This window comes from Mustela lutreola, chromosome 16 (genome assembly GCF_030435805.1).
Source record: "Mustela lutreola isolate mMusLut2 chromosome 16, mMusLut2.pri, whole genome shotgun sequence".
Classification (NCBI taxonomy): domain Eukaryota; kingdom Metazoa; phylum Chordata; class Mammalia; order Carnivora; family Mustelidae; genus Mustela; species Mustela lutreola.
In genome coordinates, this window is record NC_081305.1 from 32470854 (window position 1) to 32759211 (window position 288358).

Consider the following 288358-nt stretch of genomic DNA (forward strand, 5'->3'; position numbering starts at 1 on the left):
CCTGACTTTGAAAATGAACATTTAGCAAGAATAAGTGGGGTGAAGGAAAACGGATTCTCCAACACAACCCAGTCTTAAGAATCTACTGAAAACCATATGCCCAAAGAACTTCAAAATTGTTATGTATTTTATCAGGTCTTTTTTAGAGTTTAATTTTAATCTTTCAATTATTATTTAGGCAGTAATCTTCTCAAGCAGACCAAGAAAACACTGAAATTCAAAACACTTTAGGACATTGTTTTTCCAAATTGCTGTTTTAATATATGAAAGGCTAAACAGAGTAGAAACATTGGTACTTTATAAAAATGAAGTATAACATTTTGAAACAAATGTTAAAGATCTATAAATAGTTAGTATACAGAATAATTCCTACTCATATGTACCTTCTCAAAACCTGGTTTTAGACATGACCTATTATATACACCATGTATGCTGTGCTCAGTGATCTTCTGTTAGGAAATCTTCACACCGCCCCATGGCCCCTAGGAAAGGTCAATGTTGGAAAAGGTACTTGTCCTATCATAAAACAAAATGACGCCTGTGAGGAAAGGGCCCAGCCCCTGGAAAACACACTGAACAAAAGTGACAGCAGGTGCTTTTTAGGGTCCGTCCCACATGGTGGTCGGCACATCAGAAACTCAGAACTTCCAAAATGTGCTTATCAGAGCACCGTGTTGAATTGGAAATAAAAGACAGGACTGGATTTCTGTTGTTGAAGGATAAAAGTAACTCAAATATTGCCAGAGTAGAAGTAGGCCCACCTCAGAGATCCCCAGCACTCCTACGTGCATCCATATCGTATCTGTGACAGAACCTTCCTGAACTCTTCAGGGGAGCCCTGCTGCATGGCCCAGGTCGCTGTCGATTTAAGTGTATGGGTCACAGTGCAGTACTCACCGGAAACCATTCCTTTATATGAAAAGTTGGTGCAGAAAAGCAGTCTTTAAATGAGGTTATTCCCCTTAACAGCATTTTTGCCATAAAATCCCTTCGGATGGCAAGGTCTTGTACCTCATTCATCTCTCTTCTAGTGACACGCAGGCATCGCGGTGCTGGCGCACCCGGCCCCTCCGGCAGACCCTTCTGAGACGACAAGCCCGCAGCCAGGGTCTGAGCAGACTGCGGGGTCAGCTGCAGTCCTCCCTGCCCTTGGCTGCAGCCCCGCGTCCGCTTTTGAAGTCTCCCATGTGCAAGATTTCCCGGAATGGCAGGGTTCCCAGAGGACCCCGAGCTGGGAATTCTGCTCTGTAGTGGAGTGCGGCTGGGGGAGAAACCCCGGGCACGCTCTGGTGAGGAGGCAGCGAAGCTGATCCAGCAAAAAGGGGGCGGTTCGGTTCCTTCTCACCTTGAAACAATTCAGGCTGACTTGTGATTCTCGACAGCTGAAGCACTGAGACGCAGCTCACAAACCTGGCTTTTCACATTTGCCCTTGATCCTTGCGGTTCAGAGCAAGACCATCCCAGCATTTCCGAGCAGGCTGGCTTCCCACATGGCCAACCTCTGCAGGCTTACGTGGAGTAGATGTTTTTCATTTTGAGGCTCTTCAAGTTAGGTGTGAGGACTAAAGAAAAGGAAGGAAGCGCTACAGGTGGCCCGCATCCTGTCTGCAGACTCCACTCCTTTCCACCACAGAAGCTAAGATTCCGCGGAAGGCTGCTGGGGAGCACCCACGCAGGCCGGACTGGTCGGGGAGGGGAGAGGAGGGTGGTGCCTGACTTCCGGGGCTACCGCCACTTGCCTTCCTGCCGGGAGCCGCACTCCGAGCCACACCACCCCCGGCTGGGCCAATCCAGAAACGAACACTAGACAGTAGGTTCTCGTGCCATGTCAAGGGTTAAAAAGCACACTGGAGGGAAGAGACTTCGTCTAGCATCTAGGAAGTCATTAAAAAGAATAAAACCTCCACTAATAATACAGCCATTTAAAACAGACACCTGCTTGAGATGACAAGAGGCAGCAGGTGTCCGCTGTGGTTTTTCCTCCCTACTGCATAAAACCACAGATTGAAAACAGCCTTTTCAGCTCTATTTCCTGGAACGCCTGCGTGAGAAATAGAGAATCCTGCGGCTGATTGGCTAAGGAGCAAGGAGTGCCCAACCCATCCTGGATGGCTTGTCCTGGTTCTGTTCCTAGAAAAGACAGGTCCTGCTTGTGCACTCGCAGGCCAGGCAGGGTGCGTGCGGCGCATGGGAGATGGCCACAGCACCGAGGGGACTGAGCTGCTGACCCGCACGAGTGAGCCAGTCGGCACAGTCCAGAGGCTGCACTGCAGGCTCAGATGGCACGAAAGGCCTGGCTGCCCATGCATGGCAAGACTGTGGTCGCCTCGGGTTGGGGTCTGATGCGCCTTCCCAGAAATCCTCTAGCACAATCCGAGGAAGCCACACACAGCCATCTGCCGGGGTAGTGACAGCCAAACCCCGGGAATGCCTTTATGACTGGCATGGGGCTGAGGGCTCCCCTTCGCTTGCCTCGGGGAAGGAAATCCACTTCCAGCATGTTCTGCACCTACCAGAAGCCCTCAGTTCAGTCCCAGCCCTTGGAACTTGGCAGTGTCTGTACAGACAAAGTAAGTCCTCAGCTCGCCTTTGCCTTTGACGTTGATCAGTCCTCGGCACTCGCAAGAGTAACCTAATCCCTGGAGGGTGGCACACGTCTCTTCAGTAACCTGAAAGGAAGAGGACGGCCGTTATGGGAAGCAGGAAGGACACCTGCTGTTGGGGGTCAGGCAGAACCAGCCCCGAACTGCACACGTGTCTGCACATGAGCACATCAGGGCTAACCAATGCCCAGGTCCCCCTGTGGTTGTAGGGGCCCCAGCTGAGTTGTACCTGGATCTTGCCAAGTTCTCCAGTGCTCTCCATCCGGCTAGCAACGTTGACCGTGTTTCCCCAGATATCATACTGAGGCTTCCGTGCCCCGATCACTCCCGCAATCACGGGCCCGTGGTTTATGCCTGAAGGGGACATTTGCAGCTGGTGTATCAGAGAGGCTGAGCCTCAGGCTCTCTCCTTGGCAGCCACAGAAAGCACTGACAGCTGAAATGGGGATTGGAGAGAGCTCCCCAAGCCCATGGCAGGAGCTCTCATTCGGGGGGCAGGAGCGGCGCTCCCCTGGCAGCCCTCTTCCAACTGCTCGCTGAGAGATCGGGCTGAGGTTTGCACTTCCCTAGCATCTGCTCATCTCCCAACACAGGACAAACGGGCTTTGAGCACCAGCCCTGTTAGCTAACACCCAGTAGTTAGATTAATAACTTGCTTTGTTCTCAGTATGTTTTAAGACTTACAGAAGGTGATTTTGGGGTTCTCAGTTTTCCGTAGTGTTCTCTTCCTAGCTCTCAAAACTTTTAAAGGTAAGTTTAAAAGTTTTAAAGGTAAGTTTATAAACAATGCAAACCAAGATGATTGCCCTGTCACCAGCGTTGTAAGACAAGAGGGAGTTGTCAAACCTTTCCTGCGGGACAGTGCAGTGCCTTGTCAGACCTCAGCGCAGGCGCACCAGAGCCACGGGCCTTGCCTCCCACCCCGAGCACAGCCCAGCCGGCTCTCCGTGCCCTCACCGACACGGAGGCGGAAGGAGTTGAAGGAATGCCGGTTGATGCCATCCAGCTTGCTCATCAGGGCGATGCTGAACTCCACCATGATGCCGATGTGCGCGTGCTGCCGCTCCAGGTCCTGCGGGACAGGGCGCTGTGTGCGGGAGCCGGGGGAACCCGTGCCCCACCCCAGGCTGACCCCTGAGGTCCTCTGCCCTTCCTCATAGGACTGGGCAGGATGGGGTGCCCCCCCCCATGTCAGGTGAAGTGGAACTGGTCTGGGACCTGTTTAATCCCTCTGATGTGAGACTGGGACAAGAGGCCACCACCTCAGCTCAGTACCTGGTTCTCGGTCCCTGAGGGGCTGCTGAGCCCTGCAGCTGCCATGTACGTGCTGCCAATGGTCTTGATCTTCTCCACGCTGCTGAACTTGGGCTTCAGGAGCAGCTATGAGACAAAGGGACACCCTGAGGTCTGAGAAGGGGTGGGGTCCCTCCTGCCGCTGCTCCTAATGCTAACATTTCTCATGCTCGCCCCCCCCCCCCCAGCCGTGAGTGGACAGCCAAGTCCATGCAGGGACGAGGTTTCTGGTTCTCTCCTACTCTCTCCCTACTCCGGCCTTCGCATCTGGACTCTCACTCTGAAGGAGCAAGTGCAGCCCGACAGCACCTACCCAGAACGTCGAATGTTTGCAGCTAAGAATGAAATCCAGGGGCTCCTCATGGTTCAGTCAGTTAAGCATCTGACTCGGTTTTGGTTCAGGTCATGATCTCAGCGTCCTGGGATCGAGCCCCACGTCAGGCTCAGTGCTGAGGTAGAGTCTGCCTAAGATTTTCTCTCTTCCTCTCCCTGTGTCCCTGCCTCCCTCTTCTGTGCTCTCTCTCTAAAATAAGTAAATCCTTAAAAAAAAAAAAAAAAAGCCCAAACCGATGGACTTATTCTGGCACAGTTGGCAGCATGGACTTTGCTGGGACTCCAACTACAGCAGACCCCCTTACCCACTCCCAGACCCCAGTGGCTGCCACGCACCACAGGGTCCCGAGCCCCGCACGGCGTGTGCTCCTTCGCCCACGAGCTCGCCTGTGATGAGGTTTAGTGGAGAGAAGTCAGGCATGACTTCTCATGTGCCCCAACAAGTGACGTGGATGGTCCCTCTCTCAAAACATGCTCCTGTGCTGTATTCATGCCGCCTCCTCCTCCTCGTAATGAGATGAAGCGTGGCACAGGGCGGGGATGCTGTGACGTGGTGTCTGGCCACTACAGACCTGGCCGTATGTTGGGGGTGGTCATCTGCCAGAGTGTGGCTGACCGTGGCTCACAAGCCACAGATAAGGGGATCACTGCCTCCTTCAAGGACCTAAATCTGACCTTAGCCTGCTGCCCACGCAGAGAAGACGACAAAGTGCTTATGGAGGGAAACGAGGAAAAAGACGCACGTGTCCCTCTCCTGATTTGGGGGGCGCTCCCAGCCCGCACCCTGCCCTCCTCCAGCGGGCCGTACCTCATCGAAGTCAGCGATGATCTCGTTCAGCAGACGCAGACACTCCAGCCCCTCCTTGTTGACATCGCACTCCGTGTAGAAGACTTTGAAGTCCGGCACGGACGCGAACATGACACACACGCAGTCATAGGACTGATGGTACCAGTCCTGAATGGAGGTGGGGGAGGATGCCCTTGTGCCAGTCGCCCCAGGGGAGGGGCCATGCAAGCACAGGGACTTGGCCCCTCGGCCCGGCCCACTAAACTTTCAGGGGAGGGGAGCGTGACACAAGTGTCACTTGGCCTGTCTTACGCCTGAGCTCCTCTCTGGGGGCTGTTAAAAAAAAAAAAGATTCAGAGCCCTGGTTGGGGCAGTTCAGGCTCAGGGTGGTTCTGGCTCTGCGCTACCCTGGGTCCTGTGGCTGACGCTGAATGCCAGGGGGGCGGGGGAAGGTCAGTCAGGAGGCCTGGGTCCTAAGCCCTGGGGCCCATCCCCTCTTCTGTAAAACGCTGCTGCACGGAACCTGTGAAACATGCAGGTTTTCATCCACATGGACCATCTAGACCACCAAGGCCTGGACGTGCAGCCGATGCCCAAACCACACACCACCAGATGGCCCCGTAACATGGGTGAAAACCACGGCCCCGGAAAGTGCAGGCCCCCCCGACCACAGCCATACCCTCCGTCTCTCCCTACCGGGCGACCCAGCCCCTGCCAGCACACCTCATTTAACTTGTCACCAATGAAGTGAGCGGCCACGTGGGCAGGCAAGACATTCTCCAGAAGAAGGCGGTTCACATTCTCCATGGTTTCAAACTCCTCGTGTTCCTTCTTGAACTTGGTCTTCCACAAACAGTCCAAGCGGCAGTAGTAGTCAATCTGCAGACAGCAGGCAGCGTCAGTGTCCTGGCCATCGTGAGCGGGGACGCGAGGACACACGAGCAGCCCCGGGACCTGCTGAGACAGCCCCTCAGTGCTTCCACCCTGCATCCCCGGCAAATGTCACCAGCTCAACGGTCACCTCCCTGTGGCCTCAGAATCCCAGTCAGCCTTGGCTCGGTTCGCAAGTGACCCATGCAACCAAATGTCACTGGTGTCCTGAGGGAAGGGGAGGTAAAGACTCGGGGACCACCACCCTGGGGACCAGGGCTTCCCTAGGGGGCTGTGCGCTGTCTCCCACACTGCCCCTCCCCAGCCGTGTCTCCCCGCTGAGCACGGGCCGCCGGGGCTTCCCGGGCCCTACCTGTCTGGAGAGCATGAGGAGGGTGACGTAGAACAGAACCAGGTAGAAATTGATCATCACCTTCGGGTCCTTCCACACACACGGTGGGGAGCTGCGGGACACGAAGGGGAGAGGCCGGAGTCACTCCTGCTCCTGCCGCCCCTCAGGTGCCCCAGCTGGTGGGGCTCGGGGAGGCAGAGGGGGACAGACTTCTGCCCTCCAGGCACAGACACTACACAGGCCACTATGGGTTGGGAAGAGAAGAGGCCTTGACCAGAAGGTGGGGAGGCGGCGCTGCAGTGACGGCTCGGCTCACACCAGAGTCTGAAGGAGAAATACTGCAGGCAGGTGAGGGGAACGCTGAGCAGCCTCCAAGTCAGGGACATAGAGTTCGGCGGAAGGAGTTTGCCCCTGCCAGCAGACCCCTGGGGGCAGGTTTTGTTCTGGGTCCCCAAATTCCAGGGGAGCCAGGCCCCTCTCCTCAACCCACCTGGGGCAGAGAGCCCCCAGAGGCACCCACACAGTGTCCCTTCCCACGCCACAGGGGTCAGCCACCTGTCCAGGGACAGGCTGGAAACAACTGTTCTTTCCAGAATTCTGTGGAGATCTGGGACATGGCTCGAGGTGGGGGGGGGGGCGCCTAGAGCTGAAGCCCCTGCCCCACTCCACACCCCCAGAATGGCGTAGACACCGGAGGACCCAGGAAGCGTCCGTGGGACTCAGGGTGTCCCCCAGAGAACCTGCAGATGAGTCCCACTCTTCAGCTCTTGAGTGTAGACCTGGGACCATCCCGTCCCCTTCTGGAAAATGGAGACTGTGCCACCTGCCAGCCCAGCCCCCCCGGGTGTCCAGTCCAGATGGGACTGCAAAGGCAAATGCAGCACGGTTTGACATGACACCCCACGGAGCACACGAGACAGGTGGTGGGACTGGAGGTGCTTCGGGCCCCACCTGAGGGTACCGTTGGTCTCGGTGAGGTTGGCCATGAGGCCACAGCAGTCCATCCGCCAGCAGGGGTGGATGTTGAAGAGCACCAGGTAGGCCACCAAGGCCATGGTCAACAGCACAACCTTCAGCTCCAGGCTCATCCGCAGGAAGACCGAGCAAGCGACAAAGGCCAGGATGCAGCTACAGGTGTAATACTGGGGGTTGGGGGGAGGGGTCCGTCATCAGGAAGCAGCGCCTGCACCCAGGGTCACCAGGAGGGGGCGCGCCTTGCTGCCTCTGAGCCCCCTTCCAGCGCTGAGACCTTCCGAGCACCTGGGTCACTGCTCTCCTGCCTCAGTGACCTCTCTTAGCAAAGAGCAGACAACAGAATCTAGAACTTTGGAGCATCACGCTGTTTTCCCTGCATTTTTACTTCTACTTATGGCAGGTAAACTCACTGAAGGGAGAAGCAGAAGTAACTGCAACTGCAGTAGCCTGTAGACGTGACAAGGGAGAGGGCAGCGCTGTACACACACCCAACAGCCTCCCACCTCCAGTTCTGCCCAACCGAGCTTGCCCTCCCCAAAGGGCATCACTGCCCAGGTTACTCTCCTGCTCAAGATCATGTCGTGGCTCCCCACTGCCCCCAAAAGAGAGACCAAGCTCTCCTTCCTGGCGCTCGTGCTTCTCCCAATTTAGATCAAACCCCCCCTCTGGTTCTACATCCCAAATGTCGCCCCCACTCTCACTGCGTGCCTCAGCTTTTTTCCCTGTCCCCTCTCTAGCCCCTGCCCAGCAGAGACCAGCTTGAAATTCACCACGGCCCCCTGAAGTCCCCCAGCCCTCCACTGCCACCCATCAGGATCCCCAGTCCCAGCTCCTGCTGTCGGCCTGCCCGAGGCTCCAGCACCCATGAGGCCCACCAGTCCACCTCTCCGGGCCCCTCCTCATCTGATGGCCAGCTGTCAGGAGACAAGTCCTGGCATGGGGTGCTCCTGCCCGCACACCTTGGATGAAGCCACACCAGCCTCAAAGCCCCTGCGTCCTCCAGGACCACAGACCACCTTGGCCCTGCCTGGGCCTTACTCTCTCCACCTCCCGGGAGAGGCTGGACTCTGCTCTCCCGCAGCAGGGCCTCAGGCGCTCGGGCAGAGCACTGTGCAAGAGCAGGGCCATCTCAGGGCATGCAGGACCCAGGGGTCTGAACCAGGGCCCAGCCCAGCCCACACTCACCAGGAGGGGCTCACACATGTTGCCCGCATCCATCGGGCTTGGGCTCGTCTGGTTGCCCACAGGTAGCTCTGGGACCAGGAAAGGCATCAGCAGCTACAGAGGAGACAGGTCACCGTGAGTGGGGAGCCCAGGGACCTGGGACTCCAGGACCTTCCCAGGCTGAGCGGGGCCAGGGGTTGGCAGGGGCCCGAGGCCTCCACGAGCGGCATGGGCATCTCCTGCCAGGCCCGCTCCAGGAGTGGGCAGAGCGCCCCGCCCCCTCCTCCACGGGCATCAGCTTCGTGGTGGGGAGGGGTCTGGGGCAGAGGAGGCTGCAAAATGAAGCCCTGTGTGCACCGTCACCAGAGCATCGGAGGCCGATTCGGGGCTGGGGGGAGGGAAGGAGAAGCAGGGATCAGCATGGCCAGTGAGCCCCCTTCTCCCCAGGTAACACAGGGTCTCCGAGCCACAAAGAGCCCCTGACTCGAGAGGTCAGAGCTGGGAGGACCAGCAGGGACACATGTTGTCCGCAGCACTGAGCACACGAGCCAGGCCTGAGAAGCAGGGGCTCAAGTCCCAGCCAGTGCCCGGGGCCACTCGCCCCTCACGAGGGAACAGTCTCAGAGAGACTAAGGCACAGCCTCGCTAGGTAGGAGGAGGATGAAGAAGGCAGAGGAAGCCAAGAACACGGATGGTTCAAGACATCCCGTCCTTGGGGGGGGCAGCCACATCAGCTCCCTGGGGGCCCCGGGTCCTCATGTGAAAAGCAAAAGGGAAGGAGCCCAGGCGGGCCTCTGGGGGCCTTGGGGAGCCCACCCCCAGGGTCCTGCAGAGCTATACCAGACATAGCCCTCAGGCGGGGGACTGTGGGATTCGAGAGCCTGAAGGTGCCCAGGGTCAAGGACTGGCTCTCTCCCCGCAGGAAGCACACACAGGCAGGCAGGCTCCTCCCCAGGGCTCGCTGTCCCCACCAACCCCCAGAACTCACCAGGTTGACGATGGCGACACTGAGGAGGCTGCCAATAGTCAGGATGGCCAGGGACAAGCGCAGCAGGGGCTGGGTCTCCACGCTCTCAGAGATGGCCTGCAACACCCCTCGGGCCGGGCAGCACCTCTGTGGAGTCGTGGGGTCAGGTGGCCGCCGCCAACACAGGGACAAGGACCCCTTGGTCCAAGTGCCCAGCAGATGTGGGGGCACTTGGACCACAGACGTGAGAGCTCCGCTAGGGATGGTCCGTAGTCACACTGCGCCCCGTGCCCAGAGCTCAGGACCCATGGGATGCACAGACAGAAAAGGGACGTCCCCACCCTCAGAGCCTGGGGACAGCTACAGCCACTTGGGGGCCACCAGCAGCCCAAGGAAGGTGGAATCACTGGGAGAAGCGCTCTGCAAACTATCGCCTGAGCAGGAGGGGCGCGGAGGGCCAGTGGGTCAGGGCCCAGCCAGGGGCCTCCCACTCACCAGGAACTCATGGGCGAAGCACAGGCCCAGCACCAGCGCCACCACACAGGCCACCAGCCCGAAGGACAAACCGAGAATGGCCCTGCTGGAGAGCAGAAAACCCTCGTTCTGGGGGCCATCTGCCCAGGGCCAAGCTGCAGGCATGCTCCCCAACCCCCCGACCCTGACCCCAACTGTGCGGCTCCCGGCCGCCTCCTCCCCCGACCCCCTTCTACACACAGCAAAGGGGCTCTCTGAGAACCGGGGTCCAGCTGCTCCACTCGTGACACCCGAGGACTGGTGTACGGATTTAAGGGCCTTCAGACCCATGGCCGGCACAGAAGTACCAGACAGAAGGGCTTCTTCCTGTCTCGTCTTTACGAAGCACATCCTAAACCCTAATCCTAGAGGATCCCTTGGCCTCATCACCCTTCTAGAATCTACCAATAGCTGACCTTACTCCTTCCCTGTGACTTGCCCTGCTCACCCCCCACCAGCAGGGGCCGTGCACCTACACAAGGCACAAAGCCCTCTGAGCCTCAGTTTCCCACCTCTAAGAGGGAGCTGGCGGTGGCTACGGTTCTGGGAGCCTGTCCTTCTGGGACAGCAAATGCCTCAGGCCACGTGCCCACAGGGCCACACAGCTCTCGGGTCGGGAAGGCCTGCATCTTGACAGGACTAGCACGTTCAATGGAATCAAGTGCAAGCACTGATGACCCCGGGGTGGGGGCCCAGCCCCTGGTCCAGTTTCTGGGACTCCAGGACTCAGGTCACTGAACTCAAAGCACCAGCAACTCGTGCTGGTCGGACAGCGCACGCAGGTGTTCCGGGGGCCCTGGGCCGACCCCAGTGGGCCCACACATCCCGCCCAGCCCGACTGACCTGCGCAGGAGCAGGACCTGGACCAGCATGATGCAGACGAAGATGAGGCTGGCACAGGCAAAATAGTGGCGGGCCCGGGGGATGGGCGCCAGGCGGTACTGGGGGGCGACAGGGACGGTCAGGGCCACTCGCTCCGGCCCCCTCCCAGCCCACCCCGGCTCCAGTTAACCAAAACTGACACCCTGGGGGCATCTGGGTGTCTCCCTCGGTTAAACATTCAGCTCAGGTCATGAGCTAAGGTCATGATCTCAGGGTCCCCCTCAGCAGGGGTCTGCTTCTCCCTCTCCCTCTGTCCTCCCCCGTCTCATTCGTGCGCACATTCTCTCTCAAACAAATAAATCAATTTTTTTTTTTGAAGATGTTATTTATTTACTTGACAGAGAGAGAGATCACAAGTAGGCAGAGAGGCAGGCGGGGTGGGGGGGAGAAGCAGGCTCCCTGCTGAGCAAAGAGTCTGATATGGGGCTCCATCCCGGGACCCTGGGATCATGACCTGAGCCAAAGGCAGAGGCTTTACCCACTGAGCCACCCAGGCGCCCCGACAAATAAATCAATCTTTAAAAAAACAAACACACCTCACACCCTCCTTGAGTTCCAGGCGATGATGGGGCATCATCATGACCAAAGGACCTTCATTTGGTTCCTTGAGGCCTAGAACCCATCCCTTCCCCTCCCCCACCCAACCCAGGTCTCTGACTCTACTTCCCAGGTGCCTGAGAAGCCCATGGCCCCAAGCTTATGGACAGGAACCAAATCTGAACTCTGGGGCTTGTCGTGAGTCTGTCCTCCCCCAAACCCAGGAGTAAGGCCAGGCCTAAGCTCCTAGCTAGCAGGGCGGGGGGGGGGGGGAGGACCGTGCTGCCTACACCCCTACACCAGGCACAATCTCATGACCTCGGGCCACAAGGGCTCCTGCCACGGGTGAGCGGACTGGGGCTCAGAGAGTCCAGCAGGCTGCCCGGAGTCACACAGCTGCTGGAAGGCCTGCTGGGCAGGCTTCCCTCAGTCCCCAAGCTCCTCACTGAGGTAGCCCCGGACTTAGGAAGCCCCAGCCAGAGAAAGACACCCCCCACCACCAATCCTGGAGGCTGAGAGAGGAAAGAGGTCCTCGCACCAGAGCTCTGGGGCCCGGGGCCACCCTCTCGGGTGATATGGGGCTCCATCTAGATGAGGTTTCAAGGACATACATATGTGCCTGGGACACAGCCAGAAACCAGTAGGTCCTCAATAAATAAGTAAAACAGTTATAGGCTATACAGTGTTACAGCCCGAAAGCATGTAGTTGTAGCAGCCAGAAGGGAGAACCAGGCTATGGTGCACACTGGCCCCTGAGGCTGAGGTTCTAGCCTGTGAGGGGAGCGAAGGTCTCCCAAACCCAAGTGGGACACGTCAGGTCCCGGAGTGAGGGCAACAGGAAGAGGGTCCAAGCCAGCCCTAGCCAGATGGGGTGACTCCCCACCACCCTCCCCAAACAGACGATAGATGTGGAACATCGGCTGCCCCATGGCCTGCACCTCTATCACACCCCAGGCCTCGAGCCCCTGTTCTGGGGCTGCTGGGGGACCCTCACCTCTCGCTCGAAATCCTTCTCCAGGAAGATGGACCCGAAGGTGGAGAAGTCATCGGACTTGGAGCAGCAGGGCCTGGGGTGGCGGGCACAGGCAGTGAGACATAGGGCCTGGGGAAATTGGGGGCCCACCCTTGGGAGGAGATGGGGGAGGAGAGAGGACCCACCCTCAGGAGGTGGGGGGGTGGGGGGGGAGAGCAAATGGGGAGGGGGAGGGGGAAAGGAGGTGGGGGAAGGGGGGAGTGGGCAGGGCCCCGCCCTCAGGAGGAGAAGGGAGGAGGGGGTGGGGGAGAGGGGCGGGGGAGGGGTGGGGGGACAGAAGTCCACTCTCAGGAACCCTCATCAGTGGGGCCTAGGAGCCACCACAGACACAGTCGGAGCTGGACCACCAGGCACGCAGGCCTAAGGGGGCACGGCCGACTAGGGAACCCCCACCCGAGGAGGGACAGGGCGAACCGAGGCCTCCAGGTCCCACCTTGTGGAGCTCAGCCCCTCGATGGCCGACAGCATCTCCTCATCATACGAGTCATCCTCCGACCGCCCCTTAGGGGACGAACTCCTGGATCACAAACCCGAACCGCGTCACCCCAGGCCCTCGCCCACTTGCCCAAAGGCAGCAGTGCATGTGAAATGGCTCCCCAGTCCGGGTGCCCAGATGCCCGCGGGAGGCCCCGGAACCGCGTGCGGAGTGGCTGAGGGACAGGTAGGTCCCACTGAGGCCCAAAGAGGGTAAATGGACGCCCGGCATCAAGCAGCAGGCCCAGCTGGCCGGCCAGCCCAGCCGGGAGCAGAGGGCGGCCCTCGAAGGCCTCTTGCCTCCACCTGCAGGCTTCCCCACACACACCACCACCCCTGTCACAGTGGGGACTCCACAGGCGCTCCGTGATCGTGAAGTTCTGATTCTGAGCCACAGCCCCTCCGAGCTGCACTCCTGGACAGAGGATAGTCGGGGCAGCCTGCCTGAAGGAAGTGGGCCCGAAGGGGGTGATTGGGGCAGGATTTGGCCAGGAAGGCAGGCCACAGCTGACAGGAGGAGACAGTGCACGTACCTGTCAGGGGTCCGGTGGCGCCGCAGGGGAATGGTCTGGAAGGGAAGGGAGAGGGGACAGTTATTCTGCCAAGAGGAACCCCCAAAGTCTGTCCTGGGACTGGGTCTCTCTTCTCCCGCACCCTCAGACACAGGGGGCAAGGACTGAGCAGTCCGGGAAGCAGGATCCTACCTTGGGCCTCCGCCCACTGGGGACCGGGGTCTCGCCGCTGCTCACGCTCTCACGGTGGTTGAGGTGTGCAAAGGGCCGTGCGGCCCCCCAGGACTCCAGGTAGCGGGTCATGCGCACAGACGCCCGCATCTTCAGGGCCGCGTCCCCCTTGGGCTTGGGGAGGTGCTGGCTGGGCGGGGGCGGCTGCTGGCTCTGCAGGACACAGACATGGCCTGTCCCCTCCCCTTCCCTCTCAGCCCAGGAAGGGCCCCCGCACCCATCCTGCTCCCCATGAAATGCCCCACTGCCTGGAGCACTGGCCGGGCTGGTGGAAAGAGAGAACGGCAGAAATGCTGCTGGGTCTGCAACCCCTCGGCTGCGGCCCAGTGCGCTCGTGGGCTGGGCTACAGGGGACCCGGCTGGGGGCCTGTCCTTCCCAGCTGACCAGGAAATTGGGGATCACACACAACTACGCACAGCCCCTCAGACACCTCTCCAGGGAAAGACTGGGCTCAAGTCCTAAGCTCCTGCCAACCCCGTGAGGCTCTGTGGGACCCGACACTGTCCCCCTTGGGGCTTGAGAGCCCACTGGCCTCTCCCCGTGGGGACATCTTGGGGAGACAGCGCCCAGAAAAGCTGCAAACATCCTACCCAGCCCACCCACATGTGGCCAGCACATATCCTTCCTGAAGGAGCAGCTGGAGGAAGAGGGGAACAGGCCGGGAACCCAGAGAACCAGAGCACCGGCCAAGCGAGAGTCCAGCCCCACCCCCTGGGCGGCTTTCCAGAGAGTTCCACTCGCGTGGCCCCTACACCACAGCAGGGAACATTGCTTGCCTTGTGCCTGCTGTGGCCGTGTCAGGGAGGGGGTGTTAGTGAGGCCCAACCTGCTCCATGCCTCCCCCACCCCCTGGCCATATGAGCAACTGCAGGGGACCTTCCCCTGCTGGGGACGGCGGGCAGGACTGTAAATGGAGGAGAGAAGAGACAGCACCAAAGCCACAGGAGACGAGCTCGAACCATCTCCAAGTCCCCTACCCTCTGAAGGTGCCCGCCCTCCAGGAGTCCCTGTGCCCTCGGGTCTCTGCAAACAGCCACGAGGCCCGGCATCTAGGGCCGCAAACACTCTCCAAGCCACAGGCAGCAGCTTTCCTGGAAACTTCTAGCCTCCTTTCAGGAGAGAAACATGTCTAAACCCTGAGGTGCGCCTGTCTGCCTGGCCCACGGGACCCGCTGGAACGCAGCCTCCGTGAGAGTCCCGGGGTCCTGACACTGTGCCGTGCCCCACGGAGAGCCACCCACCCTGGAGTCACCTTATCCGTCTCCCCTTCACAGGTCGGCAGCTCCGCCCCCACAGCCCCCAGCCACTCAAGTTCAGGGTCTGTGCAGGAAATGTGCACTGAAGACCCATCAGCTCTGAGGGAAAAGGCGCCTGTTCCGAAGCAGGCCCCGGGAGGCCAGAGTTGGGGAAGGGCCACCGTGTCGACAACCCGGGCGCACGTGCGGGGGCCTCCATGTACACATGAGGGCAGGTCTCCAGACTGTGTCGTCAGGTGAAGAAAGGTACCAGCCGGGCACAGGGCCCGCCACCCTCGGCTTTGCGAGGCCGGGTGAGTCTCTCCACTCCTCACACGGACATCGGCCTCTCTGCGGAAGTGAAACTCCCCCATACCGTGTCCTTCAGCAGGGAACGCAGCTGTAGACAAGGTCGTGAGGGAAACTGTCCACAACACCCCCTTTGGGCTTTGGAATTCTCAACTATGCGAATCCGCGACATTCAACTAAGATGGGGAAGGTAGGGTTGCTGGAAAAAATATAAGAAGCCCGGTGATATCCGACACAAAACACTCATGCTAGAAACGTCTTCGCTGTTGGTCAGAAATCGATTGCCCATGGGTCCTGCAGTGGCCTTGCCGAGCGGGTGGCCCTGCCAGCAAGGGCTCAGAGCCGTGCCGGCCACTGCCTTGCAGGCCTGGGGCTCTGCTTCTGCTGGTCACACGCTCTCGGAGCCCCTGCTCCATGGCCAGGCGCTACTCTAGGTGCAGGGATTACAGCCTAGAGAAGAGGCACCCCTGCCCTGAGCCTGCCCACGGGGAGCTCACACTGACCGTGAACAAGCAAAGAGGATAAACAAACAGAAGCATTCGTAAGGGAACGGAGAGTGCTGCAGGCAGAGCTGGCAGCAGTGACAAGGGTCCTGCGGTACGAAGAGCCGGGCAGCAGGGGGACAGTGGCTGGGGTGAAGGGCCCTCAGGGGAAGGAAGGGCAGGGCCCAAAGCTGTGGGGTGCAGGGGGAGGGGCTGGATTATATTCCATGACTGTGGGGTGGGCACAGCCCCGAGATCCTCAGGAAAAGTTTCCCCAGATGCTAACTCAGCATCCACGGCCCCTGGCCGAGGAGTGGAGGCTCCTGGGCAGTTTCTATCCCTGAGGAACATCAGGGGGCTGGGGCGGCTCACAGGCTGGCCCTCCATGACCCCCAGAGATGGCAGTCGGACCAGCTCTGAGAACAGCCAGGGCCAGAGCGAGAGGGAGCTGGAAAGAGCCCTTCGTGGCCAACATTCTTGAGCGAGCCCCAAGGATGATTCACCCAGGCCGCCAGACGAGCTGGCCTCCCACGGCAGGAAAGCAGGGCTGTGTGGGCGCGGGGCAGGGGCAGGGCCAGGGCCCGCCAGCCTCGGAGCAGCCCAGCAGCTGCATCCCCCACGAGGTCGTGACGAAAGTAGGGCCACCGAGCAGGTGGAGGTGTCAGCCTGCCAGGCGACCACCCCCAGGGAGCAGAGCCCACAACACGCCCCCGAGGCCCCTGCCCAGTGGTCCCCTGGCCATTGCCTCCTTGTCCTTTTTTGAGTCTTACCCAAAGCAAGTCTGACAAAAAGTGTCTTTTCAAAATGCGGGAAATGAGTGGTACCATCCAGGAAAATAAACTGTGTGACTACCATTTCTAGAATGTTCATGAGGCGCCCAGTTGTGGTGAGAGCCTGGCTGGCACGAGCTCGTTCTCCTCTTGAGGTAGCACTACTGTTACTCCAATCTCACCAGGGCCCAGAGAAGCTGTGGCGCCCGGAACACACTCAGGGACAGGGAGCTCACTCCCACTACCACTCCCTACCTCTCTACCGCCTGGAAGAGGAAAACCCTCCATCTGTGGACTCCCCAGCACATCCCAGGCTCCCGTCAGCCCCCCACTGCCCCTCGTACCCGGGGGTCGATGACCAGGTAGGTGCGAATGTTCATCTCCTTCAGGTAGGGGTCCCGCTGCTGCCCGTGCCCGTCCTCCACCTCATACGCCTTGTCCAGGTGCTTCAGCGTCGCCTCTGTGATGTGCACCCGTCTGGGGGACCCCAGCCCCAAGTCAGAGCAGTAGAGCCGAGAGAAGGCCAGCACCCGCCCGAGGGGTGCACAGCACACAGGGCCAAGCCAGCCGGAGCCCCGCCTCACTTCCCCGATGCGAGGTCATGGTGCCCCGCTCTGACCTCACACTGACCAACCGCTCACCTCCCCCTCCCCCAGCCCAGAGTCAGCCCATGGCCCCCACCCCCACCACTGTCCCACTGAGCCTCACCCAGGGACTCCAGCTGCCTCCATCCTGTTGGCCAGGGACACGTCATGGGACCACACGTCATACTGCCACTTGCGCAGCCCAATGACCCCACACAGCACGTTCCCCGAGTGTATGCCCACACGCATGCTGATGTCCACACCTGTGGCCTCTCGCACCTGCCTGGGCAGAGCAGTCCCATCACCCCATCCCACCCAGGACTGAGGAGAGACCCAGGCAAGCCAGGTGCACCCCCAAGCCTCAGCTTCCTCATCTGCAAAGTAGGTACAACGCATTCCCCTGGGAAGCAGAAGGGGTCTGTGATGGGAACGGGACCCTGCGCCCGCCCATGGTACCTACTTAATGGCCTCGCAGATGTCCAGCCCCATCTTCACGCAGTTCCGGGCATGGGTGGGCAGGGACACAGGCAGACCCGACACACAATAGTAGCAGTCACCCAGGATCTTGATCCGCATACACTCGTTGGCCTACAGGGCAGGGCAAGCAGCAGCCTGGTCGGCACACAGCTACGACCTGGGGTCAGCGTGTGCTGGCCACCTCCCTGCACCCTTCAGGGAGAGCCATGCTCCTTCCTAGCCCGAGGCCCCTTCTGGGTGACCAGCCACCAGGAGTTGCTTCCAGGCCTGGGAAAAGCACTGGGGACAGGGAAGTCTCTAAGCAAACACCAGAGACTACAGTGAGTATTACTAAAGATGGACACCGGAGTGCCCCTTGGGGGAGTGCTGTCCTGGCTTCATTCAGTCTTGCAGTGTTGAAATGTGTACTGAGCACAGGGCCCTGCCCCAGGCACCAGCACACAGCAGTGAGCAAAACAGACAAAGCTCCCTACAACATGTGGCTCACACGCCAGTGGCAGTTAGATGCTAAACCAGATAAATAAAACCCAGAGATACCTGGTACTGATAAGTACTGAGGAGGCAAATGAAAGGCAGGAGGGGACAGGAAGCTCCAGGAGACCAGAGAAGGCCTCCCAGAAAAGGAAACATTTGGGAAAGACCCCAAGGAACTGAGGGAAGAAGCCACACCAGTATCTGAGGAAGAGTGTTCCAGGCAGATGAAAGGCGCAGCATGTGCAAAGGCCCCGTGGTCAGAAAGCTGTTTGAGACCCAACAAGCAGCCTGTGCAGCTAAAGTAGAGTAAGTAGAGGACATGAAGACCAGTGCCACAAGACAAGGGGAGAAACAGCCAAGTGACCAGGGATGTAGACTGTCAGGGTCTGGGGAGTGTGGAAAGAAGAGAAAGATGGAACCAAACACTGAGGCTGGGGTCACATAGGAAAATGCCCCTGAGGGGAAGAGGGGCCCAAACAGGGGCCTCTGACGTTCCATCTGAGGTAGTACTGTGGCCACCAGGCCCTCTGGCAGCCCTTGGCAAAGGTGGCCACACATACCAAGGCTTGGGGATGGAGATTTAGGGACCCTGAAGAAGGGGCTCTATGCCAGCTCCAGGCCCGCTCCCAGCCACAGCCCTGCCCCTCACAGAGGCCTGCCCGAAAGCCTCCCTCTCCCCATCCATACAAAGGGCCTGCCTCCTGCCCCTGCCACAGAGGGAAGGCTGTGACCAAGAGGGAAAGGGAGGGTCCCTGGACTTTGTGGCAGGGAAAGGGCCATGAGAGACTGGAAGCCAGGCGTAGCCCACATATGGCCCAGGTGTCATGAAGGAAGGAAGCTCCTGAAGGAAGGCTCCAGACCAGACAGGCCCTCTGAGTCCCTCGGTCCACAGTACCCTGAGGGACAGTGCTCCAGGGCACTCCCAGCCAGGAATGATCTTCTGGAATTTGGTCACCCCCATGTGAAGGCCTCTCTGGTGAGGCCGTCCCTCCTAGAGCAGTCCCTCCTAGAACTAGCATCCCTCCTAGCTCCAGCTGTGAGAAAGTCTGCCGAGGGTGGGGCCCGAACTCGCTTCCCACCGAGGACCTGACCATTGATTCTGCACACATGGGGGCACGCAGGGGGTGCTTCGGAACTCACCCAGGTGTGGGCACAGGTGTCGGCTTTTACTCAGCACAGTCAAGGCCTTAAATCTTAACCCTCAGGTCACTACTTAGCGGCCACCGCTCAGCCGTCTGCATCTGAAGCTGGGCCAGGTGCTCCGCAGGCCCCCCAGCCCCCTACACTCCTCTTCACAGCACAGCATACAGGCTGGGAACAACTGGAGGGCAGGCCCAAGCGCCCCCCCCCACCCCCTGCAGAGCTCAAGACTGCCACGTGGCAGGTCTCAGGACCATGTGATAAGTTACTGAGTACGCACATGCGTGCACACACACACATGCACGCGACCCCTGCCCCTGCCTCCAACCCCACCCCCGGGCCCCGTGCCGTCCATGAAGACAAACCATGAGATCAGCCCAGCCCAGCCCGTCTCCAGACCTCTCCCTGCTCAGCTGGACCCGGGAGCCCACCTCACCCAGTGCCCTCCCCTCCTCAGCACCTGCCATGTTCCCCAGCATCCTCAGATCAAGTTCTCCTCTCCTCAGCCCTAAGTTCTTGCATGTCTACCCCCAACACCTGGCTCCCCTCATATTCCACCCAGTCATGCTGGGCCGCGTCCATGCCAAGGGCCCCAGAGACTTCTTTCTCCTCCAGCCTGTGGCACTCACTCTTCCCTCTGCCCAGAACTGCTCCTTTCCCTCTCAGCATCTCCCTTCAGGCATCTCAAACTTGAATGTGCGTGTGGTCCACCCAAGGTCTTGTCAGAAGGCAAAGCCCTGCACAGCCCTCCCCAGCTCCCTGCCAAACCCGGCTTTGGCTGCCCTTGGGCAGTGAGACGGAGCAACTCCTCCTCCAGGCAGCCTTCCTGAGCGCCCCCACCCCCACCAGCGCCTGAGCCCCTATGCATGCCCCCACGCATCCCGCCAGTCTCCGAACTGGCCTCACTCGCTGAGGACAGGGTTCGGGCTGCCGCGGCCACCACATGACCTCACTTCCACCGTGGGCCGCTTGGAAGCAGTTGCTGACCTCTGAAGCTTGGCCTGGGCCTCCACACACCCATCGCAGCACAGCCCTGGGCACGTGCCACTCCCAGGGACCAGGCGCCAGCACGAAGGCCTACAGGCTCACCTTGGCAATCTGGTCAAACTTGCCGAAGAGCTCGTTCAGCACCACCACCAGCTCTTTGGGGGAGCAGTCGCTGGCCAGCCGCGTGAAGCCCACGATGTCGGCATAAAGGATGCTGGGGGAGGGTCGGGGGGGCATGGAGGGTCAGCGCCAGGCCCCGGGGAGCCCCTGAGCACCTGCCTGACCCCAATCGCCCCAGCCACCCCTCAGCCTCCAGATGGATGGGAGAAAAGCTCCAGGCCATAAGGATAAAGGAACGTTCCAGAAGCTTGGTATCAAGGCAAAAGGCAGCAACCCAGAATTGTAAGGCCGTTGAGAACCGCCAGTCCCAGGCCCCCCATCACTGTGGACCGCCGGACAGTGGTGCCTCAGAAGGTCCTTCTTCCTCCTCACATCTTCAGAACTCAACCCCATGGCAAGACGGAACTCCAAGCTCCCCTGAGCTGGGCTCCACACCTGACACTCCCCTGCAAGGACTCCCATCCCACAGATGAGCAAACCAAGGCCTGGTTGGAGCCTGATGGAAACCAGAGCCGCAGTGTGCGCCAAGTCTCCCAGCTCCTGAGTCCGTGAGCTCAGAGCAAGCAGCTCACAGCACCTGCTCCTCCGGGTCCCTGAGGCTGGGGCCTTCCAGTAAGGGGCCATAGCCCCTTCGATTCACCCAGGACTGGAGACATCACCTCTTTCGAGGGGACCTGGGCCCCCTTGAGAATCACCCAAAAGGACCCCTTTTTTCCCCAAAGTCATACTTAGGCACAGAGTTTTGCCGTTTTAGGGGGCTACTGGAGCTCCAATCCGACTGACACCAATCTGATCTGACCCCACCGCCCCAGGGCCAGGCGCCCCCGAGGGACCCCGCGCGCAGGCCCAGCCAGCCACTCACCTGACATTCTGGTGCCGCTTGACGTACAGGCTGTGGAAGTTGTTGTCGGGCACATAGCGGCGGTCTCCACGCTCCTTGAGCCGCTCGATGATGGCGAGCTTCATGCCCATGGAGATGTGGGCCGGCAGCACCGACAGCAGCAGGTTCTCCTGGGCCCCATGCGGACAGGCAGGGGGACATCAGGCCACAAGCTCAGCGACCCAGTGGCCTCCATCTGCCCTCTGGTCCCGCCCATCCTGCCCACGGCCCCCTCCATCTCAGCCGGCCTGCGTCCTGCCCCTGAGCCAGCCTCCCACATCCCCAGCGGCGAGGTCAGCCCGGGGGGGCCACCCCACACCCCAGGCGCACGCTGTTCCGCATAGGTCTGATGTGCAGAGAGAGAGGACCCTGGGTGTGGGGCCAGGCAGGGCTGGGCAGGACCAGGCTCCAGGGGGAGGCAGGGCCCACACCTGCTGACGTTTCTCGATCCGCAGCTTCCGACGGATTTGGATGCACTTCACGGTGTAGGTGAAGAGCTCTCGGGAGGCGTCCTGCATCTGGTGCTTGTGGAAGGCGCCCGTGAGGTTCCCACACAGGAAAATGACAGCATTGGCCACCAGCTGGGGGTGAGCCAAGGGCGAGTTCAGCACTCAGCCTGGCCGAAGCCCCATCCCAATTCTCCGACCTCCCACACGCTCAGGCCGGCACCCTCGGAAGCAGGCAGGGAAACGGGAGCCTGGATGGGCGCTGGTCCCCTAGAGTCACTGTGACTCTAAGATCAGGTCTCAGGCCCTTCTCTGCAGCTGGAGAGTCAGGGCCCCAGAGACCAGGGAAGCAGAAGCCCATCATCCCATAGAGCCCAAGTGGGGCCTTGAGGATCATCACAGAAGGCAGGGTACCTGATGAGTGCCCAGAGTTCTGGGTTCTGTTTTCTCAGTCACTCAATGCAGAGACAAGACAGAGCACCCAGGGATAACCCCAGCCCTGTCGGAACGTGGTTCTGCTGGTGAGAATGGCCTTCCCAGCAGCACACTGGACTCGGGGAGGAGGGCCAGAGCTCCTGGAGCATCGCAGGCCAGCGAAGAAAGGCTGCGGGGCACATCCCTGCCTGGGGGGCTGGCTTCCCTAGCCCACTGGGGGGCCCTGAATTCTCAGGACTAACTCAGCCACACCCATCTCTGCATCCTCAGGCCCAGACCAGACCTGCGGCTGCCCCGCCCCCAGATCCCCCGTGCACACCTCACCTGCCGTACCACCCAGTCGCTGGGCTTCGTGAAGGCCCCCATCAGAACTCCAAGCACCAGGAGGTGGGAGATGCTGGAGACTCCCCCTGCCACGATGGCCCCCCGCATGCTGAAGGGCAGCAGCGTGTACACCACGAAGACGATGAACAGGAAAAAGGGCACCTGGGGGCAGGGCGGCAGGGAGGCTCGGGGACCGGCCACGCTGCCCCCACGCCAAGACACAGTCCCAGACAGAGCGGATGTCGGGGGCCCCCACAGCCTCTCAACTTCTGGGGACGGGCTCTGAATCCTGAGCCCTCTGCCCACAGGGTGGCCCCTGCCTTTCCCATGTGAGGAGGGACAGTGAAACACACACAAAGGAAGAAGAAAAAACCAAACTCCGCATCTGAGTCAGACCCAGCCGACATGACCCATCCTTTCCTATGTGCTGATTTACAATCTGAAGCCAAGGCCAGGCGTCCCCAGGACTGAGACTCCAGGACTGAGACTCCAGGCTACGGTGATCCGAGGAGTTCCCGCCCCACGCCCAGCGCTGGGGATCTCCCTGGGCAGGTGTGGTGAAGATCCCCCTGCGCAAGCGTGGTGAGTACCCAAAGGCTAGGACTGCCCACTGGCCTCTGGTAGCGCAGCCCCGCCCACCACCCCCAGTCTGCCTGGCTTCCCTGGGCCTCGGCCCACCAGAGGGTGCCACCACTGAGTGATAGTGACCAGCCAGGCCACTGGGACTCAAGCTGGTTAAGAACGGGCTCTCTTTTTCAGCTGGGGTGGACCGGCTGGTGGCCAGGCAGCCTGGGGTCTTGGCAGCATCCGTGCCCGACCTGGGATGGCCTGCCGGGAATGACAGGACACAGAGGAAAGCACAGCAGAGGGCCATCAGGACCCGGCCATCCTGCCAGAGCCCCAGAACTGGCCCCTGAGCCTTTCCTGGCATATGGGCCAATTCGGGCCTTTTTGCCTGAGTTGGAGTTGTGTCACTTCCAGCCAAATGAGCGTCCCCGCACAGCGCTCAAGCCAGGCACTCACAGGGACGCTCTCCCCAGGTCCTCCAGCTCCTCAGCGCAGGGAGCTGAGTGGACAAGATCAGCCCAGGGCCCTCCCTCTGTTGCAGAACCACGGCCCATAGGCGGAGGTAGGCCCCAGGCCAGTACACCCGAAGCAAGCCTTGTCTCCAAAAGAGACCTGAGGTCCAGCGAGGGCAGGAACTGCCGGTGCACAGCTGGCTGGGGACATCCAGCCCCTCGGGGTTGCCAGGGTCCCCCACCCTGTTACCTGCGCCCAGGTCGGGGCATCCTTCATCCACGAGTCCAACACCAGCGTGTAGCCCAGCATCATGAGGCAGACCCAGATGACCAGCGCCAGGGTCCTGAGCCACCGCCGGACAAGGCATTCCATATACACCAGCACGTAGAGAGTCACAAACAAGGCAAGCGTGAAGAATGCCATCCCCAGGAAAGCCTGGTGTCCAGAGGGGTCCTGGGCAGGGCACACATACACAGAAATGCCACAGCTTTCCTCCGGTGAGATGCACTGTCCCCTCCAGGAAGCCTGCCAGGCTCGACTGTCCAGCCTGCCCCACGCAATGTCACCTGTGTTCTCCCCGACATGGCTGATGTTGATGCTCCGTCTGAGCACCAAGCTTGGCCTTCACTGCAGGGAAGGCTGCCTCCGCCACCACCCTCCCCCAGTCACCGTGCAGCCCTGAGATCCTACGCGGCCCAGCCCTGCGATGCTACCTCGCCCCATGCCCTCTCCATCAGGCCTCCTCTGCTCGCAGGGTGCTCTGTGTGTGCCTGCAGGGGCCCAGCCCAGGAGCTCATGGGGACAGCCCGCTAGAGGAGAGGCCACTGCTCCCGCCTGTTACAGGATGGATGGAACTGTAGGAGCGGGCGCTAACCCGAGGCGCCCCACAAGGGGACGAGCTGGAGTAACGGTACAGAGGTGTGACGCTGGCAGGTGGTGAACAGGAAAGGCGATTCACCGCCGAGGCAGCAGGGCCTCCCCCTGTACCCCAAAGCTCCGTGGGCACAGAGGCTGATCTGGGGGCCAGCACACCGTAGGTACTCAGGAACCATTTGCTGAACACAGAAACCAATGTCCTGTGGTTTATGGGCACACAGATCCAGACAGCAAGGACAGAGCCCCTACTGAGTGCTGGCCACCCCCTACACACCCAGGACTCTCAGCGGTCTTCTTCTAGAACTCTGCTGTTCCACAGAGGAGTACTAGCCACATGTGCCTATTCAAGATTAACTTTATATCAATTAAAAACCCAGTCCCTCAGTCATACTAGCCATGTTTCCAGCACTTGGCAGCCCCGTATGGGCAGTGGCCATGGTGGGACAAGGCTGAGGTCACGGGGGACGTCAGTGGCTTCTGCCTGGACAGCAGGCTTAAGAAGGCCCGCAGGGACCACAGTGGGGCTCTAGGAGGAAGGTCACTGGGAAGTGGGAGCCATCCTTGCCTTAAGTCTTCAGCGGAATCGAAATTCCTTCTGGAGAAGAGGGCCGTTACCTGGGCCAAATTAACATAATCTCTCAAACCGCCCCAGAGTTTATAATTAAATTAAATTAAATTGAGCGACCTGCCTCCCGCGGCCCAGCTATGCTCCAGGACCCCTGCCAGAGGCAGACATCAGGCTGCGAGAAGTCCACCATGACCTCCCAAAGGTCTCACAAGCACAGAGCAGTGGAGCCGAGCACCCAGCCCCCACCGGTCGCCTCACTCACCCCGCAGACGAAGGTGATGACAATGAGGGCAATACAGGCAGTGACAGCCACCAGCAGGAACGTGAGCAGCAGCGGCCCGTGCTGGCTGGTGAGCCGGTACTTCTCGTACAGTGCCGTCTGGTCCGGGCCCTCTCCGCCCTCATTGAGGAAATAGCGCCCCTTGGCCGGCATCATCTCCCCAGCAGAGCCCAAGGCCCGGGAATCGTCCCCTGGTGATACCGGTGGGTGGGCCTAGGTCTCTGGGCTCTGGGAGCCTGGCCGGCGGGGCTGGGGAGGGGTCCCCTGGGCCTGCAGCCCCATGGGCAGCGTGGGGCCCACGCCACTCCCCTGCCAGGCCTGCTCACAGAACCACCAGCCTCTTCCTCTGCATCCGGGCTGGGCTGACCAGATGCGTGGGGTCCTCAGCTCTGTGGAGACACAAAATAGATGAGGGTGTGACCTGGACAGGCCGAGTCAGGGAAGGAGGGGCAGCAGGGGAGAACAGAGCCAATGCCTCACAGCCCCTGGGTCCCGCCTCCCAACCTGAACCCAAACTTAGCTTTTAGGTTCTACTTGAAATTTTGCCTGCAAAGCTCATCCCGTGTTTCCTAGAACTACAAAGTCCCCGGCAGTGGCCACTAGCCACACGTGACGGTGCAAAGTTACAAAGTTACATTTAACTACATTAGAAAATGAAGTTAAAAATTCAGACCAGCAGTCCTATTCATTTCAAGGACTCAAGAGCCACACTCAGCTCACGGCGCTCATATCGGGCAGCAAAGACAGAGAGCATTTCTATCATCTGGAACCTTTTACGGGACAGCACTGTTCTAGAAGTTAGATGGTGCTGCTTTCACATGGACTTCTCCAATCTATTCCAGGGAAACTGTGTGTGGCGTGAGGCAGGGATCAGCCTTCATGCCTTTCTTCCACATGGGTCTCTAACTACCCCCTCGGCTTTCAGTGAAGCCACCCTTCCTTCCTCAAGAAGTTCGGGGAAGCCACCTCTGTGGTAAGTCAGGGGACCGTGCACATGCGGTCTGTTTGCAGGCCTTCTCCTGTTCTGGCAGTCTTCGTGCAAAGGTCACTCTCGCTCGGTGACTGGGGCTTTCTGGTGAGTTTTGCGCCTCAGACCCTGCCCCCATGCCTGCAACACCCAGAGCAACCCTCTTGCATTTGTGTTACGTTATGCTTCCTCATAAGACTGCATTTTTCACATGCATTTTTAAAATTTCCACTGACAAGAATGAAGGAAGTTTGCAAGCGCCCCCATAGCGACGGAACCGGAACCTCAGAGTGGGAAGCACAGCAAATCGTGGGTGACAAGCTGGGCGCGGGCAGTGCCCAGCCACGGGCACAGTCCTCTCTCCCCAGCACCGTTCATTCATCTGCTCATTCATTTATTCCAAAAAGGCCTGTCGCCATGCCTGTGCTCCAGGCTAGCGCTCTCTCCCCCACAGAGCTCCCCGTCCCCACAGACAGAAAGGTACCAGAAAACACATGCAGTGATGAGGTCTGGGGGCAGGAGTCCAGGCCCCCAACACCCTCCAGGCTGCCTCGGAGCCTGGAACTGGGACAGGGCAGGTGGCAGAGGGCAGGGAGGCCTTAAGAGGTGGAAAGGCTCCGGGCCACCATGATGGGCATGAATGGTTACCAGCAAAAGCTGCAAAGGAAAGGCAGTACGGAACCCTCAGACGCTGAAGAACAGGGCACCCAGAGTCCCTGAGTCTGAGTGAGGCCCCCCAGTGAGTGCCCACCTCAGATCCACGAGCCACTTCAGGCACAGATCTCTCTGGAAGCTCCCCTTCCACAAATTCCAGGAAGAAATTGGGAAGACCCCACATTTGCGGGTGATGGGGAAATGCCATTTGCTGGAGGTCCCGGGGCCTTCTGCTGGCTCCAAGCCCCAGGCAGGTGAACACAGCCTTGGCACCTGTTGAAGGCGGCCAACCCCGCGGGGCTGGGGCCCAGGGCCACCCCAGCACCCAAAGCCTGGACAAGCTACAGACCTGGTTTGCACTTGACACACCAACTTATCAATGCCAGCGGCTAATTTAAAAATGTGAGGCGTGCAGCCCCCTCGTTTGCAGCCTCGGACTCTGAACTAACTCGTCTTGATTCCGCTTGAGGCATGGAAGCACATATGCCCAGCCCAGTGTTGTAGGGTTCACAAAACGAGACACAGTCCCTGTCCTGATAAGCCCCCGGCAGAAATGCTGGGGCAGAAATATTGTCATGCCAGGTGACCCCCAACACACACACACACAACCCCTCTCATCCTCAGAACAGACGCTTTACAGATGCAGAGCTGAGCCCAGAGAGGTCGCATGGCTCGCCTAAGATAACACAGCCAGGGCTGCTTGGGAGAAGCGCTGGGCTTTACACCCAGGTCCACCAGCTCCCGAACCCGGGCTCCTGGCCCCGCCTCGCGGTCTCACTGAACTGAGAGAGGCTTCCCCAGTGATGTCCCAGGGACAGGACCACTTGCCACAAGGATACACAGCACTGCCTGGCCCTCTGGCCTGCTGCCAAACTCTGGTGTGCCAGGACCAGACTGCCAGGCCAAGAAACCCCAAACACCAGGGTCTGGGACAACACCTACACCCGCCAAGGGCTCTTTCCCCCAGGCGAAGCCCACAGACCAGAGCCAGGGGCAGCCAGGACAGCCTAGAATTGACCTACCCTTCCAGGTGCACAAGGCCTGGCTGAGGCAGGCGTGGAAAGAGAAGGAGCAGTGGAAGGTTCCGGGGGCCCGTGAGAACCCGGGCCTGGTAAACAGTGCTCTCAGGGATCTAATTAGGCCACTTCCTCGGCAACAGCAGGCGGGAGAGAGTGGGGACAATAGACAGCCCTGGGCAAGGGGACCTTGGCCTATGCAGGGACATGGTCTCGCTCCTGGGACAGCAGAGCAGGGCAGGGCCGGGGGCTGGGAGGGAAGACGCGCTTATCACTCCTGGAGAGGTGGTCTGCGAGCTCACTGGCGGCATCTCCACAGGTCAGCGGCTCCCTAGCAGCAGCCTCCCACCCCAAAAGCAGACACAGAGGCCCCCCCTTGCCAGGGAAGGCTTCGAGGCCTCTCCATCCAGTCACTGGTTCTTCAGTTGGTCACTGACACCGCTGGCCACTGGGAGGGCTAGGATTCGGGACAGGCAGCAGAGGGCAGGGAGGCCATCGATGAGAGCCCAGGATGAGGGAACTCCGCTCCGTGTCCAACTCACGACCCAGAAGCCTCAGCTTGCCCACCTCGGTGACGGGGAGCTCACCACCTCTCAGGGCAGTCTTCTGGCTCTAAGTCCCGCCTCAGGCCAGGCAGAAGCCTACCTCCCTGTGGGTCCCTCACCCCCTCCCCACTGTTTCTGTCTGAAGTCCCAAGACACCAATGGCAGACAGATGCACTTGGGATAGTCGAGGCCCCTTCACCTGGAGGAAGGGGAGCCCAGGGGTCACTCACTGTCCCTCACACCTCGCGATCACTCTGGTGGAGGAGCAGGGCAAGCAGCCCCATTTTACAGTGGAGGAGAAACCCCAAGGGTCCAAATGGGAAGGGGACGTTATTTCTACTTCTGCTGCTACTGTCACTCCCACTGTCAGTCCCCTGGGTCTGGGGCCACGTGACCCAGACTGGCTCATCACCATTGGCGCTCTCAAGCCCCAGTGACTGGTTTAGGGACAGTCATGTGACCAAAATCCTTTCCGTGAGAACCCTCTTTGGGACAGTATCTCGGGAAAGAGATACTGTCTTTGGCTGGTAACCTCCAGCTTCAGGGAGACACTCGAAGGCACCATAAGAGCCCACAAAGCATGAGCCAACATGGGAAAGGAAATTAGACAGAGACAGAGGCTTGAAAATACCCTTTAAATGCTGAAACCGCCCCCACCCCACCCAATGCCTGGATCCAGCTCTGCCTGAAGCTCAAGCAACCTCCAAATGATTTCATCCCACTGAACAATTATGCCTCTTTGGGCTGAAGTCAGTGTGAGTTCCTGTCGCTTGCAACCAAGAGTGCCAAGGTCCATGTTGCCCCAGTTCAATGTATCTGGGAAGCCCGAATTGAGGGTCCAGGGGCTGGGGACAGAGTCCCACTTGGCTCAGCAGTGAGAGTGTGTCCCTCCAACGAGGCTGGTCCTGGCTAAGAACTCCTGGAAGGGGGCTGGGCCAAGGAGGGGAACTCCCCTCACTCTGTCACCTTGTCCCAAACACAGGACCTGGGGCAGCAAGAGGCTGGGGCAAGGAGACTCCCCATATCTCCAGTGGCCTCCAGAGATTCCCCGCTACAGGAGGAATTTGGGGCATGCTCAGGTAGAAATGGAGGCAGGGGATCAGCCTCGTTCCCCAAAGCACTCCTGGGGGGCTCTGTACCCCTGAAGCCTCGTGTCTCATGCCAGCCTGAGGTGGACGATGCCATAAACAGAATCTAGTGAGTGCTTGCCGCGTGCCCAGCACTGTGGGCTCTAACCCCACACATCTACCCTACAGGGGAAGGACAGCTGCTTTTCCCTTTTATGGGTGTGGGAACCCAGAGGTTCAGTCATTTTCCTGAGGTCACACAGCTAGCAAAAGAGAGCTAGGATGTGGACACACGTCACCACCTCTTGTCCTACTCAACGCCCTCATGGTGCTGACATCTGCAGAGCCCAGAACTTCTCAGAATGCCTACCCCTGCTATCCTCCCCGCTCAAGGCCTAGGACAAGGTGGGAGGCAAAGTGGATTCCGTCAAGGTACCTCCCCCTGCCTCCCAGGAGGAAGATCAGACCGCTATGTCAGGAAGCCTTCTCTGAACCAGCAAGATCCAGAAGCACCACTTCCTCCAGGAGGCCCTCTGAGCTACACACACACACCCTTTTCCCCCTTCCCTGCAACTGAGGCAGGACTGTGGTCTCCTTGACAGACACTGACCGGCGGGGTCTCGGTTCCTCAACCAAAGAGCTGCTGGAAATATAGAGCTGGGACCTCAAATTATGAGTGCAGGACCAGGCCCTTGGGGTGCTCAGGAAATCCTTCCCTAGAACCGGCTGATCCAATGGCACCCCAGGGCTACGGCCCCCCTTGGAGGGTTCTAGACCACCCCCAGCTTTCACAGACATAGACAGGGGACCCACTTCCTCACCTAAGCGGTGCCGGCAGGAATCCCAGCCTGGCTTCCTCTGGCCCAGCCCAGCAGGCCCCAGAGCTGCACAGGGCCTGGGGCCCTGGTACCTCAAAAAGAGGAAGTGGGGGCTTTGGGATGTGTAGGAGGGGCAGGCAGTCCCGAGGAGAGGCCCCACCCCGGCCCCTGGGGCCTAGTCCCTGCCCCCAAATCCGCCTGGGGACCATGCTGCTGGGACCCAGCACCCACGTGGTCTCGGCCTACTGGGCTGGCCCAGCACTCGGCTCCCTCCACGGGGTGGGTCACAGGCTGATTGCTACTGGCTAGGGAGGTCTCAGGCTAAGACATCTCCTTCAGGAGACCCGCAGTTTTGTTTTGTGAAGGAAAGCCTGAGACTGCTCTGCTCAGCCTGGTCCTGGCCCAAAGGAGCACCCATGAAACCTGGTGGGGACTGAGGGATTTCAGCCTAACTGCCCCGCACGCCAACACCAGCCTCTCCAGCCCCCAGCGCCCTCGGGCCTCTCCACCGCTCTCCTCATGCAAGGTCTGACCTCCGTCCCCACGCCAGGCTCTCCCCACCCAGGGAGTCCTGCCCGCACTCCTATCTAGGGTCCCACATGTCCGACATCCCAGCACCTGCCACGGCAAACTGCTGGGGGGGATCTGTGTCTGTGTCCTGCCGCTGGTCCCTGCAATTGCTTGTGGAACAGACGGAAGGATAGATAGATGGGCAGGACAGATGGACACACAGAGGTGCTGACCAGCTGGAGTCCTGGACCAGGCAGAAAAGGCAGTGGAAAGCAAGCTGGGCAGCTCTGGGAGGAGGAGGGAGAGAGAGCTAGGGCAGAAGGAGGCGACAACGTGGGAAAACGGGAAGCACTCGGGGCAGCACACCTTCTTCTCCGCGGAGCCTGCCGGGTGGGAGGAGGTGCGGGTTCAAACCCCGGCTCTGCTCCCAAGGCCGCGAGTCCCAGGCGCTTACACTCCGGGCCTCAGTTCTCCTCACCGGCAAGCAGCGGGTGCTGATACCCAAGTTGCGGGACGAGTGAGGTGCAGGTCATGATGGCCATGTTTCTGGGACGAAAGAGCAGACGAGCCCAGAGAGGAGGCTTGGTTTCCAGAGCTCAGGAAGCCTAACCATGGGGCCCAAACGGGAGAGACAGAAGCACGAAGCAGGCAGGGCCCCCCCAGAACCCTCTACTTCATCTCGTACCTCCTGGTGACAGCCCACAAGGGGCGAAGGTCAAAGTCCCCTAATGACGCGAGCTCCCCAGCCAGCCCCGCACCCTGTCATGCTCTCGCAGGACCCCAGGCTGACTCTGTGCCAGCTCCTGGGGACCAGAGACTGCCCATCAGTCTCGGGGTCCAGCAACTGCGGTCCAGTCCCAGCTCTGCCACCAACCTGCTCGATAACCCTGGGCAGATCCGGTGCCCCATGTGGGCCTTGGGTTTTCCTCCTGCCAAGGAACGGCTCTGTCAGACCTCTGAGGCCTGCGCTGGGCTGGGCTGGGCTGGGCGTGGTGAATCATAAAATGAGAACAAACTGAAGGGGACAGCCTGGGTGTTGTCACCTGGCCCCCTCCAGGGCTACTTCTAAGAGTGGGGAAGGGATTATTCTCTGTACCTGACATCCCCCCTCCCATGTCTCTGGATTCTGTCTTAGCCCAGTCTGTCCCTCCTTTAAAATACAAATACCTCCTTTACCCCTCACCTCCAGGGCTCAGCTGCCAGGGATAGTAAACCCGCTTCTTGGTCTCGTGCGCCAGTTCTAATGATGGTTAGTGACTGCCTGGGGAAAATTCATTCATTCATTCATTCATAAATTCATTCATCTTGAGAGAGATCCATGCCTCAATTCCTTTAATGACAGCGCTCTAGCACCTTCTACGTGCTGGGCACTAGGCCAGATGCCAAGAAGAAACTATGCTCCAGGCGCAAGGTCCCAGAAGGCAGAGGCCTCCGCGCCCCCTCTGCTGGGTGTCTGCACACAGTAGGTGTCCAGGGAACGGTGCTTATTACCTAATTAACTGGCTCTTGCCTGAAATTCCACCATTAGAGATTCATTCCTTTAGCACTCCTCTCACGACGTTCCCCCTTTAAAATGAAAACACTTTCATGCCCACATTCAACACATTTCTGATCTCTCTCCCCTTGGTAAGGAAGGACAGAAAGGGGCAGTCTAGCTAGCCTTCAGGATGTCCTGCCCAGGATGGCAGGACAGTGGTCTTTTCACTGACTTCATGCTTTGCCCATGGCCCCAGCCAGTAGGTCCAAAGGTGAGGAGGCATGCATGGGGTTGGGAGGCAGGCGAAGAGACCCATTTCACACACCCACAGGCAGACATATCCTAGAGTAACCACTGAACTGGAGGGAGGAAGAAGGATGTAACTGCTCTGTTAACAGTCTGTTTAAAGAGGCAGCAAAACCCAGAGGAGAGAGAGCAAGCTGGATTCATCATTTATACCAAGATAAGAGAGCAAGAAACCATGAAAGCATTCTCCTATCATGCTGCAGCGGCCAAGCACAAAACCTAAGAGCCACAACGAAAGGACTGATCAACTGAACTACATCTTAAAAAATCTACTGCCTAGTAAAAATTATTAAGAGCAAAATCAAAAGATAAAAAAATACGAAATCAGGGAAATATCTGCAACTCTCATCGTAAGGAGCTAATCTCCCCCATATGTAAAAAGCTCCCACAGATCAAAAAGAAAGAGACCAATAACCCAAGAGAAAGATGGGAGAAGGGCTATGGACAGAAAGTGCACAGAAAGGCATTGAGAATGGCTCTTTAAAAGAAGCAGACTTCACCCATAATAAGAGAAATACAAATTAAAACTACTACAGAAAATCATCTTTACCCCTCTGATTGGCAAAAATCAAAGTATTTATAGAGCATTTACAGGTGGCGGCAAATCAGGAGCTCACACTTAGCCTTGGCAGGGGTATAGTAACCTCTGGAGGGAGGACAAGTTAGTCAGATGTAACAAAATCACTCATACACAAACCTTTGATGTAGCAAACCTTCAAGTAATTTATCTTACCCAGGCTTTCACATATGTAAAATGACACATGTACAAGGTTACCCATTGCAGCATTACTTAAAATAGCAAAAGAAGACAATGTAGCTACCCATCAGAGGCTCGTGAAAAAAATCACAATAGACCCATACTATGGAATAGAAGGCAGTGGTCAAAAAGGGTGCGGCGGGTTGAACTCTGCTGGTCCGGGGTATTGTGTCAAAAATCCACATGGCAACAGTAATGCCGGGCACAGGCAATGCCTGAACCGAGACGCGGTCTAGCCAAAACTGCTTTGACTGAGTGAACGAATCTTCAGTTTGTTTCTATTGCCATAATGTAGCTGGGGCAAATAAAATGTTCTTAATTGGGGCTCAGTCGGTTGAGCACCTGACTCTTGATTTTGGCTCAGGTCATGAGGTCAGGGTGGTGGGATGGAGACCCGAGTCGGGCTCTACACTCAGGGCAGGGTTTGCTTCTCCCTCCCCCTCTATCCTCCCCCCTGAGTGTGCACACTTTTCGCTCTAAAACAAATAGATAAATAATTTTTTAAAAAAGATTGCCTTTTTTGGCAGAGAGACAGCAAGCGAGGGAACCCAAGCAGGGGGAGTGGGAGAGGGAGAAGCAGGCTCCCCGCTGAGCACGGAGCCCAATGTGGGACTCAATTCCAGGACCCTGGAATCAGGACCTGAGCCGAAGGCAGACAGATGCTTAACAACTGAGCCACCCAGATGCCCCAATAAAATCTTTAAAAAGTTTTAGTACAAAATGTGAGATCTATCCCATATCTACTGCCTATAGGTAATAATACTGTATTACATATTTCAAATTCTTCCTATAAGGGCAGACCTTATGTAAAAGGTTCCTATCACACTGGTCTTAATAATAAAGAGGGCAGGAGGAAATTTTTGGAGATGAGGGATAGATAGGTTTATGGCATAGACTGTGATGATGGTTTCATAGGTGAATACTTATCTCCAACCCATCAAGTTGTATAAATTAAATATGCACAGCCTTTTGTATACCTCAACGAAGTGGTTTTGAAAATAAGCTAGGGGCGCCTGGGGGCTCAGTTGGTTAAGGATCTACCCTCAGCTCAGGTCTGGATCTCAGGGTCCTGGGATCAAACCCGGTGTTGAGCTGTGCGCTGAGCTTAGAGCTTCCCTCTTCCTTCGTGCCTCCTCCCTGCGTGTGCACGTGCTCTCGTTCTCTCTTTCTAAAATAAATAAATAAATCTTTTCCAAAATAAATAAACTAAAAACTTGGGGCACCCGGCTGGCTCAGTCTGAAGAGCATGTGACTCTTGATCTTGGGGTCTTGAGTTTGAGCCCCATGTTGGGGGGGAGGTAGAGATTACTAAAAGAAATCAACTTTTTAAAAAATGAACTAAAATATAAAGACCCTACTGGAAAAATTCAAGGGCAATAAAAGGTGATTGATAATCCAGGTGACATATATACTAACATGCGAAGATGTGTTTCTGGCATGTTTAATGGGGTGTGTGTGTGTGTGTGTGTGTGTGAACATACATAAGTATGTCTGTGAACACATAAAAAAAAAATAGAACCTGTTTTTAAAAAGAAACACACATATACACACACACACACATCTCGGGCCCATCCCATCTCAGCTGCACAACCCTGAGAAAGTTACTTACCCTCTCTGTGCCTCAGTTCCCTCATCTGAAAAAAGGGAGAATGCCGTCCTCACCACGTGGGGCTTTGAGAGGATTCTCAGGGGTGACAGAGGCAGGCAGCCTTGGCACAGCACACCCAAGTCAAGATGACAAGTATGAAGCTGACAGAAAGGGCCAAGAGGTCTGGGAAGAGGTGGGTAGGGAACTTGCCCCTTTCCTGCCACCCCTACCCTGTTGTGAGCCTTGCCCCGCCCCCCACTCTGCCCTGGGAGTGGCTTGGCCTAAAAGTAGTCATACCCAAAACGGCTATCAGGGGCCCTGAGCTGCCACAGGGGTTGACACCTTCACGGGGTGCCCAGCTGGGCCTCAAGGGAGAGGCCATCTGCCCGACTTGGGCTCAGAGGGAGGTGGGGGGATGTTGGGTGCAGAGGGAACTGCCATGTGGCCTCCCAGGCCCCATCAGGATCTCACTCCAAGCCTTGTAGGCCTGCTTTGTGGAGAGAAAGCATAACGCCTGCACTCAGGACAGGTTCTGCAACCTCTGAGCCCAACGGGGTGTGGAAGTTGGCGGGGGGGGGGGGGGGGGGCATTGCTCTCCCTCTGTTTCCAGCCAGGGGCAGACTCTGGAATCTTAACCTGTTTGTCCAAAACCCCTGGCTGGGAAGCAGGAGAGCTGGGATTTCAACCCAGACCTGCTCCACTCTGAGGCTCAAGCTTTTTCTTAACCCTCTGTCCGCATTTCCAGCAGCAGAGCCACGAAAAGCTACGCACCCATGGTCACAATCACCCACACCGGTTTCTGGTCACCAGCAGTGCAGTGCTTAGTGTTCTCCTCCTCCTGCTTTAAGATTTCCTGTACACATTAGCAATTAAAGGCTCTGAGAAGTCCTGCAGGAAAGAAACCGGCTACATGAAACACAGCTAAACTTTTCCTAGTCTCTGGCTCAGGGGACTCTTTTTGCATTCATCTCCAATGATCTTGTTTTGGGAAATGCTGACTATGGAGCTCAGAGCTCTTCCCAGTGCAGATGTGGCCTAGAGAGGGCACTATCCCTCCCTTTTTTTCTGACCACTTAGGGCGCTTCCTCTGCCCCAGGGGTCCCCCTCTCCCACCTCCACCTGACCCTGGGTTGGGCTGGATGAACACACAGTGGAGGACAAGCCGGTATACCTGCTTGCGGTACAGGAGAATAGCCCTAAATTCAGCCGCCATGGTAGGGACTAGCCATGCCTAGTCCACAGACCCCCCGCAGACCAGCCACCAGCATGCCCAGCCCTAAGCAAGGTGCTGAGACCCCCACTCCCTCAAGGCATGGGATGGGCAGGAAGCCCGGAAGAGCCCTTCTGCCGGGGAATCAGTTCCAGCCAACCTCCCCCACCCTAAAACCACAGCCTGGCTTCTGCAGCTGGCTTCTGCAGCTGCACCCACACAGGGGCTCAGAAGGACCTCCCTATAGGAGGCTAAGCCCCCCAATCCTGCTCACTTCCTCCTTTCTTCCACAAACTCCTGCCTTCCAGAGCCGGGCTCCAGTGGGACACAGGAAGCCAAGGTACTGGAGCCCCCAAGCACCCCCAAACACAGGACCACCCGTGGGGTAGCCCGCCACAGCCTCTCACACCCAAGACACCAAGCCCGGTCCTGCTCACCCTGTGACCAGAAAACTCCAGGGCTTCCAGAGGCTTCTCTGTGAGTGCAGGACTGACTTATTTCGGTTCCCCAAACAAGCCCCACCCTTTTGTCTCCTCAGCTAGGGCTGCCTGGAAGCACTGCCTACCTCCCCTTGCATCCCCACCCAAGCCCCCCCCACACCACCCCCCACCCCGAACCTAGCAAACTCCTGCCCACCCTTCAGAGCCCAGGTTCACCTGTTTCCTCCCCCAGGAGGGCTGCCCAGTTCCCTCCGAATCTAGATTTGGTGCCTGCCTCTACACCCCCAGTGCCTGCAATGCCCATCGAAACACAGGATGCATGGCCTGTCACTGCCTGGCTACATGCCCCGCCCCACCAAAGGCTGACGTCTGGCTGTACACTGCCCAGCTTCCCAAATCCAGCCATTGGCGGCCACAGAGGGGATGCTTAAAACTCCACAGATTGAGACAAATCTGGCCGATACCAAATATGCACCCAGGGGCTGAGCCCAGTCCTGGGGACCCTGCTCCCATCTGCGTGAGCTCTGGCAGGTCACCTGCCTCTTGGCCTCAGTTTCTCACCTGAGCAATGGGAACAAAAATGTCCCCGGGCCCCTGGCCCATTCTGGCAATGAAAAGACCTCATGGTTAGAAACCTCCTCATAAATCCAGAAGCTTCCACACTCTGGGGGGCCAACCCTACCGTGTTGTTTCAACCACAGGAGAGCAGACTCCCCCTCAGGGCCCGAGCTCCTCCAACCCACCTGTGTTCACTGGACTCCTGCCCACACCCCGTACTGGGTGACATGCTGAGGCCACAATAGGCAAGTTCCCCTGGAGAGCTCACACTGACAGGGGAGAGGAGACACACAGAAAAAGTGAGTTCCCTGAGGAAGAGAAACACGCGGGTGGTCAAGGGAGCTGCTTCAGGCTGAGAGTCAGGAAGGTAGGAAAGCCTCGTGGTCAAGAGCAGAGCCGCAGGGACCGAACATCAGAGTTGCTGTGTGACCGAGGGCACATGCATTAACCTCTCTGGGCCGTTTCCTCAATCAAAGAAGAGGCTGGTGATGGTACTTAATGCTCAGTGTTCTCACAGAGGCTGGGACACAGGAAGTGCCACCACGTGGGGTCACCCCAGCTGGCTCCAAACACAAGGGGTGAGCCACTGGGAAAAACCCTGATATCAACAGGCACTGACCGATGCCCTTTAAGTCCCAGGGGGTCTCAGCCTGACTTCCTGACAGCCCCCTAAAGGCAGCCCTTCCCTCCTCCCCTGCCCAGAAAGCAGGGGTACAGAACTGCTGACACTGAGCCTCCCCCTCCACAGGACCTGGGCTCCAGGAGGGGTGTTTCAAAACAGGACACACCTCTTTGGCCCGGGTCCCCCCCATTAAAGTGGCACCTCCAGCTGACTTCAAAGGGCTCCTCCTCCCCCAGCCAGATGGGGCCAGAGGGAGACAGATGTAGGAGGCTGGAGCAGGGACTGTGCAGAGCCCACGGGGAGGGGAGTGGAGGTGTGCAGGAGCAAAGTCAGCCTGGCGACTGCAGGGGTGAGGAGACTCATCCAAGGAGGCACAAGGTCCCCCAATCCACATCCCCACCACTGAGTGAGACCAGGGGAAACTGTGCCTCCCACACAGCTCCAAGCAGGAAAACGCTCCCCATCTGTGCAGAGAGGGGCTGTGCCCTGAGCTCCCAGGCCTCTCCCTGCTCCCCAGGCCAGTGACAGCAGGAACCATGGACCCCAGTCCACTGCACCAAAGGTCCCTGGAGGGGATGACAGGGGCCCAGATCCTGGAATACAAAGTGGGTCCCCACCAGGGTAGTGTGGGTCCCCAGGGGTGGCTGGTGGCCCCACCTACTACTGGCATAACCTCGCATTCCCAGAAAGCCAAACCTGCTATGTATGCTTCGAGCCCCAGGTGGGCTCGAGCTCCTCCCTAGGTCTTGAGCACTCCCACTCCCATCACCCCCAGCCAGGCGCCAGAGGAAGAGGGAGGAGGTAAGCCTCAGGGGGGGACCACATACACATCTGCAAACCAGGATGTCCCCAACAAAGATCTGTTTGTTTCCTTTCCCTGGGGACAGTCACAGGTAATTCCCTCCAGTGGTCAGTGTGGGGAGGGGTACAGACAGGGGCATAGCAGGGAGGATGGAGAGAGGAGGGTGGCCCTGGTATCCCCAGGCCCCAGCCCTGGGAGGGTGTTCGCTGCACAGCCGGGGACGGGGGATGGGGCTGCAAAGTGACCGACTCCGGAACAGACAACTCAAGCCCACTCTTCTCCCAAGCTTGAGGACCCCTGAAGGAGGAACCCTCAAATGAGTGACCTGAGCCAGGATGGGGCGACCTGTGTCAGGTAGGGAAGCAGGAAGCAGAGGGGCTCCTTGGGCAAAGGGCAAGAGCGAGACAGGCAGGGTACTGACCAGGGTGGGGGGTGGCCGAGTGCGCGGGAGGCCCCAAGAGGCAGGACTGCACTGGGAGGGGGGCCGGGACAGAGGGCCCCAGGAGCCAGAAGAAGGGGTTCAAACATGACACCAGACAGGAGAACCAGTCAAGCATGTGTGTCAGATGAACCCAGGAAGTGTGCCGGCCCCGTGTCCAAGCCCCTGGGTCAGCCCTCCCACGCCATGTGGACTGCAGGGTCATCTCGGCTTTCCCCTCCCCCCCACTACACTGGGCTGGTGCTCAGACAGCACCCGAGAAGACCCATTGTTCAGACCCATTGCTGGGATCAGCAGGTGTCAGAAGGGATGATCCAGTGTCGTGGGAGAAATGTCAGGAAAGAGGAACTGAGCTCACTTCTGACCCAAGGCTCATCCCCACCCCACTTCAACACCTAGAGGGCTTCCAGGAGAAAGTCAGAAAAGGAAGGGGCTCTGATCCAGGTCAGCACTCAGGATTGGGCAACACCCCAGGCCCAACGTGGCTGTGAGATCTGGGTGCGGCAACAGATCAAGCCAGATGCCTGTGGCCCTCAGGTGGGCACCCCGCCACCCTCCCTGGGGGCTGGGGGTGGGAGGAACCCTAGTGGGTAGGGGGACAACCGTTCAAGATGGGGCAGAGGCAGAGCCAGAGGGCCATGTGTCAGGAGTGGGCTGGAGGGCTCTGGCTACCACCGGGAGACTCAAGACCGGGGTGTACTGATCTCAGACACCTGGGAAGAGCTTTCCAGGCATACGTGGCTCTCCTGGCCCCCTGCCCGGGCACGGCTACTTCACAGATGGGAGCTGGCAATCAGCCCAAGGGCTGTAGACTCCTGGGGAGGACCCTCCCCCTGCCCTGCCCATCCTGACCTCCCTGGTCCCCTCCCCGAGACATACCCACCCTCCCACCCAAAGCAGGATAAGCGCCGGTAACACCTGCCCGCGAGTCGTGGCTCTGTGGCACCAGATGCCACGTGTCGCCCTGTTTAAGCCTCCAAACATGAGCAACCCATTTTACAGATGCCAGGAACTGGCCCAGATAACCCAGCTCACTTCCCATACTGCTGGAAGCAGGCAGAGTGGGGCCAGGGGAGAGGGCAGGGGGCTGGACTCAGTGACCTCCAGAAGACCCCTGCCTCCCTGGTTGTTCAGATGTGATGGTCTCGTTCACTGAGCCGGACTAACTCCCAGCTTGCACATGTCCCAGGAGGCATGGCTCAGCAGTGGTACAGCCCCGCCCTGGCCCCCCAACAGCACGTGCAGACAAGGGCCAAGCCAGGCCTGTGGGGTGAGGGACCCACTCAGGGGAACCTGATTCCTCCTTCCTCACGGTGAGGCTCACCCCCTAGGCATCCTTCAAAACCACCTAGAGCCCAGGCTCATCTTTGCCGTGCCCAGCCTCTCCAAACAAGAGGCCCCGGGACACGACGGGGCCACTCTCCATGACAGGTAATAAGTGCCCCTCGACCCCCCTGGGGGCTGACTCAATGTGTGACCCAGGACATGTGGCTCCTTCTGGGCTTCTGTCTTTTCCACTGACAAGGGGGGGTGGGTACCCACCACACAGGGTGGGGGTGAGGGGAACAGGAAATGGGTTAAGCCATCAGTTATAAACTGTAAAGGGGGGTTCCCAAAACATCAAGAATGACCTTTATCTCCCCTTGAAAAAGCACCTTTGGCCTGTGTAGAGGCCCTCCTCCTGCCCCATCCCGCCAGTCACTGCCTCGTCTCTCCCTGCACCGACCCCCCATTCTTATAGGGCTCACAGGAAGTCTCCCTCTCTTGAGACCCACTCCCGTCAAAGGGGTCCTACAAGACTACCCCTTCCCCAACCCCCGGGACTCGCTGCCAGGAAACCGCCGCTACTCTGCACTCCAACTCCACGAGAGACTCTTTCCCCCACAAAGGTCACACCTTCCCTTCTGAGGGCCCCGAATCCAGAACAATCTGAGAGCCTCCCTTCCTCTGCACCCACACCTCACATCAGAAGCCACAGGAAAACCCCAGAAGGCCCCCATCTGGAGGGAGGGAGACCCGCAGCTGGGTTAGAAACACCCTTCAGCACAGACCCTCCCTACTCGGCCCCACGGACGCCCGGGCTTCCGGCAAAGCTGCCGACTCTGACGCTTCCTCTTGGGTCTGCTCACTTCTCGTTTCAGTATCTTCTCTTGCCCCGTCCCAAGCGAAGAAAGGCCATGAACTCACGGACCCAAGGTCCTAGTTACAGGTTTGTTTTTCTCAAATACGTTAAAATAAATACCTAGCAAATTTTAAACACGCTCATCCACATATGGGCTAAAACGACCGCCCCGGAGCCGCTGTCAGAGAAAGGCTGGCCTAGTCCCTCTCTCGTGGGCCACCCTCGGGCTGTCCACCTGCACATCTGTGGCCGACAGCCCACGGCTCTGCACTCCAACTCCACGAGAGACTCTTTCCCCCACAAAGGTCACACCTTCCCTTCTGAGGGCCCCGAATCCAGAACAATCTGAGAGCCTCCCTTCCTCTGCACCCACACCTCACATCAGAAGCCACAGGAAAACCCCCCACGGCCACGCAGCTATCCAAGCAGAGCCAGCCCACACTCTGGCCACCAGGATGCCAGCCACCCAGCCAGACCTGGGAGGCCAGGCACCCTGTTGCACCGAGGTCCAGCCCAGCCCTCTGCTTTCCTCACCCCTGCCGCTCCCCTCCCCCAAGGGCTGGCCAGAGAGGAAGAGCCCAGGGCCAACTGTCCTGAGTCCTTGGTGGTGACACAGAAACGAGGCACCTACTTCAACCTGTGTGCCTGGGTCTGGATGAGCCCACAGAATGTTCCAGAAGGACCTACTCCCACTGGTCTGCATCAGTCCCCGGGGGGCCTCAGGTTGGGAGGGGCTGGAGAGAAAGGAAGACCATTCCATTTTCCAGAAGCTCCTTGGTTCTCTCTTGGGCAGGTGTCACTTTCAAGGTTTTTCTTTCTTTTCTTTTTTTTTTTTTTTTTTTGGCTTATTTTTCTTTTTAACATAACAAACAAACTTCGACAGTCCTCCCCTCACTAATTGTTACTGTCATTGAGAAAAGTGGACTCACAAATGTAAAATTATAAGCTTGAAAAGAGAAGTGGACACCTGAGAGCCCAGGGCTAACAGAACTCCCGGTGGAACAAGCCCTGTGAGCCCCCCACCACAGATCTAACAGCAACCCCTCATCGGGCTGGGCAAAGCCTGGGGACAGCTGTCCAGGTCCTCTGTCCAGGAGCTGCCCCACCACCCCCAGCACGGACCCTGTCCAACCCCTGCCGGCGAGGGAGGCCCAGCCCGCCCGCACTCCCCTCAGGCCCAGGCCACCAGGACACAGGGCGCCCCGTCCCCAAAGCCCTTTACCTGGCTCTCATCCAGGCCCCCTCGGCGGGGTCTGAGCCCGCGTGGAGGCGGCCCGGCCCCCGCCTGCCCCTCTTCGGCCGGAGTCCGGGTGCACACATGGGAAGCCTCCTTCGCCGGCTACCTACCAAGCGCGAGTCATATCTGGGACCCACAACTTCCTGCTCCACGGCAGCCGTCGCGGCCAAAAGCTAAGGCTGAGCCCTGAGCTCTGCGCCTCCGGGGGTGTGGGGGGCCCCCCTCTCCCAGCTGCAGCAGGGCCCTTAGCCGAAGTGGGGAGAGGCAGGAGTCCAGGCTCCTGGCTCCAATGACTTCATGGAAATTGGAAGCTTGAAGCTGGAACGATTTTCAAAAAGTGAAAATAAAACAGGCACCAAAACCTCCGTTAGAAGCCCCAAGGAGACGGCTGGAGGCCAGGAGTAAACGCATCCTTGACAAGCAGCCCGACACTGAGCCTCATTCTGGCTCCCCACCAACAGTCAGACTCTGAGCCTCAGTTTCCCCACCCACATAGTGAGGGGGCTTCATCCATCTCTGAGAGGTCAAAGGTCTCCAGCCTCATCGGCTGCCTCTCCATTTCGCAGCTGCCCCCACTCCAAGGCCCATGCCTGGAGTGGCTATTCCAAGCAGCTCGAGCCCCCAGAGAACCCCAGCAGCCCTGGGCCCCAGGCAGCCAAAGAAGCAAGCTCCTTCTGCTTTGCCAACCCTCAGTTTCCCCATTGGGATCACGTGGTGCTCCGCAGTGAGGTAGCAGGCTAGGAAGGACCGTGAAGCAGGGAGCGGAGGCCTCTTAAGATAGAGGGACAAGGCACCCCGGTCCTCAAAGCCTGTTCAACAAGTGACCTAAGGTCCTGCGACCACGTTCTACCCTTTATGCTGACAGCAAAACCTACTGTTTGGTAACAAAGTGAAGAACAGAGACCATTTCTCCCAGCTGACTCCCCTGCCCTCCCCAGGCCTCCGTCTCAGCTCCGTCCTCAGAGGAGGCCTTGGCCAGGCTCTTCCCTCCTCACCTGCTGTACCCCCAGCCGTGGCCCCTGGGCACCTAACCCCCCAGCCCCCACACAGACTTCAAGGTCCCGCCAGGCAGGGCCCGTGCACCCAGGCTGATGAACCTTCCAATCAACATTTGGACACTGGCTGGTGTGAGCCTTGAGCACGGCCTCCCACAACGGCCCATCAGCCCCACAAGGAAGGTTCCCTTCTGCAGAACAGGAAGCTGAGGCTCAGAGAGGTCACTCAATTGCCCCAGAGCACACAGCTAAGAAAAGGCAGAGCCAGGATTCTAACTCAGTTCTGTCTGATTCTATAGCCTGTACTCTCAACCACTCACCCCATGACCATCGTGGGACCAAAGAAAGGATTGCCTGAGGACAGGTTACTCCAAATCCCACTATACCCTACCTTCCTCCCCATGGCCAGGACCGCTCTCTGCTGCTGGGGGCACAAATGGGACTTGGACACAGCACACCGCCCCCCCAACCCCGGCCAAGCTCCCAGGCTAAGCTGTGCCCACCAAGGCCTACACAAAGGTCTGGGAGAATCATCTATGGAGACAAAACTCATGGACCGGAGCTCTGGGCAGAGAGACCTCACCCACCCAGGAGCCACAGCCTGGGAAAGTGGTAAGGTCCTGAAACAGTGGGCAGGAGGGAATAAAAGTGCAGCAGAAACAAGGCAGACTGTCGGGCGACCAAACAACAAATAATGTCAAGCCCTGAGCCAACAGATGCCAAGCCCTTCCCCTCGGGAAGAAACCCCATGGCACCCGGTGCCTCTGGGACCTCAGGCAGGCTTCCTGGAGGGGGTATGAGCAGGGAAACACCATCCGTACCTCAGTCACCTTATCTTTTCCTTCCCCTAAAGTCAGGAGGCTCACCACACCCCAGAAGAGCCCTGAGAGGCTAGTGATTTGTTGGCCCGGCCCCTTGTCCCATGGATGAGGAAGGAAAAGGCTTATGAACGCTAGAGTCAGAGCCCCAAACAGCAACCTTGGCCAAGCTGTGTGATCTGGGCAGCCCCGGAGCCCCTCTGTAAAGTCACCCAGCTCCTTGGAAGGCCGGGGAGGCTTAGGCGAGAAACGTGTGGAAGGCACAGAGTAAGTGCTCAGTTAAAGGAGGACAAGGGAAGACAGACTCAGGGAGTGGGGCTCTCTCGGTTCCTAACCCCAGATCCTGGCTCTGCTATGTGCTTGCCCCCAGTCCAAGGCCTTTCATGGCATTGCTGTGCCTCCTCAGTCAAGTCCTGACCCCCACAAGTCATGTTTCCATCCTCCCTGATTAGGAGTCGGAGGCCCTCATTCCATCCTATAACTCCTAACCAGTTGCATGACCTCAACCAGTCCTTTCCCCTCTGGAAACCCAGTTTCCTGACTATTAAATGAAGGACTGAGCCCGAGTGCACCCATATGTTCCCAGCCCAGGAAAGAAAATGATCCCAGGACGCCCCTGAGTCCATGTTCAATGCCTTACTCTTTCATGCCTTGATTCAGACCCTTCTGCCCCCAGGAATGGTCAAAACGCTGCCCACCCTCCCAAGACAAGTATAAATGCCACCTCTTCCAGGAAGCCTTCCCCAGGGTCCCATCACTACTGCCTCTGGGCTGCAGAGCGCCACAGGTCTCTCCCCAGAGGGTTTATAGTGAGATACCCTCCTTCTGCAGCAGCCATCTCCACTCTGGTAATAGCTCCCTGTTCCTATGGGCAACCAGCCCTCCAGGGGCAGGCTTGTGACCCCTGTCCACTGAGGAACGGTCATGGGACTCAAAGTGGTCCAAGGAGATCCAATTCTGGGATTTTGTTGGAACTATATAGGAAAAAGGCGCTCACATTTCAACAGCCTGGTAGGATGTGAGCTAGAAGCGACGGGTGCCATTTTGCCCCTGTGGTAGTCAGCCTCCAAATGACCTCCAACAACCCTCAGTGTTCATGCCCCTCCCTACCTTTGAGACCCACAAAATATGGCAGAAGTCACAATGTGTGACTTCTGAGGTCATGAAAGAGAGCGTGGCTTCTCCCTTGCCCCCTCTTGGAGCACTGGCTCTGGGGAAGCCGGCCGCAATGTTGTGAGGACACTCAGGCAGTCCCGTGACAGAGAGCGGAGGGCCCTCCCTCAGCCAGTACCACACTGCCAGCCCTGGGACCCAGCGGCCCCCGTCACAAGCAGCCGGACTCCCTCTCACCACCGCGGCCCTGGCCTGCTCAGGCGTGACCCAGGATCATCTGTCCTCTTTGGGAGGTCCCCCGGACACTCAAGAGGCCCTTGGTGACATTTCTGCCTGAGGGATCTGCACTCAGATTGTCCCCCCAAGAGCACAGAGCAGAGACACGGCCCCCGGCCCGCGCCTCTACAGCATGCGTACCCCCCCCAACTCGCCCACCCGTCGGGGAGGACAAACAGCTGGCTTAGCACAGGCGTCTGGTCCACTGCCCCCAGCTCTTCCAGGCTCATGGCCAGGAGGGCTGGAGTGAGATTCCTCATGGAGGGGGGCCTCGTGCGGCAGACACAGCCTGGTGGCCCCGTCACTCACCTTCCTCCCAGACTGATTTTTCACACAGGGCCCCAGGGGTGGGGGGGGCACATTCCAAAGCATCCACTCACCTCCGGCCCCTCTGCCTTCATCTCTTCCTGGCTGTGGGCTCAGGGATGGGCCAGGATCCCTTTCTTTCCCAGACTGGGAACACATGGACACCCTCTGGCTCCCTCCTTCCCTCCAGTCAGAAAACTGGGATTGCAGAGGAGAAGGGGCTGGCTGAGGTCAGGCGACAGGTCACAAGTGACAGGATGGAATGAGGGCCTAACTCCTAATCAGTGGTGGTCCTAAGGGGCGGCTTGGGGCGAGCCTCAAAGCCACTCCAAATAAACACATGGGCTAAGTAAACAGCATCTTAGCTATTAAACTCAGCTCCTCTCAACCCTGCCCCTCCCCTGCAGAAATCCGCTGCCTGTCGCGGGTCCAGCGCCAGAACAAGGAGAGAGAACAAGGAGAGAGGGGCAGCCCAGCATCACGTAGGGGGCGCTGTCCACCGGAGGGCAGGGGGCTGGCTCCCAGGACCCTGATGGCCCCAGCCTCCGCTAGGCCTGGGAGATGGAGGGCTTTGGAGGAGGAAGGGGGCAGCCAGGGTCACAGGGTGTTGAGTAACAGCACAGAATCCTAAAAGAACAGATGTGAAAGCTCTCGCCCTGCCAACCAAAAGTCCTCATTTCCTTTGAAAAACTTGGCAGCTGGGCTGCACAGCAGCCGTCTGTCCTTCCCCACACCCAGCTGCGGTGGGAAGGGCTGAGGGGTGGCGAGGAAGGCCATGCTCTGCCCCACAGATCCTAGGAAGGGGGTCACCACCGAGATGCCACACTGTGAAAATGGCAGCCACAGACCTGCGTGTTCATTTAATCGTGTCACAGATGTGTGAAAATCTAGGGGCGCCTGGGTGGCTCAGTCAGTTAGGCATCTACCTTCTGCTCAGGGTCCTGGGATCCAGCCCTGTGTTGGGCTCTGCACTCAGCAGGGAGTCTGCCTCTCCCTTTCCCTCTTTCGCTCCCCTGCTCGCGCGCTCTCTCTCCCCCCACCAACCCACCTCTACTAACTAAGTAAATAAATCTTTAAAAAAAAAAAAAAAAGAATCTAGAAGGATGTACTCAAATCTTAGGAGTTACCACTAAGTTGGTAGAATCTAACAGTCTTTCCATACCTATCTTATTTATGACTATTTTCCAATTTTCTCTAAAAAAAAAAAAAAATTAACCACCTGTGTTATTAAGAGATACCAGGTAAAACTACCATGAAGAAAAAGTCAAGAATCAGAAAGAACAATGTCCTGATATGAAGTTCTTCCCCCAGAGCCAAACTCAGCACCACCTGTAACCAGGTGAAAATGGAAGGGTTTGTTATTAAAAATGCTTCTACGTTAAAGCCACTGAACATCCGTGGCCACGGGCATCACATGCGAGGTGCAAGCAGACGATGCCAGCTTCCCAGGAGTAGCCTGTCTCCGTCTCCAGCGAGACGCTCTCCTGCAAACGACACTGAATGAGATCAAGCCTCCAGGTTCACAGGGGTAAGGAATGTGTTACACATGATAGGAGGCTTGACTGTAGGAAAAGGGATCTGGCTTCAAAAACCTCCAAAATGGGGCATGTGGGTGGCCCGGTTGGTTAGGTGTCTGCCTTCAGCTCAGGTCATGATCCCAGGGTCCAGGGATTGAGTCCGGCAACTTTAGGCTCCCTGCTCAATGGGGAGCCTGCTTCTGCCTCTCCCACTGCCATTCCCCGACTTGTGCTTTCTCTCTCTTTCAAAAAAATAAAATCTTAAAAAAAAAAAACCCATGACACTAGGAGAAGGGATGATTATCAATTCTGTCATACAGTCTCATTATATAGACCTAATAAGGACCATATTTTAAAAAAAAAAACTAAAATAAATACATATTTGATGTGTATAGATCAATTAGATATTTGAACTCTGAATGGATAGCTACAGTCTGAACACTGCTAGACTTCAGGTGTGGTAATAATCCTGGGGCGGCTAGTCCTTACCTTGCAGTAATATATACCACAATCTGTCTAGAGGAAGCAATAGGTCTGGAGGGGAAAGCATGGGGGAGGAGGGAGGACCCCCTCCCCGGGGTGGCCGCTAAGGGATGGGTATGCAGCGGCTGTCCCCACTCCTCTGTCTTTCCCTGTACCCATGTAATCCTTCCCTAGTGAAGCTGAGACCCGATCCTGGGAAGAACTCTACGGCCTTGTCTTGCTCGAGTCCCAGCAGTGAGGGGTTGTGGCAAGCCCCTTCCCACGGATGAGAAAGGTGCCGCTCTGGGAGAGAAGGCCACTCACCTGGGGTCTCAGAGCCAGAACCTACCAACAAAAACCGCAAAACCGGACTCGATCCTGCTCCCGGCCCAGACCCCAGGCCACAAGGGATGAGCACCCAACCGAACAGCAGCGGCCCCCCATGCATGAAGCCCGGGGCAGGGGTGCCACAGGGTCCCAGGCTCCACCGTCACCCCCTCACAGGGCAGAGGCGCTCCTCCTCCTTGGCCTCAACCTCCACCCGCCACCCCCACAGGAGCTTAAAGGCTTCCAGAACCAGCCAGGGCGCAACAATGATACCCTCTTCTGGCAAATCCCTCCAGGGAGCCCCTCCCTGTCTCATCTGCTGACCGCAAAGCAGTTTCCTGGGAGGCGAGCACCCTCCACGCCCCCAGACGCAGCCTATACCGCAAACCTGCGTCTGCAGGGGTGGGGCGGAAGGGGTGCACCCTTCCTAATTTACCGACACAAAGAATCCCCAGCGTGTGCAAACCCTTCGCTGCCGGCTCTTCAGAGGAATGCTCCAACCACAAAAATATCGGAAACAACCTATGTGTCCAGCTATAGGGGACCAAGAAATCCACCAGGGCTGCCAGAGCACCAGACGCCAGGCCAGCCTGATGTGGCTAGGATCACCGCTGAATGCACTCACAGAGCGTGGGGGGGGGGGGCACGTGGGGCTGGCTGAATTGTCCTTAGAGGACAAGAAAGACACTTGGGCGCAGTTTGTTTTCTTGTACTTTAAAAAAAAAAAAAAAAAAAAAGCCCTCTAGAAGGATATACACCCGTATGTTAATGGATTACTTGGAAGAGTACAGATTCTGGTTTTTGTCCTCACTTTATTGCTGGAGTTTTCCGATTTTTCAATAATAAATGTGAATTATTTCTGTAATTAACATAAAAAATTCAAGCCATTTAAAAGGAAGAAATGAGCTTTGTCCTCCTGGGAACAGAATGAGAGCCTTGGCCTAGGAAGCAGAAGCAGCATGGCTGTGGGGCCTCTGAGGTTCACGTCGCTCCTCTGAGCCTCAGTTTCCCCATCTGTTGGGGAAACCCACCAAGGGCACTCCTCCCGCCATCCCTGCGGAGCCTGTTCCCTCTTCTGTGAGATGGGGCCCGTAGGGCACACCTACAAAGTCAAGGAAAAAGTGCCTGCCCAGCCTTACCCAGCCTTTGCTTCTTCCTTTCCCTTCTCAAGCACCTCCTGACCCCACACCCAGGCCGGTGGGGACCCAGGGGCATAGGAGGCCAGAAACTGGGATGAACAGTCCTCACGGCCACACACGAAGAAGTCTACCCTGCTTGAGAGTAACATGCTGGGTCCTTGAGTCCTTGGGATCGTCCTCCAGGAAGGTGGTATAACCCCATTTGACAGAGGAAGACCCAGAGGCTCAGAGGGGATAATTGACTCCGACCAGCAGACACCAAAGCCTGATGAAGACGGCAGCCCAGGCTCCGCCAACAGTCCAGTTAGGGGGTGGGTCAGCCCTTCTGCTTCCCTTTGCAAGAGCCAGGCGCCCTGCTTCGTGCTGGGGATGGGACCGAGGGAGGACTGGGGTAGGACAGGGCATGTAGCTGGAAATCTGGGTTGTTTGTTTTTTTTTAAAGATTTTATTTATTTATTTGACAGACAGATCACAAGTAGGCAGAGAGGCAGGCAGAGAGAGGAGGAAGCAGGCTCCCTGCCGAGCAGAGAGCCTGATGTGGGACTCGATCCCAGGACCTGAGATCATGACCTGAGCCGAAGGCAGCGGCTTAACCCACTGAGCCACCCAGGCGCCCCTGGAAATCTGGGTTTTTGTGTAGAATCTCATAGTTTCAGATTCTGGCAATGAATCTGAAATAGACTGTAAGCCGTTCTGTCAGTGCTCCGGACCTACTGCTGCGGGACCCAGAGCAGACCACTTAACCTCTCTCGACTTCGAGTGCGTCCTTTAGAAGTGGAAAAAATAACACAGGTTCCTGTGACAGTAAGCTACACTCTGCCCAGACGAATGGTGATAAAAAGCAACGGTGAATAGTGAATGCCAGGCACCATTCTAAGTAATGTGAATTAATGTCATTTCATCCCAACCATGAGGCATTCTTTTTAACTTTGTATTTTGAAATAACTTCAAACTTCCAGAAAGATTACAAGAAAAGCACAAAGAACTCCCCTATACTTTTTATGCAGATCTACTTATGCTGTTTTGTCTCATTTTAAGATCTATATACGTGTCTCTTTCCAGTACTTGAAAGCAGACTGCTTACCCTGTGCCCCTCTACCCCTAAAAACGTCCATGCATGTTTCCTAAAAACACAGACCCTATAGCTATCAAATCATTTAACATGGATACAACACTTTACAGTTCATGTTTCATCAGCTGTCCCAGTAAAGTCCCTTACACCATGTTTTTTTTTTTTTTTTTTTTTTTCCATCCTGGGTTCACATACTGAGTTTGGTTGTCCTGTCCCCTTGGTGAGCTTTGATCTGGAACTGTGCCTTGGCCTTTGAGATAAGTATTCTGTCACCACTTCATAGATGAGAAACAAGCCCAGAGAGGTTGAAGCACTTGCCTAGGAAATAGGGAGCTGAGACTCAAGCCCACGGGGTCCCCTCCAGAGGCCATGTTCTTGTCTGCCAGGCCAAGAACTTGCAAATAATAGCCTTTGTTGTTAATAGCTGGAAACAGTGGTTCCCTCTGCCAATAGCAGGACTGCTCCCAGCCACCTCACTCAGCAGGTGGTTATTAACCAAAGGAGTGGCCTCCTGCTGCCAGCTCCGTACACCTGGCAATGGCCCTGGCCCAATGCCCACCACCCCAGTCTGTGGGGCTCCATTTAGCCCCTCTTATAATAAGCTGGGAGACAGAGAGGGCCATGGATGGCTGAGGGTAGGAGGGAGCCATGGTTCCTGCCTTCCTTTTTTCCCCTCTCAAAGTGACAATTCAGGCTCAAATGTCCATGTCCAAAAGGCAGAGGAAGGCAAAGGCCCCAGAACCAAAGCCTGAGGTCAAAAGGGTCCCCAGGCCAGGTCCCTGACCCACAGTCCACCAGCACTGAGTGTGACCCCTGAGGTCAGCTGTCCAAGAGGGGGGTGCGGAGCATTTCCTAAGAGACGTGATGGCATTGCACAGGGGGGAAGGGTTTACAGGAAGAAGGAACAGCAGGTGCAAGGGCCGGGAGGTAGGAGAGGAGGTCTCCGTGCAGGGAGCAGAAAAGACGCAGGATGTGATGGGCCATGTAGCCTGTGCTACTCAGAGAGAAGTCTGTGGGCTGATCCCACGCACTTGGCTTCTTCAGTGCGGACCCTCCCGGATGTGGAATCATCAGTTGCTTTCTGGGCCAGGAATCCTTCTCCCCAATTCTAACCCAGGCCAGGCATCAGCTTAGGAAGCCATTCTCTTCGGTTCCCAAACAGGTGTGGCTCGGGGCTGGAGGCTGCTGTCACCCCAGCCCCCGTCACCTGCCTGCCGGCCCCCATCAGATGGCTCTCCAGCAGCTGGACATGAGCCATGGCTCCCCTTGGACTCACAGCCGGAGAGGCAACACCGCCAACAGGAAGGTCCACAACAGACCAATTAGGATGTTGACTTCTGCATGAGTTCCAGGCTGTTCTGTTTGTTTCAAGACTCATCTGCTCTGAACTATTTCAGAAACCTGAGACTTTCCCCTTGGACACTTTATTAAATTCAGAAGTTTACATCTGTCCCCAGACCAGAGCTGCAAACCAGGGTCCGAGCTTCAGGAGCACCAGAACTGCTCTTGAGAAGTTTTCTGGAGCAAATGAGAAAGGAGTAAAGTTTTGCTTTTCTCGCTTTTAGACAACTTTGAAAATACAGCAAGCATGAATAAAGAAGAAAATGATCAATCACCAGACTTCCCCAAAGATGTACCAATGAAGACCTCTCCGTGTCTGTCCTTCTCCAGTGTCCAGAGTGTGGACTGGCCTGCCTGCTGTGTGAGGTTCTCCCTACGGAGGTGTTTGGGGTCAAGGTGAACTCTGTTTCCCCAGTAGGCTAGTAAGGGGCTCAGGAGGGCAGGAAGCCACGCCATCTCTTTGCCTCCAGCCCAGGCAGGCCACTCAAGACTCCCCCTGCTGGAGTCAGCCACGGAGTCAACAAAAGCCACTATTCCCCATCAGCATGCCTGTGTGCCCAGGTACACAGGAAAAGGATCCAAGCCGCCGAGGTCAGCAGCAAAGCCCCAGAGCATCCTTGGGGAAAAGGGAGGAGCAGAAGGAAGGGAGAGGTGAGTGGGCAATGTGTTGTGCCCTTGGTGGAGGGGAGGGAATTAAGGGGTCCACTTGAGAGCCCTTCCGCCTGTTGGGGTGGGGTCAGGCTCCCGATATGTACTCAAATAGACTTCATCAGAACCATACCAGAATAGGATGAGAAGACCATGAGGCCAGGCCCTAGTCCCAGCTCCAGGCCTAACTTGTTAAGAGACCTTTGAAGACCTCAGCTTTCCCACCTGTAGATGGGGCAGGTCATTCCAGCCCTAACTCACAGATCAAATGATATAAGGAAGGTGCTGGGGCTCTGTGAGCCTTCTGGCCTCAGAAATCAGAGGGCTCCCTCCTCTCCCTGCCCCCTCCCCCCCACCCCCACCACAATAGGCCCAAGAGCACCAAGAGCTGAGGGAAGAGGACCTCACATGTCAAGATCCTGAACACTGAGCGCTGGGGGAGGCAGCTGCCCCCTCTGATCCCCCTGGAGCAGCTCCATTCCTGGGGGAATCTCCTCACTGTGCCTGGGGTCCACCCCCCACAACCCCAAGTCCCCACCACACAAGCTCCCTGCTACCATGAGGGCGGCTGCCCACCTGTCAAAGCAGTGACAGAATAACAGAGCCCCAGACTCCCCCCACACCCCACCGCCGGAACCCCTCAGCCAGGGGCCCTGAGACCAAGCAGGCCTGATGGTCGTGGGTTCACAGCTCTGCGGAGCCTCACTCTGGACCAGTTCTGAGGGCGCTTCAGCACAATAGAGGCTGGGCCACATTGGCTGTTCCAGGCACAACCCCCAGACCCAGGCCAACTGGGCTCCTCCTGTGAAAGACTCCAATCCTAGACTCTCATTTCCAGCTTTGACTCTGGGACTCAGAAAGAACAGGAGTTCTTGGCCTCTGAGGGGGGGGACCCAAGATAGAACCCTTCAGACCCCACTGAGGAAGACTCCAGCATCTCTCCCCCAACCAGGGTCAGACTACCTTTACCCATTCCCTTCAGATGTAAGGTTTAGGTTTCCAGTTTTCCCCAGTGGGTATCTAAGTCAGGGCTACTGCCTAGCTCTCTAGCCCAACCCCCCTCCTTTAATTCGAAAGGGGCCCTGCTCAACCCCGGCTGTGGTAGGACTGCCTCCAAACCCAATCCCTGGTCTGGCCCTCATTGCGCCTTCTCCCCCTTGAGGTATTATTGTTACTTTCAGTACACTCTACCAGCGCTCGGGAGCCCGGGCCTTGTCAAGTCTGGGAAACCTAACCAGCCAGGCCCTCGGGACCATCACAGGCCAGCGAGCTTGCCAGCATCGGTCCGAAGGTGACCGGCCTGGGGTGAAGCCGGGGAAAGGCACAGAGCCGTGTCCCTCCCGCAGGTCTCAGTCCTGCCGTCCCTCCCGCAGGTCTCAGTCTTGCCATCCGGAAAGTGGGGCCGCGCCCAGACTCTGTCTGCGAGGCTCTCCCGCGGCCCCGGGAGGGGAGCAGAGGACCCAGGGAGGGAGCATCTGAGAAGACCCCCCAGCCCCCGCAAACCCCGCAGGAGGAGGAGAACGCAGGGGGCGGCGGCTCCGCTTCCCGCCTCGGCGCCTTTCCCCGGAGGCTCGACCCGGCAGACGCAGCCTCAGCCCCACACCCACCGGGTCTCCGCCTGGGTGGGGCCCAGCCCGCGCGCTGCAAGGACGCGCAGACACCCCGCGCGACGCCCCCCACGACGCGGGGGCCCCGGGGGCGCGGACGGCGGCGCGCTGCCACTCGGGGTCGCCGCGCCTCCCCGCTCCGGGGCCCGGGCCGCCGCCGCCGCCGCCGCCGCCGCCGCCGCCGCCTCCGCCGCCCGAGTGGCCGCGCCGGCCGCGGGCTGGATCCGGCAGTGCGGGCGGGGGCGGTGGAGCGGCCGCAGGCGCCCCCCGCTGGCCGCCCGCGCCCCGAGCCGGGAGCCCCGAGGCTGGCCGTGGTGGGGGCCCGACGCCCCGGCCGCCGCCCCCGCTCCGTTTTCACCGGCAGCGCCGAGTACGACCACCGCCCGCTCCCCGGGCCCCCTGAGAACCGGGAGCTGGAGACCAAACCTTTCCCCCAGATACCAAAGTATTTGTTCTCAGCGTCACGCACGTGTGTGGACGCACCAGGTGCTGCTCCGGCCCAGAGGGAAACACTTTCTAGCAAACTCTTTCAGCTGTTTCTGCTCCAGCTCCCACCACCCTCCTTCCAGGAACGCCCCTTTCTAGAAGGAACTATAGACGTGGGGCTAACGCGCTCCTGCCGAGATGAAGGAGGCCTCGGTGGAAACTTTCCGTCTCTCCCGAGCCTTGACCACCACCCCCGCCCCCGGGGCGTCCGGAGATGGGAGCGGCCCGCGAGCGCGGTCGCCAGGAAGACAGAGCCGGCCTAAGAAAGTAGGTATTCTCAGAAAGTGGGTGTCTAACCCTATCGTGACCCCACTCACTGCTGCCTACAGCCCTGGGTGGGGCCCCAGTGTTGGCAGCAAAAACATCTGCCGTGTTTCCGAGGCACCCAGGCTGGGTGAGCAAGAAAGCACGCTCCTGAGTCACAGCTGGGAGGGACAAAGGAAGCGACGGAAGGGGTAATCAAGACCAGCCGAGCGTTTAACTAAGACCTTCATGAGTCCACTTGTCCCAGCTGCGCTTACACCCCTGATGGAATAATGGCTTTGCTCAGAGGGGTCACGTGGGCAGCTGTTGGGCCCATTTCTCAGACCCCAACCTCCGAGTCCCTAGCGTGAATTCTGCAGGCAAGATTCCTGAGAACGTGCGGTGTAACAAGTGCACCGGTGATCCAGTGACAAGCAGCTTGGGGGAACTCTAGTCTCCCTGGAGCCCTGTGGTGGAATCCCAGAGCCAGGTAAATTTGTTTACCTTCAACCAAGAGACACACAGGGTCTGGGTCTTTCGCCTTGACCTTGCAGTAGGCCTAGAACCCAGCCCAGGGAACACCCACTTTGGACGTATGCTGAGGAATCAGATGGAAAGTGAAAATCTGATTTCCGTCCCAGATGGCAGGCGGGAGGGAGGTCCCAGCTGAGACTCCTAACCCTTTTGTGCAGCCAGCCCGCCCTGATGCCCTAAATCCAGTTCCACCGCCTGGGGCATCCAGACGGTGGCACCTTGCTCTGTGGGCCAGAGCTGGGCCACTACCCTGGTGAGGTCACCGCTTTGCATCCCGAGGGCTCACGGGGAAGATTGGAGTGCCTGGGACTTCCCGGGACAGGAAAGGGGAACCCCAGCAGGAGGCAAGGTAGTGGGCACACCTAATCCTCATCAGCCGGATTCTGCGCCTCGCCCCGCCCACCCTGCGGCTCCGCCCCTGAGCAGAACCCAGGAAGTGAGTCTGCCCGCAGACCTCAAGACCAGTGAGCATCTCAGCTCCAGGCTGGGGTGTCCTGGCTGCCAAGGTCAAGCCTGAAGAGAGTGAGGGGTGAGCCCTGGGCATGGGCTTGACCTGCTGCGGCTCACGCTCAGGCCTCTCTCTTCTGCCTCCACGCACAGTGCTGGGAGCCCTCAGCCCCTTTGCAGTGTGTTGCGGGGGAGGTAGGGCGACGTGCTGTGACTTCCCACCCTGCGGTGTGTGTATCATCTTCTTGTAATTCTTTGACCAGCTCTCCTGACAGCAGACAGGAAAACGGAGCTGGGGAAAGTGAGTGCAACGCAATGCTTGCATCAGTGCGAACCATTAACTTACCACTAATTGCCAAGACAGCTCCACATCTGTGCCGTGGCCAGCTAGCTCACAACGGCCCCCTTGCATGCAGTGAGTGACTCGCAGACTGCAGCCCAGAGGCCCAGTGGGAACACACCCTTCTGGGCCCCACTTGGAGTCTGATTCAGCAGGTCTGCAGTGGCTACCCAGAATTTTAACTTCCATCACGCTCTCCAGGGGTGCCAGTGAGGCTGGCCTGTGCAAGGCTCTAAGGCACTGATTTCCAAACATGGTTAGAGTCCCACTCCCAAAGATTCTGATCCTTGGGAGGGGGTCTGCAAATATGCATTGTTAAAAAAAGCCAGGTGTGTTTATTTAGTGACAAAGATGGCACTTCAGATCAGAAAGGAGATGGAATGATTTCTTCAGGTTCTAAGTGTTGGACGAATTGGCTACCATTTGAGAAAAAATGGTCCAGCGCCCCGTCACACCGCACTAGAACAACAGTAAGAGAAAAAAAAAAAAAAAAGCTATTAAGGTTAAAGATCTTTGCATTTGAAAATGAAACTTGCAAAAAAAAATTTTTTTTAGGGATTTTGGAGCGGAGAAGTCTGCCTGGGGAAATCAAATCCACACTGCAGGGATGCAGTTAAAAGTTTAATGTCTCTGGGGTGCCTCGGTGGCTCAGTGGATTAAGCCTCTGTCTTCATGATCATGATCTCAGGGTCCTGGGATCAAAGCCAGAACCAGGAGCCTACTTCCCCCTCTCTGCCTGCCTATCTGCCTACTTGTGATCTCTCTGTGTCAAATAAATAAAATCTTAAAAAAAAAATTTAATATCTCTATCCAGGTGAGGGGGGTATCTCCAAATGCCTACATCTAGTGTCTTTGTGATTTTAATTTTCCACTGTGTTGGAAAACTCCAGAGCACATTTGCCCTCATTAACTGCCCCGGGGGCAGCGTCCACCATAGGTGGGCCAGCTTCGGCCATTAGAGAACCATCACCATTTGTTGCTCGAATGATTTTCGGTGGCAGGCCACAGTTCAGGGGCCTTGTTGCGCTTGTGCAGACAGAAGATTTAAAAAACTAAAATAAATCACTAGAACAGAAGCTGTGACTCACTTATTTCGGCAAATCCAGCCCTTCTCTTTACCAGGCAACAGCCAAGCGGGACAGCAGCAAATTTCCCAAGATTAGTGCTTATCCTTTCAGCCCTGGTTCAACTTCTCACTCATCACCACGTGGAGCTGTATGGGCTTTCCCAGCCAGATGGTCCCTGTTGCTGACCCCAAAGAAGGGAGTTCCCATCAGTAGTGCTTATCACAGACAGATGCTCAGTGAGGACCTGTGGACTTAGGCAGCTAATGTTTTTTGTTTGGTTGGTTGGGTTTTTTTAAAAGATTTTATTTATTTGGGGCACCTGGGTGGCTCAGTTGGTTGAGCGACTGCCTTCAGCTTAGGTCATGATCCTGGAGTCCTGGGGTCGAGTCCCATATCAGGCTCCCTGCTCAGTAGGGGGTCTGCTGCTCCTTCTGACCTTCCCCCTCCCATGTTCACTCATTCTCTTTCTCTCAAATAAATAAATAAAATCTTCAACAACAAAAAAAAAGATTTTATTTCTTTGACAGAGAGAAACAGCGAGAGAGGGAACACAAGCAGAGGAGGGGGAGAGGGAGAAACCGGCTTCCCACCAAGCGGGGAGCCCGATGCGGGGCTCAATCCCAAGACCCTGGGATCATGACCTGAGTCAAAGGCAGACACTTAATGACTGAGCCAACCAGGCGCCTGCTAACGGTTTTTTAGAAGGGGATTATGAACTTCACCGTAGACAGTGAAACAATCCAAAGATAAGAATTGGGTGGCTCAGTGGGTTAAGCCACTGCCTTTGGCTCAGGTCATGATCTCAGGGTCCTGGGATCGAGGCCTGCGTCGGGCTCTCTGCTAAGTGGGGAGCCTGCTTCCCTTCCTCTCTCTCTGCCTGCCTCTCTGCCTACTTGTGATCTCTGTCTGTCAAATAAATAAATAAAATCTTAAAAAAAAAAAAAAAAAAGAATTGGAAATCTTCTCCTTCATTCCACTCCCTGAGATAACTGAGTCTCAAGACTGGAGATGTACTCCTTCTATACCTTTCTCTCTGACAATCCAATTTTACATTAGAAAACTAGCCAGGGGCGCCTGGGTGGCTCAGTTGTTAAGCGTCTACCTTCAGCTCGGTTCATGATCCCAGGGTCCTGGAATGGAGACCTGCATCGGGCTCCCTGCTCAGTGAGGAGCCTGCTTCTCCCTCTCCCTCTGCAGCTCTCTCTGTTTGTGCTCTCTCACTCTCTCCAATAAATAAACTCTTAGAAAGAAAGGATGAAGGAAAAAAAGAAAGGGAAGAAAAGAAAAAAAGAAAAAGGAAGGAGAAACAAAACAAAACTAGCCAGATCGGGGTGCCTGGGTGGTTCAGTCAGTTGGGCATCTGGCTCTTGGTTTTGGCTCAGGTCATGATCTCGGGGCCATAAGTTCGAGCCCCACGTCGGGCTCTGTGCTCAGCTCGGGATCTGCTTGAGATTCTCTCTCTCTCCTTCTGCCCCTCCTCCCTCTCAAGCTCTCTCTCTCAAATAATCTTTTTTTTTTTTTAAACCAGATCAAATCATGCTGTCCACTTTGAACTTCTGCTGTGCTGTGTGTCAATTATATCTCATTAAAACTGGAAAAAATTGGCCAGAAAAATGGCGGATTGAACCCATCGTGCACATTTGCTGCCTCCATAAGTCCACTAGAACAGCGAGGAAAGAATTTTAGGGCCCCTAGGAATAGAGAGAATGAGAGGCTGAAACAGCGACATGCAGGTGGAAGGAGGAAAGCAAACGGATCAGTGGTACGGACTTGGGAGACACAAGAAACACACACGTGAACTGGCCGCTGAGAAAACTAAGAATCAATCCCATTTACATGGGTCAGCTGCAAAGTCTCAAAGGGTGGAAGGGCCAGCATCTCCACCTGCAGGGGAGAGCTGTCGTTAAAGGAGGGAGGCTTAAATGTTAAAGGAGGGAGGCTGGGGGGCCTGGGTGGCTCAGTGGGTTAAAGCCTCTGCCTTCGGCTCAGGTCATGATCCCAGGGTCCTGCGATCAAGCCCCGAATCGGGCTCTCTGCTCAGCAGGGAGCCTGCTTCCTCCTCTGTCTCTCTGCCTACTGACAGGTAGATCTCTGTCAAATAAATAAATAAAATCTTAAAAAAAAAAAAAAAAAAAAAAGGAGGGAGGCTGAACATCTAAGGAGTTAAGAGTGCCATCTCTCTGCACACCTGACCACCGCTGCCCAGCTAGCTGCCACCCCTCCCCACCCAAGCAGAGTCTGCATGCAGGGTTTTTCTCTGGAAAAGCTAAAATACAGAGTCTGGATTGGACCACACCAAGCCCAGCTTCAGGAAAAGAGAGAAATTGAAAAGGCAGATATTTCGGGAAAACAGAGACATGCCCTGTATGTAGGCAGCCAGGTCCCTATCCCCAGGCTAGAGGAATTCTCTAGGCTAGGGAAACTCCATAAGCCAAGTCCCAGAGATCCTCTTCTCACCACCATCAAGCCTGACCACGCTGAGGGAGCCACGCGGCTGACTGCCACGTTGAGTGGCAGAGGACCCTGTGAACATTTTGTAGGCCCCCCTCTTAAACCTATGCAGGTACCAGAAAACAGGAATTTGAGGAAGGTCCCTAAACCCAAAAGGAGAGTTCAAGACAACAGAAAAATGAAGGTCACAGAGACTAGGTGGGCCCACAGAAACTTAACTTTATCATTAATATCTTCAGAGATTCAAAAAATATATTGTGGCCACGAAACCAAATAGGATACTGTTTTCTACCAAGGATGATCTGGGGGCAGAAAAGAACTCAACATGAAGAATGTGATAGCAGAAATGAAAAACCAGCAGAAGGGCTGGAAGAGCAAGGTGAATACAATGTCGGAGATGGAATATGGGGTAGAAGAGATAAGAAAACTAGAGGATCGTCCAGGAGACTCAGTATCTGGGTCACTGTGGGGTCCGGAGAACCCAGAAGGGAGGAAAACAAAAACAAGGATTCCAGATTTCCCAGGAAGATGGGACACGTGGTGCCAGATGCAAAGGGTCCATAGCACCCAGCGCCCTGTGCAATAGGCGATAACAGACCCACCTTGTTTCTGTAACAGTGGCATTTCGGAACATTGGGAACCAAAAAGAAGATCCGAAAAATTTCAAGAGAAAAAAAAAGAAAAGAAATGCATTACAACAAACTTTTCTCACAACAACATAAGGAGCGATGAAGCAATGCTTTCAAATTCAGAAGGAAAAATGTTCTCCAACCCAGAATTCTGTGTCCAGCAAAACTATCACATGAGCGTAAATGAGGAACAGTGTCAGAGGTTTACCTCTGCGCCTCCTCTCCTGGGGAGCTCCTGGGACTGCCCCCTGATGAGAGAGCTTATTAACAAGAGGGAAGCGTGGGGCTGCGGAGAGCAGGAGCTGCCCCAGGGTACGTGCCAGGGACCAGGCAGCCTGCAGAGAAAGCAGGGTGGCACAGGTGCACCGGGTACAGCTGGGCAGAAACTCCCAGGAGATGCACCCCTGACAAGACGGAGGTGATGGGATACATGAGCCCCTGAGCATTTGCAGAATCTTAGAAGACGGCAGTGATGAGGGTGAGTCACTAAAATACATGGAAAGGGGGGGAAGGGGGTCAGCGGGGGATGGGCACTAAGGAGGGCATGTGATGGAATGAGCCCTGGGTGTTACATGCAACTGACAAATCACTGACCTCCACCTGGGAAACTAATAATACACTACATGTGAATTAACTGAATTTAAATAAAATTATTTAAAAAAATGAAATACATGGAAAACTAAAGACAACAACAACAAAACCCTTTAGAGAACAAGCAAATGAACAAAACATTGTGCAGGGACACCCAGGTGGCTCAGCCAGTTAAGCGTCTGCCTTCTGCTCTGGTCATGATCCCAGAGTCCTGGGATGGAGTCCAGCTTTGCATCAGCCTCCCTGCTCCGAGGGGAGTCTGCTTCTCCCTCTGTCTGCCACTCCCCCTGCTTGTGCACGCACACACACACACACACACACACACGCTCTCTCTCTCTCTGACAAAAAAATAAAAAATATTTTTTAAAAAAGTGCAAAAAAAGGAACCTTTACCATACAGTTCAACTGAGAAGAGTAGCATCTACACAGTCACGATGATGCAAATGCTGAATACCATGCTAAACAAAATTCAATATAATTCTATTGGGAGGCTGGGGCCCAGACGTTCAGGGATGATATTAAGTCAAAACGTATTTTTTTTTTTCAAGTAGGCTCCACACTCGGAGTAGAGCCCAAAGCGGGGCCTGAACCCAAGACCCCGAGATCAAGACCTGAGTCAAGATCAAGAGTCTGACTCCAAACCAACTGAGCCACCCAGGCACCCCGATTGTCTTTTTGTATTTTATCTTGTTATCCCTATGCCCAGCCTGGGGCTTGAACTCACAACCCTGAGGTCAAGAATGGCAGTCTCCCCCAACAGAGCCAAGCAGGTACCCCTCAACAGAATTTCAAGAACTGAAAATCAAGAAGTGGCATTAGAGAGGTGCCTGGCTGGCTCCATTGGTGGAGCCTGCCACACTTGACTTCGGGGTTGTGAGCTCGAGTAACAGGTTGGGCGTGGAGATAACTTAAGAACAAAATAAAAAATCTTTAAAAAACAAAAAACAAACAAAAAATAACAACCTTTAAGGGGTGCCTGGGTGGCTTGTTTGGTTAAGCGACTGCCTTTGGCTCAGGTCATGATCCCGGAGTCCTGGGATCGAGTCCCACATCAGGCTCCCAGCTCCATGGGGAGTCTGCTTCTCCCTCTGACCTCCCCTCTCATGCTCTCTCACTCTGTCTCTCTCTCTCAAATAAATAAATAAAATCTTTTTTTAAAAGTCTGTAAGAAAAGGGGGCACCTGGGTGGCTCAGTGGGTTAAGCCGCTGCCTTCGGCTCAGGTCATGATCTCAGGGTCCTGGGATCGAGTCCCGCATCGGGCTCCCTGCTGAGTGGGGAGCCTGCTTCCTCCTCTCTCTCTCTCTCTGCCTGCCTCTCTGCCTACTTGTGATCTCTCTCTGTCAAATAAATAAATAAAATCTTTAAAAAAAAAATAAAAGTCTGTAAGAAAAGGAATGGCATTACAAGTATATTATTCAGAGACATCAGGGTAAACACTCCACCTGCCCCAAACCACCAAAAGTTGGAAGTGGCTGACTCCGGACAGGGAGAAAGCAGAAGGAAGGGATGGCAGAAAGACGTTGAGAACAACTTGACTTTAGGACAAAACCACTGTTCCGTCCCAACCACCTGCTCGTCACTTCCCTGGCAGGGCCCAGCCCAACTGCCTAGTGCCGTTCCAGCCCAGCCTGTCTCCAGCCTGTCTCCATACGTAGCTCCTGTGTGCCCTTCCCCCTTACCTTCCGTGCTCCTGTGCAGAGGTCTTGCCTACTCATGCGAAAGCACAGTTCTCTTGAATTGGATTTTAAAATACAAAGATGCATGATGCAGTGCACCTTACAACTATTTTGAGTCTTTGTGTAAAGCCACATTCCTGAAGGTACCTGCTGGGTGATGTAAGTACAAAAATGGTTTGCATTTGTGCAGAGGTGAGCAGTATCTCTTTTGAAAATGGATACACCATTTAAATAGGCCGCCTAAGAGTTTTAACCCTCCCCTGTTTCATGTTAATGTTGGCATTAAACCCTGACATTTTGGGTGCCTGGGTGGCTCAGTGGGTTAAGCCGCTGCCTTCGGCTCAGGTCATGATCTCAGGGTCCTGGGATCGAGTCCCGCATGGGGCTCTCTGCTCAGCAGGGAGCCTGCTTCCCTTCCTCTCTCTCTGCCTGCCTCTCTGCCTACTTGTGATCTCTCTCTGTCAAATAAATAAATTAAAAAAAAAAAAAAAAAAAACCCTGACATTTTTATCTCTCACGGGTTTCTCTTCAACATTTTAATCCCATGTTTACAAACAGGAGTCAGTAACTTGCTTTAGAAACACACACACACACACACACACACACACACAAATTTATGCTATTTCCCAAATGGATTATTTCATGGATGATTTTGTCTGGGTCTTTTAAATGGTCTCTTAGACAGACAAAAAAATATCAAACGTTTTACTTAAAAGGTGGAAAATGTTCCCAATTTAAAAGTCAAACCTGGGGATGCCTGGGTGGCTCAGTGGGTTAAGCAGCTGCCTTCGGCACAGGTCATGATCCCAGGGTCCTCCTTCCTCATCAGGGAGCCTGCTTTTCCCTCTGCCTCTGCCTGCTGCTCTTCCTGCCTGTGCTTATGCACTCTCACTCTCTCTCTCTCATAAATAAATAAAATCTTAAATAATAATTAAAAAACATGTGAAAAAAAAAAAGGTCAAACCTAACCTGGTAAATATAAAGCATCTCATAATGGACTTTTCTGGACAGTAATGAATAGAAATTACAGCAGAAATTCTACAAGCACATAATGAGAGCCTAAGAAATTTATCTCAAGGAAAATTTCTCCTAAACAAAACCAAACAAAACAAAACCATCACCATGTTCCTAAGGAGTAGGGAGATCACTGTCTAGGACTTCCCACAGCCACCTTTTCATCCTCTTTCTTGAACAGAATTTTCCAGATTTCCCCCACAAAAATTCAAGGCAGCTCTCTGCTCTCTCTGACCCAAATAACTGGCTCCTTCTTGCCAGAGTTCCCTCTCTCTGAGGCTTACCATCCGAGTCATCCTCCTTTAAGACAGAGAACATTTTTTTTTTTTTAAGATTTCATTTATTTATTGGACAGAGAGAAAAATCACAAGCAGGCAGAGAGGCAGGCAGGCGGGGGTGGGGGGGGGGCGGGCTCCCTGCCTAGCAGAGAGCCCGATATGGGGCTCGATCCCAAGACCCTGGGATCATGACCTGAGCCGAAGGCAGAGGCTTTAACCCACTGAGCCACTCAGGCGCCCCAAGACAGAACATTTTTAGAGTTTTAGTTGTTACGTGCAGTTATAGGACTAAAGATACCAAGTTTGGGATACCTGCTCTGCCTGCTGCTCCCCCATGTGTGCTCTCTCTCTCTCTCTCTCTCTGACAAATACATAGTCTTTAAAAAAAAATTTTTTTTTAAATAAAAATATAAACCCACCAAGTTTTAGGGGGCAGGTGGGGAATGATCAGTAACTGGCTTTTTAAAATCCCTTCTGTCAAGGGCCACATTTTCTAAGAAGCTTCAGATGACCACATTGCGTTTACAGTTCAGTCCTAGCGGAAGTATCAAAGATGAAACTTCTTAAAGCAACTCATGAAAACTCCCCTAAAAAAGAAGATAAAACTGGGGGAAATTTTTTTTTCCCCTAGAAAACTCAGTTCAGAAGTGCCATGAAATAGCAATATTTAAATAAAACCCATCTGAGGTAAGCTGAAGTACTGGATATTTCACGGGGATCTACCCGCTTATAAGGACCTTCGGGTGTCTGACATGGTAATTTACTAAAGTTACTTGCAAACCAAAGTCAGCATCATGAAAGGAATGAAATAGGCATCTGTACTGACGGGGTACGAGCTCTCCGGAGGGTACGGGACTTGCAGAACACCACAGTGGGATAGCACTTAGGTAAAAGGGCAACAGACCACCTGGCATTATGTATGGGCAGATAGGTTTATGTATGTAAATGCATTTAAAAAAAAAATCTAGGCAACTACATCCCCAAATATGAAAGTGGTTAGCTCTGGGGTGCTGGGCGGGATCAGAGAGTAAAGGGCATGGAGTGCCTGGGGGCTCAGTCCTTTGGGCACCTGCTGCCTTGGGCCGGGGTCATGGTCCCAGAGACCTGGGATCAGTCCTGCATAGGGGTCCCTGCTCGGCACTGAGCCAGCTTCTCCCTCTGCCTCTGCCCCTCCCCCTGCTTGTACACTAATAGATAAAGAAAATCTTAAGAAAAAAAAAAAAAAAAAGAGGGTAAAGGGCAACCAGTTCCCTTTAGGTTCATTTAGGTTTTTACATATTATTTATATTTCTTCACAATGGAACATTCACATATTGTTGAGAAATTAAGTAAATTCACTGTGTCTGGGTAGATGGACAAAATTGTCCTGTATATTCAGTTCATTCTCTAATTTACCATTTGAGAGATTTCTGGGATGCTAACAGGATATTTTGATTATACTGTTTAAAAAGAAAAAAGGAAGAGGAGGGGGAGGGAGGAGAAGGGGGAGGAGGAGGAGGAAGAAGAAAAAGGAGGTAGGAGAAGAAGAGAAAAACACTTCTAATCAATGTGTAAGAAGTGAGCAGAAGAGACCAGGCTGCGGGGCAGGCTGGCTTTCCCAGCCGGTTGTCTATAACCTGCTGAGCTACTCTTTACTCTGCATCAGCTTTGTGATGATCTGGAAGCAAACTATTGAGGATTTTCTTCACCACCACTCAGCGGGGCTCCAAGGCAAGCACCATCCGTCCAAGTCCTGGAGCCGCCACTCCTCCCTCAGGGAAACACACCTGGCTTGCACGTGGTTACTAACCCTGCTTCTCTCTGTTCTTTGGAGAACCAGACATTTTCATTCTTCTACTGTAATAGTCTCTGTACGGGGTCTCTCCACGAAAACTACAGTCGGGTATTCCAACTGGGCACAGCCCAACAGCAAGCACAACCCCCCCCCCCCCACATTAAAGCAAAGGTTAAAACTGGGCTGCTATTTGTGAATAACAGACTACAGGGGGCGGGTTTCAGTCCGCAGCGGCTGTGGAGAGGCCCATCGCTATCTTTGGCTAGGACCCGGGCAGGAGAAAAAAAATAGCATCTTAAAGGGTCTCCTATTCCGAGACTGGCACTAAAAAGGCTAAAAACACATAGTAATGCCATCTCTGTACAGAAAAACCTTTCTCATCAGTCTAAACAGGGTCGCCTTTAGAATTACAAGGTAATTTTCTTTAAGCAAGGTAATTACAAGGTAATTTTCTTTTCTTTTCTTCAAGTTTTACATAAAGGCTCATACCAGAGGTTTTGAAGATAAATGAAAGCACAAGGCCTTTATTGAATTACAGATTATGAATAATAAGCCCAATGGTAAGCACTGGGGGCAGATGTGCGTAGAAAGGCAATTTATAAAATTTTCAAGGCAAACAATTGACATCTTTGAAGAAATCGTCGTTAGCTTAAAAAAAAAAAAAAAAAAAAAGCTTCCAGGTGTGCAATTCATTCATAGTTATCAGTAACTGGTGCCCAGCATATGACCTCAGGGAATGTCGAGATTTCATAAATCATTTGTATCAAATCTCTTTTTCTGGTAAATTCCTTAGTGTCTCTGCAGCGGTAACTAGACAAGATTGGAAATCTTTCAAGATGATTCAAACCTCCAGCACCTCACAGGAGTCCGCATTTCTTAACACAGTAGGCAATGCTAATCAGAGAAGGAAATAAATGAAAAGGTTATTAAAAACAAACACTGGCTTGCCAAACTTCTAAATACATATACGTCTATGTATATTCCGCTAAAAGATGTTTTTCTCGTCTGTTCACGTTTTCTATCCAGAAACTCCACGTTCACCGTTCACACTGTGCGGTAAGACGGTGCTCTTTGGTGACGAGAACAGTGAAGGCTGAGCTACTTGTCCTAAGTGTTTGGGTTATTTGAGAATCATAGTACTTTCAAAAGACTTTTTTTTTTTTTTAAGTTAATCTTTCAAATTTAAATATATAAAAAAAAATCAGAGAGGGATCTTAAATTCTGGAGATTTCAGTTTAGGGACAAAGAGATAAGCTATAAAAAACCGCAACCAGACTATAAAAGGTAATCATGAAAACGATTTAGGGCACAGCCATGGACTGCACAGAACCCAAGCTGAAAGGTGAGATAAGTGTGAACTCAAAAAAAAACAAAAAAAAAACAAAACAAAAAACCAAAAAACAAAAACCTGGCTGATAGCCAGTAAGTAATCTCAGTCTCTTTAGAAGGTACGACTGACTAATCTAGAAGAGACAAGCACTGAGTTAGCCGCACCAAGTAAGTTACTGGCTTCAGACAGTGCTTCTCCCTCCGTGACCTGCCCACCCCACGGTGCTGGTAAGGAACAGCTTGTGAGACTTCATCATCTATCGTTACTCCAGCATCTTTAAGGTAAAACAACACTCCTAGCAAATTCACCCAGACTGCTTAGGGGAGCCCCGGCCTTGTAGTCCCATAGAAGCTGCTGGAAGAACATGAGGACAAGACTGACTAGAACCACAGGGACCTCCTTTAAAATGCAAAGATAATGATGTGCAAATGCTAATAAACACTTGTGCTGAGATACACTAATCAAGAGATTTCCTGTTCTCATCTGCTGTTAGTGATAGGGCGAATGTTCCCCTCGGTAAATCTAGGAGATACCCAAGGTCTCAACTACCAAAGGAGATCCATTCATCCCCCCCCCCTTTCAATCTCTTGTATAGTGGGGCCTCCTTCTGGCTAGTAGACTATGGACTAGGTTACATTTAATAGGGCGTATACTTAAGTAGAAAAGTAAAGGCCAAATACTGAAAATCACAAAACCTGCATAAGAGCAAGACAAACATTAGCAGTGTATTAACTAAAAACAGCCCTTAAGTAAATATTTAATTCTGGATAGCAAGTAGATCAGCAGAGTTTAGAAGCAATTCTCCTGGTTAATAATGCTGTCAACATTTGATTTTTACAGCTGGTTAGGTCATCATCTTTGATGGCGGGAGGGTGGGGGAAGGTTGCTCGAGGCATGAAGTTAGATGGGAGAGAAACGGGCTTCTGGGTTACATCATTTTCGAGCCATGCAAATAACTCCCATGGTAAAATCTGACTGGTTTCTTAGTTATGTTCAATACCAAAGCAGCGTAAGCAGCGTATTGCAATTTGTTCTTTTAACGTCGATTCCGCCCTCCAATGTTTTGACAAGATACTCCTGAAACTCAGAAGCTGAGGCAAGACACAGCACTTTCGAGGAGCTGCTCTTAGACATCTTTGTTCCCACGGTGATGCTGCGTGGTTCTCTAAATATTTCACTAGATGAATTCTGTCACTGATGAAAATTATAATGAAGTGACTATTAAATATAACTTTCTACTCAATGAAGCTCAATAGTGCCATTTATGGAATGCTTTCCTCACCAAACAGTTGATGAGAATGTTGCTCTCCACTCATGGAAGCCGCTGAATGAGCTCGCAGAGCAAGAACTGATGGGCGAGAACGCGCTCTTCCCATCGTTAGCTGAACACCTCAGTACTTATCACAGCAAAATTGGGACTATCTTTTTTTATATGTTACCACTTAATTCCTGAAGTTATATGAGAAGCAACCAACCTCCCATGAACATTCCTACTGAAACAGCCAAGAAATCAACAGCATGTTACCATTGAAGGAACAGACCCACGTCCACCTATACTGCTCAGCGTTAAAATAAAATTGGCACGCAACCACAAACAGTAAGAAGGCCAATGCAACTTAACAGTCATACCTGATAATGGGCATTTCTAGGGGTTTCTACACAGCAGCCTTAATAACTGACTACATCCTAGCCAAGGGGGAGAGGTCTTTGCGGCAAGCAAGCGGCGGCAAGAGGGTCCCGCAGCTGACCGTGGCCATTCTCTTCTGGCCCGCCTACAGCTCTGGAAACCCCAAACGCTAGTCCACAGGGTAAGACAAGTACAGCTCACACTTACCATGTCATGGGGGAGGGAATGACAAAACACTTGGGAGGTATGAGACTTCAGAGGGGGAAAAAAAAAAAAAGAAAGAAAAAGACTATTAGTCATGCACACGCAGGCTTTTACCCTGGGAAGACTTCACCCAGGAGTACCTGGAGCCAAAGCAAATCATCCAAGTTGTAATGACAGGCTCAAAATGCACGTAAAGGTAAAACACACTGAAATGAGGACAAAATAGGCTACAATCAACTGTTGAAGCCCGGAGGGCAACCACACATCAGGCCAACAGATCACGAGACTGAAGTAAGGTTTGAAAACCACGTGCAACATCTCCCAACAAGACAAAGACACCAGAAACCAGGCACCTTCAATGGACAACTTAAAACTGGAGGGGGGAAAAATGCAGTTACTTTTGTCATCAAGACAAGCGCTCAGGTTTTGTGCGGACATGTCTACGACCTATCAGCACCTCTAGAACCGGCTGTGTGTTAGGACTTTTCAAGGAGTTTCGACACGGACCAGGTACGCACACACCCAACTGCCAGAGCAATGTCCCACAGTGCGTCAGAATTTGTCAGATCCCTCTCTACGAGGACGAGCAGAGGAAGGTTATGACTCATGAATATGGATGGACTGTAGTATTTAAATGACACGTTTCTGCTATCGTCACAGAATCTTTATAGGAAGTATCAGAACGCAAAAAAGAAAAAAAAGACAGGAGTCAAATAAGAGATGAAATGCACAAAAACAAATGAGCAGGCCAACTAAAAGTTCTTGAAAGTATTTTTACTTCAGATTGAAAAATGAACAGCTTCACGCTGTTCATTGCAAGATACACAGTATTCACAAATACAATGCTGGTCATTTGAGGATAAGGACACGCCTCAATTTCTCCTTCATGCTTTTTCTTTTAGAAAGATACTGTTTACCAAAAAGAAACTTCAGCAGTACAGGAAAAACTATTTTCCCAATAGATTTACGAAAACCTAAGATTCCCAATGGAATCAAGATTATCTTCCCGCTACCACCACCTTAATATAATCACATGCTTATTGGAACGCTAATATCTGCATCCTAAGAGTACATTTACTTTCAACAATGAGGGTGATTCTTAAAACAAAAGAGAAGAAAAAAAAACTTCAGTGTGGTAAATGTACCGATGGATCTCTGCAAGTATTAAGTGTCTGAGAAAGGCAGCTAATACTGGGTTTAATAGTATTTTATAAATAATTGTTCCCTTCGCGGTAAACATCAGTCTACACGTTCGCAAGAGTCCTAGAAATAAATACTGTGATTATGCACAATATGTTATGACAAACTAATTCCAAAGAACGAAAGCTCAACATCGTGATAAAAATTCTGATCAGAATAAAATGGGACTCGAAAATTTAAAACATTGTCAACATAACATCACATTTAAAATTTTCCACAGGTTTACACAAGCATTAGGAGTTTCCAGTTGTGGAACACATTTTTCCGTTGCGAATTAAAATACGAACAGATCGAAAAGTGTTAATTGCAGTGATGACATCAGTTTGGGTCTTACTTTAGCATTATTCTCTTTTTAAAAAGTCACACTAAGTGTCCATTAATGGTCTGATTGGTCTTTAGTATTTCATAAATGTATATAAAAGAAATTCCTAAAGCCAATAGTATTTTATATGTGTGTGTGCATGTGTGTACATGTATATACACACACGTATATGTATATATATACGTATCTATCAAAGAATCTCATTTCAGAAATGGCTATAATTAACAGAGCCACACACACTGATGCTAAACATAAGAGCTTTCACATTGAAAGAAAGCATTTTCAGAAATGTCACTTACATCCTATTATATTCAATATTCCCGAGTTTCAAACTCAGCATGTGATGGATAACAGAATTACACATCTCATTGGCGCTCAAAGCGGACCACAACCAAAATTTACAGTAGGATTGAAACAAGCCAATGTTTTAAAAAGTTTTAATTAAAGATAACAATTCCATGGAAGGAGAGGATAAAGAATGGGATGACAAGAAGTATTTGGTCTTAATAAGGCAATACAAAATAGATCCATTATCAAAGACCATTTAATTTTTAAAGATCAACAATACCAAAAGCATAAAGTGGAGTATAAGAAAATAGTTTTTTATAAGTATGATTTAATTAAAGCTGTTTACAGTTATTCTCTCCCACAGTAGTTAAGCATGGATTTAAAAAAGAAGAAGAGATGAGAAAAACAAGCGCGCGCAGTACACAGGTTAGAGGAGCTAGCATGCAAAGTCTGTGGAACTCGGGGAGTCACTGCCACAGCAACGGGACCGGACGTGGGTGGCTTTTTTTTTTTTTTTTTCTATTAGGAAGAAAAACAAAAGAAAACAAAAAGACTGCAAAGGAAACAAACACAAAGTCATGTAATTGCCCATTGCCCAAGACGACAGCACTATAGAAAAACAGTTGCAAGGTAATTCTTAGAGATGACTAGAGATTTTTCAGTGTTTACACAAAAGTACATAGTACATATTTTTTTTTTTTTTTTTTTTTTTACAAAATAAAACGTCATTTGCCACCATAAACCTTTTCTTTAGAGAGGAAAAATTTTTGCAGCAGGTCACAAGGGTTCTAGTAAGTCATTTCAATGCTGAGGAAAACAAATTGAGTAATAGAACTAATCACTTCCCTATATATGGATGTTAAGATGACAAGTCAGATTATTTTTCAAACTAATCCTGAGAAAAATCTGTTTACAATTTAAACAGTAATGTTATGTAAAAAGTATTAACAAATCCACTATTACAAATATCAATTTCCTATATGGTCATCTATATATACACACAATAAAATGGTAAATATATGCAAAAATATTAAAAAAAAAAAAAGAAAACATGCACAGATCACTTTCCCCTTTGGAATCTGGACTTCCTATGAGATAATTTTGTTTTCTTTCCCCACCCCATCCTCTGAAATCGGTTTTTTGTTTCTATCACCCTACCCACACTGAATACTATTCCCTATAACTCTGCATAAAGCCAATGAGAAATAGATTTATTTTACATTCAAGCTTTAAATCTTAAAATGACCCTGTTGTAGCATATGACTTATCAAATGAGCAGCCTTTTTTTTTTTTCCCCCTTTTTTGCTTGCTTTTTGTTTTTGCAGTTGTCAGTCTTCATGATCCATTCCGTGGCGAGCTGGGAAAAAACGCAGTTGCTAAATCAGAGTCTGAACAGTGTAAGGCTCCCGAATGCCAGGAGTCCCTATCCAACTGTCCTGAGCATGAGATCATTGCACACAGAAGACAGTCCATCGTACAACGCCGACTATCTACAAAGGTCTGAGAGGGGGGCATCCCTCTTGTGTTTCCTCTTTTTGCCATGGTAATACTGATTATTTGATTTGCCTTGATGCTGTTTGTTTGTCATCAAGGAACCATGGCTTGTTTGAGTTGTACCTTGGAAGCCTTTGCTGGAAGAACGAAAGAGCCTTGCTGATCCATGCTGCAGAGAAACAAAATGGTCAAAGAGACATCAGTCTTGTGGATTCAACAGACCGTCGCTAAGACCTGACTTGGGGCGCTTTCAACACGAGGAATATGCTGACTTATCTAGTAGAAAATGATGCTACAGCGGTTCACACTCTTGAGCTCTAACACTTACTGAAAATACTGGAATATTGCCTTGACTTCCTAACAGAGGGCATGGAATGTTAACACTTTTCTCAAGGAACCTACCCACCAATGCAGCACATAATAAATGGCATTCCTGGAAGAAGCCCTTAGACACACAGGTGCACTGCCCCATCAGTGGTCGTCACGCCTAGCAGCCCCTTCCCTGCTGTCACTTTAACTGCCATTTCTAAATGGATCTGGGTTTGGTGCACATGATGAGGGCTGTAGAGGTACACTGGATTCTGCGTCAGCTCACACAGGAGGTGATGAACGTTAAGAACCCATCTCTACTGCCTAGAGGTCTTCCGCAGGGTCCCCGGGGCACTGAGGGTCAGAGCCCAGTAGGAGATAGCTCCTTTCTTCATGTTGATTCATTCTTCACGATCAACAAAATTTTAGGCAACTACAAAACTGAAAATAGAGTATTTTCTGTGGCCTTTTTAAGTCAAAGCTGACAGGCACTGAACGACCATGGTTGACTACTGCCTGATCATTTCAACACAAGCAACTAGGTACTGAGCGTTAAAATATAAAAAAGGATGTTACTCCCAGATATGCACGACATTGCCGAGAGATCATGCACAAGCTTCATAGGAGCTCACCTCAAGTACAAGTCAATCTTTTAATGACTCAATGAAATTTTTTTAAATGCTGAATCTGCAAAAAGGTGGGTTGGCGGGGACACCTTATAAGGACAAGTCACTGAATTCCCATCAGAGGTTTACATTACAAGGGTGTCTCATGACGATCTTCAGGACATCCTATTACTAGAAGCACTGTGCTGTGGAACTTCTTAGAAAAACCAGGTTTGTCCCTTAAACATGGAGTTTTCTTCAAACCCATGATGTATGTGTGTATATATATATATATATGTCTATCTTCCATGTAACATACAGAAATTCATGTGTAAGAAGTTCTAAATATTTTGTACTGAATACTAACGATCAAAACCGCACATTCCACACACCTGAGCTTTGTTGGTGCTGTTGGAGGTGGTAGTGGTTTGGGTGCTCTGCATTTTCCCAACTGCCTGAGAGGACTCCAAGGACACATCTTGCGACCCTACTCGGTTCCCCGTGGACGGACGGCAGAGCAGCTGTTTTGGGGTTTTGCACGGCGTCGCGTCGGAATCCTAACACAAGTCATACGAGTCATACGAGTTATAATGGGACATATTAATAATTTAGAAATTCAATATTCAGGAGGATAAACAACACTGGCTAGGTACTCTCGGGACTAAATTTAAACATCTGGGAGTTAAAGGAAGCCCCCTGAGGAATTTATAAAATTAGCTGCTTAAGGTTTCCTTCTTCCACAAATTCCCCTCCAAACATTCAAAGTCGGTTACTTTATCAGAGAGTCTCTGTTCATTGCTAAATCTATTGCCATGCCCGACCTCGCTAACTGACCCTGAAGGGGCTCACAGAGGTCCAAGTTTATTTGCACAACTATTTATAGGAAATGAACCATGGTACCGTGGAAAGAACGTGGCAAAGACGAGGCCCTATGTCCTGACTCAACCAAAACCAAAACGATTGGTTCTGAAGTCTCAATTTCGGCGAGTCTGCAATAACCCATCAGTGAGGCCTCCAACCAACTCCCCCCCACCCCCGTGAGGGCCTTCCTGGAGACCATGGGCTGCACCCCACCTGTTTCTGGACTGCCTGGGCCTGGACTGCGCTACTTCTCCCCTCAGATCAACCCTTCCCCTCCACGCTCTACCCAGCGACACACACTCCTGGGCCCTAAGGCTCCCTCCTGAGGCCGTCTCTGTCCCCACCCTGCTGCATCTGGAACCTCCCGCTCAGAGGCCTCCTGTACAGCTCTGCTCTGGGAACCAGAGGCACACAGGAGACTGCCACGTGAGGATTCCTGACTCCACCAGGACACGTGTCATCAACAACAGCATAAAATCACGTCCCTTCCATATTTAGACTATTACTCTTTATATCATACACTAATAAAGTCAAAATTCAAGTAATGGGTAAACCCATTTTATATTTCAATTAAGTAAACTCAAAATTAACCATGATGAGGAAAACTGTAGGTATAACTGATCCTAAAAATTCAATCAGGGCTGGAGTCAGATAGTAGAGGCGCGGCTGCCGGGGGGCTGCGGGGAAGGAGGAATCGTCAGGGGCTGCTACCAGGTTTCTCTCTGGATAACGGCCATGTCCCGGACTTAGTGAATACAGTATTTCTGTGAATACACTGAAATACACTAAAAACCACCGAACTACACATTTTAAAACAGTGAACTTCATGTGAATTATATCTCAATTTTTGAAACTTCCATCAAGAAGCTCAAAAACAGGGACGCCTGGGTGGCTCAGTTGGTTAAGAGGCTGCCTTAACCAATCATGCCGGCTTAGGTCATGATCCCGGCGTCCTGGGATTGAGTCCCACATCGGGTTCCTTGCTGGGCAGGGAGCCTGCTTCTCCCTCTGCCTCTGCCTGCCACTCTGTCTGCCTGTGTTCACTCTTATCTCTCTCTGACAAATAAATAAATAAAATCTTAAAAAAAAAAAAAAAAAAAGCAGCAGCTCAAAAACATTACTGAGTGCTAGAAGCCTTACGCAAAAGAGTATACGCTGTAATCATTCTGCTCGTGAAATTCTGGAACAGGCGAAACCAACCCGGGGTATCAGAAAATCCTAGCAGCGGTTACTTCTGGGGTGGATGCGGGACTGACTGGAAAGCATCATGAAGCACTTCTCTGGGAGGACGGTAACAGCCTGTATCTTGTTATAGTTGGGGTTACACACGTGTATAGCGTGGTTAAGTACAATTAAGATTTCCTTGTGCATCGATTTTATATCAAAAGGAAAAACTACACAAATACTGAACTCTGGTCATGAGGAGCATGCCGTAGTACTTTGGGGGAAGTGTCTGTGATCTACTTTGAACCATACCAAAGAATAAGATGAATTAGTGGACAGAGGGATGAATGAACAGCTAGCTTCGTGATAAGCAAGGCACATGTTAATGGCAGAATCTAATGGGGATATACACGGACACTCGCTAAAATTCTTTCACTCTTGCCATACGCTTAAAAATTTCCATCCAGGGTGGGGGATGTGTATAATCAGTGAAGTTATTAAAATTTCCCAGTAGCAAATAAGAGAAGGAGATAGGCTTAGCCCTCTTGTCTAGAGTCACCCCCACAACAGAACTCCTAAGTGTCTAGGTTCAGAAAAGCCATCTTCTCATACTTACGACATCACTAGAGCTGGACTGTGTGGCAGAAGAGGAAGACACTGGACCTGATGAAGAGTTTGAAGAGTGTTTACTAAGAGATTCCGAAGTTTTACTTCTACATTTTCCAAGGGCTTCATTTTCTTCAGATAGATTATTATTACATTTATCTAACTGCTGAGTATCTACTATCAAGGTAACACCATTTCCTGAAAGAGTGGCAAAAGATTGGAAAACGTTTCTTCCCATTAAACACACACAACACAGAAAAGCCACTAATGCTCGGTGAATCGATCAACGAAAAGCTCTTACCATTGCACGAAGGCTCAGGCCTGTTCTGCAAGCCCCACTGCTTTGAGATCCAATCTCTGTACGTGGCAACTTCGTCGGTCACTCTAATTATTCTACCTAGTATGCTGCACATGTTCAAAGAAAAAGAAGAGGGTGTCATTAATTTGGAGATAAGCCACAATCAATTCTGACTCAACGGGCTGACTTTAGTTACGCCTTTACCTCTCTGTTTCGTTGTTGGGGTAGTACTTGGCTATTGGTGAGACAGCGTGACTCAAAACAACATAGGCATAATCGAAGGCCTGTTTCACCTGCATGGCCCCATATGAACTCCTTCCAACATCATTACCTTTAAAAGAAATGCATATAGAAGATAGTAAGCATGACCATTGCTTAGGAAGAACTAAATGCTCATGGGCCCCATTTCAGAAGAGCATGACAATTACTTTCCTGTTACAGTTGCACAAAGAAACTGGGCGGGCAGCTGTCCTCACAACTCCCCAGGCTCTGAACGTGTGTATCATGCAATATGTATGTTATGGCACAGAAATTGCCTAAATGCACCCGGGCCCAACAGGGACTATTCCACATAGTCATACAAACAAAAGGAGTTAACCCACTGCGCTCTCCTAAGAGTGAAACCAAGATATAAGCCGAGACATCCCTATCTTTTGTTTCTATTAGCTATCCAAATATCTCTGGTAAGAAATTTTAAGCAAGGACCATCTTGCTGAAAATCTTTGTGCCCTCTGGGTCGAGTAGCCCTCTGACAAACATCTCCTCAATGAATAAACACAAAGAACTATTAACGCTTATAATACGACAAATCAGCCAGAAAAGAGCCCCTGGGCAACTATCCTGTCTCTCAACTCCCTTTCCTTATCCATTTTCAAAGTTAGCAAATGATTAAAGGCATCTCCACTGAAGTCTGATAATGTAGAATCTAAATATTTTTACAGTTATAGTGAGAAAAAATATTGCCCAGAAAAACTAGGATACAAGCAAACAAACACAGCCCCACATAAGCAGGGAAAGGATCTTCCCATTGGTCCCTTTCAAGCCAATGGGAAGCTGGGAAAGGCACAGGAAGACCATGTAAAATTAGAAGATGAATGAAGGGGCCCAAAAGGCAATCAAATGGTCTCCTTGAGCCCTTCTGCTCATCATTTCTGACGTGTTTACCAGGCTCCCTGCCTCTGAGGACTTCAGAAACCTCACTGAAAGCCGTGGGTGACCAATGGCTGGAATCGGGGGCAATGAGGACACAACAAAGCAAAACGACGGCCTTCAGTCTGCTGAAGGCTGCAGATGCGCACAGGCCCCCACCCCGCCCCGCCCCAGCAGCTACTACCTATACCTACACTCCCTGGCCTCTCAGGGTCAGACGGATCCTACTCCCAACACACTGGGAGTATGAGGCGTGTTTTTCTGGGGTGTGCACGCGTACATGTGTGTTTTCGTACAAAAGATTTTGATGAAAAAGAATGAGTAAATCAGAAGTTAATCTTTCATTTTTCATCTAAAGAGAGGTTTTTCTTTGAAAGATGTGTTTATTTAAGTAATCTCTACACCCAACCTGGGGCTCGAACTCGCAACCCCAAGATCAAGAGTCGCATGCTCCAATGACTGAGCTGGCCAGGGGCTCCGCCTCTAAAGAGAGCTTGAAGTTCAATACGGACAACGCCCTTTCTTTGAATGCCCACAAATTTACCTAATTTCAATACCTGGTTGTAAAGGATCTTCAATATAAAGCATCGACGGCCTGTAGCCATCGAGCATATTTTTCTGTACTTCATCTTTGGCCACATATGAACCACCATCCTTTATCCGGATGCCAGTCTTTAAATAATTGAAGTGTCGTCCATATAATTCAAAAAATTCTATTAAGAGAACACCATAGTTTGTATTGGGGATGCAAGCATCTTCCCTGGGATGTAACTAAAACCAGGAAAAAAAAAAAAAAAAGAAATTACATTGGCTTTTCTCTAAATTATCAAGGTGGGGAGAATAAGTGACATCGTAACTTCACAAAAGAGCACTATCCTAATTTTAGTGAGGATAGCAGCTGACAGGGAAACGGAGGCACGGCGGCCATAAACTGCTGGTACAGACAACACGAAAGCCCATGGGTACACAACTGGGGGGCGACAATCTGTTTATAAGATTCAAGGCTGAATTTTATAGCTGCCCAACGGTGCTGACGGGGTTGACGGGGCCCAGCCCATCAGGGAAGCCATTCTGACTCACGAACAGAGTCGGGCAGTTGGAAACACTGTGCCCCATACACACAGTCACAGACAATGTTAAGACTTCAAAACTCACTCCACCCTGACAGCCCATCTCAATTCCAGCTGAACTTCTAAGGTTCGAGGTTTAGAAGTGATTCTTGATTTTCGCATTTATACTACTACTTACATGTATGGAAACCATGCCGTACCTACACATTAAAATCTGAGTGAGGATTCTTAAAACTACTCGAGCGTATGAGATTAAAAACAAAAAATTTCGTTCCTGGGATTTAAAAATACTTATTTGTTAAATTATAAAAAGGTACCCAGTTTAGAGGGAAAAGTCGTAAGTAATTAAGGGAAGCATTCCAATTAGAACTTGATTTCCATTTTCCCCCAAAATGATTCCAAATTGATCTATTTTATTTTGGTGTACACTAGGCATGGTATAATCAAACAACTTACCTGAAGGAAACTGACTGCCATTAAAAAGAGACTATATGAACCAATTCCACCTGTAAATACTTCATTAAGGTCCCTCTGTAATAAGAATTGTTTCAATACTAAAACCAAGTATGGTAATACAGGGTATTTCTGAAAAAGAAAATTATATTTTCAGTGAATTCCTAGTTCAGTAATTGTGCTAAAGCATTATCAGGAGCATAAACTGGTCCTTATATTACAAACTTTCGTGGAGATATCCAATCCACTTAATTTTCTATTTTAAGAGCAAGCTAGAAAAAAAATAAGCTGTGAGTAATTAAGGATTTTCTCCTCACATCTAGAGATCTAAAACAGGCAGACGTAAATAACAGCATCAAGCACTCACTATGGGACAGACACACGAGCATCTATTTGAGGACACTCATTTATTACCATATTTATTACTACACTGCATATCTATTTCTCACTATATTATTGTCTATTACCATACGCTACTGACTTGTAAACAGGTAACAGAAACGGAACAGGACAAATTCTGAAGGTGTAAAACACAACACTAGTGGGAATGGAAGGAAGCACTTTCCTCAGGTGGCGCTCCGGCAAGCAGACCAGGGTTTCTGGATGATTGTGCACAGCCCCTGCCAAAGCAGGACATACCCTGACAAAGGACTACTGTGAAGGAAACTGGTCTGTGCTGACATGAAAACTTCTAAAAAGTATGAGAGGATGTGTATATAGCATGCCATTTTGTTAAAACTTTCAGGAGGATAATCATCAGAAACAACGTGCGGAGGAGGAGAGGGGTGGGTAGAAAAAGATAACAGAGTTCACAGAAACTTGAAAAATTTCTTGGAAAAACAAAAATTTCAATAGGATAAACAAGCCAAAAAGAAAGGCTGATGATGGCAAATCCCATGAAACTGATCTAAACCTAAGGTATAAAGTGACTCATTTTCCATTTTCCTTTGATATTGGTAAATTTTCTATCACGCATATTACTCTCAATTGAAAAAAAAAGGTTTCTTTGCTGGGAAAAAGAAAATTTCCACACACCTAACACCTCCAAAAGAGTGGGATTATGGATAATTTTTTCCTTTCTCTGCTTTCCTATACTCTACACACTTATACAAGAATATAATGTTTATAACACGATAAGGTAGTTACATTTTTTTCTTATAAAGAAACAAAAAACGTGAATCTGTAGAGTCCATAGAAGTATTTTGAGTGTTCAGAAAAGATATTCTATGTGAAGCAGTTAACGTTTCTTGAGAAACAGGCTGACATGTCTACGCATGAGAATGTTCTGAAGATGTTAACAACTTCTTCATGTCTTGGAAGAATGTGGGACAAATGAAAATAGACATTAAATCACCTCAAGACAAAGCAGGGAAACCTGCAAGAACTCCCTTACAGGAGACCTGGGGGCTCAGGATGTTCTCATCTAAACTCTTGAGAGATTAAAAGCAGACAAGAGGGATTATTCAGCACTTCAGCCCTTATGTCCCCTAAAAGGAAGAATCAAGAGCAGAGAAGTTCCTCAGAAGGTTTCCAAACCCTGGACTTGAAGTCACATTATAAATGACTGATTATTACAAGCAGATTCAAGGAAAGTAAGGCCACTGCACAGAAAAGCAGCACTGGTCAGCCATACACACATGAAAATGGCTTAGCAAGGCGTATCAGAACACTACTGCAATAGAACCTCCAAACAAAACTCCATTTCTCAGAGCTTCACTGAATCAACAGTACGAATTCTCTGACCTTGGTAAAATCTTTGATGAGGTCAGCTGCTCTCACGCCATTCTGTACATTAAAGCTGATATCAACTTTCACTTCAGTAAAAGAATCTGTTAATTTAATAATAGGTACCTAGAAAGAGAAGAAAGGCAAAATTAAAATACATGAACCTAATTGAACAACACAGTCGGGGGATGGAAAGGTTCCTAGACTTGAGGTCTCAGCCTCCTCATGAGGACACAAAAACCCTCGAGGGTCCCAAACACTGCATGCCACAGTTCACTTGGCCTATGGGTACTTTACATATTCAGCATTTAGCCCCACAGTGTCCTCTATCATTTCTACTGGCTGAGGATTTTGAAATCAGGTAAAAAAACCTTCAATATTCTGTGCTTTGGATAACAGTTTTCAACTCAGTATAACACCAAGACTTATGAACGTCAGGCCCATCAGCAAAATGTTCCTATGAGTAAACTGCTAGATTAGGTTAAGCACAATATTGGTCAGTTTTGCAACTAGCCTATAAAACAACCTACCAAGAGAAGACACAGAATTAGTCTCAAATTTTAAAAAAAGATCGAACGACTTATATGAGATATTAGAAATTCTTAAAAAAATTTTAAAAAGGCAAACCATAAGAGACTCTTTTTTTTTTTTAAGATTTTTTTTTTTTAAGAGATTTTATTTATTTATTTGACAGAGATCACAAGTAGGCAGAGAGAGGGGAGGAAGCAGGCTCCCTACTGAGCAGAGAGCCTGATGCGGGGCTCGATCCCAGGACTCTGGGATCATGACCTGAGCAGAAGGCAGAGGCTTTAATCCACTGAGCCGCCCAGGCGCCCCAAGAGACTCTTAACCATAGGAAATAAACTGAGGGTTGCTGGAAGAAAGGTGAGGCGGGTTGGTAACTGGGTGGTGGGCATATAAGGAGAGCATGTGATGTAACAAGCCCTGGGTAATATATGTAACTGATCAACCACTGAACTCTACCTCCAAAATTAATAATACACTGTATGTTAAATAATTGAACTTAATTTAAAAAAAGCTCTGGGGTGCCTGGCTGGCTCAGTCAAAAGAGTATGTGACTCTCTCTTTTTTTTTTTTTTAAGATTTTATTTATTCATTTGACAGAGATGACAAGTAGGCGGGGAAACAGGCAGAGAGAGATGGGGGGCGGGGGGGGGGGAAGCAGGCTCCCTGCTGAGTGGAAAGCCAGATGCAAGGCTTGATCCCAGGACCCGGAGATCAGGATCTGAGCCGAAGGCAGAGGCTTTAACCCACTGAGCCACCCAGGCGCCCCAAGAGTATGTGACTCTTGATCTCAGGGTTGTGAATTTGAGCCCCATGCTGGGTACAGAGATTACTTATATAGGTTTTTTGTTTTTTGTTTTTTTAAAGGCTCTATTTGCACCTTGTATTAGAAAACTCAGGCCAGCAAAATCTGTGTGCAGAACTGGGTTTCCAAATTGATAGCTTTTGGTAAGAAACAGTATGAGTTGTTTTTGAAAAGCTAACATACAAAACTCCAAACTTCTAAAATAGATACATTTATTTCTGTGATGAGCACCCACAAAAATTCTTTAATGGCCAATCTAGATCTAGTTAAAATATCAAGTTCTTCATCTATAAAATTTCCTTTACAGTTGACCCCTGAACAACACAAGATTCAACTGTGTGGCTGCACTTTTACACAATTTTATGCAATACTGTAAATGTACTGTCCCTATGATTTTCCTAACATTTTCCTCCCTCTAGCTTGCTTTATCCTAAGAACATAGTCTATGATACGTAGAACACACAAAATATGTGCTAACCAACTATTTATGTTATCAGTAATCCTCCTACTCAAACGAGAGCTCTTAGTTTTTAGGGCATCCAAGATCACATGTGGATTTTCAACTGTGTAGGGAACCCCCAACGCTGGTCAAGGTCAACTGCATATACAATTTTTCAAGGACACAAAGTAAGAGAGAAGAGCAAGACCTTCTGTGTCACTATAAACTGTTTAATAGAGAGCCATATTTTTTTTGTCTCTAGTTTTCTAGTATCCTATTTATTTTTTATTAACATATAATGTATTATTAGCCCCAGGGGTACAGGTGTGTGAATCGCCAGGTTTACACACTTCATAGCACTCACCACAGCACATACCCTCCCCAGTGTCCATAACCCAACCACCCGAGAGCCGTATTTTTAATTATACTTTTTATATGTAAAAACTCTACAGTGATATTATGTGTGATAAAATTGAGTATTATTTTTTAAAGAACTATATAACCACAACGATTTCATTTATGTCACAAACAAAAATTTATATACAAGGACTGTGATCATTAATGAAAGAAGAGAATCATTTACTGAGATGCCAACTCTGCTCACCAAAATTAAATTTTAATTTTGCAAGTTTCATGCATTAGTAACCAGAAATTTTTAGATGAAATGTCGGAAGAACTTACAGTTGCTTTGTCTAGAACTTTCACCGAATCCTCATCAGCAACTTTATGTTTCCGAAGAGCTTCTTCCAGGGTCCAGAGGGGAAGGTTCTCCCACTTCCCAAACACCACGAGATCAATGTCACTGAGCACAGAACATACACACAAAAGTTGTCTGAAGAAGAAACTATACTCGTTTTCACTCACACTCAGGCTTCCAGACTTCAAATTAGTGCAGTGAAAACCTATTTCTCACACTGCCCGGTGAAGACCAAATGTGTTGGTGGTGGCTGCTTTGGGGGGGCTGGTGACCTTAACAACCATCTTCTGCTGGTCATTTCACAGAAGTCAGGCCTCAGGAAACGGGGGTTTTGAAAGAAGTAAAACCTCGAAAAACACCAGTGAACATTTCCTGTTCATAAAGGCTTCTGGGACTAGAAAACCTGAGACATGCCCATATGCATGAGATGAACTGACTCTGATTCAGGTAATTAAGTGTGAAAAGTTAAGTTGCAAACAGTGTATGTTGGGATGCCATCATTTGGATGAAAAAAGAAGAAAACATACATGCATTTCCTTTTATATGTATAGAACGTTCATGGAAGGATGTGTGAGAAACTGGTACCAGGGACTCCTCCAAGGAGCAGGGGACACAGGTGGGATTCACGCTTTTCATGGTAATTATTGCTGTGCCTTTTCAATCTGAACTATGGGAAGGTACTACATATTCAGAAAACTCAATTAAAATTTTCAGAGTGACTCAAGGTTTTGCTGACACTTAGAATCTAAATAAGGAAAACTATTCATGAACTCCAAGTTGGATATTTTACGGCTTTTGCAGGCCTACGAGAGCAACAGGCAGAACAGAAATTGCTAGGATCTCTCCACATCAACACATTTTAAGCTTGGGAAAAGTAGATCAAATCCAGCTCAAAAATCAAAAACATGATGGACGCCCAGAGTTAAAATTGTACAGTACTATGCACCCAAAACTGTGTTCAGAGAGTAAGTGTCAAATGAAGTGTTCTTACCACAATAAAAGCAAAAACAAATACATGGTGAAATTTCAGTTGATAGAAAACACATTGTTGCCCCCCAGGGAAGCCCCAAAAAGGCCCCGCCCTGTCCCAGGTTGGGGGCCGAGACTGGCCTTATGTAGGAAGACTGACGTTAACAGGGGCCTTCCTCAGAGAAGAGTCTGGAGCCTGAAGCTCCGGGTCCAGAAGCTAGAACAGCAGCTAATAGTCTGAGCTCTTAAGAACAGACGACAGTGCTGGCCTTCGGGCGGGGTGGGGGGGCGGTCCACGGCTGTACTGTATGATCTCATGATTTGTCATAATAGGACAGTGACGTCTGAGTGAGTGGATTGAGTTAAGGAGGCAAACAGTTTTCTGCAGGCAGGCGGTCACCTGCTGGAACGGTTAGCCGAGCCCACTGCTACCTGCGCCCTTCCACGTCCATCCCAGACGACACGGGTATCAGTCTGAGAGGGTCGCCTCAAGAGACACTCCACCCTCAAGGTAATTCGAATAAAATACTGATAAAGTGAATTTTCATTTCATAAATCTCTTTCTGCTTCTACTCTTCCACCGTCAACAGCCAAAATCTAAAAAAAATGCACAATCCGCTGAAAGCTTCACAAATGTACTAACCTAGTAGGTAAATACAGGCCAGTTTTAAAACTTCCAAATATCTGGACCTGAAATAGAAAAAATTATTGCATTAAGGTATGGACCTGATGAAAGCCACCATGCAATGGAGAAATGTCAAGGTTCTGCTACCCTCTGTTGGTATTTTTTAGTACTACAAGGGGTTTTATTTTTGGTGGGTTTTTTTTTTTTTTTAGTAACACTACGCTTTCCAGAAGTAAGAATGCTACCTCCTATGCAGACATTAGGAATATAATTTAAACTTGTAAGGTTAAAATATCAAATGCAGAGTGAAACAGAAAAGTTTCAAAAGTAATATTCAAGTCATTCGTGTTCCCTTATAAGCCAGAAGCCTGTTCAACAAAGATGGAATTTGGGTTCCCTAAGCGAAAATCTTGTCAAGGCCCCTGAGTTATTTAGGGTCAGACTATTCCAGCGGGAGGCCAGCTCCCCTGGGAACAGCAGGTGCTATCACCCTAACATTGTGCTGACACATCCTACCCCAGCTGAGGAGCACGGGGCAAGGCTCAGGGTGGGCAAGGAACTGCACGAAGGGGTTAACGCTCAGCCCCAGAGGTGAGCTGGACCTGGGAATGGAGCCACAGCTATGGGTCTCTCCTCTGGGAACAAAAGGATGGATAAAAACCCCAATCTCCAAAGAAGGAGGATTAATCCAAATCCCGATTTCTCAGCCTCAGCATGGCTGACGTTCAGGGCAGACAGCCATCTGGGAGGGGCTGTCCTGTGCTTCATGGCATTTAGGAACACCCTTGGCCTCTACCCACCGTATGCCGAGAGCACCTTACCAGTCAATGATAACGAAAAATGTCTCCAACATTGCCAAGGGACCCCTGGGTGGCAAACTCAGCCGCCACTGAGACCCATGGACTGGGATCACACAGAAGAATGCATGTGACCACACAGCAGCTGCTCAATAAAGTATCAGTGCCCTCCCCCACCCCATTCCCTTCACCTACAGTATTTTATTCGAAGCTCTTCTGTTTTGCCAACTGGACAAAGGAAACTTCCCTGGCTCCCCCATCACCATCCCATGACGAAGTCTAAAGAAAAGCCATTTAACACAGAATAATGCATTCTAACTTCTTTGAATGCACAAAACTGTATAACAGACCCTCAAAAAAAAAAAGCCCTAAAAAGGTATTCAATTAGTTTCAACAACAATAACCACAAATAAGCAAAGAGGAAATCCTGGGCCAAAGTTCTGTTCACGGGGTGGGTCTGCACAGGGAGACAAGGAAGGGCCAGAAAGAAGGAAATAGCAATATCAAGAAAACAGACTTGTGCCTGCACTCGCCCAAGAAAATGCACTTCTAATGACATGAGAAACTCCTACTTGACATTTTCGTTCAGCTATAAATAATCACATAACATTTATACCGGCAGGTTGGAACAAAACAGTAGTGGGATTTTCATACGTCAGATCCAATAACACACTTCTACAAGAAGACCTGATTGGTCTTTCTTCTCTGTATACTAATGAATCCTGAGTAGAGTTTACCTTTAGTATTGCTATTCAGCACAGAGAAATAGTTTTAACTAAGTCATCAAATTCACTGCAAAAAATCAGGATGCCCCAAATTCCAACGGCTGGATGAAACCATTTGCCTTTAAAATTTAATTGGACCGTAAGCGTTCCAATGCACATAGACCTGTGTGTGAGGACTCCTCAGACCCTGTCCACAGTGGACAGGGACACGGCCCTCGACACTCAGCTACCCAGACAGGTGGTACTCACGTCCGCGCTGGGCCAGAGTTCCTTAATCACACTCTCGATCCTGTTCACCACCTCCATCCTCATCTTCTCCTCCTCCGGTCTCGGAGACATGTATTCATAAAAATCACTGATTTCTTCATGCAGACTGCAGGGAAGGAAAAAAAAAAAAAAAAGAAAGAAAAGCAGAAGTTAATACGGGCAAGCCTAGTCTAATGAGAAATCACTATCTTAAATAACCTTATCTAATTAAGTCTTGTAACTTTGCTAATGACTTGATGTTCATAGGTTTCTACCTTAAAATTTTTTTTTTTAAGATTTATTTATTTGAGAGAGACACAGTGAGAGAGGAAATACAAGCAGGGGGAGTGGGAGAGGGAAAAGCAGGCTTCCCACTGAGCAGAGAGCCTGATGTGGGGCTTCATCCTAGGACCCTAGGATGATGACCTGAGCCGAAGGCAGACACTTAACGACTGAGCCACCCAGGCGCCCCCATAGGTTTGTTTCTACCTTAATTTTAATGTTACAACTGAAGCTAGGCTAAATATACAGAATTTAATTTTTTTTTTAAATGCCAGAAGAGTTACATAAAATAAGAAATTCTAAGGAGACAAGTCTTAATGGAGACGGAGTAGCAGCTTTCCCAGAGTTTATTACATATCCATGCAGAACACTTGCTCGGTGGACAGGTGCTGGTGACTTTTTAAAAATTTTTAAATGTTAATATGTAAGGCCTGGCCTCTGCCTTTGCACTTGCAATCCAGTAGACACAAACACAGAAAGATGCAGAATCCAGATGCCATGGGCGAGCTTCCTGGCCACAGAGACTTGACCTTCTTACCCCCCCATAATCTGTTCCTCCCAGGAGCAAAGCGGCCTGTCTTTTGTAATGTTTGCTTAGTGAATCAAGCGTCAGCTGAACAAGTGAGCCAGGGACCATCTGCAAAGACCTGAAGGGAATGGTCGGCAGACGAGGCTTCATGAAGGAGCTGAAGACCTGCAGAGCCCAGGAGGAACGAGGCTTCCCCAGGAAGCACTCTGCAAACTACACAGGCTGCGGCCACCGGAGGAAGGGGAGAAGCAACTGGGAACGCAGACTCCTGGCCACAGCGGCTCCAAATGGGGAGCAAAGAAGTTTGGACTTCCAAAGGGGAACAAGGAGCTATTTCAGTGTTGCTGAGAGGGACCAAGTTAAGACGGACGTCAAAAACGCTTGTGTCTGAAGAAGAGTCATCTGGCAACCGAGCCAACGACGGACTGGGAGAGACTAGACTGGATGCGGGGAGCAGTCCATTCACCCTGCAGCTGCGGAAGGGCTGGGCGGCCGGGGGGGGGGCGGCGCAGGGAAGGGACGGGCTCCAGCGCACTGGGAAGGAGGGAGGGAGGGAGGAGGCCGGCAGGGGCGGAAGCCTGAGAGGCTGGGCAATCAGTGAGCAGGAGGAAAGGAAAAGCCCCCCACCCCCCACCCCCGGCTGGCTACTAAGTGGCAGGCAGAGTGGATGCCTAGCACTACCGGAGGACAGAAGACACGGAAGGTAGCAGGTGCAGCCGGGAGGAGCTTCGGTTAGGAGGGAAAGAAGGGGAAATGGGAGGAAATCAGCTAAACTGGTGTTGACTGCTGGCGACCCCAGCGGCCGGCAGCGGCTGCAAGCAGCTGTGGTGGCCGCATGAGGATGGATCTCGAAGGGTCTCCTCGGACTGTGGTGGCGCTGCAGGAGTCCAGGAGGACAGCACTAACAGGAATGGCTGCCAAGTGCCTGCCAAGTGCTGGGAAGGCACAGGGGCCCCCTGCGGGCTTAGTGGGCAGGCATGCGGGCAGCCTCACAGGAACACGGTCCTGAAGGATCCTGGTTTAGAGAGGCTAGAGGAGTCGCAGGAAGCTGGAAGGACCAGGAAACCAAAAATGATTTTGAGGAAGGAAAACAAAATGCCTAATTCCCAACCCCCACTTGGTAGAACATTTAAAACATGGCCAAGTAAGCAATCAACAGTCTCTGCCTCTCCTAATGTTTTATTTTTAGACTAAGAGTCAGAAAACTTGAGTTCTAGATTCAGGCTCTGCCTGAGGGCAGCTGTGTTCCTTCAGAGAGGAACTGGTGCTTTCCAGCCTCAGTGTCCTCAGGCACAAACTAGGGGTTAGCAAACAGGATCCTTCTCGGGCCCTTCATGTCAAAACCTGGGCCATCTGGTAGGGAATGATTTGTAGTGTTGTTTGGCTTGTGTACTGTGCAATACTGCAAAAACAAAAACAAAACCACCACCACCAAACAAAACAAAACAAAACAAAACCCTCGACTTTAAAATTCTAGGGAGTTCTGCACACCAATCTGCAAACTCCAAGTGGGGTCTAATCTTCCCGGGTACACTGCTGGGTACCTTAGGAGCTCGCCTTCTGATTTTTTCTTAAAACTTCCCAGACATTTTTTTCCAAGGGTAACCTCCTCAGCTTCTTGGAAGACAGAAGCCAAAATGATCAGTCTAGAAAGTTCACAGCTTGTGCTGCTCTTTCAGAAGGATGAGGACCACAAATTAAAAGGAAAACAGATTTCTTCTTACCTAACGGATCATGATCGAAGTTTATTTGTGGTCCCAAACCCCTAGGGGATACTTCCATTTTAACCAACGGGAAAAACCCCTAAACGCAACAGTATCTACTCCACAAAGGCCCATTTACACCGTTTCTAATTCAAACACAGACAAAAAAATATTTAGCCCCACTTTCAGTTAATCTTCAAGTCACAAGAAACTGAGAATTTATTCTCTAAATGTTATGGAGAGCCCAGCTCAACACACTAGAAGGAAAGAAGGTCAGTCAGTCAAACATGATCCCTGTCCTGGGTGATTTCCATCTAATGAAAAGAAATACTCATTTAAAGTAGTTTTGTGACAGATAATGCGTAAGTTCCACACTGTTCCACCATAGGCAGGCTTCGGATGACCAGAAGGAGAGCTTTCCAAGGACCACAGCTGCAGGGAATGGAATGAGTTGCCTTCAAAGGTGGTGAGGTCGTCACTACAAGGGTAAGTAAAGTGAATGACCATGAGGCAAACAAAGATCTAGTAAGACATTTCTTCCTTCCTTCCTTCCTTCCTTCCTTCCTTCCTTCCCTCAGGTTGTAGGGGTGCCTGGGTAGCTCAGTTGGTTAAGGGTCTGACTCTTGATTTCAGGTCAGGATCTCAGGGTTGCGGGAATTAAGCCCCGTGTCGGGCTCTAGGCTCAGCCCGGCTCCACGCTCACCCTGCTCCTCCCCACACTTGGGATTCTCTCTCTCTCTAAAATAAATAAAATCTTAAAAAAAAAAATTATAAGCAACTTCTATACCCAACGTGGGGCTCAAACCTACAATGCCGAGGTCAAGAGTCACATGCTTCATCAACTGAGCCAGCCAGGTACCCCAAAGACACTTCTGAATTTGGTGGAAAATGGAAAGGATTCTAAAATCCCATTTATCACTGGGATTCTACGTTTCTAATGAGCACCTTAAGCCAGATAAGCTTGTAAAATAAGACCATCCCAAGCATTAATATTCCATGGAACCATCTCCCTATTTAGGAAGAACTGGTTCCACAGGTCATCCTAACTCTCTCATTGATCTGCCCATGTGACAACGGAAGTGGGGGGGGCAAGGACGGCGAGCGAAGCTCAAACACACCTGAACAGCAAGAACAAGAGAACCCACCTCCTGCCCACACGGGGGACACACGCCTACACGTTTAACTAGCTATGTGTAAACTTCGAGAACTGAGTGAGAGGTATTAGGATACTGAGGAAAAAAACCTCCAGTACAGTTTTTATATAATCTCGAGGTCACTCTATCTCTGCGGACTGTGTAATTTTCCTGGAAGGGTGCCATGTACAACGAGGTGCTTAAAGAACCCTGAGGGAACAATGTCCCGTTTCTGGACTGCCCACTATGTGCCTGGGACCCTTTGCTCCCGCAGCACGGTGACCCACGGAAGGCTGGAGACTGGAGACACTGTAGACTGGCTTTCACGAATCAGTGGAACTTTACGCCTCTGACATCCTCCAGCCACACAGGGAAATTTCAGCTTCTCCCACATGTGGTCAAAACTCAGGATGGTTAAACTGGTAAATACGGCCGAATGTCTCCTACCCAGCCTTACAGTTTCTCATTTTAATTTGAAAACATAGCTCTCGATCAAAACTCATACATGACCAAAACACAGTGCCTTCTGTCAGGGCATTGGTGTATTCTGTTGTTTTGTTTTGTTTTAAGGAAAAGTAAGCAAGAAAGCACTCCACTCCCTGTTTATAAAGGAAGAGTATATTCTAGAAAAGCAATATGATAAAATAAGTGCTACTAAATAACTGGAAAGGAGGCCCCCCAAAAAAGAACGTAATCAAAATTAATTTCCTGGGGTAAAATTGACATTAACCTCAAAGTTAACGATAATGATTTAGTGTGACAATGAAGGGACATAAATAAAGAAGTTACTACATTTTAAAAAGTACAAAACAGGGGCACCTGAGTGGCTCAGTTTTTAAGTGTCTGCTTTTGGCTCAGGTCATGATCCCAGGGTCCTGGGATCAAGCCCTGTATTGGGCTCCCTGCTCTCAGGAAGTCTGCTTCTCCCTCTCCCACTCCCTCTGCTTGTGTTCCCTCTCTCACTGTGTCTCTCTCTGTCAAATAAACAAAATTCTAAAATAAATAAGATCATTTAAGTGAAAACAGAGAAGTGAAAAAAAATGACTTTAGCTCTGAGAGGAGATCTACCAAGAAGTGCTAGCCTTTCAAAACTAAATGACTTTCATAATGCTCATCATAAGGGGAGGGTGTTGAGGGCTCACTTTCTCTGGCTATGTAAAAGGGAGGACCCTGTTTCACACCTTTTCTACTGGCTGCTCAGCAGGTGGGTATGAGTAGCTCCGGAGCTCGGAGCTCAGCATCTCTGAAGCCAGAGGCAGCCTCGCTGATGCCTCCCCGGCCCCCCAGTACAGGCTCACCCAACACCTGTTCAGGGGCCAACCCCGATTCCTGAGGGACACCTGCCAGGCCTGCAACTTGCCTGGGCCACCTCCACACCAAGGTCAAGCTTCCCAGTTTTCATAAGTGAAGTCCTCATTAATCACTAACTTCAGATTCCCATGAAGGCACTGACAAAGTTCTATTCAATTACTGTCCATAACAAGATGTTTTCCCCCCACAAAAATGTTACAGATAATAATAACCAATTTTGACAAAGATATATGGAAAAGGCACTCACTCATATGCTATGTGTGAAAGTATAAATTACTACAACCCCTCCAAAGGTCGTTGTCTTAATAAATGATAACATTTACATGGATAGTTTTTTAAAATTCCCCTTTTTTTCTCTTGAAGATTTTACTGAGAGAGAGAGAGCACACACATGCAAACAGGGGAAAGGGCAGAGGGAGGAGAGAGAATCTCAAGCAGACTCCACACAGATTGTGGAGCTCAGTGTGGGGCTGGATCTCACGACATGACCTGAGCCAAAACCAAGAGTTGGACGCTTAACTGATGGAGGCACCCATGCACCCCTAAAGTTCCTCTTCTTTCATTAAAATCATTTTCTTTGAGAGATTTCTGCACTCCCGTGTTTCCTGCAGCATCATTCACAAGAGCCAAGATATGGAAACAATCCAAATGTCCACCAACAGATGAACAGATAAAGAAAATGTGGAACAGACCTACATTATTCAGCCTTATAAAAGGAAATCTTTGAAACTTGCAACATGGATGAACCTGAAGGACATTATGCTAAATGAAATAAACCAGTCCATTCATAAGATGATATCTATAACAGTCAAACCCACCGAAGCAGACAACAGAATGGCGGCTGCCAGGGGCTGGCGGAGGGGTCCTGGGGAGAGGGTCAATGAGCATAAAGTCTGGGTTAAGCAAGATAAGCTCTAGAGATCTGCTGCACAACACAGCGCCTACAGGCAACAACACTGTATTAGTCACTTAAAAATGTCCTCTTAAGAGAGTATATTATATTCTTATCACAGAAAAGGGGAAGGGGACACAAGGAAACTTTTAGAGGTACTGGATACATCTATTACCTTTTTTTAAAAAAGGGATTTTATTTATTTATTTGAGAGAGAGAGAGAGAGAGAGAGCACAAGCTGGGGGCGGGGGCAGGCAGAAGGCGACTCCCCACCAAGCATGGACCCAATGTGGGGTCATGACCTGAGCTGAAGGCAGACACTTGACTGAGCCACCCAGGTGCCCGTCTAGTACCCCAACTGTGGCGATGGTTTCAGGGGTGTATGCATTATGTCCAAACTCATAAGGTTGACTGTTTGCATTAACTACATACAGGTTTTTGTGTACCAATTATACTCCAGTGAAGTTGTTTTTATTTAAAGTCCCTTTCTTTTCATCCTTCAGAAGTACTGAGGGAATAAGGACATTCACCACAGCATTACCTAGAATACTAAAAAACTAAGGAACAGCCTCAATGTCCATCAATGGAATCCAATTTAATAATCAGAGCAGCACTCACTGGCGCCCCTTAAATGACAGCCAATCATCCATCCAAAATAAGGAAGCAGAACTATCTGAGCTGATGAGAATGATCCACGATGTGTTAAACTTAAAGGAAAAAGCACAATGTGCTTAACAAGATTTCAAGTGCATTAAAAAGACACACACACACAGAGTTTCTATTGGCACTACAAATTTTCTGGAAGGAGAACAGTTAACAGTCATTACCTTAAGGACAGGACACAACAGGGAGGGTTATGGAGACCAACATTTTATTTCATATCATGTTGTCCTAGTATAGAGCAGTACAGTAAAACTATAGAATTCTCTTCAAACCATCAGTGTGTGTGTGTGTGTCTGCTTTTCCAAAGGTGTTATTATCTATTTAAAATGAGGGACGCCTGGGTGGCTCAGTTGGTTAAGCAGCTGCCTTCGGCTCAGGTCATGATCCCAGCGTCCTGGGATCGAGTCCCACATCGGGCTCCTTGCTCCGCAGGGAGCCTGCTTCTCCCTCTGACTCTGCCTTCCACTCTGTCTGCCTGTGCTCGCTCTCACTCTCTCTCTCTTACAAATAAAAAAATAAAATCTTTAAAAAAATAAAAATAAAAATAAAATGATTACAGGCCAGGGGCGCCTGGGTGGCTCAGTGGGTTAAGCCGCTGCCTTCAGCTCAGGTCATGATCTCAGGGTCCTGGGATCGAGCCCCGCATCGGGCTCTCTGCTCAGCAGGGAGCCTGCTTCCCTCTCTCTCTGCCTGCCTCTCCGTCTACTTGTGATTTCTCTCTGTCAAATAAATAAATAAAATCTTTTTAAAAAATAAATAAATAAATAAATAAATAAAATGATTCCAGGCCATTTGTCATTTTCTTTATATTTTCCCACGTAGAAGTGTGTGTGTGTGTGTGTGTGTGTGTGTGTGTACTTCTCCCAACCCCCAAACCACAGAACAGAGTCTATGTACCACACTGTTCACAGTGACTAAATCTGGTAAGTGAATCAGGGGTGGGGATGGATTCACTTTTTAAAACTGTATACATTTAGGGTGCCTGGGTGGCTCAGTTGTTAGGCACCTGCCTTCAACTCAGGTCATGATCCCAGGGTTCTGGGATTGAGCCCCACATCGGGCTCCCTGCTCAGCGTGAAGCCTGCTTCTCCCTCTCCCTCTGCCCCTGCTTGTTTCCTCTCTCGCTGTGTCTCTGTCAAATAAATAAATAAAATCTAAAAAAAAACTCTATACATTTAGGGGCCACTGGGTGACATCGTTGGTTGAGCATCTGACTCTTGATTTCAACTGAGGTCGTGATCTCAGTCATGAGATCAAGCCCTAGATCAAGCTCTGCGCTCAGTGAGGGAGTCTGCTTGAGACTCTCTCTCCCTCTCGTTCTGCCCCTCCCACCCACTCTCTCTCTCTCTCTCTCTCTCAAATAAATAAAAATTTTTAAAAAAAATTTTTTTTAAAGATTGAGAGAGAGAGAGAAAGAGAGAGCACAAGCAAGGGGGAAAGGAAGAAGCGGGAGCCCAACATGGGGCTTGATCCCAGGACCCTGAGATCATGACTTGAGCCGAAGGTAGATGCTTAACCAACTGACACCCAGGGGCCCCAATAAATAAATCTTCTAAAATACATATACATTTAAATAGTCCACCTTTTAAAAATGCATGCATGTTGGGGGGGCCTGGGTGGTGTAGTCAGTTGAGCATCTGACTCTTGGCTTCGGCTCATTTCGTGATCTCAGGGTCATGAGATCAAGCACCATTTCGGGCTCTGCACTCAGCGGGGAGTCAGCTTGATATTCTTTCTCCTTCTCCTTCTGTCCCTCTCACTTACGGCCTCTCTCTCAAATAAATACATCTTTCTTAAAAACTCATACATGTTAATTACCATTGTTAATTAACCATTTTTTTAAGTAAGCTCTGTGTCCAGTGTGGGGCTTGAACTCACAACCCTGAGATCATGCTCTCCTGACTGAGCCACCCAGGCACCCACCTTTGTATATTTTTATGATGACAGTGAATTCTCATGGAAGAAAACAAACATTTAAAGGAGAAAAAGACTCACGTATCCAGCTCCACATACCAAAAAGTTACATGCCTGGCCACTGGGGAACCTAAGCATCTGCAGAAGGAACTCAGGGGTCAGCCTGTGAACAGCACTGACCTGTGGGGACACAGAGGGACCCCAAGCCCATGCACAGAGCAACAGACACAGGACACAACATGCCGCATGCCTGACACAGGGTATGTACGGAGTTTCTGTCGGTGTCTGACTCACCCTTTCCAGGGATTTACAGGCTGATAAGTTTATGTATACGCAAGACAAAGTTCCAGAAGAATACATAAACACTGCTGGCAGTAGTTTCCTCTGGGGACTGGGACTGAGGTGCTGAGGGATTTCTACCCTTCTGTATTTTTTTATTTTTCTCAAATGCACATAGGCACCAAGAGGAGTAAGTAACAGCAAGCCCCAGGGTGAGACTGGTGCGGTCAAGAAAAACACACACACACACACACACACACACACTCTCTCTCTCTCTCTCTTATATTTTTAGCTGCCAGCTAGACACTCCTACCTAGCTGTCGCTTCAAAATCAATAAATCCAAAACTAAATTCCTTATCTTTCTCCAAAACCTATTCCTTCTCCTTGTGTTTTCCTCCCTGAATTAGTTTCTCCAAATGGAAATTTCAGTCTTCCCTGGTTCATCCTTCTTTCTTATCCTCAGGAGCTAACAGGTCTCTACAAACCAAAATAAAAAACAAAAAACTTCCTGGGATGCCTGAGTGGCTCAATCAGTTGTCTACCTTTGGCTCAGGTCATGATCTCAGGGTCCTGGGATCAAGCCCTGCCTCAGGCTCTCTGCTCAGTGGGGAGCCTGCTTCACCCCCCCACCCCGTCTCTCTCTCTCTCTGCCTGCCTCTCTGCCTACTTGTGATCTCTCTGTCAAGTAAATAAATAAATCTTTTTTAAAAGATTTTAAAAAAAATTTTTTTATGTATTTTTAAAAAAGTAGAATACCTTATTATCTTTATATTTTAAGGTCTGCACCATGTGTGTAATTTTCTACAGTACTGATAAAGATACAAGGTCACTTGAAAAAAATCCATGCCTAACTAAATTAGGAAAATCACCAATATCAAAACTAAAGGAAAAAGCCTTCTACCTCTTCTATTTGTAGACAAGAAACATATTCACACCCCAAATAATTCTTACTGTATCCTAAGATTTTTTTTTTTAAGATTTTATTTATTTATTTGACAGACAGAGATCACAAGTAGGCAGAGAGGCAGGCAGAGAGAGAGAAAGAGAGAGAGGGAAGCAGGCTTCCTGTGGAGCAGAGAGCCCGATGCGGGGCTCAATCCCAGGACCCTGAGATCATGACCCGAGCCGAAGGCAGCAGCCCAAACCACTGAGCCACCCAGGCGCCCCAATATCCTAAGATTTAAAAGTAGAGAGAAAATATGATGACATAAAAATTAAAAGGAAAAACAGTCTACAATCTTCTGCAAACTTTGGAGGCATTTAAAACTGTTATTCATAGTTTAGGAACGTTCTGTTTGCTACGTCAACCCCTCCTTGCTCAGGACCCCGGGGTAAAAGTACAGAGAATGGATCCTGTTTCTGCGTACTAGATCATAACGTTTTCATTTTCTTCTTTTCGGAGGTGCTCACACCTGCTTTCCTAGAAATGAGAACATTCATTTTCAATGCCATTGTCTGTTGTTCGGCTTTTGGACCACCGCTTTATTAGGCCAGTGTTTCAGAAGGATGGTTTTTTCATTTGATTTCCTCTGTCCCTTTGCCCTTTACTGCTCTGAAGAGAGAGAATGCAATCCATCGGACTTCTTTCCCCAAGACTCGTACTTTTGACACCCAACCCAGACACTACTTTCCAACAATTATAAGGAAAAGCAGAGGAAAGAAAACTGCTCTAATTCTAGCCATTAATTAAAAATTAAAAATTCAGAACTCCTCCATGATTGAGTACATCTAAGAAAATCTGCATAACGCTGGGAAGCTCAAAGCACTGTTGAAAACATTCCCCAAATGAAATCCAATATCTTGAAATAAAGGTTGTTATTAAGTTTTCTCCCCAAAGGGGAGGTCCTCAAATATTTGCTGAGTGGGAAAAAAAAACAAAATAAATAAGGCTGAATTTTCCCTTATCGACAAGGTTCAAATGCCAATAAAAATAGTTCACTCTACGAAGTTTGTTATATTCTTAAGTAGGACAATGAAATGAGGATATGTTTAACCCACACAACTCTACCACCAAAATTTTATTTTTTACTTATTCATTTACGTATCTATCTTTGGTGGAGGGGCTGGTGTTTAAGAACAGACATTGCTCTATAAATATATAAGTACTTGGAACATCTTCTTCCCATGTTGGGGTTCTGATAAAAGAGGCATAGAACACAGGGGTACCTTTCAAGCACCACTACTCATGAAAATCCAGATATTCAAAACATATTAAAGGGGACTATTTGCTTAATAAATAATTTATAGTAAATAGGGTAAACTCCTGATGCATATTTAAAATATTTTAACTATTGATAACAATTACCTTGGGTAATGGAACTGAGAACTAGACTACCCTGGAGAAAGGCTTCCATAATCTACTGCTTTTTTCCCGTGCTATTGAGATCATCTGGATGAGCAAAATTGTTTACAAAACTTTTATTTTATTTATTTATTTGGGAGAAAGCAAGCATGAGAGAGAAAGACAGAGAACGAATTGGGGGGAGGGGCAGAGAGAGAGAAAAGCAGACTCTCCGTTGAGCAGAGAGCCCGATGTGGGGCTCCATTCCCAGGACCCTAGAATGAAGATCTGAGCCGGAGGTGGACGCTTAACCAAATGAGCCACCCAGGCGCCCGTTTACAGAACTTTAAAAGCTGAAATGAAAGAAAGGAAAATAAATCAATTCACAAAGAATTCTACACATTCACAAAATACATGTTTGTCAACCTTGGGTGACTTTATGAGGCCCTATATTCTTTCACAGTTAACAACATCATCATAAACTCTGAAAGAAACAGGGAAATTTACAGCTGTTTGGAAAAGCACACAGGGGGGAAAAAAAAAAAACAAACAGAAAACTCTCTCACAGCTGCACCCCCTTTCCCAGCAGCAGACATGGCCGGGGGTGCATGTGCATCAGACACACACACGCTGCCCAACACTTGCTGCGAGTCTCCTCCACACAGCGTTTTAGAGTTGGAGGATACACACAGTGGCTACGCAGTGGCCATCTGATACCATAAAAATGAATTTTCAATGATTACATATTATCCCAGTACATGAATATATTCTAATTTATTCTACCATTCCTTTATTGTTGGGCATTCAGGTTGCTTCCAATGTTTCAGTACTATGATTAGTGTGATAATGCTATCTTTGCATAAAAATCTGAAATCAACTCTAAGTTTTCTCTTAGTATAAATTCTTACTAGAGGAATCCTTTAGTGAAAAGTTACGGACAGTTAATACTTTGGGGGAAAAAATTCCCCAAATGCCTAATGTATATAGTAATACAGAATATAAATATACATAATACACAATATAAAATACCTAATAATATATAATTATATAATATACAATATAGGACAACTAAGATAAGTGAATGTGACTGTACCAAGAAAGGGCAGCTCACACTCACTCCACTGCTGGGATGCACATGGGCGTGACCGAGGGGCTGGTACCTGACAGTCCCACAACCCGGATGGGGCTGCCCCTTAATGCTGGCCGGTTGTTGCCATGTAGGAATCTGATGCCGGTGTTGCCAACACTTCCCATTCTTCCAAGAAAAACCAAAAGTTTAGATAAATTTTCTATTTCAAATTCTAGCACACTTTTCAAAAGATAAATTAAACAAGACACAACAGTGTAGGTAAAATAGAGCACGTGCACAGGTCTGCTCCAGCCAAGAGGCCGTCAGCCTGCAGTCTTCGCTTTCCTAGGTCTCAAAAGACTTTTTTATCTTGAGATTAGAAAAACAGCTGGAGAATGAGAAGACAAGTCACAGATTGGGAGAAAATATATGCAAAACACATAATGTGATAAAGGACTGGCATCCAAATACACAGGACAAAGAACTCTTAAAATTCAACAATAAGAAAACAACCCAATTTAAAAATCGGGGAAAGACCTGAACATACACCTCACCAAAAACAATACACAGATGCCAAATGAGCATATGAAAATATATGCAAATTGTATCATGGAAATGCAAATTAAAACAACAAGAAGATACCACTACATACCTATGAGAATGGCCAAAATCCAGAACCCTGACAACATCGAGTGCTGGTGGGCATGTGGAGCAACAGGAACGCTCATTCATTGCCACTGGGAATGCAAAATGGTACAGCCTCTCTAGAAGGCAGTTGAGTAGTTTCTTACAAAACTAAACACACTTTTACTATTAAGATCCAGGAACCACAATTCTCCATCTTTACCCAAAGGAGCTGAAAACTTCAGTCCACAGAAAAGCCTACATACAGGTGTTTGCAGCAGCTTTATTCACAATTGTCAAAACTTGGAAGCAACCATGATGTCCTTCAGTAGATAACCAGATAAACAAACTGTTGTACATCCAGACAGTGACTGTTATTCAGCACTAAGAAGAGATGAGCTATCAAAGCCATGAGAAGACATGGAGAGACCTTCCACACATTACTACCAAGTGAAAGAAGGCAATCTGAAAAGGCCACATGCTGTGTGATTCCACCTACAGGACATTCCGGAAAAGGCAAAACTGTGGAGACAGTAAGAGGATCAGTGGTTGCCAGAGGCTGGGGAAAGGAGGGATGAACAGGCAGAGCACAAAAGGTCTTCCGGACAGTGAAACTACTCTATACGATATTATAATGGTGGATACATGTCATAATACATTTATCTAAACCCATAAAATGTACAACACCAAGACTGAATGCTAATGTAAACCTCGGACCTTAGGTGATAGTGTTGTGCCGACGTAGATTCCTTAACGGTAACAAATGTACTGCATGCTGGTGGGATACGGGAGGAAATCTCTGTACTTTCCAATTTTGCTGTGAACCTGAAACTGCTCAAAAAATCAAGTCTATTTAAAAAAATCTGTTATTTCTTCTAGTTAATTTTTTCCTTTTTCCTGTTTAACGATCATTTATTTATTCATTTGGAATTTAAGCGAACACGATGAAAGGCAGGGATGTAACTTTCTATTTTTCAATACTTAACCAGTATCCGGCACCCTTTACTGAATACTGTACGCTTGCCACTCCCGTTGACCCAGTGGTCTGCCCCTACCTTCCTGCCTCCCCCCACCTCCTCGGGAACAATTCCTCTCTGACTGTTCCCTGTGATTCCGGTGGGGCTGTACAGCAGAGCTAGCTGGAGCCCTGGCCAGGAGTGACCCTGTTAGCACAGCATCTCATGGTCACAGCACACGGAAGGGCTCAGGACCCCAGCAGCCCACGTGGTGTCCTTCCTTAAGACTTTACATACTGAGCCAAGGAAGGTCATCTCTTCTTCGACCTTAGGCTGTAAAAATAGAAGCCTGGAAGTATCAACAACCACACCTCCCTTTCCTCTAGCTGCAGAAAGGAGCCCATCAGCAATAGGAGAAAGAGGAGCCAGCCCTGGGGAAGCAGCAAAGTCAGGACAGACAGCGCATTTGAACTTCCTCTGGAGTCACTGAAACTAGTCTCACCCCAAGGGTACTCCAGGCACTTGACAAAATAAATGTCTTTGTTTTTTATTTAACCAAGATGATTTATTTTCTTTCTCTCGCACTTGAAAAAATCCTGATTTATACACAAAGCCTTTGCCTATATATTAAACTCTTAAACACAGCTGGGTCAGGTATTCGGCTTTCTTTTCAGATCTACTGCTATTTCTATCTATTATAGGGCTCAGATTACTATTTAAAATTCTTGCATAAATCTATAAATAGTTGACAGTACAAAACCAATCCTCCCCAAATTCACCTTTGGTTTTCAAAGGGTTCCTGGCTATTCTTGCCTGTTTATAACTCCAGATGCTCTTAAAAATCATTGTAATAAATCACTCTCCCCTCTTGGGAAAAAAAAAAAATCACTGGGATTTTTATTTGAATTACATTAATTAAAAAATTAATGAATTCATTTAACCTCTTTAAGTCAAAAAATGAAACCCACTGTAACGTTTTTTGTTTTCTTCACATTCCTGGCTTTGTTTTCAATTATTTAGGGAGCTCTGATGCGCTGATGAGTAAAATCTGTTTCCTTTCTTAAATTATATTTTGTTACATAGAAAAGCTACTGATTTTTGCATGTTTATTTCAAAGTCAATCAGACAATTTTCTAGCCCTACTTCATGGGCTAGAATTACCAAGATAAGGCCAAATAATTAACAAATTTCATTTAAGGCTTCCCTCGGATAAGGTTATTTTCAGTAAGTATGTGTTCCACATTTTGCCAGGATAAAGCAACATGATAGCTTCTTTTCTTCACGACAACGATGATGATGATGACCATGATGATGAATAAAGCAAAAGCTACAACTCTAAATATGTGGCCTCCCCCTTAACAAATTTTGTGAACATGCCAGTAAAATATAGTAACAAACAAAAAATGTTTAAAACCAAACAGAGGGGCACCTGGGTAGCTCAGTGGGTTAAAGCCTCTGCCTTCAGCTCAGATCATGGTCCCAGAGTCCTGGAATCGAGCCCTGCATTGGGCTCTCTGCTCAGCGGGGAGCCTGCTTCCTCCTCTCTCTCTGCCTGCCTTTCTGCCTACTTGTGATCTCTGTCTGTCAAATGAATAAATAAAATCTTTAAAAAACAAACAGAAACCCACAATCCTCATCTTAAAAAAAAAAAAAATAGATAAAAAGTTGGTTAGCCCCTCCCCCTTCCCACCATTCCCCAAGAGGTAATTTTCTTAACTCAACAGAATAGCAAACAGAACAAAATAGAAACAATACATCTGATACTTTCACTGAGTAGCCAACCAGCATATTTACAGGAAGACCTACTTTTTGGATGTACATAATATTTAAAACATTGATTACAAAAATGATCTGGACCCTGCACTATTTCATCAGGGTAAATCTCTCAGGCCAAATTTATTTTAGATACATTATGTCTCATTTACCACCTAACGTCTCTTAGAAATCTGCTTAAGTCATTAGCAGTCACATCTCCGCAATGTACTGTGAAATTCTTCCACGCTATTTCTTCCACTCCAAAGTGAGGCCTGAGATGACTACTATTTTAAGAGTATTTCTAATATGTCTATACTGGGCCACACGGAACTTTGTCATAATAATGCTTACTCACCAACCTTGTAAAGATGCTCCCTAAATTTATCACTAACCCCTGAAAACAATTTAGAGTTTTTAAGACCTACAGACAAAATAAGAGATTAGCCTATGAAATTAAAATGTATGTGTTCATGTATGTGTTCTATATACTTTTCATAAAGTATACATGAAGACAACTATGAGCGTTCTGGTAACTTTAAAGAGGGCCTGAATATAGTAATGAAATAATGCTTCACTTAGCCTTCATTAACAGAAGATGAAAGATCTAAGCATTGCCAGACTTTCCTCTCTATGTGCTAATACTCTGATAATGACAGAAACATGCTCTATTACCATCGCGGACATAATGTAAAAGCCCTCCTTCTGTTTTCAGAACTGGGCCACCACGCGCTCACCTGCAGCTGTCCAGCAACCTTTGGAGCAGCGTGAGGCCCGAAGGCGGGCTCTGTGGCTTTGCTCTCAGTTCATTCTTACCACTCTGACTTCAGCCCCTTCTTGTCCGGCTCCTACTACACTTAATACAGGCATTAAAAAAAAAAAAAAAAAAAAGGAAATTCACCAAGAGCTTAATGGTTTCTCAGAAGAATCCAGTTCTCAGGTCTGGGGCAAAGCTCTGAGAACCACACGACAATGAGAGGACAAGAGTGCCTTTTGGAGGGGGCCTTGCCTCAACAAAGCATCTTGATTCTGGATGGTACTTCAGATTTTTCAATGAGCTCTTATCTATTCCCTAATTCAATCATCCACAACAATTCTGCGAGGCAGGCTTGGTAGAAGTTACTCTTGAACCAGAACAATTTTTTTTTCCCTTAACGGAGAATTTCCCTAAGCTCACACAGAAAATCAACAGCAGAACCAAATCTGAAAAACAGATCTCCTCACAGGAATGTGCCAACCATTAGGATTGCAGAGGTAAAATTACTTTCAAATTCCAGCGACGAGTTTTCCAGCTGAGTGACCTTTCGAGAGTTACCAACTTCCCTCGGTCTCAGTGCCTGTGTCCGTAAAACAGGGAAGCACTACCCTCCCAGCAGCTCCGTGAGGCCCCCAGCCCGCCGCCTGGCACCTGGGACACTTCAGAGTCATATGGACCCCAGGCTTCAGCTGCCTCGGGACTTCGTGAACACACACACACACACACAGAGGCAATGAGAGGGTATGACCAGTGACTTCTCTAAAACAGGTCCACCCAAACTGCATGGCCACTTAATAGGGCAGCCCCCATCCTTCAGATCTCCCTTAACCTTCCTCATCCTACATTCCCACAAACACTTATGGAAGGCGAAGACATGCCTGAAGTTAGTCAGATCAATCTTTGTTACATAAGACACACACGTCATCTAGGATTTGAAGATCTGCTACTCTGAGCTTACTACTCCTCCTTTCCAGAAGATTCCCTCAGCCCTTGGCCTCTTGCCAGGACCAAAAGCTAACTCCAAAGTATTTCACAACAAATAACCCAAGTATCACCCGGGTTCCACACCACCTCTAATATCCACCACCTCTAATATCCCTCTCTACAAGATCCACAAACCACACCCATAGCCCAAACGCAGCCTACCCATTTCCTACTTCTGTATAGCCCACAAGGTAAGAATGTTTTTATATTTTTGAAATGGTTTCAAGTCAAAAGATGAGTAACATTTTGGAACAGGTGGAAGTTACATGCAATTCGAATTACTGTATACATACAAAAAGTTTTCTTAGCACACAGTCATGCTTGTTCATTTATATATTGTCAATGGCTGCTTTCATAACTGACAACAGCAGAGCTGAGTAATCGAAACAAAGACCTTAGAACCAACAATGCTTAAAATACTTATCATCTTTACAGAAAAACTTTGCTGACCCCCTCCTCTATATATAAGTTCCATAATCTATCCAAGCATAACCTGAGAGATTGAGTCTACCAATTTACACCACATACTACTGTGCATTACCTCATCTAGGACTTGGGAGGTAAATAAATCTATGCAGTTAGACTTACAATTTTTAGAAGTACTATAGTACTATAGTAACATCTTCCATGCTCCCATCGCAGTTCATATCAAAGGGTCAACTAAAGTCATACTTGTTACTTATAAAAAAAAAAAAATACTTAATAGCTATGTGCTTGTGTATACATTGAAATTTAGATAAAATTAAATTAAATTCAAATCCCATTAGGATGGCACCTATCTAAACAAACAAACAAACAAATAAAAACCCCAGAAAATGACAGCATTGGCAAGGATGTGGGGAAAATGGAACTCATATTACTTGTGTTTTGCTGATGGGAATGTAAAATGGTGCAGTTGGTACGGAAAACAGTAAGGGAGTTCCTCAAAAAGTGAGATCTGGGGTGCCTGGGTGGCTCAGTCATTAAGTGTCTGCCTTCGGCTGAGGTCATGATCTTAGGGTCTTGGGATCGAGGCCCCACATGAAGCTCCCTGCTCTCCCTCTGCTTCTGTTTCTCCCTCTCCCTCTGCCTGCCATTCCCTTTGCTGTACTGTCTCTCTGTCAAATAAATAAATAAAATCTTTTTTTAAAAAAGGTTAAAATGGTAAATTTTAAATTATGTATATATTTTTTAAAAGATTTTATTTATTTATTTGACAGACAGAGATCACAAGTAGGTAGAGAGGCAGGTAGAAAGAGAGAGAGGAGGAAGCAGGCTCCCCGTGGAGGAGAGAGCCTGATATGGGGCTCGATCCCAGGACCCTGGGATCACGACCTGAGCTGAAGGCAGAGGCTTTAACCCACTGAGCCACCCAGGCACCCTAAATTATGTATATTTTAATAAAATTTTTTAAAATTCAGCTAACCAACCCAAAGACTTGTCATTAATAAAATATAATATATCCAATACAATAGATATAAAAAGGAATGATGTAGTGATTTGTGCTACAACATGGGTGAACTTTGAAAACTAGGTGAAAGAAGTCAGTCACAAAAGACCAATTATCGTATGATTCCATTTATTTTTTTAAAAAGATTTTATTTGAGAGATAGAGCAGAGTAAGAGAGAGAGTACACAAGGGGGCATGGGGGGGCAGGCAGAGGGAGAGGGAGAAGCAGACTCCCCAGTGAGCAGGGAGCCTGACATGGGGCTCCATCCCAGGACCCTGGGATCATGACTTGAGCTGAAGACAGAGGATTTAACCCACTGAGCCACCCAGGCGCCCCCAAAACTATTACATTTTTAATAGAAATATTTCATCCCATCCCGGAATTAGATTAGGGTACTACTTCATGTCATGTTTGATTTTAGGTGCTATATATAGGAGTTCACATTAATAAGATATACGTTACACCCAGGAACACTGGAGAGAGAGCAGAAAGGTGATCTGACAGGAGGCAGCCCAGGCCTCAGTTTGTGTCTTAGTCATTTATCCCCAGACCCGTCGGAAGAAGGGAGAGGGTCTTTCCTCAAAAAAGCATTAGGAAAAAGTGATCTCCAAGTAGAAACAAATGCCAAAGGCACTTATAATCAAAAGAACGTGAAGGTTGTTTCTTCGCAGCTTTCTGTCACCATAACTCACTTCTAGTATTTTAAAATCACACTGGCAGTGTCACACTGTAAATAGGGACAACTCAGCAGAGAATTTTACAGTCAGAAGGCACGGTATTCAAGGGTCATGTTCACCACATCAAACAAAACTAATGTAGTGAAAGCCAACTTAACAGATTCTTGGCAGTAAAGTTATTTGTAAACACATGTATCTAAGATCTGAGATGAAGAATATAAGCTTTGATTTTGGTTGCATTCAAGGGAAAAAGCACTAACATAAAAACATTAAAATAAGAGAAACTGAAGTTCCAACAAGAATAACTGAAGCTGGGAGCAGCTGGGTGGCTCAGTTGGTTAAGCATCTGCCTTTGGCTCAAATCATGATCCCGGAGTCCTGGGATCAAGCCGTGTCAGGCTCCCTGCTCAGCAGGAAGGCTGCTTCTCCCTCTTCCTCTGATGCTCCCATGCTCGTGCATGTGAGCTCTCTCAAATAAATAAAATCTTAAAAAAAAAAAAAAAAGAAAGGAATAACTAAAGTTAATGTGATCAAGAAAAAATGCAGACCAGACCCCCTAGCTAAAGGGAAGGAACCCTAACCATCAGCTAGGACAACAGACCTATTACAGAAAGCAGACCGCTGTGAGATACCCTCTCAATGGTTCCTACAGAAAAAGAAAACAAAAAGGCAAAACAAGCTCCTCCTGCCAAACTTGAATGTAAGCATCCCTACCTTGTTTGAACTTGAGGGGGAAAAATTAAACTTACAAGCAGCAGAGGAAATAAAGCAGTGTTTGTCAAACACTCAGAAGTGTATCTCAAACTGGGTCTGTGGACACTTCCCCCAGTCCATACATTCTCTATGAGAATTTTTAAATTGTGTGTTTTCATTTCAGTATTACTCTCAAAACAGGAACATAAGCCTGTTCAGGACCATCCAGATGCTTCCCTGGAAACAGAGCTGCCCAGGGATTTCCCAGCCCACGTGTGTGCTGTTGTGTTCACCATCAGGCTTGGGCCGAATAACAGGATTTTAATGGGCGGGAACTAACAGTCGGGAATGGAGTTGAGACCTGGTTAAGTATATGATGCACACATGCCAGTTAATGGTCCGACGTCACCCCTGTGTAGTTTTTACTATTTTCGGAATAGAGAAAGGTGGTGAGAGAATGGAGCAGTCACATGGCCCAGTGACACAGCCTTTCCCAGGGAGCTCCCAGCACATGGTACTGTATCCACGTAGAGTGTACAAATTGAGTAAATCATCATCTGTCCCATAAAATTAATTTTAATTTTACTGGTTTTGTCATTTTATCCGTAATCTGTTCATCTGTCTTGTTTTATAATCTTTTAAGCAAAAGAAATATATCTTTGGGGCGCGTAGGTGGTTCAGTTGGTTGAGCGACTGCCTTTAGCTCAGGTCATGATCTCAGGGTCCCAGGATTGAGTCCTGCATCCGGCTGCTAGCTCCACAGGGAGTCTGCTTCTCCTTCTGACTTCCTCCCCTCTCATGCTCTCTCACTCTCTCTCTCTCTCAAATAAACAAATAGAATCTTAAAAAAAAAAAAAAAAAAAAAAGAAAGAAAAGAAAGAAGAAGAAGAAAGAAATCATTAAAAAATTTTTTTAAATCTTAAAAAAAAGAAATGTATCTTTGTGTGCATTCTTACATTAAAAACAACTTAAGCTCGCAAACCAAGAGCAGCCTATGGGGGAAGAAAACTTTTTAAAAAACAGTGCTGGGGAAAGATCTGAATGGACATTGCTTCAAAGAAGATACAAGATGACCAATAAGCATATGAAAATATACTCAGCATCATTAGCTACTGGAGAAAAGCAAGTCAAAACCACAAGATACTCTTTCAACCTGCTAGGATGGCTGTTATCCAAAAGAAAAAGAAAAAAGAAACAGAAAATAACAAGTGCTGGTGAGGATGTGGAAGAATCAGAACGTCCTTGCACTGCTGGTGGAGATACAAAATGATTTAGCTGTGGTGGAAAACAGTCTGGCAGCTCCCCAAAGAGTTAAACATAGAATTATCATATGATCCAGCGATTTCACTCCTAGGTATAAATCCAAAAGAACTGCAGGGGTGGGGGATGGGGTCACTGGGTGATGGACATTAAGGAGGGCATGTGATGGAACGAGCACCGCGTGTTATGTGCAACTGATGAAACACTGACCTCCACCTCTGATGTTATTTAACGGAATTTAAATTAAAAAAAAAAAAAAAGAAAGAAAAGAAAAGAGAGCTAAGCTCAAAAGAACTGAAAGCAGAAATTCAACATACCCATACACCAGTATTCAGAGCATTGGACATAAGAGCCAAAAGATGAACACAATACAAATGTCCACAAACAGATGAATGAATAAACAAAATGTGGTGTGACTCTACTGAGATTAATAGCCGGCCATAAAAGGAAATTCTAATACATGCTACAACATGGATAAACTGTAAAAACATTAAGCTAAGTGGAATAAGCCAGCTACAAAGGACAAATACTGTATGATTCTCCTTACATGAGGTACTACAAATAGGCAAAGTCATAGGAAAAGCAGAATACAAGGGGCACCTGGGTGGCTCAGTCGTTAAGTGTCTGCCTTTGGGTCAGGTCATGATCCCAGGGTCCTGGAATAGAGTCCTGAGTTGGGGTCCCTGCTCAGACAGGAGCCTGCCTCTCCCTCTCTCTCTGCCCCTCCCCCTACCTGCGCACTTGTGCTCTCTCTTGCTTTTTCTCTCTCTAAAATAAAGAACCTAGCAACAACAACCAAAAAAGTAGGATGGAGGTTAGTTACTGGGGCAGAGGAGGGAAGAATGGGGAATAATAACAGTTTCATAGGTACAGAGCTTCCACTTGGGATGACAAGAAAGTTCTGGAAATGGTGATTGCTCATGTGAATGTACTTAGTTTAGTGCTAGTGAACTGTATGCTGAATGGTTAAAATGGTAAATTTTATGTAATGCATATTTTATCACAATAAGAAAAACTTAGTAACACAATATTTGCCAAAAATATTTTGTGAAGACTGTAATTTGAGAGATACTGCTACAGGGTTAGAATTAACAATTAAGTTATTTCTGTAATATTTAAAAATACAGATACGAATGATATATATTCCTTTTCTAAAATATTTATTTATTTAACAGAGAGGGAGAGATCACAAGTAGGCAGAGAGGCAGGCAGAGAGAAAGGGGGAAGCAGGCTCCCTGCTGAGCAGAGAGCCCAATTCGGGGCTTGATCTCAGGACCCTGAGACCATGACCCAAGCCAAAGGCAGAGGCTTAACCTGCTGAGCCACCCAGGTGCCCCATAATGATATATATTCCTATGGACATAAATGCAGAAGCATAAAAACGTGGATGCAGAGGGCATTATCTATCTGCCTTGCAAAAGTGGGTACCCCTGGAAAAGGTGGGAGGTAACTGGGAGGGGTACCAAAGGGTGTTCAAGTGCCTCCGAAAAGCTGTATTCCTTAAATTTAAAAAAGGAGTGAAGGAGAGGACAGAGGGAGAAAAAAGGAAAAGAAGACACCTTTGTTAAATCCAGTACTCAGAGGCTCATTATGGCACTTTGTATCCTCTCTACACCTTTAAAATAGTTACTAGGAAAAATACAAAATGATTAAGAATCAGAAGTTTACATAATGAGGAGTTAAAACTTCCTTTAGCCATTCTACACAATGAATGAGCAGAGAGCCCACTGACAGGCCATGTTCCCGACTCACCGTCAAGAGCACCTCGACTTCCCTTCTCTCTCCCCACAGATCTAAGACGCCACCAATGGCAATCAGAACTGTGAGTCAGCATTCGCTAGCCAGACTGACCTCTCACTCAGAACACAATAGGTCCTGCAATTTTTGCTTGCCTCCAAGTTGTAAGTTAAATAAACACGAGTTCCCGTTAGAATTCATGTAAAGAATGCATCATTTTTACCAATGAACAAGTGAAGTCACATCAGGCTAACAAAACAGTTAAGACCGTTTCAGGGTGCCTGGTGGCTCAGTCGGTTAAGCATCCGACTCTTGATATCTTCTCCGGTCTTGATCTCAGGGTGGTGAGTTCAAGCCCTGTGTTGGGCTCCACGCTGGGCGTGGAGCCCTATTCAAAAAAAGAAAAAAAGACTTTCATCATCACTTACTGCAGGTAACTGAAAACATTCACTAATAAAAATGTGAGAGCAACTGTAATTTTTGCCAGTTTATATCAAGACTGTACAAATAAGATCAGAGTGGAAATACCCCAAGTCTTCCCCCACACAGACACGTACGAGGAGGTCTTTTTTTCTTCTTTTTGCTGAATGCTATTTCTATTTCACTACTAACACTATTTCATACTCCGCAAGTATGGGAGATGTGAAAGCATACCAGGTCAAAATGACACTAAGAAACAAAAGGGGAAACTCTTAGGTGTCTACCTAAGAGAACTGAAAAAGCAGCCCCCACAAAAACTCACAGCATTATTCACAACAGCAACAAAGTGGAAACAACCTGTGACCGTTGACTGATGAATGGATAAACACAATGCGGTATACTTATAAAATGGAACGTTATTCAGCCACATAAAGGAACGAAGCTCTGACACATGCCACAACACGGAGAAACCTTGAAAAACAAGGCAGACACCACACATACTGTAGGATTCCATTTATAGGAAATCCATGGAGACAGAAAGTAGACTGCTGATTACCTAGCGAGTTTTCGGGAAAGACAGAGTATAACTGCTAATAGATGGGAGATTTCTTTTGGGAGGTGATGAAAATGCTCTAAAACTTATACTGCTGATGGTTGCGCAACTCTGTAAAGGCATTAAATGCTATCTGAACTGGACATCTTAAATGGGTGAACTACAGGATTGTGATTTTTAGCTCAATGGTACTGCTATTTAAAAAAAAGGGGAGGGGGCAGGACAAGCTGCCATCACAGCCCTATAAAGATTCCGCATTCATTTTTATGCTACCATAAACCAACATAAGAGGAAGAGAAGAGAGGCAGCTGTGTGGCCCAGATGGTTAAGTCACTGCCTTTGGCTCAGGTCATGTTCTCCAGGTCCTGGGATCGAGCCCCGCATCAGGCTCCCAGCTTAGAGGGAAGGTGACTTCTCCCTCTCCCTCTGCCTCTCCCCCTGCTTATGCTCTGTCTCTCTCTCAAATGAATAAATAAAACCTTAAAAAAAAAAAAAAGAGGGGCGCCTGGGTGGCTCAGTGGGTTAAGCCGCTGCCTTCGGCTCAGGTCATGATCTCAGGGTCCTGGGATCGAGTCCCGTATCGGGCTCTCTGCTCAGCGGGGAGCCTGCTTCCTCCTCTCTCTGCCTGCCTCTCTGCTTACTTGTAATTTCTCTCTGTCAAATAAATAAATAAAATCTTTAAAAAAAAAAAAAAAAAAGAGGACTAGAAGAGTCTGCAAGTCAATAAAAAGATTTATACATCCAGGTAATGAATGACTTACTCAAACCAAATGAAATCAAAACCAACTGACCTTTCAGTTAGCACGTGGACCAAGGGAACAGACAAAAGTGTTACCATTTTTGAAATACGGAAAACACCTGCAGACCACATTATATTAGGATCCCCAATGTCTAGGAATCCCAGGGTCACCAACCAAGGCCACTGATAGGTTTTAATGTAAAAGAATCTAATGCTCGAGTCCCCGTAGCTTTTCCACGTGTCACTGGAGAGCCCATGAACCTGCACGTGTCCATCCAAGCTCCCTCCTGGATACTGCTGGTTTCACAGCACAATCTTCAAGCACCCACAGAAGGTAACAACAACACCTACAACAAAACCCCCCAAAACCTCTTTTTACCATGTACTTCCTTACCAATGAGCACATATTACATGTCCCTAAATTTACAATTACTTAGGGAGCCCTGTCACTTTCCACAGACAGGTGCACAGACCCGGACAATTCTTTGGCATTCTTCTCCACTGCACGATGCAACCACCCATTTCTGGAACTGCTGAATCCCTCACCTCACCTCACTCCTGGTCAGATGATCTATGGGCCAAGGACAAACAGCCACTGTCTGAAGTCAACAGTACCAAGTCCATCACCGCCTCACTTTCAGATAAGAGAGTGATAAGCGTGAGAAAAATAAAAACATTAACACACTAGTGCAACCTCAGAGCAGAACATCGGAACAACACACCTCCACAGATGTCAAAATACCGATACCCACACCACAAACCCATGGGGCAAAAATCTCACAACCACGGCACCAAGACAAAAATAAATAAAACAATAAAGCCTCATCTACGTGGGGGGTGGGGGGTGGAGAGAGCCTGAGCAGCCTTCAGAAAAGTGGTAAAGTTCCCTTCCTTCGCTGTTCGCTTCACCATCTTCCTGGCAACTTATGAGAAGAAACCCAGCGTGGGGGCGCCTGTCTGGCTCAGTCAGTAGAGCATGCGGCTCTTGATCTCAGGATCGTGAGTTCAAACCCCTCACTGGGCAGAGAGCCTATTAAAAAAAAAAAAAAAAAAAAAAAAAAAAAGGAAAGGAAAAAAAGAAGAAGAAAGCCGGCGAACTTACTCTGAGGAACACAGATGGAGACAAGAGCTAAAAAGCAAACAACACTCTGTGAAAAGTATGCTTCCAGGGGCACTTGGGTGGCTCAGCTGGGTTAAAGCCTCTACCTTAGGCTCAGGTCATGATCTCAGGGCCCTACATCCTGCTCAGCAGGGAGCCTGCTTCCGTCTCTCTCTCTCTCTCTCTCTCTCTCTCTGCCTACTTGTGATCTCTGTCAAATAAATAAGTAAAATCTTAAAAAAAAAAAAAAAAAAAGTATGCTTCCAACGCTTTATTCATGAAAGAAAATAGAAAGTGCCTTGGATGTCCAACAATAGGGGAGAGCTTAAGTAACCCTGGTACAATCCCATAGGAAATATATTTACCCCCTTACCAAAAAAGGCTGCATTTATGGAAAAGACCATGCAAAATGTAGACTAGGGGAAGCACTAAGACCATGCATGCTGGTGAAAATTGTTTTTATTTTTTAAGCGGAGGAGGAGCAGAGGAAGAAAGAGAATCTTAATCAGGCTCGATGCCGAGAACGGGGCCTGACATGGGGCTCGATCCCACAACCCTGAGATCATGACCTGAGCCCAAATCAAGAGTTAAACACTGAACTGACTGAGCCACCCAGGCGCCCTGATGAAAACCAATTTTTAAACAGATCTTTTACAACGACACAGAGAAGAGTTTATGGAGACTCGGAAACAGTTGATACCTTAGAATGAAGAGCTTCTTTGAAATGGCCTTGTTTGTTATTTTACAGGCAAACTGACCAACTATCCAAGAAAAATTATTATATACACAACATAAAGTTTCTAACACTATTAAAATAGACAAGCACCAAAGAAAACACAGAACATGTCAGATTCTCTTGGTATTTCTTGCTGTTTTGACACAATTATTCTAGCTACCATTATCTGTTAATCATCTTCACATCACTAACCTAATTCAGCATTTTTTTACAGAATGTTTCCAAATCAGCACCCAGCACACTGGCACAGGGCACACAGTTAGTTATTAGCAGACATTATTTGGCCGGGGGGAGGGGAGTACTCAGCATAAAACCCAGAAGACTCCTCATGTTTATGACAATTACGAACAAAAAGCTGGCATTTGCTCTGCCATTTCATGTCTTCACTCAAATCCCTGCAAGTTAGGTGATGCCCAGCAAAGTCAATTCCATCAGCTTCTGCAGCTCCGCCTGGCCCAATGACCATTTAGCGCTGAACCATATAAGCCCCCAACCCCCCACCCCAGCCCAGCAATCATATGGCACACGTGCACATGGACCTTTGCACAAGGATGCTTACCACAGCCCTGGAAACAGCCTCTGTGTTCATCAACAGGAAAAGGACTTAAACAATTATGGTACAGTTTTATAGATGAATTCTCTGTAGTGCTTACACGAACACGTTTCGAAGCAAAAGTTACAGAACGGTCTGTATTTTCTTTGGTCAGTCAACCTGATAAGGAAAAGTTCTAGGAGGATCCACAGGACAGTAGAAACAACCACGCCCATGGAGGAAGAGGCAAGCATTAAGAAAGGCAGTCATGTGAGACTCTGGACTTTTCTGTAACATCTTCAAGTTTTTATAAGAATAAATGCATGCCTGCCTGACTTATGTAATTACAATTTAAGACAAATCTCTGGGTGGTACATTGCATATGCTTTATCTAGTACTCCACTAAGGGGATTCCAATCTCTATGAATGCAGGTGGTTTGAATCTAAGTGAAGGCACACTGTCTCCACATTTAAATACATAAACATTCCCCTCTGTGCCTCTCCAAGAATATGCTCTTCCTTGCTTAAAAACAAATGCAGACCCCCACCCCCAACAAAAAAATACGGGGGAAAAAGCGCTTTTAGTTCAAGACCAAATTTCTTAAACATCTTACATATCATCTCAAATTCTTTAATAAGCATTTTTACTTTTAATCCAAAAAATGACAGCGTTACAAGACCTGAGCCAAACTTCACTTCATTAAAATATCTGTTGCCCACGTAAATATTTTTGAAATTGTTTCATTCACCTAGTCTGGTTTTAATCAACCGAGACGAAGTAAGGGGGAGGCAGGGCGAGCACAGCCTCAGACGATTTCCAGGACCTCGTCTCCCTCCTAGGCAAGGAGTCCCTCCAAGGCAGGGAGGTCTAAGGGTTCTGAGCTCCCTCGGGGATTTTAGGAATTAGCCAGGTCTGGGAACCCATGCTTTAAAAGATGCTCTAGGGGCGCCTGGGTGGCTCAGTGGGTTGGGCCTCTGCCTTTGGCTCGGGTCCTGGGATCAAGCCCCGCATCAGGCTCTCTGCTCAGCGGGAAGCCTGCATCCCCCTCTCTTTCTCTGCCTGCCTCTCCACCTACTTGTGGTCTCTGTCAAATTAATTAATTAATTAATTAATTTAAAAAAAAAAAAAAAAAGATGCTCTAAGCAGTCCTTCTCAACCTGTGTTGCACACGATGACTATTTCTTACAGCAGAATGTGAAAGCCACCTCTCCCCCAGGCAGGCCTGTTGAATCAAAATCTCTGAAGAGCAGATTCCAGTCATCAGAATTTTTTTTTTTTTTTAAATTTCCTCGGATTGAGAATGCTGCTTTGAAGTAACTCGTTTAGGAGGTCCTCTTAGCTCATTAAGCAGAATGCCATTCTATGCCTGGGCTGCAGAAAGGAGCAGCGTGCTAGGGGAGGGGCCAGGACACTGACTTAGGGCTTTATTTGCATTCACACAGTTTGGACTCATAGGGCGCAGACTCTCAATGCACTGAGACCTGCTACAAGGTAGGATTAAGCAGGTCTGACGGCAGATAAAGGTAATGTGAACCTTAGTGAAATCTTTTAACCTCTCTGAGATTCAAATGATCAATTTTTTTAAAGGGACTGGAACAAATGACCTCAGAAGATCATCTGATCTGAAACCCCATGATGATTTACCCCATAGCTACAAGTCAGTCAGGGCTATGCGCAGAGTTAAATGCATGAATATCTTCTACAAGTTTCAGATTCATCAGATATATATTTCTGTGCCTGTCTACATAAAAACCCCATTCCTCATCACACCGTAAGAAATCCTGACTGAACACAATGACCTTCTATCAGATCAATCATAAATGAAAATTAAACTAGACAAATAAGTCCCAAGATATATAAAAACATGTGGCATGAGAGAAAAATTTCAAATAACTTGCACTTTTTCCTTGGCAACATTCTAATTTTTAGAATTTTTTTTCATTTTTAAAAATTGTAGTAAAATACACATAAGATTTACCATTTGAACCATTTTTTAAGTGTACAGTTCTATGTAACTAAGTACATTCACAATGTCATGTAACAACCACCACTATCCACCTACGGAACCTTTTTTAAAACCACTTTATTGAATTATGATTGACATAAAACAACTCGGTAAGTCTGGGGATAAGTATATACTCACGAAACTGTCACCACTATCAAGGCCAGCAACATATCCACCACCTTCCCAAATTTCCTCCTGCCCCCTTTATAATTTTCTATTTATAAGAGCTACTCTCTTAGCCAATTTTAGGTATACAGTACAGTCTTAGAAGTTATAGGCAGGGACGCCAGGGTGGCTCAGTCAGTTAAGCAGCTGCCTTTGGCTCTGGTAATGATCCCAGGATCCTGGGATCGGGCCCCACATCAGGCTTCTTGCTTAGCAGGAAGCCTGCTTCTCCCTCTGCCTGCTCTGCCTGCTCCACCCCCAACCCCACTAGTGCACGCATGCTCTCTCTTTGACAAATACATAAACAATCTTCATTTAAAAAAAAAAAAAAAGAAGAAGTTGTTACAGGCACTATGCTTTATAGATCTCCAGAACTTTTTCATACTATACAACAGTAAGTTTACTCCAGAACTTTGTCATCTTCCCCAAATGAAAGTTTGTACCCATTACCACTAAAATTCCCCATTCTCTTCTTCCCACAGCCCATGGCAACCACAAATCAGCTCTCTGTCTCTATGAATGACTACCCTCTCTAGGCACCTCAGAGAAACTGAATCATTCAGTATCTGTCCTTTGTGACTGGGTTTTTCTCACTTGGCAAGTCATCAAGGTTCACCCATGTTGTAGCACACGTCAGAATTCCCTTCCTCTTTAAGGCTAAATAATATTCCACTGTATGCATATGCCACATTTTTTTTATCCATTCATCCACCAACACTGGATCTGCTTCATTCTGATTTTTCTAACCATATGGTATTTTTTTTTTAATATTTTATTTATTTATTTGACAGACAGAGATCACAAGTAGGCAGAGAGGCAGGCAGAGAGAGAGAGAGAGAGGGGGAAGCAGGCTCCCTGCTGAGCAGAGAGCCCGACATGGGGCTCGATCCCAGGACCCTGAAATCATGACCTGAGCCGAAGGCAGCGGCTTAACCCACTGAGCCACCCAGGCACCCCACCATATGGTATTTTGAAGTCACATACAATAAAGATGGGTGAACCTTACATCACCTCACTTCTTATGGATAAATAAATACATACCCAAGCACACAGACCACATTCTACAACATAAAACACACCTTAACAAATTTTAAAGAATAGCAATCATATGAAGTATGCTCTGGCATTAAACTAGAAATCAGTAAAAAAAGATAACTGACGAATCCCAAATTCAATATTTGGAGATTAAACAGACAACACCTGGAGATTAAATAAAACATAGGTCAAAGAAGTCTCAAGAGCTATTTCTAAATGAAAATACAACTTATCAAAACTTGTGAAATTTAGAGAAAGCAGCACTTATAAAAAAAATTTTATAGCACTGAATGCAAATATTAGAAAACACAGATCTAAAAATCAGTTATCTGAGTTTCTACCCTACAGAACTAGAAAAAGATGAACAAATTAAATTCAAAGTAAAAAAAATAAAATAGGGGCACCTGGGTGGCTCAGTGGGTTAGGCTGCTGCCTTCGGCTCAGGTCATGATCTCAGGGTCCTGGGATCGAGTCCCACATTGGGCTCTCTGCTCAGCAGGGAGCCTGCTTCCTCCTCTCTCTTTCTGCCTGCCTCTCTGCCTACTTGTGATCTCTCTCTGTCAAATAAATAAATAAAATATTTATAAATAAATAAATAAATAAATAAAATAAGATCAATAAAGAAAAATCAATGAAACCAAAAGGTGACTCCCTGAAAAGACAAGTAAAACTGATAAATCTCTAGCCAGATTAACTGAGGAAAAAAAAGAGAAGACACAAATTACTAATATCAGAAATGAAATAAGGGCCATCACTACTAACCATAAGGACACTAAGAGGATAGTAAAGGATTATTATGAACTCTTTTTTGATAATCTAGATGGAGCAGACCAATTTCTTGAAAGAGAAAATCTATGAGAATTTACACAAGGTGAGAGGCACCTGGGTGGCTCAGTTGGCTGAGCGTCCGACTCTTGGTTTCGGCTCAGGTCATGATCTTAGGATACAGGCATCAAGCCCCACATGAGGCTCCCTGCTCAGTGAGAGTCTGCTTGTCTCCTTCTCTCTCTGCCCCACCCTGCCACCCACCCCTGCAAGTTCTCTCTCTCTCTCTCTCAAATAAATTTTTTAAAATTTTAATTTAAAAAATTTACGCAAGGTGAAAAGAACCATCTGAATAGGTCTATATCTACTAAGGAAACTGAATCAATAACTAATAAAATTTTAAAACTGAAAACAGGTGAGTTCACTGGTGAAATCTACCAAAAGTTTAAGGACAAAATTATCTCAATTCTCTGCAATCTCTTCCAGAAAACAAAAGTAGAGGGAATACTGTCTAACTCATTCTATGAGGCCAGCATTACCCTAATCCTCAAACCAGACAGAAGAAAGAAAGAAAGAAAGAAGACTACAGCCAGTATCTCTCATGAACAAAATATTGGTGAACTAAATCCAACAAAGTACCAAAAAATGATACACCATAACCAAACAGGATTTATTTCAGGTATGCAAGACTGGTTCAAGATTCAAAAATAAGGGGTGCCTGGGTGGCACAGTGGGTTAAGCCTCTGCCTTTGGCTCAGGTCATGATCTCAGGGTCCTGGGATCGAGCCCCACGTCGGGCTCTCTGCTCAGTGGGAAGCCTGCTTCCCCACCTCTCTCTCTGCCTGCCTCTCTGCCTACTTGTGATCTCACTCTCTCTGTCAAATAAATAAATAAAATATTTTTTAAAAAAAGATTCAGGGCGCCTGTGTGGCTCAGTGGGTTGAGCCGCTGCCTTCGGCTCAGGTCATGATCTCAGAGTCCTGGGATCGAGTCCCGCATCGGGCTCTCTGCTCAGAGGAGAGCCTGCTTCCCTCTCTCTCTCTCTGCCTGCCTCTCCATCTACTTGTGATTTCTCTCTGTCAAATAAATAAATAAAATCTTAAAAAAAAAAAAAGATTCAAAAATAAACATATGTAATCTATCACATCAACGAGTTAAAGAAAAAAAAAGTCTTCTGATCTTATCAAGAGATACAGAAAAAGCATTTGAAAAAATCCAACACCCAAACAAAAATTCTCAGCAAACTGGAAACAGTGGGGAAGTTTCTCAACTTGATAAAGAACATATACAAAAATCCTACAGCTAACATCAAACTTAACAAGGAGAAATTAGTCACTTTCCCACTACAATTAGGAGCAAGGCAAGATGTCCACTCCCATCCCTCTCATTCAGCATATTAGAAAGAAGCCTTAGCAGATACAATAACACAAGGGAAAAAAGTGTACAGACTGGGAAGGAAGAAATAAAACTGCTTTTGTTTGGTGATGACATGACTGTCTACGTAGAGAATCCTGAAGAAACAACAAAAAAATTAATAAGTCATTAAGGTTGCAGGATACAAAGTTAATAAACAAACGTCAATTGCTTTGTTATATACTGGCAATAAATAACAGGAAACTGAAATTTAAAATGCAATACCATTTACATTAACGTCCAAAAAAAAAAAAAAAGAAGAAGAAGAAGGGGCTCTTGGGTGGCTCAGTCGTTAAGCATCTGCCTTCGGCTCAGGTCATGATCCCTGGGTCCTGGGATCAAGCCCCATGCCGGGCCCGCTCCCTGCTCTCCCACTGCCCGTTTGTGTTCGCTCTCTTACTGTGACTCTCTCTGTCAAATAAATAAATAAATACATAAATCTTTAAAAAAAAAAAAAAAGAAGAAGAAGAAGAAGAAATACTTACTTATAAATCTAACAACATATGTATAAGACCTCTGTGAAGGAAACCACAAAACTCTAATGGAAGAAATCAAAGAAGATCTAAAGAAATGGAAGGCAATCCCAGGCACACAGATAAGAAGACTCAAAACTGTCAAGATGAGGGGCGCCTGGGTGGCTCAGTGGGTTAAGCCGCTGCCTTCGGCTCAGGTCATGATCTCAGGGTCCTGGGATCGAGTCCCGCATCGGGCTCTCTGCTCAGCGGGGAGCCTGCTTCCTTCTCTCTCTCTCTCTCTCTCTCTGCCTGCCTCTCAGTGTACTTGTAATTTCTCTCTGTCAAATAAATAAATAAAATCTTAAAAAAAAAAAAAACTGTCAAGATGTCATTGTCATTCCTTCCCAACTACATCTACAGATTCAATGAAATCCCAATCAAAATTCCAGCATGATTATTTTACGCATTATCAACTTATATGGGAAGTTGTAAAAAAGACCCAGAATAACCAATACAACACAGAAGGAGAACAAAGTTGGAGGACTGACGCTACCTGACTTCAAGACTTACTAAAAACTAAAGTAATAAAAAACAAAAACAAACAAACAAACAGAACCCACTAAAGTAATCAAGGCAGTGCCATGCTGACAAAACAACACACAAATAGATCACAGAACAGGAAAGAAAGCCCAGAATGAGACCTACACAAAAGAGTCTACTGACCTTTTTTTTTTTTTTTTTAAGATTTTATTTATTTGACAGAAAGAGACACGGTGAGAGAGGGAACACAAGCAGAGGGAGTGGGAGAGGGAGAAGCAGGCCTTCCGCCAGGCAGGGAGCCCAATGATGCCGGGTGCGATCCCAGGCCCCTGAGATCATGACCTGAGCCGAGGGTACACTGAGGCAGATGCTTAAGGACTGACCCACCCAGGTGCCTCATCTACTGATCTTTAATAAAGGAGCAAAGGCAGTTCTGTGGGGGAAAGACAGTCTTTTTAGCATAGTGCCAAAAGAACTGGACATTCACATGCAAAAAAGTGAATTAGACACAGATATTTCCCCCTTTCACAAAAATGAGATCAAATGGATGACTGACCTAAATGTAAAACACAAAACTATAAAATTCCTAAAAGATAACTTAAGAGAATATCTAGATGACCTTATGTTTAGCAATGACTCTTCTCAGACACGATACCAAAAGCACAATCTGGGAAAGAAAAGTATTGCTAAATTGAATTTCACTAAAAGTAAAAACTTCTAATTTGCAAAAGACACTGTCAAAAGAATGAAAAAGCAAGCCACAGATTGGGAGACAATTTTTACAAAACACATATCCGATTAAAGGACCAGTATCCAAAATATACAAAGAACTCTTAAAATGCAAGAGTAAGTGGGGCGCCTGGGTGGCTCAGTGGACTAAGCCTCTGCCTTCAGCCCAGGTCATGATCTTAGGGTCCTGGGATAGAGCCCTGCATCAGGCTCTCTGCTCAGCATGGAGCCTGCTTCCCACTCTCTCTCTGCCTACTTGTGATCTCTTTCTCTGTGTCAACTAAATAAATAAAATCTTTAAAGAAAATTCAAGAGTAAGGAAATAAAACCCGATTAAAAAACAAGCAAAACAGGGCGCCTGGGTGGCTCAGTGGGTTAACCCTCTGCCTTCGGCTCAGGTCATGATCTCAGGGTCCTGGGATCGAGTCCCGCATCTGGCTCTCTGCTCCATAGGGAGCCCGCTTCCTCCTCCTCTCTCTCTCTCTGCCTGCCTCTCTGCCTACTTGTGATCTCTGTCTGTCAAATAAATAAATAAAATCTTTAAAAAAAAAAAAAAAAAGCAAAACGCCTGAGCAAACACCTCACCAAAGAATATACAGAGGCAAGTCAGCATATGAAAAGATGCTCAACATCATATTTTGTCAGTAGGAAAAAAATTAGATACTACTACACACCTCTCAGACTAGCCAAAATCCAGAACACTGACAATACCAAATGCTGGCAAATGCGGGGAATGGCAGAAAAGCATCCATTGCTGGCGGGCACATAAAATAGCACAGTCACTTTGTAATACAGTTTGGCGGTTTCTTAATAAACCAAACATACTCTTCCCATACGATCTAGCAATCTTCCTCCTTGGTATTTACCCAAATGAGCTGAAAACTTATATACACACAAAAATCTGCCTACAGATGTTTTATTCCTAACTGCCAAAACCTGAAACAACCAAGCTGTCTTTCAGTATGTAATTGGATAAACAGCGTTACATCCATACAATGAAGTAGTATTCAGCAATTAAAAAAATACAAAGGAAAAAAAAAGAGCTATGGATCCCGGAAAAGATTCGGCAAAAGCCTAAATTTGTTACCAGTGAAAGTAGACAGATATGCATGATTCCAATTACATGACATTCTGGAAAACGGAAAACTAAGAACACAGTGAAAAGATCAGCAATTGCCAGGGGCTCAGGCAGAGGGAAAGATGGGAAGGGGAAGCACAGATGACCTTTAGGGCAGTGAGACTATTCTGGACGATGCAATGATGATGAATACATGTCACTGTGCATTTGCCAAAACCTACGAGGTGCACAAAACAAAGACTGAACCCTAATGTGAATCACGGACTTTAATTGTAATGCATCGGTATCTGGCTCATCAGTCGTAACAAGTGCAAGATGTTAACTGCAGGAGAAATGGGAGGGGAGAGCAGGGGAGTGAGGGAGTATATGAGGACTCTGTACTTTCTGCTCAATTATCCTGTAAATACAACACCGCTCAAAAAAATTTCTACTAACACACATGCACACACACCTTGTGGTGGAGGAAAAACAGAGGAACAGCTACCTCAGAACAGAAGAGTCCTTGACTATCTCTACGTTGCCTGGCCTCAGAGATGACCTTACCTACTACTTTTCCAGAAGGGGCTACCACAAACTCCTAAGGAAGCTGAAGGCAAGCTATGACCTCGAGGCGGGTTCTGGTTATCATCTTGGAGCCCTCTTTTACCGAGGTCAAACAGCCCTTTCTTTACACAGCTGCCACCAGGGCTTGCTATGTGGTTTTTATATGTAAATAGTAGCTTTTAAAATAAATATTTGATGGTGGGGGAAAAAAAAATCACTAGATTTACTACCGGTGGGAGTCCTTTCTAGAATACCATATAGGTTATACTGGCCTGAGGGCAGGGACGATTCACGCTAAGGTTAAAGACTGTTAGAACAAGAGGAAGAAATATAACCCAAGTTTAATTTCAAGGACAAATGTGTTATTCCTGGTTGTTGCGTTAAAGCTGTGAGGACTCAGTCTCCTAAGCGGAGGCTCTCGGGCCACAGGATCCACCACGGTTGTCTTCAGCGAACACAAGCAGAGAGCAAAGGTCAGGGATGGCTGTGGCGAGAGGCTCCCTGGGCAGTCCCAGCCACCCGTGGAAGGACACACACGTGGCTCACTACAGGGAGAAGCAACTGCCTTTTCCACACATCCTGCGCTAGGCAGCCCAAAGCCCACCTCGGCTTTTTGACGCTGCCCATCTTGCTTCCTTCTGCTCATTCACAGAGCCAGTGGGAAGTTATATCCCACTTCTCACCCTTATCCCTTGTGCCCTGTAAAAACTGCGCCCTTAGGATAACCAAAGAGCTGAGAAGGAAATGCTTCTCCTTTCACAAGTGTTGCAGATGACAACTGATGGAGGTTCACGAGAATTAGAATATTTTAAGTTTACAACCCTAATAATGAACAAATAAATACAGGCAATGATCACTAATGGCTACTAATATCACAAAAAGAAAGACACTCAGACATTATGTGTCTTCTGGAAAAGTAAACATCACGATCTATGAAGTACTCTTTTTTTTTTTTTTAAGATTTTACTTATTTGGAAAAAAAAAAAGATTTTACTTATTTGGAGCACTTGTCTTTTTTTTTTTTTTTTTTTTTTAGATTTTATTTTTTGACAGAGAGAGACCCAGTGAGAGAGGGAACATAAGCAGGGGGAGTGGGAGAGGGAGAAGCAGGCTTCTCTCAAAGGAGGGAGCCCAGCACGGGGCTTGATCCCAGGATCATGACCTGAGCCAAAAGCAGACGCTTAACCGACTGAGCCACCCAGGTGCCCCCCTCTAGGAAGTATTCTTGAAAACAAAAACAAAAAAAAACATAAATAAGCCTCTAGATCTAATTACAAATTTATAGAAAATACAGGGGGACAAAGGAACATATTAAATTGACACCAAGGGAATACAATCAGCAAAACTCAGCAGAAAAGTCTACAGGAAAAACTCGATTTCTTCAACAAATAAATTTATGAGGGGAAAACAGATGGCAGACAAAGCTGTAGATTAAAAGATTTAAAAGGCATTTCAACTGATGGCACTGCAGAACCTCATATGGACTCTGATTTTAACAAACCATTAAAAAATAATTATGGCCCTCGGGGCGCCTGGGTGGCTCAGTGGGTTAAGCCGCTGCCTTCGGCTCAGGTCATGATCTCAGGGTCCTGGGATCGAGTCCCGCATCGGGCTCTCTGCTCAGCAGGGAGCCTGCTTTCTCCTCTCTCTCTCTGCCTGCCTCTCTGCCTCCTTGTGATCTCTCTCTGTCAAATAAATAAATAAAATCTTTAAAAAAAATAATAATAATTATGGCCCAACTGGGGAAATATGAACATTGGATGCTTGACGCAACTAAGAAAATAATGTAAATTTATGTAGGTGTGATTACGGTATTGTGATTATGGTTCCTTTTTCAGTCCATATCTAGAGACAAAGCCTGAAACATTTACACAAAACGATATGACATCTGGGGGCGCCTGGGTGGCTCAGTAGGTTAAAGCCTATGCCTTCGGCTCAGGTTATGATCCCAGGGTCCTGGGATCGAGCCCCACATCAGGCTCTCTGCTCAGCAGGGAGCCTGCTTCCTCCTCTCTCTCTGCCTGCCTCTCTGCCTACTTGTGATCTCTGTCTGTCAAATAAATAAATAAAATCTTTAAAAAAAAAAAAAAGATACGACATCTGTAATTTGCTTCAAAATAAAGGTGGGTAGGAATGAACATAAGGTGGGCGGGTGAGGTAAGTTTGGCCAGGGCTGAGGAGTACATGGAGGTTCGCTATCCTACCGTCTCTACTCCCATGTTGTTTGTTATTTTTCACAATAAATGGGTTTTACAAAATTACCTGGAATAGTTCCAAACCTCCTTTGGTTAAGGTCTCCGTCACAGTAGATTCTGCTCATTATCTACCTCAAATTTGCTAAATACTAGATATCCAATTGTCCCTTTACAGCTTTCTCATTTGAAACTGATACAGTTTTTCTTTTCCAACACCTCCACAACGTAACCGATCTTTCCAAGTATCAGCAGAAATCTCCACCCAAAGCTTGCCCCTCCTTCATTAATCAAAAGCAACTTCTCTACCTTATGCACGGTCTATCCAAGCGGACCCTAATTTTCCAGGAGGCAGGGAAGATGTTTTACTGTCATTACTTCCCACAGTCTAGCACAATAGTTTTGCACGTAACAGTTGATTACCCAACCAAAAAATGTGTGGGTCAGGTCTGGCCTGTGCAGGGTTGAGTGGCAAAACCAACAAGTAATACAAGATCAAAAGCAGCAGACACATTTACAAATCATACAGATCATGAAGAATGAATGAACAAGCTGTGATAAATCCATACAATGGAATAAATATTACAGATGTGAAAAAGTAACACCAATATTACACACAACAGAATGGAGAAATCTCCAAAACATCACAGTAAGAGAAAGAAGTCAGGTATGAAACACTACAGAGTATGTATCATTTCATTTACATGAAACCCTAGAAAAGGCAAGTGGCTGCTTAAAACAAGAGATGAGGTAAGAGGATGGACTATGAGGGCACAAGGGTACTTTCTGAGTGATGGAAATATTCTGTATCTCTCTCTAGGTCTTGATTGTTATAGTTATACAACTGTATATATTTGCCCAGTCGTCAAACTGTGCAATTAAATGGGCGAATACTATAATTACACATTATGCTCTAACAAAACCATTTTAAATATCATAAAATTAGAATTAAAAATTATAGATATTTGTGGGGGATTTTAAAGACTTTATTTGTCAGAGAGAGGGGGACAGAGAGAGAAAGGAGAACACACAAGCAGGGGGAGCAGCAGGCAGAGGCATAAGCAGGCTCTCCATCGAGCAAGGAGCCCAATGTGGGACTTGATTCCAGCATTCTGGGATCATGACCTGAAGACAGATGTTTAACTCACTGAGCCACCTAGGCATCCCTGTGGGGTTTTTAAATTTTTACTTATTTGAGAGAGCATGAGCAGGAGCAGGAGAAAGGGAAGAGGGAGAGGGAGAAACAGGCTCCCCGATGACCAGGGAGCCCGACGTGGGGCTCCATTACAAGACCCTGGGATCATTATCTGAGCCAAAGGCAGACACTTACCCAAAAGAGACACCCAGGTGCTCCAAAATTATAAATATTTGTAATAGGACAGAACAAGAGCTCTTACAAATTAGTAAGACAGGCAGCAAAAGGGGCGCCCGGGTGGCTCAGTGGGTTAAACCTCTGCCTTCGCTCAGATCATGAACTCAGCATCCTAGGATCGAGCCCCACGTTGGCTCTCTGCTCAGCAGGGAGCCTACTTTCCCCTCTCTCTCTGTCTACTTGTGATCTCTGTCTGTCAAATAAATAAATAAAATCTTTAAAAAAAAAAAAAAGAAAGAAAGAAAGAAAGCTAGGCAACGCTCTTCCCCACCATCTTTCCATGCCACCATAATGGTGTACACAAATGTCCTGGCAGATGGTCTCAAGAGCATGAAAAATGCTGAGAAGAGAGGCAAACACCAGGTTCTTACTAGGTCGTGCTCCAAAGTCATCACCGGGTTTCTGAGATGATGAAACTTGGTTACATTGGCAAAGCTGAAATCACGAATGACAACAGAGCTGGGAAAATTGTGGTGAACCTCATGGGCAGGTTAAACAAGTGTGGAATAGCAGCCCCAGATCTGATGTACAACTTAAAGATATAGGAAAATGGCAGAATAACCTGTTCGCGTCCCCCCAGTTTGGTTTCTTTGTCCTGACGACCTCAGCTGGCTTCATGGACCACAAAGAGGCATGACGAAAACACACAGGATGGGAAATCCTGGGATTCTTTCTCTAGGGATGGAATACATAACAGGCAAATAAAATGTCTCAATGGACCCGAAAAAATAAAAAAATTTTTTTTAAAAAGGCAATTAAAGAAAAAAAAATTGAAAGCTAGGCAAGGGAAATAAGCAATTAAAAATATAGCCAATTAACATGAAAGTATGTACAAACTATCAGTAATGTACTATTTTTCACCTATAAAATTGGCAACAAAAAATTCTTTTGTATCGGTTTTAAATATAACATTTAGCATTGGTGAGGGTTTAGGGGAAACTGGGAGTCTTGCATACTGATCATGTAAACGTAAACTGGCTCAATCTTTCCACAGGTAAGAGTAGCAAACACCTTACAAGACACAAATACCCTCCAGTCTAACTTTATGTGCCAAGACAGTTTTTGGAGAAAGAATAGTCTTTAACAAATGGTGTTGAGACAACAGGATATCCACAGGCACGAGAATGAAGTTGGACCTCTACCTCATACCATATACAAAAATGAACTCAAAATGCAACTAAGACCCGGGGCGCCTGGGTGGCTCAGTCAGTTAAGCATCTGCCTTCGGCTCAGGTCATGATCCCAGCATCCTGGGATCAAGCCCCATATCAGGCTCCCTGCTGGGTGGGAAGTCTGCTTCTCCCTCTCCCACTCGCCCTGCTTGTGTTCCTGCTTTTGCTGTCTCTCTGTCAAATGAATAAATAAAATCTTAGGAAAAAAAAAAAGAAGCATCCAACTCTTGATCTTGGCTTAGGTCTTAATCTCAGGGACATGGGTTTAAGACCTGCACTAAAAAAAAAAAAAAAAAAAAAAAAGGAGCTAAAACCTAAACATAGGAGCACCTGCCTGGCTCAGTAAGTAAGTGACTCTTCATCTCGCAGTCATGAGTTTGAGCCCCATGTTAGGCACAGAGATTACTTAAAAAAATAAAAAATAGGGGTGCCTGGGTGGCTCAGTGGGTTAAAGCCTCTGCCTTCGGCTCAGGTCATGATCCCAGGGTCCTGGGATCGAGCCCCGCATCGGGCTCTCTGCTCAGCAGGGAGCCTGCTTCCTCCTCTCTCTCTGTCTGCCTCTCTGCCTACTTGTGATCTCTGTCTGTCAAATAAATAAATAAAATCTTTAAAAAAAAAAAAAAGATACGACATCTGTAATTTGCTTCAAAATAAAGGTGGGTAGGAATGAACATAAGGTGGGCGGGTGAGGTAAGTTTGGCCAGGGCTGAGGAGTACATGGAGGTTCGCTATCCTACCGTCTCTACTCCCATGTTGTTTGTTATTTTTCACAATAAATGGGTTTTACAAAATTACCTGGAATAGTTCCAAACCTCCTTTGGTTAAGGTCTCCGTCACAGTAGATTCTGCTCATTATCTACCTCAAATTTGCTAAATACTAGATATCCAATTGTCCCTTTACAGCTTTCTCATTTGAAACTGATACAGTTTTTCTTTTCCAACACCTCCACAACGTAACCGATCTTTCCAAGTATCAGCAGAAATCTCCACCCAAAGCTTGCCCCTCCTTCATTAATCAAAAGCAACTTCTCTACCTTATGCACGGTCTATCCAAGCGGACCCTAATTTTCCAGGAGGCAGGGAAGATGTTTTACTGTCATTACTTCCCACAGTCTAGCACAATAGTTTTGCACGTAACAGTTGATTACCCAACCAAAAAATGTGTGGGTCAGGTCTGGCCTGTGCAGGGTTGAGTGGCAAAACCAACAAGTAATACAAGATCAAAAGCAGCAGACACATTTACAAATCATACAGATCATGAAGAATGAATGAACAAGCTGTGATAAATCCATACAATGGAATAAATATTACAGATGTGAAAAAGTAACACCAATATTACACACAACAGAATGGAGAAATCTCCAAAACATCACAGTAAGAGAAAGAAGTCAGGTATGAAACACTACAGAGTATGTATCATTTCATTTACATGAAACCCTAGAAAAGGCAAGTGGCTGCTTAAAACAAGAGATGAGGTAAGAGGATGGACTATGAGGGCACAAGGGTACTTTCTGAGTGATGGAAATATTCTGTATCTCTCTCTAGGTCTTGATTGTTATAGTTATACAACTGTATATATTTGCCCAGTCGTCAAACTGTGCAATTAAATGGGCGAATACTATAATTACACATTATGCTCTAACAAAACCATTTTAAATATCATAAAATTAGAATTAAAAATTATAGATATTTGTGGGGGATTTTAAAGACTTTATTTGTCAGAGAGAGGGGGACAGAGAGAGAAAGGAGAACACACAAGCAGGGGGAGCAGCAGGCAGAGGCATAAGCAGGCTCTCCATCGAGCAAGGAGCCCAATGTGGGACTTGATTCCAGCATTCTGGGATCATGACCTGAAGACAGATGTTTAACTCACTGAGCCACCTAGGCATCCCTGTGGGGTTTTTAAATTTTTACTTATTTGAGAGAGCATGAGCAGGAGCAGGAGAAAGGGAAGAGGGAGAGGGAGAAACAGGCTCCCCGATGACCAGGGAGCCCGACGTGGGGCTCCATTACAAGACCCTGGGATCATTATCTGAGCCAAAGGCAGACACTTACCCAAAAGAGACACCCAGGTGCTCCAAAATTATAAATATTTGTAATAGGACAGAACAAGAGCTCTTACAAATTAGTAAGACAGGCAGCAAAAGGGGCGCCCGGGTGGCTCAGTGGGTTAAACCTCTGCCTTCGCTCAGATCATGAACTCAGCATCCTAGGATCGAGCCCCACGTTGGCTCTCTGCTCAGCAGGGAGCCTACTTTCCCCTCTCTCTCTGTCTACTTGTGATCTCTGTCTGTCAAATAAATAAATAAAATCTTTAAAAAAAAAAAAAAGAAAGAAAGAAAGAAAGCTAGGCAACGCTCTTCCCCACCATCTTTCCATGCCACCATAATGGTGTACACAAATGTCCTGGCAGATGGTCTCAAGAGCATGAAAAATGCTGAGAAGAGAGGCAAACACCAGGTTCTTACTAGGTCGTGCTCCAAAGTCATCACCGGGTTTCTGAGATGATGAAACTTGGTTACATTGGCAAAGCTGAAATCACGAATGACAACAGAGCTGGGAAAATTGTGGTGAACCTCATGGGCAGGTTAAACAAGTGTGGAATAGCAGCCCCAGATCTGATGTACAACTTAAAGATATAGGAAAATGGCAGAATAACCTGTTCGCGTCCCCCCAGTTTGGTTTCTTTGTCCTGACGACCTCAGCTGGCTTCATGGACCACAAAGAGGCATGACGAAAACACACAGGATGGGAAATCCTGGGATTCTTTCTCTAGGGATGGAATACATAACAGGCAAATAAAATGTCTCAATGGACCCGAAAAAATAAAAAAATTTTTTTTAAAAAGGCAATTAAAGAAAAAAAAATTGAAAGCTAGGCAAGGGAAATAAGCAATTAAAAATATAGCCAATTAACATGAAAGTATGTACAAACTATCAGTAATGTACTATTTTTCACCTATAAAATTGGCAACAAAAAATTCTTTTGTATCGGTTTTAAATATAACATTTAGCATTGGTGAGGGTTTAGGGGAAACTGGGAGTCTTGCATACTGATCATGTAAACGTAAACTGGCTCAATCTTTCCACAGGTAAGAGTAGCAAACACCTTACAAGACACAAATACCCTCCAGTCTAACTTTATGTGCCAAGACAGTTTTTGGAGAAAGAATAGTCTTTAACAAATGGTGTTGAGACAACAGGATATCCACAGGCACGAGAATGAAGTTGGACCTCTACCTCATACCATATACAAAAATGAACTCAAAATGCAACTAAGACCCGGGGCGCCTGGGTGGCTCAGTCAGTTAAGCATCTGCCTTCGGCTCAGGTCATGATCCCAGCATCCTGGGATCAAGCCCCATATCAGGCTCCCTGCTGGGTGGGAAGTCTGCTTCTCCCTCTCCCACTCGCCCTGCTTGTGTTCCTGCTTTTGCTGTCTCTCTGTCAAATGAATAAATAAAATCTTAGGAAAAAAAAAAAGAAGCATCCAACTCTTGATCTTGGCTTAGGTCTTAATCTCAGGGACATGGGTTTAAGACCTGCACTAAAAAAAAAAAAAAAAAAAAAAAGGAGCTAAAACCTAAACATAGGAGCACCTGCCTGGCTCAGTAAGTAAGTGACTCTTCATCTCGCAGTCATGAGTTTGAGCCCCATGTTAGGCACAGAGATTACTTAAAAAAATAAAAAATAGGGGTGCCTGGGTGGCTCAGTGGGTTAAAGCCTCTGCCTTCGGCTCAGGTCATGATCCCAGGGTCCTGGGATCGAGCCCCGCATCGGGCTCTCTGCTCAGCAGGGAGCCTGCTTCCTCCTCTCTCTCTGTCTGCCTCTCTGCCTACTTGTGATCTCTGTCTGTCAAATAAATAAATAAAGTCTTTTAAAAAATCAAAAAATAAATAAATAAATAAATAAAAATAAACAAAAAATAAAAATAAAATAAAATACCTAACTGTAAAAGCTAAAACTGTAAGACTCTTAGAAGGAATATAGGTTAATTTTCGTGACCTCAATTAGGCAGTGGTTTCTTGGATATGACACCTAAAGCACAAGCAACAGAAAAAAAATAATGCGCATACTGGAATTTATGAAATAGGAAAAAAACAGCCATTTGTACTTCAAAGAACACTATACAGAAAGTAAAAAGACAATCCACAGAAAGGAAAACGTACCTGCAAATCATCTATCTAAAAAGAGTCTAGTATCTAGAAAAAATAAAGAAATTTTCAACAAAAACACAAGCCCATTAAAAAATGGCCTATAAGCACATGCAAAGATGTTCACCACTAGCTTTTGGGAAATGCAAATCAAAACTACAAGGAGAAACTACACACCCAATAGGATGACTATATTCAAAAAGATATTGAAAAAAAGTTGACAAAAACACGGAGAAACTGGAAACCTCCTACATTGCTGGTGGGAATGGAAAATGGTACAGCTGCTTTTTATGACCTAGCAATTCCACTCCTAGATATTTATCCACGGGAAATAGAAACATATGTCCACATACAAACTTGTACGTGAATGTTCATAGCAGTATTATTCATAATGGTCCAAAAGTGGGAACTCAACTGTCCATCAGGTGGAAAATGGATAAGGAAAAAGCCATGTATTGTATCAATTCTTATGAAATGTTCAGAATAGTAACCCCATGGAGACAGAAGGTCTGGATGAGTTTGCCAGGGGCTGGAAGTGAAGGGTAGAGTGGGGAGTGATAATGGGTATGAGGTTTCGTTCTAGGATGATGAAAAAGTTCTGGGATTAGAGGCCCCAAAGTGGTTGAGTTGGTTAAGTGGCTGCCTTCTGCTCAGGTCATGATCCCAGGGTCTTGGGATCAAGTCCCACATCGGGCTCCCTGCTCCACGGAAAACCTGCTTCTCCCTTTCCCACTCACCCTGCTTCTGTCCCCTCTCTCGCTGCATCTCTCTCTGTCAAATAAATAAATAAAATCTTTTAAAAATAAAAATTACCTTAGAGGGGCAACAAGGTGGTCAGTTGAGCATCCAACTCTTGATTTCAGCCCCAGGATTGTGAGATCCAGCGCCACACTGGGCACAGAAGCTACTTAAAGTTCTCTCTCTCCCCCTCCCTCTAAACTTACCCCTTGCTCGCATGCTTGCCTGTGCACTCTCTATCAAAAATATATAAATAATGCCTTAGAAATAAATTTTATATGAAAGATATTCATTCTATTAATAATTTTTCATTGGTCAAAAAAAAAAAAAAAAAGAATGCCCATGGGGCGCCTGGGCGGCTCACTCAGTTAAATGGCAAACTCTTGATTTCTACCCAGGTCATGATCTCTGGGCAGTGGGACCCAGCCCCACGTCCAGCTTCACGCTCAGCTCAGCTCAGCTCAACGCAGAGTTCACCTGAGAGTCTCGCTCTCCTCTGCCCCTCCCTCACCCTGCTCACATGTTCTCAAGATGCTCTCAAATGAATACATAAATAAAATCTAAAAAAAAAAAGTATACCCACAATATTCTAATGCCCTTCCCCCAAACAAGAAAACAATTTTAGGATATAACCAGTTCTAACTTCTGGCCTCCAAACTGTGAGAGAATAAATTTTTGTTGTTTAAAAAAAAATTTTAGTTTTTTAACATTGGAAAAAAGGGGTGCCTGGGTGGCTCAGTGGGTTAAGCCTCTGCCTTCGGCTCAGGTCATGGTCTCAGGGTCCTGGGATCCGGCCCCGCATTGGGCTCTCTGATCAGAGGGGAGCCTGCTTCCCCCTCTCTCTCTGCCTGCCTCTCTGCCTGCTTGTGATCTCTCTCTTTCTCTCTGTCAAATGAATGAATGGAATCCTAAAAAAAAAAAAAAGAAAGAAAGAAAAAGGAAGAGCTTATTCCTTTAAAAAAAATTGGGAAAAAATTTTTGAAGTATACTCACAGTAGGAATCCATATGATAAAAAGGAAATACATGTATACATATGGTAGAAGTTTAAAAATATTCACACCAAAATGTTAACAGTCCTGGAGGTAGTATAACGGGGACTATTTTTTTATTTCTTTGGTTTGGCTTTATTTTCTAGTTTCTTGACAATTAGTATTAATTAGTAGTAGTATCTAAATAATCTGTTGATTTTAAAAACAAGTATTCTAGAGGACAGTGGTATTAACACCTCATACCAAGAAAGAAAGACTGAATAACTTACTTCAAGGAATAAAGACATCAAAATTCCAGACCTCATCAGATACCTAACACTTCGTTAAATCCAAATTACTGGAAGTTAACTTTTAAACCTCTACAACCACGCTCCTAATGGAGTCTTACTTCTGCTGTGGCAGAAATTTATAACGCTTGATGGTAACTAAAAGTTACATTATTTTGACAAAAATCAAAACAGTAAGGGAAACATGAAGGACCAAATCCCCGTTTTCAGTTCAGGAACTGGTTTTGATGAAACATGGTATACTGGAGGACTGAGTGTGCAGATGAAGCATTTACTTTGCACAGTGTGGAGGCATTGTTCAGATATAAAAATAGAGTAAAAAAAAAAAAAAAAAAAGAGGGCTCCTGGGTAACATATTTGGTTAGGCACCTTGATTCCTCATTTTGGCTCAGGTCGTTAATCTCAGGATCGTGAGATCGAGCCCTGTGTCAGGCTCCATGCTTCACAGGGAGTCCACTTGAGGTTCTCTCTCCCTCTCCTTCTGCCCTCCCCCACCCCGTGCGCATATTCATGTGCTTGCTCTCTCACATCAATAAAATATTTTTTAAAAAAATACTGTAACTACCACTACAAAAACTACCACTAACAAGTGTTTACTCCCCAAAAGACAGACAAGCTGACAGAAAATAAAGCTACTCGTCACATACAAAAGGACAGAACTGAAAATTTTGAAATCAACTCTGCAGTTATATTTTTACGTTTTTAAAAAGTGAAAATAGAGCTCTCCTTCAGACTAGTTTTGAAGAAAAAACAACACGTAAAGGAAACACTGCAAAGTACTTCAGAGAAAAAGAAAAAGTGTTAAGATGAGTTTTACTTAGAAATGTTTAATTAAGACATTCTCAATACTGCCAAGAAGTTTGTAAAATAAAAATAGAGTTGGGGCACCTGGGTGGCTCAGTTGGTTAAGCCTCCAACTCCTGGTTTCGGCTCAGACTGTGATCTCAGGGTTGTGAGATTAAACCCCACGACGGGCTCTGTAAGTTCAACACTGAATCTGCTTGAGATTCTTTCTCCCTCTTCCTCTGCCCTTTCTCTACTCCCACTCTCATTCTTTCCAAATAAACAAATAAATAAAATCTTTAAAAAGAATAAAATAAAAAGTGAAGTTAAAATTAGGTGAGGCTATTTATGAGGTTAATATGACAAAAGCATAATGAACCATCACTACCTGTATTAGAACAACCAAAGTAAAAAACAGTGGTAACACTAAATGCTGACGAGCATGCAGAGAAATGGGATCTCACGCACCACTGATAGGAATGTAATAGGACACAACCACTCTAAACCAGAGTTTAGCAGTTTCTTTTAAAACTAAATATGGGGCGCCTGTGTGCCTCAGGTGGTTAAGTGACTGCCTTTGGCTTAGGTTATGATCCCAGAGTCCCTGCTCAGTGGGGAGCCTGCTTCTCCCTCTCCCCCTGATGTTCTGCCTGCCTGTGCTCTCTCACTCTGTCAAAAAAAACCAGAAACAAAAACTAAATATGTAACTGGGGTGCCTGGGTGGCTCAATAGGTTGTCCTTCTGGCTTTTGGTTTCAGCTCAGGTCATGATCTCGGAGTTATGGGACCAAGCTCTGGATCAGGCTCCACACTTGGCACAAAGTCTGCTTGGGATTCTCTCTCTCTCTCCTCCCCCTGTCCCTCGCCCAGATGTGCATACACTCTCTCTCTCTCAAATAAATAAATAAAATAAAAATAAATATGTACTTACCATATGACCAAGCACTTTTAGGCATTTACCCCCCACCAAAAAAAAGGAAACTTAATGTTCACTCAAAAATGTGTATCAAATGTTTATAGCCACTTTATTTGTAGTAGCCAGAAACAGGAAACTCTTCTGGTATGTCCTTCAATGGGTGAATCATTAAACAAACTATGGTACATCCACCCTTTGGAATACTACTCAACATTAAAAAGGAATGAACTATTAATACATGAAACAATTTGGATAGATCTCAAAGGAATTATGGTAACAGGAAAAAAGCCAAAGTAACATACTGTGTGATTCCATTTATCTAACACTCTCAAAATAACAAAATTACAGAGATGGAGAACAGCTTAGTGGTTCCTCAGGGTTAGCGACAAGTGTGAAAATAAAGGGTTAGCATAAGGGATCCCTGAGGTGCTAGTACTGTCCTGGATCTTGATTACGGTGGTGTCACACAAATCTACACATGACAGAACTGCACAGAACCACACACACTCTAATGAACACATGTAAAACGTGTGAAATCTACATCAGGCTATGAACTGTAACAATGTCAGTTTCCCAGGTTTGATATTAAACTACAATTATATAACATGTTACCACTGCATGAAACTAGGTGAAGGGAACACGGGATCCCCTCTGTACTGTTTTTTTTGTTGTTTTTGTGTGTGTGTGGTTTTTTTGCAATTTTCTGTGAATCTGTATCTCAAAAGAAAAAGAAAAAAATTACATGAGACTATGCGTGAGAAGGCTAATATACCAAATAGAAAAAATTTAACATAAAATAAAGGGTTAGCATAAGGGGTCCCTGAGGTGCTGGTATTGTCCTGGATCTTAATTACGGTGGTGTCACACAAATCTACACATGACAGAACTGCACAGAACCACACACACTCTAATGAACACATGTAAAACGTGTGAAATCTACATCAGGCAACTGTAACAATGTCAGTTTCCCGAGTTTGATATTAAACCACAATTATATAACATGTTACCACTGCATGAAACTAGGTGAAGGGAGCACAGGATCCCCTCTGTACTGTTTTTTGTTTGTTTGTTTGTTTGTTTGTTTGTTTTGTGTGTGTGTGTGGTTTTTTTGCAATTTTCTGTGAATCTGTATTTCAAAAGCAAAAGCAAAAAAAATTACATAAGGCTATGCGTGAGAAGGCTAATATACCAAATAGAAAAAATTTAACATACCATTTGGAACATGGTAAAAAGGCTACCATGAACACTTTGACTCTTCTGAGCCCTTACAGTCAATCAACTAATTTGAAAACATAGGTTTCTGGGGCACCTGGGTGGCTCAGTGGGTTAAGCCTCTGCCTTCGGCTCGGGTCGTGATCCCAGGGTCCTGGGAAGGAGCCCCACCCGCATCAGGCTCTCTGCTTGGCAGGGAGCCTGCTTCCTCCTCTCTCTGCCTGCTTCTCTGCCTACTTGTGATCCCTGTGTGTCAAAAAAATAAATAAGATCTTTAAAAAAAAAAAAAAATCCTCAACTTCAATCTCCTTGGGGTCCAAAGCCCTTAGTATACAAAAAGTCTCTTGTATCATCGAATAAAACTTGTAAGATGAAAACAGAGGTACTGCCTGCTGTCTGGATCCAAATTAATGTAAATTCTAGCTCAAGGCCATCCTCTATTTCCAATATTCCCTTAGGAAAAAAAATAATTCCCCGTCATGTTAAAAACGGGAAAATGAACTGAAAGCTTTTATGGTATTCTGCAGCAGCTGAGTCCCTAACAAATATTCTGAAGGATAGAAAGAACATTCTACTGGCAGTCTTCTGAATTCCTCAAGCAGGCTCTGAGCTGTCCAGTCAGCTCTGCAGGAACGAGCAAAGATGAGTCTCAGACCAGCTGCTGGGAACTGGATCCTGATTCTTCAAATAAGCATCCTCTTTGGCCTAGCGCCCCCCTTCGGCATTACTCCACACCTGTGTGTGTGTATGTGATTAATACAGTCTCCAGTGCCGTGGGTGTAATCCTGAAATAGCTTCCTCCGCCGAATATTACTCCAACGGTTCAACAGAAGGGAGAATAGAAAGCTGAGTGAAATTATACAACAGCTTGCTTCTCTAGCTTCCATAGAAAAAGTGGCTGAAATGTTTCTCAGCTTCAGCAGGTATAAGAAAATCTAAATACAACCATCTGACCAGTGTCCATATCAGCAGGGGAGGTCCCTGGATTTTCTTCCCATGGACTCTTCAGGACTCCTAACACTACATCCTAGTACATCCTAGGATGTACTGGCAGGCGTTTCATGGAAAGAGCTGTGCTAGAAGGCCATCTATCACACCAGAACCAGCCCTGTTATAACACACGCTCCCCTTCCCCGCCTTGGATCCTTCTAGTAGCTCTTTCCCATCCTTCCTTTACTGCAATATCTTAAACCTACTGTGTGAACCCAGGGTAGACTACAAAAAGCTCTATTCACTCACTGGTTCCTCAACAGCTAAAATCTTAATGGGGTTTGAAAAAAAGACTCCACACCCTGACACATCAAGGATTCTGACAGCAACAGTGTTCAGGTCACAGATTTCAAGGCGAAGATGAGTCGTGACATAGAAGTATCTTAGTTGAACACATTATACTACTAAACTTGAGGAAATCCACAAACACGAATTACACTGTGCAAAATCTATCCATAGGAAACCTAATGTCTTCTTGATATAGAATGCAGTAAAGTTAAAGGACCTGAGGGTTCTAGTTCCCCAAAGAATTACTGTGGGTTACATTTGCAAAAGCACAGAAATTAATACTTGGGGCAAGCCCTTGGAATAAGGTCTCTAAATTCTTTTATATCAACGCCATGTTAATCTGCCTGATCACCTACTTTGGAGCCCAGCATTAACAGCAATCCTATTGATTAGAGCTGGAGAAATTAGCAGAAAGAGGCTGTAATGCCACTGCTGAAGAACAGCGTCAACATCCTGGACTTACGGCGATCTAGAGTACTGTGGACGTCAGGAAGGACACTGTCCCGCTGCAGCAAAACGGACTACGCCTTGGTCCCCAAATTTCAACTCACCGCTAGACAGTCAGCTAAACGTCACCTTGTATTTTTACTCCAAGTTGACCATCCCACTCCTGACTTGCAATGATAACAGCAGTGTTTCCTCATGCTGGTTCAAAGCTACAATGTGATCATTCACCCAGGAAGGCAGTCAGGATCCTCTCCACCCTCCCCTGCAGCATCACTCACACTCACTTGTTCTTTACCGTTCCCATCCCAATGAGCCCCCGTCAAGAAATTATTCTGTAAACCCAAGTTTCCCAGCGGGGCCTTCTCAAAGTTCCACAGCCAAATCACGCTCTAAAACATTATTTTGAACAAGTCATCCAAGCCTTGAAAAAAAAAAATACCTACAGATCTGGCAATGCAGCCAACACAAACCCATCCTGATGAGCTTGGACAAGCTCCCAGCACCTTCCAAAAGAACTTTCTAGACACAAGGGAGCTCAAGACCAAGGACTCTGAATCCCCAGAACGTAACTGCATTTACTACTTTTTTGACATTGTTTCTTTCTCTATGGCAATCAACAATTAAATCTTTGAAAAGCGCTTATGGCTCATTTTCACGGACAACCAGAAGGAGCAGGTGGACTGCTTCCTACACCACAGACAGCCTTGGAGGGGAAAGAATTCCAAGAAATAGATGGTGAAAGCAACTTTAAAAAGAAAAAAAAAGGAACACGAGCAAACTCTGAGTCTATGCATACACAGAGAATGCTGAGGTGGTGAGTGGATTTTTAATTTTTTTTTTTAATTTTACTTTTAAGTAATCTGTCTGCCCAAGATCAAGCTCACGTGCTCCACGGATTCAACCAGCCAGGCTCCCCCAGTTGGATTTACTTTTGAAAGAGAAGGCTACAGGATGAAATCCAAATATCTTACTCTACATTTAAGTAAGCTCAGTCAGTTAAGCATCCAACTCTTGACTTCAGCTCAGGTCATGATCTCAGGGTCAAGAGACAAAGCCTTGCATTGGGCTCTGTGCTCAGCACAGAGTCTGCTTGCGATTCTCTCTCTCTCTCTGCCCCTCCCCACTGCTCATGCACACTCTCTCTCTCAAGTAAATAAAATAAGTCTTTAAAAAGAAAGAAAAATAGATAGTTGGATGGATGGATGGATGGATGGATGGATGGGACACCTGGGTGGCTCAGTGAGTTAAGCGTCAGCCTTTGGCTCAGGTCATGATCCCAGGGTCCTGGGATTGAGCCCCCACATCAGGCTCCCTGCTCAGTGAGGAGCCTGCTTCTCCCTCTGCCACTCCCTCTGCTTGTGGTCTCTCTCTGTCTCAAATACAAATAAAATCTTTAAAAAAGAAAGAAAGAAAGAAAGATATTTCTATCTTGGCAGCCCCTGGGTTGCTCAGCTGGTTGGGTAACCAACTCTGGATTTCTCCTCAGGTCATGATCTCAGGGTCCTGGGATTGAGCCTTGCATGGGGCTCCACACTCAGCATGCAGTCTCTCCCTCTGCCCCTCCCCACCACTCCTGCACACTCTCCCTAAATGAATAAAATCCTAGAAAAAAAAAATTCCATCCTAACTTGTGACCTAGTAGGTTAGAGAAAACATATATATGAAAGGAAAAATAAACAGAGGCAGGCTTTAGCAAGAGCGGGAAGCAAGTAATTCAAGAGCTGAAAAGAAGAAAGACAAAAATGAAGAAGGACTTGGATGACAAAGAAGTCAGGATTTTGAACTGTATCTTGGAGTGTTCAGGGAGTATGTCAACCAGTTTGGCTGGGGCAGAGAACACAGAGACCAAAGAAAATGGGAGAGAGTGCATGTTTACAGCTGTCCCACAGTTCCAGTCCATGGTTCATAAGCCTTCTACTCCTCTCCCTATCTGGACTTGAGTCAGTGCAGAGGCAAGGAACCACTACAATTTGTTGACCTATTAGCTAAACATCAGTCCCCAGAACTCAGAATGTTAGTAACAGTTTTACTAAATTTAATCTCAGAACAGCGTAACATTGAGGTGCACTGTGAATTCAGATTTTTAAATACCTGTACTAAAAATAGCAAAACTACTGTAAAAGTCAAGACAAGGATCTACAAATCAAAACAAGAATTTTTAAACTCAGACACTCTTCCAAAAACTGCTTAAGAACATACTGACATCCTCTAAAAGAAAAAGCAGAAGAATGGAAAGTCTTAGGAAGTGACAAAGTTTTAAAAACAGATTTACAATCACTTTTTAAACAACAATACCTCTGGGAAATGGAAATTCCTTAATCCCTTTGAGGGCAATATGTTTGAATCAGGAATAACAACATCCTGTCTCTACGTAAGTTCAAATGTGAACCTTTTACAGTATCCCTAATATTAAACAGCAAGTAGAGGAGAAGACCATTTCTAATCTGTCAAAAAGAAAAGCAGCCTGTTTTGGATTTATCACCTATCCTTGCCAGACACATATGCAGAAGCTTCAGCAAAACGAAACTAGGGAACTTCAAGGTTTTCGTTAACAGTGATTACTTAACTGGAGCTTATTTCTGCGAAATGAAACTACCAGAAGCTTTAGATATCAACTGGCTTGTTGCTAAACCACAAGTCTATGCTTCGGTCTTGGAAATGCTAACAGGATAGAACCCATGAGCCTTTTATTAAAACGTGATGACCATGGAGAGCGCCCTTGAAGCTTACCAACAGAGGACTCAACTCTAAAAAGTTCCCCTCTGGAAAGTGAGGATGGGGTTTGACATGTAACCCAGCGCCAGTCCTAAAACGCTTGACTGCGTTTTCCATAAAAGGTGGGATTTGGAATAGTAGCATATAGCAGACACCAGCCCACTAGAAGCAGATGGAACCCACCAACTCATTTTACCCAGACCTCCAAAAAGGTACACAGAACTGTCTGTGCTTGCCAAAGCAGGGCAGATCTGAATGGGTGAATATACTAAAATGTTTCACAAAGGATTACTTATGGTATTGCATTTGCCTACTGTAGCCCCCAGTGTAAAACAGGATCTGAAAAATGAAAAATAATTTGGAAGCTCATCCTCCAAATCAAGCTAAACACACACAGCCCAAATTTTTATTTTACAAAATAAAAAAGGCTCAGTAACCTATTCCGTCACAGGGGCTCTTCTAGAAGGGTTATCTAGCCGGAAACATTCCCTGCTTATGTCCATAGTTCACCAGGAGCCTGGTAAGATTCCATTTTGTAACAGCTGAACTTTATACAGAAAGTCATTAATGGTGCAACATTCACTCATTAGCATGAGCCTACCCACTCTAGAATGAAAAGCATTGGCTGTATCTGCCAGGATGACACCTAACGGTGAGAAGCTGGAGCCGAGGCTCCTGAACTCCTAGAAAGTTCCATTGGCCTCAGAAGAGCTCACTATCTCCTCCAACCTAAACTTAGCTGTCACCCTATTTCTCAATCCCCACAGAAAAAGGCATTGCTAATACCAGAAAAGTATTTTAAATAAAAAATTAAAAGATAGGAAAAAGGGTCAACAGCAGGCAAAACCTTACAGGGCTGACATGATTCCTGTTTGGGATTGGGGGAGGGGGAGGAGATTTCTAGATGTTTCTATTCTTGGCAAGGAAAGCACCTCCAGGTCCTATACCACCGAAAGGCACTAACACAGGAATGTTCTCAGGGAATCAATGATTTGTCTGTGCTAACAGACTTCATTTTGGGGTGTGCTGATGGGGAGCAAGATGGGGAGGGCTGGAGGGGGGAGAGGGGAAGGCATGTTTGATTGGGGGGATGGGAGGAAAGAAGAGATGGATAAGGGGGCCAGGAAAGGTGGGGAGAGTGTGGATGACTAAGGGAGGTTAGGGGAGGATGTGGATGGTTAAGGGGATGTCCAGAGAAGGCCTGGGAAGGCTGAGGGGAAGAGGGAAAAGGTGAGGACCGCTAAGGAGTGGGGGAAGGTGTGGATGGTGGAGGGACGGAGGTAAGGCCATCATCCCCCAGGGAAGCGGCAACGAAGGCAGGCCGAAAGGGGTGGCCTCGCCCAGGCTCCCCCCAATCCATCTTCTGTGGGCGTGTGCCCGGCTGCGCGTGTGCAAGGGCCAGGCCACCAGGCCGCAGGGCCACCACTCACCCCACGACTCCCTGGTTGTAGTTCCTCCGCTTCCACGGTGTCCCGCTGTACACGCCCCCGCTGCCGTCGGTCCGGCCGCCCCCCGCGGCCCGCCCTCCGCTGGGCTGCAGCAGGCTGTAGTTGAGTCCGTAGGTGCTGGCCTTATTATCGCGCTTCCTCTTGTTGCTGCTTCCTGAGGCCGGGTCCGCGGGATCCGCGGTGGGGACGGCGGCGGAGGAGTGAGGGGACGAGGACGCTGGGGGGGACGGGGACGCGGAGGGGCCCGCGGCAGCTCGGCGGGTCCAGGCCGCCGGCTGGTGGTGGTTGTTGTTGTTGTTGGTCGTCTCCAGGGGCAGGAAGTCCCGCTGCTCCACGGACTGCGCGTGGCCGCCCAGCAGGCGCTCCCCGGAGCGGTACATGCCGGCCGGGGCCGGGGCCGAGGCCGGGGTCGCGCCGCCGGGGCTGCCGGTGCTGCTGCCGCTCCCGCCGGTGGCCGTGCTGCTGCCGCCGCCGCTCGCGCCGCCGCTGCTGTGACAGTGGTGGTTGAAGTAGAGGTTCCTCAGCCCCTGGGTCGTCTCCCAGATCTGCATCCACAGACTGTTGGACGGTCCGAGCTGCTCTGGCTGGAACCAGGCGATCCTCGGATCCATCAAACGGCGGCGGCCGCTGCCCCCGCCCCTCCCGGCCGCCCGCAGGGCCGCCGCCGCCGCCGCGCCTCAGGCGCACGCCCGGCCTCGGCGGCTGCTGCTGCTGCTGCTGCTGCTGCTGCCGCCGCTGCTGCCGCTGCTGCTACTGCTGCTCGGGGCCCGCCGCGGGCGGCGCGGTCGCGCAGGGAACCCGGCCGGCGCCGGCGGCGTCGCTCCCGCCCTCGGGGGCTCCGCGGGCCCTCCCCCCCCTCCCTCCGCCCCTCCGCCGAGCCCCTGTCACTGGGGTCCCCGTGCAAATGGCGGCGGCGGCGGCTGCGGAATAGGGCGAGCAGCGGCACCGGCGGCAGCAGCGGCGGCGGCGGCAGCGGGGACGGGGGCGGTAGCGGCGGCGGCGGCAGCGGCGGCGGCGGCGGCAGCAGCGGCGGCGGCGGCGGCAGCGGCAGCGGCGGGGGCAGCGGGGGCGGCGGCGGCGGCGGCGCGGCGGCGGCGGCGGCGGCGGCGGCGGCGGCGGGACGCGCCTGCTCGGTAGCGTCCTCGCTCCTCCGGCCCCGGGGCGGGGCCTCCTCCAGCCCCGCCCCGCTCGCTCCGCGCCCGCCCCGCCCCCGCCCTCCCGCATTCGCCCCGCCCCCACCGCGCCGCGCTACCCGGTCAGCCCCGGCGGCCGCGCCGTGCGTCACAGAGGCCGCGGTGTGGCGCGGCGGGGGCCACAACCGCCTGGCCCAACCGTCCCCGCGCCATTTGAAGAAGGAGCCGCATGTACCTGAGCGCCCAGGCACCCTTGATGCGCGCGCCGTCCCCGGTCTGTGTTCCCGGTCTCTGAAACCGGGAGAGGCCGGCCGGACGCCGGCCGGCTCCGCAGCGAATGGATTGTGGGAGGCACCGCCCCCACATCGTCCCCTCCCCCACCCAGCGGCCTCGGGGACACCCTCCGCTCTCGCGACCCCTCCCGAGATCTTCGCTCCGAGCCCGCCTGGGGCGGGCGGGGGAGCGGTGGGGGGAAGAAAACGTAACCCGTCCTCGAGCATGTGCCTTGGACCCTGCATGGACGTGGGCTGCGCGGGCACCCTCGCTGCCTCCCAGGCCAGCGACGCTGCGTCCTCGTGGGGGTTTGGAGCGGCAGGCCGTGGCGGATCTTCTCCTACCCCAGTCCAGACTGAGGAAGCCTGTCCCCGCCCGCGTGGCTGGACGTGCTGCTTCGTTGAGCGTGCACACCCTGGTCTCAGAACCACCTGCACACACCCAAAACCCGCTTTACACAGGGACGCGCACGGATGCACAGACAAGGAAGCAGGCACACATGCTGCTTGGTGTGGAAAGAATCCTCACTAGCCCCGGAGTGGATCAGCAGCCATGGAAAGCTCTTGTCGGTACAGAATTAAGTTCAAGGAAACCCACAACCTTTTAAGTCTAAAATGAGGACCATGTCGTTGGCATAAGTAGAGAGATTTTCCGTAAAGTGGTTATTTGTATGTTTTCCCAATCCCAATTCCCAATAAACGACAAGGAAAGGGGAATTTTAAATATTTTAAATCATAAAGAGAAAAAAAATGAGTGAGCACGTTTCCTCTGTGCCCTCTGAGGTTGGTCCAAAGTCTAGAATGAGGCTCTGATGCCCGATTTTGGCCTTCTACTTTGGGAGCTCAATATCCTGGAAAGTTTGGGATTTAGGGCAAAGATGAAAAAATACTGGTCAAATTCAGAAGCATTGCTCTACCGTTTTTCTTGCTGAAGGAACAACATGACCATAAACAGGAAAGCACACCCCAAAAAACCCTAAATAGAAATTTGGTTTATCCTATTTGTTGCTGATTTACTATGAATTAATATTAAAAGTATCCTCAGGGGCTCCTGGGTGGCTCAGTGGGTTAAAGCCTCTGCCTTCAGCTCAGGTCATGATCCCAGAGTTCTGGGATCGAGCCCCGCATGGAGCTCTCTGCTCAGCGGGGAGCCTGCTTCCTTCTCTCTCTCTTTGCTTGCCCCTCTGCCTACTGGTGATCTTTGTCTGTCAAATAAATAAATAAAATCTTTAAAAAAAAATTTAAAAATTTTTAAAAAGTATCCTCAGAATGAAATTTGCTCTATACTGAGAATTAGAAAGACAGGAAAATGAGTGGTATTTTTAAGGCTATTCACACTGACAAATTATACAAACATAAAGCATTGTATAGAAACAGGTTTCTTTTGGGGTGTCCGGCTCTTGATCTCTGGGTTTGGATTCCTAGCTCCAGGTTGAGTGTAGAGATTACCTAAAAATAAAAAATATATAAAAGAAAGAAACAGGTTTGTTTGATGACTTCAAATTTGTTTCAAAAATCAAACAAGAGTGGGGTGCTTGGAGGCACCTGAGTGGCTCTGTGGGTTAAAGCCTCTGCCTTTGGCTCAGGTCATGATCCCAGGGTCCTGGGATTGAGCCCCACATCGGGCTCTCTGCTCGGTGGGGAGCCTGCTACCTCCTCTCTCTCTGCCTGTCTCTCTGCCTACTTGTCATCTCTGTCTGTCAAATAAATAAATAAAATCTTTAAAAAAAAAAAAAAAAAGAGTGGGGTGCGTGGGTGGCTCAGTTAAGCATCTATCTGCCTTTGGCACAGGTCATGGTCCCAAGGTCCTGGGATGGAACCTCTCTAGGGCTCCCTGCTCAGCAGGGATCCTGCTCCTCCCTCTTCCACTCCCCCTGGCGGCTTGTGTGAGCTTTCTCTCTCTCACTCTCTCTCTGTAGAATAAATAAATACATCTTAAAAAAAAACAAAAACAAACAACAACAACAACAAAAAAAAAAAAAAAAAAAACAAGAGGGGCGCCTGGTGGCTCAGTTGGTCAAGAAAAAAGAAAAGCCGAAGTAAATTGGAAAGCTGAAAAATGCAGACATTATCAAGGCCCCACCATCTAGAAATAATCCCCTTTAAGACTTTGTTAAAACATTTCCAGAAACCTGTCCCTGCATATTATGTGTCAAGATAGGCTTTTTTATTTTTACTTACTTATTTTAAATGCTATCCAGTCTTTAAAATGTGTTTTTTCAGATGTCCAAGAACATATTAAATGCCACTGATATCTAAGCCAAAAATAAAGTAGTCAAAGTTAGTAATAGTTCTACCCACAAATTAACATTTGTTATATTTGATAGCCCATTTATTTAAGCAAACCTAAAAACTACTAAAGTATTGGCAAAATTATCAAATGGGTTAATATAAATAAAAGAACTCTATGGGACGCCTGGGTGGCTCAGTTGGTTAAGCAGCTGCCTTCGGCTCGGGTCATGATCCCGGCGTCCTGGGATCGAGTCCCATATCGGGCTCCTTGCTCCGCAGGGAGCCTGCTTCTCCGTCTGACTCTGCCTTCCACTCTGTCTGCCTGTGCTCGCTCTCGCTCGCTCTCTCTGACAAATAAATAAAATCTTTAAAAAAAAAAAAAAAAAGAACTCTATGAAATGCAGGCTGTGAGGCAAGACATTACTGTTAGTTCACCTGCAGGAAATGCTGACTACTTAGCCCCATAACACATCCATGTTTCATAACATTCTTTCAGTAAATCTTAAATGTCTATCATCCATGCAGAACGAGCTATTTGCTTTAGAGAGGATAAATAAACAGCCAGGGTCTTTGGCTGCCATCCATAAATTTACTGCCTGGTTAGGGAGGGAAAAGAGGTAAACATTTAAAGTCAAATTGCAATTTATTCAATTAATTTCAACAAGTATGTCTTGAGCAAATATGGACCATTGTTGGGGCTACAGCAATACAGCAATGAACAAAACTGATGAGGTCCCTGCCTTCATGGACCTTACATTCTAGTGAATAAGGCAAGCACGTAAGATCAGACAGTGTTGAGTGCTACAAAGAAAAAGCAGGCTAAAGGAAGAGTGACGGTGTGCTATTTTTAGATGGGCTAATCAGGGAAGGCTGTTCTGAGGAAGTGATATTTGAGCAGGGAATTAATGCAGCAGTGGGCCATGACCATCTAGATCTATCAAGCAGAGAGAATAGCAAGTGCAAAGGCCCTGAGGCAGGAATATACGTTGCATGAAAAATGGCAAGGAAATGTAATTGAGTGTTGAAATGTATGCCATGGTATAAAATTGTAATAAGTGTTGAATGTTTACCATGGCATAGAATTATAAAGTAATTCTTGTGGAAGTTTCCTCAAAAATCATCCAGTTTAAAGTAAAACAGCAGGGAATTCTATATACACAAAAATGTATTCATTTTCCCCAACAAATCTGCAGTGTTTTGTCTCAAAATAATCTACTACTGCATTCAGAGAGATAGACTACACTAATTTCAATAATAAATTTTGATTACTCAACCTTTTCATTTTGCTATTTAGAACAAAGGAACATACACTTATTACAGTCTTCAAAACCATCTGCATTAAATTGATGAGCCAAAAAACACAGCTATCACAAACCCAGACACTTTGCTCCATAATCTAATGTCCTATTCATTCTCAGAATTCTTGTTCTTAGGGGGGAAAATGTTGAGTCAATGGTTTCAACTTGGAAGATTTACTGAAACATCAAGATTCTGCAGAGTAAAAATCAAGTGCAAAAATGAGGAGAAAGCAAATTACCCAAGAACCAAACAAATTTAAATATTTCATTGATTTATTAACTTGAATAAAACTGAAGGGAAATGGCACACACATTGTACTACATGGCATTATTAATAATTGTCATTATATTTAAATCTTAGGCAGGATGTGATCATATTATTTCACTCCAGAGTTAACAAGAATCACAAATGATAAGTCATATAGTTAAAGTTATTAACATCCTCAGTGTTTGGGTTCTGAAGCATTTGCTCTTGGTATTAATAATCTTGGACTTGGGATCCCTTTACAAACTTTCCCCTTTTGCACACAATATACATCACTGTACCATGGCTCTTTTCTTCCTCATGAATACAAATAGGATTCCAAGTAGGAGAATCTTTTTCAATGAAATTTCAAAATAATAGGTAATGTGGAGGCCTGTTATCTTGTTCTGGACTGTCAAAATTTCTTCCATTCCTGTTTTAGAAACAAAATTGCTTAAGCTTTGGGCCATTCTGGAATCCTTGGAGTGAATTTGTGTGTGTATGTGTGTGTGAGTGTGTGTGTGTTCACACGTGTCTCAGTTTAGGAAATTTTTAGTATAATTTAAATATAAAATTCACCTGTTTTTTAAATATATTTTTTAAAGATTTTATTTATTTATTTGACAGACAGATATCACAAGTAGGCAGGGAAGCAGGCTCCCTGATGAGCAGAGAGCCAGACGTAGGGGCTCGATCTTAGGACCCTGGGATCATGACCTGAGCAGAAGGCAGAGGCTTTAACCCACTGGGCCACCCAGGCGCCCCAAAATTCACCTGTTTTAAGTGTACAATTTAATGAATGATTTTTACTACATTTACAGACTTATGCAGGTATTACCAACCCCAAAACGATCTCTAGGGCTTATCTGTAATCAATCTGTTTCCCCAACCCCATGCCCAGGCAAGTATTAATCTATTTATCTCTATAGATTTGCCTTTTCTGAAGGCAAATTTTTTAAATTAAAAAAAAAAAATTTAAGTATTTAAAAAAAATTTTTTTTAAGATTTAATTTATTTACTTCAGAGAGAGAAAGTGAGCATGAGCAGGGGCAGAGGGAGAAGGAGAAGCAGACTCCCTGCTGAGTGGGAAGCCCAATGCTGGGCTCAATCCTAGGACCTTGAGATCATGACTCCAGCTGAATTACCATTTCTTTTTAATGCACACTGCTGGGCAGTCTGTGGGAGAGGGAGAGAAGACCTCCCTAAGGTGGTCTTGCCTAAGAAAGTGCTCACCCACAACTGCTTTTGTCAACTGTCACTGAAATTCCATTCTAAAAACAAAGCCCTTACTATCAAAATCTCACTCCAGAATGTTCTCTGGCTAGACCCCATATGACTTGAAATGCAGTCCAGAGCTGCCTTCTTTAAAAAGTTACTTGAGGGGCGCCTGGGTGGCTCAGTGGGTTAAGCCACTGCCTTCGGCTCGGGTCATGATCTCAGAGTCCTGGGATCGAGTTCCGCATCAGGCTCTCTGCTCAGCAGGAAGCCTGCTTCCTCCTCTCTCTCTCTCTCTCTCTCTGCCTGCCTCTCTGCCTACTTGTGATCTCTCTCTGTCAAATAAATAAATAAAATCTTAAAAAAAAAAAATAAAAAGTTACTTGAGGGACGCCTGGGTGGCTCAGTAGGTTAAGCAGCTGCCTTCGGCTCAGGTCATGATCCCAGCGTCCTGGGATCAAGTCCCACATCGGGCTCCTTGCTCAGCAAGGAGCCTGCTTCTCCCTCTGCCTCTGCCTGCCATTCTGTCTGCCTGTGCTCACTCTCTCCCACTCTCTCTCTGATAAATAAATAAAATCTTAAAAAAAATAAAAATAAAGTTACTTGATATGGTTATTAATTAAATTAATTTAATTTAATTAGTCCACATGGACTCCCCCATGTGGGTAGGTCTTATCCTATCAGTTGAGGGCTCAAATGGAACCAAAGGCAGAGGAAAGAGGAATTTGTCCCTTTTTTTTTTTTTTTTTTTTGCCTTATTGATAGAACTGGGCCATTTCAAATTATCTTCTCCAGCCCTCTGGCCAATATTTACATCATTGGCTTCCCTGCTTCTCAGGCCTTCAGACTCAGACTCAATTATACCACCGGTTTGACTGGGTCTCTAGCTTGTGGACAGCAGACTGTGAGACTTTTAAGCTTCCAAAGTGCATGAGCCAATTTCTCAAAATGAATATCCATACGGGGCATCTGGGTGGCTCAGTCTTTAAGCATCTGCCTTCGGCTCGGGTCCTGATCCCAGGATCCCAGGATCCAGGGATCGAGCCCTGTATTGGGCTCCCTGCTGAGCAGGAAGCCTGCTTCTACTTCTCTCACTCCCCCTGCTTGTGTTCCCTCTCTCGCTGTGTCTCTCTCTGTCAAACAAATAAATAAAATCTTTTTTAAAAATAAAAATAAATAAATATCCATATAAATCTCTACATATTGGGGCACCTGGGTGGCTCATTTGGTTACCTTAGGTTCAGATAATGATCCCAGGGTCCTGGACTCAAGTCCCGCACTGGGCTCCCTGCTTAACATGGAGCCTGTTTCTCCCTCTCCCTCTATCACCCCCATTGCTTGTACTCTCTCACTTTCACTCTCTCTCAAATAAAATCTTAAAAAACAAAACAAAACTCTACATATGGATATGCATTAGGTATACAATAAATCCAAATAAGTCATACATATGAAAATGAAAAGTGGTGGTGCTGTTGTAACAAATTCCTAAAAATGCAGAAGTGGCTTTGGAACCAGGTAATAGGTAGAAAATGGAGTTTGAAAGTCCATGCTGGAAAAAGCCCTCAGGGCATGAACAGACGTTTACTCATTTATAAAATTTTATTTTATAAAGATTCATTCATTTATTTATTTATTTGAGAAACAGAGAGCTCACGTGCATGAGCAAGGGGAGGGGTAAAGGAAGAGGGAGAAGCAGACTCCCCACTGAGCAGGGAGCCCATGCTGGGCTCGATCCTAGGACCCTGAGATCATGACCTCAGCCAAAATGAAGAGTCAGCCATTTCACTGACTGAGGATCCCAGGTGCCCCAAGATTTTATTTTTAAGTAATCTCTACTCCCAACATGGGCTCCAACTCACAACCGTAAGATCAAGAGTTACATGTTCTCCCGACTGACCCAGCCAGGTGCCCCATGAATAGACCTTTAAAAGTATGGGCACCTGCGTGGCTCAGTTGGTTAAGTGACTGCCTTTGGCTCAGGTCCTGAATCTGGAGTCCTGGAGTTCTAGTGTTTTGTGGAAGGTAGAAATTGTAGGCAATGAAATTGTATATATATTTTTAAAGATTTATTTATTTATTTGACAGACAGAGATCACAAGTAGGCAGAGAGGCAGGCAGAGTAAGAGGGAGAAGAAGGCTTCCTGCCTAGCAGAGAGCCCAATGCGGGGCTCCATCCCAGGACCCTGGGATCATGACCTGAACCGAAGGCAGAGGCTTTAACCCACTGAGCCACCCAGGCACCCCTGAAATTATATATTTAACTGAAGTGATTTCTAAGAAAAAAAGGGTTGAAGGTGCAGCTTGGCTCTACCTGGCTGCTTATAGCAAAATTCAAGAAGAAAGAAATGAGTTAACAGACAGAATTGTTAAGCAAAAAGGAAGTAGAACTTGATGATCTGGAAATTTTTCGGCCTATGCATATTGCAAAAAATGAGAACAATAAGGATATGGCCATGCAACCATTTGAGTTGTTGGGTAATGAGCGTGGGTGAGAGTCACAGATTAATCAGCCACCCCCAGAAGGATAACTGCTAGGAGGAGAATATGGGAAAGAACGGAAGAAGGAAGGCTGTCCGACCTCATGGGTTTTACAGGATCAGCCCATAGAACCATTTAGCTGAGCTCACACACTATTCTTCAAAACAAGGGAAGAATGATCCCAAAGGCAATTCGGAGGACAGTCAGGGCTTTCTCCTTGGTTTCAAAGTTTTAAATAAAATCCACATCCACCCATACAACCCACACACAACAGAACCAAATCGTCCTGTGACTTCACGTTTTTAATGATTTCCAAAGTCAAATTGCTCCTTCAACGCTCAAGTGCTTAGTTGGTACTCTGCCCAACCTGGCCAGGCAACACTTGGTCTGTCATTCATTTCCACCCCACTCCCCTCCGGGATGTTTTGTGGCAAGCCTCTTCAACGAGAGAATTGCTATCCAACAGAAGTAAATATGCTTGGAACGGGTACATGATGTTTGGACCACCTCAAAAGGAAGCAGAAAGGCAAATTTTATTTCTGGACATGTGTAAGCCAAGCCACAGGCGCTTTTTCTAAGGTAAAATGCACAACAAAAGGTGCCAAGTGTTTCCCTTATTGTGTATCTGAGCCCAAAAGGCATTCCATTCAAAGAAAATTTGAATAATTTAAGTGCAGCCAAAATGGCGAGTGGCAATTTCTGTTATCTGTTTGGCGGATGTGCAAAAGAACCGACGAAAATTCTGCAGGCTGAGGACAAATGGACTGCACCCATTACACAGCAAAGAAAGGCGAGTCAGAGAGTATAGCCTCGGGGAGGCCACACAGCGTGTGCCACAAAGAGAAGTTGCCGAGGTTACCATTTGGGAAAAAACACTGTGACATCGTGCTAGTGGAACAATTTCCAGTTTGTAGCCCCCGATCTGCTTCGAAACTAGTCTATATAACAAATTTCAGATACAGCGAAAGTCATTCCTCCTAGGGCTGGAGAGAATAGAGACTTGGTTATTCACCATCAGTAATCGCAGGGGACTATGACCACAGCAACACAAGATTATTGACCTTGTTCAAAGTTCTAAAACCGGACCTGAAAACACACAACCACAATGAATGTTCAATGATTAATCAGCATCTGTGAATGGATGGCCAAAAAACAGTGAGTTAGAAGATAGCATTTCCATTTAGCTTTTTAAATCATAATTAGGTGTGTGTGTGTGTGTGTGTGTGTGTAAAACGTTACAATCTCAGGGTGACACTAAGGTTGCATCAGCTTGATGAATCTGTTCAAGCCACACATCTTGCCACCATGGCTCCAAGGTCATGACTTTGACTCCTCTGAAGATCAAAAGCGGAACTCATCCTCTTGGCCAAAATAACATCCTTCCCAGGAAATATTTGGATACTTAACCAGTTGCAGTCTTTGCCATTTATTCATATATCCGTTCATTCATTCTGCCATCATTTAATACTGGGGCACAGAGGGGATTAAGTAAGGGGACCTGGTCACAATCCAGTGGTCCATGGCTGTGTGCTTGTGTTTCTAGTTAATATATGTCATCGTGGCCAAATCTTTTTCCCTCTGGCTGAAATGCAAGCACCTGGAGGACAGGCTGGAAGGATGTATAACTCAAATGGGGCACCTGGGACCCCCTAGAGCAGAGTGTCCTGGTGGCACATCTTTGGACTTCTAACTGGTAAGAGGGAGAAAAGAAGAATGATCTGGGAGAATCTAGCTCAACAGATTTCAAGGAACAAAGTGTGAAATCCCCTCCTTTCCCTACTTATAATGGTGCTATGGACACATGTGCTAAGCACCCCTGTTCTAAAATTGTTCAAATCCATTTTATTGTGACCAAGCAGTTGAGAAAATTTGACTGTAGTAGAAGACTGTGTTCATCTAGAATACTGTATCACCCGTGGCTCATTTCCCCAAATCACTTTGAATTAAATATCTATCAAGTATGAGAGACCCTGAAGTAATGTTCTCTTATTTTCATTTCTTTTGTAGCCCTTCCAACTCATAAAACATGCAAGAAGCACAAAAATATGGAAAGTGCACAAGAAAATTTCTTGAGGGGCGCCTGGGTGGCTCAGTCAGTTAAGTGGCTGACTCTTTTTTTTTTTTTTTTTTTAAGATTTATTTATTTATTTGACAGGCAGAGATCACAAGGAGGCAGAGAGGCAGGCAGAGAGAGAGGGAAGCAGGCTCTCTGCCGAGCAGAGAGTCCGATGCGGGACTCGATCCCAGATCCCTGAGATCATGACCTGAGCCGAAGGCAGCAGCTTAACCCACTGAGCCACCCAGGCGCCCTAAGTGGCTGATACTTGATTTTGGCTCAGGGTTGTGAGACTGAGTCCCACATTGGGCACCATGCTGGGCATGGAGCCAGCTTAAGATTCTCTCTCTCCCTCTTTCTCTGCCCCCCACACCTAAAAAGAAAGAGAAAGAAAGTTTCTTGAAAGGTCCCTGTGGAGTTGGACCAGCTTTTTTTCTTTTTTAAGATTTTATTTATTTATTTATTTATTTATTTGACAGAGATCACAAGTGGGCAGAAGGGCAGGCAGAGAGAAGAGGGGGAAGCAGGCTCCTGCTGAGCGGAGATTCCAGTGCGGGGCTCGATCCCAGGACCATGGGATCATGACCTGAGGCAGGGGCTTTAACCCACTGAGCCACCCAGGCACCCCTTGGACCAGCTTTATGTAATACCGAATAATGGGCTTTCAGGGATGGAGAAGGAAGATAAAAAAAAATCCACTCATTAAAAGTCACACACACATTTGGAAAAAATCTCAACATCAAGCATCCATTTGAATTATAATACACTAAAATCTGTGTTTCTCAGACTGATAAATGTGAAGCAATATAATGATCCCCAGTGCTGGTGAGGGAATGGGAAAAACTAGTCTTGTTCACGGTCTATGGAAGGATAAAGCAGAGAAAACGCTTTGGAGGACTATTTTGGTCCTATCTATCAAACTTATGTGTATATCCTTTGACCCAGTGTATTAGTCAGCTCCAGCTGTCATAACAGAAAACCACAGACTTCGTGGCTTCCATAACAGAAATGTAGTCTTGTTCTGGAGGCTAGAAGTCCAAGATTAAGGTGCAATCAAGTCTGGTTTCTGGTGAAACCTCTCTTCCTGGCTTGAAGGTGGCATCTTTTTCCTGTGTGCTTACATGTGCACATGCAGAAAGAGAAATCAGGTGTCTCTTCCCCTTCTTATAAGAACAGCAGTCACAGGGGCACCTGGGTGGCTTAGACCTAGGTGGTTAAGCCTCTGCCTTGGCTCAGGTCGTGATCTCAGAGTCCTGGGATTGAGCCCCTCATCAGGCTCTCTGCACAGTGGGGAGCCTGCTTCCCCTCACACTCCCTCTGCTTGTGTTCCCTTTCTCTCTGTCTATCAAATAAATAAATAACGTCTTTAAAAAAAAAAGTATTTAGGGGCGCCTGGGTTGCTCAGTGGGTTAAGCCGCTGCCTTCGGCTCAGGTCATGATCCCAGGGTCCTGGGATCAAGTCCCACATTGGGCTCTCTGCTCAGCGGGGAGCCTGCTTCCCTCTCTCTCTGCCTGCCTCTCCATCTACTTGTGATTTCTCTCTGTCAAATAAATAAATAAAATCTTTAAAAAAAAAAAGTATTTAAAGTTGCTTTGTCTATAGTAGCCAACATAAGCACCCACCCAGAAGGAGGCAGTTACACAAATTAAGGTATATTCGGTCAATAAAACACTACTATGCACCTGTTAAAATGAATGAACCAGCACTGAACATGTTGACACAGAGAAATCACTAAAATGTTATCATTAAGTGGAAAAAGCAAGGTGAAGAGAAGTGTGTGGGATATGATCCAATTTCTATTAAAAAAAAAATACCAGCATTTTCTCTAACGGTTTGTAAGAAACCATTGACAGTCATTAGCTCAGAGGAGTGGACTGGGAAAACAGTGGAAGCACTTGTTTCCTCCAGCCTTCCCCACTGTCTGTACTTAGCCCGCCCTCCCTGCTGAGTGGAGGAATGTTACTTTTGTTTAAAAGTTGAGGCAAATTTCACCATTGTAACCATTGGAAAGTGTAGGATTAGCAATATTTAGCGCTTTCACAGTGTTACCCAACGATCATCTCTATAGAGTTGCAAACATTTTCATCACCCCCGGGTGGACAGCTCAGTCCTCATTCTCCTCTCCCACAGCCCTTGACAACCACTAATCTGCTTTCTGTCTCTACAGATTTACCTATCGGGATGTTTTATAGAAATAGAATCCTATAATATGTGGGCTTTGTTTCTGGCTTCTTCTGCTTAGGGTAATGTTTTCTTTTCCTTTTTATTTATTTATTTTTTTAAAGATTTATTTATTTGGGGTGCCTGAGTGGTTCAGTGGGTTAAGCCTTTGCCTTTGGCTCAGGTCATGATCTCAGGGCCCTGGGATCGAGCCCCACATCGGGCTCTCTGCTCAGCAGGAAGCCTCTCTCTCTGCCTGCCTCTCTGCCAACTTATGCTCTTTCTCTCTCTGTCAAATAAATAAATAAATATCTTTTTTTTTTTAAGATTTTTATTTATTTATTTGACAGAGAGAGATGACAAGCAGGCAGAGGCAGGCAGAGAGAGAGGAAGAAGCAGGCTCCCCGCTGAGCGGAGAGCCCGACGCGGGGCTCGATCCCAGGACCCCGAGATCATGACCCGAGCCAAAGGCAGCGGTTCAACCCACTGAGCCACCCAGGTGCCCCATAAATATCTTTAAAAAAAAAATTATTTGAGAGCAAATGAGTGAATGAGGGGCAGAGAAAGAGGGAGAGTGAGAATCTCAAGTAGACTCCCTGCCGAACACAGAACCTGGGGCTCATCCCATGACCCCAAGATCAGAACCCTGAGTCCATGACCCGAGCCAAAACCTGAGTCAGATGCTCAACTGACTGAGCCACCCAGGCCTCTCACCTCTTTTTTTTTTTTAAAGTAGTCTCCATGCCCAACTTGTGAATTAAACACAGGACCCTGAGATCAAGAGTCTCACTCTACGAACTGAGTCAGCCAGATTTGACGTTCATCTGTGTTGTAGCATGTAACCCTTCTTATGGCTGTATGAATAGATCACATTTAGTTTTTTTTTTTTTTTTTTTTTTTTTTTTTTTTTTTAAAGATTTTATTTATTTATTTGACAGAGAGAAATCACAAGTAGATGGAGAGGCAGGCAGAGAGAGAGAGAGAGAGGGAAGCAGGCTCCCCGCTGAGCAGAGAGCCCGACGCGGGACTCGATCCCAGGACCCTGAGATCATGACCTGAGCCGAAGGCAGCGGCCTAACCCACTGAGCCACCCAGGCGCCCCACATTTAGTTTTTTAATTCATCCGTTAATGAACATTTGGGCTGTTTCCTTGGGGCTATTGTGAATAATGCTGCTCAGAACATTCATGTACAAGTTTTTATTTATTTAATTTTAAATATTTTATTTATTTGTCAGAGAGACAGAGAGAGAGCACAAGCTGGGGGAGTGTCAGGCAGAGGGAGAGGGAGAAGCAGATTTCCTGTCAAACAGGGAGCCTGAGGTGGGACTCGATCCCAGGACCCTGGGGTCATGACCTGAGCCAAAGGCAGACACCTAACCAACTGAGCCACCCAGGCATTCTCACATACAAGTTTTCGAATACCTGTTTTTGGTTCTTCTGGGTATATACCTAAGAGTGGAATTGCTGGCTTGTTGGATAATTCTATGTGTAATATTTTGAGGATAAGTATTGGTTTTTCCTCTGTAAATATTTAATTTCATGCCATAAATGAATTAGTATGTGAAAGGATCTTGAAAGCTCTTTTAGTACATCTCTAGAATTAATGGACATTGACAATGGACATTGTATTATCTAAATTAAAATAGTAACTTGGATTTAACAATATATTTTGCTTTAGGGCCTATTAGATGTCTTGTAGAAAATGGACACTCAAGTGTTCTTGCTATTGAAAACAGTGTATCTCAAAAGCATATAATCATTCTTTGATAACACTAGTATCCTTAGACAAAATACAATGCAATAAAGAGTAATTATTTTCATTTTTAGCGATATTTTTGGTTCATTAAAAAAATGACTGTTGGGATGCCTGGGTGGCTCAGTGGGTTAAAGCCACTGCCTTCGGCTCAGGTCATGATCCCAGGGTCCTGGGATCAAGCCCCACATCGGGCTCCCTGCTCAGCTGGGAGCCTGCTTCCTCCTCTCTCTCTGCCTGCCTCTCTGCCTACTTGTGATCTCTGCCTGTCAAATAAATAAATAAAATCTTTAAAAAATAAATGACTGTTGACCAGTTCTCACCCATTAGGATCACTATTATAAAGAACACTGAAGATAACAAAATGTCAAGGATGTGAAGAAATTACAACTTTTGTGCACTGCTGGTGGGAACAGGATGCTGAGCTGCTGTGGAAAACAGTATGGTAGTTCCTCAAGAAATTAAAAATAGAACTACCATAGATCCTGCAATCCCATTTCTGGGTATCTACCCAAAAGAATTGCAATCAGAGATTTGATGACACATATATGTGTTCATAGCACCATAATTCACAGCCAAGAGGTAGAAGCAACCCAAGTGTCCATCAACAGGTGAATCAATAAACAAAATGTATCTCTCTATAGATAGATAGAGATTGAGATAGTTATATGGGAAAATATACATACACACACACACACACACACACACACAATGGAATAATAGTCTGCCTTAAAAAGGAAGGAAACTCTGGGGCACCTGGGTGGCTCAGCTGGTTAAGCATCTGACTCCTGATTTTGGCTCAGATCATGATCTCAGGATCATGAGATCAAGGCCCGTGACCTGCTGCACACTCACTGGGGAGTCTGCTTTGGATTCTCTTCCGTTCCCTCTGTCCCTCCCACTGTGCTCTAACCCCCCCTAAAATAAATAAATAAATCTTTTTTTTTTTTTAAAAAGAGAAGGAAACTCTGATCCATGTTAAGACATGAATGAACCTTGAAGACATGATGTTAAATGAAATAAGCCAGTCACAAAAACAACAATATTATATAACTATATGATTCCACTTATACAAGGTACCTGGAGTAGTTAAATTCATAGAGACGGAGAGTAGAATGGTAGTTGCCAGGGGTGGGGTGAGGGGAGGGGAGGGGAGGAGGCAGGTAATATTTAATGGGGACAGAGTTTCAATGGATGATGGGGACACACAACAGCGTGAATTTCCTTGATGCCATTGGACCATACACTTTAAAAAGGTTAAAATGGCAAATCTATGTTATGTATATTTCACCACAGAGAAAGGAACATACACACAAAAGTAAATAAAAATAACTATTGAAAAAAATTAACTACTACTATGTTTTGTTCTATGAACAGAACATAGAAAACATAGTCTCTTTATAGAGCTTACTATCTAGTAGGGGAGGCAATGACAAATAAAAATTCAATACACGGCGGCTCCCGAGTGACTCAGTCAGTTGAGCGATGGGCTCCTGATTTCATCTCGGGTCATGATCTGGAGGTTGTGAGATCAAGCCTCGCGAGGGGCTCTGCACTCAGCATGGAGTCTGCTTCTCCCTCTCCCTCTGCTCCTCCTCACTGCTTGTGCTCTCTCTCTCTCAAATAAATAAAATCTGTTTTAAAAAATCAATACGTACACACACACACACACACTTAGATTCACATACATATGTATCTTTATAAAATCAGTTTCTTTCTGAAATATAGATGTGCATTTTTTTTCTGTAACTTTCTTTTCACTCCACCATCTTAGACATCTCTCAGTGTTAGTCCATGAGACCACCTGCCTCCTGTTTCAACTCTGTAGAGAATTGCACATGGAACCACACCGTAGTGACTTAGCCACACCGCAGTGAGAGGGACATTTATGTGCTTTGCAATCTTTTGCTGGTATAAACACTGCTCTGAGCAAGATCTTCAGAAAAGCTCACGTCATTCTACCTCTTAAAAGCAGGTCTTCTCAGTTATCATATGATCTCCCTGATACGGGGAAGTTGAGAGGCAACATGGGGGTTTGGGGGGGTAGGAAAAGAATAAATGAAACAAGATGGGATCAGGAGGGAGACAAACCATAAGAGACTCTTAATCTCACAAAACAAACTGAGGGTTGCCGGGGCTAGGGGGTAGGGAGAGGGTGGTTTGGTTATGGACATTGGGGAAGGTATGTACTATGGTGAGTACTGTGAAGTGTGTAAACCTGGCGATTCACAAACCTGTACCCTTGGGGCTAATTATACATTATATGTTAATTTAAATTTTTTAAATAAATAAATTTAAAATAAATTTTAAAATTTAATACAGAGAAGTAAATTAAAAAAAAAAGCAGGTCTTCTGATAACAACTCTATTTCTACTTTTTAAATTAACTCCCCAGACCTATCCAAGCATTCATCAAGGTGATCCCCCTCACAGATAGAAATGGGGGCACAGTTTGAATAAGAGAGTTCTTATATATATTTTTAAAATGCCTGTTGTCGCTCCTAAATGAATACATTGTTTTTCAAAGCAAGGTGTATTGCTCTGATTTTCCAGTATCTCATTTCATCTCATTCCTCTTCAGTAAGAATTTAGCAATTCCCTTATCAGCTCATCAGCTGCACTTTCACACGTGCTTCAGCAAGAATTTCCATCCACACACCCACAGATTAGATCTTGAAACTTAGCCTTGAAGATGCCCGGGCATCTGTGGGTTTTGAGTTTTAGGGTGAAAGACCTCCCCCTTGAATTCACTTCCCGTGTAACCGGCAGTGACATGGCAAAAGTGGGGAGCACCCTCGTATTTTCCCACTAGAAATTTTTTTAACAGGTCGCTTTCCCAATTCAAACCACTGTATGGTTCCGATCCTGAGGAGACCGAAATATCATTTAATCTAGCATCAAATTAATTTCTCCTAAATAGACATGTAAACTGACTTAAGCAATTTTTGATATCTGCAGAAGGAAATTGGTTTGATAAATGGAAATGAGAATTCTCTTCTATCCTACGGCGAGAAATCGAAGATAATCGCCTTGCCCATTAACTAACAGTATTCCACCAGTATGGCTAATGCACAAAGCTATTATACACCCAGAATAGAAATTTATGAATTTACAAATCTTACGCACATGCACAATCCCCCCCTCCTTCCCAAAACACAACTCTAATACGTCTTGTGTTGCTTTGGGTTCTCTGGAAAGCAGACACCGAGCCAAGGTGTCAAGGGCAAGCAGTTTATGTCAGTGATCCCAGGAGATGCGAGTGGGGGGAGGGGAAATCAGATAGGGAGGGGAGGGCAGCAAGAAAGATTCGTTTTCAAGCAGGGTCCCAGCATGAGTAACTAAGACTTAATCCTGCTGGAGAACTCTGGGACCTCAGAGGCTCCCTATGGATGGGGTAAGAGAGCTGGGTATTTCTTCCTTCCTATTTCTTCTTCCTGCCAGTCGTTGATGGAGGGATTTTGGTAGGGTGGGGTTGGAGGGTCATTTCATCCATTCCTTATACTTCTGAGCTGTCATGCTAGGGCCAATGGGAACCTAGGGGTCAAAGAGAGTCCTCAGGCAAGGAAATTCGGGGATTGGCAGCTGTTAGTCCGGCAGACATGCACCGAAGTGGTGAGAATGAGGGTAGATCGCCACATCTTTCGTCCTTAAAAGAAAGGATCCCCCCCAGAATTTATTCGGCTCTGCATGTCATTACACATATCACAGACACTCCCACTGCCATTGTCGGCAGGAACTCTGCAAGCCCCCCTCTCCCCCTCAACACACATACACACCTCCCACACACAGTGAGTCTCTCACCTGTCATCTCCCGCAGGAAAGAGCATGATGAGCACTACAGATGCCCGGTTCTTTCGAAAGCCCTCTTCAAAAATCTAGAATGCAGGAGGTTTCTCAGGTTTCTGGTTGTCATCTTTCTTTCCAAATGTTAAGAGAAGAAATCTGGGCCAATTTATGGAATTAAAAATACAATGTTCTAAATGTATATGTCAAATGGTGTTAAGTACCAAAGAAGAAAAATACAGCAGAGAAAGAATATATATATACACACACACACACATATTTATGTATATATATATATTTTTTTCTTCCTTTTTACCCTTTAGTGATTCAGACTCTAGCTAGGGTCTTGTGCACAGTCACACAAGCCCTCAAATATTCAGCATTGCCTATAGCAGAAAAAGACTAGCAACAATCTAGACATCCGTTTATGTAAGAAACATCCATGTGTTTCATAAACATTAACTCACGTTAAGACTCAACAACACACCTGCCCGGTGGCAGGGTCATTATTCATGATTCCCTTTTTCGGATATAAAACCGAGGCATAGAAATTAAGTCATTTGTCCAAGTTTATGCAGTGTGGAAGGGGAAGCGTCAGGATTTGAACCCGCACTGTGTGGTTCCAGCGTCTAATCTCTGGAGCTGGATAGACTGCCTCCCTCTCCAGGGGAAAACTGATTGAATTATGGTTCCAGCCCTTCAGTGGAATTCTATGGAGTTGGCTTAGAGAATGGGGGTAGTTCTGTGGATGGGTATGGAAAGACTCCTAAGATATTAACTACCAACATCAAGGTATCGAACAGTACAGAGAGTAAACGATCATTTGCATCCCACATGGGAAAAGAACACATACATGTGCTTTGTTATGCAAAGAGCATTGCTGGAAGGACACCTGCAAAACCAGTACGGGCACTTTTCCCGGAGGAAAGGGAAGACACAAAAACTTTTCATGGACTTTTTCTGGCATTGTTTTGACTGTTTATCATACACGTGTAATACCTGTTTCATAATACATAAGTTAATTGTAACTTCAAAAAGTTGGAAGGAACTATAACTTCTTTTAATATTGTATTTATTTAAGAGAGAGAGAGCGAGCAGGGGCAGGAGGGAGAAGCAGGCTCCCCACTGAGCAGGGAGCCTGACTCCCAGACCCTGAAATCATGACCTGACTGAGCCACCCAGGTGCCCCAAAACTTCTTTTAATAGAGCAATGGAAGGGGCGCCTGGGTGGCTCAGTCAATTAAGTGCTTGCCTTCCGCTCTGGTCATGGTCCTGGGGTCCTGGGATCTAGCCCCACATTGGGCTCCTTGCTCAACGGGAAGCCTGCTTCTCCCTCCCCTCTGCCTGCCTGCCACTTTCCCTGCTTGTGCTCTGTCTCTCACTATCTCTCTGTGTGTGTCAAATAAATAAATAAGAGCTTTAAAAAATTGTTTAAAAAATAGAGCAATGGAAAATGTCATGTTTTGAATTTTGCAGAACTTACTTACCTTATAATTCAAGGTGAAATACCAAAAGTGATTAAGTTTTTTATCTTTCACATGGCTTTAAACTGGGGGGGGGGAGGAGATAGCTTATCAGGCTATTTTCTTTTCTTTTCTTTTTTTAAAAAGATTTTATTTATTCCTTTGATAGAGAGAGAGGTCACAGGTAGCCAGAGCAGCAAGAAGTGGGGGTGGGGAGCAGGCTCCCTGCTGAGCAGAGAGCTTGATGTGGGGCTTGATCCCAGGACTCTGAGATCATGACCTGAGCGGAAGGCAGAGGCTTGATCCACTGAGCCACCCAAGCGCCGCATCAGGCTATTTTATCAAAATGTGAAAAGCATTAAATTCATGTGCAAATTTTAATAGAAATAATTGCATAATATGGTCGATTTCATTGGAGTGTGTAATGTTTTAAAGAGTGTGACAGGGACGCCTGGATGGCTCAATGAGTTAAGCATCTTGCTTTGGCCCAGGTCATGATCTCACGGTCCTGGGATTGAGTCTCACATAGGGCTCCCTGCTCAGCAAAGAGCCTGCTTCCCCCTCTGCCTGCTGCTCTCTCTACTTGTGTTCTCTTGTCTCTCTGTCTCTCTCTGACAAATAAATACAACCTTTAAAAATAAATAAATAATTAAAAATTTTAAAAAACACTGTGACAATTTTATGGAGGACTCCAGGAAGCTCAGTCAGTTGAGCGTCCAACTCTTGATTTTGGCGTGAGATCAAGCCCTACATCAGGCTCCACACTCAGCATGGAGTCCACTTGAAGTTCTCTTTCTCCTTCTACCTGTCCCCCTACTTGCGCTATCGCTAAAATAAATAAAATCTTTTAAAAAATGTGATTTCAAACATTTTCTGACTTTGTACACTAATCTTTGAAATAAAAAAGGAAAAAAAAAAGCAGGCAACTATTTCAAATAGCTTTGTGAAATAATTTTGGCTCTATGTCCTATATCCGTTCCACTGTCTGCAATTTAAAATCTGATGGCCCGGGGCACGTGGGTGGCTCAGTGGGTTAAAGCCTCTGCTTTCAGTTCAGGTCATGATCCTAGTGTCCTGGGATCGAGCCCCGAATCGAGCTCTCTGCTTGGCGGGGAGCCTCCTTCCTCCTCTCTCTCTGCCTCTCTCTCTGCCTACTTGTGATCTCTGCCTGTCAAATAAATAATGAAAAATGAAATCTTAAAAAAAAAAAAAAGTTCTCAGTAAGAGAGAAAAAAATTAAAATAAAATAAAATCTGATGGCCCTAAAAATGACCCACTGTTTCTAGTAACAACATTTATTGTGCAAAATCTTCATTTCGGGACGCTTGGGTGGCTCAGTCAGTTAAGCATCTGCCTTCAGCTCACGTCATGATCCCAGGGTCCTGGGATCGAGTCCTGCATCGGGCTCTCTGCTCAGCATGGAGCCTGCTTCTCCCTCTGCCTCCCTCTCTGCCTGCTTGTGCTCTCTCTCTGACAAATAAATAAAATCTTTTTTAAAAATTTAAAAATCTTCATTTCTTCCTGTTTTACTTGAATGACTTTGTCTTTTATGTTAAATAAACTCAAGAAATTGGTCCCTACAAATGAAAGTAGCAAAGTGTTTTTCCTGATTTCATACTAAATGGAAGTAATTAAAGGAGCTCCTTTACTCAAAAAGAATTTGTTCTTTTTATGGACAGGCATACATCACTGAAAATGTTAAAATTTTAGGGCAGCTGTGTTCTCAAAATTAGGATTCCTATATAAGATTAGGGAGGATAAAAATATACTTAAGCAAATACTGGAAACCACTTGCTTATAATTTCTCACTCTACATAGAAAAAGGATAACTCAAGTTAATTCTGTTCATTAAAATAAGAAAATGCTCAATTAAGTGGGCCAGAATAGTTTCAATTAAAGATATACATTTTTCCAATAGGGCAAAATTTGAGAATCTTCTACTACATAAAGACATTACTTTTTTTGGTTAGAGAGTAAAACTAAGGTGAACTTGTTTTTTTTATTTATTTACTTTTTTAAAGATTTTATTTAGGAGCACTTGGGTGGCTGTTGGTTAAAGGATCTGACTTCCACTCAGGTCATGATCTCAGGGTCTTGGGATCGAGACCCACAACGGGCTCCCTGCACAGTGGGGAGTCTGCTTCTCTCTCTCCCGCTGCTCCCCCCAACTTGTGTTCTCTCTCTCTCAAATAAATAAAATGAAAAATCTTAAAAAAAATAATAATAATTTTACTTATTTGTTTGAGACAGAGTGGGAGAGAGAGTATGACCAGGGATAAGGGCAGAGAGAGAAGCAGGCCCCTGAGAACCCTGGGATCATGACCTCAGCTGAAGGCAGATGGTTAACTGACCAAACCAACCAGGTGCCCTGTAAGGTAATTTTTTTTTTTTTTAAACAAAGGTGAACTTTTAACTGGAAAAGAGGACAAGATAAAAAGCCCAAGGCACAAGACCTGGAAACTCTCAATGCTTCTTACCAACAGAAATAGTAAATGGGCTTCAATGTATAGGAGGAAAAAAACCAATTATCTTTACAAAGGAAATTAGGATTTCTTAAGGAAATGCTTCCTCAACTCAAACTACAGGTATGTTCCCCCTAGCTTGGTCCTGACTTTCCCATCTCAAGAAACAGACCATTATTTGATTAGCTCCAGAAGCTGTAAACCAGGCGCGCTCCTGGGATCTTCTTTTGCTCTCTTCTCCACATCGAGGGCGTGACCCAGTCACTCATCGGTTCGCTCAGAGTAAATGAGCAACCCTAACCCTAACCCTAACTCCATCCCTCAGCTGCTCTGGTCTCTTTCTGCCCTTGACAAATCCCCCCAAAGTCTCTCACCCTAGCAGCTTCCCTTCCCCGCCTCGTACACTCCTATCCATGTCCCTAAACCAGTGGAACTTCTTCATGTCTCTTCTTAGTGGATCTTAACCCGTATTCCACACGATTGGCCCCGTCCACCTTCTGAAAGCATTCCCTGACCTTCCATTTTTCTGGATTTTCTCCGACCTCCCAGGGTCATTCCTTCTGTGTTTCCCTTCAGGTGCGTCCTCCAACCAGGCCACCAAAGACTAGATTTCTCCAAGGCTTGGTGTCACTCCTCCCTCCATTCTCTTTTTACTTCTTTCTAGACAAGTAGTTCCCAAAGTGTGTTCCACACATCCTTTTGGGGGGGTCCCACAAGGTCAAAACTATTTTTGTAATAATACTAAAATGTGACTTGCTTTTTTTGCTGTGTTGACACATTGCCTGTGGGCACAAAAGCAATGGCTCATCAAACTGCTGATGGTTCCTATGAATCAAGGCACTGACACCAAACTGTACCAATAGTTATGGTATTCGTCCCTATCACCCACTTACAGAAAAAAGAGCTGCACTTAAGAAGGTGCTTGATGGGGACGCCTGGGTGGCTCAGTTGGTTAAGCATCTGCCTTTGGCTTAGGTCATGATCCCAGGGTCCTGGGATAGAGCCCCGAATTAAATCTCTGCATCTGCTCAGCAGGGTCTGCTTCTCTGCCTGACCCCACTCTCTCTCTCTCTCTCTCAGATAAGTATATCTTGGGGCACCTGGGTGGCTCAGCTGGTTAAGCAGCTGCCTTCAGCTTGGATAGTGATTCAAGAGTCCTAGGATGGAGCCCCATGTCGGGCTCGCTGCTCAGCAGAGAGCCTGCTTCTCCCTCCAGCTCTGTCCCTCTCCCTGCTTATGCATTCACTCTCTCTCTGTCAGATAAAGTCTTTAAAAATAAATAAATAAATAAAAATAATAAATATTTAAAAAAATAAATTCATCTTTTTAAAAAAGATTTTATTTATTTATTTGGCAGAGACAGACACAGTGAGAGAGGGAACACAAGCAGGGGGAGTGGGAGAGGGAGAAGCAGGCTTCCCACTGAGCCGGGAGCCCAATTCAGAGCTCCATCCGGGATCATGACCTGAGCTGAAGGCAGACGCTTAACGACTGAGCCACCCAAGTGCCCCTAATAAATAAATCTAAAAAAACAAAACAAAACAAAAATGTGCTTGATGTTGTATGTTAAATATACTGAAATTTTTTTTAAAATGCACTTGATGACTTAGTAAAAATACTAAGTTTTATTAAACCTTTTATTAAACCTTGACTCTTGAACATACCTCTTTCCATACAGATATGTTATACTAGTACATTTAATAAAAAGACCGTATTTCCTTATTGAATTAATTTGGCAACTCAGTGGAAGAGCAATTGGCCATATAATTATGGGTCTATTTCTGGACTGGACTTTCAATTTTGTTCTGATCTCTATGTCTTGCCTCAATAACTATAGTTTTACAGTACGTCTTAAAATCAGGTTGTATAAATTCTCCAAACTTGTTCACCTTTCAGAACGCTGTTTCGAGGAAGCCTGGGTGGCTCAGTCAGTTAAGCATTTGCCTCCGGTTCAGGTCATGATCCCAGGACTGAGTCCTGCACTGGGCTTCTTGCTAAGCAGCAATTCTGATTCTCCCTCTCCCTCTGCTGCTCCCACTGCTTGTGCTCTCTCTCTCCCCCCCTCTGTCCGACAAATAAATACAATCTTAAAAATAAATAAAATAAAATAAAACAAAGGCTGTTTTGGATATTCTAAATCCTTTGCATTTAACACAATTTTTTTTTTAAAGATTTATTTATTTGACAGACAGAGATCACAAGTAGGCAGAGAGGCAGGGGGAAGCACGTTCCCCACTGAGCAGAGAAGCCGACTCGGGGCTTGATTCCAGGACCCTGGGATCATGACCTGAGCCGAAGGCAGAGGCTTTAAACCCACTGAGCCACCCAGGTGCCTCTCCACATAAATTTTAGACTCAGCTTATCAATTTCTACAGAAACACTTGCTGAGATTTTAATTGGGATTGCCTTGAATCTATAGACCAATTTAGGGAGAAATGTCATCTTCCAATCCATGCACATGGTATATTTCTCCATTCATGTAGGTTTTAACTTCTCTCAACAATGTTTTGTAGTTTTCAATGTACATGTACTGTATTATTTTTTTAAGACTTATTTATTTTAGAGAGTGGGGGAGAGGGGTGGAGGGAGAGAGAGAATCAAAAAGCAGACTCCCGCTGAGCACAGAGCCCAAGACAAGGCTGTGGTGCGGGAGTTGGGGGTTGTTGGGATGCTGATCCCAGGACCCTGAGATCACGACCTGAGCCCAAATCAAGAAATCAAGAGCTAGACACTTAACCAATGAAGCCACCCAGGCACCCGTATACTGTGTATCTTCTCTAAATTTATTCCTACATTTTTGGATGCTAACATAAATATGATGGTTATCCAAATTTCTTTTTGGATTCTTCATGGCTAATATGTAGAAATATAACTGACTTTGGTATAATGATCTGGAATCCTGGGATCTTGCTAAATTTACTAATTCTGGTAGTCTTTTTGTATACTTTTAAGGACTGTCTACATATGTAACAGCTGCAAATAAAAACAGTCTCACTTCTTCCTTTCTGGTACATATATTACCTTTTTTTTTTTTTTTTTTTTTTTTTTTTACTTTATTACACTGGCTAGGAATTCCAATATGATACTGGGTTAAAGGAGTCAGACTGGAAATCCTTGCCATGCTTCTGATCTTAAGCAAAAACAATTCAGTCTTTCACCATTAAGTACAATGCTAGCTATAGGTTTTTTTTGTAGATGTTCTTTAAAATTTTGAAAAAATCTCTTCCTATTCCTAGTTTGCTAAGAATGTTGGATTTTTGTCAAATGCTTTTTCTGCATCTATTAAGAGGGTCATACAGTTTCCATGTCCATTCTGTACAAATAACAGAAAATGTGAATCAACTGGTTTAAACCATAATGACTTTATCTCATAAAAAATCCAATGAAGGGGGTGGTTAGCTCCCTTCTGTGGCTGCAAGATGGTTCCAGTAGTGCTGTTTTTGCCTTCAATCTGTTGCAATATGTTGTTATGATTGAAGTATAGAAGGAAAATCTACACTCACACAGATATGACTAATAGAAGCCAATCCTGGTAATTCCATTCCCCTTATCAGTGGCAGAAGGAAGGTATTTGACCTAATTCTGGCCGCTGATAATGGGAGGATACAGCAGACTGGCTGCATGGTGACCGACCCCAGCTCCTCTTTTGGGGCACAGACTAAGATTACATCCCCCAGCCTCTTATGCTGTGAGGATAGTGTGGGAACCAGTTTTGGACAACGGAATGTGGGCAGAAATAAAAGTTGTCACTTTGGAGCTTCGCCCTAAAATTTCAAGTGAGATCCTTGGGTCTCTCTCTTCTACTCACCCATGAGGCTAAAAGGACTGGACTCCAATATCATGGAATCATGTAAAAGAAGGATCCTAGATCCTCGAGAGAGCCACCCAACTTGCATGGAATTGTGATGGGAGTGGGAAATAAATTTTTGTTGTGTTAAGTCACTTGGTCATTGAGATTCTTACAGCGTATAGCATTAAATACTACGACTGATACAGATAGATATGCTGTGAGGGCTTCTGGGACAGGTAGTCAGCTCCTAAAGAGACAGAAGAGGAGAGTGCTTGGGTGGCTCAGTCGGTTAAGTGTCTGCCTTTGGCTCAGGTTGTGATCCCCAGGGTCCTGGGATTGAGCCCCATGTGCTCAACTGGTGCCCAGCAGGGAGTCTGCTTCTCCCTCTCCCACTGCCACTGCCCCCATTTGTGCACGCTCACTCTCTCACAAAGAAATATTTAAATAAATGAAATAAATATTTAAAAAGAGAGAGAGAGAGGAGGAGAAAGTCCTCTTTCTGGCTCTGGACTCTAATGTCTCTAGCCATCTTCCAATCACAAAAGGAAGCTAGCCCGTGTTCAGAGCAAGGCAGAGCAAAAATGTGGGTAGAGATGGGATTTTTTTTTTAAGATTTTATTTATTTATTTGACAGAGAGAGATCACAAGTAGGCAGAGAGGCAGGTGAGGTGGGGGGGAGCAGGCTCCCTACTGAGCAGAGAGCCTGATGTGGGCCTCGATCCCAGGACCCTGAGATCACTACACTGAGCCACCCAGGCGCCCCAAGATGGGATATTTGATACCACTGGGCTGCTGAATCAACCAGCCCTCTCACCAGATTTTATGTGAGGTAGTAAGTTCATTACAATTTAAGACGGTGGACCCACATTTTCTGTTGTTTGCATTCAAAAACAACTTATCTGATACTTAACAAATCAAAAACTCATCAGTCTCCCCCCCACCCCCCACCCCACCGCCTGCTCCTCTTCTGGTGTTTCCTATTTTGGTAAATGGTAACACCATTCAACAGCTTATGTAAGCCAGAAACCTGACTCAACCCTGACGCTTCCCTCCATCTTGCTGTTTTCCCCCCGTGTCGAACCCATCACCACCTGCTTTTGTATCTTTTTACTTTATCAACACCACACTGATCAGAACCAACACCATCTATCTCCCAAACCACCCCAGTAACCTCCTGGCTGGTCCAACTGCTTCTCCTCTGGCTCACCTCCAACAGCAGAGGTTTCCAAAATTTTCGTCTGATCATATCATGCCTCCTCTCTATCTCTTCCTGTTAAAAAACACTCAAGGGACTTCATTTTCCCATTGCTTGCAGGATAAAGACGTAACATCTTAAAAAAAACCCTGGTGGTCTGGCCCCCACCTGCCTCACTGGTCACACCTTGCAATGAACATCCACCACACGGGAGCTTCTATTGGTCCCTCATCCTTGTCTCACTCTCTCTGGCCCCAGGATCTTTGTATATGATATTCTTTCCTCCTGGAGATGATCTGTCCTGCTTCTTCTCCTAGTTAACTGCTTCTATCACTTCTCCAAGAAGTCTTTCCTGGTCTCGAGTGGGGCCTCATAGCTTCAGCTACCCTCTTTGTAGCATTTGTCACTTGTAATTTTACATAGATTCTGTTTGTCTCCTACTAGCTCCTAAGCTATGTAAGACAAGGACTATATTTGCTTACCTTAGTGTTCTCAATAGCTAACAGAATGCTCAGCACACAGGAGCTTCAATAAATCTGATCAAGAATGAAGTGCTGGGGCACCTGGGTGGTTCAGTGGGTTAAGCCTCTGCTTTCCGCTCAGGTCATGATCCCAAGGTCCTGGGATAGAGCCCCGAATCAGGCTCTCTGCTCAGCAGGGAGCCTGCTTCCTCCTCTCTCTCTCTCTGCCTGTCTCTCTGCCTACTTGTGATCTCTGTCTGTCAAATAAATAAATAAAATCTTAAAAAAAAAAAAAAAAAGAATGCAGTGCTATATAAAGAAAGTGTAAATATATGGTACAAGATGCTTGAGTGTCTAGAACACTGACCCCTGATCTTGTCTAAATGGTTACAGGAAGTTTCCCTATGGGAATTACTGATTGAATTGTGGGGTTCATTTTTTTATTGTTGTTGTTAAGATGTTATTTGACAGAGACAGACTCGGTGAGAGAGGGAACACAAGCAGGGAAAGGGGGAGAGGGAGAAGCAGGCTTCCCACTGAGGAGGGAACCTGATGTGGCAGGCTCTGATACCTGATACCAGGACCCCAGGATCATGACCTGAGCCAAAGGCAGATGCTTAACAACTGAGCCATCCAGGCAACCCCCCTTTTTTTTTTAGGATTTTATTTTTAAGTAATCTTTATACCATAGATGGGGTCTGAACTTATTACTCCAAGATCAAGACTCACATGCTCTACTGAGCCAGCCACATACCCCTGAACTGAGTTTTGAAGGATGAATAGGAGTTCACTAGATGAAGTGGGAAAAGAAGCCCAGCAAGGGGTATGCACATGCATGTGATGCAAAGAGCATGGCATGCTCAAGCCATGAATAAAGAGCAGAATGGCCAACGCTTACTGAGTGAGGCAGACAACAGAGTGGGAGACCAAAGGACCAAGCAGAGCCAGAGGACACAAAGGAGTCGTGGGTTGGATAATTGTATCATTCCATCTCGAAACTGGAGCACTGGCTTTTTCAGCCATTTACATATTAGTTTCCTAAGTTTTCATTTTCATATCATTTTTTAAATTTTTTTAAAGATTTTATTTATTTGACAGACAGAGATCACAAGTAGGCAGAGAGGCAGGTAGAGAGAAGGGGAAGCAGGCTCCCTGCTGAGCAGAGAGCCCGATGCAGGGCTCGATCCCAGGACCCTGAGATCATGACCTGAGTGGAAGGCAGAGGCTTAACCCACTGAGCTACCCAGGCGCCCCTCATTTTCATATCATTTTAAACAATGAGATGTTGCAAGAATAGTTCAGAGAAGCGCCATGTGTTCTTTCTCAATTTACTATTTGTTTACCTTTTGCTCTACTTGCTTCATTCTTCTTTCTCTCTACATTTATATAGAAATGGGTTTTGTTTGTTTTTTTCTGAATCATTGGAGAGAAAGTCAGAGACATCTTGTCCCTAGAGTCTCTTCCATAAATAGTGATCGAATTGGGGATGGAAAATTGATGAATCAGTTATCTAGTGCACTTTGCAGATTCGACTTGGTCAGTTGTCTGTTTTGTCCATTACAGCGGTTTCTATCCTGGTCCCACACCCAGTCCTGGATCTCACACTGTCCCATCAACTCATTTTGATACTCATCCAGGGTTGTCTTGGCAGTCAGAGTACTGTCAATAATTATGCTCTATCAGGACTCTATCAGGCAAACCTGGCCCAGGGGTCATGCTGCTTGTAGGATATGGTGAGGATTTTAAACTTTCTATCTTGTGGGTAATGGGAACCACTGAAGTGACTGAGCATAAAAGCAAGGAAGAAACTTGAGTAAGTGCGTGTTTCAAAAAGGCTACTTTCACTCCATTATGAAGAGAAAATAACATGTGGGAAATATTTGTATAATAAATAAATGTTGAGTGCATAAAGACATTAGTTAAGGAACAGCTGTATCTAGAATTCCTCAGAATACTTTCTGACTCATAGCTTGAAGAGTAACCAGCGCAATACAAAATTGCAATTCTCAACCTGATGTCCATGCATGAATAAAAAAAATTCATAAATATTCTGAACTCAGATGCAGGTACACATGTAGTGGTTTCAAAACATCTGCCAGGGTGCCTGGTTGGCTCAGCCTGTAGAGCCTGCAACTCTTTTTTCTTTAAGTATTTTATTTATTTGAGAGAGAGAGAGAAAGCACTGGCAGGGTGAGGGGCAGAGGGAGAAGCAGGCTCCCCACTGTGCAGGGAGCCCAACATGGGGCTGGCTCAATCCCAGAACCTGGGGATCATGACCTAAGCTAAAGGCAGATGCTTAACTGACTGAGCCACCCAGCAGCCCTGAGTATGCGACTCGTGATCTTGTAGTTCTAAGTTCGAGCCCCACATCAGGTGTAGAGATTACTTAAATATAAAATCTTGGGGCAACTGGGTGGCCCAGTCAGTTAAGCGTCTGCCTTCAGCTCAGGTCATGATCTCAGGGTACTGGGATCGAGCCCCGCATTGGGTTGCCTCCTCAGCGGGGCGTCTGCTTCTCCCTTTGCCTCTCCTTCATACTCCCTCTCTCGCAAATAAATAAAATCTTGAAAAAAAAAGGAAAATCTTAAAAATAATTATATACGTATTTATGTACATGTATACTAATTATGATACTTCTCCCTTCAAGAAGTGGAACTTAATTCCCCTCTGTCTGAGTATGAACTGGACTCAGTGACTTAAAACAAATAAAATTCAGCAGAAGTGATGGTGTGTCACCTCTGAAACTAGCTTTCTCCTCTCTCTCGGATGCTGACTCTGGGGGCAGCCAGGTGCTATGTCATGATGACACGCACGCTGAGGAACGGCCTCCTGCCAACAGCTATGTGAGCGAGCCACCTTGGAAGAAACCTTCTAGCCCCACTCAAGACTTCAGTTGACTGCAACTGTGGCCAATATCTTTACTGTGACCTTGTGAGATCCTAAGGAAGAACCACCCAGCTAAGCTGTTCTTCAACTCCTCACCCAAAGAAACGCAGAGAAAATAAATTTTGTTATTTTAAACTACCAATTTTAAAATCTTTAAAAAAATAAATAAATAAACTACCAATTTTAGGGTAATTTGTTATACAAAAGATAACGAATGTGGCGCATTTAGTGGAAGAGTCTATGATTCTTAGTAAAATTAATGACCTGAAAAAGGGTAAAAATTACTACTGTAAAATCAGTACTGAATTTTTAAAAATCTTTGACTTTCATCCTATACTTTCCATGGGTCTATTTTTTTATACAAGTTTGGGATTAGGTTCAACAAATGAGAAGATTCTATTCTCCAAACCATTGGAAGACTCAAAAGAATGATTTAAAATGCTGTCATGGGGTGGGTGGCTCAGTGGGTTAAGCCTCTGCCTTCGGCTCCTGTCATGATCTCAGGGTCCTGGAATCAAGCCCCACTTCCAGCTTCCGACTCTCTGCTCAGCGGGGAGCCTGCTCCCCCAACCCCCACCACCTCTGTCTGCCTGCCTTTCTGCCTACTTGTAATGTCTCTCTCTGCCAAATAAATAAATAAAACCGTTAAAAAAATAAAACAAAATATATAAAAATGCTGTCATGGGGTGCCTGGGTGGCTTAGCCAGTTAAGCGTCCGACTCTTGGTTTCAGGCTCAGGTCAACTCAGCATTGTGAGGGAGTCTACTGGAGATTCTCTCTTTCCCCCTTTCCCTTTGTCCCTCCCCCGACTCAAGCACTCTCTCTTGCTCTAAAATAATAAATCTAAAAAAAAAAAAAAAAAAAAAAAGGCACCAGCTAAGAAAAGCAAACTTTACCCAAACCTATCAAACGAAGATCTAATAGAGTACCTAGTAGAAATTAAGCATGTTTTCATTTTCTGAGAAGAAATATCTACCATTAGACCGAATTATAATTCTGACATGACAACACATCCAGAAATTACTGTTAAAGAAAAAAAATCCAAGTTACAGAACATGATGTTCCCATTATAGAAACAGTGTATTATATATGTATAGATGGAAATGTCCAGAAAAACTTCTACAAAGACATAGCATTAATCAGGGATATTTTTAGCCATAAACAGCAAAAATTCATCATGGCTACCAAAAAATGAAGTTTATCATAAAATTCTAGAGAAGGTCACAAAATGGGTGAGGGGAGGACAATCAGGCTCTGCAAGTGGACAGGAAATGCAGACAGAGGGCACCAGGGACCCAGGGCAACCAAAGGAAAGCTCTGCAAAGCTGCCCCAGAAAAAAAACACCCTTTGGCCACAAGCCTCTCAATGCCACCACAAATATGTCAACTAACCCTTGACATGTGTTGGTTCCACAATGTTCTAAGTCCTCTGGCAGAAGCATCCAAGAAACCAAGAATTTCTTTGGTAACAGACAATCTGTTGGTGTCATGGTCTACTTAGAAAACTGAAATCAGAGCAAAAATAAGAGATGATGACAGACGTTCTTCTGAAGGGGACAGAATGTATGGATTAGATGGGTACAAGAAACCCATAATTTATAAAAATAAAATGGCAGAGAAAGGGAGTCTTCTGCCAAAAGTGGATGTTTAAAATACTATAGTGCAATTTTACTATTGTTGCTGAACAGAAAGAATTTCTGGATATTGTGAAATGAGTTCTGAAATGGCTCATGTCCTATATACTCGTTAAACACAATCAGATATTGGTCCATGCAATTTCAAAAAAGCAGGAAGCCAGCCTACAACAGAAGTAGGTAAACAGGACTGCTGAAGAGATAAGGGCTCTTCCCTATCTTGACAACTCAAAATGTATTTCTTTGAAAGGCTAAATAAAAGCAAAAGATAAAACTGCAAATAAAGAAATATAATCAAATGCCTGATATTTCAAAATCAACTCTTTTTTTTTTAATTTTATTTATTTGACAGAGAGAGATCACAAGTAGGCAGAGAAAAATCAACTCTATTTTAAAATAAAATGAGTTTCCATCTTAAAGAGCCCCCCCAAAAAAACTTTAAAAATGAGAAGTAAAGCAGTGATTTTTATTTTGCGGGGGGGGGGAGATGCCATGGTTGGTTGAATACTTAAAAATACCTCCTAAAACAAAGGATCTCACATGAGTTCATACTTCAACACTTAAAATAGTGCATATTCCTTCTGGAGTATTCTGATGATTTATAAATAAATACATTTTAAAGTACATTTTTTCCTACAGTCACACAGGAAAAAAAGTTTCTATTATATCATGCCATGAATAATATTCGCATGATCTACTAAGCTATTATGTAAATAAAGCCATAAAGTATATTTAACCTTTTCCTATCTTTCCCTGTTGTTTGAACAGCAAAATTAAATGTAACAATATAAGCCAAACTATCAATGGCTCAGAGTCTCAAATTTCTGGATTTCTGGATGGCATATTTTCTTCTTTTTTTTAAGGGGGGTGTGGGGGGCAAAAGGAGCAGGAGAAAGAGAATCTGTGGGAGCCTCCACGCCCAGCGTAGATCCCGACGCAAGGCCACAACACAACAGCGTAGATCCACAACTCTTGAGATCACGACCTGAGGTGAAATCAAGAATGGGACACTTAACCAAATGAGCCATCCAGGCACCCCTGGATGGCACACTTTCTTTTCTTTTCTTTCTTTTTTTTTTTTGATAATTTTAAGATTTTATTTATATATTTATTTGACAGAGATCACAAGTAGGCAGAGGCAGGCAGAGAGAGAGAGAGAGAGAGAGGGAGGGAGAGGCAGGCTTCCTGCTGAGCAGAGAGCCCAATGTGGGGCTGGATCCCGGGACCCTGGCATCATGACCTGAGCCGGAGGCAGAGGCTTTAACCCACTGAGCCACCCAGTGCCCCGGATGGCACACTTTCCATGTAAGAATTCATCTTCACTATTAAATAGGATGATTCTGAATTCAACAACTGCTTTAGAGGTTGCCTAATAAAACAGAAACTCACTAACATTTATTCATTCAACAAATATTTATCAAGAACCTACTAGCCCGGGCGCCTGGGTGGCTCAGTCGTTAAGCATTTGCCTTAGGCTCAGGTCATGATCCCAGGGTCCTGGGATCGAGCCCCGCACTAGGCTCCCTGCTCAGTGGGAAGCCTGCTTCTCCCTCTCCCACTCCTCCTGCTTGTATTCCTCCTCTGCCTGTGTCTCTGTCATGTAAATAAATAAAATCTTAGAAAAAAAAAGAGCCTACTAGTCCTATGCTAAACTGGAAATTTTATTCTCCTTGAAAACAATTATATTCTCTAAAAATATGAAGTAGGGAGAACTCTGAAACTTTTCTTCATTGGAAGACTCCTTCTCTTGGGGCACCTGGGTGGCTCAGTGGGTTAAGCCGCTGCCTTCGACTCGGGTCATGATCCCGGGGTCCTGGGATCGAGTCCCGCATCGGGCTCTCTGCTCGGAGGGAGCCTGCTTCTTCCTCTCTCTCTTTCAGCCTGCCTCTCTGCCTACTTGTGATCTCAAATAAATAAAATCTTTAAAAAAAAAAAAAAAAAAAAAAAAGGAAGACTCCTTCTCTCAAAACCACAATGAGATATCACTTCACACCTAGTGAAAATCACTACTATCCAAAAGACAAGAGATAACACGCAAGGATGTGGAGAAAAGAAAACTCTTGAGCACTGTTAGTGGGAATATAAGTTGGTGCAGCCACTGGTGAAAACAGTACGGACATTCCTCAAAAATTAAAAATAGAACTACCACATGACCCAGCAATTCTATTTTTGCTTATATACCCAAAGGAAACTAAAACTCTACCTCAAAAATATATCTGTACCCCTCATGTTCATCACAGCATTTATGACAACCAAGACACAGAAACAACCCAAGTGCCCATCAGTGGATGAATAAAGAATACATAGTGTCTCTACACACACACACACACACACACACACACACGTGTGCGCGTGCACACACAATGAAGTACATGAAGTATATGGGGAATCAATAGAAGAAACAATGAAGTATATGGGGAGTCAACAGAAGAAACCAAGCTCCTAGATCCAAAGAACACATTAGGGGCTGCCTGAGGTGTGTGGGGAGCAGGTGGAGAGAGATGACAATATGGGGAAAGGGAGACAAAAGACACAAACTTTCAGTTGTAAGAAGTAAAGTATGTAATAAACACATGGTGACGTCATCAATATCGTATTGTACGTCTGAAAGTTACTAAGAGAGTGAATCTTGAAAGTTCTCATCACAAGAAAAAAAACATTGAACTGTGTGAGGTGATGGATTGAACTAGATGAGAAAGGAAAGTCCCCTGGGTACTAGGCCTTTTAACAGGACAACTGAGATCAGCTGTGGGAGGATTTTCAAACCTTCATCGACACCTCTTCTTATCAGGCAAATGCACGGACAATGGAGCTGGTCCAGGGCCCCCCAATTCCCCCTGTCTCTCAGAGGATGAGGTCCGCTGAAACTCCCCGACCCCTCACTCTAGCTGTCACCCTATTAACACAAGGACATTGAGAGTAATGCTGGAGATTCCTGCTGTAAGTCTTGTTTTAAATATTTCACATATAGTCGAAGCAATGCCCATTACCAAGCGAAAAACCCAGGACCAGGGCTGTCTGGTATTTTTTAAAAAAACCGTGTAAGACACAAAGCTTTCAATTAAAAAGTTATTTATTAAAAAATATTTCCTCCTGATTCCGATTCCGTATCAAATTAAACACGGAGTGATGTTACAAAGCAGTAAGTGATCAGCTCCGTTTGTATAGAGGCTGACAATGACCTCATTAATTCCTTAGTATATTCTACTGAAGAGTGGAATACAAATTCAGCTCATTCACTTCTGCTCAAAAGGGAAACACAATTGGTATACTTCATAACCAAAAAACTTTTATGAAGCTTGTCTTCATATTTCAGTTTATAGAGATTTAGATAATACAAAATAATGCTTGCTCGCTTTGGCAGCACATATAAAATGATGCTTGCTTAAAAGAGCGTCCAAGCAATGCTCTGGATTTTCCTTTCCTGCAAAATTCCAGGAAAACATGATTGTTTGGAAGGTTCTTTGTGACTCACGAATAACCACCTGAGATTCCTGTTTCTACTCTTCCACTCCTTGTGTTTCCAGTGATTAAAACATGCTGGAAACATAATTTAGAGAACGCTAGAAATGCCACAGAGATCCCAAGGCTTAAAAGAGCTTCTGACCGGACAGGATATGGGCATTGAGAAATGATTTTTTTAGAAACACATACACTCCAAGGAAATACTTTAGTACTCTTTAGCACTGAACACTTGGGGCGAGAACTGGTCTTTCAATGGTTCAAGTAGTCAGTCTTTTCTCAACAGTTTCTTGATAAGCGACAAACCTTCTCAAATTCATCTTCACATTGTCGAGAACACACAGCTGATCTGGACTGTATTTACCTCTCCCTTCTTTTCGTATCTGCCAAAAAAATCATATGTGATTTGGTATACATTACGAATTCCTTTAGATAAGAAAGCATGTGATTTGGGGCGTATTCTCTTCAGAACAAAGAGCTGCCAGAATTTGGTGAAAGATTTTCGCTTTGCAAGGTAAAAGAATACAGTGTGTGAGCCCTAAAGATAAATTAAGATTATGTACTTTTAAAAATGATAGTTACAAGAACGGCTGAATTGCAGACCTTAAAAGAGTTTTATGTTTTAAGTTTTATGGTATGTGAACTAGACTTCACCTCTGGAGAGTGGACCTCAAATTTTAGTGTGCAACAGTATCATCTGGAAGGCTTGTTAAAAAAGCAGGTTGGTTGCCATTTCTGATTTTCAATAGGTCCGGGTTTGGGCCTGGGCATCTGCATTTGTAACACATTACCAGTGAGTCTGCTTACAGGAAAACTCTGAGAGCCAGCCCTTTAGGAAAATTCTTCGGTAAAGTGCATTGTATCATACTGCAATGCAACTTGAGGCCAAACATATACCCAACAGTCTTCAATGCAACTGTGGCTTCGTTCACAGAAGCGCTTCGTATGAAAAACTACAAGCTGCTCTTCTGGCTAACAAAGAAATTTCATTAGGGCTTTATACGTCTGAGAAAAGAAAAACACTTAATTAAACATCATTACCATAGCACTGCATAGCAAGTAGGAATCTCAATCAGAACAGCCCTCCCAATGGTTAGGGGCTGTTTTGCTGGTTCATAGTTTACATAACTCCTCTCTGAGCATTGGCTTCTGCAGTCTGAATTCTCAACTACATCTGCTTTCCTTACAGCTGCAGGGAAATAGGGGGTATTTTCTCCTCACCATACAGACTCCTTTCAGATGTTTCAAGGGCCTGCTTGCACCCTTTAAGAACACTGTGGATACCCACCACGTACTGGTATGGAAATATCTCTAGGACACAGTGTTAAGAGAAAACACAAAGTGCAGGTTTGTGAATATGTTGGGCTACATTCTAGATAACAAAGGGGGAAAATACTAAGACACATTTTGTCTTTATGTGGAGAAACGTCACTTAATTTGATTACCCATGAGGCAGAAAATAAAGGGAATAAAACCTCTCACTGCTTAAAGAACAGACAAGTATGGGTGAACAGAAGGTCAAAAGACAAGAACTTCCAGTTATAAACTAAATAAGTCATGGGGATAGAACGCTCAGCATGGTGATTCTGATTGTATATTTAGAAATTACTATAGGAGTAGAGCTTAAAAGTTCTCATCACAAGAAAAAAATTTTCCAACTATGTGTGATGATGGATTTAACTAAATTTGTTATAGTAGTTATTTCCCAGTATGTACATGCATCAAATCTCTACACTGTACACCTAAAACTAATACAATATTATATGTGAACTATATCTCAATTTTAAAAATAGCAAAAAAAACAAACCAAAACAAAACAAAAAAACCCAAACAAAAACTCCTACAGGCCTGAACAAAGGGTAATTAAGAGTAAACTATTCAATTGTTTCCCCCAGACTTAAGTTACCTACTGGTGAATCTTAGCTCAATACATGTCAGTCACTATGATCACATTTTTAAATAGAATATGCCAAAACATGAAAACATTAAAAACAAACCAATTCTGATGTCCTTAAACCAACACTGACTTAGATGTAACTATGACATAGAATGTACATGATGTGTGCTGCTATTTTTCTAAAGAAAACTATTTCCTATTCCTTAAAAAAATGAAACTTCAGAAAATCTAAATTATAAGACATACAATCATATTCTCCTAAAAAACATCACAGAGTTCTCTCCTTGAGAAATCAACTCTGCATCAGAAGCCTGAAATTGCGGGCGGCTAGGTGGCTCAGTCAGCTAAGCTTCCGACTCTTGGTTTCAGCTCAGGTCATGACCTTAGGGTTTTGAGATCGAGTCCCACGTCTGGCTCCACACTGGCAGAGTCTACTTGTCCCTCTCCCTCTGTCATCCCCCTGCTCTCTCTCCCTCTCTCTAAAATAAGAAAATAAAAATAAAAGAAATACCTATCGGAAAACAACAGAAGTAAGCTAATTTTTCATCCAAGCCTCTATTTTCTTGACAAAGATTTAAAAGCAAATATTTAATCTGAAATCTAAAAGCAAAAAATATGAATATTTTTATTTCTCAAAATGACATTATTTAGAAATGGAAATTTTGTTTGTTTGTTTGTTTTTTAAAGTATTTTTTTTTAAGACTTTATTTATTTATTTGACAGAGAGAAATCAGAAGGCAGAGAGCCAGGCGGAGAGAAAGGGGGAAGCAGGCTTCCGTTGAGTGGAGAGCCCAATGTGGGGCTCGATCCCAAGACCCTGAGATCATGACCTGAGCCGAAGACAGAGGCTTAAACCACTGAGCCATCCAGGTGCCCCTTTTATTTGTTTTTTAAGTAAATTCTATGCCCAAGGTGGGACTTAAACTCATGACCCTGTGATCAAGAGTCATATTCTCCACTGACTGAGCCAGCCAGGTACCCCTGGAAAGGGAGGTTTAGATCACTGGAGAATGGTGAACTTCAACTTGTAGACATAGGATTCAAGGCTGTTTTTAAAATTCCTGGTTGCCTTTCCCTGGTCACCAAGTTTCTGAAAATTACTCTTTGACTCAAAGTTAGCTTTGATGCTTCTAGTGAAACAAAAAAATAAATAAAAGGGTAAATGAAGGTAGCTACATTCTCCAACAGAGACCAGCCTGGAGTTTGCCCCTTTCACCCAAGGGAAATAGTCGTAACACTGGAATCAAGCTGGAATATATTACCTGTAATGACATGAAATAAATTTACAACCCCTATGAAAGTGCTTTGTAGGCTCCAGACCATAGTGCTTCTCCAGGAGCACTGTGAGCATTACTGAGCTCATCTAGAAAGGGAACCGTGCCCACACCATTCTGGCCCAAGTCACAGTGAATCAACAGCAAGGCCTGAGTTCTGACTCAGGCAACAAGCATTCTCCAGTTCTAGGGAGGCAGTGTTCTACGAATCACAGAGAGTGCACGGAGGGAACTACAGACACCCGTTCTTGGAGGATGGCTGAGACCTAAGCATTTCGACACAAAACGGCTCCATACCTTCATTTTGAAGACTGGCTGGAATTCTTTCAGAGCAGATAACAATTTAATCTGAACTGAGGCCCTTTCGGCTTCTTTACCATCTGCGAAAACATCGAAGAGGGCATCCAAGGCTTCTCCTGCCACTACGAGGGAGGGATCTTTGGTGGCAACCTCAAGCAGAAAGCACCCAATGGTCTGGAGACAACAAGGCACACTGTTGATTGTCCAATATTCTAACATCGGTTTCCAAAATGCCTACTAACTTTAAATGTGGTAACAATTCACATATGGTATTTTAAAATTTAAAAATGCCAGAGACAAATTAAAACTTGGAAAGAACTAAAGATTAAAGACTTCACCTATATTTATAAATACACCAAGTATAATATCAATAAGATAAATTAAGTATATTAGAGTTTCTATTCCTAAATTAAATCAATTAAAGTTTCCCCTCTATCTCCCCAAAAAGGCTGTCAAAAATACAGATATATATCTGCAACAAAAAAACATGCTTTTAAAACTATATGAAAAAGTAAAATTATATGAAAAACATTCTAGGACAACTAAAAAAATGAAACTTCATCTCTTTCTGACTCCCTGTGATGATCTTTAACACCCATCCATCCTTTGAAGATTAGCTAGCTGATGAACAGGGCATTCCCAATCTGTGAGGAACTGTTCGAGAGTGAACTTACTTTGTTTTTGGCTGTTCTGCTTCACCCTTTATGTCTCAAGGGTGATGTGCACATCTGGTATTATCGGTGGGAGAGTGGAAATGCTAAGAACAGCGAGTCCAAACTCCAGCTGTGACATAAATAACAGACTGACCCTTAGAAAGTCCATTACCCGCTCTGGACCTCAGTCTTATCTGAATTTAAGTACTCGAGATAACCTCTAGGATAGTATTTAGAGTTAATAACCCATAATAAAGTATGAAGCACATACGATCACCTATGAAGTAGTCTTATTAAAAAGATCAACATAAATCTGAATGGGATTCAGGTTTGGATCTAACTTTTAGTCTGCAGAAAATACAGAAAATAAAGGAACAAGCTTAACGCCAAATGGAGGCAATCAGACAAATCCAGAAGGCTAGAGGTTGTGAGACAACTGACCCCAGGATTTGAGGAATAAACAGGTGGTAGTAGAGGTGACCAGCTGGCTCGGTCAATAGAGCATGTGACTCCTGATCTCAGGGTCATGAGTTCAAGCCCCATGTTTTGCATAGAGCTTACTTAAGAAAGAAAGAAAGAAAAAACAAAAACAAAAAGCAGGTGATGAGAGGTAGTGCCAGGGTAATGGAAGGGAAAGAAGTTTCTAGATTGAGAGAAGCTTAGACGATCCAAAGCCAAACATAACATGTAGACTTGACTTAGATCCTCATTTAAACAAACTATCCATAAATAGATGCTTGTGGAACAAATGGAAACATGTGAGGATGGACCATGCTGAAGACATTAAACAGTGAGCGGGCACCAGGTGGCTCAGTTGGTTAAGTGCCTCCTTCGGCTCCGGTCTTGAGCTCAGGGTCCTGGGATGAGGCCCCATGTCAGACATCCTGCTTAGTGGGGAGTCTGCTTCTCTCTCTCCCTCTGCTGCGTGCCCTTGCCCCGCTCCTCCCCTCACCGCACCCGCTACCGGTGCTCTCTCTCAAATAAATAAATAAAATCTTAAAAAAATTTTTTTTTTTTTTTTAAAGATTTTATTTATTTATTCGACAGAGAGAGATCACAAGTAGGCAGAGAGGAAGGCAGAGAGAGAGGAGGAAGCAGGCTCCCTGCTGAGCAGAGAGCCCGATGCGGGACTCGATCCCAGGACCCTGAGATCATGACCCGAGCCGAAGGCAGCGGCTCAACCCACTGAGCCAATCACATGTTATGCCTGAGAAAAACCTGCTGCTCCTCCTACGTGGATCTTGGAAATTATAGTCTTAGGGAGCAGGAAGTGATGAAACACGCACACGCTCATCTGTATCTGCATACACATACACAGCCACATGGCTACGTTCTCTCTCACTAATGTGTCTATATATCAAAATTCCCTAGAATAAACAGAAGAATGGAGTAACCGTGGCTGTTTCTCTAGAGTCAAACTGGGGGGGCTGGAAAGTTAGTAATGGAGAGGGGTCTTTCATTATATATTCTTTTCTACTTTTCTGAATGTATTGTTACATGCATGTATCATCTTTTAAAAATAGGTTCTAAAAAATATCAGTCACTGGGGTCCCTGGGTGGCCCAGTCTAGTTAAGCATCCAGTTCTTCTTTTTTTTTGAGAGAGTACGAGAAAGAACAGGGGGAGAGGCACAGGGAGACAGGGCGAGAGAAGCAGACTCCATGCTGAGCCAACATAGGGCTCGATCTCATCACCCTGAGATCATGACTTGAGCCAAAATCAAGAGTCAGATGCTCAACAGACTAAGACTCCCAGCCACCCCAAGCGTTCAGCTCTTGATCTCCACTCTGTTCTCAACCTCAGTGCTGTGAGTTGGGCATGGAGCCTACTTAAAAATAAAACAAAAACAAAAACCAGTCGTTGTTGTAAAGTTCTCAGGAAGTCTAATAGTTTATTACCCATTAATAAGTAATCAATATTTCAGCAATTATTATTAGCACAAAGAACGACAATTTTACTACCACAGTCCTTTTAGTTCCTAGGGATGCTGTGTCTCTAGTAGTGTAGTTCCCCAGCAACCATGCTGAGATAAAATGCTATAAACAAATATGCTGAGTGAGTTCCTAATGCGGTTCCCATTTAAAACTTACACAGTGATAGTAGAGTGGACTGTGCGGTATCGTTCAGAATGTGCTTTAGTCTGGCATGCTAAGGCAACTGGGGAGTTGTTCCTCCATCAGTACGAGAATATAATATGCATACGTTTTATGCAACAGCAAAGGCAGAGGCACCTGGGACAATTCACAACTGGGCCTTTCACTAAAGACAAATTTATTTCTGAAAAAGTATCTCAGGAATAAAGTTAAATGGCCAAATGCAACTCAGTTTTTCAAATGCCTACCTAATTCATATAGGCAAATCAAACCAAGGGGCATATTTTAATAATGTACCTTAGTAAGCAACTTCTCGATAGGATTTCTTCTCAAGATGTCCATAGAAGTTTTTAAAAACCCCACACCAACAGTTTACTCTTCCCCCTCTTTCTAACGATTTAATGTTTTACGTTGGAAGCATATAGTTTTACCTTAAGAGTTTCCAGTGTTCCATCTTCTTTGGCGAGAACGCTGCCCGTGATTCCTAAAATACTAACAACGTTTACTCTAACCCCGGTGTTCCCACTGTGAATGCCGGCTGTGCATAATGTCATCAACTGATTGGGAGTCATACACTGTTGAAAAGGAAAGAGAATATTTACAGTGTTAAACTCAGCCAATGCCAACAGCATGTGCAACAGTAGTGACAGGAATGCCAACAACAGAGAAGTTATTACATACCTAATCAGTGCCCAGTACAGCTGGTAATTCTGAATGAATATGGGGCCTGTTCACGTCACTGTCATTATTCAATCTACCACAGCTGTAAGCCCAGAAGAGGGACTTCGTTTCCCATTAGTTTTACTTGAAGAAGGCTTTTGGGGGGCATCTGGGTGGCTTAGTTAGCCAAGTATCTCTCTTTAGCTCAGGTCATGAGCCTGGGGCCCTGGGATTAAGGCCCGTGTCGGGTTTCCCACTCATTGGGGAATCTGCTTCTCCCTTTCCCTCTCCCTCTGGCCTCCTCTCCTACCCTGCTTGTGTTCTCTCTCCCTCAAATAAATAAATAAGATCTTTAAAAAAAAAAAAAAAAGACAACTTTCAGTCAGATGTACACAAACCTATTTAAAGAGATCCTAATTTCTTTTAAACATTGATCAAAAAAAAATGTTTCGAAAGTGTACATAGAATATGTAGCTTTAATAAAAATTAGCTGAAGGGCTCTCTGCTCTGCAGGGAGCCTGCTTCCTCCTCTCTCTCTCTCTGCCTGCCTCTTTGCCTACTTGTGATCTCTGTCTGTCAAATAAATAAATAAAATCTAAAAAAAAAAAAAAAAATAGACTGAAGCCATACAAGTTGAGATGTGTGTTGTTACAGGAAATTATTAGAGATTGTAGAAACCATTAAATTATAGAGTACTTCTACTGCGTAGTGATAATTTTCATTCTAAGCTAATCTGAACACACCCGTGGATGCAGATATCACCAGAGAACTCAAGTTGTCGTGTTGCCAAACCCTCACCTGTGAGCACCAGCGCAGTGTGGTGACTGAGGACTTGGGGTCAGACATCCTGGGTTCATATCCTGGCTCCTCTCTCTCCCCTCCCCAACTAAGGTCTCCATTTCCCCATCAGGGACACGGGGACAGTGGTCACCCTGCAGAGTTGCTTTAAGAATTAAATAAAGCACATCAAGAACTCACTAACTGTTAGAAATTATTATACGTAAACACACTGAACAGTTCTAAATCAAACTCTGAATCATCTGCAGTGCTTCTGCCAAACCTAAAGGTAACAGCTAATATGCCCCGGTTTCTTAGGAAATAATCTAATGGAAACAATCCCGCCAACCCTGGGATGCCTCCCAGCTGAACAAGGCTGCCGGGAATGCCGAAGGCGTGCTGCTTTATTACCAGCCGGAGTCACAAAGGCAAGCTGCCTCATGTGCGCAAGCCAACAAGGCAGGGAAATGGACAGGGAGCTGGACAGTTGTACTGCACTCTCAGTGCTGTTACTCAGCTACTCTGGTCCCTGGTTTTCCACTCCTTGGAAAGCACGAGAGCCAGGTTCCTTCTAGTCCTCGAATTCCATGCTCGGGCCCAATGTACAGTCAACCTGAGAATTTATGGTCTTAATATATATGAATGCCCAGAATGCTCATTAACTGAGCATGAGCTGGGAGGAATTCTCTTTAAGTGTCAGGCTGGTCCAGTTAGCTACTGCTGAAGATCATGGAACATCAATAAAAAGACTTTATATTCCCATGGCCCAACAGTATAGGGTTTTCTAATCCTCTCTCCATTATTACCATTCCCATGTCAAAGAAATTGAGGGTCAAAAGTTATGTTCTTGGGGCGCCTGGGTGGCTCAGTGGGTTAAGCCGCTGCCTTCGGCTCAGGTCATGATCTCAGGCTCCTGGGATCGAGTCCCGCATCGGGCTCTCTGCTCGGCAGGGAGCCTGCTTCCCTCTCTCTCTCTCTCTGCCTGCCTCTCCGTCTACTTGTGATTTCTCTCTGTCAAATAAATAAATAAAATCTTTAAAAAAAAAAAAGTTATGTTCTTGAAAAAAATTCTCAAATATACAAAGAAAAAAACTGAAAAAGTTTAGACTAGATGCCAACAGCACATACTGTATTTAACAGTAAAGCACCAGAGATGTTCTCATTAAACTGTGGACCAAGATAAAGTTTGGGAAGCACCGCTCCAGGGTGTGGCCATGGAATGACTAAGGTAGGGAAGGAAGACCAGACTGCTGGAGAAAGGGAGGTCCAAGAACTTCGAAGCCAGGTAATGGGGGGACATCTATGTGGATCTTGAAGTCACCCAGAATCATCACAAGACTAGCAAAGAGTAGCAAACCCCAACAGCAAGAATCTTCAAGGAACAAAGGGTGGCCCAGCGCATAGTAGGTGGCTGTAAGCAAGAGAAGTGGGTGGTATGGCCTAATGACATGTTAATCAAAACTGGAAGATTTTAGAAAAGGGGCAGGGATGGTTTAGCACACTGGTCCCCAAACTGTGTGCAAGCCAATCACCCAGAGAACCATTAAAATACAGATCACGGGGCCCCTCCTCAAAGTTGCTGCTTCAGTGGATTGGGGGCGAGGCCAAGATTTGCCCTTATATTCCAAGAAGAAAAAGACACCGACCTAATAGCAAAACTGGCAAAAGACAGAAGCGGTTACAGAAAAAAAAAAATGCAAAGGCCCTTGAAGCACATAAAGAGACATCCAATCTCCTACTGTAAGACAAATGCAAATTTATTTATTTTATTTATTTTTATTTTTATTTTTTTTTTTAAGATTTTATTTATTTATTTGTCCGAGAGAGAGAGAGGGAGAGCAAGCACAGGCAGACAGAGTGGCAGGCAGAGTCAGAGGGAGAAGCAGGCTCCCTGCCGAGCAAGGAGCCCGATGTGAGACTCGATCCCAGGACACTGGGATCACGACCTGAGCCGAAGGCAGCCGCTTAACCAACTGAGCCACCCAGGCGTCCCACAAATTTATTTATTTTAAAGATTTTATTTATTTATTTGAGAGAGACAGCGCATAAGGGGGAGAAGTCAGGGTCCTGGGATCAAGTCCTGCATCGGGCTCTCTGCTAAGCAGGGAGCCTGCTCCCCTCTACCCCTCTCCGCCTACCTCTCTGCCTACTTGTGATCTCTGTCAAATAAATAAACAAACAAATAAATAAATAAATCTTTTTTTTTTTTAAGATTTTATTTATTTATTTGATAGACAGAGATCACAAGTAGGCAGAGAGGCAGGCAGAGAGAGAGGAGGAAACAGGCTCCCTGCTGAGCAGAGAGTCCGATGTGGGCCTCGATCCCAGGACCCTGGGATCATGTCCTGAGCCGAAGGCAGAGGCTTAACCTCCTGAGCCACCCAGGGGCCCAATAAATAAATCTTTTTTAAAAAAATTAAGTCTCTTAAAAAAAGGAAAGCTAAAAAAAAAGAAAGGAAGAAAGAAAGAAAGAAAGCTAAAACAACTGAAGCTAACTTTACAACAAGCCAGAAAGAGAATATTGTCAAGTAACTTGAAAACACAGCAATCTGACTATACGGTCTCAGAGGGGTTGTGAGATCAAGTCCCAAGTGGGGCTCTGTGTTCAGCAGGGAATCTGCTTAGGATTCTCTCTCCCTCCCCATCCGCCCCTTCTACTCATGCTACTCTCTCTCCTACTCTCTCTCTCTAAAATAAATAAATAAATAAGTAAATAAATGGGACACTTAGGTGGCTCAGTGGTTTGGGTGTCTGCCTTTGGCTGGGGTCGTGATCCCAGGGTCCTGGGATCCAGTTGCACATCAGGCTCCTTGCTCTGCAGGGAGCCTGCTTCTCCCTCTGCCTGCCTCTCCCCCTGCTTGTGCTGTCTCTGACTCTCTTTCTCCGACAAATAAATAAAATCCTTAATAAATAAATAAATCTTAAAAACAAAACAAACAAAAAAGTCCCATGAGTTCATAATGATATTTAAAAAAACAAACAAACAAACAAACACCTCACTCACCACTTTTAGAGACTGCTAAGGGCACTAATTCATTATTTTGGAAAAATCCTATCTTTTTGGTATGAGCTTTATTTCAAAGTTACCAAATAACTGATGAGACAGAAAGTTCTTATAGAAGAATCACAGCTGGGCTGCGTGGGTGGCTCAGTTGGGTAAGCAACTGCCTTTGGCTCAGGTCATGATTCCAAAGTCCCAGGATCCAGTCCCGAATCAGGCTCCCAGCTCCGTGGGGAGTCTGCTTCTCCCTCTGACCTTCTCCCCTCTCATTCTCTCTCTCTCTTTCAAATAAATAAATAAAATGTTTTTAAAAAAAGAAGAAGAAGAAGAATCATAGCTGGGGCGCCTGGGTAGCTCAGTAGGTTAAAGCCTCTGCCTTTGGTTCGGGTCATGATCCCAGGGTCCTGGGATTTAGCCCTGAATCAGGCTTTCTGCTCAGCAGGGAGTCTGCTCCCTTCTCTCTCTGTCTGCCAAATAAACAAAATCTTTAAAAAAAAAAAAAGAAGAAGAAGAAGAAGAAGAATCACAGCTAGTAAATGTAAAAGAAATGACAAAATTAAGATGTCTCCATTTTGCAACCACTGATAAATAATAGATCTAGACAATATTAATCACTGCTGGCTACAACCATTAAGTGAATTCATTGATTAATCCTTTATTAAAGAGAGAGGAAGGGTGCCTGGGTGGCTCAGTGGGTTAAAGCCTCTGCCTTCTGCTCAGGTCTCGGTCCTTAGCATTGGACTCCCTGCTCAGCAGGGCGTCTGCTTCCCTTCCTCTCTGTCTGCCTGCCTCTCTGCCTACCTGTGACCTCTGTCTGTCAAAGAAAACGAATGAGTCAGGGGAGGGGCAGAGGGAGAAGCAGACTCCCTGCTGAGCACAAAGCCTGATGACAGGCTCAATCCCAGGACCCCAAGATCATGACCTGAGTCCAAGGCAGCCACTTTGCCAACTGGGCCACCCAGGTGCCCCGAATCCACTGATTAATCTTAACATCACCAATTTATGAAAATATATAATTTGTGATATAAAAGTAGAAAATACATACAGCACTATTAATTATTCTTCCCAAAAAATCTGATCCTGAATCTAATTAAGACTCTAGATCTAGGGAAGCCTGGGTGGCTCAGAGGGTTAAAGCCTCTGCCTTCAGCTCGGGTCATGATCCCAGGGTCCTGGGATCGAGCCCCACATCCAGCTCTCTGCTCAGCAGGGAGCCTTTTTCCTCCTCTCTCTGCCTGCCTCTCTGCCTACTTGTGGTCTCTCTGTCAAATAAATAAATAAAATCTCTAAAAAAAAAAAAAAGACTCTAGATCTAGTTCCCAGTTTACAGGATGCATGAATAAGAGAGAGACATGTCAACAATACCATGGTGAGAAACCGGCCAAATCCCATAATGGGAAAAATTCTATAGGACAAATAATAGTTCTTCAATGAATAAATAATATAGGGAGGGGGGGTTGGTAGGAAAAATGTTTTAAACTAAGAGATTTAATAATCTGTGAATATATTAAAACCACTCAATCGTGCACTTCATTTACTTATTTTTTAAAGATTTTATTTTTTTGAGAGCGAGTAAGAGAGAACAGAAGCGGGGTGAGGAACAGAGGAAGCAGCAGACTCCCCACTGAGTAGGGAACCTGACTTGGGGCTCGATCCCAGGACTGAGAATCAGGACCCGAGCCGAAGGCAGAAACTTAACCGACTAAGCCACCCAGTCGCCCCTGAACTGTGCACTTTATTTATTTTTTTAAGATTTTATTTATGTGACACAGAGAGAGAGACAGCAAGAGAGAGAGCACAAGCAGAGGAGTAGGAGAGGGAGAGGAAGAAACAGGCTTCCCTCGGAGCAGGGAGCCCCATGTGGGACTCCATCCCAGGGCCCTGGGATCATGACCTGAGCTGAAGGCAGATGCTTAATGAGTGAGCCACCCAGGCACCCCTGAACTGTGCACTTTAAATGGGTGAATTGTATGGCTGGTATGTGAAATAAATCCTCACTAAGGCCATTAAAAAAAATTTTTTTTTTAAACCAAAGTATCAACCAAAAGCAGTAAGTGGATCTTGTTTGGATTTTGATTTGAACAAAACAACTGAAAAAGACATTTTTGTGGAAATCAGGAAAAACTGAAATCAGGCTGCATATTGACTGATAATTAAGCAATGCCATTAATTTGGGGGTATGGTACTGTGGTTGAGGTTTTTAGAAGTCCATTTTCTGTCACAGACACGTAATGAAGCACGTGATAAAATACTTATGGGTAAAGGAACATGATTTGCTTTAAAGCAATCCAGAAAAAGCCACACAGAACGCCAGGACACTGCTAACTCCGAGACTCCTGCAGTTCATGTGACACTAATCTCTCTGCTTTTAGAGGTGTCTGAAAATTTCCTTAATAATAAAGCAAAGAATAAAAGTGGGAGAGCAGCTATCACAGAGATGCCGCTGGATTACTGTGGAGGGTCAGCAGGCAGACATGAAAATTTCTGTAAAATGTTAAAGAAGACAAATGACATTCATAGAAGACATTTGTGACAGGTATGTCAACTAAGTTACATCAGTACAAAAATCTGTGTGTGTGTGTGTGTGTGTGTGTGTGTGTTGGTAGCAGTGGTGGGAAGAAACAAAATACATTACTTTCTATTTTAAGGATTTTTACTTTCTTTTTATAAGGATCATACACTCCTCTTCTAAGAGGAATACTTAAAAAAAAAAAAAAAAAAAAATTTAAGGGGCACCGGGGTGGCTCAGAGGGTTAAGCCTTTGCCTTTGGTTCAGGTCATGGTCTCAGGGTCCTGGGATGGAGTCCTGCATCAGGCTCTCTGCTCAGCAGGAAGCCTGCTTTTCCTCCTCCTCTGCCTGCCTCTCTGCCTACTTGTGATCTTTCTGTCAAATAAATAAATAAAAATCTTAAAAAAAAAAAAACAGTTAAGTAATTAAGTTTGCTTCCATAATACAGAATCTTTGTGGGTTTCATATAAAATTTTTTTAAAAAATCTTACCTGAGAAATGTTCTTGGAGGCCATTGTTTGCAAAAGGGCCCTCAAGGCACTACTTATGGCTTCTAGAAAGTCAACATGCTCAGCAAAATCTAAAACACAAAAGTGAAATATAAATTTGTCTTCTCTAAGTTAGTTTGTAAAAAAAAAAAAAGAATCAAAACACATGTTAAATGTTAATATATGCTATTCTAATTAAAATATTTTCGATGTTAATCCCAAACTTCTAGTTAAGAGCCCCCTGTGAACTGTACACTTGACTTTGAAAGACGTCCACAATTGAAATAACCATAATAAGGGAGCATTCTACAGACAGTCCTTGCCTTCTAGATGCTGGATTTTCATTTACTTCGGGCTTTACCTAAGCTAGCTTTCATAGACGCAATTCAGCTTTTCATAGATTGCCATCACGGTGCTGGGCAAACCTCGCACAGAGAGGTCTCACAAATCAGAGTGCTTCCTGGGCAGCCCAAACCTACTGCCTAGCCAAGAACTATTGCTTGCGCAAGGCTGGGCCACTATACGTCCGTGGTTTCAGTCACTTCTGTGGTTTTTACCGACCCAACTTCTCCTTCCCATTCCTGCTCATTTTTACTCTTTTCTTTCTTACTCCTGTGATGGGAAGGGGAAGTGAGGGACTTGCTGTGGTAGATTATACTGTTCGAAAATAATCATGACGGTCTATTTCCCCTCCCTTTGTGGGGGTGGGGGACTTTGTGATGTCAACCAACAGGACACATGAACGTGACAGGCCAGGTCGTGAAAGGCAACATGACCCACACCTGACTCACAAGTGTTTGCTCTCTCCATTCTCTCCCTCAACTCTTGCTCTTGGAACCCAGCCACCATGCTGTAAGGAAGCCTAGGTCACATGGCAAGGTCATCTTGCTTGGACTGACAGCCCCTGTGAACCAACCATCAACATGAACGAGACTTCAGACGATTCTGGCTCCTTGTTCTCCAGCGGAAGCCCTAGGGTAGAGTTTTCTCAACCCCACCACTGGATATTCTGCACGGATAATTCCTACACACCATAGGATATTCAGCAGCATCCCTGGCCTCTGTCCTCTAGATAACAGCAGCAACCCCTAAGTTGTAACAACAACAAAAAAATGCCTCTAGACATTGCCAAATGGCCCCTGGCGTGGGGGGGATGCGGCATGGGGAAGGGAGCTGCCCCTAGTTGAGAAACCCTGGCCTAAACATTGTGGAGTTGAGACAAACCATCTCCACTGTGCGCTAAATTCCTGACCTACAGAAACCATGAGGAAACACATGATTATTGTTGTTTTAAGCCACAAAGTTTGGGGATGCGATAAATACCTTGGCTTTCTGCGCTCTGATGCCTGGAGCCCTATAAAGATTCCGATGCCCCTTTGGGGGCTGCCTGCATGAGAATGAGGCAGCTTCCATACAAATCTGAATCAGAGCTTATTCGATATTTTTTGCCTCTCACGATCAGATATACATTATGTACTGAATTAGGAAACTCCTGTACATTTCACAGAATGGACACTAGTATAGCTTTAGGATCAGACAGGCCTGGGATGGAATCCTACCTCTGACATTATGTGACCCACCTTTTGGTCTCTGGTCAAATGTCACTTCCTCAGACAGCCCTTTCCACACGAACCCATCTAATAGGCCCTTGGAACCCAGCCACCATGTCAACCAATTCTGCTTTTATTTTTTTCTTCTGCGACGAAATTACATTTAAATCTTTATTCATCTGAGACTGTAAGCTCCATGAGCATCGTGGTCTTGCCTATCTCATTCATGCCTGTAATCCTTGGATCTAGAATGGTGCGTGGCATAGAGAGTTCAGTAAGTATGGGCTAGGGGCACCTGGGTGGCTCAGTCAGTTACGCATTGGCCTTCAGCTCAGGTCATGATCCCAGGGTCCTGGGATCAAGTGCACATTGGGGTCCCTACTCAGCAGAGAGACTGCTTCCTACTCTCCCTCTGCCTGCCATTCCCCCTGCTGGTGCTCTCTCCTTCTCTGTCAAATAAATAAATAAAATTTTAAGGGGTGCCTGGGTGGCTCACTCAGTTAAGTGTCTGCATTCAGCTCAGGTCATGATCCTAGGGTCCTGGGATCGAGCCCCAGGCTGGGCTCCCTGCTTAGTGGGGAGCTTGCTGTTCCCTCTCCCACCACTCACGCTCTCTCTCATTCTTGTGCTCTCTCAAATAAATAAATAAAAATCTTAAAAAAAAAAAAAAAAAAAAAAAGCATGTGCCAAAGGAATGAGTGCCCCTGCAGGGGTTCCTCAACCTCCCTAAATCCCAGCTTCCTTACCAGGAAGGTGGGGTAACAATGCCTCGCTCATAAAGTCTAGTACCTAAAAGGCACTCAAAACTTGCTGTGAAGTTGTTACTACTAAAACTCGAAAAGTTGCCATGGCTCTAAAAGCAGGGTATATTTAAATCTGATCACAGCTATGAAGTGTAGCCCTAGAAATTCATGAACTGCACATAAAACAACAAATCTATATCATGAGGAAATCATTCAATGAGCTAGAACACATTCAGAAACAATTTTTCCTGTCTTGCATTCTTAGAAAAATAACCACAACCTTAGATTCAAAACCCTAATCTAGGGACGCCTGGGTGGCTCAGTTGGTTAAGCAGCTGCCTTCGGCTCAGGTCATGATCCCAGCATCCTGGGATCGAGTCCCACATCGGGATCCTTGCTCCCTCTGACTCTGCCTTCCACTCTGTCTGCCTGTGCTCACTCTCGCTCGCTCTCTCTCTGACACATAAATAAAAAAAAAAAAAAAAAAATCTTAAAAAATAAAGTCCAACATCTTAAAAAAAAAAAAAAAAACAAAACAAAACCCTAATCTAAACCACATTACTGGGTGCCTGGGTGGCTCAGTGGTTTAAGCCGCTGCCTTCGGCTCAGGTCATGATCCCAGAGTCCTGGGATCGAGTCCCACATCGGGTTCTCTGCTCAGCAGGGAGCCTGCTTCCTCCTCTCTCTCTCTGCCTGCCTCTCTGCCTACATGTAATCTCTCTGTCAAATAAATAAATAAATAATCTTAAAAAAAAAAAAAATAAAAATAAACCACATTACTGTTTTACATTATGTGTAATTCATACTCTCTCTAAATTAAGGAAACAATCGGGTGATTTTTATTAAATTCATATTTCTGGTCATTTATCCAAATTTGGGATAGGAGCTTCAAACTACCCTACCGTTCCGATAAATTCTCAGTGAAGGTCAACACATGTGGTATTGTTAAAGAAATTAAGTAAATGTCAACAGAAGTTAAATAGAAGGGATGACCGAGGACATCTTTCCCCTCGACAACTTTGTACAGCATCTAACAATCTCTAGCACACCTCGATGTATGTAAATAGTCAAGCCACAAGTAACTAAGCAGCAAATTTTTATTTAGGTGACTTTTTCAGACTGGTTTTCAATGTTCTGATTTAGAATAAGAAACATATCCCAGAATGGGTGCTATTACCATTTTAATTAGAACGAAAAGAAAGCTCTCCGCTTTCCCAAATGTGGGAAAACAGGGAACCCTAAATGATTATAGAATTCATGTAATGGAGCAAGTGAGAGACTGACCCAACCTGAAAACACAACATTACTAAAATGTTCTTGATGTTTTGGAGAGCCATAGCTTTTAATGAAGGAGACAAAGATGTTAATGTACTGAATGCAAGGACCAAAATCTGAATTTAATTAGCATTAAAAACATTAGCATTAAAAGTAAAGCAAGGTAGGCAGAGTTGTATGATCATCATACGTTTAATATTCAAACATGGTAACACAAAAGCTAGAGAAATAAAACTCCATCCTCCCCAGAAAATTCTCCCATAATGGTTGACACTACCCACATAGAACCCACGAGACTTCATCATTTAATAAATCTCAATGTTCCAAAGGAATTTTAGAATACCATCTCCAAATATGAGCAATTCTTTTTTTTTTTTTTTTTTAAGATTTTATTTATTTATTTGACAGAGAGAGATCACAAGTAGGCAGAGAGGCAGGCAGAGAGAGAGAGAGGAGGAAGCAGGCTCCCTGCTGAGCAGAGAGCCTGATGCGGGACTCAATCCCAGGACCCTGAGATCATGACCTGAGCCGAAGGCAGCGGCTTAACCCACTGAGCCACCCAGGCGCCCCAATATGAGCAATTCTTTATCAAAAATTTCATTCTTTTCTTTTTTTAAAAATATTTTATTTGACAGAGAGAGAGAGATCACAAGTAGGCAGAGAGGCAGGCAGAGAGAGAGGGGGAAGCAGGCTCCCTGCTGAGCAGAGAACCCGATGTGGGGCTCAATCCCAGGACCCTGAGATCATGATCTGAGCCAAAGGCAGAGGCTTAACCCACTGAGCCACCCAGGCACCCCTCAAAAATTTCATTCTGAGGGCGCCTGGATAGCTCAGTGGGTTAGGCTGCTGCCTTCGGCTCGGGTCATGGTCTCGGAGTCCTGGGATCGAGTCCCGCATCGGGCTCTCTGCTCGGCGGAGAGCCTGCTTCCCTCTCCCTCTGCCTGCCTCTCCATCTACTTATGATTTCTCTCTGTCAAATAAATAAATAAAATATTTAAAAAAAAAAAAAAATAAAATAAAAAAAAAAAAAATAAAAAAAAAAAAAAAAAAAAAATTTCATTCTGATAAGGAAAGGTCCATGAACTTGGAACTTATGTAAAGTATTTAATTCTATGTTCCCACAATTCAGAAGCTTTCCATTATTTCTCCAAGGCCGACCTTGGTATTGTTTTCCTGTGATCTTCCAGGTAATAAATGTGTAAGCATCAGTGACCACAGAAAGCCAGGTGAACTGAGAGAAACATACCCACATGCTTTCTGTGCAGCAGAGGCACAGAATGTACGTGCTTTCCTGCCAGCGGAACAAGTTCTTTATACTGGCTGGAGATGGAGCTTCTGGTACCTTGACTGGGATTCCCACCGAAAAATGGCAATTTGTTCTGCCAGTCAGGCAGACACGATTTCCTTGGGGTAGGCAGATCTTGGAAGCTGTGATAGGCTAGGCCTTCTTGCCTGGGGCCTGGCTGTGTACAACCCCATGTGGCCCAGCTCCCTACAAGGAGCCCACATGAAGGGGTGGATAGGAGTGGGCCTAAGCAATAGCATCCCTCCCCCGTCTTCCACTACGGGATATGTGGCTGGGCTGGAGGCAGCCAGAATATCAGCAGAAGTCAGATAAAACATCCCCTCTCCAGTAACCAACGTCACCCCTGCAACCATCCAGATCTCTGCCTGGTTTATAACGCTGGGAGACAAACACAAAGCTATAGTTATCCGGCCAGCCACACCAACAAGCCACCTCTGTAGCCAGAGCCTGCCCAGTCTTGTCTCTGTCCTGTGTTAGGTGTGGCTGGGCACAGTTTTCACATGATCACACCAGCTAAAGAATGCGTAGCCTGAGATCACTGGAAAACTACATCCACTGACTGACAAATGCTGGTCAGTAGAGACAGAACAGTAACTATATATGGGTTTCTGAACATTTATTTTTAAAAACTGACTAGAACTTCTGAAATGTGCACTACTAAATGCATAGCACCTTGTATTAATTTGATGTTGTGCAAAATAGGACTCCTGGGTGGTTCAGTCGGTTGAGCGTCTGCCTTTGGCTCAGGTCATGATTCCGGGGTCCTGGGATTAAGCCCTGTGTCGGGCTCCCCACTCGGCGGGAAGCCTGCTTCTCCCACTCCCACTCCCCCTGCTTGTGTTCTCTCTCTCACCATGTCTCTCTCTGTCAACTAGATAAAATCTTAAAAAGCAAACAAAGAAACACATACATACTTTTTATATTAAGAATGGAAAAATAGGGCGCCTGGGTGGCTCAGTGGGTTAAGCCGCTGCCTTCGGCTCAGGTCATGATCTCGGGGTCCTGGGATCGAGTCCCGCATCGGGCTCTCTGCTCAGCAGGGAGCCTGCTTCCTCCTCTCTCTGCCTGCCTCTCTGCTTACTTGTAATTTCTCTCTGTCAAATAAATAAATAAAAAATCTTTAAAAAAAAAAAAAAAAAAAAAAAAAGAATGGAAAAATACCCAAGAAAATTGGCAGCGCGATGGACACTAGGAGAGGAACTGGATGGTATGAGGAAAAGGAGAGAGGCTTTCTGCTTTATGTCCTCTAGTAACCTGTAAATTCTGTAATACAAGCACGGATTGCCTGATCAAATATAACTCAAATGGTTTTATGTTAAAGAAAAAAAATAAAGGGCCGCTGGGTGACTCGGTCGTTAAGGCTCTGCCTTCGGCTCAGGTCATGATCCTAGGGTCCTGGGATCTACGCCCGCATCAGGTTCCCTGCTCAGCGGGTAGCCTGCTTCCCTCTCTCCCAATCCCCATGCTTGTGTTCCCTCTCTCGCTGTCTCTCTCTGTTAAGTAAGTAAATAAAATCTTAGAAAAAAAGAAGATGAAGAAGAAGAAGAAGAAAAATAAAGACTAAAGAATTACCCAAATATCTTCATGGGGCCTAATATTTATATTTGTGATTCAGCCTTACTGGCCTGATATAACTGGATGCAACTAATTTTAATAAAAAATAACAGTATAACCTAAAGACCAGCTTACAAATGTTGTCTGGACTCAACACCACTGGCAACTACAACTCTGTGCTTGGAAAAGGTTTCTGCAGGTTGGAGGACAGGCACGGCACAATACCAAGTCCACGTTCCTCACCCTTCAAAACTCTGCTTGATCCAAATAGTCTTTCACGGCGAGGCCTAACTATTTACCTGGCTGAGAAAAAAGCAGCTGGGACAGATGTTGTGCAAGTGTCTGCAAGGCTGCAGGTCCCCCGAGGTGGTCCACATCCAGGAGGGATACAAGACTCTGGAGACACACGAGGGCTCTGCACTGAATAGTGTTCATTCTGGAAAGGAAGGCAAAGAATGCGGTCAGCTCCTCCAGTGGTTACCCCACTGGAGGTATTCAGTATTCCCTTGTAACCTAAGCTTCAGACTCTGACTGGGAATACCTGTATGCAGTGTGTATGACTATGAACAAAGAATCTTAAGGTGAACTGATTATCTGCCTCATCAAATTGCTTGAGCACCTGGGGCCCAAGGCACAACTCCCTTTATGAGTCATAAGGATCTGCTTTGGAAGAATTTCTACACATGGCGGCGTCAGCAAAACGATTCTGAATTGTGAAACAGGACAAACATAAGGTGCTCAACACACATACAGAGTTTAATAGTTTATAGAGTGAACATCGTGCCCCTAGATAAGAAACCCAGCTCACATCCTCACAGGGCATCTATCCCTTCCCTCTCTGACCCCTGAAGGTCAGCAGTATCTGCACTTTCTTGGTCTCCTTTTGGGGTCTACCACCTAGGTATGTATTCTAAAACAAAAGTCAAGTGTTGCCAGTTATTGAACGGAATCGCAATGTGTATATTTTGGGGGGCCTTACTTTCTTGTTCAATGTTCTAGTTCAGCTTTTTTTCTTTCTTTTTCTTTCTTTCTTTTTTTTTTTTTTTTTTTATAACTGCTGTATATATTTTACTGGGTGATTCTGTCAAAATTTATTTTTTTCTCCTGCTGCTCACGGACACGGAGGTTGTTTCCTGGTTGGGGCAGCTGGAACCCCACTGCTATGCACGTTCCCATGGCTTAGTGCACAAATGCACACATTTTTCTAGGGAACAGTCACAGGAATGGGGCTCTTAAATCTGGGGAGAGTCAGTTTCTTCTAGTTAGTGGTTCATCCTCTTGTGTAATCACATAAGGACAAAGAGTTTTGAAAACAGAAAAGCTCTTACTTTCTAATCAAAGATTTCCAAGTGGGACTTCTAGAACATATGTCAACGGCAGTGCTGTTTGGAAAGGCAGTTTTCTCAAAAATCTAGATTTAAGAAAGGCAGCAAAGCAAAGGTTAAAAAGTAGCATCGGTTTACACACGATCCCTTTATCAAGTCCCAACCTACTACCTCCAGGCTTCGGAAGGATCTACTTTCCAGCGTACTCCCACTACCGTTACTTCTAGCTTCTTTCTTACCAGCTGCCCACAGTCTGGAAGTGCAAGCAAACCTCTTTTGTATACATGGTGAATAGCTCTCGTAAGCCCTTCCTTCCCGTGCTCCACAATGAGGCTGGACTTGAAACAGACTACCTTCTTTGGGATGAGGTAGTTGGTGAAAGCCGTGTGAACCTCATGGGAGAGGCAGAGGGGAGACAGCAGCTGCCCACCGCACTCACTGAAGGAATTCTCCATAAATGCATCGCTCTCATCACTGCTAGAAAGCTCTTCCCACTCATCATCGGAGGGATCTGGGAAGAGTACAAATCACACGTCACTGGAGTGTCTAACACAGTCCTCATGGAAGCTGCCCTTTCAGTCCAGGGAAGAATGTCTGAACTTTGTAAATGGGTAACAAACCTTCCGTACAGCACATGTTGACGATAATTTCCAGAGCAGTCTGCTGGGCCGTCAACAATCCTATGGTCTCTCTCAGTTCCCTGTCGGTGGACTAAAGGGGAAAAAAAAAAAAATCAAACAACCAACTCTCTACGTTTGGGAAAAGATTTTCACACGAATGTCCTTAGTTGGAGCCTATTAGATGAATTTTTTTTTTTACCCCTGGAATAGAGCGCACGGGGCATGGGGCAGCCAGAAGAACAGTCATAACGTGCTGAAGTACAAGCAAGCATTAGGACTGCTCCTGCCCTGAGCAGATGGGCTGCCATCTATCTGCACGGTTATTCTCTAGGTGCTGCTTAGTTAGCTGGAGAGAAGAGAAAAACATTCAGGAATTCTAAACTGAATTCACCCTGAAACTTAATCTAATGTGTTAAGAAGTAGCTCAGCATGCTACGATTAAAACAAGAGCTCATTTCATAGACCAGGCACTTACACGCAATAAACCAGCTTTCAGATGCTTAGATGCTCCTTGGAAAACACTGCATTACCAAGAACTACTAACGAGCCCTTGTGTGACCAACAGGGCCTGGCTAAGGTGCAGACAGGCTTGCTTCCTGGGTTTCCCTGAAGCGGGTGAGAAAGCATCCTAAACACTTCAGGGCACCTGGGTGACTCAGTTGGTTAAGTGTCTGCCTTTGGGTTAGGTTATGATCTCAGGGTCCTGGGACTGAGCCCCCGCTCAGCAGGGAGCCTGCTTCTCCCTCTCCTCCCAGCTTGTGCTCTATCTCTAACAAATAAATAAAATCTTAAAAAAAAAAAAATATTCCCTCAAGACTGAAGAAAGAGAAAAACTTTCTCCTCTGGAAATAATTAACATGAAGTTATCAATTACCATACCTAAAATGGGCTGTATAAATTTACATGACCTTAATTCACAAGTTACCTATGAAAAGTGAAATAGCTACGGTGATACTGCAGAACAGTGCATAGGCTAAAAATACAATATATTTTATTGTCTGAATGTTTCCCCCTTTCAACAAGCTTCTAATTGTCTTTTAATGCCTGTACAATATGCCATTAAATGGATACACTATCATTTAATTTGGAATATTTCAGATTACTTGGATATCTCATTTCCTTAGATTTACTGGGTCAAAGGGTCACCTATAGAGCCTGTGACATGTTTCTATTTTCTTTTCCAGAATGTTCACACTGATTTATAATCCTCCAGCAACTTCTTGTGCAACAATTTGACTGCAATTTTGAACCATATTCAAAGTTACTATTAAAAAATAATAAATAGGAGGCATCGAGCTGGCTCAGTCAAAAAGCATGCAACTCTTGAGCACTAAGCCACCCAGGCGCCCCACAGGAATCTCTGTATTTGTATTCCTTTTATTGTTGGGGAGAACATATATAAAAATTATTCCTATCTGCTTCGTACGTGTATGGTATCCAAGTAAACGAAAGTCTATTACAGTTGACTCAGAGCTAAATAGGACATGTTGCTGTGCTCCCATCCCCTTAGAGGAACCGTGAAGTTAAGTTCTACTTCTTTATAGAATTCTCCTGCTCAGAACCATTCTCTGCTTTTTACTGTCATCAAATGAACATAAAGAACCAGTCTCGACAAAATGTTATGACATCTGAGATTTGCTCCAAAATATGTGAAGTGGGGAAACAGACGAAATAGAACAGACTATGATTTGATCACTGAGAACTGGCGAAGCTGGGCAAGTAGAACTCTTCTACTTCTGCACCTGCTAAAATGACAGATTGGGTTGGTTTTCTTTACATATTTGTGTTATACTTTCTTACGTTAAATGATGCAGATCAAAGGTTTTGATTCCAAAGGCCTGCACTAGCCACCAGGCAGCGGGAAAGACCAGAGCTGTCCGGACAGTCCTTGTTCCGGACGCATATCAGCAGGACGCCCAGCACCCTACTGGCACTTAAACACTGGCTGACTGACCAGCATGTTAATCACCCGGTTTACCCAGTTAGGTTAACAGACTGTAAAAAGCAAGCTTTCCTTATGAGAAAACATTGCATTTTATAAGCACCAATGTTCTACTTTTAAATAATACGAACATGGGTGCCTGAGTGGCTCAGTGTGTTAAGCCTCTGCCTTTGGTTCAGGTCATGATCTCAGTGTCCTGGGATCGAGCCCCGCATCAAGCTCTCTGCTCAGAGGAGAGCCTGCTTCCCCCTCTCTCTCTGCCTGCCTCTCTGCCTACTTGTGATCTCTCTCCCTCTGTCAAATAAATAAAGTCTTGTAAAACAAATAAATAAATAAATAATACAAAGGAAAGTAAATGCCTGAATAATGGTTAATTTCCAGTACTTTTTACGCTGTGGCACTGAATCTTGATAGACGTGCATCTCAGTCCCCACCTTGCAGCTATAGGAGTCACCAGGAAGCAAGGCTGGAGAGGCGGAAGGATGCAAGAGCGCCGCTCTCCCGCCCCCAGACAAGAGATTTCACATACTTGAGTGCCCGGAGAGCCCCGCTGTACTCCCTGCTCCCACTGATGGGGAGCCGGCGTGGTCAAACACGGTACCCGTGTTACTGGTCAGGCCGCTCTGTGCAATACCACAACTGTAGAGCCTCCAAGCCCTGAAGGGCATATCCTGACCTTCCCGGGGGGGGGGGGGGAGCGGGAATGTCTGTCCCAGATCTGTAACCCCCTTTCCATGACAACTGCAGAGAAAATGCGGCTAGGGTTCCCTAGAAACACCCCTTTGGGAGGACACAGCACATGGCTCTGCCTCTATCTTGTTTTACTGATTGAAAATTCTACTCAGGCTACAGAACAAGGAGCAAACCTGGGGTTCAAATATGTGCCCGCCCACACCAAAAGCGGTGCTATGATTTTTTTTTTTTTTTTTTGGTGCTATGATTCTAAAGCAACTTTACGACTTGCAAGCAGCTCAAGGACTTAACAAGATGCTGTGAACGGAAGGGCGACCCACCCATGGGGGCTGGGAAAGTAGTTCTCCTGACAATACTTCGATTTCATTAAAATACCCCCAAGTCATGCTCTACAAGTCTCTGAGAATCCAGGAAAGTAGGATACTGTTCTATTTATTTTCAGGTATATTCCACTTAAAGAACTCTTACATTGGGCATAAACGTCTCAAAACCCAAAGACTCCGACTGAAGACAGCTCTGTTTCAGTTCACTCAACGTGGATCAGGAGAGGCCACACCTGGAACCGCAGAAAGCCTGAGGACAGAACTAGGGCTCCTCCCGCTCAGCCTCCGCCATCTTTCTTCAGAACTTGGCCATCAGCCACCGGGTTAACCCACCTCCCTGCCTCCAGGCCCCCTGACGACACTAACCTGCTTTCACCACGCTGTTCCCATCCCATTCTTTAAGACAGCTAGGTGCTCCGTCCAAAAAGCCTTCTCCGACAACCTCTTCCTCTCCTCTCCCATCAGGGACATCCATCCGGCATGCCTTGCTGTACAAACTACCCCCTCGGAAATCTGTGCACAGCCCTATCCCTGCTCTTAGCACGAGCTCTGCCACGTGTCCTAACTATGTGTCTGTCCTCCCAAGTCGAAAAGGTCCCTGGAAGCAAAAGAATGTCTCAGTCGTCTTTCTAGCATCAGTATTCGCACCGTGCCGGGCACGCAACAGGTGCACAGAAAATGCGTACCTGAGCAAAGAAAGCCAAGTCACTGTGCTCCCTGCCTTCCCAACAACATCTTCTTAAACCAGGGCTCCGTCTCTGCTGACAGGCTCCGCTGACCTGCTCCCTGCCCCAGTGTGATCACTCGTACTCCAGCAGGGTGTGCTGGCAAGCACGTGAAACCACGAGTTCTCCCAAGCACCCAGCCACCTCTGCTTACCAGTGGTGGGAGAATGCAGACTGAGCTTGCTATTTTGGTAAGGATAACTATGAAAACAAGAGACAAGAATGCAGGGCACATTCCAAAGCAAAAACTCCTTCGGTATGAAGACATTCTGGTGAAGAGGGTAACTGAAGGGGGGAGACACAGGAGTTGGGAAGAGGACTGCACGCTCCTAACAAAAGCTTAACTTGGGTCGCTCCCTTCTTGGAAATCCTCGGTATAGAAAAGTTTCATTCTATGGGGCACCTGGGTGGCTCAGTGGGTTAAAGCCTCTGCCTTCGGCTCAGGTCATGATCCCAGGGTCCTGGGATTGAGCCCCGCATTGGGCTCTCTGCTCCGTGGAGAGCCTGCTTCCTCCCGTCTCTCTGCCTGCCTCTCTGCCTACTTGTCATCTCTGTCTATCAAATAAATAAATAAATAAAAATTAAAAAAAGAAAAGTTTCATTCTAGACAGATGTTTTCTCCCCCTTTGGGAGCAGATTTCTAACGCTGCAATGAGAGCCAATGGGGAAACATGACGGACTGCTACTAATATTCGCCTTATAGCTAACTGACCTGCGACAGCCTTCTACAGAACTCAGGGTACCTATCAGAAGAAAGCGGCTGCATGAATCCAGGCTTGCGCACATCCAACGGACTTACTGGAAGCAAATCTGAAACGAAGGTTTTCCTTCTGACTTTCCTTTTGTGCGGGATCTCTTCCATTTCATCATCTTCTATCAGAGCATCATGGCTGGCGCTCTCCAGCACGTCCTCTGTCTCTGCAGCGGCTTCTAACCTCTGCTTTTCGGCCTCCTGCATTCGAATTACTGTCTCGCCAGCATCCAGGTCCAGAACGTCAGACAAGACCTTCAGTATGGCATTTATGATTTCTGCCTGACTCTTGGATGGAATAATGTCCTTTAGGTTCCAAATGGTACCTGGGGGGAAAATGCGTTTAAGGACAAAGGACTCGCCTGTGAAAGCTCTTATTAAATAGTCTCCACAAGACTGGTTCTTTTAAGCTCAGGTGTAATTAAAAACAAAAAAACAAACAAAAAAAAACCTCAAACGCGCTGCCTGTGTTTTTTTATTAAATGTAAAAAAAAAAAAACTTTGCACAGAGGCAGTGACAGCTCCCTACAGTCTGGCATGATCCTCTCTCTTCCTTGGCACAAGAGCCTCTCTTGGACACGCCGCACAGCAACAGACCCAGAGAACACCGATCAAGTTTCACTTGAAATGACAAATGAAGCTGCCTCCCTCTTTTTCATCTTAGCCTGAGATGCCTTCCTAGGCAGCTTCTTCTATTCCAAGAGAGGAATGAGATGCACTAAAATTCCAAGGTTTCATGGACAAACCAGACAGCAAGTTCTTGGTTTTTTGCTTATCAAAAAAGAACAGGGGGGGGTGCCTGGGTGGCTCAGTGTGTTAAGACTCTGCCTTCGTCTCAGGTCCTGGGATCAAGCCCCACATCAAGCTCTCTGCTCAGCAGGCAGCCTGCTTACCCCTCTCTCTCTGCCTGCCTCTCTGCCTACTTGTGCTCTCTGTCAAATGAATGAATAAAAATCTTTAATTAAAAAAAAAAAAACAGGCTCGCCTGGGTGGCTCAGTGGGTTTAGCCGCTGCCTTCAGCTCAGGTTATGATCTCAGGGTCCTGGGATCGAGTCCCGCATCGGGCTCTCTGCTCAGCAGGGAGCCTGCTTCCTCCTCTCTCTCTGCCTACCCCTCTGCCTACTTGTAATCTCTCTCTGTCAAATATATAAATAAATCTTTAAAAAAAAAAAAAAAACAGGAGCTACCATTAAGTAGGCAGACAGACTAACTGAAAACAAAAACAACCTAGAAAATAATAGTAATAATGACATATATTATATACAATATATAATATATAATAATAATAAATAAGTAATAAATAAAATTAATAAGAATAAAATAAAAATATAAAATAATAAAAATAAATAAATAAATAAAAATAAATAGTTAAAAAATAATAATAATAAAAAACAAGTTACTGCTCAAATCCAAATACATCCTGGATATGGACCCAAAAGATTTGAAAGCAGGGACTCAAACAGATACATTGCCCACCCATATTCACAGCAGTATTACTCAACAACCACCAGCCCAAGTGCCCATCTCCTGATGAATGGTTAAATAAAATATATACAGATAGTGGAATGTTACTCAGCCTTAAAAAGGGAGCAAATTCTGACACACACTACAACATGGAAGAACTCTGAGGACATTATATCAAATGAAGTAGTCATAGTTGGTACAGAATGCAACTCTTGATCTCAAGGTCACGAGCTCAAGCCCCACAGTGGATGCAGAGCTTACTTTAAAAAAAAATAATAATAATAAAGATGAGCAGCGCCTGGGTGGCTCAGAGGATTAAAGCCTCTTGCCTTCGGCTCAGGTCATGATCCTGAGGTCCAGGAATCGAGTCCCGCATCGGGCTCTCTGCTCCACGGGGAGCCTGCTTCCTCCTCTCTCTCTCTGCCTGCCTCTGCCTACTTATGTGATCTCTGTCAAATAAATAAATAAAATCTTAAAAAAAAAAAGATTAAAAAAATAATAATAAAATAAATGAAATTAGCCAGCCACAAAAAGAAAAACACTGCATAATTCCACTTCTATGAGGCACCTAAAAATTCAGATTCACAGAGACAGAAAGTAGGATGATGGCTGCTGGGGGTGGGAGGGCAGGAAAATAGGAAGTTGTTCAATGTGCACAGAGTTTCACTTTTGCAGATGAAGAGTCCTGGAGACTGGCTGCACAACAGTGTGAATGTGCACTCAACAATGGTCCAGATGGTAAAGTCTATGTTACATATATTTCACTACTTTAAAAAACAACACCTCTCAGGATAAAATTACCGCTGCAAGGGCAAGACAAAGATACATACAGAAGATATATAAACTACCCACTTAACAGATCACCAGATTATTTCTTATCTCTACACTTAGAAATCCCAAGGGAAAAGCAGCTGGGAGTAAAGAATCTATAGAAAAGTGAGTGGTCATGTCCTAGATGCCAACAGACTATCTCTGAACTCTCTGGTTCAAAACAGGAGAGGAGCCTGACAATAGCACTTCTTCATACAAGGATGTAGCTTGTTAAATTGAGAAGAAACCTGAGGCTCCGCAACTATCATAACCTCTTTCATTTATTTATTTATTTATTTATCTGACAGAGAAGTCACAGCAGGAGTGACACAAGCAGCGGGAGTGAGAGATGGAGAAGCAGACTTCCCGCTGAGCAGGAAGCCCAATGCAGGGCTTGATCCCAGGACCTGGGATCATGACCTGAGCCAAAGGCAGACACTTAACGACTGAGCCAGCAAGGCGCCCCATAACTTTTTTTTTTTTTTTAAGATTTTATTTATTTATTTGACAGAGAGAGAGATCACAAGTAGGCAGAGAGGCAAGCAGAGAGGGGGAAGCAGGCTCCCTGCCCAACAGAGAGCCCGATGAAGGGCTCGACCTTAGGACCCTGAGATCATGACCTGAGCCAAAGGCAGATGGTTAACCCACTGAGCCACCCAGGCGCCCCCCAACACCTCTTGAATTAGGGATCGCCACTTAAGTATTACTATTTTCAGAACAGACATAAATAAGCACAGGAGGTCACTATGTGGTGAAAATGAATGACGAAAGACTGAATTTTGGCTTCCATCTCAACCCATTACAAATGACTAATGAAGCACATTGTCGCCTATGGCTAAATTTTACCTGCCACCAACGTCTTTAATAGAATGTACTCCATGGAACTGACAGGAGAAAGCATTGCTGACTCCAGTACATGCAATCCTGGGTCACTGAAAGATTTCAGCAGCTCTGGGTTATCTTCGGTCACTGTCTGCAAACAATATGCTATAAAGATAAAAATTAAGTATTAAAACACAAACGAATTCTGCTAGGATAATTTACACCAATCTAACTCATCAGAAAACATTTGCATCTTTTTTCAATTTCATAATTAAATTCAATTTAGTTAACATATACTGTACTATCAGTTTTAGCAGTAAAATTCAGTGATTCAGCAGTTGCATACAATATACCCAACCCAGTGCTTATTCCATCAAGTGCCCCCCTCAATGTCCATCACCCAATGACCCCATCCTCCCACCCGCCGCCCCTCCAGCAAACCCTCAGTTTGTTCCCCTGAATAATGGCGTGCTTCCCTCTTTTCTTTTTTTCTTATTTTCTATTTCCTTCTCTTCTATGTTCATCCTTTTCGTTTCTTTAAATTCCACATGTAAGTGAAATCATATGGTATCGGTCTTCCTCTGACTGACTTATTTCACTTAGTATTATCCTCTCCAGTTCCATCTAACATCAGAATCTTTATAACTTCTTCAAACACAGATGGCTTTAGTAAAGTAATTATACTTCAAGGATGGTAGATGCAAATGGGGCTTCTCAAATGGTCAGTGCAATGAAAGGTTTTTTTTTCCTCTTCTTTTTAATTCTTAATTCTTTACAAAATACACTTTTACAAAATACAATTTAAAAGGCTCTTAAATATTTTGACAATGTAGAATTACTATGATCATTTATTAAGATTTTTCCTCAATTTCTGTACATAGCGGGGACCAGTAGCAAACAGCCTGCAGGAGAGACATCACTTTTAGCGTCCTGTTATTGAGAGCAAGCCCTGGGCTTGGGAATATTTTGGCTTCCTTTAAATTCAGCATGACCTTGGGGTCCCTGGGTGGCTCAGTGGGTTAAAGCCTCTGCCTCTGACTCAGGTCATGATTCCAGGGTCCTGGGATCGGGGCCCCCTTCAGGCTCTCTGCTCGGAAGGGAGCCTGCTTTCCCCCTCTCTCTCTGCCTGCCTCTCTGCCTACTTGTGACCTCTCTCTTTGTCAAATAAATAAATAAAATCTTTAAAAAAAAAAAAAGAAAAAAATAAATTCAGCATGACCTTAAAAGCTAGGGCTATTTCTGGTGAAACAATATTTAAGGGGAAAAAAGGTGTTTTATATAAAAATATGAGTAAATTGGGGAACCTGGGTGGCTCAGTGGGTTGAGGCCTCTGCCTTTGGCTTGGGTCATGATCCCAGGGTCCTGGGATCAGGCCCCCCCCATCGGGCTCTCTGCTCAGCAGGGAGCCTGCTTCCCACTCTCTCTGTCTGCCTCTCTGCATATTTATGATCTCTGTCGGTCAAATAAATAAAAATCTTAAAAAAAAATGAGTAAATTAAGAGATGGCTATCATATTACAAGACATCTGACCCCTTTAGTGCTTAACTCCTCCCTTGTGTTAAACAAGAGAATGGATTACAAATAGCAAATCAGAAATAATTAAATGAAAGTATCAGAACAGTTGGGATTGCCTGACAGGTTTGACAGAAGAACCTCTGAAGCACAGAAGAGGAAGCAAACCCAAATGTGTTTTTCTTAGTGCATTCCAAACAAATCCATTTCTTTCCAGGTCTCAAAATTTCACAGTCAATCACGCCCATAAAAATTAGTCAAAATATATGCTACTGCTGGGATCTAGTTTGGTTCCCCAAATACATTTGTATAAAAATCTACATATACGCGTATATCCAAATGTAATTTTTTCATTAAGAGACTAATTAAATTCACTTTAGCAAAAAGCCAAGAGAAACTGTGGTTGCTACCATAAAGTCAATACAAGATCAAAGAAAACCACGTTAATACACAGGATGGAATCTCAGAAGTTCACTTTACTGTATGTAAACCCTACTTGATTTTCAAATGAAAGTAATTTGAAATTCGTTTAAAAAGTCATGAATCGGGCGCCTGAGTGGCTCAGTGGATTAAGCCGCTGCCTTCGGCTCAGGTCATGATCTCAGGGTCTTGGGATCGAGTCCCGCGTCGGGCTCTCTGCTCAGCGGGGAGCCTGTTTCTCTCTCTCTCTGCCTGCCTCTCTGTCTACTTGTGGTTTCTCTCTGTCAAGTGGATGGATAAAATCTTTAAAAAAAAAAAAAAAAAAAGTCATGAATCTAGGGGTGCTTGGGTGGCTCAATGGGTTAAAGCCCCTGCCTTCGGCTCAGGTCATGATCTCAGGGTCTTGGGATCAAGCCCCACATTGGGCTTTCTGCTCAGCAGGGAGCCTGCATCCTCCTCTCTCTCTCTCTCTGCCTGCCTCTCTGCCTACTGGTGATCTCTGTCAAATAAATAAATAAATAAATAATCTTTTAAAAATTAAAAAATTAAAAAAACAATGAATCTAGCTAAATGCAGAAGGAAAACATTATTATATAATGCAAAATTACTTTATTCTGATCCTTTTTTTATAGTTTATTAGAGAACAAAAATTAAAAATAACTAAATCTACAAGACTAAAGATATAAAAATAGAAGTGAAGTTTTTCTTTTAAAAGCTGTTAACTAACTTTTGTGAATTTCCCTAATTGTGAGGAAAAGCTGTCCTCTGAGATTAAAGGCCACTTGCCAATTTCCTAGTTCAACTGTTTTTAAAATCCACATTTACTCATAAATCACCCTTCTGCCAAAGATTCCATTTTAAGAAACTGATTTTTTAATTTTCCCCAGAAGTATTTATTTCACTGTTTTTTTCTATTCTCTTTAAAGTATCCATTAGAGCCATGAGAAACATCAGGAAGGGGAATACATTCAATCCATGCCAGGAGAAATGCACAGTTAAATAAAAGGACAGCTTGATGCCTGGTCATTATAATGGGTAGAAAAGAAATGCTTTTCATCAATTATTTCTCCACTCCCCAGAGTTCAATTGGGCCACCCACCCTCCAGTCTGTCTCTCCAAATGGACAAGGGCTCCCCACTATGGCTCTCTAACCACACAGAGAGAACATGAGGGAGTCGAGGCAGCTGAAGCTGCTGGGCTCTGCTTTCCCTTTCCCACAGAAAGGAAGCAGGCCTTACATGAAATTCCAGTCCCTTATTTTCCTCTCTCAAAAAAAGCACAGGTTATTAGTTTTCTGCTGGGAGTATGAGATAGTGGTACCAGACATTTACATAAGTCTAGATTCCAATTAACTTTGGCTCAGAGGCTTGGTAGTTGTGGGTTACTGTTTCTCAGCAAAGGGGAGATAAAAGCTTCAAGAATTAATAAAAGTGTTCTAAGAATGGTAATATACTAGATACCACACCTCCTCACATTATTACCTTTCTCCCTTTCAGAGTGAAGAGCAGGAAAATTGTATGAGTAAGTAAAGTATTAATCACAGATTTCAAGAGATTCAGAACAAATACAACTGAGTTACACATTTATATATAAAATGAGAAAAAAAAATCACTCCTATAGAGTAAACATGCTATGTTGGAATAAATCAGGCCACACATACTTAATAAATCATCACTTTTTCTTCACTTACCTACTGAAATAGCCAGGTCAACATTGGTGGGAAACCTACTTAAAAACTTTAATACAATCTCCAAACACCCTTCTTTGTTGAATATAGATACTGCTCTACTACTGCATTCACTAAATGGAAGGGGGGAAAAAAAAAGTTTTACTATTCACATTTTAACATTAAGAAATCAACCACAGAAATTCATGAAAAGATAAATTAGGCTTTATTAAAAAAAAAAAAAACCCAAGAATTGAAGTCAAACACCCCCCATTTTTACAGATGAAGAAACTAATGCCCATTTTATTTACTGTACATAAACAAAACTGACTATCTGTATTTTTACTTCTATCACAGTAGGACACTGTAGCCAATCTCTTTACCTGCACGCCAGTTTCCTTATCCAAGGCTGGAGCCGGGAGAGATCTTAGAAATAATTTACTTCTATTCCTCATCTTATACATAAGGACCCCTAGGCCCCAAAAGGTGAAGTGATCTATCCAAAGATTGCACACTTTGGGGCACCTGGGTGGCTCAATTGGTTAGAGCCTCTGCCTTCGGCTCAGGTCATGATCCCAGCGTCCTGTGATAGAGCCCAGCATTGGGCTCTCTGCTCAGCAGGGAGCCTGCTTCCCTTCCTCTCTCTCTCTGCCTGCCTCTCTGCCTACTTGTCATCTCTGTCAAATAAATAAATAAAATCTTTTTAAAATAAATAAATAACAAAGATCGCACATTTTGTTAGGGGTGGTTCCTTGGGTCCAGCCTACTATTCCTTCCACTACATAATATAAGTTAAAGTAAGGATAAAGGCCTCTATACTTATACAAAAGGCACTAATTTCAAAGAAAACAAAACTAATTTTATTTATTTCATCTAGACTGTTATTATAATTTCAACAAGCAGAATCTGCAATCAACAAAAGAGAAATTACATGATACATTCGAACGTATGCTACCTTTTAATAAAAAAGGTTAGAATTAATGTTAAGAATGTTCTTAATAAACATACACACTAAATACAAGGTAAACAGAGCTGATTCCAACAATCTGATCCCTGTTTCCAGAGAAGAGTACTCCTCCACGCTTATCACACATAGGTGATAAATGAGAGCGGACCAGAGTATTAAACAGATTTGACTCAATTATGGAACTCAATCCTGTTATCTAAAGATAAACTGTTTTCTGCCCTGCCTGCCTGCCTGTCTATCTATCCAGTTACCACAACACCACTATGAGCCTGCCCACAAGAGTCAGGTATAGTAAAGTCAGGTATAGTCAGCAAGATAAGGCATACATGTGTTAAAGTAATTGCAGATGTGTATATGTGTATGCAACTTAAATATATACAACTTAAAACACGAAGTATAAAACAGAAAAGGGAAGAGATAGGGCAACTGGAAATGATATAGATAGGGCTCATAGGCATTCAGTAAAGAGAGTACGGAGAGTACTTTTCAGGTCCTTTTCAAAGAAAGGAAGGAGGGCTAATGCTCCCACGAAGCATTGACAGTAGCGATTCACACCAAGGAGAACAGAGACTGCAGTTTAACAGAAAATGCCTGAGCCGTGTTTGCAAAGGAGGCCGTGTTTGCATAGATTCTTACCATATATTCCATAGCACATTCATGGCCTCATTGGCTATGTTCTCAATAGAATTTCTGTTCTGATCTTTTTTTTCTTGTGGAGACATCTCATTTGAATCCAGGCCAGCGCTACACTGTAACCAAATATCATGATTAGTACTCTGGTTCAAAAGAATAATTAAACAAAAAGGCTAATGATAGTGAAGAATCGCAAAAACTAAACATCAGAAATTATAGTGCTTAACGAGCTCATCAAATTCTCATAAGCAGTACCCTTCCCACAATCCTGCTCCCTTCTGGCAAGAAATACAGGCAAGGAAAGATCACAAGTCATTGTACAAACTGGATACAAAGCACTTAACATTTTAAAATGTAAAATCAATACAAAGTATTTCATCTCATGCAATAAAGAGAGTAAATCAGGCACAGAAAGGTAACACACAATAAGCCCGCTGCCCATACAGTGCCTTCTATGTGCAAGGCACCACTCTAAGCACTGTCCATTAAGTCACTGAATCCTGACCACACACCAGTGAAGCCGATCAGTTACTACAAAGAGGAAACTGAGCTACCAGGAGACTGCTGAAGCTTTAGTTAGTACAAGACAGAGCTGGGATTCAGACCCAGGTATGCTGGCTGCACAGCTGGTGCCTGTTACCACTGTGGTCCTGCCCCCTCTAGCATAATACAGGGCTTGCTCTAAAGCAGGGCTTCTCGATCCCAGCACCACTGACACTTTGGATTGGCTGATTCTTTGTTGTGGGGACTGACATGTGCATTGCAGGATGTGTAGCAGCACTATGGTCTTCCACCCACTGCACACCAGTAGCAACACCTACCCTCAAATCAAAAACGTCTCCAGACCCTGCCCAATGTGCCCTGTGGGGCAAATCACCACCAGTTCAGAACCAACGCTCTAAACAGAGTAAAACTGATGCCACTCAACAAAACTGGATATTCTTTATAAAGACCCAAGTAAAAATTATCCATCAAGGGGCCCCAGGGTGGCTCAGTTGGTTGGACATCTGCCTTAGACTCAGGTCAGACCTGGGATTGAGTCCCACATTGGGTTCACTGCTCAGCGGAAAGCCTGCTTCTCCCTCTTCCTCTGCCACTCCCCATCCTTGTGCTCTCCACTCTCTATCAAATAAATAAATAAAATCTTAAAAAAAAAAAATCATTCACCAATACAGAAGAGTGGACCAGAAGAACCTTAGAGAGGGGGCCTCTTCTATTTTTTTTTTTTTAAGATTTTATTTATTTATTTGACAGAGAGAAAGAGAGATCACAAGTAGGCAGAGTCAGGCGGAGGGGGAGGAGGAGGCAGGTTCCCTGCTGAGCAGAGAGCCCAATGCGAGGCTCGATCCCAGGACCCTGAGACCATGACCTGACCCGAAGGCAGAGGCCTAACCACTGAGCCACTCAGGCGCTCCTATTTATTTTACTTTATTTTTTTAATGTAGTAGCCCACACCGGGTGCAGAGCCCAGCGTGGAGCCCAATGTGGGGCTTGAACTTATGACTCTGACATCAAGATTCAGTCACTTAACTGAATCCCCCAGGTACCCTGAGAAAGAGCTGCTTAATACCTAAACTTAACACCTGAACTATCATGCAATAAAGTTGGCATGATACTAAATTGGAAAATGTAATCTTTGTAGCAAATCATGCCTCAGCTTTCTCAGCTGTAAAACAGGAAAACCACCTTCCAAAATGGCCTGCTGCAAGGATTAAATAATACATAAAACACCACCTGACACAAAAATAAACATTCCCTAAAGACTAATTATTTTTATTTATAAAACTTAAGGTCTAGAGAAACAGCCTATAGTTTTAGGAAGGTCTTTTCCAAACAGCATATAAATAAAGAGAGTAGGGACAACTTAATACAGATTGGTATCAATGATGAGAAATCAATGTTTCTAGGAAAAGAAACAAAATTCCTATAGAATGTTTTGAGAGAAAACAAAGTAACTAATACCAAAGTGCTAAAAACAAAACAAACAAACAACAACAACAACAAAAAAAAACCATCAACACTAAGAGTGTATACAAAAAGCTACAGTTAAAAGCTACCATGTAGATATTTTAACCAGCACATACCTCTTTCAGCAGTGCAACCAGAGGAGTCATGATATCCTTAGTCACCATGTCATCACAAACTTCAAAACCTCCACAAGCACTTAGGTTTCTACACACAAAGTTTAAAATGTTTTACTTTCTCTGAGCACATGTCACAAAACCCTTTTAAGCTCTCAAATTTAATCTCTACCCACATTTAACTTTCCCAGATGAAGGTGCTCATGATTTCTGCAAGATGCTGCAGAACCAATCCCCCAGATTCCCATCTGTTCTGATCCTTGTTCCACGTAACAACTTAAGGCACTGAGGACATGGATCAGAAGATGTCCCCACAAACTTCCAGGTGCTCCCAGGACGTGCAAGCCTCAGAGAAGGGGTAGGGCTTCCCACACGCAGTTTCCTCCAGCATGTGGCTAAACCCCATCCCTCCCTTAGGGTTTTCTTCTGTGAGCCCCCAGTTACATCCTTTCATAGCACCCTCTGTAATTACCACTGGTTGTAATTATACACTTGTGTGATTAATTTGCTTAATGCCCATCTCCCTCAGTACTGCAAGATCCATTAAGGACAGAAATTATGTCTGTCTTATTCACTAACGTGTCCACAGCCTACCTAACCCATTGCCTGATGCTAGGAGGCACACAAAACACACTTGCTGGGGCACCTGGGTGGCTCAGTGGGTTAAGCTGCTGCCTTCTGCTCAGGTCATGATCTCGAGGTCCTGGGATCGAGTCCCGCATCGGGCTCTCTGCTCAGCAGGGAGCCTGCTTCCCTCTCTCTCTCTGCCTGCCTCTCCATCTACTTGTGATTTCTCTCTGTCAAATAAATAAATAAAATCTTTAAAAAAAAAAAAAAAAACCACACTTGCTAAGTCAGTGAATGAAACATAATGTAACAGAGCGGCAAGAACTGCAAATAGTAACTTCTACTCTTGCCCCCTCTACAGTCCATTCTCTGTACAGCCACCAGAGTAGCCTTTTTAAAAGGTAAAATTAGATCAGGCCACTCCAGCTCACAAATAGGCCCTTTAGCCCTACTCCACAGTCTCTATCCATCACTCCAACCTCATCTCCTATGATACCCACCCCCCCCATTCTGTTCAACCACACTCCAACCTCATCTCCTATGATACCCACCCCCCCATTCTGTTCAACCACACTGACCTTTAAAAAAAAAAAAAAATTTTATTTATTCATTTGTCAGAGAAAGAGCATGCAGGGGACAGATCAAGCAGGGGGAGCAGCAGGCAGAGAGAGAAGCAGCCTCCCTGCTGAGCAAGGAGCCCGATGCAGGACTCGATCTCAGGATGCTGGGATCATGACCTGAGCTGAAGGCAGATGCTCAGCCAATTGAGACACCCAGGCATCCCAACCTTTTTGTTCTTTAACCATGCCAAGTCCTTTGCTGCCTCAATGCTTTGCTGTTCCCTCTGCGGGGAATGCTCTTTCCCTGGATTTTCATGCCTGGCTCTGATGTATCAGGTAAGTGTCATCTACAGATCTGAATTTAAAGTAACTTCCCGCCTCCAGCTCATCATCCTCCTGGTACTCTCCAAAGTACTTCTCACTATCTACTATTACCCGTTTTACCAGTTTCCTAGTCTCCTGTCTCCTCATCAGCATGGGTTCTCTGGGGGCAGGGACCTGGGCAGGGGCGGGGACCTGGGCGCTCTTGCTCAACGCTGTCTGCTCAAACCCCCTACACCTAGAACACCTGCCACACGCCCTGGAAGAGCTCACGGAACCTCGAGACTTTGGAGGGTTCTTGGAGAGTGAGGTAACTATGTTAGGCCTTGCGGGCAGGCTCCCTGACAGATGGCTGCTGCTGCTCAAGCAGCCAGCCGGACAGATGGAATGTGTGTGGCCCGGGCGGGGTGGGCTCCCCTGAAGTCTGCAGCCTGAGTTCACAAGCCCCGCTCTGCAAATGGGAGACCCTGGGCAGTCGTGGGTGTCCCGAGCTGCCGCAGGCAAGTGCACGGTGCTAAGCGACGGTCCGTGGCACACACGCGCGCTGGCTGGCCCGCCGCGGCCCCCTCTCCCCGCTCACCTCAGCGCGCCGGCCGCGGTCTCCCTCACCGCCAGGCTGGGGTCGAGCAGCAGCGGCCCGAGGCGGCGCACGGCATCCCGACGTGCCAGGCCCGGCAGCGCCGGCCGCTGCTGCACCAGCCGGGCCAGCCCCGCGCAGGCGCACTCGCGCACCTCCGCGCTCGGGTGCTGAAGCTGCGGGAAGGGAACAAGTGTCAGAGGCGGCGCAGAGCGCAGGCGCGGAGACCACGGCAGGGGTGAGCCGAGCGGCCCCGGGGCTCCGCGTGAGCCCCGCCCCCTCGCGGCCCCCGCGAGCCCCCGCCTCACCTTTTCTAGCAGCTCCGCCGCCGGCCCGTCGTCCTCCACTCCCTCGGTCCCGTTCGCCGCCGCTACCGCTTCGGCCTGACAGTCGCCCGTAGGGGAGAACTGAGGTCGTTTGAAGCGCTTCGTCCGGCTCTTGCCCATGGCGGTGTGCGCTGCGGGGGAAAGACCGAGAGAGGAAGGCAAGAGCAGGACGCTGGATGCTGCTGAGCTGGTGGCAAGGTCCTGTGACCGATGGGGTCTTGGGGCCAGTGCTCAGCCGGGCCCGCTGACGGCCCGAGCCCACATGGGGAAGCAGTGCGCAGGCGCGCCGCGTGTCGGCGGGGAGGAGGTGCTGGCGCGGGGACTGCGCAGGCGCAATGGAGGATGGGCGGAGCCAGACCTGGACGAGGGGTGGACTCCTGCTTCCGCCGGGAAGGAAGCGACTGGACAGAAAACGGGACTCCCGCCAGCTGCTTTGAGCGCGTGTCTCACCAGCCAGTGACGTTTATTGTCACTGAACCTTCCCAAACCTTTATTTCCATAGTAATCAAAGGCGACTAAAGATACCTAACTTGCGAGGTTATTGTGAAGCTTACCTAAAATTGTGGAAGGCGCCTAACACCAAATTTGACGTATTTAATTTATAGGTGCTAAAAATTATTAACCACGAGTGTGTGTGTGTGTGTGTGTGTGTGTCTCCCCAGGACCTAGCACAACTGCTGTCATAGAAGCCCAGTTAATGTTTTAGAATGAATGCACATATATTTATTTTTATTTTATTTTCTAAGATTTTATTTATTTGAGAGAATGAATGAGAGAGAGCATGAGAGAGGAGGTCAGAGGGAGAAGCAGACTCCCCAAGAGCTAGGAGCCCCATGCGAGACTGGATCCTGGAAGTCCGGGATCATGACCTGAGCCGAAGGCAGACGCTCATCCAACTGAGCCACCCAGGCGCCCTGCACACCTATTTTTAAAAAAGATTTATTTATCGAAGGGTGGGGGGAAGAGCAAAGGGAGAGAGAGTCTTAAGCAGACTCTGCTGTAACCACCGGGGGCTGGATCTCACTACTGGAGATCAGGACCTAGCGCCAACCAGGAGTCATGGCCAACCGAAAGAGCCACCCAGGTTCCCAAATGTATATCAGCATTTGATAAGATGGACTCCCTTAAGTTAATCGTCCTTACTCGGTTTCCTCATTTGTAAAAATGGGAAAGCCAATAATAAATACCTAAGGGAGTCGGTATAAGGATTAAATGTGTTAAATGTGTTTAAGGTGCTAAGAACGTTCACTGGCATGCAGTAAGTATTACATACATGTTTTTGGTTTAAACGTTTAACAGCATAATGATTCTTTTTTTTTTTTTTAAAGATTTTATTTATTTATTTGACAGAGAGAGATCACAAGTAGACAGAGAGGCAGGCAGAGAGAGAGAGAGGCAAGCAGGCTCCCCGCTGAGCAGAGAGCCCGATGCGGGACTAGATCCCAGGACGCTGAGATCATGACCTGAGCCGAAGGCAGCGACTTAACCCACTGAGCCACCCAGGCGCCCCCAGCATAATGATTCTTGAACAAATTATTGAGCTCCAGGTACAGTGCTGGGCAATGGAATAAAGCAATAACCAAAGCAGATTTGGTCCCTGTCCTTTGTCCTTGTCCTTAGGGGGTTTACAGTTTAGAGAGAGTTGTGTTAAATGCATAATTATATAATAGTTGAATAGTTCTAGTATAGCGCTGAGAAGGAACGACACAAGAGAATCTTCTGTAGCCTTTACAATTAAACATGTATATATTAAGCACCCCCAAAATGCATAGCTTCCAGGTCAATATTGTATGGGAGAAAAGTTCTACCCCGTGGCAACCCTCCCCTCAAGGAGTGGACTGTCCAGTATGGGAAATAACATTAGTTACTATAGCATATTTTGCAAAATAGTCACAGAGGTGTAGCTAAGCTTATACAAATTTTCTAGCTTATCAAAGACCACTATAAGTACAAGGACAACGTGGAGCATCAAATGTATATTGGTAGGTTTTAATTCCTACATCTGTCTATTTGGTCAGTTTTGTCCTGCCACCTCCCCAGTCCGAGCTACTGTCTTCTTTTGCCATGACCAGAGGGCCTTCTTGTCTCTCTTCTCCTACCTTGACTACCCATAAGAGTAGCTAGAGTGATTTTTTTCTTCCATCCTTCTTATATTCACTCCCTTGATTTCAGTGGGAGGGGGGGTGGTGCCTGGGTAGCTCAGTGGGTTAAAGCCTCTGCCTTCAGCTCAGGTCATGATCCCAGGGTCCTGGGATCAAGCCCCATGTTGGGCTCTCTGCTCTGCGGGAAGCCCGCTGCCCTTCCTCTCCCTCTGCCTACCTCTCTGCCTACTTGTGATCTGTCTGTCAAATAAATAAGTAAAATCTTTAAAAAAACAAACAACAACAACAACAAAAACCTTTCAGTGGTTTCCCTTTCCCTGAGAATGAAGATCAGAATCTTACCAGGTAGAGGTAGGAAGCAGCAAGGCCAGATTCCACCTTCATCTCACGTTACCTCCTACACAATGGCCCTTAGCCACCCTCTGCAGGGCCGAGATCTCCTCTGCCTAAAGACCTTAAAAAGGCCCAGTCCCCATCCTGGTCCTGGTGAATGCCATAAGTCACTTCTTCATAGGTAGCTCCTGTGATTTCAAAGTCTGAGACAGATCTCTCTTGAGACTGCATTTGTCTTGTTCAAAGAACAAGGTCAAAATAACAGCTTTTGACACCAACAAAGACCCTGGGATCATGACCTGAGCTGAAGGCAGAGGCTTTAACCCACTGAGCCACCCAGGTGCCCTATGATATATATACTTTCATAGATATTTCCTCTATGTATTTTTCCAAAAAATGGGATTATATTATATATGTTGCTCTATGACCTGCCTCTTCACTTCATAGTACCTGGTGAACACCTTCCTTACTACAAGAATAAACAAAGGATTATGTGCAACAAGTTAAAAAATTGACTCATATGAACATAGTAACTATGTGCCATTTCCTTAATGAGGGAACCAGGAGGATGGGAAAGCTGGTTTAAAAGAGAAACAGAAATGTATAGTCAGTGAGGAAACAGTTGCTTAGCTAAGATTAGACATCAAATTAGCAATGTTCTCCAAGACAATGGAATTGTATCCTTTGAGGTTATATTTTCTACTCAACAGAAATAATTTGTATCTTAAGTGGACAAAATTATTTACAATTTATTAATCTATAATTCAGTTTTTAACGTCAAAGGGGGTAGGCCCATATGTAAGCAGTCACTCAACAAAAGTACATTTCTTGGGCCCTAAAGCTCATAGGAGGTATAAACAGATCGGAGACTGCGTACCAGGAAAAGTTAGATGATTCATGACAGGGTGTACTGGGGAAATTTGCTGAGCCATACAGTTCCCCCAGGGCTGGGTAACAGAAAGTCCAAGGAAAATTCTGAGATGCCTAGGGAGGCTCCTGGGAAATGATGATGTGTTGGCTCTGTTGACATGGGGTATGTTATATAAAGATCTGAACCTGATTCTACGTGGTTCAGTCATGTACCTACCCAAGACTGTCAAAAATTTTTAAGAAATAGAGATCAGAGTGTTTTTTTTCCTTCCTTCCTTCCTTTTTTTTTTTTTTTTAAGATTCTATTTATTTGTCAGAGAGAGAGAGAACGTGCGGAAGAGAGCGTGAGCAGTGGGGAGGGGCAGGGGGAGAAAGGGAAGTGGGCTCCGCTGAGCAAGGTCCCAAGACCCTAAGATCATGACCTGAGACAAAGGCATGGCTGAGCCACCCAGGCACCCTGATCAGAGTTTTTTTTCAGAAAGATTACTTTATATTTATATGAAGGAAGAGAAACAGGAATCTGTGAGAACAGCTAGCTCCTATTTAAAATGTATGTGACCAATAATTGAGTATAAGCACTTTTTAAAAAAGATTTTATTTATTTATCAGAGAGAGAGACAGCGAGAGAGGGATCACAAGTGGGGGAGTGAGAGAGGGAGAAGCAGGCTTCCCACTTCCCAGGGAATCCGATGTGGGGCTCGGTCCCAAGACCCTGGGATCATGACCTGAGCTGAAGGCAGACGCTTAACGACTGAACCACACAGGTGCCCCTATAAACATTTTTATTGTATCAAGGAAAGAGGCTCTATGCAGTCTAATTCAAAAAATTCCCTTTCAACAGAGAGAATTTGTAGGAAAAAGGGATGGTTGGATAATCATTGCTTGACTAGATTTTTAAAAAGTGACTGGTTACAGATTATTAGACCAGTTAAAGGTCACCAGGTTCCTCCTAAAACTGCTGTCTTTCTAGTTCCCAGAAGGGATCTTAAGTTCATTAAATAAAGTTTATCATTCGTTTTAACACAAATGCTCATTTCTCCCAGGAAAGAGTAACTAATGAAAACAGATTACAGGGTTGTCCCTGGCTAAGGTTTTGGACCATTTTTTTTCTTGCTCATCCCCACAGTCAGAGAAACAGCAGAATTTTCTTTTCTTTTTTTTTTTTTTTAAACCTCCTCCTGTTCGGTCTGGATGGCATGCCCAACTCTTTCCTGACTATGTGATCTCTATTCATTCAAAAAATTACATGTCTATTCTGTGCCAGAGAGGCCTTGTTGGGCCAGTGCTGGGAGTACATGATGTGTGTAAATAGGCAGTATCGTCCTCACCGGGTTTAGTGCGCAGTTGGAGACACTGTGTGGGGGTGTGTCTGAGTGTTATACACAAGGAATTTAAGGGGCACCTGGGTGATGCGCGTAGTCAGCTGAGCATCTGACTCTTAGTTTCGGCTCAGGTCGGGTTCTCAGGGTGGTGAGATTGAGCCCCACGGTGGGCTCTGTGCTCAGCACAGAGTCTACTTAAGACTCCCTCTCCCCGGGGTGCCTGGGTGGCTCAATCGTTTAAGCATCTGCCTTCAGGTCAGATCATGGTCTCAGGTTCCTAGGATGGAGCCCCGCATAGGGCTCCCTGCTCAGTGGGGAGCCTGCTTCTCCTTCTGCCTCTGCCGCTAACCCTGCTCATACTGTCTCTCTCAAATAAATAAATAAAAACTTAAAAAAAAAAAAAAGTTTCTATCTACCTCTCCCTCTGCCCCTGCCCCATGCTCTCTCTCTCTCAAATAAATACATCTTAAAAAAGATAAAATCGTAATTAATTTTGAGCTGTTCTTTGAACACCAACACAGGTGCTACTTAGATATGTATAATTTCTTTCTTTCTTTTTTTTTTTTTAAAGATTTAATTTATTTATTTGACAGAGATCACAAGTAGGCAGAAAGGCAGGCAGAGAGATGAGGAAGCAGGCTCCCCGCCAAGCAGAGAGTCCGATGTGGGACTCGATCTCAGCATCCTGAGATCATGACCTGAGCCGAAGGCAGAGGCTTAACCCACTGAGCCACCCAGGCGTCCCTCTTTCTTTTTTTTTTTAAGCTTTTTTTTTTTTTTTAAGATTTTATTTATTTATTTGACAGACAGAGATCACAAGTAGGCAGAGAGCAGGCAGAGAGAGAGGTGGAAGCAGGCTCCCCGCTGAGCAGAGAGCCTGACATGGGGCTCAATCCCAGGACCCTAGGATCATGACCTGAGCCGAACGCAGAGGCTTTAACTCACTGAGCCACTCGGGTGCCCCTTTTTAAAGCATTTTTTTAAAGATTTTATTTATTGATTTTACAGAGAGAGATCCCAAGTAGGCAGAGAGGCAGGTCGGGGTGATTTCTATTTGAAGAAATCAACCTAGTACAAAATAAATTATTGAAATTCTATATCAGCAACTGGTGCAATTTTGTCACTTTTGCTATTGGTTAAATGGGTGAAATGACAATTCTATGTCTGAACTTCTGTTTTTTTAATTTTTCTCTAAATTTAATTTTTATATTTTCAGTGATCCAAGATTCATTGTTTATAGACCACACCCAGTGCTCCATGCAATACGTGCCCTCCCTCCTTAGTATGCACCACCAGGCTCACCTAACCCCCCATCTCCCTGAAGTTTTGTTTTTTTTTTTGAAAGATTTTATTTATTTATTTGACAGATAGAGATCACAAGTAGGCAGAGAAGCAGGCAGAGAGAGAGGAGGAAGCAGGCTCCCTGCTGAGCAGAGAGCCCGATGAGGGGCTCCATCCCAGGACCCTGGTATCATGACCCGAGTTGAAGGCAAAGGCTTTAACCCACTGAGCCATCCAGGCGCCCCACCTCCCTGAACTTTTAATTAATGAATTTATTTTTATTTTTTTCATATTTTATTCATTTATTTGAGAGAGATGTGGGGAGGTCCAGAGGGAGAGGGAGAAACAGGCTCCCCACTGAGCAGTGAGCCCAACACAGGGCCTGATCCCAGGACCTAAGGATCTTAACCCGAGCCAAAGGCAGATGCCCAACTGACTGAGCCACCCGGGTACCCCTTACCTTTTTATATATGTTTTTAAAGATTTATTTATTTGAGAGAGAGAGAGAGAGCGCGCACATGAACTCAAATGTGGGGAGGGGCAGAGGGTGATAAAGAATCTCAAGCTGACTCTGGGAGCCTGATGGGGGGGCTTGATCCTTATGGCACTGAGATCATGATCAGAGCCCAAATCAGAAGTCAGAAGCTTGAACCACCCATATGCCCCACGTCTGAACTTTTTAGAGAAAGACTGTGTTTTTCTTTTGCATACTTGCAACCATGATTAGAGTTGACCTAGCTTTGCATGTTATATCACATTTGACACAGATTCCTTAGTCAATTTGTAAACTTTTTATACTACTTGAGATGCATAAAACAGCTGTCAGTCTTTTTTTTTTTTTTTAATTCCTTACCTCCATTTTTACCTGAAAATTGGACAAATCCCGATTTTGATCTGGCATGGAAGGTAATGCAAAAGTGAAAATGTGTGATTGCTAAAGAAGGAGGAGGAGGAAGAGGAGGAGGAGGAGAAGAGGAGGAAGAAGAAGAAGGAAAACATGTGTGATTGATCATAGTTATTTTTTTTTAATGCTCATAGTTATTTTTTTTTTTAAACCAAAGTGAGGGTGCCTGGGTGGCTCAGTGGGTTAAGCTGCTGCCTTCGGCCCAGGTCATGATCTCAGGGTCCTGGGATCGAGTCCCGCATCGGGCTCTCTGCTCAGCAGGGAGCCTGCTTCCGTCTCTCTCTCTCTCTGCCTGCCTCTCCGACTACTTGTGATTTCTCTCTGTCAAATAAATAAATAAAATCTTTTAAAAAAATAAAAATAAAAAAAAAAATAAAACCAAAGTGAGATTAGGTTAAAATAAATAAAGGAGCCCTCACTTTCCAACCAGCTGCAGAAAGAGCACACAAATAGTCATTGCCAGGAAATGGGCACTCACTTTGAGGGTTGCACCACGGAGATGACTAGTGGGGCTGCTGAGTCAGTTTCCGGGGAACCGGTGTCTGTGGCGCATGCCCGTTGTCTCCCAGCTGCATCTGATGGTAACAATCCTGATACAGAGATGGCTTGGGCCATGAAAGCAAAGCAGGCTCCTGAAGACAGCTACAAGCTGATTTCATCAGTTGACCCGCACTTCCTGAAACTCACCAAAGCAGATGACCAAATCTTTTCTGAGTTTCAGGGAAATTTAAGAAATCCAGGCTTGATGTGTTGGGCTCAGAAGAGCTCAAATCAGAATCAGCTAAAGAGAAGTGGGGGTCATTCTGCTTGAAGTTTGATAGGATCGTGGAAGACTTGAGTTACAGTATTTCGCTACAACAGGATTGGTCTTGGGGCTACCCTGAGGAAAACACCATCTTTGCCCCCCTGGGTACAATTTTTTGCCATTGAAGTTGCCCAGAACTGGGAAGCTATCGCAAAGCCATTTACACCAGTGTTCATGATAAAGAAGACAAAGAAGGCAACGGTGGCCAAGAGAAAGGGATGAGACAGTGGATGAGAAGGAAAGGAGACACAGAGAAAAAAATAAAAAACAACAAAGGAAAAGAAAAAGAGAAAGAAGCCAATCAGGAAAGGAACAAGAGTAGTGAAACAGCTGTGTAAGGTAGACAAGGAATAGCACTCTAGAAGCCTTGGTTTGGCTAAGTCTACAGATACTATGTTGTTACTTGCACAGATCCCTGTGGCTAGGTGTATGTCCTGTGCAATGGAAGACCTGAAGAAGGAACATCTTTTCTAGCCTCATAATCAAGAGGTTGTTCTTGTGTACAAACTGGCTTAAAGACTATTAGTGGGGTTGCTTGTTCTCTTGGTTCTCACCACTGGTCAAGTGGTTCCTAAAAAAAAGTAAAAAAATCAAAGGAGTTCTGAAATACTGTAGTAATCATTGGATGACCCATAGCTAGCCTTGACATGCCCAAGTAAAACCAGATGGGAATGTACCAGCTCTTCACTGAAGAGCCCACAACTACTTTGACCGAGGGGGTTTGCTGAGACCTGAGCGAGATTAAGAAACTACCAATATCGGGCTCTCTGCTCAGCAGGGAGCTTGCTTCCCTCTCTCTCTGCCTGCTGCTCTGTCTACTTGTGATCTCTGTCTGTCAAATAAATAAATCTTAAAAAAATGTTTTTGAAGATTTATTAATTTGAAAAAAATAAAGATTTATTAATTTGAGAGAGAGAGAATGAGGGAGCAGAATCGGGAGAGAGGGAGAAAGTGAGGGAGAGAAGCAGACTCCCGGCTAAGCACCAGCGCCCTGGGGCTCATCTCACCAGCCTGAGATCAAGACCTGGGCTGAAACCAAGAGATGCTAAACTGACTGAGTCACTCAGGTGCCCCTTTTAATTTATTTTCATTTTTATTTTTTCAGATTTTATTTATTTGAGAGAGAGAGCACAAGCAGGGAGGAGGGGCCAAGGGAGAAAGAGCAGCAGACTCCCCGCTGAACAAGGAGCCCCATGTGGGACTCAGTCCCAGAGCCCTGGGTTCATCACCTGAGCAAAAAGGTAGATGCTTAAGGATTGAGCTACCCAGGTGCCCCCCTAATTTTTTTTTTTTTTAATAAGTAAGCTCTACGCCCAATCTAAGACTCTTGAGATCAAGAGTTCCATGCTCTCCTAACTCAGCCAGCCAGGTGCCCCGTTTTATTAACATCTGGGGGAAGGGGGACCTAGGTGGCTCATTCAGTTAAGCAGCTGCCTGTGGCTTGGGTCATGCTCCTGGGGTCATGGGATCAAGCCCCATATCAGGCACCCAGCTTGGTGGAGAGCCTGCTTCTCCCTCTCCCTCTGCCTGCCGCTCCCCCTGCTTGTGCGCACTCTCTCTCTCTGTCAAATAAATAAATAAAATCTTAGAAAATATTTTTTTCCTTCTAAGTGTGGGATTTTTTTTTTTTAAGAATGCTGATATTTGGGGTGCCTAGGTGGCTCAGTGGGTTAAGCCTCTGCCTTCAGCTCAGGTCATGGTCTCAGGGTCCTGGGATCAAGTCCCGCATCGGGCTCGCTGCTCAGCAGGGAGCCTGCTTCCTCCTCTCTCTCTACCTGCCTCTCTGCCTACTTGTGATTTCTGTCAAATAAATAAATAAAGTCTTAAGAAAAAATGCTGATATCTGGAGGTCATTGCCTGAAATGAGCCAGATCAATTTTGTGCTGTAGGATATTTATAGCTTTGTCCCTGAAATCCATTGCCTGCCTTGTTGGCTGTTTGGCCCAAAATAAAACAAGACAAAAACACTGTGATAAATACCTAGGTTAGATCAAGTCACTTCTACCTGGTGAGATTTACTCCTAATACAGATTGCCCTAAATCCCGTCTAACCCACCCAACCTTTGGAAAGGGATAAACCTTAAATGGATTATGATCAAAACAGGTAATCCTGTGCCAGAATGCTAAGAAACATCCTAAAGGCATATTACTTATCCTAAAAGTCAACAAAACCAGTTGTTCCATATCATTGCCTAAATAAGCATTGTCAGTGTTTCTCATTTTAGCCCTTTCAGTGGGTATACAGCAACTGGGACTATTTCTCAAACAGTGCTGATGGGAATGTAGAACAAGGCAGTTGCCCTGACGCCCAGCAGGCTCAAGTCGGTAAAGCACGCTACTCTTGATCTCAGGGTTGGGAGTTGGAGCCCCATGTTGGGTATAGAGATTACTTAAAAATAAAATCTTAGGGGTGCCTGGGTGGCTCAGTAAGTTAAAGCCCCTGCCTTCGGCTCAGGTCATGATCTCAAGGTCCTGGGATCGAGCCCCATATCGGGCTCTCTGCTCAGCGGGGAGCCTGCTTCCTCCTCTCTCTCTCTCTGCCTGCATCCCTGCCTACTTGTGATCTCTGTCTGTCAAATAAATAAATAAAATCTTTAAAAAAATAATAAAAAAAAATAAAATCTTAAAGAACAAAATAAAAGCCACAGCAGCCACTTTAGAAAACCAGTTTGGTAGGTCTTCATCATGAACTCAGCTTACAATCCAGCCATTCCACCTCAAGGTATTCCCAAGAAAAGTTAATATATCCACAGACTTTCACATGAATATTCATAGCAGCTTGATATGAATATTCATAATAGTTCCAAACTGGAGCTAACCTGCACATCAACAGGTAAATGAAGAGGGGCGCCTGCATGGCTGGTTGGTTAAGCATCCAGCTGTTGTTGGGTTTCAGCTCAGTTCATACACTCAGGGTTGTGGAGCGAGCCCTGTGTGGGATTCTGTGCTCAAAGGAGTTTGCTTGAGATTGTTTCCTCCTCCTTTTCCCCTCCTTCCTGGACCTCCCCCCGCCCAATAGCACTCTCAAATAAATAAATAAATAATAACATCTTAAAAAACCAAACAGTTAACTGAAAAAACAAAAAGGGAACGAATTATGGGTACATGTACATAAAATCTACATATACATGGGACACCTGGGTAGCTCAGGTGGTTAAGCAGCTGCCTTCGGCTCAGGTCATGATCCCAGCGTCCTGGGATGGAGTCCCACATCGGGCTCCTTGCTTGGCAGGGAGCCTGCTTCTCCCTCCGCCTCCGTCTGCCAGTGCTCACTCTCTCTCTCTCTCTGACAAATAAATAAATAAAATCTTTAAAAATCTACATATACATAAAATCTCAAAAACATGTTGAGCCAAGGAAGCAAGATACAAGACTATTGTACTGTAGGATTAGCTATAATTTTGTTTATAGTGAAACTATAGAGAAAACTCTAGAAACCACAAATCCACAGTGATAAAAGTCAGACAGTAGTTGCACAGGGCAAGGAGCTGGGGACAAGAATTGACTGCGAAGTGGTACAAGGGACCTCTTGAGTGATGGAAATGTTCTGTACCTTCCTCATGGTGATTATTACATGGGTGCTACATTTATCAAAATTTATCCAATTTGGGGCACCTGGGTGGCTTAGTGGGTTAGGGCCTCTGCCTTCGGCTCAGGTCATGATCCCGGGGGCCTGGGATCAAGCCACACATCGGGCTCTCTGCTCAGCAGGGAGCCTGCTTCCTCCTCTCTCTGCCTGCCTCTCTGCCTACTTATGATCTCTGTCTGTCAAATAAACAAATAAAGTCTTTAAAAAAAATTTATCCAATTTTGTATCTAAAAACTATATTTTATAATAAGAAAATTATCATCTGTGAATTAAACTTAATACAGTTTATTTTATTTATGTATTTATTTATATTTTTAAAGACTTTATTTATCCATTTATTCAATTTATTTATTAATTGGGCTGGGAGCCGGAGGTGGGGCTCGATTCCAGGACCTAGAGATATGACCTGAGACGAAGGCAGATGCTTAAACAGCTGAGCCACCCACCCAGGTGCCCCAGTTTATTTATTTTTTAACACCTATAGAATTTATCCCTGTTTTGATCACTTCCCCAGATTCACTGGTGATTATAATGGGTTCCATTCCCTATTCGGAGAGTGAGAGTCCCATGGACAGTATGTATGCATGTATGTATGTATGTATTTACTTTTAAGATTTTTTCATTTATTTGTCAGAGAGAGCACAAGCGGTGGGGTGGCAGCAGGTAGAGGGAGAGGCAGAGTCCCCACTGAGCAGAGAGCACAATGTGGGACTCAATCCCAGGACCCTGAGATCTTGACCTGAGCTAAAGGTAGACATTTAACCAGCTGAGCCACCCAGGCGCCCCTCATTGACAGTACTTACTGAGCCATTGCTATGGGGACTGCTCCAAGAACTTTCTGTGTATAAGCTATTTAACCCACCAACAAGCTCATGGGATGTTGATATCCCCACATTAGAGACAAGAGACCCGAGGCACAGACAAGTTACTTGCATAAAAGCACATGATTTGTAAATGACAAAGAGGAAATTGAACCTACATATTGGGTTGTAGCAACTGCAGTATATTGTTTCCTCCTGGTTTTATTTTTTTTTTTTAAAGATTTTATTTATTTATTTGACAGAGAGAGAGATCACAAGTAGGCAGAGAGGCAGGCAGGGGGGGGGGGGAGCAGGCTCCCCACTGAGCAGAGAGCCCTATGCAGGGCTCGATCCCAGGATCATGACCTGAGCTGAAGGCAGAGAGGCTTAACCCACTGAGCCACCCAGGTGCCCCTCTCCTGATTTTACTTTTTTTTTTTTTTAAGATTTTATTTATTTATTTGACAGACGGAGATCACAAATAGGCAGAGAGGCAGGCAGCGAAAGATGGAGAAGCAGGCTCCCTGCTGAGCAGAGAGCCCGATGTGGGACTCGATCCCAGGACCCCAGGATCATGACCTGAGCCGAAAGCAGAGGCTCTAACCCACTGAGCCACCCAGGCGCCCCTGATTTTATTTTTTATAAAGTAGGCTCTACACCCAGCATGGGCTTGAACTCCCCACCCCAAATCAAGAGTCACATGCACCACTGACGGAGCCAGTCAGGTGCCCCTGTCTCCTGCTGAATTTGCTGGTATACACTGAAGAGCTAGTAAACTGAGGAAATCAAAGTTTTAATAGGAAACACCAGATAAAGAAGGAACATGGAAAAAGACTAAGAGCAGAACAAAGGTTCCCAAATTAGGCAAAGGCCCCCTAGACCTGTTTTTCCTCTTGTAAAATGAACTACTCCACCTAGCAAGCTCATTTATTTAGCTGCTTCACTGAAAGGAAGAATTTCATGTGCATATAGTATCTGAAAGTCATAAAGGAACAGCAGTGCCTGCTTTCCTTCTGCCCAGCCCCAAGACCTCTCTGAGCAGCAAACACCCTCAACCCTTCTACCTGTTTCTTCTATTATTATCCAAATATTCCCAATTGATAGCTAATATGCCTTCTAACTTGTCAGTATCATATATCACTTCTAGACTTCTTGCCCCAGTAGGTAAGGAGTTAGCTCTCCTCTGCTCCCTCTTTTCGCCCTCGACCCGCAAGTACAACAATCAGCCTCGTTGTCTTGTGCTCTTTTTCTCCTTTATTTTTCCAGCGACATGCTTATATATCCTCACACAGCCAATGAGCGCATAGGGTACAGAAGGGGGCGAATCACAGGGAGAGCCTAAGCAAGATGACTGCGCCAGCAACCAATGCTATACGCTTCCTCTTAGGGTGTTCTGCTTAGTCTTATGAGGCAACTTTTCTGGGCAGCTCGCCAGGCGCCATCTTTTAATGGCGGAGGCCGCCCTGGCCAGGGGGCCTGCCTCCGACACTCTCTCTCATTTCTCCCTTTATCCAACAAAACCGTCCCACAATTCTTTTTCTTAATGTATTCTTGTTTTGAAGACTTTGTTTATTCTTCTAAAGAAAGAAAGAGAGAGCACAAGCAGGGGAGGGGAGGGAAAGGGATAAGCAGACTCCAGGCTGAGCGCAGAGCCAGATCCCAGCTCCCGTGACCCTGAGATCAATGACCTGAGCTGAAACCAACAGTCAGACACTCAACTGACTGACTGAACCACCCAGGTGCTCCTCCCACAATTTTTTTATTAAATCAACAGTTGCCATGTAACGTGCTAGGACAACGCAAACATTGCACACTACTGAACTAGGAAGTCCACTAAAACCACAAGTCTTTTCCTTATACAATCTTTCATTTTTTGTGGGGTTAATAATTGCCTCCCCCGCCCCATCATCCTGGTTTCCCATCAGTCTGTTATTAGTTTTTCCTAAATTACCAACACCTTTGTCTATCAGCAATATTCCCCATATGCTCAAATGCAGCAATTCAAGATTCTTCCCGGGGATCTTCCTATCATCCGACCCTTATCTGGACTGGGAGTTCCCTGAGGACACTGCATAGCAGTTCTCCTGGACTTTCACTGGGCCTTTTGTATTGGGCTACCCTTTTCCTGTATGGTTGTTAGTACATGAAAATATGGTAGAGATGTGATAATGCTGTTCACTATGAAAGCTCGTGGCAGGAGTCACTCTGCGTTATTTATGGGAAAAGTATTCTATAAGCGTCAGTTAAGTCTACAAACCTAATCAGGTATAATTTATACATAGTGATTTCATGGAAAAACAAAGCTGGAGGTAACAAAATTCCAGATTTCAAGTTATATTACAGAGCTGTAATGGTCAAAACCGTATGGTACTGGCACAGAAGTAGACACATAGATCAACAGAACAGGATAGAAATCCCGGAAACAAACCGACAATTGTATGGTCAATTAATCTTCCACAAGAGGCAAGAATATACAACAGGGAAAAGACAGTCCCTTCAACAAATGCTGTTGGGAAAACTGGACAGCCACATGCAAAAGAAGGAAACTGTACCATTTCTTACACCATATGCAAAATAAACTCAAAGTGGATTAAGGAACTAAATGTGAGACCTGAAACCATAAAAATCCTAGAAGAGAGCACAGAAAGTAATTCTTCTGAAACAGCCATAGAAATATTTTTTCTAGATATGTCTCCTGAAGCAAGGGAAATAAAAGCAAAAAAAAAAAAAAAAAAAGGCAAAAACAAATAGCCAAGGAAACAATCAACAAAATTAAAGGACAACCTAGTGGGGCGCCTGGGTGGCTCAGTGGGTTAAGCCGCTGCCTTCGGCTCAGATCATGATCTCAGGGTCCTGGGATCGAGGCCCGCATCGGGCTCTCTGCTCAGCGGGGAGCCTGCTTCCCTCTCTCTCTCTCTGCCTGCCTCTCTGTCTACTTGTGATCTCTGTCGAGTAAATAAATAAAATCTTTAAAAAAATAAAAAAAATAAAAAAAAATAAAGGACAACCTAGTGAATGGGAGGAGATATTTGCCAATGACATTTCCAATAAAGGCTTAGTACCCAAAGTATATAAAGAACTTATACAAATATACACCCAAAATCAGAACAGATATAAAAACAAGATCCATCTATATGCTGCCTACAAGAGACTGATTTTATTTTTTATTTTTTTTGAAAGATTTTATTTATTTGACAGGGAGAGAGGGAACACAAGCAGGGGAAGTGAGAGAGGAAGAAACAGGCTTCCCACTGAGCAGGGAGCCTGATGCAGGGCTTGATCCCAGGACCCTGGGATCATGACCCAAGCCGAAGGCAGATGCTTAACAAATGAGTCACTCAAGCACCCCAAGAGACTCATTTTAGATGTAAAGACACCTGCAGATTGAGAAGTGAGGGAATGGAGAACCATTTATTATGCTAGTGGACTCAAAAGAAAGCTGGAATAGCCATACTTATATCAGACAAACAAAATTTTGTACCAAAGACTGTAACAAGAAATGAAAAAGGGCCTTACATCATAATTATGGGATCTACCCATCAATACGATCTAACAATGAAAAATATTTATGTCCCCAACTTGGGTACAATTAAATATATAAATCAATTAGTAACAGACATAAAGAAACTCACTGATAATAATAAAATAATAGTAGGGCACTTTAACAACACCCCACTTACAGCAATGGACAGATCATCTAAGTGGAAAATCAACAAGGAATCAATGGCTTTGAATGACACACTAGACCAGATAGACTTCACAGATATATACTGAGCATTCCATCCTAAGCAAGAGAATACTTATTCTTCTCAAGTGCACATGGAACATTCACCAGGATAGATCATTTACTGGGTCACAAAGCAGCCCTCTACAAGTACCAAAACATTGAGCTCATACATGCATAATTTCAGATCACAACACTAGGAAACCAAGTCAACGACAAGAAAAAGTTTGAACTGCGGCACCTGAGTGGCTCAGTGGGTTAAAGCCTCTGCCTTTGGCTTAGGTCATGATCCTAAGGTCTTGGAATCAAGACCTGCATGGGGCTCTCTGCTCAGTGGGGAGCCTGCTTTCCCCTCTCTCTCTCTCTCTGCCTGCCGCTCTGCTTCTACTTGTGATCTCTTTCTCTCTGTCAATTAAATAAATAAAATCTTTTAAAAAAAAGAAAAGAAAAAATTTGGACAGATCACAAATACATGGAAGTTAAAGAATATCGTACTAAAGAATGAATGGGTCAGTCAGGAAATTAAAAAATAAACAGAGGCAAATGAAAATGAAAACATGACAGTCCAAAACCTTTGGGATGCAATAAAGGCAGACTGAAGAGGCAAGTATATTGCAATATAGGCCTACCTCAAAAAGAAAGTGTCAAATATACAACATAACCTAACACCTAAAAAGCCTGAAAAGGAACGGCAAATAAAGCCTAAAGCAAAAAAAAAAAAAAAAAAAAAAAAAAAGCCTAAAGCCAGCAGAAGAAGAGAGAGATCAGAACAACAACAAATAAAGATCAGAACAACAACAACAACAAAAAAAAATATACAAACAAACAAACAAAAAACCAACACAGAAAAATAGTAGGACAGAGGCACCTGGGTGGCTCAGTGGGTTAAAGCCTCTGCCTTCAGCTCAGGTCATGTTCCCAGGGTCCTGGGATTGAGCCCCGCATCGGGCTCTCTGCTCAGCGGGGAGCCTGCTTCCTCCTCTCTCTCTCTCTGCCTGCCTCTCTGCCTACTTGTGATCTCTGTCAAATAAATAAATAAAATCTTAAAAAAAAAAAAAAGGAAAAGAAAAACAGTAGGACAGATCAACAAAACTAGAACTTCTTTGAAAGAATTCATAAAATTGATAAACCCATTCTATCAAGAAGGCGAGGGAAAGAACCCAAATAAATAAATAAATGAAAAATAAATAAATAAATAAATAAAATGGTGAATGAAATGAAAAGATCACAACCAACACCACAGAAATACAAATAATTATAAGAGAATATTATGAAAAATTATATACCAAAAACTGGGCAATTGGAAGAAATGGATAAATTCCTATCCATACAAACTGCCAAAACTGAAACAGGAAGAAGTCGAAAATTTGAACCGACCCATAACCAGCAAAGGAATTGAATCAGTAATCAAAAATCTCCCAACAAACCAAAGTCCAGGGCCAGATGGCTTCCCAGTAGAATTCCACCAGACATTTAAAAAACAGTAAATACCGGGACGCCTGGGTGGCTCAGTTGGTTGGACGACTGCCTTCGGCTCAGGTCATGATCCTGGATTCCTGGGATCGAGTCCCGCATCAGGCTCCCACCTCCATGGGGAGTCTGCTTCTCTCTCTGACCTTCTCCTCGCTCATGCTCTCTCTCACTGTCTCTCTCTCAAATAAATAAATAAAATATTTTAAAAAAAAAAATAAATTAAAAAAAAAAATAAAAAACAGTAAATACCTATTCTTCTCAAACTGTTCCAAAAAATAGAAATGGAAAGAGACCTTCCAAACTTCTACGAGGCCAGCATTACTTTGATTCCAAAACCAGACAAAAACTCCACTAAAACGAGAACTCCAGGCCAATATTTCCAACGAACACGGATGCAAAAATTTTCAACACGATACTAGCAAACTGAATCCAACAATACAGTGGAAGAATTATTCACCACCATCAAGTGGGAATTATTACTGGGCTTCAGGGGTAGTTCAATATTCATAAATCAATCAATGTGATATACCACATTAATTAAAAAAAAAGGATAAGAACCATATGATCATATGATCCTCTCAATAGATGCAGAAAAAGCATTTTCCAAAATACAGCATCCTTTCTTGATTAAAACCCTCAAAGAAGTAGGGATAGATAGAATATTAGAAATAAACATTATAAAGGCCATATACGAGAGACCCAGAGCAAATATGATCCTCAATGGGGAAAAATTGAGAACTTTTCCTCTACAATCAGGAACAAGACAGGATCGACCACCCTTCCCATTACTATTTAACATAGTACAAGGAATCTTAGCCTCAGCAATCGGACAACAAAAAGAAGTAAATGGCATCCAGATCAGCAAGGAAGAAGTCAAACATTCACTATTTGCAGATGACAGGATACTCTATGTAGAAAACCCGAGAAACTCCACCAAAAAATTCCTAAAGCTAATATATAAATTCAGCAAAATTGCAGGATATAAAATCAACATACAGAAATCTGTTGCATTTCTATACACCAATAATGAAGCAGCAGAAAGAGAAATCAAGGAATTGATCCCATTTGTAATTGCACCAAAAATAAGATACCTAGGAATAAACCTAACCAAAGAGGTAAAAGATCTGTATTCTGAAACCAGTAGAACACTTATGAAGGAAATTGAGGAAGACACAAAGAAACAGAGAAGCATTCCATGCTCATGATTAGAAGAAAAACATTGTTAAAATGTCTACACTACCCAAAGCAACCTGCACATTTAATGCAATCTATACCAAAATACCACCTGCATTTTTCACAGAGCTAGAACAAACACTCTTAAAATTTGTATGAACCACAGAGAACTCCAAATAGCCAAAGCAATTCTGAAAATGAAAAGCAAAGCTGGAGGCATTAACATTCCAGATTTTCAGCTATCTTACAAAGCTGTAGTCATCGAGACAGAATGGTACTGGCACAAAAACAAACACATAGATCAGTGGAACAGAATAGAGAGTGCAGATATGGACCCGCAACTCTTTGGCCAACTAATCTTCAACAAAGCAAGAAAAAATGTCCAATGGAAAAAGACAGTCCCTTCAACAAATGGTGCTGGGAAAACTGACAGCCACATGCAGAAAAATGAAACTGGACCATTTCTTTACACCTTATATGAAAATAAATTCAAAGTGGATGAAAGACCCAAATGTGAATCAAGAAACCATCAAAATCCTAGAGGAGAAAATAGGCGGCAACCTCTTTGACCTTGGCCGTAGCAACTTCTTCCTAGACACATCACCAAAAGCAAGGGAAACAAAAGCAGAAGTGAACTACTGGATCTTCATCAAGGTAAAAGTCTTCTTCACAGTGAAGGAAACAAACAACTAAACTAAAAGGCAGACTATACAATGGCAGAAGATATTGGCAAATGACATATCTCATAGTATCCAAAATCTATAAATAACATATCAAACTCACCCTCAAAACCAAATAATCCGGGCGCCTGGGTGGCTCAGTGGATAAGCCGCTGCCTTCGGCTCAGGTCATGATCTCAGGGTCCTGGGATCGAGTCCCGCATCGGGCTCTCTGCTCAGCAGGGAGCCTGCTTCCTCCTCTCTCTCTCTACCTGCCTCTCTGCCTACTTGTGATTTCTCTCTGTCAAATAAATAAATAAAAAAAATCTTTAAAAAAAAAAAAAAAAAACCAAATAATCCAGGTAAGAAATGGGCAAAAGACATGAACACTTTTCCAAAGAAGACATCCAGATGGCTAACAGACACATGAAAAGATGTTCAACATCTCTCATCATCAGGGAAATACAAATCAAAACCACCATGAGATACCACCTTACACCTGCCAGAATGGCTAAAATTAACAACATAAGAAGTAACAGATGTTGGCGAGGATCTGGGAAAAGGGGAACTCTCCTACACTGCTGGTGGGAATGCAAGCTGGTGCAGCCACTCTGGAAAACAGCATGGAGGTTCCTCAAAAGGTTCAAAAGTTCCAGAATAGAGCTACCCTATGACCCAACAAACGCACTACTATTTACCCAAAGGACACAAAAACACAGATTCAGGGGCACCTGGGTGGCTCAGTGGGTTAAAGCCTCTGCCTTCAGCTCAGGTCATAGTCTCAGGGTCCTGGAATTGAGCCCCGCATCAGGCTCTCTGCTCAGCATGGAGCCTGCTTCCCCCTGCCCTCCGAGCCTGCCTCTCTGCCTACTCTGTCAAATAAATAAATAAAATCTTAAAAAAAAAAAAAAACAGATTCAAGGGGAATATGCACCCTGATATTTATAGCAGCAGTATTAACAGTAGCCAAACTATGGAAAGAAACCAAATATTCATAGAATGATCAGTGGATAAAGATGTGGTGTGATATATTGGAATAGTACTCAGCCACCAAAAAGAATGAACTCTTACCATTTGCAATGACGTGGATGGAGCTAGAGTATTATGCTAAGCAAAGTCAGTCAGTCAGAGAAAGACAAATACCATATGATTTCACTCATCTGTGGAATTTAAGAAACAAAACAGATGAACATACAGGGGGCAGCGGCACAGAGAGAAAAGGAAACAAACCATAAGACTCTTAATAACAGGGGCGCCTGGGTGGCTCAGTGGGTTAAAGCCTCTGCCTTTGGCTCGGGTCATGATCCCAGGGTGCTGGGATCAAGCCCTGCATCGGGCTCTCTGCTCAGCGGGGAGCCTGCTTCCTCCTCTCTCTCTCCCTGCCTATCTACTTGTGATCTCTGCCAAATAAATCAATAAATCAATAAATAAAATCTTAAAAAAAAAAGACTCTTAATGACAGTGAACAAACTGAGGGTTGATGGAGGGACGTGGGTGGGGGATGGGCCAGGTGGATGATGGGGATTAACGAGGGGACTTGTTGGGGCTCCTGGGTGGCTCAGTTGGTTAAGCAACTGCCTTCTGCTCAGGTCATGATCCTGGAGTCTGGGATTGAGTCCCACATGAGGCTCTCTGATCGCCAGAGAGTCTGTTTCTCCCACTGTCCTCTCTCCTCTTATGCTCTCTCTCTTTCTCTCAAATAAATAAAATCTTAAAAAAAAAAATTAAGAGGGGACTTGTTATGATGAGCACTGCATGTTTTAAGTGATGAATCACTGAATTCTACTCGTGAAGTCAATACTGCACAGGATGTTAACTAACTAGAATTTATTTTTTTTTTTAATTTTTTTTATTTATTTATTTGTAAGAGAGAGAGTGAGAGCGAGCACAGGCAGACAGAGTGGCAGGCAGAGTCAGAGGGAGAAGCAGGCTCCCTGCGGAGCAAGGAGCCCGATGTGGGACTCGATCCCAGGACGCTGGGATCATGACCTGAGCCGAAGGCAGCTGCTTAACCAACTGAGCCACCCAGGCGTCCCGTAACTAACTAGAATTTAAATAAAAATTTAAAAGACAAAACAAAACAGAGGCACCTGAGTAGCTCAGCTTGTTAAGTGGCCAACTCTTGATTTTGGCTCAGGTCATGACTTCCTGCTGAGCACAGAGGTGACGTGGGACTGAGCCCCACGTCATCTCTGTGCTCAGCAGGAAGTCTGTTTGTGGCTAGCTGGCTCTCTCTCTCTCAAATAAAAAATTAATCTTTAAAAATAAAAATGGGGGGCGGGTGCCTGGGTGGCTTAGTGGATTAAGCCTCTGTCTTTGGCTCAGGTCATGATCTCAGGGTCCTGGAATCAAGCCCTGCATCGGGCTCTCTGCTCAGCATGGAGCCTGCTTCCTCCTTTCTCTGCCTGCCTCTCTGCCTACTTGTGATCTCTGTCAAGTGGATGGATAAAATCTTAAGATTCTCTTCCCTCTCCACAACTCCCTTTCCCTCTCTGGGGGGAAAGAAAGATAAATCTTCGCATTTAGTCTTTTTTAAATAGATTTTATTTATTTTCTATTTAAGATTTTATTCATTACCTTGACAGAGAGAGACACACAGAGAGAGGGAGAACAAGCAGGGGGAGTGGGAAAGGGAGAAGCGAGATTCCCACTGAGCAGAGAGCCCGACGTAGGGCTTGATACCAGGACCCTGGGATCATGACCTGAGCTGAAGGCAGACGCTGAACAACTGAGTCACAGGTGCCCCTTTTTAAGATTTTATTTACCCACTTGAGAGAGAGAGGTCGTGCAAGCGAGCAGGGGAGAAGCAGAGGGAAAGAGAAAGGGAGAAGCAGACTGCTGAGCACAGAGCCCAATGTGGGACTCGATGCCAGGACCCCAGGATCATGACCTGAACCAAAGGCAGATGCTTAACCGACTGACCCACCCATACATCTCCCAAAACCGGGGCACCTGGCTGGCTCAGTCAGTGGAGTCTGTGACTCTTGATCTTGGGTTTGTGAGTTCGAGCCCCATGCTGGGTGTAGAAATAGTTAAAAATATTTTTTTTAAAAAGTAACCTCTCCCAAAACTAGATAAGCAAATTATGTAAGAAAGTGATTTTTTTAGTGTAATTATGTACAAAACCAATTTCAATACCAACGTCAAGATTAATTCTTTCAACAGAGCATCCTGCCAGGTACTAAGGTACTGGATACTAAGGATCTTGGATACTAAGCATCTACAAAGAACAAGAACTCAGAAGGAAGTTAGAACACAAAGAAGTTATCTTATATACATTATTTCATTTAGTCCTTATAACAGTTCTGCAAGACAGCTACAAATAGGTCCAAATGAGGACAGTAATGTTCAGAGAGGAGTCACCACCCCAAGTAGCTAATGGATGAACCAGGACCCTAAACAAGTCAGCCTTCCCCCGGGGACTCTTCCACTACACACTGCCTAAAGCCCCCTGACCTGGCAGATGACATCATGCTGCCAGCCACATTCAAAAAACTGCCTGTGTGTCCCCCTGACCCAGTGACCCTTCAGATGCCTTTGGAAAGAACTTCTTTAGAGAACCCAGTGCAGGCTGGACCTCCTTCCCCTGGGCATCTACACTGACCTTTTCTAGCACATAGACCACGTGGTAACTGCTGGATCATTGGCCTGCTTTCCCCACCAATTCTGAGAGGGCAAAAAGTCTACCTCACACATTTTCCATACCGTCCTACCCACCCACATACCCTTGCCACGTAAAGGGCAGTCTGCAAAGATGATAAAAAGAGAAACCTCAGGGGAACCTGGGTGGCTCAGTCAGTTAAACAGCTGCCTTTAGCTCAGGTCATGATCCCAGGTTCCTGGCAAAGAGCACCAAATCCAGCTCCCTGCCTGGCAGAGAGCCTGCTTTGCTTCTCCCTCTCCCTCTGCCTGCCACTCTGCTTACTTGTGCTCTTTGTCAAATAAATAAAATCTTAAAAAAAAAAAAAAGAAACCCTAAAAACTTTCCATAAGACATCCTTTCACTTTCATTTTTTCTCTCAGACTTGCACAGCAGACAATCATACTATAAAAACATGTTTTTAAAATGTGTTTCAGGGGTGCCTGGCTCAGTGGGTTAAACCTCTGCCTTCAGCTCAGATCATGATCCCAGGGTCCTGAAATCGAGCCCCGCATCGGGCTCTCTGCTCGGCAGGGAGCCTGCTTCTCCCTGCCCCTCTGCATGCCTCTCTACTTTGTGATCTGTCAAATAAATGAAAAAGAAAATAGAAGTGTTTCATGATGCAGACAAAATGTGCTCCCAATGTTTAGAGGATAAAAGAAATGATACTCGGTGCAAAAGTATATAGAAAGTGTAGTCTTTTTTTTTTTTTTAAAGATTTTATTTATTTATTTGACAGAGAGAGATCACAAGTAGGCAGAGAGGCAAGCAGAGAGAGAGAGGAGGAAACAGGCTCCCTGCTGAGCAGAGAGCCCGATGTGGGACTCGATCCCAGGACCCTGAGATCATTACCTGAGCCGAAGGCAGCGGCTTAACCCACTGAGCCACCCAGGCGCCCCAGAAAGTGTAGTCTTTAAGGAAGAATAAAACTTGAGTTTCTGTGGTTTCAGCAGGAGGAAATGACAGGGGAGCTGTCAGGGCTGAGGACAGATCTGTCAGCCAAAACAATTCTTAGCCCAGTCTCCATAAAATGTCAATCAAGGGATGCCTGGCTGGCCCAGTGGGAAGAACACATGACTCCTATTTTTAAGTTTTTATTTATTTAACAGAGAAACAGCAAGAGAGGGAACACAAGCAGGGGGAGTGGGAGAGAGAGAAGCAGGCTTCCTGCCAAGCAGGGAGCCTGATGTAGGGCTCGATCCCAGGATCCTGGGATCAGGACCTGAGCTGAAGGCAGACACTTAACGACTGAGCCACCCAGGCGCCCCTATTTTCTTTAGATTTTTATTTATTTGTTTGAGATAGAGAGGGACCGTGAGTAGGGGAGAAGGGCAGAGGGAGAAGCAGACTCCCCACTGAAGTGCCTGACCCAGGATTCGATGCCAGGATTCTGGGATCATGACCTGAGCCGAAGGGAGCTGCTTAACCAACTGAGCCACCCAGACACCCCAATAATTAAAAAATAAAACAAAACGTTTTGAGGCAGGGGCATGAGTGGTAGGGGTCGGGGGGAGCGTAGCAGACGGAGAGGGAGAGCAGACTCCCCACTGAGCACAGAGCCCAACTCAGGGCTCGATCCCGGGATCGTGACCAGAGCCGAAGGCAGATGCTTAACCAACTGAGCCACACAAGTGCCCCAAGAATCTACATTCTTAATGATCACATTCTAATGGCTCCTGAGTTAAGTATCCCCCCCCAACACACACACCAACAGTTTTTCAATCTGAGTCAAGAAACTTGGACTCTGGTGCTAGTTCTGTCTTTAATGGCACAGTTGTTGAGTGTCTGCCTTCTACTAGACAGTTCAAGTAAGGGACCTCATCTGGAACTAATCTGTATCTGACACATGTATTGTGCTTTTTAACCTTAAGTGCTACAGACTTTCTATGAATCGAGGAAAAAAAGCCCAGTCACTAATTATATATAAAGTATTTATTTTTATGCACATATTTACCTACAAAATTTACAGACAATCAAACTGTGCCGAATACATAAGAGTACCCTCTGATGACTTCGTAGGAGCAGAGAGGGTCTTATTGCTGCAGTTTCAAGAATAAAATCTCAAACACATCAAAGCCAAGATGGACAGTTAAGTTAAATGGTAGCCTTGTTAAAAAGTTTTTGTCCTGTGAGTGAATTTTCAGCTTCATGTTAAATGGAATTTAAAAGACTGCTCATGAAATAATTTAAACCTTTTCAAAATCATCTAATAAACAGGTAAAAGGCACCTCCAGTTCTTTAAAATATTTACAGCAATCCCAATAGTTTAAGATTAAGGGCAATTATAGTACAGGTGGCTAAAATGCATACACAGTATGTCATTAACACTCTCGGAACAGTGAGAATTGTAGACTCTAGTTTGGGGCGCCGCTCCCAAGTCACCCCGTGATCAGAGCGGCTGATCAATTACACCCGTGCAACACTAGTGTAACAGCACGCCAACCGCGGCGTTAAGATCCAATGATCTAAAACAGGGACTATCAAATTCCCAGACAGTACATAATTTATAACTAAACTTGTATATTCAGAAGCCTTTGGAGTGTTCTTAAAATTATTAAAAAATATATAAAGTATATTTAGCATTGAAGGAAAACAACAAACTGGAAATGGTTACCATGAGAGTGGTTGAAGTTCACTATCTAGTTTAACAAAAATGGTTTCTCAGAAGAATATCTATAATTTCTCACAACATAATGGAGAGGAGTCTTTCTCAGTTTACACTCGATCCGATGTTTTTCTTGCATTATGATTAGAACAGAGGGGTGTAAGAATGAAAGGCACAGCTATGCATGATAGCTGGGTGTGAAGAGCCACGGGGCCGGCCAATGGATGCTCCCACGATACTGGTGCAGGAGAACAAAGTCCACAATGTCCCTCTTTGACATTGGCATTGATTTGCTATTTACAGTAGTTTGCAAAAATACATTATAAAAACTGGATGAGGTTCTGTTTCTAAGTTTAACTTAGTAACATACAGACATACTTCATCTGCAGAAGTCTCTGCAGGGTCTGAAGTACTAAAGTGACACTAATACTGTAACACAGATAATCAAAGGTACCAAGCACGGGGGAGACGAGTCATCATCATCGAGATCATCTGGGTAAATATTGCACACTTCTTGTCAGTTGTTGCTATGACCTTCACATATCCAACTGTAAAAGGAATCCTTTATGGCTTTTTGCTTTATCACTCATTTGAAGAAAGGCTGTTTTAGGTCCCAGAACAATGAGTGCAGACTGTCACTGAACATGAGGCCTAGGTTTCAAAATGAGTTTTCCTGTCTGTAAAAATGAAGGAAAAAAGTTTTTCAATACACAGTTCCATTAAAAACATCACCACTTATCCATAAGCCTTGAAGTACATTTGAAGGGTACCAGAACATCCTTTATATGAAGTTTAAATATATTTTTTTAATATACGTATTTTTTAATTTATTTGACAGACAGAGATCACAAGTAGGCAGAGAGAGAGGAAGGAAAGCAGGCTCCCTGCTGAGCAGAGAGCCCGATGCAGGGCTCGATCCCAAGACCCTGGGATCATGACCTGAGCCGAAAGCAGAGGCTTTAACCCACTGAGCCACCCAGGCGTCCCTAAATATTTTTTTAAAGATTTTATTTATTTGACAGAGAGAGATCACAAGTAGACAGAGGCAGGCAGAGAGAGAAAGAGAGAAAGGAGGAAGCAGTCTCCCTGCCAAGCAGAGAGCCCGATTCGGGACTCGATCCCAGGACCCAGAGATCATGACCCAAGCCGAAGGCAGAGGCTTTAACCCAATGAACCCACTTTAACCCAGCCACCCCAATATATGAAGTAAATATTAACCAATGAACAGTTATGTTTTCCAAGTTTTGTGTGGAGTTTCCTTCCTAAAATCTTCATTATTAAGATTTTATTTATAGGGGCGCCTGGGTGGCTCAGTCAGCTAAGCATCTACCTTCAGCTCAGGTCATGATCCCAGGGTCCTGGGATTGAGCCCCGCATCAGGATCCCACCTCAGCAGGAGCCTGCTTCTCCCTCTCCCTGCCATTCTGCCTACTTGTGGACTCACTTGAGCTCTTTCTCTCAAATAAATAAAATCTTTAAAAAAAAAAAAAAAAAGGATTTCATTTATATATTTAACAGAGAGAGAGAGAGAGAGAAAGAGCACAAGCAGGAGGAGTGGCAGGCAGAGGGAGAAGTAGACTCCCTGTGGACCAGTGAGCCACATGCAGACCTCGACCCCCGGACCCAGGATCATAACATGACCTGAGCCAGAGGCAGATGCTTAACAAACCCAGGCACCCCTAAAATCCTTACTTTAAAACAACCCATTTGGAGTGCCTGGGTGCCTCAGTCATTAAGCGTTTGCCTTTGGCTCAGGTCACGATGCCAGGGTTCTGGGATCAAGCCCTGCATTGGGCTCCCTGCTCAGCGGGAAGCCTGCTTCTCCCTCTTCCACTCCCCTTCCTTTGTGTTCCCTCTCTAGCTGTCTCTTGTTCTCTGCCAAATAAACCAATAAATAAATAAATCTTATAAATAAACAAATAAATAAACAAAACAATTTGATGAACTTCCTGTCCACTGGCTACCTAAAAATCTGCCAATCAATCCTATAAATAAAATCCCAACATGTATAAATCCATGCTCTTTGTCAAATGGAATTTATAAAACATAAGTATATGTATCTGAGCAAAAACATTTTTCCTTCACTAACATTAAATTTTTACTTTCATGTGAAAATGTAAACCAATGATTGAGCACTAGACACTTACACACTGCTGATGTTCAGTGTAAGTAGATAGAACTCTTCTGTAAGGTCAACTGCCCCCCCCTTTCTTTTAAGCAAGCTCTAGGGGTGACTCCGTCGGTAAGGTGTCTGCCTCTGGCTCAGGTCATGACCCCAGGAGTCTGGGACCAAGTCCCACATCGGCCTCCCTGCTCAGCAGGAAGCCTGCTTCTCCCTCTGCCTACTACTCGCCCTACTTGTGCTCTCTCTGACAAATAAATAAAATCTTTTTAAAAACTGAAGAAACAAATAAATAAATAAATATAGTTCTAGGGGCACCTGGGTGGCTCAGTTGGTTAACGGTCTGCCTTTGGCTTGGGTCATGATCCTGGGATTGAGCCCTTTTCCCTCTCCCTGCCACTTCCCCTGCCAGTGTTCATTCTCTGTCAAATACATAAATAAACCTTTAAAAATAAAGTAAGCTCTACGCCCAACATGGGGCTTGAACTCACGTTCCCAAGATCAAGAATCAGATGCTCCACTGACTGGGCCAGCCAGGTGCCCTGGCCCAACTGTGTTATTTACCCAAAGAAAAGGTACATGCCATATAGTTCAAATAACTCCATGTTTGGGAGTTCACCTGAAGGACACAAGCACAAAGCTGTACATAAAGATGTTACTAATTTGGGCACCTAGGCGAGTCAGCTGGTTAAGCGACGGACTCTTGGTTTCAGGTCATGTCATGACCTCATGGGTTGTGACATAAAACCCTGCATTGGGTTCTGAGCTCAGCAATGAGTCTACTTGAAGAATCTCTCCCTCTGCCTCTATCCAACTTGTGCTTCCTTGTGCATACTCTAAAATAAAAAAAATGTTACTTATTCTTCCATTCAACATTTACTGAGTGTCTGCTGTGGGCCAGGCCTTGTGGGATCCAAGAATGAACTAGACACACTCCCTCATCCTCCTGCAGCTTAAGTTCTGGCAGAGAATATAAAACATATGCAGTATGGAAACTGCAAACAACTGTATGACCAACAGGGATATCATGAGGTATCCATAAAATAGGGCAGTGTGTAATTAAACAAAATGGAAGATCCTCCCGCTTTTCAAAACAAAATAAAACAAGGCTCCATGTCCAGCATGGAGCTCATCATGAGGCCTGAATTCATGAACCTGAGATCAAGACCTGGGCTGAAATCAAGAGTTGGACACCAAACTGACTAAGCCACCCAGATGCCCCAAAACAGAAGACCTTAACTGGTATAGTGTAGATAAAAAGCCCAAGATTTTGCACGTGGTTCATGTCCAATAAATGGTGGCTCTTTTATTTTTTAAAGATTTTATTTATTTATTTGACAGAGAGAGATCACAAGTAGGCAGAGAGGCAGGCAGAGAGAGAGGAAGGGAAGCAGGCCCCCTGCCAAGCAGAGAGCCCGATGCGGGACTCAATTCCAGGACCCTGAGATTATGACCTGAGCTGAAGGCAGCAGCTTAACCCACTGAGCCACCCAGGTGCCCAAATGGTGGCTCTTAAAGCCTAATACTGGATCAAAGTAGCAGATCTGAAAACTCCGTAATACCTAAGAAGCAAATGAGAATGGGCAACACAACATAAAACATCTTTTGTTGGTGAGACTCTAGGTGGTTTCATTAATATTTTGTTACTGTGATTCTTGGGTTAAAAGTGCTGTCAAGATTCTGATCACAAGATTCTCACTTTAACTTCATTTTTAGCCGTTTAACTTTTGGTATATCCCTGGTAATGTTGGTAGAACTTTGATGCTAATTTTTTCACTGTTTTATTGAGGTATAACTTATATACAGTATATAACTTATATACTGCCTGGGCGGCTCAGCCAGTCAAGTGTCCAACTCTTGATTTTGGCTTACGTCATGATCTGAGGGTCATGAGCTTGAGCCCTGCACCAGGCTCAGTGCAGAATCTGCTTGAGATTCTCTCACTCTGCCTCTCCCCCTGCGTGTGTGCTAACAAAGTAAAAATCTTCACACACACATATGCCCACATAGGCACCACCCCGTTCACACTACAGAGATCACCACCACCCAGAAAGTTCTTCCACATCCCCTTCTGGTCAATGGGAGCCCCACTCCTGAAATAGATATAACTACTTCCCATAAATTTTGCCTGTCTCTGGTCTTTAAACACATGGAATCAGAGAGTATGTGCTCTTTCGCATCTACTTCTTTCACTCAATGTGCTTCTGAGATTCATCCATGTTATTATGTCCCAGCAGTCTATACTGTTTTATATTATTATGATACACAATACACAGTATTCCACTGTGTAAAAAGACCACTATTTGTTTCACCCAAGGTTTTTGGTTTTTTTTTTTAAGATTTTATTAATTTGACAGAGAGAGATCACAAGTAGGCAGAGCAGCGGGCAGAGAGGGAGAAGCAGGCTCCCTGTTGAGCAGAGAGCCCGAAGCGGGGCTCGATCCCAGGACCCTGGGATCATGACCTGAGTCGAAGGCAGAGGCTTAACCCACTGAGCCACCCAGGCACTCCCCAAGGTCTTAATCTATTTTAAACTACATGAAAAGACATTCATGTAATTTATTAAAAAATCAAATACATAAAACCTGAATGACTCAGTCAGTGAAGCAGGACTCTTGACCTTGGGGATATGACTTTAAACTCCATGTTGGGTATAGGATTACTTAAAAAATAAGCAAACAATTTAAAATGTTTTCAAATATAGATAAGCTAAAATTCTTCCTTCCATTTATCTCAAATTCTAGCCCTCGTAAGAGAAGAAAACAGTTTTACCATGAACTCTTCCAGACTGGGTTCTATGATTTACATCCACATATATAAATAATAAAAAATCTGATGTCTCTGAGCCATCTGGCTCAATCGGTTAAGCGTCCCACTCTTGGGTTTCGGCTTGGGTCATGAATTCGGGGTCATGAGATCAAGCCCGTGTGTCAGGCTCTGTGCTCAGCAGGGAGTGTGCTTGAGATTCTCTCTCTCCCTCAGCCCCTCTCCTTTCTCCCTAAAATAAAATAAATCTTTTTTTTTTTTTAAGATTTTATTTCTGGGGTGCCTGGGTGGCTCAGTGGGTTAAGCCTCCACCTTTGGCTCAGGTCATGGTCTTAGGTCCTGGGATCAAACCCCGCATTGGGATCTCTGATCAGCAGGGAGCCTGCCTCCCTCTCTCTCTTTGCTTGCCTCTCTGCCTACTTGTGATCTCTATCAAATAAATGAGTAAAATCTTAAAAAAAAAAAAAAAAGATTTTATTTATTCATTTGATATGCAAAGATCACAAGTAGGTGGAGAGGCAGGCGAGGGAGGGGGGAAGCAAGCTCCCCAACTGAGCAGAGCGCCCAATGCGGGGCTCGATCCCAGGATCCTGGGATCATGACCTGAGCTGAGGAGAGGCTTTAACCCACAGAGCCACCCAGGCGCCCCATAAATAAATCAAACTTTAAATAAAATCTGGTGTTTCTAACATGCTAAAATATTTGAAGGTAAAAAAATATGACTTGGGATTTGTTTCAAAATAATCTGATGGAGGAAGGTGGGCAGGGGTACACATAAAATAAGAATGGCCATGAGCTAATTATTGTTGACACTGACCAGTGGGGACACAGTTTATTATACTCTCCATTTTTTTTGTCTGGAAATTTTCATAATTAAAACTTTCTTACAGGGGACACCTGGGTGGCTTAGTGGGTTAATGCCTCTGCCTTGGCTCAGGTAATGATCCCAGGGTCCTGGCTGGGATCAAGCCCCACATGGGGCTCTCTGCTCAGCGGGGAGCCTACTTCCCGCTCCCCTCTGCCTGCCTCTCTACCTACTTGTGATGTCTGTCAAATAAATAAATAAATCTTAAAAAAAAACCTTTCTTACAGATGAAGATGTGATACACACACACAAACCGCATGCACGTTGGGAGTATTATTCAGCCACAAAAAAGAATGAAATCTTGCTATTTGCACTACATAGACGGAGCTCGAGAGTATAATGCTAAGTGAAACAGAAAAAGACAAATACTGTGTAATTTCACTCATATGTACAATTTCAGATAAAACAAAAACAAGAGAAGAAAAAAACACAAATCAAGAAAAAGACTCATAATTACAGAGAACAAACTGATGGTTACAGGAGGGGAAGTGGGTGGGGGGACGGGGGAAATAGATGATGGGGATTAAGGGGTGCCCTTGTCATAATGAGCACACAGTGATGTACAGAAGTGCTGAAATCACTCTATGGTACACCTGAAACTAATATAACACCGTATATTAACTATACTGGAATTAAAAAGAAAATGGTACTGGGGGAAAAAAACTGAAAAACTAAAAAAAAAAAAAAAAAAAAAAAAAAATCCCAAACTGAGTATATCATCTAATAATTTACTTCTTGTACTTCACATTATGCCCTGCAGAGCCTTCCATGGCCATACTGACAGATTTACTTATGGTTTCCTACAATGTGGTTATACCTCAGCCTATTTTACCATCCCCTAATTGGGAAATGTAAAGCTGTTTTCCATTTTTTCCCTACTGCAAAGCGTGTTGCAATAATGACCTTGTACCTGCCTCCTCGTGTGCATGTGACTGATGGTCCCCACCAAGGGCAGATGGAGAGAAGTAGAATGGTTAGGTCATGAGGCATGCCAATTTTACATTTTACAGGAATGATGAAAACTGCCCTCTAACATGGCTATCCCAGTGTATATTCTCAACAAGCAGTGCATGGGTTCATCTACTTTACCACAGCACTGGACTTTTAATTTCTACCAATGTAAAGGTAGGTAAGACAAATGAAAACTCAGCTTTAAGGGGACCTGGGCAGCTTAGTTGGTTAAGCATCTGCCTTGGGCTCAGGTAATAATTTAGGGTCCTGGGATCAAGCCCTGTGATGGGTTCCCTTGCTCAGTGGGGAGTCTGCTTCTCCCTCTCCTTCTGCTTCCCCCCAAGACCCTCCACTCATGTTCGCTCTCACTCTCTCTCTTAAAAAGGAAAAAGAGAAGAAAAAGAAAAAGATAATTCAGTTTTACTGTCCATTTCCCCAATTACAAATGAGGCTATCTCGGGATGCCTGGGTGGCTCAGTTGGTTAAGCAGCTGCCTTTGGCTCAGGTCATGATCCCAGCGTCCTGGGATCGAGTCCCACATCGGGCTACTTGCTCCGCAGGGAGCCTGCTTCTCCCTCTGACTCTGCCTTCCACTCTGTCTGCCTGTGCTCGCTCTCACTCTCTCTCTCTCTTACAAATAAATAAATAAAATCTTAAAAAAAAAAAAAAAAAAAAACAAATGAGGCTATCTGTAGTCCCACTTCTGTGAGATGCCTTACCTCTTTCCACATTTCAAATGTACTATTTATCTTTTTTTATTGATTTTTAATGGGCCTTTATTTTACATTCTATCCTCTATTAGATATCTTGCCAATACTTTCGTTTTATATGTACTTTTTTCCCCAGTAATCTCTACACCCAACATGGGGCCCAAACTCACAACCCTGAGATGAAGAGTCACATGCTCACCGACAGAGCCAGCCAGGCACCCCATAAACAATTTCTTCTAATCACTGCTAATTTTCTTGCCTTTTGCTGTACGAGATTTTCAAATGTTGGTGCAATTAAAGGTATCCAACCTCTTCCATGATGGTTTTTTGTTCTGAGTCTTAAAAAGTTTTTCTACACCAAGATCATAAACATATTCATCTCTGAGGCACCTGGGGGGCACAGTGGTTTAAACATCCAACTCCTGGTTTCAAGTCAGGTCATGATCTCGAGCTCCATGTTGGGCTCCATACCGAGCAGGGAGTCTGCCTGGGTTTCTCTCTTCCTCTACTCTTCCCCCAACTCATGTGCGTGTGCATGTTTTATTACTTATTATACTAATAAAGAAATATTAAAAAACAAAAACCATTCATATATACTTTCCTCTAATGCTTATGAGATAGGTATGTCTTTTTAAATATATTTAAAACTTTATCTGGAATTTAATCTTCTTAACTGATGTGAAGAAGAGATCTAAATTCATTATTTTCTCAAATGAAAAGCCAATTACCTCAACATTATTAGCCCATTTCTCCCCTTTTGACTTGAAATAATATACTTCCTCTAATTTTTTAAAAAATGAAAGTGTTGGGCGCCTGGGTGGCTCAGTGGTTAAGCTGCTGCCTTTGGCTCAGGTCATGATCTCAGGGTCCTGGGATCGAGTCCCACATCGGGCTCTCTGCTCAGCAGGGAGCCTGCTTCCTCCTCTCTCTCTGTCTGCCTCTCTGCCTACTTGTGATTTCTCTCTGTCAAATAAATAAATAAAATCTTAAAAAAAAAATAAAAATAAAAAATAAAAAATAAAAAATAAAAAATGAAAGTGTTTATTTAGTCTTTATTCTCTTTAATGATCTAGTGGCCTTCCTGGCTAAGTATCTTTTTTTTCTCTTTATTCTTATTTTCTATACTGGATAAGTATTATTTGATAGTTTTTTTTTTAAGATTTTATTTATTTCTTTGACAGAGAGAGATCACAAGCAAGCAGAGAGGCAGGTGCAGAGAGAGAGAGAGAGAGAGAGAGAGAAGGAAGCAGGCTCCCTGCCGAGCAGAGAGCCTGATGTGGGGCTCGATCCCAGGACCCTGAGATCATGACCTGAGCCGAAGGCAGAGGCTTAACCCACCGAGCCACCCAGGCACCCCTATTTGATAGTTTTTTTAACTTGAAGGTAAAAATACCTTTATAAATAAAACAAGTGAATCAAACCCGTGAGATACTCTAGTATATCAACACATGATTAACTTTTAAAAACAGTCAGGGGGCGCCTGTCAAATAAATAAATAAATTCTTTTAAAACAAACAAAACAAACAAACAAAAAAAACAGTCGGTTTGGGGGCACCTAGGTGGCTCAGTGGTTAAGAGTCTGCTTTCAGCTCAGGTCATGATCCCAGAGTCCTGGGATCAAGCCCCCCATCAGGCTCCCTGCTTGGTGGGAGGCCTACTTCTCCCTCTCCCACTGCCCTTGCTGTGTTCCCAGTCTCACTGTCTTTCTCTCTTTCTGCCAAATAAATAAATAAATAAAATCTTAAAAACAAATCATAAGACACATCATGATTCTATGTCATTAAGATTAAACTGGGGGGAGGGGTGCCTGGGTGGCTCAGTCAGTTAACCATCTGCCTTGGGCTCAGGTTGTGATCCCACGATTCTGAATTGGAGCCCCACAAGAGGCTCCCTGCTCAGGGGGGAGCCTGCTTCCCCCTCTCCATCTGTTCCTCCTCCCTGATTGTGCTCTCTCTCTAAAATAAATTAAAAAGAAAAAAAAGAAAAAAGAAAAGAAAGATTAAACTGGGGGTACCTGACTGGCTCAGGGGTACAGCATATGACTCTAGATCTCAGGGTCATGAGTTCAAGCCCCATACTTGGCATACAGCTTACGTGTTTAAAAAAAAAAAAAAAAAAGATACTGTCAACTCTACCAGTTGACCTGTATGATACTAGAGATCATTAGATGCATCTCAATTTCTGAGATATAAATATAGGTCTTAGGATCAATACTATAAGGAATATCTGCACTATTAATCCATGCAGACAATTTTTTTTCAAGATTTTATTTATTTATTTGAGAAAGAATGAGCACAAGCAGGGTGAATGGACCCGAGGGAGAAGCATACTCCCTGCTGAGCAGGGAGCCTGATGTAGGACTTGGGGATCTCTAGACTCCGGGATCATGACCTGAGCCGAAGGTAGACGCTTAACCGACTGAGCCACCCAGATGCCCCATGCCGACAATTTATTAATGTCTGCTTTATTTAAACCAAAACATTTCAGTCCTTTCATGCACATCTACAATTTTCTAATGTAAACAATACTCACATCATCACAAGACATGTTGTATTCTGCTAATACAGTTCGACATCGAGCAGCTATGCTGAAAAAATGTGGTCAAAGGAAAATTTATCATATGAAGAATAAGCTTTTAAAACAACACCCAGATGATCAAAAAGGTGCTTTAATTTCATTCAGAGAATAAAAATCAATTTTGGTAAAGGATACATTGATGGTGCAACGACCCTCTTGTGTATTCCGGCAAAGAACAAGCCTATTAGAGTAATACAGCTAATAGTGAAAAATGGGTGATTCCATAAAGATGTGAAGAAGGACACCTGGAAAAGAAGAGTTTGAAATATAAAAATGTTCAGAATCTCAGAACAATACTAATTTTTACCTCCCCACTTATGCATAAATATACGTAGGATTTTAATCATCTGAAACATGAGGATTTGAAGAATTTAAAATAATCCTAGTTCTGTTTTGCTGTGCCATAAAATAAAACCAGTTCTCTATTTTGTATCTTTAACATAGCAAGATAATATAGCAATATTCCCTCCATCAATTTCAAAGACTTTAACCATTAAAAATTCATTCTTTTTATTTTTTTTAAAGATTTTATTTATTTATTTGACAGAGATCACAAGTAGGCAGAGAGGCAGGCAGAGAGAGAGAGAGAGAGAGGGAAGCAGGCTTCCTGCGGAGCAGGGAGCCCGATGCGGGGCTCGATCCCAGGACCCTGAGACCATGACCCGAGCCGAAGGCAGCAGCCCAAACCACTGAGCCACCCAGGCGCCCCTAAAAATTCATTCTTATAATCAAAAACCATCCTACCAAAATGTTTACTAAACTCTCCCTGGTAAAAAAAAAAAAAAAAAACAATTTAAAAAGCAGATGAGACACATCTGACTGGCTCAGCTAGCAGAGCATGTCTCTTGATCTCAGTAGTCATGAGCTCGAGACCCATGTTGGACATAAAGATTAAATACACACAGACACACACACACATATATAAAAGCACAAGACTGTAAGCACCACAGGAGTAGACGTGGTCTTGTGCATCTCTGTTCTTCCAGTATCTGAAATAGTGCTTGCTTGGCAAACGTACATGCTCAATTAATACTGCTGAATGAGTGAAGATAAGGTCTCTGGTCTGAAGTCAATGAAAACACAAGTCAGAAGTGATATAGTTACTCTCCCCGTTGAAAAGCTTCCTTTCAGGACTGGGGCAGCCTCTAGCATTCATAACCTGGTCCCAGTCCAACCATTTCCTGCTGCACCCACATACATACTACCGTACTCCTCCTCTCCTACATGGCCCCAGAAGATTCAGCTCCAGTATAATCCTCCCCTCTCTGTGGAAGCAAAAAGTGAGTTTGGTTTTGAAGCTACTGAGATTTATTTATTTTTAAAGATTTTATTTATTTAGGGGCACCTGGGTGGCTCAGTAGGTTAAAGCCTCTGCCTTCGGCTCGGGTCGTGATCCCACGGTCCTGGGATCGAACCTCACATCGGGCTCTCTGCTCAGCAGGAGGCCTGCTTCCTCCTCTCTTTGCCTGCTTCTCTGCCTACTTGGGATCTCTGTCTGTCAAATGAATAAATAAAATCTTTAAAAATAAATAAATAGGGACGCCTGGGTGGCTCAGTTGGTTAAGCGGCTGCCTTCGGCTCAGGTCATGATCCCAGCGTCCTGGGATCGAGTCCCACATCGGGCTCCTTGCTTGGCGGGGAGCCTGCTTCTCCCTCTGCCTCTGCCTGCCACTCTGTCTGTGCTTGCTCTCGCTTCTCTCTCTATGACAAATAAATAAATAAATAAATAAATATTAAATAAATAAATAAATAAATAAATAAATGGACAGAGGACACTCAAGCAGGGAAAGATGATTAGTAGCTACCTATAAAGAAGGTAGATTTAGGGGCACCCGGCTGGCTCAGTCAGAAGAGCATGTGACTCCTGATCTTGGGGTTGAGAGTCTGAGCCCCTTAGGAGGTACAGAGATTACTTAGATAAAACTTAAAAAAAAAAAAAAAGGGGGCAGCGCCTGGGTGGCATAGTCAGCTGAGCATACAACTCTTACATTTTGCTCAGGTTGTATTTTCAGGGTTGTGATCAAGCCTTGTGTTGCCCTCAGTTGGGAATGTGCTTAAGATTCTCTTTCTCTCTCTGTCCTTCTCCCCCACCACTTGCCGTGCTCACTTTCCCTCTCTCTCAAATTAAAAAAAAAAAAAAAAGAATGAGCATTTAAGAGAAACAAAGAGCTAATTTCAGATCTGGGCATAAGAGATGACAGCAGGAAATAAGACGACGAGAGTATGTAACACAAGAGTCTAGGATCCAGGACTGAAACAAGAGTGGGCACTGAAGCCAGACTACTGGGGGGATAGCACTCTAGTTTGAAAGAGGAAAAAAGATGTGTTTAGAGTCTGGAAAAAGAAATCCAATGGACTAGGAACTAAATGGGAGCAACAGAACTAAGCCAAAGGCATCTATACTCCACTCTTACACCAAGAGATGCATACATACTTCAAGACCAAGAACTAAACTTACAAAAAAGAGCAGGCAGCTGGCCTAGTACACTACTGGTTAAATAAATTTGTCAAATGAAGAAATGAGAGACTGACAACATCAGAAGGGAAGAAGCTCCCAGAAGGATGAAATTCTGAAAAGGTTAATAATCCAGAGGAATGTCTTCTTAAAACCTTCAAGGAGAGTTTAATTCCCACAGGCCAGCTAGATTTCACGTGGCCTGCACAATGTAAGCACATGTAGTGTCTTACACGTTAATTTTAATTAGATAGTCAACATCGCTCTTCTTTCCTCCACAGCAATGATCAACTGCATCTAAATATCGGTTCCCCCTTTAGATCAGGCATTCATGTACTTTCTAGCTTGCTCTATTCCTTTTCTCCTTGGATTCTTCCAGATAATCACGCACTGACTTTTGAGTTTGCAACTCCTGCTAGAGACAATTGCTGCTTAAAACTCCTATCAGCTTTGAGGTTATTAAATACTGAAATCTAAAGAGCTAACCCTTAGGCTAATAGTTATATTCTCACCTAATTTAGAAAATTACATTAACTACAGAGTTTTGGGTCTATTTCAAATTACATTTAATTCTGTGTTTTATTAAGATCTCAACTAGCTGAAATCAGCTTATATTTTTCCCAATTAAAAGTCAGATTCATTTCCCAAGATAGACCTTTTCAATCTTCTTGCCAGCCTCCCTCACTCTTCCCCTGAAGATGAACACCAAGCAGAGCCTAAGAGCAGACTTTTATAAATGAACACACAAGAGAGTTTCCTATTTGCCATAAAAACCCCTCTATTAATGTAAAATTCCATCACCAGTCTCCCCTACCTCCTATTCTTTTATATCTCCACCCCAATGGATAAAGCCAGGGAGACTACATGCTAAATAAACCCCTGGCTGCCTAAACTGCCATCTGGATTGCTGACAAAAGCTTTGCTATTAGGTTTTTCTTTTGTATAAACCAACAGGTTATAAATAAAGCTACTGGAAGCAGTCTTAAAATTACAGTTTAAAAAGGGATGTGGGCAAAATAAATAAAATAAAATAAATAAAAAGGGATGTGGGCTTGAAATTTGAGAAAAATTAGAATACCACTATTACCTAAATAAAGCTGCACTGAGGCAAAAAAAAAACCATCACTGAAGTACTGGACACTACTGCTTCTCTAATTAAAAAAAAACTCAGTTTGGGGCGCCTGGGTGGCTCAGTGGGTTAAGCCGCTGTCTTCAGCTCAGGTCATGATCTCAGGGTCCTGGGATCGAGTCCCGCATCGGGCTCTCTGCTCAGCAGGGAGCTTGCTTCCTCCTCTCCTCTCTCTGCCTGCCTCTCTGCCTACTTGTGATCTCTGTCAAATAAATAAATAAAAAATCTTAAAAACAAACAAACAAACAAACAAATAAATAACTCAGTTTGAAATTAAGGCACAAGTTAGTGGAAAGAAGTAGAATTCTGGGGGCGCCTGGGTGGCTCAGTGGGTTAAGCCGCTGCCTTCGGCTCAGGTCATGATCTCAGAGTCCTGGGATCGAGTCCCGCATCGGGCTCTCTGCTCGGCAGAGAGCCTGCTTCCCTCTCTCTCTCTCTGGCTGCCTCTCTGTCTACTTGTGATTTCTCTCTGTCAAATTAATAAATAAAATCTTTAAAAAAAAAAAAAAAAAAAGAAGTAGAATTCTGAGAAACATTCTATCATATTTGATCAAAAGGATGCTTCCAGAAATAACATTATGAAATCTTTTATTGCATTCGGTATAGGGATGTTCTTGTACAGTGCCCAATGGGAGTTCTCTCAGGGTTTCCTATATTAAATTTCAGGCAGGAAATTTTTTTAAAGATAAACGTGGAGAACAAAATCTTTGCTAGCTTATGGAACTCATACATGTGTTCTTTTCAAAGAGAAGGAAAACCATGGAACCAACTGTGACTTTATGGATGAGGTAACTCAGAGAATAATTTACAACTCAATTCTGGCAAGCATGATGGCCCATATGACCTTGTCTGTGACCTGGTTTCCTTCCTTTGACCCTCTATTCTAATCTTTTTATTTTCCCCTCGATCTTGATGTTTTATTACATTAAAATTTTGCTGTTTTATCATGTTTCCTGTGAAGACATTTCAAATACTTTGTGGCATGATGAAAGGTACTACCAAATTTAAGTCACAGAAGAAAATGAAATTTTATAATTTTTAAAAGCTGACACAGATGATATTAAATGAACAAAAGAGAATACAATTTTTATACTGAAATATGTACAAATTATGGATATGAAATGTAGAAAGATACGTAAGAAGTTCAGAAATGAGTAAGAAGTAGTGGAAGTGGGTATTTCTTAGGTCTTTTTCCCTGTAAAAGATACTTAATCTACAACACACAACCAAAGATTTTCTTAACCAAATTAATAAAAGGCATGTATTTAATATAATTATTAATGTCACTACTAGTAATAATAGGTAGCATTTGGGTAATACTTTACAATGAACAAAGCACTGCTACATTATCTCATTTAATCCAGTAAAGATTTTAAATCAAAACTTCTACCTTTTGTGTCTCGGGATCTATTAACCAGTTCCAGGCACCAGTAGCTGTGCAGACAGATACCACTATAAGAAGCACTGATGAAAGATAAACACGAAATTAGTAAGGAAATAAGCTGTTAATATATTTATACTAATACCACCAATTCCTAATCAATGAAAGCCAAAGGATGTAGCACTTTATTAAATGGAAAATACATTTGACTGAGGAATTAGGAAACTTGTTGTATGACTCTGAGGAATTCTCTTACATACTATGAACCTTAGTAATTGAGAAAGATATTATTCCCATTATTACTTTAGGCAGAACTTACCAAGATCAACAAATTAAAAGCAGTAGGAACTTTTGACATGCTCTGTGCTGATTTTGCAGATCCTACAAATTCAAATTAAAAAACAAAAACACCTCTCATTTTCTACGTAAACAAACCAAACAATGACTCCTTTATGAATGCAATGAGAATCCTGGCTAGAGGATTCTGCCTTTAAACAACGGCTGCTGGGGCGCCTGGGTGGCTCAGTGGGTTAAGCCGCTGCCTTCGGCTCAGGTCATGATCTCAGGGTCCTGGGATCGAGTCCCGCATCGGGCTCTCTGCTCAGCGAGGAGCCTGCTTCCTTCTCTCTCTCTCTGCCTGCCTCTCAATGTACTTGTAATTTCTCTCTGTCAAATAAATAAATAAAATCTTTAAAAAAAAAAAAAACAAACAAACAACGGCTGCTGAAATGGCTGGTTATCAAGAATGTGGAGCACACTGATCAGTGTCAGGTTTTCTTCAGAGACTTAAAGGAAGTTCAGGGTAGAAATTACTGATGGTAGAACTCAGAAAACTTTCTCCTCACTAAGCTAGAATTATTTTAGGAATTCTAAATAGATCCTAAACAAAATTCAAGAATGAATGATACAGAGGTGCCTGGGTAGCTTCACTGGTTGAATCTGTGACTCTTGCTTGATCTCAGGGCTGTAGGTCTGAGCCCCAAGGTAGATGTAGAGATTTCTTAAAAATAAAATCTTAGGGGACGCCTGGGTGGCTCAGTGGATTAAGCCTCTGCCTTCGGCTCAGGTTGTGATCCCAGGGTCCTGGGATCGAGTCCTGCATCGGGCTCTCTGCTCCACAGGGAGCCTGCTTCCTCCTGCCTCTCTGCCTACTTGTGATTTCTGTCGAATAAATAAAATATTAAAAAAAAAAATCTTAGGGATGCCTGGATGTCTTAGTCGGTGAAGCAGCTGCCTTTGGCTCAGGTCATGATCCCAAGGTCCTGGGATCGAGTCCCACTTCTGGCTCCTTGTTTAGTGGGGAGATGCATTCTCCCTCTGCCTGCAGCTTCCCCTGCTTGTGCATTCTCTCTCTCTTTCCCTGACAAATAAACAAATAAAATCTTCTAAAAAATATTTTAAAAAATAAATAAAATTTTAAAGAAAAAAAAGAAAGGAATTAAAAAAAAAAAGGAGTAAGTGGTACTACTAGAAAATAATAAAGGGGCACCATGACCTAGTTAAGATTCTGGATATCAAGGTACTGTCCTTCAGTTAGGACACATACAGTTTTAAAATATAAAGACCAAGATTCAAAGAGCAATAGAAACATAAAACTTTACCTAGAATTCCTGGTGATTTACTTTTAGAAGTGGCAAATCACAGGAAAACAATCTCATTTTAGGTATTTAAGAACAGAATCAAAATTTCAGAATTACATTTTCAGAACAGATTAAAAATTTCTTATAATGCGGTATTTCCAGTAAGAAATACGTCATACTACACAGATTTTTCTTTTGAAAAATGAAGCAGGGGTGCCTGGGTGGCTCAGTGGGTTAAAGCCTCTGCCTTCAGCTCAGGTCATGATCCCAGGGTCCTGGGATCTAACGTGGGCTCTCTGTTCAGCGGGGAGCCTGCTCCCCCCCCCAACCTTCTCTGCCTGCCTCTAACTAATTGTACTTGTGATCTGTCTCTCTGTCAAATAAATAAAATCTTAAAAAAGAAAAAAGAAACAAAAGCAAAAGCAAACCCACTGGCAGGGACTCAAACACATACTTTTCGCTGTACATTAACCAAGCTGGTGTCATTTGTATGTAAGCACTGAGACCATGAATCACAGGAAAAGTAAAGTATTTTCACTATATTGTAAGATACCATAGCATCATATACATTTTAAAAAAGATTTTCAAGTAGCAGTGAAGTAAGGTTTTAGGGGTAATTCCTCCCTTAAGCCAAAGAACCTGAGAAAATCATTACTTGTAAATTCTGACCAACCAGAACTCTCACAGCATACACACAGAACTTTGCAAATAGATCGAATAAAAATACCATGAAAAATCCTGACCCAGAAAAAGGCTCCTAACTTCAACAGTGCTCTCTGGCCCCACAAACTGAATTATACTTTGTTTTTGTTTTTTTCCCTAAAGATTTATTTATTTGACAGACAGAGATCACAAGTAGGCAGAGAGAGAGGAGGAAGCAGGCTCCCTGCCGAGCAGAGAACCCGATGTGGGGCTCGATCCCAGGACCCTGGGACCATGACCCGAGCCGAAAGCAGAGGCCTTAACCCACTGAGCCACCCAGGCGTCCCCTGAATTATACTTTGAAATAAAACATGTTTTCAACATGTGCTGTTGTACTTCCCTATTGGCAGGAATTAAATTTCAGTAACACATGTCCAAGAAACTAAAACTGGTCCCAACGTAAGTTAGCAAAGCATTTTGTTTGCTGAGGTCATCATTTACATATTTATCTGCATTTCCTAAGTATTTCCATGGGGCAATAACCATTTTTTCAAACCCTATTTTACAGTACTCATGACATTTTGAAAAGCCAGTTGCAAGGTGAATTTGTTTGCCAGGACAGGCTGCAAAGCAACACATTCCTTGTCTGCCAAAATCGTCCAAAGCTGATTTCATAACCTTTGCTGGTGTATGTTAAATATGATTTTCCTCAACAGAATTTTATTTCGATAGTTTGTAGGCAAATTCTAAAACTGCTAAAGATCCTCCTGAAGTTTTTGTGTGTGTTGTTTATCAATATTATTAATACTTTTTAATTACTTGTTTGTATTGTTTATATTACTTGTTTAATTTACTTGTTAATACTTTTTATTAATACTTAATAAAAAAGTGCATGTATTTTGATGGAAAAATGAAAATCCAGCCATATGAAATATTGTCCTTTTAGTAGAGCCACTTCCTTTCCTTAAAGATTTCTTTGGTGGGGGTGCCTGCTGGCTCCGTCGGTAGAGCCTGCCACTCTCCATCTCAGGGTTGTGAGTTCGAGCCCCACAAAGGCTGTACTTAAAAATAAAATCTTAAAAACTTTTTTCTTTAGGATGCGTTGGTTACTAAGTTAAAAAAAAAAAACTCACACACTGTCAGAACACCAAGGAAACCTTATGGTTTAGTAAAGCATTTGTTAGTAAATGAGTTTACACAAAAGCAAATCATTGCCAGGCAGAGAGAAAAGTACCAACTATCAGTTTATTTTCCAAAGAAACGTTCAAGAACTTACTTCTCCAACGTCCAGTGGCAGGTTGCAAACAATGAATATATTCTGTAAGTCTCCTCTCAAAAGCCTTGAGATCTAGGTAAAAAGATTTCAATTTTCCAATTGAGCCACTCTTACTAGTTTGCATCCATTAAGATGAAATTTTAGATACTCTAACTGCTTCAGGTCTTACACACCAACTTACATGTATCACTGCACTGTTTACTTCGTTTACTAGGACAGCTTTAAGCACTTGACAGAAACATTACGTTTCTTTAATTCCAATTTCACATATAAGGAAACTGGCTGGTTCACTTTTAGGAGCTTCGTAAAATGGTATGTGGAAAATCAGCAGCAGCCTCAGCCGGCGCCAAAAGCTAGAATTTTGGGGGTTGCAAATAAAAGGATCAGAATCAGGTCGAGTTTTAATTCTGCCGGAACCAAGAACCTTCTACTAGAACAACTTCTTCCCTAACATCAAAGTCTTCGAGGTCTCTCTGACCGCAACGACCCGATTCCGATTTCCAGCCCTTCGGTGTCACTAACCGCTACGCTTCGCGTCCGGTCTCGCTGGGTTTCTGATTCGGCTAACGGGTGGGTGTGGAGACCCTCCCCTTTCCTCCCACAGAATGGGTTACAGGTGACCCACCCGGCACTATCAGAGCTCAAGCGCGGAGGCCTTCGGAAAGGGGCGTCCAAAGTGCTCCTGAGGGAGCGAGGTGGGCTATCTTCCCCCAATCGAGTCTTTTTAAAGTTTAAAAGGAGACCACGCCACTCCCTTCCTGTGACAGTAAACCAGAAACCACAGCAGGAATTACGGGTCCATTTCCCGGGGCTCTCGAAATAAAAATTAGGCGAATTAGCATACACAAAACCGCAAAATGCGAAATGCCTGTTAATGAATAAAAAACAAAAGTTGCCCAGACTAGGGGCTCCCGCTCTGAGCTGGGGGGGATGGGAGAGCTGACGCAACGTCCCCCAGCGCCCGCGCAGGCCACGCGCGCGGGAACCAGAGTCCGGCCGTCTCCGGCCGCCCCGAGGCCCCCGAGGCCCCCGAGGCCCCCGCGGCCCCGGCCCCTTCAGTCCATCCTTCGCGGCCTCCTCTCCCCGGGGCGGGGTCTCCGCGACTCTAGCCCCTCCAGCTTCCGGGAGGAGCCCGGGACCTGCCCGGGCGACCCAGGAAGCCCACTCTACCTTCCGCCTGCTCCAGCGAGTTCATGTCGGGCGGCAGCTCGGCTCACCGCCGCGGCCCCGTCCGCATCGCAGCTCCGCGGCCCCCGCCCGGCCCGCAACGCCAACTCCCACCTCTAACCGCTTCCCTCCGCCCCTCGCCGTCGCACCGCCCCTTGCCTACACCCGCTGCGGCCATTGGGCATCTCTGCCAGACCCGACAACTAAGACGGATTTCTATTGGTTAGCTCCCGCATGGGCCTCGGGGCCTAGCGTTGGACGGTCTGCCGGAGGGACCAAGACCTGCCGGCGGCCAGGCTGGTGTAACGCTGGCGCCGCCTCCTGCCCCGGGGAGGAACTGCAGCCTGTCGGAGCCAATTCGCTCGTAAGTGTGTATTCTTAGTTTCCTGCCGGGTTCTTTCATTCCTCAAATATTTATTGAGCGCCCTTTACTTTCTGGGCAGTGTTCTGGTTACTGACGAGGGGTAAAGAAATAAAGGAGCTAGCTCTTCCCTCTAGGACTCGAGGGGATACAAACCCAATGAAAACCCAAATGATGCATTTAGGTTAGAGTACCTCTTTCCTTGAAAGCCCAACTACTTAAGGAAGCATTTCTCCCTTGGTTACTTTTTTCTCATGTTACCCAATTTTCCCAAAGTTTACCAACTTTCATAAATCATAAATAAGGCAAAGAAAGTATGACTACGTTTATATTTAGTTAAAATGCTTCTTGCTAATTTCCTTGTGGTCATGCATTCATTCAAGAACTATTTATTGGGGGACGCCTGGGTGGCTCAGTTGGTTAAGCAACTGCCTTCGGCTCAGGTCATGATCCCGGGGTCCTGGGATCGAGTCCCACATCGGGCTCCTTGCCCTCCGCAGGGAGCCTGCTTCTCCCTCTGACTCTGCCTGCCATTCTGTCTGCCTGTGCTCGCTCTCGCTCACTCTCTCTCTGACAAATAAATAAATAAAATCTTAAAAAAAAAAAAAAAAAGAACTATTTATTGGGAGATGTTCTAGGCACTATGTTTTAGCAGGATACACTTATGAGGGGCGCCTGGGTGGCTCAGTGGGTTAAAGCCTCTGCCTTCCGCTCAGGTCATGATCCCGGGGTCCTGGGATCGAGTCCCACATCGGGCTCCTTGCCCTCCGCAGGGAGCCTGCTTCTCCCTCTGACTCTGCCTGCCATTCTGTCTGCCTGTGCTCGCTCTCGCTCACTCTCTCTCTGACAAATAAATAAATAAAATCTTAAAAAAAAAAAAAAAGAACTATTTATTGGGAGATGTTCTAGGCACTATGTTTTAGCAGGATACACTTATGAGGGGCGCCTGGGTGGCTCAGTGGGTTAAAGCCTCTGCCTTCCGCTCAGGTCATGGTCCCAGGGTCCTGGGATTGAGCCCCAAATCTAGCTCTCTGCTCAGCAGAGAGCCTGCTTCCCCATCTCTCTCTGCTGGCTTCTCTGCCTACTTGTGATCTCTCTCTCTCTGTCAAATAAATAAATAAAATCTTAAAAAAAAAATACACTTATGACCAAGACAGAGGAGATTCCTATCTTATTAGAGGAAGATAGAGGAGACTGCTTTCCCATTACAGCAGGTGATAAATATGCAATAAGTAATGCGACTCTTGATCTTGGGGTCCTGAGTTGGAGTGTGCCCCTAGGTGTTAGGCGTACGGTTTACTTAAAACACACACACACACACACACATGCAAATAAGTAATTGATTTCAGATAAAGATAGTTGTATGAAGGAACTAACAGTAATTCCATATGATGAGCCAAAGGAGGGGTAAATAAGTAAGCAAACAAATTTAAGCCATTTCCACTTCGTGATCAATGCTCTATTTCTCCAGCACCAACTCTTGTTAATCACCCTTCCCTTTGGGACCCAACAGTGTTAGAGAATGGTTATTGAATATCTGTTATATTACAGACTCTCCTGGGCGAGATTCTGGGGAGGTGAGGAGTGAGACAGATGGCTGAATAGGACAGTCCAAAGTACTGTGATAATGGGAGCTTTGCTAACTTGCCTTCAAAGGAGACCTGATGGGGCACGTGGTGGGTTCCGTAGGTGGAGCCTGTGACTCTTGATCTCAGTTTGTGATTTTGAGCCCCATATGGGGTGTAGAGATTACTTAAATAAATGATTTAAAAAAAAAAAAAAAAAAAGCAAGACCTGCTAATTGCAGGTTAGCCTGTTTGCCTGATGGGCTAAGCAAGTTTCTATTTCTAGCAAGAACTTGGGACAACAGAAGGAAGACCAAGGACTACCTCCTGGGTATTCCCTCTCCTCTTTCATTTTCAACTGTGCTCAAATAAATGTTAACGTGTCTTTGAAAGAGTATACATTAGGGGGAAAATGAGCCTCATAGGTTAGGAAAATTGGAACCCAAGGCATTGGGGAGACCAAAGGATATAGATTTGTAAAAGCATCGTGTCAGTGAGATTTGGCAAGAACACAGTCAACAAGAAGCCGTAAATGTTCAGGCACTGGGACATAAACTGGGAATGCAAAGATACCTACAACTAATTCCTGCCTTCTGTAAGGGTAGAACTCAGTGTGAAAACAAAATGAAACACCAGCTGAAAACATCAGGGATGAGATGAAGATCCACTTTGAAGAGGGCAGTCCAGGACAATAGCTAACAATTGTTATATTTTTCTAGGGGGGTTGGCACTACACAATTTATACTTCAGGACTGCTATAGCTCCTTTAAACCCTCCATCAACAGCTTTGAGTCCAAGAGTGTCTACCACACCCGTTGCGGAGATGAGTTTATAGATGAGCAGGTGAATTGATCAATTCCAACACTGTGGCTGGAGTTACTATTGACCTTTCTCTTTCTCTTCTTCCACAAGGTACATCAGATCACTTGGCAAATCTTGTTGGCTTTGCCCTCAGCATGCCTCTGCCCTGAAATTATGACCCGATCCAAAGGCAGACATTAACCAACTGAGCCACCCAGGTGCCCCTTCATACATTTTTATTTATTTAAAAAAATTTGCGTGGGGGGCGTACCTGGTGGCTCTGCTTGGCAGAGAGCCTGCTTGGCGCCCCTTTGATGGATTTCTGTGTTTGCTGTTTTCCGTCGATGTCCTCTACTTACTACTTAAATTACAGTATTTGGTAATTTCCCCTTTATAAAACTTTTCTATTATTTTCCATGGGTTAAAAGTGGCAGGGCTGTGGTGTCTGGATGGCTCAGTGGGTTTAGCCTCTGCCTTCGACTCCAGTCATGATTCCGGGGTCCTGGATCAAGCCCCATATCAGGCTCTCTTCTCAGTGGGGAGCCTGCTTCCGCCTCACTCCCTCTGCCTGCCTCTCTCCTACTTGTGATCTCTGTCTGTCAAATAAATAAATAAAATCTTAAAAAAAAAAAAAAGTGGCAGGGCAGTAGGCAAACTTCAGGCCATATGACGGCTCAGCCCAGAAAATTTCAGTCCCTTCACTGGGCACCCATCGGCAGCCTAGGATGCGCTGGGGAGGGGACGGACACAGGCATCCCTCCCATGGGGCCGTTGAGGGCAGGAATGCCTTCATGGGAGGGCAGTATGGTGATCAACAGTGATTCTGAATCTTCGGGGGATTCCTCCAGTTGCTTTCGACACCTTGGGACCTCTGACATGTCCTGAGTGGGACGCCACCCAGGAGTTAGGGGTGGGATACAGTAATGAAATTTCTTTACTTTTCTGGGAGCATGGCCTCAATACTAGGCTTCTTCTTCGGTTCCCTTAGTAACATTTTTTTAAGAGTGAAAGAGAGAGAGAGGAGGAAGAGAGGGAGAGGGATAAGGAGACTCAGCGCAGAGCTGGACGCAGAGCTTGATCTCATGACCCTGAGATCATGACCTGAGCTGAAATCAAGAGTCAGATGCTTAACCGGATGGGCCACTCAGGTGCCCCGTGGGATGTCTTTTAACTCACTGAAAACAACTCGGATTGCAAAATTTAGGAAAGGACTGATCTCCTGTAACCCTTCATGGCCACAGTGGGATCAGTCAGTCAGATCTCACCTGCAGGAAACAGGGCAGAAAGTATTTGCCCAAAGGTGTCTGGCTAGTAAACGCTTTCCTGACCTCCTGGAAGATAATGATCTAAACAGGCCTCCTGCAGATAAACCCAGAGTGCCAGAAACACAGGCCCTCTCTAGTGAAGGGGAACCTGACTCTTGTCAGTGTTCCTCCTAATAGACATGAGGGCTTCTCCCTCACTCATTTCTTAGGTTAATGGCTATAATTGGAGTCAACTGTGGTTGGACTTCAAGGAATATTCCCAAGCAGCTGCAGGAAATTCCCTTTGTTTTAGGGAAGTTCCATCTTCTCTGGCTTGACATGGACTGACTAACCCCTCCCCCCTTGCTGGTGGGAAAACATGGTTATCTGCTTCCCTGTGGGAGCTGATGAGCTCTAAAACTGGGAACCCTTTCTCAACCTTCTGGTAACATTTTGCCTGTTCTGTCTCCCCGTACTCCTCCTCTTTCTGCACCACCTCTGGCACGGCCTTCATAACTGGTTTCTAGACCATCATTCTCAGTGCCTCAGGCACCATACCTTTTCTCCCCTCACGGTCAAGGAGCAAGAAGAGCACCCCGCTAGACCTAACACCACCCACTCCAGAGTTCCCCAGCAGCGTCTCCGGTAAAAAATGACAATGGGGAAGATCCCCCAGTGGAACAGAATTCAGCATGTAAACTAAGTTTGGTGATTGAATTAAGATTAAGTCTTTAAAGATACCAGGACTAAACGAGAAACTTGGATTCTATCAAGGTTTGCTGAAGGTCAAATAAGCCCGTATGATCTGTTGCAATTTGTTAGCAAGAAGACGACTTAAAAGGTTGGTTAATCTTGTCTGCCTCGGGGCGCCTGGGTGGCTCAGTGGGTTAAGCCGCTGCCTTCGGCTCAGGTCATGATCTCAGGGTCCTGGGATTGAGTCCCGCGTTGGGCTCTCTGCTCAGCAGGGAGCCTGCTTCCTTCTCTCTCTCTCTTTGCCTGCCTCTCAGTGTACTTGTAATTTCTCTCTGTCAAATAAATAAATAAAATCTTAAAAAAAAAAAAAATCTTGTCTGCCTCAAAGTTGTCAAAGGGTAATTAAGGTATAGCTTTCAAAGTCTTTAGGAATCTGAAACTTAAAATCGTTTTGCTGGGACAGTAAATGGGATTAAATTCACGGCACACCTAGGTCTTTTCCAGGTAGGATAAAGTGCTAACGCATCAATTACCGGATATAGGTTTATGCTTTTGACTTTTTACAAAAAACAAAGGATATTTGGGTCTGTTGGTAAACATGCTTTGTGCTTATCGGGTTCATAAATTTGCCATCTAAAGAATTCTGGTGTGGGGCCCCTGGGTGGCTCAGTGGGTTAAGCTTGCTGCCTTGGGCTCAGGTCATGATCCCAGAGTCCAGGGATTGAGCTTTGCATTGGGCTCCCTGCTCAGCAGGGGAGCCTGCTTCTCACTCTCCCTCTTGCTGCCCCTGCTTGCTCTCTGTGCTCTCTCTGGCTGTGACATCAATGTCACCCCATTGATCACCAGGCTTGATTCGGCTGATCTGGCTGGCTAGTGCCCCCTTCCTCCCTCATGGCTCCGTGTGTGTCCCTCCCGAAGCTGTGGGCTCCATCGAAGAGGATGAGAGAGGAGAGGACCATTCCTCGGTCAAGGGTATTCGAGGAGCTTCGCTCCCCTGCTAGAACCTCCAAACAAGCTCACTTACTCTCTCAAATAAATAAAATCTTTTTTTTTTTTAAAGATTTTATTTATTTGACAGAGAGAGATCACAAGTAGATGGAGAGGCAGGCAGAGAGAGAGAGGGGGATTGCAGGCTCCCCGCTGAGCAGAGAGCCCGATGCGGGACTCGATCCCATGACCCTGAGATCATGACCTGAGCCCAAGGCAGCGGCTTAACCCACTGAGCCACCCAGGCGCCCCCAAATAAAGAATTGACGTAACAGTTCACAGTTGGTTAGTACTTCGTCTTCACGGGAGATGAAGGTTTCTAAGAGTGCAAAATTCTACTAATGTAGGGGCGTCTGGGTGGCTCGGTGGGTTAGAGCCTCTGCCTTCAGCTCGGGTTGTGATCCCAGGGTCCTGGGATCCAGCCCTGCATCGGGCTCCCTGCTGTGGGGAGCCTGCTTCCTCCTCTCTCTCTGCCTGCCTCTCTGACTACTTGTGATCTCTATCTGTCAAATAAATAAATAAATAAATAAATAAAATCTTTAAAAAAAAAATTCTACTCATGTAGAATGTAAGACTGACTGACTGATGGGAATTAGGGAAACAACTCTACGTAGAAAAGTAGGAGATACGTAAGAAAGATACAAGGAAAGGGACTACATTTTTGTTGAAGGTAAAAGAAGGTAATTTTGTCTTGCAGGAGACTGGTTGTTTGGAAAGAAATGACTTGGGACAAAATCTGAATACAAAGGAAAGTTGTACAAGCTTTCTGAAGGGAAATCCTTGGAGAGGAATTGTAGGTGTGGTCAGGAGAGACAAAGATTGAAATGAACGGATCTTAAAGTACACTGGTAGAAGACTCAAAGTTTGCTTTCTCTTAGTTCAAAAAGACGCGTGTTCTTGCATTGTTGGTCTGCTCTTGATAACAAAATGTCAACAGTTGTTTTTTCTTTGGCTGCCCAGAGAAACCAGTTTCTATCTGTTGCCTTTATCATGTTTTTAACATCCCTAATCCTAGTTAGGCATGCCCTTTATAACTTTGAGGTTTTAACAAACTTTCCCAAAATTAAAATCATGAACAAAGTCTCATTGACTAATCAGGTTTGTTTGTTTGGTATGCTACCTTCTGGGATAAGGTCATCATCACTCGATATTCTGTCTTTTGAAGTGTTACGTGTCACAGAAATAACCAAGTTTCCTTGTCAATTGCATCATAACAAACTCTCAGATCATTAACAATGTCAATATCTGAGTTTTTGTTATTTATAATTTTTCTCAGTCTCTTGCGGAATAAATTTCTTGGGGTGCCTGGGTGGCTCAGTCATTAAGCATCTGCCTTGGGCTTAGGTCATGATCAGTGGGAAGCCTGCCTCTCCCTCTCCCTCTCCCACTCCCCCTGCTTGTGCTACCTCTCTCGCTGTTTCTCTGTCAAATAAATAAATAAATAAAATCTTAAAAAAAAAAAAAAAGTACGTTTCCTCTTGAAGAAGATTCATAAAAAGGACTGTTAGGACAAACAACAAGTAAAGATATTCAATATCTTTTTTTTCAATTATTTATTTATTTATTTGACAGAGAGAGATCACAAGTAGGCAGAGAGGAGGCAGAGAGAGAGGGGAGGAAGCAGGCTCCCTGCTGAGCAGAGAGCCCGACGCGGACTCAATCCCAGGACTCTGAGATCATGACCTGAGCCGAAGGCAGCAGCGGCTTAACCCACTGAGCCACCCAGGCACCCTATTCAATATCTTTAAGATCAAAACTGAAATGGGTAAGAATTTCCAGAACTAACTAAACACTGCATTCAAACTGAACAAGAATTAGTAACAGAGAATAAATGAACTAAAGAGATTATACTATTGTGACTCTTGTTTGAAACACTGTTGGTTCTCTAATGTTTGCTCTGCCAGATTAAGGAAACTTTCTCTTAAGATATCTATGACCTACAGAAACGTGATCAAGTATTTATTTGTAAACAAATCAAAGCATTTAACTTTCCTACCTGAACCCTCTGAAATGAAAAAGGTCTCAGTAAGTATTCTTTTCTCCATGGCAATCTCTGTCATTTGCATAAATTCAATGAGAATCTGTTCCCCTTGTAAGAGATGATCTCTTTAGTTCATTTGTTCCCATGTTATTAATTCCTGTTCAGTTTGGATGCAGCGTTTAGTTAGTTCTGGAAATTCTTACCCATTTCAGTTTTGATCTTAAAGATATTGAATATCTTTACTTGTTGTTTGTCCTAACAGTCCTTTTTATGAATCTTCTACAAGAGGAAACTTTTTTTTTTTTTAAGGTTTTATTTAACCATTGGAAACATTGGTTATTTTACCAAGGCTATGACTGGAGTGTCCTTTTTTTTTTTTTTTTAAAGATATTTATTTATTTATTTATTTGATAGAGAGAGAGAAAGAGAGATCACAGGTAGGCAGAGAGGCAGGCACAAAGAGGGCAAAGCAGGCTCCCCACTGAGCAGAGAGCCTGATGTGGGGCTCGATTTTAGAACCCTGAGATCATGACCCGAGCCAAAGGCAGAGGCTTAACCCACTGAGCCACCCAGGCGTCCCCTGGACTGTCTTATTTGAGAGAGACATGCATAGACTCAGATATGACCAAACAGCTTTGAGGAAGTGAGGTTGATTTTATGAAACCTGGAGCCAAAAAGCCCCTTGTAACTGTTGGCCTGGTACCTTGCTTACAGGTTCCCAGCAGCCTCACTGGGTGAGTAAAGAATGTCATTTCCGGACAGGTGCAGGAACCTCGGAATACACTGGAGACTTCATGAAGAGGAATCTGCACATCGACAGGTATTGCTGACCATCTCTGATGGCAAGTACTTGGCTTGGCTTCTGGCCTCTCTCAACTTAGAGATCCCTTACAAGAGTCCCAGCAAAGCAAAAAAAATTTTTTTTCCAGCAAAGCAAATTTTAAAGATCTATATGATCAATCATTATTCTTGCTGACCTTATGTAAATTAGGCCAAGTCTGTCAAAACGGACCTTGTTTTTCAAATAAATTAGTCCTGGTTTAGCTATCTCTGGTTAAAAGTGAGGGTTATTTTAGAGAGAAAAATTCTGTTTCAATAACACACCTTTGTGGATGTCAAATTCTAGATCTGATTCTCTTTGAATGTTTGCCGTTTACTTAAGCTAGAGAACTTGAGATAAACTTCAGAGAAATTACCGCAGTAGCTCATGTATAGACAGTCTTCTTGGTTGTTATTCTGTGGGGATAACAGGACCCCATGGGCATATGATGATTTGAACAGCTGGGAAATAGGATCAATTCCCTAAGGATTGTATAACGCAACTGGCATCTTGAACCATTCTAGGGGGCTGGGATGATGAATTTTTTTTCCTAAAAGTCAGAGCATATCCAGTCTATCGGGTTAACTATGGACTTTGTGGAGATAATGGATGACCCCACTTTCCCTATGATTGGACTTGATGATGCAGCTGGGGATGCCCTTATCTCCTGAGACAAGTCTTCTCCCACTTGCCAGTGAGTCCTCATAATTAACACACTGTTAAGGCTGTACCTCAAACAAAGAAGTCTTCTTGGTAGTATTATCCCTTAGTTATATTTATTCTAAAAGCCACTTCTCTTGACAATTGCAAACAAAGGCTTTAGCCAAGCATACAACAGTTCTCCCGGTTGGAGCTTCAAAGCTCACTATGGGACCATCCCTAATTGTAATGACTTCACATCAGGTCCAGAGTGTCTTAGAGGCCAAGGCCACCAATGGATGATGGGAGGCTGACTTATTAAATACCAGGCTACACTTACAGATTTGCCTGAAATAACACTTGAAACCTGTCAAACTTTAAGCTCCGCTACCTTTATGCCTGGACCTGACCTCGTCCTTCTATAGAGCATAAGTGTTCAGAGGTTACTGGTCTTGTTTATGCTAGTCAACCAATCTTTTTTTTTTAAAGATTTTATTTATTTATTTAACAGACAGAGATCACAAGTAGGCAGAGAGGCAGGCAGAGAGAGGGGGAAGCAGGCTCCCCGCCGCGGGGCTCGATCCCAAGACCCTGAGATCATTATCCAAGCTGAAGGCAGAGGCTCAACCCACTGAGCCACCCAGGTACCCCAGTCAACCAAATTTAAAAGATGCCCCTATTGAAAATACAGATGACAGTTGGTTTACTGATGGCAATGGTTTCATGGAAAAAGGAGTAAGAAAAGCTGGGTATGCTGTAGTGTTCACTTGTGCTTTACAATCACCAAAGCACTATAAATTAATATTTATTCTGACTCCAAATATGCTTTCCTAGTCCTACATGCTCACAGAGCCATTTGGAAGAACGAAGGATTATTATCAAGCCATAACTCCCCAATCAAACAGGGGCCTGAAATTATTACTCTACTTAAGGCTGTACGCCTAAGGACAGAACTATAATTCACCTCAAAGGACATCAAAGGATAGGACCTTAGGATCTAGGGGAAACAATTTGGTAAACCATGCAGCCAAGAACATAGCACAAGATAAACAAATATTAAGTCTAAGAGAAATTGTCCTTAGATTTGGACTCCCGGTGTCCCTGCAAAGTAACAATGGACTGTCTTTTATTACACAAATTCAAAAGATGGCCCTCCAAACTGACTAGCCCTTGACACCTTGACTGCAGTTGAAAGGGCCCGGAATTATATGACTACCTCCTAATGGGACCCAATGGCTATGTGGCTCTAACTTGTGTTTATGGCTTCCCCCAGGCTGCACAGGCCCCTGTACCCTAGGTTTTGCTTAGAGGCACGGATGCATTATTAAGACCATTATCAACCTGGTTAACCATCCAAAGTTAAAATAATATTGGACAAGTTCTATGTCTCATTGGTATAACCAACTGACATCCATTTTAGTTCCCTCTTTGGGACTGGGGAATGTTGTCTGGCACATAGAAACTCTTAGTAAGTACACAAAGCCCTCAGTGACGCTCAAAATAGCATTTATCTACTAAATACTGAACTGACACAAATGTGTAAAGCGGTTTTACAAAATAGAACATTAGATATTTTAACTGCTACACAAGCTGAAACTTGTGCTGCTATCATAAATACTGAATGCGATGTGTATGTTCCAGATTAACACAAAGTATTTCTGGGACTCTGACATGAATACTCAAGTTGTTGCTTTAAGGGTCCCTGGGCGGCTTGGTCATTGTTGGCTCAGGCCAGGATCCCCGCGTACTGAGATAGAGACCCACATCTGGCTCCCTGCTCAGCCGAAAGCCTGCTTCTCCCTCTCCCACTCCCCCTGCTTGTGTTTGCTCTCTTGCTGTCTCTCTTTCTGTCAAATAAATAAATAATATCTTTTAAAAAGTGGGTACTTTGAATGATCCATCTCTTTCCTTTAATGATTGGTTCAACTCCTGGACTGGAAGAGGATTTTTGTCCACTATCAAAGGACCGTTTTTTTTTTTTTTGTTTTTTTTTGTTTTTTTAAGATTTTTAACCCACCAAGACATGAGATGGTAATTATCTGGGGTCTCATGACTGAGGTTTTCTTAGACGATGACAAAATGACCCTTTCCCAGTAATAGCTAGCCCCTCAGGGTCCTGGAAACCTTGCTTCCAGAATTCCTTCGAGACTTACACTATCCCTAACCCCCTCCCAACCTGGAAGGATATAATGGGTCACTCCTTAATGACCCCAAGTGTAGCTCTTTCTGCCCAGGGGTCCTGTCCCTGTGCTTCAATAAAACCAACGTTTTGCACCAAAGATGTCTCAAGAATTCTTTCTTGGCCACGGGCTTCGAACCCTAATGTTTCCTACATCAATAATCTATCATCGAAAAATATTTTAGTACTCTCTCACTAGATTAGGTCCTTCTTAGGACTGTAGCAGCTTCCTATTCTGCAAAAGGATGTCCTACTCTGTCCTCAGACCCGCCCATCTCCGGAGTTTCTGGAAAGTATCAGAAATGTTTTAGCAAGAGTTATCAAACAAGGGGCACCTGGGTGGCTCAGTGGGTTAAAGCCTCTGCCTTGGGCTCAGGTCATGATTCCTGACCCTGCGATGGAGCCCTACATCGGGCTCTCTGCTCAGTGGGGAGCCCGCTTCCCCCTCACTCTCTCTGCCTGCCTCTCTGCCTACTTGTGATCTCTGTCAAATAAATAAATAAAATCTTAAAAAAAAAAGTTATCAAATGAGAGCTAATTTTGTGTGGTCCTCTTTTACTTAGAGACAACCTGTTTAACCCAACACACTCAAAAAACAGCTGGGAAACTGTAGTGAGTACGAACCTTTAATAAATAAAGTGTAATAAATAAATAAATAATATGTAGTACGTGCAAACCCCTACTAAATGAAAAACAGGCAAAAGGAACAAAATACAAACTAACCACATAGCAAATAAGCCTAGACCATATGCGTGTAGTGATAAGATTAGCGCGGAGTAACAAGTTATAAATATTATAACTTGTGCGAAATATCGTAAACCAAAACATGTTTACGACGTGTGTATGTTGTTGGTGTGTAAGCATAAGTGATGTAATATGTTTATGAAGGAGACTTAGCACAGTATATAAAGAGGCATCAGGTTGGACTGAGGTGAAGAGAGTTCCCTGTCGGGAGGACATCATCGCTGGTGCTACCGACGCCCCGACAGTTTCGTTGCCGACCACTCGCTGGTTCTCAGTCTCAACTTCTGCAGTGACCTCTCTGTCTAGATTGTGAGGCGACGTCTCCTTCTCCGTGACAACGTCAACGGACCGTGACCGGGCCACGATTGTGGTGCGGACCTCGTCCCAATAAAGATCAAGTGAGTTACATCATAATCCATCTCTCTATCTCCTCTTTACACGCTGCGACCTCCTGGCGGGACGCAGGGGTTTTGCTCGCGACAGAAACACTCTAATTTTAGTAAATTTAAATACATCTTTGCTAATTTTTTTTGCTAATAGTTTTTGTAAATAAAAAGGCTTTTATAACACAACTTAGGGGCACCTGGGTGGCTTAGTCTGTTAAATGTCTGCCATGGGCTCAGGTCATGGTCCTGGAGTCCCAGGACCAAGCCTGGGATCTGGCTCCCTGCTCAGCGGGAGGTTGGCTTCTCCAGCTCCTTCTGTCCCTCCCCCTGCTTCTGCAATCTCTCTCAAATAAGTGAAATCCTTTTTTTTTTTTTAAGATTAAAAAAAAAAGATTTTATTTATTTATTTGACAGAGAGACAGAGATCATAAGTAGGCAGAGAGGCAGGCGGCAGAGAGAGGAGGAAGCAGGCTCCCTACTGAGCAGAGAGCCCAATGCGGGGCTCAATTCCAGGACCCTGGATCATGAGATCATGACCTGAGCTGAAGGCAGAGGCTTAACCCACTGAGCCACCCAGGCGCCCCTAAAGATTTTATTTATTTATTTGAAAGACAGAGATCACAAGTAGGCAGAGAGGCAGGCAAAGAGAAAGAGGGGGGTGGGAAACAGGCTCCCTGCTGAGCAGAGAGCCTGATGTGGGGCTTGATCCCAGGATCCTGGGATCATGACCTGAGCCAAAGGCAGAGGTTTTAACCCACTGAGCCACCCAAGTGCTCCAATAAGTGAAACCTTAAAAACAAAAGCAAAAACAAAAACCACACACCTTAAATATGTTTTTTTAAAAAAGATTATTTATTTATTTATTTGACAGAGAGAGAGAGAGAGAGAGAAAGATCACAAGTAGGCAGAGAGGCAGGCAGAGGGGGAGGGGAGGAAGCAGGCTTCCTGCTGAGCAGAGCCCAATGCAAAACTCCATCCCAAGACCCTGAGATCATGACCTGGGTCTAAGGCTGCAGGAGTTTTAACCCACTGAGCCAGGCATCCTAACGTTCCTTGTTTTAAATATTTTTACTTATTTGACAGACAGATCACAAGTTGGCAGAGAGGCAGGCAGAGAGAGAGGAGGAAGCAGGCTCCCCGCCAAGCAGAGAGCCCGATGCAGGGCTCGGTTGCAGGACCCGGGGACCATGACCTGTGCCAAAGGCAGAGGCTTTAACCCACTGAACCACCCAGGCGCCCCAACATTCCTTGTTTTAAGAGACTTCCGAGATGCCTCATTTTCAAACAAGGGGCCCTGGTGGCACCTGGCTGTCTCAGTTCGTGGTGTATAGGACTTTTGATCTCAGGGTAGCGATTACTTAAAAATAAAATGGAAACGAAAAGTCTTTAATTAAAAAAAAAAAAAAAAAAGGTGGCCTGATTGCTCCCCCTCCTCCCCACACCCTGTCTTTTCCATACCCCGCCCGCTCCATTGTAATTCTGAGTGGCTGGAGATGGGCCTTTCTTCTGTAAAGTGAGCTTCAGTGTGGGGGCGGGGAATCGCCGGAGAGGAGACTGCACTCCCAGGGCGAGGGAACCGGCATTCAGGTTCTTTGGAGCCTCCCCTCCCTCGCTGTCTCAGTCTGGGCGCTGGGGGACTGCTTAGAGGACGGGAACTCACTTGGATTCTCCCCCAAACCTGCTGTTTATCCATCTTCACTGTTTTAGTAAACGGCCCAGCATCCGCCAGGTGTTCAACCAAGAACCTGTGGGTCAGCTTTGGTTATTTCTCTTTTCCCCTCCCCCAACACTCCTTAAAGCCCATCCATCATGTCCCACCACTTTTTTTCCAAACTGAATCCCAAATTTTCTCACTTCTCACCTCGACCTCTACTGCCCAAGTCCTGGCCACCATCACCCTTGCCTGGAAGATTGCAAGATCCCCTCAACTGTTTCCCTTTCTGCTGCCTCCCCTCCTCCAGATGTAGCCAGGGGTCCTGTCCCTCCCCTACGTAAAATTTTCCATTGCTTTCCTTTGCACTTAGCATAAAGTTTGAATAATATTACTTACTAGGGTGACCAGTTTGTCTTGGGCCGAACCGGATAATTGATCATTCACACGGCTTGGCTTGGTGGGTTCTGTCTCTGACAGCCTCTGTCACTGCTTCTTAGAAGACTTTCTGCCACCTCGTCTCCTCCCCCATTACCTAAACTTCCCTCTTTGGTTTATTTGACTCCAATCACGTGGGCGCTTTGTCGTTCCATGAGAGGCCCTGGTGTCTCAGGACCTTTGCACTTGCGTCCCGTCGCCGTGGAGCTCTTTTGGCCTTGGCTTGCTCTTGCATATTGGGTTTGGCTCAATGTTCCCTCCCTCAGGAGTCCTTGGATCACTCCAGCTTTTACCATGATTGTCAGGCCCCCACGCCTTCCTACTTATTCATTGTGGAATTTGAGGCTCTCTGTGCTTCACTTCCCACAAAATAGAGATGGGCTTTATCCTCAAAGGGCTGGAGTGGCGGATATAGTAAGATACCCCTTGCTCAGGCCTCAAATCGCTGCTGAAACAAAGAAAATTCTTCATAGCAACGGTAATTATCGCCCTGTCCTGTTTTCTTCCTAGCTCCTGTTAATATTTGATCCAATCACATTTATATACTTACTAATTTCATGTTTATTGTCTGTCTTTAACTAGAATGTTGAGCTGCATCCCGGTGAAGATCAGGTTTATCTCCTTCAGTGCCTAGAATGGTTGCCTGGCACATATCAAAAGCTCAAGATGTGTTAAATGTGAATGAAGCTTGATGTTTGCTCACAATGGGAGTGTACCTAATGCTACCCAGTTGTACACTTAAAAATGGCTAAAATGGTGTATTTTACCAAATAAGGAAATGTATAGTTGGGTGCTTGGGTGGCTCAGTCGATAAGCGTCTGGTTTTGGCTTGGGTCATAATCCCAGGGTCCTGCGCTCGAACCCCGCATTGGGCTTCTTGCTCAGGGGGAAGTCTGCTTCTCCCTCTCCCTCTGCCCCTACTTGTGCTCCCTCTCTCGCTGTGTTTCTCTATTCAAATAAGTAAAAATCTTAAAAAAAAAAAAAAAAAGAAAATGTACACTAATGCCACATAATACATACTTGATAGCTTTGATGGTTACAAAAAAAGAAAATGGAATGACAGTCTGAGCATCCCAGGAATGGTTAGCCCCTCAGAGAGGGGCCAGTTTGGTACTGCAGGTTTCAGGGACTTTTTTTTTTTTTTTTTAATTAACATAACACTCCTCCTTTTCTTTAAGTTCCGCAGCGTACGTGCCCTCCTGGGGAGGTGAGCGGGAGGTGGGGACAGGAAATCCCAGAAATCCTGCCTCCAAGGTTGAATTCTCCTAGAAGAACTGGGCTTTCTTCTTCCTCCTCGTGCTTCAGGAACCCCTCAGCCTGCTACGCACGGGTCGTCACTCTTCCATGGACAGAGTTTTTGCAGCCGAACGTGCCACTTACCGGCTGCGGGATCTCAGGTAAGTTACCTGACTTCCTCTGCTGCTGTTTTTCCCTTTTAAATGTTAACAACAATAAGAAAAGCTCCCTTCCAGGATTGGTGTGAGGGCTGAGCACGATAAAGCATGCAAAATGCTTAGAGAAGTCCCCACCTTGGTCATCGTTGGTGTTACGGAAATGTTTGCTGTTAATATTTTTATTATCCATCCAGATACTTAAGCCAAAAATCTAGGAGTTGTTCATGTTCTTTCCCCCATTTCCAGTGTTCAGAATGGATCTTGGAGCCATTCACTTTTTCTTCTAAATATTCTCAAGTTTTGCCTTTCCTACTCGTCTTTACCCTGTTCAGAGACATATCCAATGCATCTTCGTTTCCATGTGGTCTACCAGTTGTTCAGCGCTATTTACTCCTAGTCAACCTCTTCCCTGTTGGTCTTCCTGGAGAGTGCTGTGCTGTAAAAGTTTCTGTGTTTGCAGGGACCTGTTTTGGAGTCTGTTCCATTGGCCAGTGGTTAACGATTTTCCTTCCTCCTCATTCCTTATGGGCACTGCATCAGCAAGTCCGTGCTACCTTCAAAACACCTTTCAAATCTGTTTCTCCGTGCATTGCCACCCCGCCATCATTTCTCAGAGACAATCGCAATGGCTCCGATCTACTGCCTACCTGCACCTTTCCCTGTGGAACTCCCCTGCCTCTAGCCATTCTCCTTAGTGATGTAGGAAAGATGTTGGGGTTTGAAGCCGACGGCCAGGAAAGAAAATTCTTGAGACATTTTTGGTGTGAAAAGGCGGTTTTGTTAAAGCACAGGGACAGGACCTGTGGGCAGAAAGAGCTATACCGAGGTCAGGAGGAGTGGCCCATTGTATCCTTACTAGTTAGGAGGGGGTTAGGGATAGTTTAAGGCTCCAAGGAATTTTGGAAGCGAGGTTTCCTGGACCTTGAGGGGGCCAGTTATGTTGGGAAAGGGTCATTTTGTTATCTTCTAAGAAAATCTTAGTCATGAGACCCTTCTTGTGCATATGGGTGGGTCATATACTTAAGGGGAATGATTGCCAAGATATATCTTAGGGGAGGGTAGAGATAAAGGAAGATTCCAAAGGAAGTTTTTCAATGTTCAGGTAAACTTACAGGGTCCTGGGAGTAGGGCCTTTAGAAAAGTACCAGTATCAGGCGGTTGAGTCTCTAGAGGAAAGTCACACTGCCTGCTTCAAGGACTTGTCAATGGGCAGTAAGGGAATTTAATAATTTTTCTTCTGCCTTTCTTTCCCACATAGTGCAATCCAAGAGACCACTTTCTTTTTTTAAAATGGCATAATGTTTGATATGTACAAAAATAAAGAAGGACGCCTGTGGAGGTTAAGAAGCAGGACCACAGAACCGTCTGTGAGCCCACCTCCCTACCTAGGAAATGGAACAGTAGTAAATTCTTTGATGTCCTGAATGACCTCAACACTACTGGGAACTTGTTCTTTAAAAAAAAAAAACCAAAAAAAAATTGTTCTTTTAAAACTATTCCTTTGCTTTCTTTTATCTATCTATCATCATTTATCAAGTAATCTCTACACCCAGTGTTGGGCTTGAACTCATAACCCCGAGATCAAGAGTTGAATGCTCTTCTGACTGACCCAGCCAGGCTCCCCACCCGTGCTTTCTTCTATAGTTTTACTACATGTATATATATTCCTAAGCAATTTATTATCTGTTTTTGCTTGTAAATTTTACAAAAATAGTGTCATATTGTGAATACTCCTCTGAGAATTGGTTGACTTGTTTACCAGTACTGATTCTAAGATCCTTTTGTGTTGGTGGATGTAGCTATTGGACAGTCTTGTCTTGTCTTTTTTTTTTTTTAAGATTTTATTTATTTGTTTGTCAGAGAGACAGTACAGGCAGGCAGAGGCAGAGGGAGAAGCAGGTTCCCCGAGGAGCTAGGAGCCCAATGCTAGACTCAATCCCAGGACGCTGGGATCATGACCTGAGCTGAAGGCAGCCGCTCAACCAGCAGAGCCACCCAGGTGACCCTGGACAGTCCTGTTTCTGTTGCTACTTAGTAATCCACCATAGGATCCATTATTTGCTGCTAATAGGCATTTGATTGCTACTTTGCTTTTCTGTTAGGAACGATGCTTGTTCGTGTCTCCTGGTGCACTCCCATAGGGGTTTCTTCTAAGTACTGGCCTTCATCCCCCCCATCCCCATTCGTCTCTGTGCTTTGTCAGGACCAGTACACTAGACACATACATTTATCCTGCTTTCAGTGGTGCAACTTGGCATTTTCTATATTACTCTGTTTCATTTAAAAAAAAATTTTTTTATTTTTTTAAAAAGATATTATTTATTTATTTGATTTGACACACAAAGAGAGATCACAAGTAGGCAGAGAGGCAGGCAGAGAGAGGGAGGGAAGCAAGCTCCCTGCCAAGCAGAGAGCCCAATGCGGGGCTTGATCCCAGGACCCTGGGATCATGACCTGAGCCGAAGGCAGAGGCTTTAACCCACTGAGCCACCTAGGTGCCCCCTATTTCTTTTTTTTTTTAAAAGATTTTATTTGTTTATTTAAGAGCAAGAGTGAGAGAGAGCATGAGCAGGGGGAGAGACAGAGGGAGAGGGAGAAGCAGACTTCCTGCTGAGCAGGGAGCCCAATGCAGGACTCGATCCCAGGACCCTGGGTTACTGACCCGAGCCAGAGGCAGACGATTAACCGACTGAGCCACCCAGGCGCCTCCATTCTACTTCATTTTTAATTAATTAATTAATTAATTAATTTTTAAAGATTTTATTTATTTATTTGACAGAGAGATCACAGTAGGAGAGAGGAAGGGAAGAGATCACAGAGAGAGAGGAAGGGAAGCAGGCCCCCTGCTGAGCAGAGAGCCTGATGTGGGACTCGATCCCAGGACCCTGAGATCATGACCTGAGCTGAAGGCAGCGGCTTAACTCACTGAGCCACCCAGGCGCCCTCTACTTCATTTTTTAAAACAGAAGTTAAGGGGGGGCGCCTGGGCGGCTCAGTGGGTTAAAGCCTCTGCCTTTGGCTCAGGTCATGATCCCAGAGTCCTGGGATCTAGCCCCGCATCGGGTTCTCTGCTCAGCCGGGAGCCTGCTTCCCTTCCTCTCTCTGCCTGCCTCTCTGCCTACTTGTGATCTCTGTCTGTCAAATAAATAAATACAATCTTAAAAACAAAAAAGATCTTATTTATTTTTTTGACAGACACAGGTCACAAGTAGGCACGGGGGCAGGCAGAGAGAGAGAGGAGGAAGCCGACTCCCTGCTGAGCAGAGAGCCCGAGGTGGGGCTGTGGGGCTCGATCCCAGAATCCTGGGATCATGACCTGAGCTGAAGGCAGAGGTTTTAACCCACTGAGCTACCCAGGTGCCCCTAAATAAATAAAATCTTAAAAAAATAAATAGAAAAGAAGATGATCTGGGGCGTCTGGCTGACACATCCCCAGAGCATGTGACTCTTGATCTCTGGGTTGTGAGTTGGGTCATGAGTTTGAGCCCCATGTTGGGCCTAGAGCTTACTTGAAATCAAGCAAGCAAGCAAGCAGGAGGATGGAGAGCATTTCCTTCTGAATGCCTAAAAAGAATTTTTTTTTTAATTTAAAAAGCTGTTGATCCGCAAAATGATTTAATGACCAACCAATCCACAGTGTGGAAAATCCCCTAGACTAGGGGAGCCTGGCTGGTGCAGTCACTAGAGCATGTAACTCTTGATCTCGGGGTTGGGGTTCAGGTCCCACGTTGGGAGTACAGCTTACCTAAGAAAAAAAAGAAAGGAAGAGAAAGAAAAACCTGTGGTCGATTCTGGGTATGTACCTAAGAGAGAGATGCTGGTTCAGGGAGTGTGAGCATAGTCAACTTCATCAGAACAAATTGCTCTCCTAAGTAGCTAAAATAATTGACCCCTCACCAGCCCCATATTAGAATTGATGTGTATTCCACATGTTTTTTTTTTTTTAAACATGTAGTTTTATTTTATTTTTTTAGATTTTTATTTATTTATTTGACAGATCGTAAGTTGGCAGAGAGGCAGGTGGTAGGGGCGGGGAAGCAGGCTCCCTGCTGATGCAGGGCTGGATCCCAGGACCCTGAGACCATGACCTGAGCTGAAGGCAGAGGCTTGAACCCACTGAGCCACTCAGGCGCCCCTGTAGTTCGTACTTTTTGAATTAAAAAAAAAAAATCTTCTCTTTTTTCTGAACTCCTAAAGATAGCCTCTAAAATTTTTTGCTTAACAAATTTTGAATATTTAAATCTTTAGTCCCCAAGAACTTGGGCAATTTTTCTTTATTTCTTTATGAATTACCAATTGACCCAGCACCCTGTGCTGGATAACCTGTCCTGTCCCCATTGATTGCTCATGTCAGGCTGTCACTTACCAAACTCTTAATTGTGTGGGTCCATTTCTGTGCTCTCCTCACTTCCTTTCATCAGGGGAAGACTATTCTTTTTTTTTTTTTTAGGGGAAGACTATTCTTGTCCAATACTTATTATTCTATTGTAATTTTGGAGTGTTTTGAATATTATCTCTTTCTTAAAGATTTCAGTCATTTATTTGAGAGAGAGCGCGCGCGCGCGTGAGGGGGCAAGAGAGCATGCGTGAGCTGGGGGAGGGGCAGAGAAAGAGGAGAAGCCAATTTCCCACTGAGAGGGGAGCCCCAACCCAGGGCTTGATCCCAGGAACCTGAGACCATGACCTAAGCCACCCAGACACCCTTGTTTTTGGAGTATTGTACATGCTTTGCTCGCATATCCACGTTAGACTCAGTTGAGCAGGTTTTATGACACCCGCTGTTGAGACTTTGGAATTGGTACTGACTCCAGAAATCATATTTTTTTTTTTTTAAAGATTTTGTTTATTTCTTGCCATCCGCGTGCAATTTGGGACGCCTGGGTGGCCCAGTTGGTGAAGCAGCTGCCTTCGGCTCAGGTCATGATCCCAGTCTCCTGGGATCGAGTCCCACACCGGGGGGGGGGGGGGGGGGGCTTGCTCAGCAGGGAGCCTGCTGCTCCCTCTGCCTCTGCCTGCCTGCGCTCGCTTTCTCGCTCTCCCTCTTTCTTACAAATAAATAAATAAAATCTTTAAAAAAAATAAATAAAGATTTTGTTTATTTCTTCAACAGAGAGAGAGAGAGAGAGAGGATAGCGTGGGCAGCAGCAGGCAGAGGGAGAAGGGAAGCAGAGTCGCTCTGAGCAGGGAGCCCAAGGAAGGGGTTGATCCCAGATCCTTGAGATCATGACCTTAGCTGAAGGCAAATGCTTAATGACATATTTTGAAAATTTAAATCTTTAGTCACCAAGAACTTGGGCAGTTATTTTTTTTTGTCCCTAGTAGTTGTATTTTTTCTTACAGATTTTAAAATTTATTTGAAAGAGAGTGCAGGGGGATGGGGCAAGGTGCGGGGAGAGAATCCCAAGTGGACATGGGGCTTAATCCCATGACCCCAAGATCAGGAATAGAGCTGACACCCAAGAGTCGGATGCTCAACTGAGTCAGTCACCGGGCAACCATGGTAGTTCTATTTTCAATTTTCTTTCTTTCTTTCTTTTTTTAAGATTTTATTTATTTATTTGGCAGCCAGAGATCACAAAGAGGCAGAGAGGCAGGCAAAGAGAGAGAGAGAGAGGAGGAAGCAGGCTCCCTGCTCAGCGAGGCTCAATCCCAGGACTCTGGGATCATGACCTGAGCCGAAGGCAGACACTTAACCACTGAGCCACCCAGGTGCCCCCAAACCAACTGTTTTTAAAACTTAATCATGTATTGACATATTAAAGTATCTCACAGGTTTGATTCACTTATTTTATTTATAAAGGTATTTTTACCTTCAAGTTAAAAAAAAAAATACCAAATAATACTTACCCAGTATAGAAAATCAGAATAAAGAGCAGCAGACGGAGAGGGAGAAGCAGGCTTCCTGCTAAGCAGGGAGCCCGATGCAGGGCTCAATCCCAGGACCCTGGGATCATGACCTGAGTGAGCCAAAGGCAGATGCTTAACTGACTGAGCCACCCAGGTGCCCCCCTTTTTTCTTTTTTTAATTAAGTAGTTTCCATGCTCAGCGTGGCCCAGCTCAGGGATTGAACTCATGACCCTGAGATCAAGACTTGAGCTGAGATCCAAGAGTCGAATGCTTAACTGACTGAGACACCCAGATGCCCCTCTCTACACCTTTTTAAAAAAGATTTTATTTATTTATTTGACATAGATAGAGAGACACAGAAAGAGAGGGAATACAAGCAGGGAAGAGGGAGAAGCAGGGTTCCTTCGGAGCAGGGAGCCTGATGCGGGGCTCGATCCCAGGGTGCTGGGATCATGACCTGAGCCAAAGCAGATGCTTAATGACTGAGCCACACAGGCGCCCCCTCTATCCACTTTTTAATCAGATTTTTTTTTTTTTTTCCATTGAGTTATGTGAGCTCTTATACATTTTGGATATTAACCCCTTACCGGATACATGATTTGCAGATACTTTCTCCCACTCCATAGGTTGCCTTTCTATTTTGTTGATGTTTTTCTTTGCTCTATGGAAGCTTTGTACTTTGATGTAGCCCCACTTCTTTTTGCTTTTATTGCCTTTGCTTTTGTCAACAACTCCCCAAAAAAAATCATTGCCAAGACTGATGTCAAAGACTTTACTCCTGGGGCGCCTGGGTGGCTCAGTGGGTTAAAGCCTCTGCTTTCGGCTCAGGTCATGATCCCAGGGTCCTGGGATCGAGCCCCGCGTCGGGCTCTCTGCTCAGCAGGAAGCCTGTTTCCTCCTCTCTCTCTGCCTGCCTCTCTGCCTACTTGTGATCTCTGTCTGTCAAATAAATAAATAAAATATTAAAAAAAAAAAAGACTTTACTCCTTATGTTTTCTTCTAGGAGTTTTATGGCTTCAAGTCTTAACATTCAAAGCTTTAATCTATTTTGAGTTAATTTTTGTGTAGCATAAAATAATGGCCCGGTTTCATTCTTTCACAGCGGCTTAACCCACTGAGCCACCCAGGCACCCCCTCTGTAGGGTAGATTTAAGAGAGGGTTTAAAAAAATTGTAAGTTAGGGACTCCGGGGTGGCTCAGTTGTTAAGTATCTTTCTTTTGCTCTGGTCATGATTCCAGGGTTCTGGGATCGAGTCCCACCGGGCTCCCTGCTGAGTGGGGAGTCTGACTTCTACCTCTCTCACTTCCTCTGCTTGTGTTCCCTCTCTGGCTGTGTCTCCTCTCTCTGTCAAATAAATAGATAAAGTCTTTTTAAAAAAATGTAAATTAGATCTTCTCCCTTCCCTGGTTATAACTCGATAATCATTTTCCATTGCCCTTAAAATAAAGCCCAAATTCTTTGCCTAAACACATACAACCTGGTCCTGTCTCTTCAGTTTTATCTTACAAAACGGGCACCCTCACCCAGAACTGGCCAGGGTCACGGTCTTCTGGTCAGTCCTCTTGCTTACCTCAGCAATAGTCAGCCAGTGTTTCTCCTCTGCTAGAAGACTTCCCATTGTCCCACTGTCCACCTTCTGCCTGGCTAGCATCCAGCTCAGATCCCTACTTCATAGATACTTTTTTTGAACCTCTTACTCAAAATCATTCAGTTAATGCACTTTTTTTTCCCCTCAAATATTTTATTTATTTATTTGACAGACAGAGATCACAAGTAGGCAGAGAGGTGGGCAGAGAGAGAGGGGGAAGTAGGCTCCCGATGTAGGAGAGAGCAGAGAGCCCGATGTGGGACTCGATCCCAGAACCCTGTGATCATGACCTGAGCCGAAGGCTGAGGCTTTAACCCAGTGAGCCACCCAGGTGCCCCAGTTAATGCTCTTTGATAGCCAAACAGAGTGCCCTGTTTTCCCTTCTAACTCTATTATTCTTTGGCAGTTGCTTGGTTTATTTGTCTCTGCCTGATGTCTGGTTTCTTTTTTTTTTTTTTTTAAGATTTTATTTATTTATTTGACAGAGAGAAATCACAAGTAGTCGGAGAGGCAGGCAGAGAGAGAGAGAGGAGGAAGCAGGCTCCCTGCTGAGCAGAGAGCCCGATGCGGGACTCGATCCCAGGACCCTGAGATCATGACCTGAGCCGAAGGCAGCGGCTTAACCCACTGAGCCACCCAGGCGCCCCTGATGTCTGGTTTCTTGAACAGCCTACAAGCTCCCTGGGAGACCTTGGCTCTTTGGCTCACCTTGGCATCTGGTGCATTGTTTAGTACATAATGCATACTCAAAAAATGTTTGTCAAAGGACCAAAGGCAAGGAAAGAGGAAGGAGAGAGGGACTTCTATAGCTTGGAAAGCAGAAGCAAAGCCAAATAAGGGATGCAAGGGGTCAAAAGTGGGCTGGGTTTCAAGAAGGTTGTAGAGGGGGTCCCCTGCTGGCTTCGTCGGTAGAGCATGAGACCCTTGATCTTGGGGTCCTGAGTTCGTGACCCATGTTGGGTGTAGAGTTTACTTTAAAAAAAGGCCTTGATGGTTTTATTTATTTATTTATTAAGACTTTATTTATTTATTTGACGAGAGAGATCACAAGCAGGCAGAGCAGCAGGCAGAGAGAGGGGGGGAAGCAGGCTCCCCGCTGAGCAGAGAGCCCGATGCAGGACTCGATCCCAGGACCCTGGGATCATGACCTGAGCAGAAAGCAGAGGCTTAACCCACTGAGCCACCTTGGTGCCCCGGCCTTGATGGTTTTAAAAATCATTTCATTTATGTCGTATGGAATGTATTATAGTTGTCAAAGCTTCAAATGATACAGAAATGTAAGGAATATACATTTAAGTGTATTTTTACCACCCACTCTTCAGACCCACGCCCCATCTCCAGGGTAACCACATTTATTGCTGGTTTGGTAAATATCTTTATTTTATCTACTTACACATTTTTGCATATATACCAAATACATTTATATACATACAGGGTTTTTCTTTTAAAGATTTTATCTATTTATTTGACAGAGAGATCACAATTAGGCAGAGTGACAGGCAGAGTGGGAGATGCAAGGTCCCTACTGGGCAGGAAGCCCGATGCAGGGCTTGATCCCAGGACCCTGGGATCATGACCTGAGTGGAAGGCAGACACCCAACATACTGAGCCACCCAGGTGCCCCAGGTTTCACTTTTATAAGAAGAAAAGTGTTGGGGAGCCTGGGTGGCACAGTGGGTTAAGCCTCTGCTTTCCGATCAGGTCATGATCCCAGGGTCCTGGGATCGAGCCCTGCATTGGGCTCCCTGCTCAGATGGGAGCTTCCCTCTCCCCTCTCTGTCTCCCTCTCCACCTGACTCTCTGCCTATTTGTGATCTCTGTCTGTCAAATAAATGAATAAAATTAAAAAAAAAAAAAAAGACGAAAAGTGTTCTGGACGGTGGTAATGGTTGCACAATATTGTGAATAGGCTTCATGAGCCAGAACTGTATACTTAACATCTGTCGTAGATTTTATATTATGCATTCTTTACTGTAATTAAAAATAGTAATTAAAAAACCCATACCAAGAGCATACAGATTCCCTTGTATTCAGAGTGTTGGAGGAATAGAAGGTTAGACTTATAAAAAGAAAAAAATCCATACAGATGAATTTGAAATAGTTCTGGGAACATATAGTCCCAGACTTCCAGATCTGTATCAAAATTTTATTAAGATTTTCTTTCTATTTATTACTTTTGAAAATATTTATATATTTATTTTAGGGGCTAGAGGTAGAGAAAGCCTTAAACACACTGTGCACTGAGCAGGGAGACCGACACAGGGCTTAATCTCATGACCAGCGCTGAAACCAAGAATTGGACTCCTGTGCCACTCTGGTGCTCTTTTTAAGAGTTGATTTGATCTGATTTTTTAAAAATATTTGACAGAAGGGAGACAAAGACTCCCCACTGGGCAGAGAGCCTGATGAAGGGCTCAATTCGAGGAGCCTGGGATCATGACCTGAGCCAAAGGCAGATGCTTAATCAAATGAGCCACCCCGGTGCCCCAAGATTTTATTTTTATGCGATCTCTATAACCAAAGTGGGACTCGAACTTACAACCCTGAGATCAGGAGTCATGTGCTCCACCGACTGAGCCAGCCAGGCACCCCTAGATCTGTATCAATTGGTTCATAGATTGGTTAGGTGCTTGGCTGCAAAAATTGAATAGAGGGGTGCCTGGGTGGTTCAGTGGGTTAAGCCTCTGCCTTCGGCTCAGGTCATGGTTTTGGGGTCTTGGGATTGAGCCCTGCATCGGGCTCTCTGTTCAGCGTGGAGCCTGCTTCCCCCTTTTTCTCTCTGCCTACTTGTCAGATCTACTCGACAGATCTCTGTCTGTCAAATAAATAAATAAAATCTTAAAAAAAAAAAAGTTACAGTAAAGAAGTCCCATTGTCTTAAAAAAAGAAATGGTCAGTGATTTTACTAGCCAAAATGGACCTACTTGGGAATAGCAGGGAATTGCAATTCAGGACAAACAAAACAAAGAAAAAAAAAAAAAAAACTCCCAAAAAACCTAGCCCAATAAACAAAGGAGAGAAATGTTATTTTATGGGGAAGTAGGAGTAAGTTGGGAGGAGTTGTTTTGAGTAAAATCCACTGGAGAAACCCACAGGTTCAGGGTAACAGTGGTTTCTCATTGGGTAAGTTGCTGGGGTAGTCGATTTCTTGTGGGAGATGCAGTGTACATCTTCTTCCTTTGGTGGTTGATGATTCTTTCCTATAATGGACACTGAGTGTATGGCTCCCCATTCTGGCCTCCCGAGTTTATTTTAGGGAGGAGTTTCTTTATTTTCACATTTCCTCCTTTTGATCCAGATACTTCTCTGAAAGCATCACTGATCAAGAGTCATGTTTTCTTAATTCCCTGGCCTTTTGTCTTTGGTGCCAAGAAGGGCCTTTCTTGGGTGTCCTGTCCCAGGCTGGAGAGAAATTGTACAGATTAGAAACCTGCTGTCACAGGGGTGACTGGGTGGCTCAGTCAGTTAAGCTTCTTACTTGGCCTCAGGTTACGATCTCAGGATCCTGGGATCAAGTCCCACATCGGGCCCCTTGTTCAGTGGAGAGCCTGCTTCTCCCTCTGCCTGCTTGTGCTCTCTCTCACACAAAGTGAATAAAATCATTAAAAAAAAAAGAAAAAGAAAAAAGAAACCTACCATCACCTTTGTTCAACAAGGAGGGGTAGGAGGGAGAAGTCAGGCACTTAACCATATATTGTCCATATTTATTAAGATTGTGAGCATTGAAGATCATCATCTTGGGCCCATCGTTTCTACAAAGGTTTAATATTAAGGCAGTGAGTAC

The 288358-nt window shown here is 45.9% G+C and overlaps 4 protein-coding genes and 3 pseudogenes across 16 annotated transcripts; 3 read left to right on the forward strand and 4 right to left on the reverse strand.

Annotated features, from left to right (window-relative positions):
- Positions 1-235: 235 nt before the first annotated feature.
- On the reverse strand, positions 236-54397 carry ADCY7 (adenylate cyclase 7). Of its 8 annotated transcripts, none has more exons than XM_059153380.1 (26): positions 54174-54397; positions 24917-25323; positions 23460-23663; positions 22191-22352; positions 21417-21566; positions 20968-21116; positions 20088-20199; positions 17368-17495; positions 17032-17190; positions 16668-16800; positions 13488-13679; positions 13317-13351; positions 12743-12826; positions 12271-12343; positions 10701-10798; positions 9840-9924; positions 9366-9491; positions 8399-8491; positions 7190-7380; positions 6260-6350; positions 5740-5895; positions 5038-5184; positions 3879-3983; positions 3561-3675; positions 2833-2957; positions 236-2669 (listed from the first exon to the last, which is right to left on the reverse strand). In XM_059153380.1, exons 2-26 carry the CDS (start codon positions 25088-25090, stop codon positions 2523-2525), a joined length of 3234 nt encoding a protein of 1077 aa, XP_059009363.1. In that variant the 5' UTR covers positions 25091-25323; positions 54174-54397; the 3' UTR covers positions 236-2522. The 8 variants fall into 8 exon arrangements, with proteins under 8 accessions (XP_059009363.1, XP_059009362.1, XP_059009365.1 ...); XM_059153379.1 differs by having other exon boundaries at positions 54160-54397; XM_059153382.1 differs by lacking the exon at positions 54174-54397 and adding an exon at positions 45652-45742.
- An 11481-nt stretch (positions 54398-65878) lies between these two features.
- Positions 65879-141892, reverse strand: TENT4B (terminal nucleotidyltransferase 4B). Of its 3 annotated transcripts, XM_059151254.1 has the most exons (13): positions 141174-141888; positions 85758-85881; positions 84005-84051; positions 82377-82497; positions 79945-80052; positions 78205-78333; positions 77236-77449; positions 75734-75860; positions 75533-75636; positions 75242-75429; positions 72993-73157; positions 71810-71855; positions 65879-66115 (listed from the first exon to the last, which is right to left on the reverse strand). In XM_059151254.1, the coding sequence occupies exons 1-13, from the start codon at positions 141800-141802 to the stop codon at positions 66063-66065; spliced, it is 2055 nt and encodes a 684-aa protein (XP_059007237.1). In that variant the 5' UTR covers positions 141803-141888; the 3' UTR covers positions 65879-66062. The 3 variants fall into 3 exon arrangements, with proteins under 3 accessions (XP_059007237.1, XP_059007238.1, XP_059007236.1); XM_059151255.1 differs by lacking the exon at positions 65879-66115 and having other exon boundaries at positions 69136-71855; positions 75242-75288; positions 141174-141892; XM_059151253.1 differs by lacking the exon at positions 65879-66115 and having other exon boundaries at positions 69136-71855; positions 141174-141884.
- LOC131817729 (small ribosomal subunit protein uS8-like) lies at positions 125345-125732 on the forward strand (annotated as a pseudogene).
- On the forward strand, positions 128614-129001 carry LOC131817728 (small ribosomal subunit protein uS8-like; annotated as a pseudogene).
- A 1418-nt stretch (positions 141893-143310) lies between the features above and the next one.
- HEATR3 (HEAT repeat containing 3) lies at positions 143311-216662 on the reverse strand. Of its 4 annotated transcripts, XM_059151004.1 has the most exons (16): positions 216336-216661; positions 216031-216203; positions 214006-214093; positions 211925-212037; positions 210346-210455; positions 206748-206888; positions 203676-203953; positions 199194-199284; positions 198927-199084; positions 198577-198659; positions 197548-197684; positions 190824-190912; positions 183817-183960; positions 180638-180814; positions 144778-144851; positions 143311-144045 (listed from the first exon to the last, which is right to left on the reverse strand). In XM_059151004.1, the coding sequence occupies exons 1-15, from the start codon at positions 216471-216473 to the stop codon at positions 144816-144818; spliced, it is 1956 nt and encodes a 651-aa protein (XP_059006987.1). In that variant the 5' UTR covers positions 216474-216661; the 3' UTR covers positions 143311-144045; positions 144778-144815. The 4 variants fall into 4 exon arrangements, with proteins under 4 accessions (XP_059006987.1, XP_059006988.1, XP_059006986.1 ...); XM_059151005.1 differs by lacking the exons at positions 143311-144045; positions 144778-144851 and adding an exon at positions 158375-159975; XM_059151003.1 differs by lacking the exons at positions 143311-144045; positions 144778-144851 and adding an exon at positions 176763-177552 and having other exon boundaries at positions 216336-216660.
- A 6928-nt stretch (positions 216663-223590) lies between these two features.
- On the forward strand, positions 223591-224308 carry LOC131818768 (protein PBDC1-like; annotated as a pseudogene).
- Positions 224309-240945: 16637 nt separating this feature from the next.
- On the reverse strand, positions 240946-261402 carry CNEP1R1 (CTD nuclear envelope phosphatase 1 regulatory subunit 1). Its single transcript, XM_059152482.1, has 6 exons — positions 261258-261402; positions 260088-260159; positions 256599-256672; positions 251760-251869; positions 251580-251634; positions 240946-242310 (listed from the first exon to the last, which is right to left on the reverse strand). Exons 1-6 carry the CDS (start codon positions 261280-261282, stop codon positions 242269-242271), a joined length of 378 nt encoding a protein of 125 aa, XP_059008465.1. The 5' UTR covers positions 261283-261402; the 3' UTR covers positions 240946-242268.
- Between the last annotated feature and the right edge of the window lie 26956 nt (positions 261403-288358).

Coding starts and splice junctions, on each gene's coding strand:
- ADCY7 (XM_059153380.1), bottom strand. CDS start 25,090: ATGATGCCGGCCAAGGGGCGCTATTTCCTCAATGAGGGCGGAGAGGGC. Junction 12,344..12,742: donor GAGGGGCTGAGCTCCACAAG/GTGGGACCTGGA, acceptor CCGCCACCCCAG/GCCCTGCTGCTCCAAGTCCG. Junction 7,381..8,398: donor ACATGTGTGAGCCCCTCCTG/GTGAGTGTGGGC, acceptor CCCAACCCCCAG/TATTACACCTGTAGCTGCAT.
- TENT4B (XM_059151253.1), bottom strand. CDS start 141,802: ATGGATCCGAGGATCGCCTGGTTCCAGCCAGAGCAGCTCGGACCGTCC. Junction 84,052..85,757: donor AACTCTGGCCCAGCGCGGAC/GTGAGTACCACC, acceptor TTTCTATTTCAG/GTCCAGATATTTGGAAGTTT. Junction 75,861..77,235: donor TGAAGATCCTTTACAACCAG/GTATTGAAATTA, acceptor TTTCTTTTAAAG/GTAATGATGTTGGAAGGAGT.
- HEATR3 (XM_059151003.1), bottom strand. CDS start 216,473: ATGGGCAAGAGCCGGACGAAGCGCTTCAAACGACCTCAGTTCTCCCCT. Junction 199,285..203,675: donor TCGTTTCAGATTTGCTTCCA/GTAAGTCCGTTG, acceptor TTTCCCCTTTAG/TCCACCGACAGGGAACTGAG. Junction 190,913..197,547: donor GCTGCTTTTTTCTCAGCCAG/GTAAATAGTTAG, acceptor TTTGTGTTTTAG/ATTTTGCTGAGCATGTTGAC.
- CNEP1R1 (XM_059152482.1), bottom strand. CDS start 261,282: ATGAACTCGCTGGAGCAGGCGGAAG. Junction 260,160..261,257: donor CTCGCTGGAGCAGGCGGAAG/GTAGAGTGGGCT, acceptor CTTTTTACCTAG/ATCTCAAGGCTTTTGAGAGG. Junction 242,311..251,579: donor ACAACATGTCTTGTGATGAT/GTGAGTATTGTT, acceptor TCATTTTTACAG/ACAGGAAAACTCATTTTGAA.